Source organism: Peromyscus maniculatus, chromosome 3 (assembly GCF_049852395.1).
Source record: "Peromyscus maniculatus bairdii isolate BWxNUB_F1_BW_parent chromosome 3, HU_Pman_BW_mat_3.1, whole genome shotgun sequence".
Classification (NCBI taxonomy): domain Eukaryota; kingdom Metazoa; phylum Chordata; class Mammalia; order Rodentia; family Cricetidae; genus Peromyscus; species Peromyscus maniculatus.
The window spans coordinates 23,997,417-24,285,774 of record NC_134854.1 but is presented as its reverse complement, the minus strand read 5'-3'; the positions used below and the strand labels follow the sequence as shown (position 1 = coordinate 24,285,774).

General features: G+C 41.1%; 4 protein-coding genes and 2 pseudogenes across 31 annotated transcripts; 3 read left to right on the top strand and 3 right to left on the bottom strand.

Annotated features, from left to right (window-relative positions):
* Window positions 1–1,096: 1,096 nt before the first annotated feature.
* On the bottom strand, window positions 1,097–2,275 carry LOC102908490 (DNA/RNA-binding protein KIN17-like). Of its 2 annotated transcripts, XM_076566036.1 has the most exons (2): window positions 2,067–2,261; window positions 1,097–2,022 (listed from the first exon to the last, which is right to left on the bottom strand). In XM_076566036.1, exons 1-2 carry the CDS (start codon window positions 2,158–2,160, stop codon window positions 1,097–1,099), a joined length of 1,020 nt encoding a protein of 339 aa, XP_076422151.1. In that variant the 5' UTR covers window positions 2,161–2,261. The 2 variants fall into 2 exon arrangements, with proteins under 2 accessions (XP_076422151.1, XP_042130566.1); XM_042274632.2 differs by having other exon boundaries at window positions 1,097–2,275.
* An 88,494-nt stretch (window positions 2,276–90,769) lies between these two features.
* Mterf1 (mitochondrial transcription termination factor 1) lies at window positions 90,770–95,658 on the bottom strand. Of its 4 annotated transcripts, none has more exons than XM_016005670.3 (2): window positions 95,575–95,658; window positions 90,770–92,054 (listed from the first exon to the last, which is right to left on the bottom strand). In XM_016005670.3, exon 2 carries the CDS (start codon window positions 92,027–92,029, stop codon window positions 90,890–90,892), a length of 1,140 nt encoding a protein of 379 aa, XP_015861156.1. In that variant the 5' UTR covers window positions 92,030–92,054; window positions 95,575–95,658; the 3' UTR covers window positions 90,770–90,889. The 4 variants fall into 4 exon arrangements, with proteins under 4 accessions (XP_015861156.1, XP_006987229.1, XP_015861158.1 ...); XM_006987167.4 differs by having other exon boundaries at window positions 95,544–95,626; XM_016005672.3 differs by lacking the exon at window positions 95,575–95,658 and adding an exon at window positions 95,299–95,498.
* On the top strand, window positions 95,476–96,657 carry LOC121828188 (CYFIP-related Rac1 interactor B pseudogene; annotated as a pseudogene).
* An 8,384-nt stretch (window positions 96,658–105,041) lies between these two features.
* LOC143272117 (RE1-silencing transcription factor pseudogene) lies at window positions 105,042–111,053 on the top strand (annotated as a pseudogene). Its single transcript, XR_013049549.1, has 2 exons — window positions 105,042–105,069; window positions 107,265–111,053. The product of XR_013049549.1 is annotated as an RE1-silencing transcription factor pseudogene (transcript).
* A 32,089-nt stretch (window positions 111,054–143,142) lies between these two features.
* Akap9 (A-kinase anchoring protein 9) lies at window positions 143,143–267,265 on the top strand. 23 transcript variants are annotated; one of them, XM_076566259.1, is made up of 49 exons: window positions 143,144–143,359; window positions 151,706–151,921; window positions 158,149–158,196; window positions 160,990–161,043; window positions 161,344–161,505; window positions 162,177–162,332; window positions 163,728–163,925; window positions 166,860–169,172; window positions 175,761–175,974; window positions 177,873–177,952; window positions 179,122–179,254; window positions 180,138–180,223; window positions 183,050–183,161; window positions 183,635–183,797; window positions 187,522–187,618; window positions 190,635–190,727; window positions 197,411–197,764; window positions 199,275–199,472; window positions 200,447–200,584; window positions 201,055–201,158; window positions 203,858–204,063; window positions 210,068–210,291; window positions 223,142–223,304; window positions 224,308–224,520; window positions 225,347–225,385; window positions 226,814–227,046; window positions 228,523–228,642; window positions 234,387–234,545; window positions 235,042–235,146; window positions 239,963–240,115; window positions 240,423–240,602; window positions 241,399–241,860; window positions 242,265–242,328; window positions 242,470–242,564; window positions 243,701–243,892; window positions 244,133–244,321; window positions 248,755–248,899; window positions 250,830–251,043; window positions 251,716–251,863; window positions 253,890–254,552; window positions 254,951–255,162; window positions 256,801–256,906; window positions 259,069–259,251; window positions 260,121–260,336; window positions 261,070–261,305; window positions 263,258–263,334; window positions 264,303–264,429; window positions 264,915–265,057; window positions 266,726–267,265. In XM_076566259.1, exons 1-49 carry the CDS (start codon window positions 143,312–143,314, stop codon window positions 266,764–266,766), a joined length of 10,275 nt encoding a protein of 3,424 aa, XP_076422374.1. In that variant the 5' UTR covers window positions 143,144–143,311; the 3' UTR covers window positions 266,767–267,265. The 23 variants fall into 23 exon arrangements, with proteins under 23 accessions (XP_076422376.1, XP_076422379.1, XP_076422374.1 ...); XM_076566257.1 differs by having other exon boundaries at window positions 210,062–210,291; XM_076566255.1 differs by having other exon boundaries at window positions 183,599–183,797; window positions 234,387–234,539.
* Window positions 267,266–268,468: 1,203 nt separating this feature from the next.
* Window positions 268,469–287,599, bottom strand: Cyp51a1 (cytochrome P450 family 51 subfamily A member 1). Its single transcript, XM_006987172.4, has 10 exons — window positions 286,936–287,599; window positions 285,155–285,253; window positions 283,250–283,426; window positions 281,278–281,404; window positions 279,623–279,797; window positions 277,442–277,561; window positions 276,914–277,109; window positions 272,570–272,665; window positions 271,942–272,110; window positions 268,469–269,822 (listed from the first exon to the last, which is right to left on the bottom strand). The coding sequence occupies exons 1-10, from the start codon at window positions 287,107–287,109 to the stop codon at window positions 269,644–269,646; spliced, it is 1,512 nt and encodes a 503-aa protein (XP_006987234.1). The 5' UTR covers window positions 287,110–287,599; the 3' UTR covers window positions 268,469–269,643.
* Between the last annotated feature and the right edge of the window lie 759 nt (window positions 287,600–288,358).

Genomic DNA, 288,358 nt, shown 5'->3' with positions numbered 1-288,358 from the left:
AGCTTGGAAGTTGGTTAACAATACATTGAAATCGTAAAGCATCAAATTGATGTTAGTCAAGGTACCATGCAACTCCATTGTGTTAGGGGATTTGTTTTGTGTAAGAAGTGGATTATACATAAATATAAATTTTAACCTAATTGCCTGTAGATGAAATTCTAAACAGTCTTAGTAAATAAGAAACACAGAGACAAATACAGGGGTAATACCCAAAGAGATCAGAGAATCAGCAAAGGGCCACTGACTAACCTTAGCTTACCACCAAGCTGTAGTTTCCCACATGAGAGAGCTGCTTCCTGCCTAACCTGCATTTTTATTGCTTTCCTGTTCGTCCTTCTCATTGGCTCTAAGCCCAGCCTCATGACTTCCTCGTCATTGCCTGTCTATACAGACCTCCAAGTCTCTATGGTTGGTACTGGGATTAAAGGCTCCTGTCACCACACTTGGCTGTGTCCTTGACCACAGAGACTCTGCCTGCCTTGTGATTGGATTAAGGGCGTGGGCTACCACAGCCTGACTCTGTTTATAGCTCAATCTGTGACCTCACGGATGTCTGTTCAGCATGTCATGCATGCACTGGCCGTAAGAGGGCACAGGATCCGGGACTGGAGTTACAGATGGTTGTGAGCCACCATGTGGGTGCTGGGAATGTAAAGTGGGTTCTCTGGAAGAAAAGTCGGTACTCTTCACTGTTGAGCCACCTCAACAGACTCTAAAGGATTTCTTAATAAAATAAGGTGACATCTTTCACTGGTCTTTTTCTAGCAAGAGATACATGACTCTGAGTAAGCCCAATGAAGGTCAAGCTTGCCTGATTAGAAACACACAGAAACTAATGTGGTAAACGAATTTGCTATTTTTTCCAAATTGTCTTACATGAGACACTTTACTATACTGTTCTTTAATGATGGCAAAAAACCATCATAGGAGTATTATGAAGGAAAAGGGAACAAAGATAAAATGATAGTTTTGACACTTAAAAAAATCACTAGATTTTATTATAAATTTATCCAAACAACTACCCATTACACAGTACCTTGACTAACATCAACCTGATGCTCCACGATTTCAATGTATTGTTGGCCAACTTCCAAGCTCAAGCTAGTTTAGATATGTCTTCATACCGGATCCCTTCCACTCTGCGTCCTTTCAAAGCTCCGGTTTCAATGACTACGGTGGCTGAAAAGGTCTTTTCATTGATGGATTCCAGGGTGCCTTCATTCCCTCTGTAGCCACCGTTCAAAACTAGAATTCTTTTCCCCGGTGCTGGAATGACAGTCTCTAGATGAGTCTGGTCCAGTTTCAGCCTGTCTCCTGAGTCAATCATCTTTACCACAGCTGTGTGTCTGTCAATCACTTCCTTAACCACACCCTTCTTCTTGTGGTATTTCTCTTCGAGTTTCTTGGTTATAATTTTCACAACGATTCCAGGCTGTAGCCAGGCGTCTGTTCGCACAGTTCTTCTCTTTTCCTCTTCAAGCTCCATGATTTCGTCCAGTGCGGACTTCTTTTTCTTCTTTGCAGGCTGAGCCGAGCTCTGGGAAGACTCTTTCCGTCTCACTGAGACTGCACTTGCCCGCGTCTTCAGTGCACTCGGTCCCAAAGAGCTTGACTTGGACGATGTTGCTCCCGATGAGCTGCCTGCTCCTTTCTTCAGATTGAATGTGACTTTTTCTTCATTATTTTCTCGGCTTAATTCTGTAAAAACGGGCGTCTCCTGCTCTTTTCCCTCCAGACCTCTTCTCACCTGCTCCTCAATGAATCTGGCAGTCTTTTCTTCATCGTCAAGATGCTGCGTCTTCTTCTTTTCTAACTCCAGTTGCCGGCGAACAGTTTCCGGGTCTCTGTCTATGTACTGGATGTACCAACCTTTTGGTGTCTCGTCCACTTTACACAAGCCCTCTCTGCCCAGCCACTTGGTAAAGTCGGTCAGCGTTTCCCACTGAGTGGCGTTCATATGGATGTGCTCTCGATGGCCGATGTATTCATTGTAGACAATATTGTTGTGGACTCTCTTAGTGCCAAAGCATCTCCTCAAAAGTTCCAGAAAGTCATTTCGGAATTCCTCTGAAAAATAATCCATAAACCGCTGAGGGTTTTCTGAAGCCAGCAACAGTTGTCTTTGATGAGATTCAGACACACAGTGACACTTAAAGCCATTCTCGTCCCGGCACTGTTTCTGGCACATCTGGCAGTACCAGCGAAGCTTCTGGAGTCCTTTGGACTTAATTCTATTCGCGATGGCCTTGGGGCTCAGGAAATCCGACTTGCCCATGGCGACCCAAAGCGCTACAACTCAAGCAGCAGGATGCGATCAGTCCACGTCTTGCAAAGTCTTTAGAAAGGTCCTCAAGGTGAAGGGAAGACCAGAGAAAAAGCCTTGTCTTACCACCTCACCGCCTTCGCTTCCCCAGAGAGCCACTATTTGCTTTTTAACTATAGTTATTCTCCTAGCAAATACAGAGTATCAAACAAAATTCCCAAGTTACCTATCTGCGGGCGCTTACCCACCAACCCCACAGTTCCCCCAGAGTTTTCTTGAGTGTCAGCAGCAGGAAATATTAAATAGAAGGATTTGTGTTGCGGAGATAAACAGAAAATAAAGGATAGCCTCGAGAGGGCCTGAACCTTTTCCAATGGGCCCCGACTGTCTCTGCTCAGGGTATTTATACTGTCTCTGGCCCAGGGTATTTATAGAGACGCCAAGGGGTGGAGCAAAAGAGCTCCTCCCCCAGCACAGCCAAGTGCAGACCATCTCAGACACCTGCACTCAGGCCCATGGTCCTAATCATGAGATGCAGTATTCTCAGTCTAACCATTAACACTTTGAAAACTTTTAGCAAAACATCCAAAAGCAGTTTCATAATAAAACTCTTTACACTTTAAATTTTAGTATACCCATTTGCATTTCTTATTAACAAAACATAACATTAATCCACTCAAATAAGAGAATATTTTTTAAGTGAAATAGACTAAGGAATATTAACTCTCCCTTTTCTTTATAATTTTTTAAACAAAATCTCAAAGCCTAGTTAGAAAACCCAAACTTTTCCTTTTAAACAGTTCCATTTGTAACACAAAACTAGTTCCATAAGTAATTCCATTTTTACATAAACAGTCCCATAAAACAATTCATGAATCACCAGTTAATAAAGCGTATATGCATACACAAAACTGGATCTTTAGTCTAGGTAGAAACAATAAATTTCTTCATTTAAACAGTTCCATTTTTAACCCAATTCCAGAAAACAGTTCCTAGGTCATTACTATAAGTAAACTCAAAATTGTCCCATTGCATTGAAATCTGTTGTTCATTTCATTAAGTCCAAAAATTCAAATGATAAGTTCTGGTACTAGCCTTCTAAATATGAAGAAATCCATAACCAAAATCTTTTTGTAGTTTTATCTCATTATTTTAAGTTCAAAAGGTTCAAAAAAAGTAAATTCTGGTATTAGGCTTTCACCTCCAAATATGAAGAGACGTGTAGTGATATTTTGTTCCCCATAATAGAACAGCCACTAGATAGAGAGGCCAGAAAATGGTGGCACACACACCCTTAATCCTAGCATTCCAAAGGCAGAGATCCATTTGGATCTCTGTGAGTTCAAGGTCACACTGGAAACAGCCCGGCTTGGTAACTCTCGCCTTTAATCCCAGGGAGTGATGGCAGAAAGCAGAAAGGCACATAAGGCGTGAGGACCAGGAACTAGCCTGGTTAAGGCTTCTAGCAGCAGTTCAGCCGAGACCCATTTGGATGAGCACCCAGAGGCTTCCAGTCTGAGGAAACAGGATCAGCTGAGGAACTGGTGAGGTGAGGTGGCTGTGGCTTGTTCTTCTCATCTTCCAGCATTCACCCCAATACCTGGCTCTGGGTTTGTTTTTCTTTTTTTTTTTTTTTTTTTTTTTTTTGGTTTTTCAAGACAGGGTTTCTCTGTGTAGCTTTGCACCTTTCCTGGAACTCACTTGGTAGCCCAGGCTGGCCTCGAACTCACAGAGATCCGCCTGCCTCTGCCTCCCAAGTGCTGTGATTAAAGGCGTGCGCCACCACCGCCCGGCTGGGTTTGTTTTTATTAATAAGACCTTTGAGGATTAACGCTACAGAGAAGTTTTACAACCAAAATTTTGCAGTTAACAAGTTTAGTCCAAACAAGTATCTCTGCAACTTTCATTCTCAAGTCAGAGACCTTCTTAGTTACAGTAATATTTTAAACTGCAAGTTTGCTGTTATTTGCTGTTAGCTTAGGTTTTTCTGTGTTGCGTTCATTTTCCATGGATCTCAGCTGCAGATGCCTTATTGTGGTTCTGATGTCCACCATCCTTAGCTTCTTAGCAGCTTCTGGAGCTTTTGAAACCATTCAGACTGCCTACTTTGCAGTCTGCTAGGACACTACCTTCTGTGTCTCAGGTTCTTTCACCATATACATTAAGAATAGACTCACACTTAACATTTGCACTTTTTCATAAACTCACATATAACATGTGCTTAAGCATAAACTCACACTCAACATTTACACATTTTTACAAATTCACATATAACATTAACATCTACTTATTTATACTCCTTAAGGAAACTATAAAACTACTTTAGCAAATATATTTCTTATTACTTCTTATATACTTATATTCATTCCATCTTATTATTTATTTAAACTTACATTTACAACTAGCTTCTTTACTTCTTACAAACTCATTATTACATGTCTTAAGACTACCTTAGATACTTCTTGCAAGCTTGTATTCTTAAAGGAACTCTATAGATCTATTTTACAAACTTATATAGGGATATCATTAGCATATATTTAACTTAGCAAACACCTAAAGATTTCTTAACACAGATCTAACAAGACAGAATAATTTCTACAAACTCATATATCTTATTTTCATCTTTTTCTACTTCTTTCTCTTAATTATCATCACTCTCTCTATTAGAAATATTCTCTTAACTAGACAGGAAGTACATACATCATTTCTAAAGTTTAGAGTTCATAGTCAGCTTTGCTATAACACTGGGATTTAGTGAGTGTTGTCGTTAGAGTTGTGATACTTGTTAGGGGACTGTAACATTCTCGGGACGAAGCCACACCCCAAAGTTGCTAAGTTCTCTCAGCCATTTCTGAACCAGTAAAGATGCACTGTCAGCGGTAAACGGTCTTTAACTAGAGGCTGTCCCTTCACCCAAATTCATAATAGCTCCCCGAAGTGCTTCAATTCAGACAAACATTTCTATTACAGCAGTACTTTTGGTTTGTTCTACCGAAAAACTTTACTTCATGCTGAGGGTGAAATTACCATATTTAGCTGCTGTAAAGCTCTGCGCAAAATATTGCACAGCTATTAGGTGATAGAAAGTATTTTTCTAAAGGAGCTAGTAAAGTCAAAAGCGGCACAGCTCCGAACTCTATTTCCTCACTGTTTGCATTAACCAGTTTGCATTAACAAAACCTCAGAAACACTAATTGGGCCACTTCCATTCTGGTTCCTTTATAGGAATGCCATTGGAGCTGACTTTTCTTAGGTCCATGCTCCATACAAACACTCCGGTAACCACCGAGCTTCAATCTCCTCTTGTGAAAAAACACAAACATATTAAAACAGGATCGGGACCCTTCCATAATCCCGAGCAGGGGTCTTTCCATTTCACTTGAGCAAAAGTCACTTGGGTGCCACTGTGCCAAAATCTATGTTCATGAACATCCATATTCAAAAAGTTCCGAACAACAACAACAAAACATGATTTAATGTATTATGTGGCGATTGAGAGTAAATTTCTTCCTTTTTTATTTTTATTTTTTGAAGTTGTGTTTTAAGACTGCTATGAGTCCTTTCTACAATACCTTGTCGGTGAGGATTATAAGGAATACCTGTTTTATGTACAATTTCCCATTGGGTACAAAACTGTTGCAATGCCTTACTACTATATACAGAACCATTATCAGTTTTATTGATACCATTAAAAATACCATTATTTTTGGTATACCCATATACGAAAAGCACTTCAAGCAGTGCATAATTACATGTTTTGTAGCTTCCCCAGGTTGTGCACTAGCCATTAAAAATCCTGAATAAGTGTCAATGGTCACATGTACATATTTTAATTTGCCAAATTCTGCAATATGAATAACATCCATTTGTCATAGATGATTAGGAAGAAGACCTCAAGGGTTTACCCCTAAGTGAGGGACAGGAAAATATTTTGGACATATCCCACATCGTTTAACTATTTGACGAGCTGCTTCTTTGATAAGGTTAAATTGCTTTCTTTTCTTTTTTTTTCTTTTTTAAAGATTTATGTATTTATTATGTATACAGAGGAGGGTGCCAAATCTCATTACAGATGGCTATGAGCCACCATGTGGTTGCTGGGAATTGAACTCAGGACCTCTGGAAGAACAGTCAGTGCTCTTAACCTCTGAGCTATCTCTCCAGCCCCTTGATTTGCTTTCTTAAGCTTTTGCTATTTTGATGAAGAGCATGTAACTGTTGAGCCATTTCCACTTGGGATAATGCTCAGCCATTGCATTACCCTCAGCTAAAGGACCAGGAAGATTGGAGTGAGCTCTAATATGGCCCACAAAGCATGGCAGCTTTCTTTTGTGAAGTGTCTTGAATTTGTTGAAACATTTTGACTTGATTGTTGTTAGTTCCAATATTTTCACCAAAACTGTTACTATTCAAAGGAGTCAAGAAAATAGATGTTCTTTCATGAAACATATCCTTCATTAGCTTACTTTGAGAAAAAGCATTTTCAGGATTTAGTATTTTCACTTCATTAGCTTTAACTTCTGTTATTAGCAGCTGTGATATTTAGCATTGATTTCTTATAGGGAACTTTGAGGTGAAGCAACTCTTTTGTAAGACAGCTAGATTTTCTGAAGTTTTTTCCCATCTATAAAGCAGTCATTTCTTTTTGAATGCCTATTTCCTTGTCTCCTTATTAGATTTGCAAAGGAATCACTCATTGCAGGCTGTTTGTTCAAGAGGTAAAGAATTTTTAGTTTCACATAAGTTTCTTCATATCTAAAACAACGTTCAGTGTATAAACTGCTTTCCCTTGTTTTAAGGATTTTAAGTGGCTTGTTTGCTCTTTTTTTTTTTTTTTTTTTTTTTTTTTTTTTTTTTTTTGGTTTTTCGAGACAGGGTTTCTCTGTGTAGCTTTGCGCCTTTCCTGGGACTCACTTGGTAGCCCAGGCTGGCCTCGAACTCACAGAGATCCACCTTGCTCTGCCTCCCGAGTGCTGGGATTAAAGGCGTGCGCCACCACCGCCCGGCGGCTTGTTTGCTCTTATAGGTAGCTTTTTGTCTGGTCTGAGTTCTAAAGAGGTAAGATTAAGCTTTCTAGCATTGCTTTGGGAAGAAACTTCATTCTGAACTGAAAAGTTTTTGGATAGTATCGCCATCTTTAGCTGAAAAACTACATTCCCAGAATGCATTTCTCTCCATCAAGCTCACTGTTAAGAGCTAGCTTATGGACTCCATTTCCCATAGTTCTTTTTGGGTCTGGGAGCCAACTTCCAGTTCTCTTTTACCGGACTTGCTTTAGAAGTTTTTGCTTTTGCAACAAGAGATTTGAACCACGAGTTTTAAGTTTTCAGCTTTGGGACATTGAGAGATTTCTAGTCTCTCCTCAGCTGGCTTTAACAGGTGTCTCTCCTTCATTTGACACTGGCTGGGGATCAGAACTGTACCTGCCTGTTAGCTGGCATTGAGGCTGGCATTTCTGATAGCAACTTTCCTCAGGGCTTGTGTTTGCCTTAGCCAGTCAGTGAAAACCAACTATTTACAACAGAGCTTTTCCATGGCTCCTTCGGAAAGATTTTCTCCCACTGATCTTATTCTCATTTTGCTTGTTCCTTCCCCCAACCCCCCAGATGCAGAGCTTCAGATATCTCAGGCTGCTCTGTTCCTCTGCTAGCTGCCTTTGGAGGTAGGGGCTCCCCGACCCCAAATCTGCCTCAAACTCTAGCAGCTTTGTCAGGTCATGCATTTTCTGGGAGTGGGGTGGGGGGTGGGGGCGGGAATCTGTCCCTTCTCCATTTCTTCAGAGAGTTTCTCCCTGACAGTTCCCAGTTCGGTCTCAGTTTATCCCCTCTGCCCCAGAAACAGTTTCCGACACTACAGTGGTGGATTTCCCTGCTACTGAAGGTAAGAGCTTTTTGTCCATTTCTGTTTTCAGGATCTGTGGAGTTTGTGTTCATAAATCAAGCTTCTGATTTTCTAACAGGGGAGGTTTTTGCCATTTCTAAACTTCCATTAGGACAGGTGTTTTGCCTCATCAGGCCTTCACCTGGCCCAGTCCCCCAGTGGGTTGTGTTTGCTTGTCTGGGTGCTCAAGGACAGAGCTTATGCCAGAGGCAATCACCCCTCAGGGCTACACTCCCTCATCTCATCGGGAGTCAGCTGAAACAAAGCTTTTCTCAAGGAGGTGCTTTCTCTGACAGAAAAGCAAGCTTTCCTCCTGGATAGTTCTGTTCTGCCCTGGCTGGGCTCTTTCCCCAGACAGTGTTCTGACTCAGCAGCACAACTGCTTCAGACACAGTTCAGCTTTACTGTTTTCCCAGAAAGGTCCTTACTCTGATAGCAAAGCTTCTCAGATCTTTTTGTAGCTGTGGACCTATCAACCCGGGACTTGTAGGAAAGCAGACAACTGTGCCGTTCCCACCAGCTTTAGCTTTGTTTGTTCATAAGCAATCTTCCCCCCAGGTCCTGCACCTTCCAGCCTCAGCCCTGTGCTCCAGGGAGTTTACAACTGCAGGAACCCTAGTATCCCCGAAATGCACTCCAACTCAGATGCTGGCCAGTCACCTCTGGGTTTTTGCTCAAAAGAGGATACAATGCTAACAGTTTGCATTGCTTCAGGGGATCTTTGCATTAGGACAATTAGGAGCACTTTTTCATTCTGAAACGCTCACTCAGACAAAGCCCTTGATGCCTCAGCTCGGTTGTAACTGAAAAGCTTGGCTTTTCTGCTTTTCTCCGGTAAGGTTTCCTGCCCTTTTGGGCTCTCTGTAGCTCTTTTACCCACACTCTCCCAATTGTTTCCCTCAGGGGACTTTGACCCACTGTCTTTTACTAACTTGAAGAGAGAGCTTAGAAGAGGTCTTTAGGAACTCCATCCCTGTCTCCTACATTGCAGGGAGGATTTTTTAAGCTTGAAAGAAGGTTTTGCTGTCTTAAGAGGTTTGTTGTTTTCCCTTAGAGCTAATCACAGGTGGTCTTCATACTAATATTTTCAGGGGATTCTAATTTGTCCTTTTGAGAAAGTTAAAGGCTTTAGTTTTTAAGTTTAAGAGAGCTTTTGAGAAAGATTAAGGCTTTTTAGAGATTTTTTCCCCCAAATTTTCCAAGAAAAGCTTTTTAGTTTGAGAAAGATTTTCCCAAGAGAGAAAGACCAACTTTCCCCCAAACATCTGAACTTTAAGCTTTTTTGGCGTTTTACACCCACATTTTTGCCTCAGGGAGAAATTGCTTTCTCCTGCTGCTTGGACTTAGCATTTCAGCTGTCCCCAGGTCAAAAGCTTCCATAGGAAACTTTTTCTTCCCCATAAACTCAAAGAGGAGCTTTTTTACTACCGGTAAAGCCCAAAGAAAGATTTTCCCCCCAGTTTGTGTTCATAGCCCCCAAAAGTTAGAAAATTGAAGTTTTTCTGTCTAGTTGCCTTATTTTTTCCTACACAATCTTACACTTCTAAGTTTTTCCTATACTATATCACTACGCTATACCTTATACTTATTTTTCACAGATAGAAATAAAGAAAGGAATAGAAGATAGAAAATTTTGACAGAAGAGAATTTTGCGCTGCAGCATCGGACATCCTTCCAGTCCACTTTCCTTTTCTCTCGAGGATAAAACCCCTGCCCCTCAATGTATATAATATATATTTTCCATAACACCGGCATGCCTTTCCACTGGCAGGGCTGACTCAGCACTTTCACCAAAGACTCTGTAATAAAACTATTTTCCTTTTTCTTTAGTCCCCCCTTTTTGTCTTTAGTCCCCCCTTTTTTGTCTTTAGTCCCTGTTGATGGCGCCATTCTGTGGGGCATTTACCCACCAACCCCAGAGTTCCCCAGAGTTTTCTTGAATGCCAGCAGCAGGAACTATTAAATAGAAGGATTTGTATTGCAGAGATAAACAGAAAATAAAGGATAGCCTCGAGAGGGCCTGGAACCTTTTCCAATGGGCCCCAACTGTCTCTGCCCCAGGATATTTATTGAGACGCCAAGGGGTGGAGCAAAAGACCTCCTCCCCCAGCACAGCCACGTGCAGACCATCTCAGACACCTGCACTCAGGCCCGTGGTCCTAATCATCTTCCTCTATGCAGACCTGCTGGGTAAAACCAGAAACAGGCTCCCACACCTATCCTCCTCTTTCTACTGTGAAGCAAAACTTAGGAACTATAAGGATGTGTTGAGTTGCCAAGTCCCATTACCATACACAAAGCCAAAATAATTGTGAATGGACTGATCAGTCATCACTTGAAAACTTCAGAATTCATAGAAACCCACATCCAAAGCAACTTTGCATTATAGCTATATTTGTTCCTCCTTGGGAACGCAAAGCTGTGCTCTCTGGCTGACAGAGTAGCTATAGCCAAGCATTAGGTAATAAGGCCACATTTCAATGTCATTCATAATTTAATTTTGGAAAATTCACACACCTCTGCTTGTAATTTACAATTAACTGACTATATTATAATCACTGAAAAAAGGCAAAGCCATTTGCTTGTTATCCTTTTGTTCTTAATTAAGGCATATGATTACTTTGACACATCAGTTTGTGTTTCCCAACAGTTCTGATGAAATTGCACTTTTTCTGAGGTATGCAGATATGACTAGTCCCTGGAAAACTTTCTAAGTGCAGTTTGTAACTAGCATGTCGTTCTTCGGAGAGTTGTCCTCTAAGAATTCAATAACCTACCATGTCCTCAAAGCTCTGCCTTTTTATGGGCATTAATTAAGTGTTTATCCATGCTGACAATTAATCACTTTTTCTTCTTAACATTGCTAATGATTGCAGAATAGTGATGTTACAGATTCCATGATGGTTTACAGAGTATACCTTAACACATTCAATCACAGCAGCTACAATCCCGTTACTTGAGGATATGCATCTGAGAGAGGCAGAAAACCCTTCAGCTGCTAATAGTGGTGGCTTATTTCACATTTATGTTTGTCCCATGGGCATAGAAATCCCTCATATTTTTTACATTAGCAAGTTAGGAGGTATGAGGACACCCTTTGAGTGTCTCCACATAGCATTATCACTTCTCACAATGTTCAAAAGGCCCTTTCCAAGGACTTCTTTCTAAACTGTTGAGAGACCAGATTATTTTCAATCCAAGAATGTATGATAGGAGTTACATGGAACGGCCTTATCTAGCATTCCTAATAGTACAGCCCAAACTATTCAGCTAGGATTTGTTAGCTAGTTCCCCTGACAAGGCAACACAGCTTAACCTAAACAGCACCAGCATTTAGTTCGGAGAAGTACTCAACACTCCCGGGTGTCACGTATGGCCAGACCGTTCTACAGCACCAAAGAGAATCTTAATGAAATTCATTTGTGGCTGCCAATCTGGGAGCCACAGGCAGGAGCCTGTGAAGGCTCTTAAGTGAACTCTCAGACGCATTCCCCCATGATACTGCTCGTATTTAGATAGCAGATGGACATATCATAAAACGTGCTCAGGATCTGAAAAGGTGCCAAAAGGAACAAGCAAGTCCTGACTTCTGGTAGGAATGTGGATATGATCCAGGCTAGTGCTGTGCTGAGCAGGAGAGAGAGGCATTAATGATTCATGGAACCAGTTGGCTTTCAGCAGGGCTGGAAAGGCAGCACCCTGGCACATCTGAAGAGCTCTGCCTCCTGCCCCCAGCACTGCAGAAGCACTGTGCATGGAGCTGTGATGGAGTGAACGATGAGACAAGAGCTGTTACTTGGGCACGACCATGTCCTTCTTCCCTGAGGTTACAGACTGTTTCCTTGGACTCCATAAGCTCATTGCTTTAAGTTACATGCAGCGCCAGAGGACTGCACTGTGAATCCCCTTCAATAAATTGCCATGTCTGAACTTTCTAAAGCCCATTCCAGAAACTCATCCTAAAATTATGAAAAAGGACTTTTCTTAAACACACACACACACACACACACACACACACACACACACACACACACACACACGTGTCCGGTAGCTCCTTCCTGTCCACTCTTACAGAACACACACTCCCAAGTAAACCCACCAGCCTAGAGGTTGAAATAACCACTACAAGAAGCTTCCCTGAATGAATTGAAGAACCATAGGTTTTTTTCCTTTACCTTCTTTCTCTTGTTTCTCTATCTTCTCATTTCTTGGGAATTTTCATTCCAGGCAAGAACTCTGGTTTCCTAATTGCTCTGACTAGGTAGACATTAATAAAGAAACAAACAGCTTAATTATACATTTTCACACTCGTGTCATTATATCTCAATTAGCTCCTTCTTTGCTTCCTTTTTCCTTAGTAGCTGTCCTTGGTGAAATACATATTTCCATTGGTGTTACTAACATCGCACACTGAGTCTAAACCTGTAGTCAGTAGGTGGAAACAAAAATACACTTGCCAGAACAAATCCCCGGCCTTTCAGAGAAAAACCATGGAATGTGCTTCAGCTATTGCCTCCTGTGGGTAGCCTTGTTCAATCCCTCTCTCCTCAAAGAATGAAGCTACTCTGGGGGTTGCTATGGCACTTCATTTTTAACAGAAAGGTATCACTTCAAACATTCCACCAGACTTAATTGTTAATGTCATACCCCCTCCTAGGCCATCCCCTACATGAGGACAAGACCCATATTTACCATTATAAGATCATATCTTCATGCAAAGTTTACCAGAGAAAAAATTCATTTGTTTATGCATAAATGAAGTGGGGACAACCTAAAACTTTAGGAAGCTCCATATCCAATTTGACAACATTGGTGCCTGGTTGTCTTTTGAAGAAGCATAAGTAGAGATCTAATTTAAACTGAAAGTTGGGGCAATGTAGAATTAAAAAGAAAAGCAAAAGGATATATAGTCTTTTTCCTGAAATATTGGAGTTTTGGAATCATTCAATTTGTATGTGTGGAGGCACCAAATAATTTGAAAGTACTTACTGTTGTAATTGAAAATCTGTGTCTGGAAACCCTGACCTCCAAAGGCTGCAGTTAGAAGTAGGCAGAGTACAGAATCCAGCCAATAGATGAGATGAGCTGGAGGAATCCAGACCATCCATCTTCATCCTGGATCTCATAACAGTGAGCCGTTGGGCAGAGCAAGGATCTCCCGAAAGGAAGTGAGAAGCTAGCAGAGTTCTCCGAAGAAGCTAGTCTCTTCTGTGGAAGTCCCTGCTCCATTTCAGCCTTTCTCCGACCCTCTGCATGTGAATACAAATAACCATTCCCGAATAACAGTGATTTCACAGCAGGCAGAAAGGGAGATGGTGCCTTCCACGAGAGCTATAAAATACAATTCAATTAGATGACTATAGGATCACAAAGGGCTGTTGTGAGAAGTCACATGATGGAAAAAAATGGCTTCAACTGAAACAATCAGGAATGGACTTCAACACATGAAGCACCAGACAACTCATTAGCTTCTTTCATCTGCCAGCCCTGTCTTACTGCTGCTTTTGCTACTTGAGGATTGACTTCACCTTTGTGTGAGAGGAAATTAAAGGGCTGTGTGCCTTTTGTTATCAAGAAGGAAGGGCACAGGGTTGGTGAGATGGCTCAGTGTCCTGGGGCATTTGTGCCACCAAGGCTGATACCTAAGTTCAATCCCTGGGACCCACATGATAGGAGGGGAGAGCTGACTCTTGTAAGTTGTTCTCTGACCTCCATATGACATGAGCACACATGCACATACATGCATAAACACACACACACACACACACACACACACACACACACACACACACACACACGCACGGAGAGAGAGAGAAACAAGCATAATTTTAAAATGTTTTAAAGTGTGTGTGTGAGAGAGAGACAGAGAGACAGAGAGACAGAGAGAGGGAGAGAGTTTCTCCTTCATATATGTATGTGCACCAAGTGTATGCCTGGTGTCTGAGGAGGACAGATCTTTTCAACTCAATGAATTGAGTTGAATTCTCCAAGAAAAGAAATCCAGTGAATAGCGTTCAGGTCACCAGGTGGACACAATGCTGGGTAAAAAGTCCTGAAGAATATCTAAATATCTGAATCCCAGCAGAGTATAAACTTTGACCTACTAACACAATGTTAGCAAACAGGAAATAGTCTAAAATAACTCTGGAAGAGATGGAAAGTGCAGTCAAGCTGACACCCTTCCTCCAAGGTCACACCTATTCCAACAAGGCCACATCTTCTAATAGTGCCCCCCCCACAGGCCAAGCATGCAAACACATGAGTCTATGGGGGCTTCAGCTATTCAAACCGCCATAGAACCTGAAACTGTGGTTTGGTTTGGTTTTGTTGTTTTGAGACAGGGTTTCTCTTTGTAACCCTGGCTGTCCTAGAACTCACGCTGTAGACCAGGCTAGCCTCAAACTCAGAAATACACCTGCCTCTGCCTTCCCAGTGCTGGGATTAAAGGTACAGACTACCATCACTCAGCCGAAACTGTGTTTTAAAAAGATCACAAGACTGAATTCAAGAGCTAACAGTGCTGGATAATTTTATGTCAATTTGACACAATATAAAGTCATCTGAGAGGAAGGAACATCAATTAAGAAAAAGCCTCCATAAGATCCCATTGTAGGTAATCCTAAAAGGCATTTCTTAATTAGTGATGATGGAGGAGGGCCCAGGCCATTGTGGGTAGTGCCATCCCTGAGCTGATGGTCCTGTGTTCTATAAAAAAGTGTGCTGACCATGGTAACATCCTGGCCTGGGCTGCTGTCGAAGACAATGTCTATGCCCATGTTCTAGCTTTGGTCAGGGTCTGTGTTGATGTCCTTGACCCATGGTGCCTCCAGGGGCCACAGGGATGTCTGGGGTTTAGGCCATAGACTGTGATCATGTTGGTGTCCAAGGGCTATGCCACCACTGGGGCCTGGCCAATTTGGGTGACCAGTGCTGTCAACTGGGGCCGTGGTATAGTCTGGAACCAGGCTATGGCTGAGGCCATGTCTGGGTCTGTGGCCCTGCTGCAGCCAGGGTCTGTGTTGATGTCTGTAGCTCCTGAGACCATCAAAGACCAAGCCAATGCCATGGGGTCTGGGCTGCCACCTGGGGCCATTGTTGATAACCCAAGGGCCACACTTCCCAGGAGGTCATGCCAGTCCCACTGGCCTCTACCACCACCTGGGATCATGGTGACATCCGTGCCCTAGTTGCTGCAAAGGACCATGTCTGGGTCCATGGTCCTACCACAGCCAGGGTCTGTATTGATGCCTGTGGCCCATGCTGCCACCAAAGACCACACAGATGCCCAAGTCTGGGCTGCAACTTGTGTCCATAAGAGTGTCCAAAGGCCATGCAGTCACCAGGGACATGCTGATGTGAGAGTCCCGCACTGTCACCTAGGACCATGGTGTGATGCAGGCCAGGGTTGCTGCCCAGGGCCATGTTTGGGTCTGTAGCCCTGCTGCAGCCAGGGTCTGAGTTGATATCTGCAGCTCCTGTTACCACCAAGAGCTATGTGTATGACTGAGGTTTGGTCAGACACCTGAGACCATGTTGGTGTCTGAGGACCATGCCCCTACTGGGACCATACTGATCTAGGTGGCCGGTGCTGCCAGCTGGGGCCATGGAGACATCCAGGCCAAGGTCACTTACTAGGGCCATGTCTGGGTCCATGGCTCTGCAATGGCCAGGGTCTGGGGTAGTGTCCATGGCTCCTGTGACCACAGAGGCCTCTTAAGATGCCCAGGTCTTGTCAGCCACCTGAGACTATGTTGGTGCCCAAGAGCCATGCTGCCACTGGGGCCATACAGAACTGGGTGGCCTATGTTGCCACCGGCCATGGTGACATCTGGGCCTGAGTTTTTGCCAAGGGCCATATCTGGGTCCACGGTCCTGCTGCAGCTGTGGTCTGTGATGATGTCCATGGCCTGTGTTAGCACAAGGGCTCACTGGAACAATGCTGTACTGAGCCAGCTCTGCCCTTCACTGGCCCTGAGATAGCTGGCCCTGCCCCCTCAGGGGAGAGCTCATCCCCCCAACCCTGAACTTGGGGAAAATGGCCACACGCCTCACCACAGGCATGCACCTCACCTGGGCAGCACCCTAGAGCTGACCCTGTTGTGAGGGGCACAGGTGAGCCGATCCTGAGGGCGTGAGAGCAGGAAAGCTGACCCTATGCCCCCTCCTCTGCCATGTGGTGGCATGGGTGAGGGAAAGATGCCCTCCCTCCCTCCCCCATTACCTCCCATGGCAGATGAGAGAGCTGGCCCCAGGGTCACAAGGGTGGGAGCGCTTGTCTATCTCTGCCCCTCACCTCCTGCAACACACAAGAAAGCAGGCCCTGCACCCCACCAGGGCAACACATTAGAGTTGACTTTATTGTCCGGTACAGTTGAGCCAGCCCTGAGAGAGTGAGAGCCAGAGAACTGACCCCATCCCACCCCCTTGTATGTTCCCTACAGCAAATGGGAGAGACAGCCCTGCACCTTACCTGGGCAAAACAGTAGAGCTGACCCTGGTGATGTGAGTGTGGGTGACCCAGATGAGAGGACCGGAGAGCAGGAGAACTGGCCCTGCTCCTTGCTGCAGGCTGCATTGGGTGAGCTAGCAGAGGCAGTGGTGGAAAGCTTGCCTGGGTAATGACCATGAGGGCAAGCTGATAGGGTCACCAATCCAGCTATCACCCAGGCCCAGAACCAGGGCTATGAGTTGGCCCACCCCAACATCCACCAAATCTATGAACTGTTGGAGCGTGTGAAGAGGGCGAACCTATAGATCCAAAACTGCAGGATCTCCAGGACACAGGACAACAACGGGATACCCAAGAGGAACCCCAGTGAGAGTCCATTATATATACATATATATGTATACGCATGTGTGTGCGTGTGTGTGTGTGTGTGTGTGTGTGTGTGTGTGTGTGTGTGTGTGTGTGTGAGATATAGCAGAAGCCAGAGACCTTGAGCCAGGTCAATGACTTGTGGTAATGAACACTTGCAAATAAAGATGAATGGACTAAATGATAAATTGTCTGACTCAATGGGCCACACTACAGCTTCCACAACAAGGTTCTCCTTTTTTGTTGTTTTGTTTTGTTTTGTTGTTTGTTTGGTTTGCTTTTGGATTTTCTTTTAAATTTGGTTTTGATTTGGGGGGAGGTTGCAAGGGCAGAGGCCAGATGCAAGGGGACAGGGAGATGAGTGGGATTGGGATACATGGTGTGAAATCCACACAAAAATGAATAAAAGTTTTTAAAAAAAAGAAAGGAAGGAAAGAAGGAAGGCAGGAAAAAAGAAAGAAAGCAGGCTGAGCAAGCCATGAAGAACAAGCCAGTAAGGAGTAAGGACATGGTCTCCACATCAGCTCCTGCCAACAGGTTCCTACTCTGTTTGGGTTCCTGTCCTGACCTCCTCCTAATATGAACAGTGATATGGAAGTGTAAGCCAAATAAACCCTTTTCTTCCAAAGTTGCATTGGTCATAGTGTTTCATCATAGCAATACTAATCCTAACTAAGACACTAAGAAATGCCTCTTGTTTCCCATATGGGTTTGTTACTGTTGATTGTCAACTTGACAGGGATCTGGAATTGCCTAGAACTTACATATCCTGGCACACCTGTGCAGGATTATTTAGATGAGGTTATCCTCTGATTCGGTTGAGGTGGGAAGACCAACCATCAAAGAGGACTGTGCCATCCGGTGGTCTTGGGTCCCGGACCACATCAACAGGCAAAGTCTAACTGAGCATGAGCATCCACCGTTCTTTGCTTCTTGGGTACAGATTCAAGGTGACCAACTGCCACCTCCTCAAGCTCCTGCTGCCTTGGCTTCCCCACTCTGATGGCCTGAACCTATGAACTGTGAGCAAACACAAATCCTTCCTTAAGTTGTTTTCACCAGGGTATTTTTATCACAGCAACAGGGGCTGCTTAGTTTTTTGTCAATTTGACACAAACTCAGGTCATCTGAGAAGAGGGAACCCCAGCTGAGAAAACTGCTTCATCAAACTAGCCTGTGGGCAAGTCTATAGGGGCATTTCTTGATCAATGATTGATGTGGGAGGGTCCATCGTCCTGTGGGTGGTGCCATCCCTGGTCAGGTGGTCCCGAGGTGTATAAGACAGAAAACTGAGCTAAGCATGAGGAGCAAGCCAGCAAGCAATGTTCCTCAGTGGCTTCTGCCTCAGTTCCTGCCTCCAGGTTCCTTCCCTGCTTGGGTCCCTGCCTTGGATTCCCAAGATGATAGCCTGAGATCAGGATTTGTAGGATGGAATAAACCCCTTTTCCCCAACTTTCTCTTGGTCATGGTCTTTATCCCTGCAATAGAAAACAAACTAGGACATTGTAATTCTTTCAGGAAAACGTTGTAAAATGCTAAACTCTAGCGTGAAAGTGTGATGAAAACAGAATTTACACAGTCAGAAAAACATCATTTGTTAGCAAATGAATGAGCCTTCTTTAGCAACAAAACTCCTCATCCAGTGATTGCCTTGAAGTACTATCTCTTGAGACTGTGTGTGCTGTTCTTTCTGTTGATTTTACATTTGTTTATTTATGGTTCATGCATGTATGTCACTGCCTATGTGTGGCGGTCAGAGGACAACTCATAGGGGGTCAGTTTTTCTGGGGCCTAAACTCAGGTCATCAGTTCTAGTGGCAAGATCCTTCGCTGGCTCTGTGCATGCTGCTCTTGATCAAATCTTATTTTTTAACTAAGTTTTCAAATGTCACAATCAGAAACAATGCATTTGCGAGGCTGAGAGGTTAGTTGAGTTGGTAAAGTGCTTGTCTCATAAGTGTCTTAGTTTGAGCCTCAGAACCTACCAGCCTGGCCTACTTAGTGAGACCTTATTTCATTGCCCATGTTTCACAAACAAAGTGGGCACTGGGGAGATGGCTCAGTGGGTATAGCACCTGTCTCTCCAGTATGAGGACCTGACAGACACTGTCTTAGTCACTGTTCTATCGCTGCGAAGAGACATCAGGACCAAGGCAACTTGTAAAAGGAAGCATTTACTTCAGGGCTGCCTTACAGTTTTAGATGGTTAGTTCCTGATCATCATCTAAGCAGACAGGCATAGTGCCAAAGCAGTAGCTGAGAGCTTTACATCCCAATCCTCAGGCAGAAAGATAGATCTTCGCCTGGTTTTTGGGCTTTTGAAGCCTCAAAGTCCACTCCCAGTGACACACCTTTTCCAACAAGGCCACACCTCCTAATCCTTTCCAAACAGTTCCACTCCCTGGTGACTAACCATTCAAATATTTGAGCCTATGGGGACCGTTATTGTTCAAACCACCACAGATGTTGTAGCACATGTGTCTATAATCTCAGTGCTACTCCAGGAAGAGGGCAGCGGGCGACAGCAGGATACCCAGAAGCTCTGGAGTCAGCTAGCCTAGCTCATGCAGCAGACTGTGTCAAAGTAAATGGAAGATGAGGAGCAGCACCCAGGGCCCTCTGACCTCCGCATTCCATACGCCCGCATTCATACACACAAATACTCACGTGCACACACATCAAACTTAATAATAAAATAAAATTTTCAAATGTTAAAAAATTGAAAGATAATGTAGAATCTAGGACCATATATTTAGTACAGTGGCCAGTAGCCACAGGTTACTATGAATTGAAATGTATCTATCCTGATTTTAAATGTGTCATACTGACAAAATATGGACTAATTTTAAATACTTATATCTTAAAGAAATTATATGTGTTTACATTTTCTTTCTCTTTTTTTTCCCTTAGGAATCCACACTTTCCCATTACTCTGTAAGTAAGATATGAAGGTTTTTGTTTTGGGGACTTCTGATTATTTTTTAAACTTTTGTTTTTAATACAAATTGACAAATTACATACATTTATAGAATATAATGTGATATTATGAATTGTGAATTATGTGCTTAGTTTCTTGGTTTTTTAATTGAATCTCCTCACATTGATTGTATATCTTACTTTCTAGACAGGGTTCTTAATAACTGAAGACTTTTCTGAAAATTCTGACACCTCCCAAAAGAGGTTCAAAGGGATGTGCTTTGGAATCAGAAAGGGGAAAAAGTTGTTTTCAAAAGGTTCTAAAAATACTTGACGGATGTTAAATATGTAAATCATTTCCTAAGAAAGGCATTTTCAAACACAACCATATTTCAGATGCATGGATTCTGGATTTAGTGTTCTTCAAGATTACATTTCAGACATATTTTGTCCTGATTATAACCCAGAAAGCTTATGAGCCAGACAAATACCAGTTTTCACCTTGTGTTCTTTATACACATTGGGCTCCTTGTTTAATTTAAAAACACACCAATAATTCCTACTCCTCAACACTTTCAAAGAAGTATTTCATTTTATTTGCACATATATTTAAATTGAACATGTTGCCCTGTTAACTATGTATAGTATCTCTTGAGTTCACAGCAGCATTTGAAGGTTTCACAGATTCTGAGCTGGAAATTACAGTCCTGAGCTGAGACTCTGGCAACACAGGATTATAGAAGGAACTGGTATTATTTCAAGTCAGGATTTTCTCCCATATCCAATTTCACCCAAAGTCGAGCATTAGTCACCGTGCACCTTTCATATAGCAGAAAGGAGATTTGATTAATGTGATTTCTTTGTAGAGAAATCTAAGAAGATTAAGACACAATGATATAGGGAAAGCACACCCTTTCTCAACCTTACACTCAAGCGATGTAGAGAGGCCGCCAAACCTGCTTGGGAGAAGTGTTAGCTGCGTCTGAAAGGGAAACCCATCATTGGGGAAACTCCATTTTCACATTTTAGCTTCTGTCTCATGAACAGATCAGCAGATCTAGAGGCTGGTATTGATTCTGTTCTGTAGAGAGGCAGGAGAGGACATCATTCAGGGAAACCTTTGCAAGTTGTTTTCTCATTCTCCTCACCCCTCATTCAGGGGCTGTGTTTTCTGATGGCCCTTGGAGACAAAATTAGGATGTGCCACATGTTTCTGTAGTCGGTGAATCACAATGAAAATAAAGCCAGTTGCAGTGATTGGTGTTCTGATAACTACTTTCCATCTGTGTGTTCTGAAAAGTCTAATACTAAGAGGCATGTTTTTCTGATATTAGGAAATCAATTCAAAGCTGATAAATATACATACATACATATCCCGAAGCATATCAGACATCACCCATCTCTTTCGCTGATACTTTACATATGCTTGTATGAAAAAGGAATATGCTGGAAGAAGAAGAAGAAGAAGAAGAAGAAGAAGAAGAAGATTAAAATAGCTTTCCCCAGACCCTAACTTTCAGAAAGTGGGTTATTTCATTCCCACTACTTTGCTCAAATGAAGGGCATTTGAGAATGCATTAGACCAGGAAGCAAATTACTTTCAAAGACCATGGTCGTCCCAAGGTTGTTTTCTCCTTCGACTCTCACAGCGGATCTGAATCTAAAGATTCAGTTACAATAGAAAGGGTTACGGGGCAGCTGCTTCCTACCTCTTAGCCACCAGCTAAGGCACCTCAGAGCTCACAACTTAAAAACTCCCACCACACTGGCAGGGACCTCTTGACCCCATGCTTCTCTTCAGAAATCAGACAGCCCACACAAGGCTACCTTACTTCAGATTGGGGAAAAGAAACTCATAAACCTGGTGTTTCACAGCATGACCTCAAATACAATGTATACTCTCATATCATAACACTGAACTCCTGATTTTTAAAATAAGACAGACTTTTGGTAGTCAATTGCTATCATTTTCATAGTCGATTAGAGCACACTGCTAGTATGTTAGCTAGTAAGTTACATTAAAAACCACTCAATTTTGATACATGAATCCTACATTAGTCAAGTGTGAGCAAAAGCTCAAATGCTCATTGCAGAGAAAGCAATAGAGTCACTAAAAGTTCAGTATCCATCTTGGGTAAAATCCTAAGATTTTACTCTTAGATTACAAAGAAAAGGTAAATATGTATTTATACAGTGTGTGTGTGTGGTAACACATGCCTTTGAACCTAACACACACACACATACACACACACACACACACACACACACACACACACACACACACATGTTGCTGGAGAATTTCTCTCCAGCTCCCACCGCCAAGTCCCGCCAGTCCCGGAGCCCACTTATAAAATAAACACACAGACTCTTACATTATTTAAACTGCTTGGCCATTAGCTCAGGCCTATCATTGTCTAGCTCTTACTCTTATATTCAGCCCATTTCTATCAATCTTTACTTTGCCACATGGCTCGTGGCTTACCGGTACTTTACATCTTCCTTGTCCTGGTGGCGGCTCCAGGCAGTCTCTCCTTTCCTTCCTCCTTCCTCAATTCTCCTCTCTGTTAGTCCCGCCTATACTTCCTGTCTTGCTATTGGCCAATCAGTGTTTATTTACATATAGCGATATCCACAGCACACACACACTTCCAAATTTGTCATATTTAGTGAAGAAACAATAGAGGGAGTCATGGGTATCCTTGTGATCCATTCCTAAAAAGGTAAACCACATAAAATTTTACTGAAACCAATAGTGATCAAATATCTGTCTAATTCTTAATATTTCGCTATAGTTCGCAGCAGATCTAAGATGTGTCTACTTATACTCACTTCTGCCACCACTCTACTTGAATTATTAATACATGTCATGATTGTACAACTTGATGTATTTTCACAAACTAGGTACATCCATGTAGCAAGAACATAATTTAACACTAGTCTATTCTCATAAATGGTCTCGTACAATGTGTTCTTTGGGCATTTAGCTATTTTCATTCAACCTTATATTTTAATCAACATGATATTTCATGCTGTTTTGTACAGCAGCAAATCACCCATTCTCTGCTGTCTAACATCCCTTTGCATGACCATGCACCCTTCATTCCACCGTGGAGGAACGAAAGCGATCGTTTTTTAAACTCTATATAAGGTAAGTAGTTACCCTGCTTGAAACTCTACACTCACTTTGCCTCAGTTTAAAACTCACAAATCTACTGGGTGGTCAGACTGCACACCTTTAATCTCAGCACTCAGGAAGCAGAGACAGGTGGATCTTCGTGAGCTTGAGGCTAGCCTGGTCTACAGAGTGAGTTCCAGCCAGGGCTACACAGAGAAACCCTGTCTCAAGAAAACAAAACAAACCACAGCTCTTACTACCATGCTCACCTGCCTGCTCTTCCACCCACTGTGCCCTTTCCTGACCCACTCTTTGACTCCACTGCCTCTCTCTCTCTCTCTCTCTCTCTCTCTCTCTCTCTCTCTCTCTCTCTCTCTCTCTCTCTCCTTTCCCTTTCTCCCCCTTGTCTCCATCTCTGTTATAGGCTAAGTGTTTTTTAACTTCTTTTTTTTCATTTTTATTTATTTATTTTTCTATTATCAGCTTGATACAGTATAAATTCTTATCCTAACAGTGAAATGTTTCACTGAGGCTTGCCCAGTAATTAAGTAAAACCAAAACTTATTATAAGCCATAGTCATCCTAGGGTCCCCCCCCTGCTACATATAGGGTCCCTCCCTGGTTCTGTGGGTTGCAATCTGACTGTTCTTTGCTTTATATCTATAATCCACTTATGAGTGAGTACATACCATGTTTGTCTTTTTGGGTTTGGGTTACCTCACTCAGGATGATATTTTCTAGTTTCATCCATTTTAGGCTAAGTGTTTGGCTAGTCCTGAGATGTTCTCCATGACTACTGTCATCCCATCCTTGACATTTGACCACTGTTAGTCTAATGTCAACCTAATGTGGTTCCCTATGTTCCTAGAAATGGATCAGAAGGGAATCCATGGCTTGTTCTATTGTTTCAAAACTGTGAAACAATATGGGGCTGGTTGTGTCTCCTGCATTTCACTCTGAGACCATCTTCTCCGAGATGAAGTCATCGGCCCTTGTCCTCCGAATAGCCTTCCACTCTACATCACAATGCCCTGTTTGTTTCTGTTTGGCTTTTCATTTTGTCAATGAGAGAAAAAAATCTGACATGTAAAACACCAACATGATTGATAGCAGAGAAATATAATTTGATTCTTTTTAAAGCAAAGCTCCATCCAGGAAAAAAGGGAGATTTAGTACCTAGGGTGTAGCCAAACCTCAGTTCATTGAATCAAGTAAACCAATTTAATAGAAGCATCATTCTAGCTGGTTTATACAATGTAAAGTTATTGCCGTTTTTTGCATGGTTAACATTTCTTCACTTTTTAATCTGTTGCTTTGGCACCATAAGCACTCAGTGGAAGACTTAAGGGCTCCAAGATGTTCCCAAGGAGAGAAACATTAAGACTGAAGTCTTATGATTCAATCTCCAGATTGCTAATGAGATTTCTAAGGTGCCCTACAACATGCCTTGTGGGAGTATTCCCTACAGGGAAGTGACACAGACTTCTCACAAAACTATAAAGAGTTCCAAGAACAGAACCATTTCATCTGAAGAAGGGACAGTTTCATATGGAGAGCATTTGCAGTGTTTTCTACAAGGTACAAACTGTTTCTGCAGAGAAAAATGAAACAAATTTTATTCTGGTTTTCAAAACTAAGCCAGAGTTCTCAATCAAGCAACCAAAGAAAGTAAGCCAGCATGTTTATCCAATTTTCAAGTTCTGGACATTTCTAATTAAGCAAAGAAAAGTGGCATATAAAAAAGTAATGCATTTTTAAAGCATAGTAGAGAAATTAAACGTCTTCTGTTGAGGTTAACTTCTCTATGAAGTGAGCTTCTTATCTTGGTAAGAAATGGGTCACAGCAATAAAAGTACGCTGTAAATTCAACTTGACAAATGAGAAAATTAATTCCGGAGGGGAAGGCCTATTAAAGGAATATTTTAATTTAATCATGCAATGAATATTTTGAGTCACTTATATACATGCAAGAAACTGCCTTGCATTTTTTAATAAGGTGAAGCATAGTATTAGTTAATATAGTAATAATTTGTTCTATTGCTAACATCTCAATCATGATATAGAAAGATCAAATCTAAGAAAAAAGATTAAGTTCCTATATAGACACGTCAGCTCCAAATATTTGCTTATAAACTTCAAATTTCAATGTGTTATACTCATGACTTATGACATGTGCAGAACATTAATCACTTTGGTGAGCAGAAAGACTGGCTGCTTCTTCAGCATAAAATGTGATATGATGCCATCTTATGGTTGAAAAGTAAACCTGAAGGTTTGGGATGATGAGCAATGATGAGAATGATTGAGGTGTGCTCCCTCAGACCTGTGGAGAAAGACGCTGATTACTACCAAACCTGTAAAGTCAAAACACTCAGAACCAACAGAATCCTGGGAAGAAAAAAAAAGTGGGTGCAATCCAAGAGTGCCACATCTGGCTTACAGCTGCAATGCAGGTGTGCCACATCTGGCTTACAGCTGCAATGCAAGGGTGCCACATCTGGCTTACAGCTGTAATGCAGGGGTGCCATGTCTGCCTTATAGCTGCAATGCAGGGGTGCCACATCTGGCTTACAGCTGCAATGCAGGGGTGCCATGTCTGTATCCTTACACAGAAGGAGCTACTGATTTGGATTTTTCAAAACCTTTGTCACTTGAGTTTTTCCACTGTAAGTAGCATCCTTGAGACTGGTTTTTGTTTGTTTGTGTCTGTTTTTACATCAACATTCATAAAAATAACAAAAATTAAATGTGTTATCAAATTAAATTTTTGGAATTAACTACATGTAGTTTACTAAGTTTTATGTTGAATTACTTAAAAGTGTTATTCTTGTAAGTCAAAAGTTACCAGATATTGAGATTTTTCTGCTTTGTTCCCTTTGTAGTTACCTTAAGAATAAATGTCAGTTGGGGCTGGGGAGATGGTAAAGAACGCATACTGCTATTCTAGAGGACCCTAGTTTCGATGCCAACACTGGTGGAGAGCAGCTCACAACCTACTGTTACTCTAGCTCCAGGACATCAGACACCATCTTCTGGCACCCAAGGGCATTGCAGTCACACACACACACACACACACACACACACACACACACACACACACACAATTGACAGTAATACATTTTTTTTAAAGAGAACACAGCTTTTTAGAAGTCCATCAAAAAACCAAAGTACCAAAACTGAAAGGATAAATAGATATAATGGAAGCATAGTCTAACGCTGATGTCAATCCCACCTCACTAAACAAGCACCATTTACTCTTAGTCCATCTCAATGGCAGGCGGTCCTCTCCCTGGGCACCAGCCTGTCTCCATTTGTTACACTGATGTACTTCTCACTTCCTGTTTTGTTTTGTTTTTGCTTTTTGAGATAGGGTTTTTCTATGTAGCCCTGGCATTGGGTCTAAATGCATTAGGACAAAGTAAAGTGCAGAGCGGCTAATTGGCTGTGAGATTTTCTTTTTTTTTTTTTTTTTTTTTTTTCGGTTTTTCGAGACAGGGTTTCTCTGCGTAGCTTTGCGCCTTTCCTGGAGCTCACTCGGTAGCCCAGGCTGGCCTCGAACTCACAGAGATCCGCCTGGCTCTGCCTCCCGAGTGCTGGGATTAAAGGCGTGCGCCACCACCGCCCGGCAAGGCTGTGAGATTTTCTGACCTAAAGGATCTATTAAAAGATCTATTAGGATCTGCATATCTATCCACTTTGTGATCCAATTCCTAAGTGCTTCGCAAGCAGTTGCTTTTGTTCCGTCCCGGAACTTGCTCTGTACATCAGGCTGGGCTCAGATGCAGAGATCTGTCTGCCTCTGCCTCCCTGGTGCTTAGACTGAAGCCATGTGCCACCTGGTCCAGTTTCACTAGTTATTTTCACGTAAGCACTGCTGAAATTTCTCTCAGTTCCAACTTTAACATCAACATCATCAACTTTTGCTTCTCTTTACTGTGGAACTCACCAGGGACTCTGGAAAACACAGATCCTTTAATGCACATTCCAAAAATGCCATTTCTAAGATTGTCAATCTCAGCATTGCTATAACGCCTCCCGGGAAAACAACACAGCTTCCATCCCGAGAATTGCCCAAGGTTATGTGTTATTCTAGACTGTTCTTTCACTTTTCCCAACAAGCGTGACTACAGTTAAGACTCCCCAGTGACTTTTCAGAGATACTGTCAGTGCTCAATTTTTGAACCCCTATCATGTATGAAGATTATTCCATCTTAGCAGTCAACTTTTGGAAAAAGTCAAAGGAATGGTATAGAAACAAGCGCAGTTGTAAGCAAGATTCTAGGGAGGATCCATTCATATAAAATTAGAATGTGAATTCAAGAAGTTAAATTATAAATGTTAGCATTAAGACAAAGTGGAAGAAGGGTATATGGAAATTCTATATTGTCTGCAGCTTTTGTATATCTAAAATTATTCTTAATAAAGGACTCATTGAAAAGATGTTATTTGGGGGGTCAGAAAGAGCCATGTGCATCAATTTCTCTGACTCTGACAGTTTACCAGATGGAGGTCTCCCCTCTTTTGCACACTTATTATACATTCTGTGCAAACAGGCTTTCTTGTGTCCTGAGGGTCTGAAGCTGTCCTCTGACTGCTGAGGAGGAAGGCCAGCACGATGCTTCCTGGATTGAAATTCCTGTTCAAATGCCAGTGTGGCTAGAGACACGCTTGCTCTGTGAGCTCAGCCAGGTCCCCTCCGTCTCTGTGTGCTCCTTTTATCTTATCACGGCCCTCCAAAAGAGACAACAGTGCTTACCCTTCACCTTGTGAGAAAAACCGGAAGGGTTAAATGCAAATCTGGACATAATTTTAACTGCCTGTTACATACACAATACAGAATATTTATATCCACTGTTTGGAGGGGGCAGTCTCAGGCAGTAGGCTCCTCAGGGCAGAACCTGCTCTTTGAGTTGCAATAGACACATTGGAGCCCCTTCATAAATAATGACATCCATCCATCATGAATCCCAGTTTCAGCCCTGAAATTTAGGATGGGTGTAAATCAGCTTTTCAGTTACTGATGATCACATCGATGCGAAAAACACACCCATTTTCTTTTTCTGAATGTTTGTTTTACTTTTGATAGGGCACAAGATCCAAAAATCTACTTTGAGAATACTGTTTACAGCCTGAGAAAGAACTTCTGCCCAGAATCTCAGAACCACAGAGCTGTCTGTCCACGGGCCGCCGCTCAGCTTCCCGCGCTTGGCTGCCATTTCACTCGCGGCTCTCTCTGTTTAACCTTTTGGCTCCTGGAGAGACATAGCAGAAGCCACAGCATGGGCAACGGAGGTTCTTAGAAGTCGCTGAGATCAAAGGGTCCAGCCTGCATGAGCAGCATCTCTCTCTTCCTGGGTAGTTTTTGCTACTGCTGTCTGGTGGGGAGAGGAGAGAGGGTCCCGTCCCGTCCGTGTCCCCCCCCCCCCCCCCCGCCCCCAAGCTGACAACTGCAGAGGAAGAACTTAGAAGTTTCACAACTAGGAAAAAAAATGCTTAAGTTTTTGGCTGCTGGTAATGTATACAGCTTCCACGAGAAAGAGAGTAACAGTGCCTTTCTTGCAGCAAACGATATACCCAGCCTGTGTATGAAGAAGAAATCTACTTATCAAATGCTACCTTCCTATCTTCCCTTTTTTCTGAAGATTTTTTTCCTTGGGAAATGATGGCCTTTCCTTGCTGTAGGCCTAGAACATACATCCTTGAAACTCAAGAAATCCCCACTGCACCACCCAGAGGCTCTCTTGACCCTCACAACTCCACAAGACAAGCCTCCCCTACATTCCAGAAAGATGGATACTTAAAGATGGATACCAGGCCCTCCTCAGAGGACCCAGAAGCAGAACAGGCCTCTTACCTTAATGCAAGAAAACATCTGGGACTGTTCCATCTCTGTTCCTAGGACTGCCTGAACAACCTCCGCATGAAAAACAGTGAGCAGCGCACACTGAATGAATGTTTACTGTATCACACTAGATCCCACGCACGTGTATGGTTAGGGCATGCTAATAAGAATGATTTAAAATTCTAAAAATATTTTTAAAGAGCTCACTGGAAACCAGCATATTGAAAGACCAAAATTCCTTCAGGATTTAGAGATTTTGCCGAGTTCAAACATATGAAAATCTGGAGCTCCCGCGTCTAACACTCTAACTACTAGCCACATGCCGCTATTTAAATTGAAGTTATTTGAAGGACAATGAATCTGATCGTCAGTTCTCAGTCCCACCAGCCACTAGGAGAGTATCTCTGTGGGTAGAGGTGGCACAAGGAGGTACATTCCGACTCCTTAGCTCTTCCTGTGTAATCTTTAGTTCCTTTCAACAAACATTCATGGAGCTGTGAAACCTGGAGCAACAAACATCTTCATGTAAGACCTTGTACGGGAGCAGAGGAATGTACACTAGGACAATACCTAGCCTTCAGAAATGAGGATTTGAGATTTAGAAATAGACGTGTATGTCTTCTGGACACGACATAGCCAGTGCACTCACAAAGAGACTGTAGCTATAGCGATAGACACAAAACCTGCACAAGGTCGGGCCCATCAGTATTTTATCATGGATGAGCGAAGGTCCCACGAGGCCACACCCTACCAGAGGGACTGTCGGCCATTAACACTTGTTGGGGAGGGGTCATTTCTTCAGTGGAATAGCCGCAGATAAGCTGCCCTTTCTTCACTGTATTTTCCCACCCATTCCCAGGCAAGTGACTTTAAACTCAGGGGCCACACACACAAAGAAGACAAGGAGGTAGGAGGGGACGTATTGAGAAGGATGATGCCAGTGGGAGAGGAAGGAAGGTGAGGGAGGAGAATGGGCTGGGGTGAAAATAGCTAAAATTCAGTGTATAATACATGAAGCCATCAAATAACAAAAGCTTGGGCAGGGGGAGAAGCAGACGCGTGAATAACTGCAAGGTGAAAATACACAACACTGCAGGAGTGAGCACATTCTTGCACTCCCAGAACTGGAGAATTTGGACACCCCTTCACATGGAGCGTCGATGGTCCTGATGGAGAAGCTGAACGTTTCCAGGCTGTCCGCCCCATGGAAACAGCATCTGGATGTGTGATGCCACAACCGCTTTTGAAAAATGGCCTCCCAAATATTCACTTTGGTAAGAAGAAAACACAAGACGAAGAAGAGGCACCCATGCAAGGGAAAACGCAGCACTCTGGGTCAGAAGGCCTGTTAGGAGCTACCTCTGTGCTTACCCGTGTAACTCTGAGGAAGCCACTTAACTTCTCTGGGCTTCTGGGTCCTCAGTTTCAGAGTAAGGAAAGGAATCTCTTCCCCATCTGTCCTGTAGAGAAACTTTGGAAAGGAAGGAAGGAGGGAGAGAGGGAGGGAGGGAGGGAGGGAGGGAGGGAGGGAGGGAGGGAGGGAGGGGGGAGGGGAGGGAGGGAGGGAGGGAGGGGGGAGGGAGGGGGGGGAACCTCCGAAGCAGTAACCAGTAATGTGTTGTGCTATTGTTATTCCTCAACGTGACATGAAATTTGGAGGAGGTAGAAGTCCATGCAGGCATCAGAATTCTAAACTGCATTTAGAAGGCTCAAGTTCTGCACAAAGAATGCAATCAAGTTCCTGGCCCGCAAATCTTTGTTTAGATTTGGAAGCAAAAGGACATGGTCTCTCCAGGCACTCTCCTCTCTCCTACTGAGGCCAGCCCAAGTTCACTACATGTTGCTCCCAGAAGACAATTTGCTCCAGGCCAGGTCAGAAGAGGTTATGATGTCAAGGGTGAACTTAGCTCGAATGACAAATCATTTCTCATTTCCTAGGTAGAGTAAGTTGACCAGCGATGGGAAGTGACATAGGTCTGCTTCGTACAAAGAAGAAAGCATTCTGTGGCACCCTGGCCACTCTGTGAAAAAGGGAGACCAGCCTTTAAACAATGGCTATATGTACATTCTGTTGATTTCATGGGAATTTTATTATGGATTTCACACTTTGTAATCACAGGCTTGGAATCCACCTATGAAAATGTTAAATGGGTCTGGAAATGTAAAACTACATTGCTTTTCCTTCCTGCAGATCCCAGTAATGCCCCGGGGTGATTTCTTTTTCAGCAGTTGAACTAGATTGATTTGTTGTTGTTGTTTTGGTTTGGTTTTTTCCCCAGATTTTTGGGAAATGGTTTCAATTACCTGGTGCCATGCCTTGATTTTTGAGCATCTCCACAAACTCATTTATCTTGGCAGTTCCTACAACAAAATAAAAATGTGAATGGTAGGACATAACATCTAAGCTGTGGTTTCACCATGCTTACCATGTAGCTGGCACAGACACACATGTAATAGAAGAAAAATGCTTGTGCCGTGGAACAAGGCACCGAACAGCATCAATTTCAAACAAAGGGGTCTAAGGTTAAAATAATAAACTTTAAATGATGTGTGCCACATGCAACATTTGGTTCCAGATGTAACAAACCCAAACCAAAATCTTTTACTTGACAATTCCAAAACAATATTACTCTCCTAGGTTTTGATTTTTCCTCAATTGCTCACAGATTACACTCTGACAGCCCTGGAGACAGCACAGTACTGTTTAAAATGCACATGCCAGGAAGCCTGGATGATGCTCTGCACTACATCATTCCTGACTCCTTCGTTACTGTGGCCACTGGACCATTTCTACAAATGTACCATGGACTTTTGCTTTTTGAGAAATATTTTAAATCATCACTCTAAGTAAGTGGCGCACTGGATTCTTTTCCTCCTGGAAAAAAAAATAGACATTCTTTATACTATAATTAGCAATCTCTCCCAGATCTTAGCAACTGATATCTCAATTGTGTAAAATTGAAATTGCAACATTTTAATAGCAAATATAGACATCAGTCATGGAAAAGTCCAGAAACTGGCTCCCAGATGCCCATATTTTGGTATGGATTTCATAACTCAATTGAAGGAGTCAGTAGTCTTTTCATTATTTTCTGTTTTTGAAGTTGTGCTTTAAATTATTTTGAAAACTTTGAAGCATGTGTTTTATCTTTAAATGCTTTAAACTTAAGCACTTAACATGTCCCTAAGTTCCCAGAATATAAAACTATCATGCAAATCACTTGGTTTTCTCTCTGTTACCATATCTTTTGTGAAGAAGTCAAGTTTATTAAGAACCTGCCCTGACTATATTATAATAAGTTTACAAAGATTTAAAATCACAAATAAAATTAGCAAATAATGAAGCAAAAAATTGGTAAATCTCTGGGGACTTGAAGTCCAGAAAACACAAAAATACAGTGATAGTTAATTTCATACTTTTTAAAAAAATAGGTAAATTTATAATAGAAGTATAATATAACACAATAACAAAATATTAAAACAGCGGTGAGAAAAAATTAACCAAACTATTTGTAAATCAAAGAGTTTACTCAATATGAGGTAGCTAAATGGTAGGTTCCATCTCATTAGTAACACTACAGTCAAAATAACATATCTTCTGTCTGAAAAAGTTATAAGGAATCTCTCTATTAATGATCTACCACAAAAAAGAATCTTATGATACACATAAGTCTGTATATACATATACATATGTAGTTTAAATGAAATTTTCTTATCTGGATTGCAAATAATCCCTCCAAGAGCCAAAGACCACCTAACAAAAACACCAACACCAGGCATGAGAAGCCCTTTATTGAGCAATTGGTTGGGGTTGTCCATGAGACTCCCAAAACATTATATACTACTACTATTGCCCTTGGATTGCCCACCCCCGTCCCCAGAGATGGAAAGTAAGTCCCTGTTGCTGAAGAGACCATGCACTTTAGAAAAGGGCCCAGAGGCCCCTGAACTGGAACTGGAATTCCTTCCTAAAGACTAGCTTTCATGGGACCAGAAGGTACCATAAAAACTTCCAAAGGAGGGAAGCAACCAACAGTCCTATCCAGCTGTGACACATCTGAACCACAACAATGGCCACTGTGGCACAATAATTCTAAGGTTGCGATAGTAACACTCATTCCTTGATGGTAACCAATAGCTCTCTAGCTGGACTGGAGACCTGCTCGACAAGAGGAAGATCATGCCTGACAATGGAAACTAGCCAACTACCCAAGGCGAGTGAAGTCCCGGATCATGGAGGAGAACCAGCAACTCCCACTTTACTAAATCAGAATAATCCCTAACTACATTCTAAATATTTGTCCAGCCCATTGTCTTCATAAGATGGTTGTGCAACACCATTATAAAGACAATTATCACAATAAAGTCCCACACTCAAAAGAATACAGAGGAAACATCAAAGTGGTTTGTTTTTTAAAGATTATTTGAAGTAACAAATGGGCAGGAAATTCTCAGAGCTCAAGGCCCTAAAAAAGACTGCAGCCAGTAAATTCACAGACCAGTCATAAAACAAAGATGTTTTATCTTCTTTCAATGCTTTGCCAAAGCTATCCAAGTTGAAATGATTTCAGAGAAAGAAAGAAAATCATGGCACCTGAATTAATAGGCACTGAGATTTTTTAAAACAAGGAACTGCAATAAATGTGAAAGTATGAATTTGGGGATTTTTCTTTGTGTACTCATCGTCGTTATTAATGATACAGGCAATATCATTTGCAAGCACTGTTAAATATTCTTCACTGATGCCAGAAAACATCTTTGTAGCCAAAAGTTACTAATGAACACCTTCTCACCAGTGGTCCCTACCTCCTACCAAGAAGAAAAACTAACTAATTATTTTGGGGGATTTTTTTTCCAATTTTATATCATCTTTTACATACTAAGCAAAAATAAAAAAAAGCTAAAAATCTATGTGCCTTTAAACCACACAGTCTACTGCAGGAAGAAAGAAATGTGCTAATATATGATCACTTCTCATTTCAAAGAACAATTCAGAACATTAGCATAGAAGTAATATATTGGCTTATTTCATTATAATTAATGTTTTGGTAGGGAAAGAAAATAAAGGTTGATCAACCTATATTCATGAGGATTCTTTACACATAGGAAAGCCATGGCCCTTCTGATATTTTAGAAACATAGAAATGAGCACAGATCTTCTCTAGTTCTTCTACTTATTGTCAATATAAACAGCCAGTGGATTGTTGAAAATCAAATGTGATTATAAATGAGTTCAGAAGTGGGTCCATCACACAGACCAATGTGTTCTTATTTGTATGCTCTAGAATATTAACTACACCAAACACAAAGCTACAGTACTTCGGCAGCTATTGGCAAATTCATTTTTATTCCATTACCTAATGATAGGCTGATTCTCTGGACCATACCCAACACCCTGCTCCAACTGTTAGTCACAGAAGAAGCTTGGAAAGACCATTAGTAAATTCATGTCTCACCACTCTGGTACTGAGGGGTTTTCAAAGCAGAGAGAAACCCTGTGATAAGGTAATGGAGAGCAAAGACAGGAAAGGATGTCCACTTCTGCCCACCACACAGAAAACTGTCCTCTTAAACAGCTATAAAACTTGACGAGACATATGAAATAACTTTGCAGTGGTGGGGCACAGACAATCCCTGAGAGAAATGAAATAAAGTGGGCCTAGGAATACTTGACAAAGCTTGCTGTTGGATACTAAGGAAAGATATCAGAATCCAGGACCACAAAGGCACGCTACTGGAGAGAATGGGATTGTGTGGCCTGATTCTATTATGTGTATTATAAACATAGAATTCTGAGATGAGAAAAGTGCTGTGAGTTAATGAATAAGAGTTCGAAAATCTGCATCAAGTTCCCTCTGTCTTTGGGTGAAGACTGCATAGTAGATGTGTAGAAGGCATCAGAAAACCAGGCAAGGAACAGCTACCAGAGGAGATCTCGAGACTTCCAATGTTTAACTTTCAACCTGCCAAAGTAGAAACGGACTCACTATGTACTCTGAGCTTTCAAAAACTCTAGTAAGACTATTTCTTCAACCCTAAGACTGCCAAGACCCAGTAAAGTTACTCTCTACAAAGCTGTCCCAACAAAGATGAAATCCAATCTCAAAAGGATCAGACTATGGCTCTTCTGATAAGCACACCATGCAAATCCTTCAAGCAACGGGCTAACCAGTGTGTTATGCTGTACCAACTCATTCTTATTGGAGTTCTACAGATAAAACCCTACGCAATTGAGATGTAAATGGGTTGGGAAAACGTAGACTTTGTGTTTTCTTTTTAGGTGGTATATTCAACACCAAGTTAGAAAGGCATGGTTTATGACTTTAGTATATCCTCATAAGAAGATTTTCAGTCAATCCTGAAACATTAAAACCTTTGACTTTTCCCCAATGTCTCTAACTAATGCTCATTAGGGTTTTTTTTTTCCTTAAAATAGTAATATTTGGAATGTTTGCTGGTGAGTGACAATGTTCGTAACCCATCTCAATAGTTCCATGAGTGAGAGTAACAGTAATCCTAGTTTCAGGGGAGAAAAGAGAAGCTTTGAAAAGTTCAGTGTGATGTGCTAAATGTCACACAGGCTGTAAAGCATGAGGGAGGTTTCCAAGCCTCAGCTGTAGGATTCCAAAGTCATGCACTTACTCAAAACATTTTTCCAATTCCCAATGCTGAGGCTCAACTCACAGAGTCTAGCCTCAGACAATCTCACTTGTCCTCACAAATGGAAAACTCCTTCCAAAGAAGTGGAGCAATCTAGTGAGGAAATAAATGTCAGACTTTCCTTTAGACGCTTCTTGCCCGGCTCCTTCCCCTCCCAGACAGCTGGGGCAAACTAAACTGTCTGCATTTTTGTTTTGATCTGGGTGTGGGTGGAGGTGTGGTGGCATTTTTAAATTGTGGTGTCTGAAGTTTTTTGTTGTGGTATTTTTTTTTATGAAAAATGGAAATTTCCAAAGGAGGCCAAATTTGTTCTAAACTCTGATCTGTAATTTACACTATACACAAGTCTCTGTGTTGGTTTGACTAATTGTATAAAGATGTGGTAGGCAGTCTTAGATGCTGAAACTTTCATGAATAACCTGACTCCTACAAAAGCCTACAGTGTAGTTTTACATAAGCCAGTGAATCTCCTTGGTCCTCGGTATCTTTACCTATAAAAGAAGGACCTTGGACTGCATCATCTGAATTACAGGCCACAGAGCAACAGTTCTGAGAGATACTCCCCTCAAAATAGAAGCTGCAAATCAAAAAGAAAGAAAGAGACAGGCAATAGCTCCCATTTAGGGATTCATAGTCCACTAATGGTGGGTAATCCAAATGTATACTAAAGCCTCAGGAACAATCTACAACAATCTACAGTAAAGAAACCAACTAAAATGATTTTCATTTAAATTTTCTAAACTTACTTGGTCATGAAACCATATTCCCAGGGGGAAAAACCCTATAAACACCTCATGAAAGCATACCCATTCGCTTACTCAGAATACTGTGCATTGTGCTGGTGAGATGATTCCGTTCATAAAGTGCTTGATGTGCATGCATGATGATGTGAGTTCAAATCCCAAGAACCCATATAACACACCAGGCACAGCACTGCACCTGTAATTGAGCAGTAGGAGGTGGAGACATGGGATCCTCAGGGCTTGCTGGCCAGCCATTATATCAGAATCTGTGAGCTTCAGGTGTAGTAAGAGACTCTGTCTCAGAGCGTTAGGGTGAGGGTGACTGCAGAAGACTCCTAGGGTCCACAAACACTTGCACACACGAACAGGTAACATATAAAAATAAATAAAGTATGTGTTAACCATCTACTACATGCCAAAGAGTGCACTGGGTTTTGGGAATGCCATGACAAACGCCATTGTGATCTCTCAAAGTCCAGTTGGGAAGAACAACGAAGTGCCAAATAGGATTTCAAGTGGAAACGAGCGTTCTGAGGAAAGTCAAAGGTTTTAAATATAAAATAATGGAGATGGGGGATATTTAGATAGGATCCCATGAAAACTCACTCTAATAAAACATCAAGGTATCACGGCATCTTAGCTGATACAATAACGTATGAGAGCCTAGCATAATTAGAATCATTTGAGATATTTGAAGAACGAGGAGTCTCCCAGGAAAAGCCATTCCAGGCAAAATACCAGCATCTGAGAAAACACAGGGTTCAAGATTGCTTAGCAGGCTCAGAAACCTGAAAGGCCAGTGAGGCAGACAAAGAATCAAGGCTGATTCACAAATTGCTGACATATCTTTTGTATCAATTGAGTTAAAGGGAATATCTCTCATGATTAAAAAAGGCTGGAAGTGAAATCAGTTTTAATGGGAAATCTAGAGCTTTGTTTCAAGGAGAAACACAGATTACCTCTGAGATCTCTTATCACTTAGAAATCCTAAGAAGCCCCTAAAAATAGCTTTCTTTTTTTTTCAGAGATCACAATCCCTAAATTACTATAATTAAGTTTCCATCATCAATGTGATAGGTTATTGTGAGCACTATAGCATATTCTCAAAGGCAACGTTTTGTGACTCACCACACTTCTTAAGATGGCATGGGAAACTTCCCTTGGAATTGTTGATCAAAAGGATCCAAAACTCCCAAAACGATATATGCTGCCGCCACTACCTCTGGTTGCTCCAGAACCTGAAGGTAAGACCCTGTCAGTGAAAACAGCACACACTTCAGACACTGGATTTGAAGAAATAAAGATGGATCAGACCTGGAAGCCTCCTCCCTGAGGACTAACTCTCATGGTGTCTGAAGGTCCTATGCCATCTGCCAAGGGGGAAAGCAATCAACAGACTTACACAGCTGTAAAGCCTGCGAACCACGATGACCAGCCCACTAAGACAGCCTCAACAATGCAACAGTGGCACTTTTGTCTTGGGGGTAACCAACCACTGACTAAATAACCTATGGCTTACTCAACAGATGACTCATTCCCAGCACTCTAAACCTAGCCAAACTATAGAGGCTAGAAAGGTCATAGACCCTAGAAGAAAATCTATTACTACCAATTTCTTAACCCAATGTAATTTCCAACTATACTCTAAATACTTACCATTATACCCACAGGTGAGTCTAAGAAACTTCTTTTTGCAGCAGGTGGAGACTGTTATACAGATCTACAACTGGCCAAAATGAAGAGAATAAATGACCCTGGGATTCCCAACCCCAATTGGCACATCTAATGAAGCTCCTATATCTAAGGTTCAGGGACTATCATAGAAGAAGGGACCAAAAGATTCTAAGAGCCAGAGGACGAGGGCACCTTCTATGAGATCATGTTTTCTAGAAATGACAGGGGAAGCTGTACCCAGAAATCCTAACAATATGGTGGCCTAAATAAGGCCAGCATGATGACAGCACCAGCTGACATGCCAGTGTACACGGGGCAGACTTGACAAGGCCTCACCTTTAGATTAACTGCTACAGGAAATCATTGGCTGCCAAGAGAAGGAGAGTCCTTTTCTTCCAGGGTTGAGCCTCTGAGTAGGTTATCCAGTCCCACATGACCAGCCCCAAATACATGTACAAAAAAGCAACACTAAGTAGATTCAGTATGTTATGTGTGTATATATGTCTGTGAATGTGAAAACAGTAAAGAAGAGGTTTTGAATCTGTGAAGTGGTGGGGGAGCATGGGAGGAGTTGGAGGGAGGGAGGGCAGAGTGGAAAATGATGTACACATGCATGAAATTCTCATAAGGAAATTATTCAATTACTGTTTTAAAAGAAGACTTAACAGAACTGGAACAGGACTCTCAAAACAGCATTGTGGAGCCCATAGTAATGAGTTCTTGGTGTCAGTATGGTAGGCAATTGTTGATGTAAATCTCTTTAAAAAGAGACAGCTTCCAAATTCCATCATTTTTCAAGCTATCCCACAACATTAATTAAAAAATTGAAAGTAGGAACATGGGCAATTCCAGTCCCCAGTAATCTGAAAGAACATTTGTGACTATGGCCATGGCCTTCTTTTCTCTTTCTTTTCATTTCTTTGACATTAGGACTATTTGAGTATTACTTTATTAAACTAAAAGCCTTGCAATTTCAAATTTGAAATATCCACCCAAGTAGTAGGATGTAATTACAGTGGATGACTGTGGAGCCCATTTGTTATAACAAATGCACCATCGTAACATGTTCAAAAGAGAGGGGAGGGGAACAAGCTTGGACAGAGGTGCATCGACTTGCGCATTATCTTTACCACTCATCTAAGACTTTTCCCAAAACTACATTTTTTTAAACAAAGCAGTCTTTCCAAAGGATTATACTTTATGGCCAAGCAGGATTCATCTGTACCATACAAGGCCAGCTTAATATATACTAATCAATCAGCATATCAGAATAAAACATAAAAACACTGAATTATTTATCACTTATGCAAACCCCACAATTATCAAAGCTCAACACCTTTTGTTTTTATTCAGTTTTCATATAGGAAGGATCCCATTGGGTAGCTGAAGCTGGCCTCACTCACAACCCTCCTGCCTCAACCTCCCAAATGTGAAATCATAAGTGTGTGCCACCAACCCCAATCCATCATTCTTCCCTGATTAAAAAAAAAATGTAAACAGTTTAAGTATAAAAGAAAATTTTCTCTACTTAAAAGATGGCGTTTACAAAATATTCACACACAGCGAGTACCATATTAAGTGGGGGAACAATAAAGGGTTCTCTGCCAAGATGTGGTACCAGACAGGAAAGTCAGATTATCATTTCTATTAGTACTAGCAGAAGCAACCAGATAAGGAAAATAAATAAAAAGACACCAAAGTAAGAAAAAATGGAAGTGAAATTATTGTCATTTGCAAATGTTACAGTTCTATAGATCAAAGAGTCCTACCTAAAATGACCCGTTAGAACTGACACAGAAGCCCAGTAGCATTGCCAGTTACAAAACCATTTATAAGGATCAGTAACATTCATTGCTCTCCATCTCCATCCATTGGGGAGATAGGGAAATCCCCAGGAATCCACAAGGATGACACCAGCTAAGACTCCTAGCAATAGTGGAGAGGGTGCCTGAACTTACCGTCCCTTATAATCAATTAGTGACTACCCTAATTGTCATCATAGAACCTGTATCCAGTAACTGATGGAAGTTACTGTGGATGCAGTGATCCACAACCAAACACTGGGCTGAGTACCTAGACTTCAGTTGAAGAGAGGGAGGAGGGATCACAGAAGCAAGTGAGGTCAAGATCTTGATGGGGAAAACCACAGAGACAGCTGACCCAGGCTGGTGGGAGCTCATGGACTCTGACCTGTCAGCTGGGGAACATGCATGGGACCAAACTAGGCCTTCTGAATGTGGGTGACAGTTATGTGGCTAAATCTGTTTGGGGAGCCCCAGGCAGTGGAACCAGGACCTATCCCAGGTTCATGAACTGACTTTTTGGAGCACATTCCCTAGGGTGAGATACCTTGGTCATCTTTGACACAAGGGGGAGGGGCTTGGTCCTGCCTCAACTTAGTGTGCCAGACTTTGTTGACACCCAAGGGAGGCCTTACCTTCTCTGAGGAGTGAATGGGGGTGGGGTTGGAGGGGGGCAGGAGAAGGAGAGGGAGGGGGAACTAGGATTGGTATGTAAAATGAAAAAAAAAGCCTTTTTAAAAAATAAATAAAATTTTAAAAAAGATCAGTAACATTTCTTTACACAAATAACAACCCATCTGGAAGAGAAACTAAGGAACAGTCCCATTTACAATAGCATTTCCAAACTGGGAATGAACTAAAGAGGTAAAAATTGCTATGAGATATTACCTTACATCGATGAAGACTGCTATTATAAAACACAAGAGATCCAGGCTTGGTGACACATGCCTGTAATCCCAGGATGTAGAAGACTGAGTCAGGATGATAGCAAATGTCAGCCTTGGCAACAGTAAAACCCTATCTAAACAACAACAACAAAGATGAGGTGACAAATGCTGACAGGGTGTATGAAGAAAAGGTCTCTCTTCTGGGTATATACTGACAGGAGCTGTAATATCTGACTATAAGAATGCTTTCACTCTCGTGTACATTATAACATTATTTACAATAGTAAGATACATGGAAACAAACTAAGTGTCCATTAATAGACTATGGCTGATATATATTATACGTACATTATATTTTCTATATATCACAGATGAGATATAGTGCATGTGTGTGTGTAAGTACATGTGATAGATTATTATTAAGCCTTAAAATGAAAGCCCCTTTGCCATTTGCCTCAAAGTGGATGGACCTTGATGACTTTATAACTTTATGAAACAAACCAGACACAAGAAGAAAGCCACTGCATGATTGCACTTAACCCTGGACGCTGTGACAAAGACTCGGATATAGGTAAGTAGAGAATAACATAGTGGTTATAACAAAACCATAGGTGGGAGTGGCATGAAATAGGGAGAGGCAGGTCAATGGATACAGATACAAAATAGCAGATGTAGATTGAACAAGTCTAGAACTCTGACATGTAACATAAGAACCGGAGGAATACTAAGTGTATACAGACCATTAATAGCTAGTGTACCTAGCAACCACACCCTCCCTCCTCTTGCGTGACTCTATTACTCACGAGGACATCTGCTCCATCTAGAAGATTTGCTCAAGGGATCAGTTGCAATCACTCTGACATTACAAAGAGTGGCACTGACTGAGAAAGGCTAAGCTGAGAAACAGAAAAGGGGAGAGAGAAAAATAGACCCTAATAACAGTTTCTCAGCGTCTAGGGCGGCTTTCCCTTGCATGTCCCACATCTGGTCTGCGGAAAACATTCTCAGTATTCTTGCTCAGGAAATACTGGAAAGAGAGACGAAGCGGCACAGCCACCTCTTCATTCCTGTGGTCGTAGCAGCTAGCAGACTGCTCTTGCCACTTAGGTTTTCCATGTAATCATCAGTTGCCAGGCAGCCATTTCCCTTAACCACAGAGGACACATACCAAGTTCCTCATGCCATCTGCTGAATCTCCTTTCTCTTGATTTTAGAAGAAGAAAGAAATATTTGCCTAACCATCCCCTAAAAAGAGAAGGTAAGACTTAGCAAAGCTCTTCCCAAAGAAATGCCTGTAAATACTGAAACCATCTCCACTCTCCACCCTTTGATGACCTTTGTGTGGGTGAGTGGTTCCAGAATCGTGTAGCCAGTTCCTTGCCTACTCCTTGGAAAGCTCTGCACAGAGACTACCTGCACCCTCAGAATGCAGTCGGTATACATATTTCTGTATCTTGGCAGAAACTTCAGTTCTAACTTTCTGTCGTACATGTGAACTTCACCATTGCATATTTTGAGAAGGAAAAAAAAAAAGGTTGGAAACTGTTTCAGTGTATTCAACATTTTCTCAGAATTCAAAATGAAAGAGATGATCCTGAGATAATCATAGGTAAGAACCAAGCCCATATTTTTATTATGTGATGAACTTTGAAGGGTTTAGAGGGAAGATGATTAAGGTATATAAAATTAAGGATAAAGAAATCATAGTCTCTTAAAAGTAAATACTCAGCTATATTCTTCACATTGGAGAATGATTGCGCCCCAGGGGATGGTGTCATGCTGGTTCATGTAAATTCATGACAAGTTTGACTTGGCTAACAACGCAGATGAACCTAAATCTTGGCAGAAGGAGTTATTAGATATTTTAATGGAGAATGAGTTTTATTTATTTTTAAGGTGTTTTTTTTTAACAGAAGAACTTGGGGTTTTCTTTTTTTCAGATAATTTAGCCAAAGTCTTTCACTAAAATAAGCCTGTAACTTCTTTTCTAGACTGTGGATTCTGTGAGCATATGACCTTTGTAGAGTCTGTCATTCCTCAGTCTTTCATTGGTGCCTTTGCTCTGATCTCCTTTGCTTTTCCCTGTGTGCCTTCTGTTTCTCAGTGTCTTGTTGTGACAACAGAGTGTTTCCAGAAGGCAGTGTAACCGACAGTAATTTCTGCCTACTGTTTAGAACAAGAAGGAAAGGCACATTCTGGACCCCCACCTGAAGTACACCTCTGCACCTAGATTTGTGGTTTTAAAAGACCCTGAAATGCTTCCTCGCCTATGCCACCCACAGAATTTCCTGAATTTGATTTTAATATCCTCTAGAATTCTGGAGTTAAAGAGGAAGGCTTCAAAGGTTCTGAGAGTCTGCTGGTTTCTGGAAGGTTTTTATTGGCTGTGAGTTATGACTGAAATTATCTATTTGCTATTCAGTTTAATATGTTAAGAGAGATTTCTAAATGGGCTGCCTCGGGTTCTGTGGTGCTGACTAGAATAATAATGTAAAAGCTGCATGACAGTGTAGGAGACAAAAGATAAGGTCAGAGGAAAACCGCTCAATAACCTCTTCAAAAATGTAATAAACATTTCAATGCCTTTGTCACAAATTTCTCCCTTTCCTTCAACTCTGGCATCTGTTGTCTTTGTGTTTGCGTTTTCTAAGTATGGTGAATTGAATTCTGACACGTGTATAATAAACATGTACATGGATACTGCATACATATTCATCTCTGTCACATGAGGAATAGCTTCAAACTTCAGTGAAAGAGAAAAATATTTTTGGAGAAGAAAATCAATATTTGCATACAGATAAATACTTTTCCATCAAACTCCCAACTTGCTATTTGTCTCAGCATTCTGAATCCCTTCAGTAAAGGGATGCCCAGCACTGCAGACCACTTTTTCTCCATCTCGGGAACTGTGTTGTGATTTATTCTACAGGTAGAAAGTGGGGCATAGTGAACATCCACAGTGCGAAATCCTTCACATGTAGGACCCACAGTATGTGCCACTGTCTCAGCAGACCCAAGCAAGTCACATTGGAGAGGACATTCAAGCAAACTGTGATAAGGTATTGACTGAGAAGATTAAATGATCCAATCTGATATTTCTGCAAGAGCTAATTCAAAGGGCCAAGGCATCATTTCAGCAAATGAAGTTGAAAAGAGGCTTATCTGTAATCCTTCTTTCTTCAGTGAGGTTGGCTTCCGTAGCCACAGGCTTGTTAGCTTGTTAGCCAGCTGGTCTGGCTAATGATGACCCTGGGGAAGCAACAACTAGGATCTACATTTCTCCATCCCTATTTGCAAAGCAGCCAAATTGGTTCTAGAAATTGTCGGAGAAGAAAACTGCTTCCCCAGAATGGATGCTATTCAACTCTCTCATCAGCAACACCCTTGAGTAAAGTGACAATAATTCCTGTATAGAAAGCAGTACTGTGCTGGAGAGCAGCAATGGTGACCTGAGATTCCTTACGGCCTGCAGAAATGGGAAACTAACACTACAGCTCTTTCCAACAGTTCAGGTGGGTTTTCACTAGGACTCAGAAGTCCCAAGCTTCCTTTCTGAACCTCAGCTGCATCTTCTGTAAATGCAGAAGCTTGGTTCCCACTTCCTGTGGATAATTTTGGTTGTCCACTGGTGATTAGGTTGAGAGATGCATAGGAGATTAAGAAATCATAGCTTGGGAGATATTTGAAAGGGTGTTTATAGAGCGGAGAGGCAAGTGGCACATGAAGTAAGGGGAAGACCTCCATTAATGTGGGCAGCACTGTCCAATGGCTCGGAGCCCATATCAAACAAAAGCAGAAGGAGGACCAAGATAGGTTTGCCTTCTACTCCCTGTTTTTCAGCTGCCATGAGGTGAACAGCTGCCTGTCATATGCTCTGTCTCCATGATGATGCTCTGCCTTACCACCAATGAAGTCAAGTGGCCATGGACTGACACCTCTGAAACTGTGAGCCAAAATCAACCTCTTCTCCCCTAAACTATTGTTTCTCATGTGTTTTTCACATGACCAGAAGTGACTGTTAGGGTTTGAATCTGAAAAGTCTTCTACAAGTTCATGTTTTGAGCATATAACTCCAGCTAGTAGTATTATTTAGAGAAATTCTACATATTTTGGAAGACAGGGCCTAGAAGAAGGAATTAAGTTACTGGGGATGGGGGAATCCTTAAAATATGCTATCTCTGGGCACTGTCTGACTGGTTCTCTACAATTTAGTCTACCATGATGTGAACAGCCTCAATCCTATGTTCCCACCACTATAAACTAAGCTGATCTGCTACACCTTCCTTATCTTGATATCCAGAAACCATGAACCAAAATATAATTTCTCCCCTTAAATCATGTCCTTGAGAAATTGTCACAATGGCACAAAAGTAGAGCAACCCCTGTTCCCAAATATGATTCTTCTCCCTAACTGAACAATTTGTGCTCCACTGCATACACTTCCCATGATCCCTTCACCTCCACTTCCCTTTCCTAATGCTAGGCAGCCAGGCTCTAGATCTAGAAGCACACTCTTTTAAGTCAAAGCCGTATAACTTCTCTGGCCCTGTAACTTAACTGTTTCAACTCTACCATGAATGAAAACTAAATATTCAAGCTATTAAATACTAAACTTATCAAAATATACCTCATGTTCAAAAGTACGTCAGTAAGTTTTGTTGATGCTACTGACTTTCCAAACTTCTATTCAATTTCTCTCCTTCTTTTACTAAACATGGTCTGTACATAACACCTGTCCTTGTGACTGAACTGCCACCAAATCCCTTGTTAAACACATGAGAGTAGATTTGTTCTGCCTATACGCCACTGAGTTCTTTCTCTTGGAAGGCGACTACATCTGAAGCTTCAACTAATGAATTTTTTTTCTCACTATTCTCTATATTTTTATAACTTGAAGCAGTTAATGATATTTCAATTATTTCCTCTCTTGAATTCTATGACACCTCTGTGACTACCTCTTCATTTCCTTCACTGACTCAGCTATTGCCTCACATTCGCTAAGATTTTACTCTACATTCAATTCCTCTAAAAATTAATCTGCTTCTGTGTCTTCCATGTTGACCATTCCCAAATAGCTTTTTGTGACCTTCTAGTTGTAGTGATGTAAATGAGAATGGCCTTTGTACACTCATATGCTTGAATGCTTGATCCAAAGATGGTGGAACTGGTTGAGAAGCACTAAGAGGCATGGCCTTGTTGGAAAAGGTATGTCTCTAGGGGTATGTCTCATGGTTGTTGTCTCAACATGCAAATTCTCAACTACTGCTCCAGCCACCATGTCTGCCTGCCTCCTGCCATGCTCCTTGCCATTATGGTCATGGACTCACCCTCTGACACTTAAGAAAGACTCCAACTAAATGCTTTATTTTGTAAGTTGCCTTGGTCATGGTTTTTTGTTACAGCAATAGCAAAGTAACTAAGACACAATTCTAAAAATCTCTAGACTCAGACCTAGCTGCTGAAGTCTCCTCATTAGATACTGTTCTCATTTTCAAATCATCATAAAGTTGAAGACTTTATCTTCCTAGCCTTCAAGCCAATTACTCTACAGCCTCTCCTCCTTTAAGATTTGTTTGTGTGTGAGTGTGTGTGTGAGTGTGTGTGAGTGTGTGTGTGAGTGTGTGTGTGAGTGTGTGTGTGAGTGTGTATGTGTGAGTGTGTGAGTGTGTGTGTGAGTGTGTGTGAGTGTGTGTGAGTGTGTGTGAGTGTGTATATGTGTGTGAGTGTGTGTGAGTGTGAGTGTGTGTGTGAGTGTGTGTATGTGAGTGTGAGTGTGTGTGAGTGTGTGTGTGAGTGAGTGTGTGTGTGAGTGAGTGTGTGTGTGAGTGTGTGTGTGTGTGTGAGTGTGTGAGTGAGTGTGTGTGTGTGTGTGTGAGTGTGAGTGTGAGTGTGTGTGAGTGTGTGAGTGAGTGTGTGTGTGTCCCCTGTTGTGTTTATGCAGGTGCCCACAGAGGCCGGAAGGGGATGTCAGATCCCTTGCAGCTGGAGTTCTAGGCAGTTCGTGCTGCCTGACATCAACAGCAGGAAACAAATTCGGGTCCTCTGGAAGGGCAGCAAGTGCTCTTCACCAATGAGCCATCTGCCGTCTCCTCTATTGTCTCTTAATAGTAGAAACACCATCATAGAGACATGGAAACATTCACTATGTACTGTAGCTAGAGAAGATGAATCGATTATCATTTTAATTTCAGGCACAATACTAAGAACTAGGAACATAAAGCTAAAACATACCCCTTAAAGGGTTTACCACAGTGCATTCTCTATCATGTATTTTTCCCATGATCCCTTCAACTTAGACTTAAAATACCTTCCCTGAAACTGTCTTCCTTTGTCAGCCACATACACCATCTCAAGCAATTTCCTTCACAACACTCATAGTCACACTAAACATTTGCTGGGTGTCTACTAACCCTTGTGTTAAGCAGGGAGAACATGATGATAAGACCCAAAGGCTCTGCCTTCAACTACATCACAGTCCAGTGTAGGTGATAAAGACCCAGAGAAACTGGTAAAGACAATGTTCCACAATCGGTGTTTCAACAGACCTACGACAGAAGCCCCTAATCAGACCTGGGGATTCAGGACAGGCACCTAAAGAAAATGACACCTGAGCTGAGCTGCGAAGTAACCTGTAGCCTTACCCTATGTGACTCGGGCATTCTACATAGGTCAAGAGTATGGGTTTCAGAGAAGTAGAAGGGTGAACATAGGAGGCAAGAAGGAAGAGATGACCCTGGGAAAGTAGAAATGAGTCACGTCACACATAATAGTTATGGTGTGTGCAATGGTTGAAATGGTCTTTCCAAAACTCATGCTGAAACGTCACAGTATAAGAGGTGAGAGTTTTAAAAGGTGATAGGCCATGAGAGTAGTGGATTAATGAAGGGACTGATGTTATTATCAAAGGGGGTTTGTTACTAAGAGCAACTTTCCTTCACTTCTGTCTCTCATGCTTCCTCACCTGCCCTTCCACCATGTCATGGGATAGCACAGGGTCCATTGCCATGTTAGCACCACGCTCCTGGATTTCCCAGGTTCCAGAACCATAAGGCAAATAAACCATCTAGTCTGTGATATTCTGTTATAGTATACTATAGTTACAGTATAGGAACTATACTGTATACAGTATACAGTAAATGGATTAACACAGTGTGTTATGAGCTGAATGGTATATACCAAAAAATATACATTGAAGTCTTAATCCCCAGTACTTACAACTTTATCTGGAAATAGAATTGTGTTCCAGTGCTGTCCATCACAGCTGAGAAATCATGACAATAGGATCATGAGGCAGGTGGTCACACTGTATCTGCAGTCAGGAGACAGACAGCAATAAATGCTAGCATCCCATTCACATCCTCCTTTTTATTTAATCTGTGACACCAGCCCATGGAATGCAACTGCTCACAGTTATGGTGTTTCTTCCTCCCTTAGTTAACCCAGTCTAGACATCCCCTCACAGACATACACAGATGTTTGTCTCCCAGGTAATTCTAGATCATGTCAAGTTGACAATATCAACTATCACAGGATCTTTGAGAAGTGATCAAGTGGAGGTTCTTAGAGGAAGATTTACTTTAGTATAACTAGAATTGTTAAGAAGAGAGAAATGCTATGTGAATATGGAAACAAACTCTAGTGGCAACTGAATAAACAGAAATACTTAAAGTATAAACCAAAGAATACCTGAGTAATCAGAAATGAATAAACACAAGAAAAGACACTCACTATGAAAGGGATCATGACATTTGCAACACCTGGATTTCTGACTTTTGGACTCCAGATCAGAAAGAATAGATTTATGCTGTTTTAAGTCACCAGACTTGAGGTATTGGTTACAAAAGCCCTAGGAAATATAAACAGCTGTTAATGGCAATCAATGTACACTCATATCCATTCTTGTACCCCATTTGGCAACTCACTTAATATTGTACCTAACATAGCAGTCAATGATTCTTTGGTCAGTAAATATCTGCTGAGTTTCCATTTCCAGGTTCTCACATCTAAATTGTTCTACATTGTCTGCTCTAAGATGAAAACAATTATACACATTTTGATATCACTGAAATACTCAAGGATCTTACATTCTGTGACATATAACCCTCAGTGCTGTCCTATAATTACAGTTGGTCTGGATTAGAATAGAGATTTTTAAGTTATTCTGAATCTTCTGAAGAAAGGATTTGCTTTTGCAGCTTAAGTCTCCAGCAACACTACTCTGAACCTCTTTAAATTAAACTCCCTGCTTTGGGTTTGTGGTGGTGGTGGTAGTTGGTTATATTTCTTGTGTGAGTTTGTATATGAGTGTGTTCCACATGAGTAAAATAAACTAGCATTGCAAATCTGACCAAATACTAAATTAACTATTCAAATTCTAGAGAGATAGTTTTCTCCTTCACATAGTGCCAAGATTACAAATTTAAATATAGTCACAAATAAGTTATTATTATTTATAAAATGTATAATTATATATATATATATATATATATATATATATATATATATATATATATATATCAGAATTACAAAAATGTAACTATTTTGCTATTCTATGTCTGGTAATCTAGTTTAGTTAGACAATCTAATCCTCATTGTCTCTTAAACTGAAAGCTTAGTTCTCTGATGTCTCAGTAGTAGGAGTAGGCATAGGTTTCCCAATAAAAGTTCTTTGCTTCCTTTTTTCTTAGAAATGCATGAAATGTAGTATCTCCTTTCTGCTGAATAGATATTGTGAGTGCACATCTCCTTTTCAGTCAGCCTTGATGAGATGTTCCTAAACCAAGGCTGCCATAATAATACCCTGATCAATTTTTATAATATCCTCCTGCATTAACTGAATTTTGAAGCAGCAACAATGAATAGAAATACAAAAATAACATGACCTTGAACAAATAACTTCACCTTTGGTGCCATTATATGTAAGATGGATATAAGGATGCCAAGACCACAGACATTCCTAGTTATTTGTTGTGTATAACTGACCACCTTAAAGTTAGTGGCTAAAAACAACTATTATTTATTTCGTTCATAAACCTGAAATACAGTCTAAACAAAACCAAAATTTGGTGGGAGAGCTTATCTCCACAGCAAGAGAAATCAGGTGGTGAAATTAACAGATTAGAGACTAGACGGTTTGCTCACTCCACAGCTGACCCTGTCAGCTGGCTTGGCCTCAGCTGGGGTCCTGCCATATGACACTTGGCTTCTTCATAGTCATGTTACTGGGGTCCAAGATCAAGTGTTTCCAGATGTGGGCTGTGTCACCTCTGACACTACTAGACGTCACACAATACTGCTCTTAGCAGTGCTGGACACTCGTGCCTAAGATCAGTCCAGGTTCAAAAAGAAAGGACATAGATCTTTGTCTCAATAGCAAGAGTGTCAAATAATTTTTGTATATTTTTAAACATACAAAGATCAAATAAGGCTACTGGGGAAACCAGGCCAAGAAGAAGCACACATTTAGCTACAATTCTCCCTCTCACTTCTCAGCTACACTTCATAAAATGGGAAATGGAGTTTGGAATAGGAGTTCAAAAATCCTTGGTGAATCTTTTTTGTTTGTTCGTTTGTTAATCCTTAGGTTTTTTTTACTACATTTATGAATGTTCTACAGCATGAGTGTGGAGATCAGAGGACAACAGAAATCTAGCAGAAGTTGGTTCTCTCCTTCCTGAATAGGAGGACCTGGGGTTGAACTCATGTCCTCAGACTTGGTTGCAAGTGCTCTTAGCCACTGAGCTGTCTCACCAGCCCCAACACTCACTGGGTGGGTGGCCTTAGATAAGTTACTTAGTGATTTAATCACTGATGATATTTGCAAGTTATCATCCCAAAGCATCAATCTCCTCTTCTGCAAGATAAAGAATGACTGTTCTACCACACTACTGTCACAAATATTGGGAGATTTGTCTGTCTTTCCCCATTATATCCTTAGACTTGAAAACCACTACCTATGATATGACCAGTCCATTAAAAATAGTTCTTAGGAATCCAGTCAAGAGTTGATGGCACAGAACTCACCTGTCCACTTGCCTGCTAACAACCTCACTCACTATGATGCCAGGGGATTGCATGGTATCCTGTGACCCTGATGAATGGCCGACAGGGACTCCGGAGTCCGTCCCCATGTGTGCCACCAACCACCCCACCCATTACACTACCCAGGAATCACATGATGTCCTGAACCCCAAGCCCGGATAGGGACCCTCAGTGCAGCCTCCACCCCATGTATTTCCTCCTGAGGATGGTGTGGTGTCCTGTTCCCTGCCTCCATGTCCCTGGAATCTAATGACTTCTTTTTAAAAAACAGAGAAGAAACCTAGATTTTGTGAGCAGAATGTTCCAGTGGTAAACTTTTATTAGGTAGTCTTGTGGTTTTGTTTAATTGTAACAATGTCTGTGCTATCATTCACAAGAATGCTTTCCTTCTGTACAGCCAGTGCCTAGTACAATGGAATGTATGAATGGGATAATGTTTTCCTTCTGTACAGCCAGTGCCTAGTACAATGGAATGTATGAATGGGATTCTGGGGCGGGGTGGGGGGGGTGGGGGGGAGTAGGAGATACATTGTTCCCTTGATCTTCCCCCAATTTCCCTGTGTTTGTTTCTTTGATTCCAAGTTTTATTTGTTTGGAGTTGTTTGGTGGATTTGTGTTGTTGTTGTTGCTGCTGTTGTTGTTTTAACCAGTCTAAAGTAAATAATCTTGTAAAGATGGATTTTTGCTATGATACAATTTTTATTAATAAATCAGATTGAGCACCTGAATCTCCAAATCAACCAGTTTTATACCATAATCTGAATTTCAGTAACCGCTTTTTAACCAGCTTCCTCTGCCACATACCCATAGCCCTGCAGCATGACACCTTCTTCAGTCCATTGAACCTACCAGCTTTTTAATACTCACCTCCCTTCTTATCCAACAGCCTCAGTGCCAGAGTCTACCCCTAGTTCACTTCCCCACGTGACCCTCTGTCCTCTTGTTCACCCTCTCTTACTCCGTCTGCTCCAGGTAGCTGACCAGTCTCACCTCAAGTTCATGACCACCACCTCCCAGCGGGTGCTTCATGCTATCTGACAGTCATGATGTGCTCTCCAGTCAAATCAAGTCCCACTCTCCTAGGCAACCGCAGCATAATCTCTTCTCAATCTCCCTCCTGTTTAACCTCACTCTTAGCTGATGAGCTTGATCAATGAAAGAGACATAGTGATTATTTTGAAACATGAATCAACTAGTGTTGTGTCTCTGCCTGATCATATCCAGTAACTCTCCTCTCTCATTGGAAACGGCGCACCCCTTACCATGACCTGTGTGATCTGGTCCTATGACATATCCGACCTCCTCACCTGTACCCTTCCCTTCATTGTTCCTCCTGCCTTAGTGGCTTTCTTACCGTTCAGTTTAAAAAAACAGTGCAATCACACACCTCTGAGCCCTTCCAATCTCTGCTTCCTCTTCTTAGAACACCTTTCACTAGATGTATTGACATGACTTACTCCTTTCCTGCTTTTTGTCTTTGTTCAAATATCACTTCCCCATTGAAGTCTTCTTTGACCATTGTGTTCAAATATGAACCCCCTCCTTCTCCCAGAAACTTCCCCCCTTCTCCATATTACTTGTCTCCATCTCAATACTGTATGTTTTGCTTATTTATTTTGTTTATTGTCTATACTGGAATGTAAGCCTATGGACTAGAATGGTGTCTACTTTTATCATTATTTTATGAATGAGGCTGTGGCTCCACTTAGGGTTGTTGACATCTCACTACCTAGAATGATACCTGATACATAGAGGGTGATTAATAAACATCTGTTGGGATGGATGGATGGATGGATGGATGGATGGACAAATGGACAGACAGACAGATTTATCATATTAATAAATATAATCAATATTTATTATACCATTATTCACCCAAAGTGCGTTCTTATATCTATTTTTTTTTTTTTTTTGGTTTTTTGAGACAGGGTTTCTCTGTGTAGCTTTGCGCCTTTCCTGGGACTCACTTGGTAGCCCAGGCTGGCCTCGAACTCACAGAGATCCGCCTGGCTCTGCCTCCCGAGTGCTGGGATTAAAGGCGTGCGCCACCACCGCCTGGCTCTTATATCTATTTTAAAGATAGGGTCAAGTTATATAGATTGCTGTCATTGGTGCATTATAATGTAAGGTGTCAGATTAGAGATTTTAATTTAGTCGTGGCTTAGGAAATTTTTTTAATTACAAATCTAAGCTTGGAGGCTAGGGATATGGCTCAGTGGGTAAAGCACTTACTGAGCAAATGTGAGGACTAAGGTTTGGATCCCCAATACCCACCTAAAAGCTGGAAGGCCATGGCAGCCCACTTGTTATCCCAGCCTCTGAGGTAGAAATAGGGGATGCCCATAGCAAGAGCGCTCCCAAAGACTAGGATGAGCTCCTGGGTTCAACCGGAGACCACACCTCCATGCTTGGTGGATGTTCACTCCTGGGAGGCCTGCTCTTTTTTTCCCCCTTTCTTTTGAAGGGAAGCAGAAGAGGAGTGGATCTGGGGAAGCGGGAAGGGAGAAGTGGAGGGAGGGGAACCTGCAGTCTGGATGTAATGTATGAGAGAAGAATAAAAATTCAAAGAGAGACACTACACCTCAGTAAATAGAGTAGAGAGCAATCAAGGAAGACAGCACATTTCAACCTCCAATTTCCACCTGCTCATGTGCCTGCACATAGTGAGCCCACACTCAGGCAAAAATGCATGCACACATTCACACACATATACATACAAAAATAAGAAAAACACGCTTTCAATTGGCCCCTTGCAAAATTTATTAAGTAATATGAATGTCATATAAATTATTTGGTTTATAAATCATGTTTTAAATTCCCTGCTCTGTCAAAGTACTCAGAATAAGAAGCTAGAAAAGTGCTGGGAAAAAATACCATAAATTCAAACCATTGAAATGAAATCTGCCTCTGAAAGTTTGAAAAGACTTAGAGTAAAAATATCCGGTTGATATTAAGACAATAAAATGAATCTTTCATGACCCTAGAGGAAGATGGGTAACGGGACTGGAGAGCACTACAAGATTTAGAGCTGTGATAACAGAAGGACTTGAGAAATCACTGCTCGTTTACCAGCTCTCAACTCAGAACCGAGCTTTCCTGTGTCGTTCAGCTTATGCATCACATTTTTTTCATCACGAAATGAATCAGCCATCCAGTAGAATTTTTATGTGGACCCACCACTGTGTAAGCCAACTGAAATCTATCTGAGTTTGCCATCACTTTTGCCTCTCCTTCCTGGCAGAAGGACAAGAACGGGGGCGGGCTCCGTCGGTCTTTCCTAAAGCTGCTGGGGTGCAGTTGACATCAGAGCTGTGAAAATGAATCTGGCCGGTTACCTTCTGTATTAACCAATGTCTGTTGATTCCAGAACATGCAGAGCTGGGACGGGTGGGAAGCAGAGGTGCTGAACTGAGCCACGGTTTTCTTCCTCTTACAGCAGGGGCAGACAGAGCCTGGGAACTCAGCTACCACCTTCCATTATTCGTCTTCTAAACACTTGCCTTAGCTCCCCACGCCTGTACATGGAGCAGTGCTGGCAGTTTCCTCTAATAGGCTCTAAGAACCTTGAGGTTGGGATCATGATGGGATGGTCTTTATAAATCTCAAAAACAACCTTAATTAAAGCCCTATTAAACAGCAAGCCTTGAAAACACAGAAAATCCAGTGTGACTAATCTTAGACTCCTCAGCATAGTGCCTTAGTCCTAGTTTGTACTTAATAAGTAAATCTTGACTTGTTGTTTAAATGACTGAATAGCAAATGATTGAGTATCAAATACCTTGCGAAGTCTTGATAGCAGACTCCAGAATCATTCCCACATAACAGAACCAGCTCATGTCCTTGCTGATTGATTCAGAAATGGGGAAATCACAGCTATTTAGGCTGTGGTAATTTCAGAAAAGGGTCCATTCCTGCCACTTCCTAAAACTAGTGCGTCAAGCTGGTAAAATGGAAAATGAAGCTCCTGCATGTCAATGAGCTTGGTTTGAGTACAAACTCCGTTAGCCACTAAATGGCCCTTTTACTAGTCATGGCTCTAATGTGGGAAGGGACTGGGGTCCAAAAGTCTTCTCTAAGTATATAGATTGAATTTTGCAACTAAATTTTAGTTTGAAAATACGTATATAAAAATAAAAGGCCCCTCCCACCTATTAATGTTAATTGTGATTATTTGAATGAGAATAGTCCCCATAGGCTTGTACATTTGAATGCTTGGCTGCCAGTTGGTGAAGTGTTTGGGAAGGATGAGGAGGTGTGGCCTTGTTGAAGGAGGTGTGTCATTGGGGATGGGCTTTTCAATTTCAAAAGCTCCCACCAGGAAAAGCTTTCCTTTTGCTCTGACTCCATCCTGTGGATCAGATATAAGCTCTCAGCTACTGCTCCTACACTGTGTGTGCCATGCTCCTGGCCGTGATGACTATGGATGAACTCATGCTCTGAAACTGTAAGCAAGCCCCCAATTAAATGCTTTCTTTGTTTTTCTTTTTAAGATTTATTTATTTATTTAATGTACACTGGTGTTTTGCCTGTATATATTCTGTGTGAGGATGTCAGAGACCCTGGAACTGGGGTTACAGATAGCTGTGAGCTGCCATATGGATGCTGGGAATTGAACCTGGGTCCTCTGGAAGAGCAGTCATTGCTCTTAACTGCTGAGTCATCTCTTTAGCCCCTAAATGCTTTCTTATATAAGCTGTATTTGTATGATGTCTTTTCATAGCAATAGAACAGTAACTAAGACATTAATTAAACTTACACTGTGCTCATACTTCTGTTATTACTAATATTATTGTTCGGTATTACAATTTACTAATACAATACCAGAAAATATTTCTGTAAAGCACTATAATATGCTAAACTTTGTCAAAATATTTTTCCAAAGAGTGATTCTGGGAGCTTTTAACAAACAAATGTGGAACCCAGAGCTTCATCCTATGTCTACAAAATCTTGGGAATCTGGCTTTAATAATCTCCCAAGGGACTTCTTGTAGAATCTTTTCCATAGAATACAGCTATGCCTTAAGCCCAGGTTTCTATGGGAAAGTCATTTGTAATTTCTAAAAATTCAAAGAACACACACCATCAAAGTGCCTTTTTATTGCACTAAAGGCTCCCCACCTTTACGTTCCAGCAAGGTTCACAAGCTAAGAAAGAATTTCCAACAGAGCTCAGGGGAAAGGAGTGTGATCTCCAGAGGTGTGGATAAAGGCATGAGAGGCATCGGTGGGCCAGGATTCCTGCCACTGTGAGACTCCAAAAGTCAAGAGTCACACCTCACACCTGTAATCCCAGCACTCGGGAGGCTAAGGCTGGCTGGTGGAGAGCGCATTCAGCGCTATTGTCTCTAAAATGAAAGACTACCAGAGTACTCTCCCTGTGCCTGCTCACTCCTCTTCCACCACTGTATTGACTTCTCTTCTGTTGCTGTCATAAGATAGCATCACCAAGACTCACTTAATGAGGAGTTTATTTTGGTTTAGGCTTCCAGAGAGCTAGTGTCTATAATAGCAGGGAAGGCAGGTCAGCAGAATCAGTAAGCTGAGCAATGACATTCAACCACACGCAGGAAACAGAACAGGTTGGAAATGGGGCATGGCTATTATCTCTCAAAGCCTGCCCCTCGGCAAGATTCTGCAGCCTAAAACTTGGGGACATCATCATTATCATTCAAACCACAAGTTCTCGTTCTCTCTCTCTCTCTCTCTCTCTCTCTCTCTCTCTCTCTCTCTCTCTCTCTCTCTCTGTCTCTCTGTCTCTCTCTCTCTCTCTCTCTCTCTCTCTCTCTCTCTCTCTCTCTCTCTCTCCTCCCTCTCTCCCTCTCTCTCCCCCTCTCTACAACAAGACCCCATCAAAGCTATCTAGCTATCTATTTCTCTAATATCTCCAACTGACCTTGAATACAATTTCTCTTCTTTCCCAGCCTCACTACACAACTCACAGTGTTTCTGTCCCTGAAACCTGTATCAAATGTCTGTCTGATCTCTTATTATCAGTATACAAAACAAATCAATAGGTGCTGGAGCTATGATTCAGGGTTAAGAGCACTGGCTGCTCTTGCAGAGGACCTAAAAGTCCCAGCACCCTCATGGTGTCTCACAACCATCTGTAATTTCAATTCCAGCCCTCTTCTGGCATCCACAAGCACAGAGCATGTGCATGAAACACATACATACACACAGACACTTATACACATAAAATAAAAATAAATAATTAGCAGCTAAAAGCCTCTCCTGTCTGCATTGTCCTGTCCCCTATAGGTAGGATAGCAAAATAAAAAAAATAGACAATTAACTGCAACAAATTTTTTAAGTGTAATTTGAGGTGAGACTATGGAGAGGCTGAGACAGGGGTAGCAAGAGTCTGAGACTAGCCAGGGATAGTTAGCAAGTTGTTATATTAAAAAAAAAAAAAAAAAAGTTTCATCAGTTTCTGCCACTTTAAAGCCAGCAGTCCTCAATGCCTGACTGAAAAGAACATACATAATTGTGAAATACTCATGCCAGATTATTTATTTAAGCAGTCCTTACTTCCTAGTAATACATTTGGTGAGTGATCCTGAAGAATACTCCATACCAGTGGAAGCTGGCTCTTTTTTGTTGTTGTGTTTGTTTGTTTGTTTTTTGCTAGAGAGGGAACCACAGTACTGGGAACCCCTTTAAGTACTTTATTACCATGGAGTTACATCTTCAACGCTTGGTTTGCTTTTTTTTTTTTTTTTTTTTTTTTTTGGTTTTTTGAGACAGGGTTTCTCTGTGTAGCTTTGCGCCTTTCCTGGGACTCACTTGGTAGCCCAGGCTGGCCTCGAACTCACAGAGATCCGCCTGGCTCTGCCTCCCGAGTGCTGGGATTAAAGGCGTGCGCCACCACTGCCCGGCGGTTTGCTTTTTTTTTAAAAGACAGAGTTTCACTTTGTAGTTCAGGTTGGCGTGATTTTGCCTTCCTCCCACACCCCAAGTACTGGGTTGCAGATGTGAGCCACCTCGCCTGCCTTGTACTCTTTTTTCTTAGTGGAGTATTGGACCACAGACTCCACACACTTCCCCAGGTTTCACAGTTTCTCCGCAGCAGGATGCCAGGGAAGAGGATGCATGCCACCTCCATGGAAGGAGGGGGGAATTGATGAGCATATATAATCTCTCTCTCTCTCTCTCTCTCTCTCTCTCTCTCTCTCTCTCTCTCTCCTCCCCTCCCTCTACTTTCCCTTCATCCCTCCCTTCCTCCCTTCCTCTAGCCTAGACTACAGAGTGAGTTGCAGGACAACCAAAGTTACACAGAAATCCTGTCTCAAAACCAAAAAAAAAAAAAAAAAAAAAAAAAAGCATACTGGCCTTGACCAAGATGCATCATGTTTTCCATTTTTATTTTAACATAAAAGTGTTTTGTGCCTAGGGTTCTGTGATTGTAACTAATTGACACTATTGTCAGTTTGTCCCCAAGTTTCTTTCTCCACACTTTAATTTTTATATAAACCACAAAAGGAAAATAAAGACTGTTTATATGGGTTTACACACACACACACACACACACACACACACACACACACACACACACCAAAACTAGTAGTGAATGTCAAGGTGATAAAGAATAAATTATATGTATCTGACACCCTTCAAAAGTGTCCTATGTAAGTCTACAATCCTCAGAACATTTAGTCTCACGTATCTTCTTTGATAGTGTGACTAATTGCCTAGATAAATAATTTATAAAAGCGACTCGTCTGAATAGAGTTAATTGACATTGCTACCTGTCATGAATCCCCATCACCTCCAAGACCTGACTCAGCCACCACCGCAGCATCTCTGTCCTCGCTTATCTTCCTTGGTTCTGTTTGACGTCCCATCTGCTAACATTAAGGCACCTAGAAGCTTAGGAAAACACAGATCTTTGGCCTGTGTTGAGAATTGTGCTCAGCAGATCGGTGATAAGACTCCAGCCTTTGAATTTTAATAAATGTCTCAGATGTCTCTGACACAAGTGAATTACACATCACCTTTGGAGAAATGCTGTTTGAAATAAATAATAGGAATACCCAATGTTTGGATATATTTTGTGTGACAGAATTTTTACAAAGAAAAAATACAAAATTCATTTATTTCATTTATTTCTATTATTTTAAAATATATACTCATTTCATTCATATGTGAAGTTACAAAAATATACTAGTTACTCATTTCATTCACATGTGAAGTTACAAAAATAAACATATGAATCATTTCTAAAATGTCTACTGAATTTATTTCTAAAATAATTGCCAGAATTACTTTCTACTTTGACTAAGAAAGTGCTATAACTATTCTAACTTCAACTGCTGTGCTTTCAAAATTATGGGTCTATATACTAAACAAGCAAAATATTGGCTTGATTTCTGTTACCTGTTAAGCTGAACAATAGAGAGTATATATAAAGAGAAAAATAGAAGTAATATAAATAAATGATGTTACCCTCTGATTCATGAAGGGTAAATGATCATAGAGTAGTTCAGTGGAGGAGGGGACCAACCTCTACTAGCCAGATATCCCAGATTCACAACTCATTTTTCAAAGTCAAATGTTAAGCAAGACAGTTTCATATATGTGAGCTATCATTTAATTTAGTTCCCAAAGCCAGACTGCTTGAGTGAAATTTAGAAGCAAAGACCTTAACTTTTATTTCTTACTTCATGCAATACACCGTGAGACATTTTGCAAATCCCCCTTTCTCCTATTTATGCTCCCCCATCTATAAGGTAGGACTAATCTTTGCCAATAACCTTGAGATTTAAAAAAGATACCATAGTCATATCTCTAACAAAACTTGAGACTCCAGGAACTAAGTCACTAGCTATAACTAAAAATGTAATTATCTGAAAGTTTTCCCCTTTGCAGTCTTGGTAGAGTTCATATTTCAAACATAAATATTGAAGAAGACCGTTCTTATCATTAACATTAATAAATATTTATTGAGGTGCCTATCGGGTATTTGGTAATAATGCTCCAGTCAGCAGTCTTACATCAATATTGAAATAAATTCACATTGCAAAGAAGTATGTAACTTAAATTAGAGTGTCAAAAATTGGAGACTGGCCAGGTTCTCCACTGGGAAAAATAGAATTTGAACACAAAGATTGGCTGGCTACTTGAAAACTGGACAAAAATCTCACCGGCTGAGCTGAGCCACTTCCTCAGCTGCCAACCCCACCAGCGTCACTTTGAAATTTCCTCTATAAAGTGATGTTGCTGTAACCCCCAGCAGTCTTGAAGAAGGCCTCTTTCAAATCCGAGACTTTCTTCTCTGAAGCCCACAAGCCTCGCCAGCTCCTTCCGGCAGCCCCCTAAGCCTAGGAATCGCAATTTTCATGAAACCTCAAGCCTCCCCACTGAGAGAAGCCTCTATTTAGGAGTCTAGCCTTGGTTTCTCAGATTAGGAATGCTTTTAACCAATTTGTAGAGATTTGGCCAAGACAGGAAATAACACGTTGCAAAGAAATTATGCTAAGAACTCAGTGTCAAAGGCTTAAAACCTCCTTCCACCTTCGATACACCCTGAAAGCCCAGAAGGTGATTGCGATCCCTTCTCTGGCATTCTTTTCTTCTCTTCTAGAAAATGGAAAGAGGAGTCTAACTGGCTCCGGTCAGAAGCTTGTTACACCAGGAGGACACATTTGTAAAGGTCTTTGAAAAATACATGGAGCTATAGCAGTGTTTAAGTAATAAAAGTTTTGTCTGAGCAAGACTCGAATGGCTACTTCACTACTGCCTTCCTCTCCGGGTTACAAAAGAAGGAATCCTATCTTTCCTCCCTAAGGAAGTTGTTGTAAAGGCCTTTTGTATTCATGTTTCACGTGCTCCTGACTTTAGCATTCTATCTGAGATAATGAGGAATTCAGATGAGCCACCTGCTGATGAAACATGGCCTGGCTAACCTGATGCCAGATGAAGATGTACTCAGTCCAGGAACAAGTGGAGAAACCTGCCTCTTTCTGCAAAGCCGGCGGGCCCTTGACCTTTCCTTACAGACTTAGGGCCCTCTAAATGCTTTAATGGATGCTTGTGAAACAAGACCAGTTTTTCTCAAGGGATTCGAGTTGGAAATTACCGTCTCAGAAGTGTTTCCTTCTCTGGTTTATTTTCTGAAGATAGTTCATTTATATCTATTATAGTTCACAAAGGGCTTCCATATTGGTTGTATATGTACAACCAATGAAGATGGGAAAGAATAATAGTTTGATACAAACACACCTATGTATAAATGTATATGTTTAGCAAGTAATAGATGACTGCCCCAGGGCCAGATCTTGAAAAGACAATCATTCACCTGTACCTTAAAATTTTACAGCAATCTAAGGTATAAATTACAAGAATAAAATATAAAACAAGATAGCATTTTGAGCTATAAAGGAAATTACTGTCTTATTCTCTTTTTTCCAATCCAGAAAGTAGATGAATTCTTGACAATAATTTTCATTATTTTTCATAGGGGAAAAAAGTAGAAAACACTATCTAAAACCCAGAGCAATAAATTTTACGATGAGACAAAAACTTAAAATGTTCCATATTTAGTTTACAACACCCCTGTGAGGTGTGTAGCACAGTTACTATTATCCCCTCTTTTAGATGGATAAGTGAAAAGTCATTGTCTAGTAACAAAAATAGAGCTAAAACAAATCCAGGTCTAGGCTTTCTGCATTGTATAAAACTGTTTACTTGAGTTACTGAAGGAAACATGGGAAATAAGATTGGAAGGTAGCAGGGAGCCAAGATCATTCTGGAGCAGTCGTTGTTTAGCTTTGGAGGAAGTGTTTTTATTTCTGTGTCTTTGTTTTTTTGGTTGGTTGGTGTTTTAAATCAAAGGAAATCAGATTAATCAGGTGTGTGTGTGTGTGTGTGTGTGTGTGTGTGTGTGTGTGTGTGTGTGTGTTAGATTAAGGAAAAGATAGCATACCAGTTATCAGTCTGGATGTTAAAAAGAATCAGGAACCATATAGTAAATTAAGCAGAAGTTTAATATAAAAGTATTTATGATAAAGGAGTAACCATCAAGATGTAAAAGAATTTTAAAGGAAACAGTATGTCTGATGGGAATACACAAGAAAAAATTGGAGGTAGCGGTGTCTCCTCTTTGGAGTGGAGCGAAGACCTCATCAGGGAAAATAGAGCTTCAGGTCACCGGTGAGTGGTGACACCGGTTCCAACACTCAAGCCACAGTCACCAGGTGGCGAGAAGTAATGCTGTAAGAAGCAGGAAAGCCAAAGCCAGTAGATGCATGCCCAGAGAGAACAACCACCATGGCAGACCTGGAGCACACAGTGTCCACAGACAGTTACAGGAAACAACGTGACGGGTGTGGTGGTATTGTGTTCCCCAAAATATTGTGTACTCTAATAAATTTATCTGGGGTCAGAGAGCAGACAGCCACTAGATACAAAGGCTAGAAAATGGTGGCACTCACACCTTTAATCCTAGCATTTCAGAGATAGAAATCCCTCTGGATCTCTGTGAGTTCAAGGCCACATTGGAAATAGCCAAGCATGGTGACACACGCCTTTAATCCCAGAAAGCCAGCCTTTAATCCCAGGGAGTGGTGGTAGAAAGCAGAAAGATATATAAGGCGTGAGGACCAGAAACTAGAAGAATTTGGCTGGTTAAGATTTTGGCTGGTTAAGCATTCAGGCTTTTGAGCAGTAATTCAGCTGAGACCCATTCCGGATGAGGACTCAGAGGCCTCCAGTCTGAGGAGACAAGACCAGCTGAGGATCCGGCAAGGTGAGATAGCTGTGGCTTATTCTGTCACTCTGATCTACCAGCATGGACCCCAATAACTTGCCTTGGGTTTGATTTTATTAATAAGAACTTTTAAGATTCCTGCTACAGACGGGTGGGTAGGTATGCCAGGACTGGAGAGTCGGCGAGTGGGAGAAATCTCAGAGCCACTGCCAGAACGAGGTCTGGAACACACCAAGGTGAAGGTGAGCATTAGGGCTGCAGGAAGGCAATCAGTGGCCCAGGTCATGACTGCTAGTCTCTAAAGGACTGTGTTTGGAGGCACATCTGAGGTAGAGCACAAGTAGATGACCTAACATACACTGACTAGTAGCAGACCCCCTCATCGAAACCAGAGGATGACAAGATGTAGCACAGGAACTAGGAAGCAAGGATATGTCTCCCTGGAGCACCCACCACCACCATTACCAATATCCATAGACATAGCTTAGCATCATTCTTACTGTGACAGCAGATGCCTACAGAGTCCAATCCACAGCACCAGGGCTGATATTAGTGTACATTCGGAGTTGGGAGGTGACTGGTAACCCGATTTCTTCCTTCTCTTCATGTGAACCAGAGAAATGACAGTATAGATTGCCACTGATTAGAAGCATGATTTAGTCAGGGTCCCACAGCAATTCATCTGAGATCACAGAACCATGGCCTTCACTTGATTTCTTTAAAAAATATTCCGTTGCATTTTTAATTATAATTCCAATGTTCCTGGCTGATCATCTGGCATTCTACTTTTTTTTTTTTTTTTTTTTTTTTTTTTTTGAAAAACAGATAGGACAAGGAAACGGGGAGAAGGCAGAGGAGACAGCACGTGGAGAATGGACTTGTATTCCAGCATTCTCTCATAGACCAGGACTTTGAAAGCACTAGGATTTCAGTTAAAAACAACTTCTGATCCACTAAGTGACTGATCCCCTTACCTGGTCAACAAATACTTTTGCTTCAAGTAGAGGGATCAAAACACTTTCCCCATTGATCTCTTCAAGTTTAGTCTCACTCATTGAGGGAATGAAAGAGACCAAAGGGAAGGGGGGATTAAGGTGGATCTTCTTCACAAAGCCGGCACTGTAAAAAGCATGTTCCTGCTCATAGTTTGTAAATAAAGGACTGTCTTGTGTAAGCTTCTCCACCCAGAATGTATTTACACGGATTTCTCAAAACTCTTTAATGTTTAGTGTTCTAAAGGTCTCTAATGAGGGAGGAAAGTCCAAAGGAAGAAGAAAGCAGGACAGTGTAAAACTCTGAGTTCTCTCATCTCACACGCAATGCACTGTTCTGTTCACAAGCCATCCAACCATCCATTTTGTTACCCTTTTAAAGTAATTCATCATTTACTCTATGAGTATATCCTAAGAGGTATTAAATACATACTAATTAAACATCGTCTTATTAGTCAATAAAGCAGCACTGTTTGATCCTGTTGATCCCTCACTCCTTCTAGTGGATTTAATAATATCACGCTCTCTTAATTTTCTTCTGACCTTGCCCTTCTGCCATAGGGCCCTTCTCTCTTTACTCTACTTATCCATCTCCTCAGCCACAATTCTGTGGCTTCAATTACCACCTACATTTTGAAGATGTGATGTTAATCTGTTCTGAAACCTAGACCTTCATTCTAAACAGCATACCCACGGTGTTGATTCGAAAGAAAATGGCTCCCATAGGGAGTGGCATTATTAGGAAGTATGGCTTTGTTGGAGTAGGTATGGCCTTGTGGGAAGAAGTGTGTCACTGTGGGCTTTGAGGTCTCCTATGCCCAAGCTAGGCCTAGTGTGGTGGTTCACTTCCTTTCACCTTCAACTCAAGATGTAGAACTGTCAGCTCCTTCTCTAGTGCCATGTCTGCCTGCATGCTACCACATCCTGTCATGACTATAATGAACTAAACCTCTGAAACTATAAGCCAGCCCCAATTAAATGTTTTCCTTTACAGGAGTTGCCATGGTCATAGTGTCTCTTCACAGCAATAGAAACCCTAACTAAGACACCCAAATATCCAACTGACTCTAAACACAGTCTGAATGTCCCCTATTCACCTCACAACTAATGTATTCCCGCATTCTCTCATAGACATTCAGTACAAAACTAAATGATTGATTTTGTTCCCAACTTCTTTATTCTTTAATTCAGAAAATGGCACCATCTTCACCCGGATATCAAGCTATAAACATTCAAAAAAAAAAAAAAAGCCTGCTCCTTATCCATCCTTCCCTCTCTAGTCCCGCAGGAAATCCTGTGACCTGAATATGTCTGAAATCCACCTACCCCTCTCTAGCCTTCCTGCTCCTCTAACCTACGGCTGATTCTATCACGCAATGCTCCTTCCGTACATTCTCCACACATCAAAGACAACTCTTAAAAACTAGAAGCCACATGATCTAATTTCATGGTGAGAAAGGTTAAAGTCCCAACTACACACGAGGTCGGTCCCCTGTCTTGCCCAGCCTGTCTCTTCCCCCTGGTCTTCCCTCCACCTTCTGTCACTAACATCCCCAGGGGCTCCTCTCAGAGGCTCTGGCCTCTGAGCTTCCGTACATGCCTTGACACTGCACACCTTTTCTTTTTTTGCTTAACCCTGTGCATCCAACCTGTCCCTACGTATGCTAGGACTAAATGGTTCATCCCATGAAGGTCTTCCTTGGAACCTCTGATTTGTGCAGCAACCTATGTTGTGGCCCCAGAGCCCCCTAGACTCTTCTCAATCTAAGCATGTGTCACACATCATTTTTCCTTAACTGTTTTTTTAAATCTGCTCAAAGGTATAATTTGATTCTCCAACCTAAATGTAAACTTCAATACATTTTGGCGTTAAGGGTATTGGTTGTATAACCACCTCCATAATCAAGACACAGGACATTTCCATGAGCCCTCAAATCTCTGTTGTGTTTCAATTCAATCAATCTTCTCCCTGGGCCTCTCATTTCAGATTAATTGTGATTTGCTATCACCATGCTTTTGACTTTTTCTGACATACTGTAAAAACAAAATCCTATAGTACACAGGTAGTCAACTGCAGTCCAGCTCTTTAACACAGAAGAATGCTTTTGAAATCATCCACGTTGTGTGCAGCAGCAATTCGGTGTTGTTTGTTGTTTCTCTCTTTTTCTTCTTTTTATCTGAATGCATGTAGTGTGCATGAGTATTATGCTCACAGGTAAGCGCATGTGGAGGCCAGCATGTTGATGCTGGGAACATGTGACCCTTCTCCAACTCCCTATAAAAGGTTACATGCAACAGCAGGAAACACCACCTCCTTTGGGCCATAGAGCCCAAGGTCATGGGTGGAGCAGACATGACTACACTCTTCCACCTTAGTTTGTTTTGTTTTGTTTTTTGTGTTTTGTTTTTTTGTTTTTGTTTTTGTTTTTGTTTGTTTTTGAGGCAGAGTCTCTCAATCAAACCCAGACCTCTCTAATGTGGCTAGTCTCTCTCAACAGCCTGCTCTAGGGATTTCCTGTTCCTGCCTTATAGGAATTTACTAAGCCCACCTGCCATTTACATACATCCTTAGGATCTGAACTCCTTTCCTCCAGGTTGTAAGACAAGCACTGCACTGTTCTATTTTTGTCTAGCATTCTATTGTGATGGAGCGATTTATTTATGTATTCATCTGTTGTTTTTAAAATGTTCACTTCCTGTTTGGGTCTATGACAAACAAAGTTGCTACAAATATTTGCTTTAACAACTTTGTACACACACACTTGATTCAAGAGGTTGAATCAGAAGGATCAAGAGTTTGAAGCCGGTCTGGGTACACAGCAAGACATTGTCTCACATACTATTTTTGATCATTGTGTATAAATAGTACCTCTGTTATTGTATAATGCTTTATTTCTTCTGTTTGTTTGGAGACAGTGTCTCACTCTGTGACCCTGACTGGCCTTGAATTTGTCATCCCCCTGCCTTTGCTTCTAGAATGCTGTGTTATAGTCATGTGCTGCCATGCTTAGCTGTTTTATTTTATTTTTTAATTGTTTATATTTATTTTATATGCATTGGTGTTTTGCCATGGGTGTTGGGTCCCCTGGAACTGGAGTCACAGACAGCTGTGAGCTGCCAAGTGGTTGCTGGGAGTAGAACCCCGGTCCTCTGGAATAGCAGTCAGTGCTCTTAACTACTGAGCCATCTCTCCAGCACCACTGTTTTATTTTTTTATGCAGGAACATCTTCTTCTTCTTCTTTTTTAAATTTGTATACTCACTTTAAGACATAGCCTTCATGGGGCTGGAGAGATGGCTCAGCGGTTAAGAGCACTGACTACTCTTCCAGAGGTCCTGAGTTCATTTCCCAGCAACCACATGGTGGCTCACAACCATCTGTAATGAGATCTGGTGCCCTCTTCTGGCCCGCAGTCATATATGCTGTATACATAATAAATAAATCTTTAAAAAAAAAAAAAAAAAAAAGACATAGGCTTCATAAAGTTTAAAACTACCTCTTATTAATTTTAATTCCTCCATAGTTTAAAATTCTTTCTGGCATTTGTAGAATATTTCTATATCTATTACAGTACAGATAGAAATCAGCTACACTACTTATTAGGTGTTTGGTGGCCCACAGAGGCTTCCTAGGGAGACCTTACTCAGGGCCAGAGAATCTGGGCTTGCTTTACCCAGCAGGGCTGCATAATGGATGATTTGGCCACTGGTGTGGTTACCAGGTGTTTGGAAGGGTCTACACTTGGCTGTACAGTGTGCTTTGACCTTGCAAGGGGGAGATCTTTTTGCCTCTCTCCTTGGCATATTATAAAAAAAAAAAAAAAAAAAAAGAAAGAAAGAAAGAAAAGAAAAGAAAGCCTTTTGAATAAAGTTCTGGGTGGCTGGGTATTGACCAAGGGCCCTCCCAAAGCTATCCTGTGTCTCTGTCTTTTTTCTCATTGTCTAGGTCTGTCTTTCTACCTAGTATTTCCCCATTCCTCTCTCCTCCACCTAAGAACCCTTTGACAGGTGGGAGCAGGTCGAAGCTGGACTCCCACAGACTCCCACACAGGTGATAACAAATGCACATCCTAGCTAAGAACCTGCTGATCTGTACGTTCCAGAATGATGACTCCACTGAGATCCATGCACTTCATTGATCCTGATCTTATCATAAATACCCAGGTTGGCAGGAATGCAGCCGATGGAGAGCAGACCATGATGGCAGGGAGTGAAAGAAGGAGGAGCTGTAACTTATCTCTATTCCAAACACTCCCACTCCGCAGCGCTGATCCCTGGAAGGAAACCGCCAAGGAGATTCAGTGATTCAGACAGAAGTAAGGATTCTGAAGAAGGTCAGAGGAAGGTCATGAGTTTGTTTTTAGACATTCTTGATAAAGAGGATGAGAATGTTTGGCAAGAGTTGGAAACCAGTTGGGAGTAGCTGAGTATGCCAAGATTATAGAGAAGGGAACGAAAGCTGAGGACTTAGCCCCAGGTAGTGGTAAAATTAGAGCATATAAAAAAGAATACGTGGAGAGCTCGCTTTAAAAGGAAAAATACAGGACAAAATGCTCAGAAAAATGCAGAACTCTGCAGCATCCAGGAAGACTTCGGAGCAGAGAATTTCAAGAAGGCATTAACCATTATCAAAGCCTCAGCAAAACCAAGGAAAACAAGAACTGGAAATCCTTGTCTGGGGATCAAGAAGTGAAAATCAACAAATCCTTCAGGACTGACTCACAGAGAAAAGGGCCTTGAGCAGCTTCACAAACTGGCGGCGGCGGCGGCGGCGGCGGCGGCGGCGGCGGCGGCGGCATCATCTCAACAAAACAAAGTAGATGAGGAAAAGTGACCAGGATGTTAGTTAGATGGAGGGGACCTCAAGAAGAGAGGAGTTTGTCAAGAAAACATAGCCAGTGCTTTTCTGAAATCTCTACTGCTACTGCTGCTTACAAAAACCACTCCTTGAAGTTGAAAACCATTCTGAATACACTTCGTTCTGTGGATTTGGAAGCAGCTCCCTAGAGAGAATTTAGTTTGAAAAGGAAAGTAGCCAAAAAGGAAAAAAAAATCCCAATTGCATAAGAAGCTAAATATAATCTTTCCTTTTGATGGCGCTCACTGGGCGTCCTCTGAAGTTACAATCAAGAGCTTCTAATTGATAAAGCTTTGATATCACAAAAGGTCACCATGGATTACTCAGGCCTGTTGTGAAACATACTGTGCTTTTCACAAACATTAGCAATTAACTGCAATAAATAATAGCATGATTCACCCTTTCCAAAACCAGAGCAGTGCCTAGAAACCCCTTACCTGCAATAAACAGCAGTTGGAACCAGCCTTTATTAAAACACTTCTCAGTTGCTCTCTATGCCATAGTCAAACTCTTTTCTGAAGCTCACTTGATCCCCCCACCTTAACATACCCATTTACACTGGGGTCTACTAATATCCCTCCATGTGATAAGAAAATTACATTTAAAAATAAACACTCTGTATTATAAACACTGTGTGTGTGACCCCCTCCGCTTTTGTAGATCTCTTTGATTAAATTATTTCTCCTGTTAAGCAAGACCTTTCATTGTCTTAATGATTTATTTTCATTCAGTCCAACTGGCAAGAAGGACTTAGTGCCATTCTGCTGTAACATGTCTCATTCCCATTCCAATTTTGTTCCCAATAAATGTGTTACAGTTCTTCCACTGGCGGTCAAGGAAACTTCATACAAAAGCAGCATTTATTTGCAGTTACAACAGAGCCAAGTAATACATATGCTCTTTGACAGTTTGGAGTATCTGTTTTCCAGCATTCATCTGGAGCTGTTATTGGAACCATTAAAATTATTTTTTCCAGTTTTTAAAGACCCAAGACACATTAATTTATCCTGATGGATGCTATAATGTGTTCATGTAAAAGAAAAACAAGTGTTACATAAAACACGACCAAACTGTCAACCACCTCCCCTTACACTCTCTCTGACTCTAACATTTCATTTCTATTCTCCATTGAACATGATAAACAGTAGAAGAAGGAGGAGGAGGAGGAAGAGGAGAAGGAGGAGAAGGAGAAGAAGGAGAAGAAGAAGAAGAAGAAGAAGAAGAAGAAGAAGAAGAAGAAGAAGAAGAAGAAGAAATCTCCCATTTTGATTTATTCTTTAGTTTTCACACCCCTTATCACACTGAGCAATGCCATTTTTGATCTGAACTAAGAGTGAAACTTTCGCTTTCACACAAAAGTAAACACAGATGGTCTGATACGAGCAGAGAACTTTATAACCAAACGCCTCATTTAAGCAGGCCCATTCGGTGCCGCGTTCCATGAAATATGGCCTGTCTTGAAGCAGACAGGCTCTCCTTCGAGGAGCCTATCTTTCTTTTTATTTAAACTCAGAATGTGTGGCTTGTCTGTCACTAGAAAAGACGTTGCCTTCTTTGTACAGAGGCAGCCATTAAAGCTGAAGAACGGGGTGGGGTGGCCCCTCTTCAACACAACCAGACCAATCCAACTGACAAACAGACTGCATTCTGAGGCTCTTTTGTCTGTCTATTGTAGGACCTGTAGAAGCATTTTGCCATAGAAACAATGTTATACACAGTGGTTCTATTCTTAGGGAAAGGCATAAAAACCTGCTTCACCTATTACATAGTTGCACAAATAATTTAACAGGATCAAAATGCACTTGTGCTAAATAACGCCTTAATCAAACAGTGTGCAATAATGCTTCTGTGAGAATTCACTAACATTCTACCCTTTTTTATACTTGTAACTTCTTTCTGGTAATCTCTCCCTGAGCTCCTCTTTCAAATCTCCCTTGCCACTGGGTAATAGTGCAATGCAAAGCCAAATGCAAGCTACTGGTGTTAGCCACTCTTGCCTGGAGCCAGGACAGTATAGTTTGGTCTGGAATGTCCCATAAAGACCTATGTATTAATGACTTGGTCACCAGCCTGTGGCACTACTGGAAGGTGTAGAAACTTCAAGAGGTAGGCACAGTGGAAGAAACTAAGTCCTACTAGAATGCCAGGTGATTTTTCTTTCTCTGTGTCTCCCAGCTGCCATGAGGCAAACAAGCCTCCTCATTACACTCCAGCCATGATGTCCTGGGCTTCCACAGGCCCAGCAACAGACTCAAGCAACTGTGGACTAAAGCCACGTGTTGATCTTCTCAGGGATTTTTGTCACAGTGATGGGAAACTGACTAATCCGTGGTCCTCCAGGACGCACTCAAAGGGTAACGAACACAGGGCTGGGTTTGAGGAGGGAAGGTGTGAGACAGGATCTAGAGAGTTAGGACAAATTGCACTGCTAGTGCACCCCTCAAGCATTAGTTGAGCCTATGCACCCCTCAAGCATTAGTTGAGCCTATGCGTCGTCTTTCCCATCTCCCGTCAGCCCCGGAGGGTCTGGTGCTCCTTTGCCTTCCACCCCCTTCAGTTGCTTTTACAAAGGTTGTATTCTGCCTTCTGGCTGGCCACACCACAGACCAACAGCCTCAGATTGCTCCTTTGTTCCTAGGTTTCCTAAACAGTGCTGCAGCTGCTAACAAAAGAAACCAAGAGATAAAAGAGCTCTTCTAAATTTACTTGCCATGGCCTTTATTTATTTATTTATTTATTTTTTAAATTTAGATTAAGTTGAAAGGGTGTACACCTGGATGGTAACAAAAGGTTTTGAAGGACTGAATGAGTTATGAATTTGTTTTACAACAATCAAGGGAATTCACATTAAGAAGATATGTTCTAATCGAGAAAAAAAAATTATATATATATATTATGTATATATATTTATTTATTTTAGATAGGTAGGTAGATAGCTGGATAGATATATGATAGATGATAGATGATAGAAGATAGATTAGATAGATAGATAGATAGATAGATAGATAGATAGAGAAATAGAGAGAGAAATAGAGAGAGAAATAGAGAGATAGATAGATTGTGTGTGCTCTCCCAACAGCTAGAGAGATCAAGAAACTGCAGCTTGTGTTTAGAAGATGACCTTACGCCCATCACATACACTCTAAACTGGAGGCAGGTGGTATCCCGTAAGTGGTAAGTCTTTCTTATTCTCATGCCATCATGTTCACAGATGTGATGTTCTCTGCCTAACCAGCATCCCATTCAAAAGTGGGCCACACCATCCTTCTGTCCAGGACCATTTGCATCAGCTTCTGTGACATTTATAAATGCTCATTGTCCACAGCACCATGTCCCAGCTCAACCTCCCATCTTTCTACAAAGGGAAGCAGGATGAGTTTCACGGCTCACAACGCTCTCTCCTAGGTTGGCCTGTTATCTTTGAAAAGGACTTCCACTCCTGACAACTCTCTGCTCTCTTCAACAAACCACAGTATCTCCCACACCACCCTCCCCAGAAATGTCTGAGCCGAGGACATAAATCTGGATGGTGGAGTTTCATTTCAGGAACTAAGACCCCGCCACCTTAGTCCTCACTGTTTTCTAAGTCTATCACACAGAGGCTGTTTACAACAGACTGACGCTAGGAAGCCCAGAATCAGAACATCCTCGTCTGGGAATGGTGAAAAGAACAAAAATCTACATCAATTAACGACTATCCTGCCTCGTATATTTCGGAAGAACTGCCCGTCTTGGCTCTCGAATTGTTTCATAAGTCAGCTGTAAAGTCTATTAGATGTAGGTACTGAGTAAAGACATGAGGGGGCCTCCCACAGAGAACACACCAGGCCCGACCGAGCCTACCGAAGCTGAGGATGAGAATTTTATCCTCCCATTTTTCTTTTCAACCTTCTTTTCTGTCTTAAAGCCAACATTTAAGCAAGTTTACCACACTCTAAGCTGTACAATAAATGAGTAATGTAGATTATTTTAACAAATTCTCACAAGTCAGTGAAATATGTTACTATGCCAATTTATAGGTGAAAAGATTATGACTTCATTCTCAAAAAAGAAAGTTATTATATGAATTTATGGCTACAAAGAATTTATAGCTATAAAGAGAATATTAAAAAATAAATCAAGGCCAGAGAGATAGCTCAGTTAATAGTGTTTACTGCCAAGCGCGAGGACCTGAGTTTGATTCCCAGAAGCCACATAGAAAGAGTCAAGCATAATTGCATGTGCTTCTGACCCCAGCTCTGGAGAAGTGAAGAAAGGCAGATCCCCGGAGGGCCGTCCTGCCTAACCTAAATGGTGAGTTTAGAGTCTCAGGCATCCTATCTCCAAAAAACAAAAACAAAAACAAACAAATAAAAAAAAACAGGTAGATGCTCCTGAGGAACAAGACCCAAGGTTGACTTCTGGCCACACATATCCACACCCACACTTTCATACTGACTATATAGTAATTTTTAAACAACATAAAGTATAAATTAAATACAATATTAAGAAACAGGCCAAATGCCTCCTCCCAGGGCTCAGGGAACCCCACAGAAGAGGAGGCAGAAAGAGTACATGTAAAAGCCAGAGGGCATGGAGGACGTCAAGGAACCAAAGCCCTCTACATTAAAGGATCGAAGCACACTCACAGACTACGGCAGCAAGCACAGGGCCTGCACACGTCTGCACCAGAGGGATTAGAGCTAAAAGAAGCAGACACAGCCGTGCGGTGGCGGCAGCGCACGCCTTTACTCCCAGCACTCGGGAGGCAGAGGCAGGTGGATCTCTGTGAGTTCAAGGCCAGCCTGGTCTCCAAAGCGAGTTCCAGGAAAAGGCACAAAGCTACGCAGAGAAACCCTGTCTCAACAAAAACCGAAAAACCTAAAAAAAAAAAAAAAAAGCTTACACATGCTCCATCCCTAAACCAGAAGCTATCCTCAAATTATAACCGCTTGCAAACAAAAATCCCTTTTCTCAAGGGAAGTCGCTGTGAGGAAACTAACTACTCCGAAGGGCAGGCAGGCTGCATGCCCAGCAGTTCATGGTCAGCAGAAAACGAACTCAACGGCATCTTCAGAGGTTCCTTGTCAGGACTTTTAAAAATCTTACTTTTCATGTATTCTTGTTTTTATTTTTTCTGTCTTTTTACCCTAAGGGTCACTTGGGCATATATTAAGGTTCCAGTTTAGCGTTTTTACATTTGGTGGCATTCCTGGGTGTGCGGATGAGTGGGTCTCTGTGTCTATATCTGCTTCGTGTGCCTTTTCCTCTCTTTCCTTCTAGTGTTTTGTTTTGTTTTGTTGTTGCTGTTTTTGTTTTTTGTCCTATTCTGATGTGTAAGTTTTTTGTTTTATCTTATTATATTTTGTTTCATTATTCATCCCTTAGAAGCCTGTTGTTTTCTAATGAGAGACAGAGAGAGGGTGGGTCTGGATGGGAAGGGAGGTGAGGAGGAACTGGAAGGAGTAGAAGGGGGGGAAATATAATCGGGATATGTTGTATAAGAAAAATATCTACTTTCAATTAAAGGAGAAAAAAATAAAAAAGAGAAAGGAACAGCTAACAGTGTCAGTTACAGCTAAATGTTACAGGATAAACTCTACTTGAAGAATTCTACTTTTAGTAAAAGTAGTCTAGGATTTGAGAGCCCCACTCAGAAAGTCGAACTTTGCTCATTTTGTGGATGAGAAGCCATTGTGTGAAGCTGGAAGGTGAAGCCTGGCTCTGTTGGTGACCCCAAGATGTTGGAGATGCCAGAGGCATGGGATTCCTGCCAAGGAAAGCTGTAGACTGGGTGTGGAACCAGCCCAAGAGAGAGAAGTACGTTACAGTCAACAAAGCTGAAAGGAGTTGGAGATCTAAGGAGCACTTTGACATCAGACATGGAGATGCAGAGTGTGGAGTTTGCCCCGCTGGTTTTCAGTCTTGCTTTGGCCCAGTATTTCCTCACCATGCTCCCTCTCCTCCCTTTTGGAATGGCAATGTATGTTCTGTGTCATTGTAAGCTGGAAGTAAGTGATCTTTTATTTTGATTTTACAGGAGGTTATGCTTAAGAGATTGCCATGAGTCTCAGAAGAAACTTTGAGCTTTGGACTTCTAAACAGAGTTGAGACTGTGGTAGACTATGAAGACCTTTGAAGTTGGACTGAATGCATTTTGCATAATGATACAGCCACAGGCCTATGGGGACTAGGGAGTGGAATGTGGTGGTTTGAATATGAATGGCCCCACAGGCTCATAGACATGAATGCTTCATCACCAGGAAGTAGCGCTATTTGAGAAGGATTAGAATGATTAGGAGGTTTGGCCTTCTTGAAGAAAATGTGTCACTAGTGGTGGGCTTTACGGTTTCAAAAGCTCCTGCCAAGCCCCGTCTCTCTCTTTCTCTCTTCTCCTCTCCTCTCCTCTCCTCTCCTCTCCTCTCCTCTCCTCTCCTCTCTTCTCTTCTCTCTCTCTCTCTCTCCCTCTCTCTCTCTCTCTCTCTCCCTCTCTCTCTCTCCCTCTCTGCTGGCAGATCAGGATGAAGCTCTCAGCTACTGCTCCAGCATCATGTGTACCACCATGCTCCCCATCATGATGGAATGGACTAAACCTCTGAAACTGTAAGCAAGCCTCCAATTAAATACTTTGATTTATAGAAGTTGCCTTGGGACACATGGATGGCCTAGTGAAGGAGAAATAGATGAGATCTACATGAGCAAACTGGGGGTGAGGGGGGTAATGGAGGGCAAGGGATGGGGCATGAGAACATAGAGGAAGGGGAGGTTCGAACTGGAACAGGGACAGAGTGGGAGAGCAAGGAAAGAGATAACATGATAAATGAAGATATCATGGGAATAGGGAGAAACAGAGTGTTAGGGAAGTTCCCAGAAATCCACAAGGATGACACCACCATAGACTACTGGCAATAATCAAGAGGGTGCCTGAACTGGTCTTTTCTGGTGATCAGATGGCCGAATACCCTAACTGTCATCATAGAGCCCTCATCCAGTGACTGATGGAAGCAGATGCAGAGATCCATAGCCAGATGCCAGGCTGAGCTCCAGGAATCCAATTGATGAGAAAGAGGAGGGATTCTATGAGCAAGGGATATCAAGACCATGATGGGAAAAAGTACAGAGACAATTAGCCAAACTAATGGAAACACATGAATTCTGGACCAATAGCTGAGGAGCCCCCATAGTACTGGACTAGGCCCTCTGGATAGGCAAGACAATTGTTTAGCTTGAACTATTCAGGGGGCCCCCAGGCAGTGGGATCGGGATCCATCTCTGGTACATGAGTGGGCTTTTTGGAGCCCAGTGCCTATGGTGAGACACTTTGCGCAGCCTTGGTGCAGGGAGGAGGGGCTTGGACCTGCCTCAACTGAATGTACCAGGCTCTGCTGACTCCCCATGGGAGACCTTGCCTCAGAGGAGGTGGGAATGGGGGTGGTTTGGGGGGAAATGCTGGAGGGGAGGAGGAGGGAGGACAGGGGAATCTGTGGTTGGTATGTAAAATGAATAGAAAATCTCTTAAAACTAATAACAACAACAATAATAATAATAATAACAAATAATGCTGCTATGAACATTAAAAAAAAGATTTGCCTTGGTTGTGGTGTCTCATCACAGAACGGTGACTAAGACCTTTAAACAATAACTAGCACCAAAGCTTCTCAGAGTGTTCCATAAAATAAACAAGGAAAAAGTCATACAAAAAAAGTGTATGAGTCAGTATTACCCTCATATCAAAACCAGATAGTCCTAGCTATCTTATATGCCTGTATCTTAACGTACTTTCCCTCTATTGGTTTCAGGTTCAGGTATTACATTAAGGTCTAGTAGGAGCTGATCTTTGAACCAAGTGAGAGGTAGGTATCTAGTTTCATCCTTTTGCATGCAGGCATCCAGTTTTTGAGTACTGAAGAGGCTTTCTTTCTCTAATATGTATTTTTTGCTTCTTTGTCACAATCAGAGGTCTGCACCAGGTGTGAAGGCTCACACCTTTAAGTCCGGCACTTGGGAAGCAGAGATAGGTGTATTTCTTGTGAGTTCAAGTCTGGCTTGATCAACATAATGAGTTCCACCCTGTCAGGAGAGAAAAAAAGAAAATTCAGATGGCTGTAGCTGCAAGACATTCTGTTATTCTGTTGCATTGATCTGTCTGTTTTGTATGCCAGTATCATGTTTTTGTTACTATTGTTGTGAGTACAACTTGAACTCAGGTGTGATGTTATTTCCAGAACTATTCATTTTTTCTCAGGATTGGCTTGGTGTGGCTGTCTGGGGTCTTTTGTCTACATGAATTTTAAGAATCTTTTTTTCTACTTCTGTAAAGACTGGGATGGGTGTAGTCAGATCTTTTTGTGGGACTGCCGGCTCCCCAATAATGACATGGAGGCTTATTATTAATTATGAAAGCTCGGCTGATAGCTTAGACTTGCCTTTAGCTAGCTCTTATAACTTAAATTAACCCATATTTTCAAATCTACGTTCTGCCACATGCTTTTTCCTCTATCCCATTTTGTGTGTCCAACTCTTCCATGTCTGTGCTGGGATCGAGAGGTCGTGCTTATGCTAATGGCCTAGGTCAAACAAGTTTATTAAGAAGTATAGCATCTTATATACTATTTCCAGGGAAGAATGGGACAGAGTCAGCAGAAGACTGTCGTACAATGGGACGAGGCAAGCAGGAGGCTAACCAAGCCTTTTGCATAAGGGGAACACAGGCCATTTCAAGAGCACCATAGACGGAGCACACAACAGCCTTGAGACTGATAAATCCAGCCTCTTCAGGAGGAAAAGCCAAGTTCTTAGGAACCAAAACCTTAACCCCTTCAAGGCCCTGGCCACCAGTCCTAGACTGGCCTTGCCAAGTCTGACCCTGGGTGAAGACACAGAACAATGTTCCTTTTGTACTTTCATCGGGGCCTCTGAGACAGTCTTGGATGAGTCAAGCTTTCAGCAGGAAGTAAAAAGTTTCTGCACACCAAAGGAAACAGTCAAATGAAAAAACAGCTTAGGATGGAATAAAATCTGAAGAGCTAAATATCTGACAAAGCACTAATTTCTAAAAACATAAAGAACAAAAGAAAAGAAAAACTAAATAAGTCAAGCAACCTAATGATGGGCTAATAAAATGAACAGACAGTCCCCATAAGATAAAACAAAAATGACCAATAAACACATGAAGATGGCATTTAACCTCACTAACCATGGAGAAGTGCAAATTACAACTACGTTCAAGGATTGGAGGTGTGTCTCAGTGGGTAGAGTGCTTGGCTAGCATGGACAAAGCTCTGAATGCAATCCCCAGCACCACATAAATCAAGTGTCGTGGCACATGCCTATAATCCCCAAAATTGGGAGGTTAGAGGCAAGAATTTAAGAAGTCCAAGGTCATCCATGGCTATAGAAAGAGTCCATCCTTGCATGCATGAGACCTTGTTGTCTCAAAAACAACAACAAAATATTATGTTTTATCTCACTCTAATCAGAGTGGCAATCATTAGCAAAGTGATAAATAAATAAAATAATAATGAATATTGATGAGGCTGTGGACAGAGGGAACCTTATGTACTGCAGGTGGGAATGTAAACTAGTCCAACCACTATAGAAACTAGTATGGAAGTTCGCCAAAACATTTGAAATCTACCACATGTGCTGACTATACCATTCCTAGGTATTTACCTAAAAATCTCCAAGTCAACAGATTACAGAGATACTTGTATGGTAATGTTTATTGTAGCATCATTCCCAATAGCTGAATTATGGACAAACATAGATATCCAACAGCAGAGGACTGGGTAAAGAAAATGTGGCATGGATACACAATCAATTTTTTTTCAGGCATAAAGAAGAAAAATGTTATGTCATTTGCAATAAAATGGATATAGCTGGACATGACCATACAAGTGAATTAAGCCAGTCCCCAATATGTAGTTCAGATATTTTATATAAAAAAATAAAATCATATATGTATATATGGTGTGAAAATAGAAGCAAAACCATCTAGGAGAGTAAAGGGGTCTAGTGGGAGGGGAGGGGTGAAGAAATGGAAGGGAGGGAGAATGCACTCAGTACAACAATGTGCAATATCGACTTGGGTGAAAATGTCCTTATGTAACGCAGTACCATGTACAATGAATATACACAATGAAAATATTTTAAACAGAAATAAACTGTTAATCTTATCATGAGTTAATAATGATGCATGATAATGAGAAAGTCAATACAGAAATTGAAGAAGAAAGATATTTGATTTCAAAGGTAGCCTAATAATGATACATGGGACTTCTCTGGTTAGTTGAGTCCATGGTTGAGATCAAAACCACAGACTGCTTCATTCTGCTTCTTTGAGTTCTGTTGAGACGTATGACTTTGTATGAGATGGAATGAATAGATTTAATTACGACCTCTGTATTAGTTATAGTAGTCAACAGAGAAGCATACTAAGACAATGTGGAAACATCATTGTCAAAAAAAATTCTCTATGGATCTCTCACAACTGTGCACATCTTACAAAAATAAGACACAAATATCATTTGTTCTGTTATTTTTCCAGGGATTTTGTTCAGTGAACAACCTAAGAAGATGCAGTATCTCCCTTTGGAGCATCAGAGTACAAGCAAGCTTACTGGCCATTATAAGAGTTACACCTGTAACTCTAAGCTTAGGGATTCACCATGCAATACACCACCACACTATGAATCAGATGTTACCAGGCCCTCTTTGCATTGCCCTGGAGGACACAGGATTCAGGGAACTAATACAAATCCTAATTTTCCAGCTATAGTTACCATTGTGAATAATAAACAGTCCTCTGTTTCTGACACAAGGCCCTCATATTTCCTGCCAATATCTGTGGCAGCCTACCTTATTGTCTTGCAAGTATGCTAAAATCTCAACCCATTCACCGTACCTGGCCAATATCTAGGAAAGACGTTTTGAAAACCTTACGTATAAGCTGGGGAGATTGCTCAGTGGGTAGTGTTTATTGGATAAGCATGAGGATTACCAGTGTGCAGCACCATGCCTGGTAATTTTTTATTTTTTTCTTTTGTGTATTTGTATGTCTGTCAGTTTTATACAGGTATATAATGCATTGTGACCATACCACTCATCTCCATCACCCTCTCATACCCCACTCTCACGATCCCATCCTCCCTCCGAAGAATCTCCCTTCTTCCATCATGATGAGTAGAAACAAGGTGGGATTCCCTAGGCAAGCCCCCCCCACTCCCACACCCCCATACCCCCACCCTGCATAATACTACCTACCATATATGGTAACTTCCTGTGCCCACGCTAGGCCTCTGGGCCTAATCCCCCAATCACTGTGAGCTAGTGTTCTCAGATTTCAAATATATCTAAAACCAGTTCATAATAGTGTGTATGTAGATAAATGATCACCACATATTTCTAAAATTAGATTTAAAACATCTATTAATTCGGTCCCATTTCTTTGCTATAGTGGAGAAAGCAGCAATAACCATGAAAGTGCAAGTGTCTCTCTGGTACCATATGGAGTTCTCTGGGTTTGTGCCAAGAGTGAAATGATTGGGTCATATAGCAGTAGTTCTAATTTTAATTCTTTGAGGAAACTCCAAGCTGATTTCCATAAGAGCTTTCTTAATTTTCATTCCCACCAGCTGTGAGTAAGGGTCCCTCTTGTTTTAAAGAGAATGAACAACTAAAAATCTAGCTGTTTATCACAGATGAATGGACAATGATAATCTTGCACATATATAAAAAGGAATATTCTTCAGCACCAAAGAAAAACGAAATCAAAGAGTTTGTAGAAGAATGAATGTTATGCATATACAAGTGAACAAATGTATGTGTGGGTATATTATAACATTTAGAAAGGAAAACAGGAAGAGTAACACTAGATGAGGAGGAAGCCTGGAATGGATAAAGCCTAGTTTTAGCTATCATGTTTTCTTCTTTTTTATGGTGGATAAGTACATAAAAATGTAACTAAGAGTGAAAGTATAAAAATCCCAAGTGAGGCTCCACAGCTTCAGAAGCACCATTTTAGCAGTACAGGAGCTCACTGAGATGCACAGTGTTTGGAATGAGCAAGTGTCGTTTTGTTGCGGTGGTCGTTTGTTTGTTGAGTGGCTACGTTACTCTAGCTTTATTTTTACTATGAGTTCATTACAATAAAATAACTGTCATAACATAATTACTAAGAACACTGTTAAACAACACAGTGCAAAACTGGTACTTAACAAATACGTGCAATATATTTTTAATTAAATTGGGCAAGAAAATACTCTATATGTATTTTCTACATGTAACACATTTCAGAAAAGGACAAGAAAATTACATGCCTGCATATTAGCAAGTCAAGTGCTATCTCTGAGACACTGAGATTATGAACACTTTCATGTGTTTACTTTTCTGTATTTCCCAATGTTGTGTAATCATGTGGTTATTTTGCAATCAGGAAAAAATGTTATTTTTATAAATAAAAAGCTATCAAAGCTACCTCTGAATTCATCTAGTCCCCTAACAACCTCAATTATGGTTCTGACTCAGGCTGTGTTGATTATATAAATACAAAGGATCCCCAAATTACAACCGTTGGACTTATGATTTTCAACTTTATGATGTTACAAATGTAAAACACACTCAGCAGAAACTGGGCCCTGAAGTCTGAATCTCAATCTTTTCCCAGGCTAACAGATAATACCCTGGTATGATGCTGGGCAGCAGCAGCAAGCTCCAGATCCAGTCAGCCATGTGATCACTACAGATGCTAAGCTATAGGTCCAATAATTTAGGTGAATTAAGTGCATTTTCAACTTCCTTTATCAATTTATTGGGGCACAACTCCATTGTAGGTCAGAGGGCATCTGTATCAGCTAGACTGGGAAGGGGGACGGAGTGTGTCTAGGGATTTGAAAGGTCCTAGTTGATCAAGCTGTCACTAAGCTGTGCCCTGCTCACTGACTCTAGGAAGAAAATAAAGGCTTACAGGAGCACATGGCAACATTCACCCAGGAAGGCACTAATTCCAGCTTAGAAAGCACAGGAGTATGAGGGAAACAGACCTTCTATACGAATGACTGCTCTATTCCAGTCTACTGACAAATCTTCATTTGTAGGGAGAGTGTAAACCCAAATTCAACCCGATGAGAGTATGACGTAGACCATAAAAACACACAGCCATTTCATCTCTCCTGTGGGTCGTGAGCTGTGCATGTGGTGCTCTCCTGTAGGGTGTGTGCTGTGTGTGGTGCTTTGTATTACAGATATGTCCCTCTCAGTTCCAACTTGGTCATTTCCCTCACATATCAATCCTCCAATCTAAGGTTGCATAACCATCCATAGTTAAATATGTCCAAGTCATCAAAGCCACTGTCAGAAATGGCATGGGATAATTCAAAAGCACAAAGATTTTTACATTCTACACCTTCAGAATCATGTAGAAATCAAGATTGATTTATAATGTGCTTACCTGATATTTAAGATTTATTTCATAAAAAAAAAAAATCTAATTTTCTCACTTCATATGTAACACCTGGAATGTTTGGTTGTTTTAAATATAACCTCCTCAAAGAATGATGAGGTGAAAAAAGAGTTGGATTAACTGCAGTGATTCTAGGAACATCAGCCTGTGTTGAGTTTTGTACACAGACACACAATAAGTGCCATGGAGGTTTAAAGGTCAAAGTTAGACAAGGGTGGTCAGCATGGAAGTGGTACCTAAGTAAGTACAAGGACAACACTGTGTATTTTTTAATTTTTTATTTAAGTAAAATAGAATTACATCATTCCTCCTTCCCTCTCCTCTCCCCAACTCCTCCCATGCCCACCCCTTCTCAAATTCATGACCTCTTTTTCTTTGATTATTATTGTTACATGTGTATGTGAATAATTCATTACTACAACCTGCTGAATCTGTTCAGTACTACTTGCCTGTATATGTTCTTAGGGCTGATCACTTAGTCCTGGACAACCATTTAGGAGGTTTGTCCCTGGGGAAGGCTAATTCTCCCCCTCTCAGAAATCGTTAACTGCCTGTAGCTCTTCATCTAGGAGTGGAGCCCCAGGAGATTTCTCCCATTCATGTTGGCATGCCAACTAGACTGGTTATTGTTAAGATCTTGTTTAGGCAGCCATATTATTGAGATTTCATGGGTGTATGTAGCTTCCTTATTATATCTGGAAGACAATTTTGAGGCATTCAGATGGTATAACAAGCAGAGATTTTTAAAGTCATGGTGAAGGAATGCAAAAAGCACCCTAAATTATATCATTTCAAAACTGTCCAATTAAAAAATGGTATTTGTTTACAAAGCAATGAGTAATTATTAAACTAAAGAAAAGTTGTATGTAAGAGCATATTTCCAAGCCAGGCAGTGGTGGCACTCACCTTTAACCCCAGCATTCGGGAGCAGAGGCAGGCGGATCTCTCTGAGTTTGAGGTCAGCCTGGTCTACAGAATGAGTTCCAGGACTACCAGGACTACACAGAGAAACCCTGTCTCGAAAAGACAAAAGCGGACAAAGAATTGGTTTCTTTTCCTCCAGCTTGAGGCTGACAGAGCCTACAACCGGCTGGACCCTCGTGGTATCTATGGAATGTTCCATTTAGTCTGAATCATCAACCAGACTTGCAGCTATCTGCCCCTGGAACACTGTAGAGCCAAACTGCTGTCCACAGTTCCCCTGCAGCTCACAAAGTTCTAAACACAAGTAAGCACAGGACGATTAAGACACAATTTTAATGTTTTTATCAGGCCGTATTTTATGAGTGATCCATAATTTCTATAATTAATTTTGTTATCAGTGGCTCACACACTAAATTGAACTTTAAATTCAGTGAAGTTTATCACATGAAGCTCAGCTGATAAGCTGAAACCATGTATGTTGTGCTTATATGTGAAGTGTAGGCATATGGCTTCCATCAAAACCCAGGCATTTGGAGAGGCTGAGCAGGTCTGAGAGATAGTCACATACAGTGTTCCAAGCGGGGTGAGGTAGAGCTAAGAGCTCTGATTTAGTTATAGGAATTCGAGCTAATATTTACATGGTAACATGACAGACAAGCAGAGCTCCCTCATAGCAGGAAGTGAAAAGAAAAGCACGTCTCCAGCCAAGGCCTGCTCACAGTCTGCTCTCAGAAAAAGAAGCACGAACGCCATGCCACTTGCTTTGCTAACTGGAGAAACACTCTGGCTCACTGCAAGGCCGAGGTCCTGAGAGCCTGTTCTCTAGGGGCAGAAAGATGGAAGTCTCTCCATCCCCACTCCAGGCCTGCAGGGCTGTCTTGGGAATTCCAGCCACTGCTCTTAGTCCTGCAGAAGCTCCTCACTATGAAAAGGACCCCTGCGGGGGTTGTTCCCGCTGTGTGACCCCTGCGGGGGATCACATGGGCTCTCTGTAAAATCTGGAAACAACAAGGTCATTCTAAATCAAACGTGTAACGAATCCGGGCTGTTTCCGGCAGCGCTCGCACGTGTGATAACTGCACTCGGTGTCTCGTTCTGAGGGCGCAGTGCGCTCACTTTGCACCTCACAGGCCACGGTACACCTCACTGCCAGCAACGCCTCAGCAGGACACGACCGTGCGTTATGAACTGTAGTGTTTCACTGTTCCTAAGGTTTCCTGCTCTCATGAAAATAGAATGCTTACGGCTTTTACTATTTTCCTATTGTAATTCTTCAGCACACATCAAATTAGAGGATCTTTGTGTTAGAACGTTTGACTTTTAAAAATCCTGAGTTCTTTTTTTTTTTTTTTTTTTTGGTTTTTCGAGACAGGGTTTCTCTGTGTAGCTTTGCGCCTTTCCTGGAGCTCACTTGGTAGCCCAGGCTGGCCTCGAACTCACAGAGATCCGCCTGCCTCTGCCTCCCGAGTGCTGGGATTAAAGGTGTGCGCCACCACGCCCGGCAAATCCCGAGTTCTTGACTTTTCATTTTTTGAAAAGTCCTTAAAGAAATTTTAGCTTAGTTAGGAATAGAACAGAATTTCTAACAATTTCTGCAATGGCCCTAAATATACTTTCACTGTTTCACACATCTATTTATGTGCATTGGTTCTCAACATTGACAACTAGAAAATCAAAACCATCAATCACCCCCCGCCCCCCCCAAAAAAAAACACTGAAAATGCTCTAGGTTCTCTAGTATCAAATAGTTAGCCAAGATTTCATTGCTTGGGTAAAAGCAAACAAGTACATCAATAGTGTGCAAATTTGCTTTCAATCATTAACAAATGGGAAATTTATATGTATAGCAAAGAACTGTTTTAAAATAAATTTCTTTGTGATTTATTATCAGTAAATGTTTTGCTTATATGCCTATTTTATATACACCTATACCCAGCTATCTAATAATTTCTCAAGGGAAAAAGGGTTGTAAGTAGAAACAGCGTATGAAGCCCTGGTCTAACCTGGGCCACAGTGTGACTTGAGTAAAGGTTGCTAAGAGTAAGACCAAGGCAGAGGCTTGTACAGTTTAGGACTCTTGATTACTCCACTTAAAATAAAAATAAAAAGTTTGGGATATGAATATGAATCTATCAATATTTGTTCCCACTAGGACTTGCAACATCTTTTCTAAAAAGAGGTATTGCTTTCTTCTTGGCATGACATATAAAGTTAGATCCAGTTGTTTAAGAATGTTGAAGAGGATCTAGAAACACACATACACACACAGAGAATTTTTTTCCCTTCTTTTTTTTGTTTAAAGACAGTTCTCACTAGCTCCAGCTGGACTTAAACTCCTGGTCCCGTATACCCCCAAGTGCTGCTATTCCAGTGACGTACGACACACTATATCGAGCTAAAATTGTAGAAGTTACTACCAGGCGGTCAGGCATTTTAAGCCAGTGTTGCATGAACTGTTCAACTTGGCTGAGTATGCGAAGGCAATGAAGGGCCAGACTTGACTTTACAGACTCCCTCTTAGGGAAGGGCTGTCATCTTAGACCACCTGGTGATGGGGGCTGGACTCAGTTCCAGGAAGAATCTCAGGAACATGTCGTGACAACAAAACTCCAACCGAAACCCTAGAAACAGCCAATTAGTTTCAAATGTGGTTTTGTGCTGAAAGCCTAGACCAATAGTTTCAAAAAATCACCCTGCCCATATCCCTTCAGCAAATCCCCAAATGCCAAGGCAAGGCATGTAGTTCCCGGCTGGTGGTTTTCCCTTTAAAAACTCTTCTATGCCGGAGCCCTCCACCAAGGCTACATTTCCCTCCATCCACTGCATCAGTGCATAGGGTGGTGGTCTGGGTTCAAACCTGAAAATAAAAAGACCCTTGTGTGCTTGCATCAGAAACTGGCTCCTTGGTGGTCTCTGGGGAATTCTTGACATGGGCACAACAAGTACAACTGAAGAGCACACCATTTAAAAAGTATAATTTGATAAGTTGTCATGCATATCCACTCAATCAGAAAACCATCATAATCAGAAAAAAAAAGGAAAAGAAACTAAGAGAGAGAGGGAGGGAAGGAGCAAGGGAGGGAGGGAGGGAGGGAGGAAAAAGGAAAGGGAAGGAAAGGAAAGGGAAGGAAAAAGGAAAGGAAAGGAAAGGAAAGGAAAGGAAAGGAAAGGAAAGGAAAGGAAAGGAAAGGAAAGGAAAAGAAAGGAAAGGAAAGGAAAGGAAAGGAAAGGAAAGGAAAGGAAAGGAAAGGAAAGGAAAGGAAAGGACAAGTCAGTGGAATGATCCCTAGTGATACCCTGCTATACTTGAAGACAGGAGTCTAGCACAGTTGTCATCAGAGAGGCTTCGTCCAGCAACTGATGGAAACAGACACAGACCCACAGCCAAACAGTAGGCAGAGCTTGGGGAATCCGGCAGAAGAGGTGGAGGAAGGATTGCAGGAGCCAGAGGGGTCAAAGACAAAAGAAAACCCCACAGAATCAGCTAACCTGGGCTCACGGGCTCACAGAGACTGAACCAATGACCAGGGAGCCCGCATGGAACTGACCTAGGTCCTCTGCACATGTTATGGTCATGTACCTTGGTCTTCTTGTGGGACTCCTAACAGTGGGAGCGGGAGCTGTCTCTGACTCTTTTGACTGCTTTTGGGACCCTTTTCCTCCTACTGGGTTGCCCTGTCCAGCCATAATACAAGGGGAGGTGCCTGGTCTTACTGCAACTTGATATGCCATGTTTGGTTGATATCCATGGGAGCTCTGCCCTTTTCTGAAGAGAAACTGAGGAGGAGGGGGGGGGCGCTAAGAGGAGAGGAGGGAGGAGAAACTGCAATTGGGATGTAATATATAAGAGAATACATTTTTAAAAAAGAACTAACAATAAAACAAAGTAAATTGAGAGGTTAAAAAAAGCAGAGTTTAAATTTCATTAAAACAAAGGATGATATAAAAAATCCATTGATGCCATTCATTAAAGGATTGAAAGGGATGGTTTTAAAGGGATTTCTCAAAAGTCATCATTCATCCCCAATTTAAATAAACAAATCTTTGTCAACTAAGAATAAAAGGACATTTCCTCAATTTCATGATTAGCTGTAACTTTATCTCTTTGTATTGTTCAATGATTTGAGCAATGAATGTACATTACCAGAGAACAAATCCCTTTCCACTGTAAATATTATTTTTTTTTACTTTTAAAAGAACATTATACATGCATACAATATATTTTTATTATATTCACCTCCCCCCCCAACTCCTCCTGGATCCACTCTCCCCACCCCTCCCAATTTCATGTCTTTTGTTTAATAACACATTGAGTCCAATTTGTGGTGCCCATATATACACCAGTGTTGAGCCATCCACTGAAGGATTGTCTGCCCACCAGAGGTGACATCCACGAAAGAGCGAGCAGCTAACTCTGTCTCCACTACAGCCACCAACTGTCAGTGACCCCTCGGCTAGGGATGAGGACTTTCGAACACCTTTTGCCCTCCAAACTAAAATGCTAACTGGCTTGAGCCAGTGCAGGTCTTGTGCAGACCACCAAAGCTGCTGTGTATTCATGGGTGCAATGGGATTTTCATGTCCAGAATTTACTGTTTATCACTAGTGTGCCCCAACCTCTGACTCTCAAAATCTTTCTACCGCCTCTTCAAACTTTTTTGAGTTTGAAAAGAAGATGTATGATACCAATGTTCCATTAATGATTGAGCACTCCACAGACATTTATTCTCTGCACTTTGATTAGTTGTGAATTTCTGCATTAACTACCACCCATTGCACAAATAAGTTTCTCTAATGAGAACTGAGATTCATTAGAGCTGGGCACGAATCTATGGGCATAGCTGTATATTTAAAGAGCAGTTTGATATCATCCCTTCCCTAGGACCTATGAGTTCCTCAACCATTGGTTCTTGGCTAGATCTACAGTCCCAAGAAGAACAAGGTCCTAAGTCTGATTGACTATCTCATGGCTGACCGACAGGTGTTTTAAAGGCCAACATTTCCCGACACTGAGGCTCTTCAAGTTTCATTCCTCTGTTTATGCCATATTGCCTCAAGAACCTGCTGTGACAGGATTCATTTTGATAACGGGAGGGAGGAAACAATTGTAAGCAAGTCATTTGTATCTTTTATTTATTTAATGTGTATATGTGTACCACATGTATACAGGTGCCCAGAAAGGCCAGAAGAGGGTATCAGATCTCGTAGAGCTAAAGTTAAGACAGTTGTGAGCTGTCTGATATGGGTGCTGGGAACCAAACCCAGGTCTCAAGAGCAGCAAGTGCTCCTAACCACTGAGCTACCTCTCCAGCCCCCATATGGATCTTCTTGCTCATTTTCATTATTGTGTTACTCCCTCAAACGATGCTCATGCTTCTGAATTCTTCTGATCGTTTCAATATGACTGACAACTCCCCATTTGTTTTCACTTGTGTTTTGTTTTTTTGTTTTTTGTTTTTTTTTTTAATTCGGAGCTTAGCTAAGTAAGGAAGGCAGAAAAATGCAAGATCTATTTTGCAAATATAAAATACAAGTTTTTGGTTCTGATTTAAACCATATTTTTGACAAGGATTTTAAGCTGATTAATTTCTAAGTGTATTTGGTACAGAGACAAAAGATTCACTGATGCAACCCCATCCTTTCTGTATCATTATTAATCAAATAAATATTTGAATTTTTTTTCTTAATGCAGCATGTGTAAAGACTAAACTTATATGCATGAATGCTTTGTGTTCACTACAAAGTTCTAATACGGAATTATAATTCTCCCATCTACTTTTGAACATTCAGTGTCACCATCATCAACTATCAAGGTACTTTCCCAAGGTACTATGCCCAAATAATATGTGCCACATTGTATGTTTGCATGGATATATTATACAAAGAAAAACAGGAAGGGTGGCCGAAATGTGGCTTATCTCTGGAAGACAATATCATAAGTTTTTCTTCTTTCTTGTGATTTCATGTCCTACCTACTCTCAGACACACCCACTGAAACTATAAATGTTCCTTTCACTTACAGCAACAACAACAAAATAGTACTTGGCAACTTTGGAATTTGTGTTTGTTGCTCTTACTTGTTTTCAAGAATCGGCTCCCTGGTGGGAGCCTGAACCTTTACTTTCATCAATACACCTGTCTGTCTACAGGCCGATGTGCTTAACTCCGTGATCTGTGTGTCTCTAACATCTCATCTGATTTTAAAACTTTAAAAAAAAGGGCTGGTGAGATGGCTCAGAGGTTAAGAGCACTGCTTGCTCTTCCAAAGGTCCTGAGTTCAATCCCCAGCAACCACATGGTGGCTCACAACCATCTGTAATGAGATCTGGCGCCCTCTTCTGGCCTGCAGGGATATGTGCAGACAGAATACTGTATACATAATAAATAAATAAATCTTTAAAAAAAAACTAATTAAAAAAAAAAAAAAAAGGTTCTCCTTCAATGGCACTCAAACCCTGTTGTTTGAAACATTAATCTTGCCTGGCAGTCACACCCATATCCCTGCCCCCATGTCTTTAATGTCCAATGGGTGTATATTATACTTCTGTTCGTCCTGTATAACCCAATGGCACTTACAACCACAACTGCTACACAGTTTCTGCTAGCCAGGTACAATCTACAAACAACACAAATTTACTCCTGTGGTGCCAGTGTTGCTGTGTCCTAAGGGCTCTCTCTGGGGAGAGGGTGAGAAGGTGAGAAGTCACTGACACAGACTATGTGAGTGAGGTGAAAAGCAACCAGCAGACTCATATATTCAGCAATGGGGAGAGCCTTATACACCCTCCTCCCAGCACCCAGGCTGGGGCCCCGTCTGGTGACATTGTGTGGTTGCCTCTCATTGGCTGGGCACAGTGAGGACCTCTGACAGCACCTGTTGCTAGGCCCTCAGGCAGACTCCAGATTGGCTCATCTCTTGGCCTTGCAGGCCTTATTTTCCTACGCTATAGGACAGAGGTTGGATACTGGTTCCCTAGGCTAATCTCAACATGCCAACAGGATCAGCCCTAAGGGAGAATGCTTCTGTGCCATCCCTAAAGGAGAATGTATCTGTGCCTAAGCCACCTACATTCCCTACCTATGGCGGTTCCTTCCTCTATAAAAGCCCAAAACAGCAGACAAGTCTTTCTTACATTCTATCCCTCTGACATCTTATATACCCTTCTTCCATTTTTAATGGCCTTCTGATTAGATGACCTAATGACCACCCAAAGAATTCAGGATCATCTCTCCTTAAGACTTTTAACATAAGCATTTTTGAGACAGTCTCAAGGTTATAAACCTCAAATTCAGAATACTCTTGCCTCAGCTTTCCAAGTGCTGAGATACTTAAGCACATTTTAATTTAATATACCTGCAATGTACCATATCTTCATGCTTCTGGCAACTAAGATATTAACATCTTTGAGTAGCCATTATTCTACCTTCTAAGTCACACCTGTATAAAAGAAACCAAATATACCAACCCATAGTTCATTTTGTCATGGGGAGGACACTAGTTGTTGAAATGAAAAATGTAAATGATGAAAACTCAGTATTTTACTGTTTTTACTGGCATGACTCTCTGAAATTAAACCCTAATTATTTATATTGAGATAAAAGAACATCTTGGGACTGAAAACAGTGAGAATAAACAGAACTAACCCGTACAAAATCATCAATTTCTTTTTCTGTGCTGGGCCTCTGACCAAGGGCCTTCCATGTGCTGAGAAAGCTTTCACCCACTAAGCTATGTCCTCAAACCAAGTCTATTGACTGTTAAAAGCTGAACGGAAACTATGAAAGCAAATTCCATACAACCTTTCTACACACTGTCCTACTGTAGAATTCAGGGACAGAGCAGCCACAGCCTACACCATATATAGACTGTTACGTTAACTTAAACTAGGAAGGAGTAGCTGGAAGGACCATATTTGAGCACACACTGAGTTCTTATGACCTATAAAACAAAATATCCAGTGTCATTATACATGAGTCTGTGGTGAAAATCAAAACTTGTGAGCCAGCAAGACAGCTCAGTGAGTGAAGACACTTTGCCTCCAAGCCTGATGACTAAGTCTATCCCTGGCACCCACATAGCACAGAGGCCCAACTCCTAAAATCTGTCCTCAACCTCCCCATGTGCCACGGTATGCACACACACGTGAACACATGCAGACACACACACCCACACCCCAAAATACATACATACAAACAAAACACACATACAAATAAATGTAATCTTAAACATTTTTAAAAATATTTATTTAAAAAAAAAATAAAACTTTTGTTTTGGAAATGCCCAAACTGGGAATAGCACTACACTGTAAGATTCCTTGAGACTCCTCCAGTACTGTCCTATTCATTTAATTTCTTCAATTTAGCTTTATATCTTTTCTGACTCCAGGACAGGAGAGCAATGTTGGATGACCTCAAGTCATATCCAGCATGTACCAACTCTTTGATTCGAGTTTTTAAAGTATTTATGCTTGCATCCAAAACCCTAGGGTTTTCAATTATTTGTGAAATGCTGATTTTTCCTTCTATGAGGCAGTCTATTTTATCATTAAACTTTTTCTCTGACAAGAAGACCACATTCAGATAGCTTAGGACAAACTTCTGCACCTCCTCATCAGTGCATCCCAGAGACAGCAGCTTCTCTTGGATATTTGTGTAGTTCCTTTTGGTACAGTCATTGGAAAGATCTAGGATTCCAGCTCCTGGGCCACATATCAGAAGCAGCAGGTTCTCCTTGTTTAAGTTGAAAGTTGACTGTAGAAATTCAATGTTAGTTTTCACCCGTTTGGTGCTCTGAATTAAGATGGAAGGATTTTTACAAATTATCTTCCTGACAAAATCTGTGGGATCATTGTGACCTAAGGATATACTGGTCTCATGCAAAAATTCAACCATTTGTTTATTCAAATTCAGGCTATTGGAGAAGGTCCTAGGAGCATTGGTCAACAGTCGGTAGAGGCATTTATTAGTCAATCCAACAGAGCAGAGGAACTTTATATTATTCTCTAAGTTTAGGTTGTTATTAGATCGAAAAAAGGATTCAGGAGAACGCTCCAAAATATTTACAATTTCAAGGTCGGATGCCATAATCTTTCTCCACAGCTCCCACCGTTTTGAAAGACCTTCCAGAGTGCGTGTTATGGCTCGTGGGTATCTTGATATGATACTACCAATGACTTTGTCACTAGCTCCTTTGGAAAGAAGGAATATCTTCAGCGCCTGCTCATTTGTACTCACCCTGTTAAACACTCCAGGCTGCCGTCTCCTCGCCATGTCAACATCAACTCCCATGGTGACTAAGTTCTTCAGTAGGTCCTCATTCTTCAAGGGCTCCCTGTCTTTACCGTCACATTTCACACTAAAAGGCCTCAATGAAATCGATTTGAGGAAAACTTCTGCTGAATATTGGATCATCCAACCTCTCGAACCAAAGAGGAAGTTCCTTGTCATATACCAGACGTTCCTTGATGCCATGATCATCAGATAGCCCAAAGCTTTTCAAATGCTGTGTAAAACAACATACAATGTTAACATATAATACTACAGGATGCCTTGTTAAATAGCCGATGACAGTATTGTGGTCCTTTCAATACAATGGCCTTTTCCAGAAGAAAATGCCTGTTCCTTCACCTTCCCTGGCTCTGCACTAATACTCCGCCTCACTGCTTCTGTTGGGTACCTACGGACATAGGGCTCTACCACCTTCAGCATAAAGAGGAGCGGAATAGCACCACTGCTGCACAAGACTGCCCTGCCCCTGGATCTTCTTCTTACTTTACTGTGCCTGTTTTGACTATCTGGAATCAGCCCCCCTTCCCCCCGACACACACACACACACACACACAATCTCTTTTTTTGTGGTTTCTACATCTTGGTTTGTTCCTAATAAATGGCATTTTTACTAACATCTTGCCTTTCAACTTGTCAGATGTCTGACCTGACCATTCCCACAGACACTAGATTTCTTTGTTGCTGGCCACCTTGATTTCAAACCATAAATACAGCCCTGAACAACAACACTTCAAATTGTCTAGTTTCCATCTTTAGTGTATTTTTCTGGATTTATAGTATCCTTTAATGGATCACATTGATTCCTAGCTTATTCAAATCTCTGGACAACAGCTACCAACACCAATCTCCACCTCAGTTGACCAAATTGTTTCCTTGATTGTAATGCAATATTTCTAAGTTAATCTCCATCTTCAAAATTATAGAACTGAGGGAACGGAGTGTTCAGTGGTAGGTTCAGTGGTACAGCACGTGCTCAGCATGCATGAGGACTTGAGTTCGAACCCCAACACCATAAAGGAGGAGGAATTGGTTTTCTAAGTTAAGGGTTGTTTGGTCTTAAATCTAGGACAAATGGCTGAGGTGCCTATTTAACATACCAAAGCTGACCTGGCTGCCAGGTTCTCCCAGCACCCCTCAGGCCTTACCTGTCACAGGTTGGCATTCCCCAACCCTATCCTGAATGCTCCAGTCCAGGGGCTGGGCTGCCCTCCCCACAGCTGCTCATCCCTATATAATCCAGCTATTTTGGCTATGCTGGCTCTTTTAATCCTTTTTAGCATTTTTGCCTTTTGGCCTCTTGGCCCCCACACAAGGTTCTGCTTTCTCCCTCTCCCTTCCCCGTCTCCTCACACAGCCCAGCTCGGTCTACTTGTCATGTCCACCCTGGACTCTTCCATATGCCTCTGGCTGTTTTCTCCCTCATATCTACAATAAACCTTTTTCTCCACCATACCTAGAAGCAGTCATATCCTCCTTTTATTTCTTTTTTTCATTCAAGAGTGGCTCCTAGTAGGTCAAACACTCCAATGATGGCCATATAACCAAAGGAATATAGGTAACTCTAATTGAACTCAATGGTGAGAGAGAAAGAGAGAGAGAGAACAAAGTTGAATGGTTATAGCATGGAATGTGGATCTAGGAGGAGTTGGACGAGGGGGTGAATATGATCAAAACTCTCAAGTAATTAAAGAAAAAATATACATTCAAAAAGAACTAAGGCTCTAGCTTGTACCATTTCCCTTCCAGACACTCATGGGTGACCTCTGCTGGAGAACAGAACTAAACACTATCAGATTACAGTCAGACAAAGTTTTATAAAGAGCTTTATAAAAGTAAGAGTGCAAAATGATCCAACAGGATATAAAGAGGAAAAACAGTATAATTCTTAAACTATACTAGTCTTATCCTGTGAAAAATTTTACTTTTAGTGAATTCTCTTCAGATATTTAGCACTATAGTAAACAGATAAATATGCCACAGAATATTCAAGAGAAATTCTAATACAGATAAGCCAAAAATATGCAAAAGGTATGCCAAGACTCCTAACAAAGGGGTAAAAAAAAAATCTGTTAGGGTTTCTGTTAGATCTTCACAATTTGATTTTGTTTCTCTTTATATAACTTATTCTCAAACAAATTAACTTCTAAATGAGTCAACATGCCCAGGACTGAACTGAGCATCTATGAAGCCCCAAACCAGCCCTCCTTTGATTAATGCCATTTAAGATAAGCACCAGGAGGGCTTGACTTTCTTCCTCTTTCTTAACCCTAAAATCATCAAACTGCACATGTAGCTTCGCTCAAAAAGAGTAACAAAGCAATCTTATTCTGAACATCCTGGCACATTCTAATCTCTTTGTCTTTGCTGTCTTCACATTATTTTTAACTGATATAACAAATACAATATATATTATATCATATACATGATACATGCTTTTATTGCCCTCATTACCACTGACCCACACCACTGGCCCTCTTCCTTCTCCCAAAGTTCTTCTTTTGCTTCCATGTCACACACATGCATATACATATATAACTTACATAAATCTAAATTCTACATTAGAAACATGCCCTATTTTTTTCCCCATAATTTTTTTATTGCCCATCCCCTTGTTAGATTCCCTTTCTCCCAGCCAGTGCTTTCTACTTTCCTATTTCACACACATACACACACACACACACACACACACACACACACACACACACACACACGCTCACACCTTTCTGGGTTTCATTTATATTGTTAAACTGTCTGTTCTTTCTGATAGGGTCAATTTCTTGAATCCTAGCTGTACAAGCAAAGTGTTGCATAAACACAATCTCCCTTTTAAAACAGATTGTTGAGCTGAATTTGTAACCTCTGGCAAGAGGTTACAATAGCCTAATGCAATTTTTTAAAAAAGCAAATATCGAATATTTTACTTTGATCTTCCTCTCAAAGTAAACCATTTTCTTAAGTAATGTTAAATTTAGCGAATATGATGAAAACCTTGGTGACTGTAACTATCGAGGTCTAAGGAGGAGGATTTATGTTCCCTTCTGTTCCATAGATGGTCAGCTAACGGGCTTTTGAAGAAAACAGCTAATCACTGACACTGGGGCACCACAATCCAGCTAATCTTTTAACCCAGCATTTAAGTGTAGTGACTTTTACAGAACTACATCTCCACATCATATCTGTCTTAAGATAGGAGACTTTGGATCTCTCCAAAAAAGGTAAGCAGACGTTTCTACCATCACAGCTCCAATCTAGAAAAGAAAAGGCAAAATATCGCCAGCGAGGTAGAGAATAAAGAGGCTAGACACGTTTTTTGTGAGACACACTAGCTCCCGCAAACTAAACATTTCTCAGTCCCCAGGAAAAGAAAACCGCAACAAAACGCCCACCTCCGTGCAAGGTGGGGGAAAGGTAACAGAATCACAATGGGGTTTAACACCAGAACTCAACGTTTCACGTACATTTTCTCCTTAATCCCCCACATACACAAGGACGTAAGGGGTGGGCACTGTCCCTAAAGTTACGAATTTTGACACAATCCGAGCTCCTTTGCTATCTAAAGTGCAGAGGATGGGTCTAAACTGAGACCACCGGAACCCCTCATCGCAGGCTGTCCTTCCCTCCAGCGCAATTCTGCTATGGCACTGCACTGCAGGACAGAGCCTCGCGACCCGCTGAGAAGCACTGCAGCAGCTCCCAACCTCACCCGTGCCGTAGTTTGTATTCGCGCTCCATACCAAAGTTCGCGGTAGACACCATTTACTTCCGCTTCTAGAAGCCCAGAAAGGATGGAAGGGCGGAAGTAAAGGCTAACTTCCGGCCTCCGGCCGGGCGCAGAGATGACGTCATCGAATCTGCGCCCCCAGGCGGCGGTGCCTAAATCCTTGCTAAGCTGACCGCGGCGCCCAGCAGGGGGCGGCAAGAGACCGTCCTGGATGCCAAGACCAGGCTATGGGGCTGGTTTTGGACCTTCGCCGGGGCTGGTATCCTGTCTGTGCCAAGAACAGGTTCGGTTTTGGTCACACTCTTCTCTTAGGTTGCTTTATAGATCATTAATTTCTTTTGCATTTTTCTGTTTGGTTTGGTGTTTGCAGGAATAAAGATTTATCTTGGGGAATTTAAATGACTAACAATCCGTTTACCTGGTAAGTGAAAGTACCAGTGGTCTCAACTTCCGCTTGAATATTCTCTGCTCTACATGCCCGGCACATGTTCTTTTATGAACACCAGAGCAGGCTTAAGTCTCTATGAAAGTGATGTCGTTGAGAAAAAGTGTAGCTGAGATATTGGAGAGTTTGGGGAATAGGAATACCAAAGGTAGGGAGTGAAAGGTGAGGAGCAAATAAGAAAAGGATTAATAATGCGGGGGCAGAAGGAGAAAATGAGGTAAATGATGTATCAGCAAATCGAATGTCTTTGTTTTATGCTGAGGTCACCACAATGCTGAGAACCTTAAGTGATACAACCACAAAATTTGTAACAGAGAATAAAAATCTACCAATAGAAAATACCACCGATTGTTTTAAGCACCACAGCATACAGAGTCATTCAGATGTCCGGAATACAGAATCAGATTCACCAATGAAAAGACAGTATCGTTCTGCTTGAGGGTAATGGTGGGCATCATAATACTCTATGACAACGTCCATCCAGTGGGAGCATTGCCAAAACTTCCAAAATTGATATGAAAAGTTGCATTGAAGTTCTTAAAGGACCAACCTCCTAATAGTGTAGAAGGTCTTCTCAATGCTCTCAGGCACACAACAAAACATTTGAATGATGAGACTACCTCCAAGCAAATTAGGTCCGTGCTACGCTAAGAGGTTTGGGGGCAAGGCCCTGCTGCAGATGGAGCATGGTGTTCTTCGGTGACCGAGAATGCAGACTTTAGTGATTGCCACTAAACCCCTTTATTCTTGCTTTGGTTTCTTTCCTCTGTTCCTCTTTACACTTTTTAAATCATGATCTTGTTCTTAAGAATCCTTTTTTATGCCAAAATCAGTAAAGTTACACTTTGAAAGGGATTTTGTCCTGTCCAAACAGGCCATCTAAGGCAGCTAATTATGCATTGCATTGCATTGAGGTGCCTACTGAGAAAAGGTCTGTGACTTGAACTAATTTTTTTTTTAAAACTTATATTTAATATTACTTCGCCAGCATGGCAAAACTGCCTATCCTGCTATTTAAAACCCTCATGAATTTATTTCTACTGCTGCTTTTTAATGTCCAACCAAATGAAATGTTTAAATTAACTGTGTGGTACAAATGGTACCCAACACAAACTTTTTTAAATTAGTAGGGCTTTTGTTTAAAGTTTTAAGTTTGCATTTTGACTTTTTTTTTGGTAAGGATGAATATTGTGTATTAAATCTTTATAGCTAACATTAAAAGCTGTAATGTGTGCATAGAATATTACATATGCACGTTAATGTTTAAAAATGGCTGTTGATTTTAAAAAGGAAAGGAATCCAGAACTAGGAGCAACATGGTAGAGTTTTCCTAAGGCACTGTTCTGGAGTTCTCATCTCTCTTGAGTTTTTATGATGATTAAGTCAACTTTATGTCAGAGTTGTGTTACTATGCAAAGATCTCTCTCCTACAGTCTCTTTTCCTAAAGGATGGTGTTATGTGATGATGCTGTGGTTTTAGATGACCTCACTTGGAAGGAGGAGAGTAGGGAAGTCTATATCAAGACACTAGAACTAGACTTGAAACACTCCAGAGTTAGAGTGAGTATGAAGTTCAAATACCAAGTTTATGCTATTTTCAGAATTGCCTCTGCCCTTTTATAAACAAATATTAATAATTATACAATAACACTAATTAATAACAACTATAGTGCCTGATATGTCTGCCTGACTAACTTTTCCTTGGGAAGTTCACAGTCCCTGACTTTATCACTTGTGTTTGAGTGGTAAGGTAAACCCAATTACAGTCATAAAGGAATTAGCTCTCCATTCCTCCAAGAGCATCCTCAGTTAAAATACCACCCTTCACGGACTCCAGGATTCAATAAACAAATGTCCTTTCTACCTCCCCCTCAATTACACAAATCTTCCATTTTCCTGTAGTTTCTCTCAAGGTCATTACCTTAGTTAGGGTCACTATGGCTGTGATGAAGACTATCACCATTACTATTGATGTGTTATGCTTCCACAACCTAGTTCATCATCAAAGGAAATCAGGACAAAAATTTAGACAGGGCAGGAACCTGAAGCCAGGAGCTGATATCAGGGCCATGAAGGAGTGTTGCCTATTGACTGGCACTTCATGCCTTGCTCAGCCTGCTTTCTTATAGAAACCAGGACCACCAGCCCAGGGATGGCACTATCCATAATGGGCTGGACCCTCCCCCATAAATCACTAATTGAGATAATGCCCTACAGGCTTGCCTACAGCTAGATATTATGGAGGCATTTTTTCTCAGTCTAGGCTCCCTCTTCTCTGATGACTAGCTTATATCAAGCTGACATAAAACTAGCCAGTATAATTATCAAGAGAACTTGGCTTTCTACCAGAAATCTTCTATAATCTTGCATATGAAAACTGTAGGGGACCTCAAAGTCAGATCATGATCCCCCAAGACCAAGTTCTCAGCACAAAGGAGATTTATTTGCCCCAGAGGGACAAAGAGCAGAGAATAAGAGACAAAGACAGGAGCTAGAGGATGAGGGAGAAGGGGACCGGAAGGAGGAAGAGAGGAAAGGGGGAGGGAAAAAGGACTGCCTCTGAATAGAGAGGAGACAGACATTGCCCATAGGCAAGTGGTGGTTTATAAAGGCAAAAAGGGAAATTGGCATGTTAATTAGGAGAGCCAAAGGGAACTTTTGATTGGACTTCAATACTTTGATAGCTGGACTTTGGTGGTCAGCATCAGGGGAAGAAAGTGGCCAAATAAGGGAATGAACTATAGCTAGAGTTTTCCTGCCTGGCCCACAGTCAGGACAAATCTCTCTCACCCGCCAGTCCCACAGCCGCTCAGACACAACCAAGTAAACACAGAGGCTTATATTGCTTACAAACTGTATGACCATGGCAGGCTTCTTGCTAACTGTTCTTATAGCTTAAATTAATCCATTTCTATAAATCTATACCTTGCCACGTGGCTTGTGGCTTACCGGCATCTTCACATGCGGCTTGTCATGGTGATGGCTGGCAGTGTCTCTGACTCAGCCTTCCTCTTCCCAGAATTCTTCTCCTCCTTGTCCCGCCTATATTTCCTCCTGCCTGACTACTGGCCAATCAGTGTTTTATTTACTAACCAATCAGAGCAACACATTTGCCATACAGAACATCCCACAGCAATGGACCCTGGTGTCTAGCTTTAGGAATGTAATCTAACGGGTTTTTGTTTGTTTGTTTGTTTTTTGTTTTTGTTTTTTGGTCTTGTTTGTTTATTTGTTTGAGACAGGGTTTCTCTGTGTAGCTTTGCGCCTTTCCTGGAACTCACTTGGTAGCCCAGGCTGGCCTCGAACTCTCAGAGATTCGCCTGGCTCTGCCTCCCGAGTGCTGGGATTAAAGAAATGCACCACCACTGCCCGGCCATCTAACGGTTCTTAGCAAGGCAGAGGGAATGGAGAGAAGGGCAAGGCCTGCCAGAGCCATGTCTGCTATGCTCGAGCTGGCCAGAGTCTCTTCAAAACCTCCTCATAGAGCTCTGGTTGATTAAAGCAGTAAAGTGAGTCAGAGTGTTTCAACACTGCAAACTACCCAACAGAAAAGCTAGCTCAGTTTCCTTCCCTTGGAAAACAATTGCTTTCTAATGACCACACAGTCCTAAAGAATTTACTCCAGGAAACTTACTTTCTCTGAAAAGTGCCTAACCAGAATCTAGAAAACTCCTTGAGTCAGATTTCTTAATTTAACAAAGGCCCGGGGCAAAGACCTGGACACTGACTTGGGAAATCACTGACTGCAGACCTGAAAGAATCCTGGATTCTGATGGGAGTTAGGCTAACGACATGAGCAGGACAGAACTGACCAAGAGAATCAGAGTAATCCTTTGAAATCCTGTTCAGCCATATGAGTTTAAATGCCTGTGGCATGTTTTGATCCTACAGAACTATGCTTTAATCAATTACCATGGAGTAATTTTCAATCTTGGTAGAGAATTGATCTCAGCAGAGTTGGAAAGCAAGTACTCAGAAGAGTGTCATTTTCCTTGTTCAAAACTATTTACAGTATGTTTTTAAATTCCATTTTTAAAGATTTCTTCCTCATTTTTATAGTGTGGTAGTTGTAAATTTAAATCCTTTGAAAGAGGAAATCTTTTTTTTTTTTTTTTTTTGGTTTTTCGAGACAGGGTTTCTCTGTGTAGCTTTGCGCCTTTCCTGGAACTCGCTTTGGAGACCAGGCTGGCCTCGAACTCACAGAGATCCGCCTGCCTCTGCCTCCCGAGTGCTGGGATTAAAGGCGTGAGCCACCACCGCCCGGCGAAAGAGGAAATCTTAACTTATTGGCAGAAATTTTTCTACAATGGGCCAGACAGTTATTATTTAAAACTTGCAGGCTTATTTATGTACTATTATTTTCTGCATTCCTTCTTCCTGTTTTTAACCTTTTACTATTTCCTCCCCAGTGTGTGTGTGTGTGTGTGTGTGTGTGTGTGTGCGTGCGTGCGTGCGCACACACACACACACACACACACACACACACACACACACACACACACAGGTACATGCAAGTGTCCTCCAGGGCCGAAAGAATGCACCAGATCTGAAACCTTTCCAAACCTACTCCCATTTCTATCAATCTGAGCATTCTGTTCAACCACTGTATTTCTAAACTCATTCTATCTGGGTGGAAATGACTTTAGTACATACATGTCATTCTTTCTGTCCAAAAGCAATTCCTTGCAGACATAGTGTCTTGCTACTCATCCCTGTGGACTCCAACTACCAACTGTCCTCTCAACCTCTAGCTCTGATAACTAGACATGCCCCAGGTGCACAGAACCCAGAATAATTGAGCCTCCCACTAAAGCAGTCTATATCTAAAAGCATCAAAGAAAAATGTAGATGGCTATAGAGTTTACATATACATATCAGCAACCTCCTGAACTCACACTTTTAAATTGATTGGCTCAAATTTTCTTCCTTCTGAATGGTCTCCAGAACTTCAAACTCTTTTATTTTTTGTCCCATTTCAACTATGTTCTGTGCTATTTCCACACTGACACCTCTAACACCAGCATGAGTCTCAACAAAATAATTTTTCATCTAGATCTCTGCATTGTTGGAGTAGTGGGGAATACCCCACTATGGCAAAACCTGTTTTCCCAATGAGGAGGTTTATCATCCTGTTTTTCAGAGAAGGTAAACTTGAAGAGCTTAAATAATTAGTCTTCCATCATACAGCTAAAATAAGCAGAAACTAGACTCATGCTATCTGAAACCAGAGTCTTAGCCCAGATCCAAGCCCTGCTAATCTCTGCAGCACTTAACACTGTGCCTCTCCCAGTGAGCGTGTAGAAATGTTAGCTGGAGTAAAATTGGTCTGCCTTTTTTGAGAGTTCAGAAATTTGTTGAAGCTGAGAATCTTGAGGAAAAAAGACCAAATCCACAATTGTCCAATTAAAGCAAGCTCTATTTTGAGGTGCACCTGGGACTTGCTGGCAAGCTGGCTGTCTGACCCCAAGTTAGGATTTGAGAGAGCAGCCCCTGCTGGCCTCTTGAAGTCCCTTTTATAGGAGAGATATGGTGTTCCCAGTATGAGAGAGTTGGCTGTTACACACTGCTAGGAAGACAGAATGAAATGGAGGAGCAAGTTAGTGTAGGTTGAAAACCATGGTTTGCACTTTATGTCAGATCTAAGAAACAGGAACTTATTCTTCATTACAAATGGAAGCTTTAACTTTCAAGGATTTAACATAGGACAAACAGGGACTTATTCTTTAACTACAGACAGAAGCCTTAACCTACACAGGACAAATAGGGACCGTGTGTGTGTGTGTGTGTGTGTGTGTGTTTCCTTTCTTCCTTTGTTTGTTTCCTTATTTATTCCACTACCCCTCTGTTGCCACCCTCCCCCACTCCTCCTCTGTTTCAAACAGGAGATTCTTAATTACACATAGAAACCTTAACTTGCAAGGACTTAACATAGGACAAACAGGAATTTATTAGTTGTCTTTAATTGCAAACAGAATCCTTAACCTGCAAGGTATATTTTTCCTGTTTTGATCTCCCATTAGCTTGCAAGGTATATTGTTCCTGTTTTGGTCTCAGAATATTCAAGTCTAATATGTCTAATTAACATTTTGTGCCATTTTCATGCCTATCTGCAGCTTTCTGGTTTTTCACTAGTATTAAGTAATGTATTAACTCTGAAACTCTGTTTCTTCACATTTTATTTAACCACTAGTTGGCCATTCAATACTTATGCACCAACTGTGGTCACAAGATAAGCAGTGAAACACTGGAAATACTGCCTGCCTTTAACATGTCTAGTGAGATACAGTATAAAACACAGGATTGTATCAACACATATCCAAGGACACATCCAATTCTAAAATTCTGAAATTCTATTCAGTGGGCTCTTTCCCAGAGCACCTAAATAGTGTGTGTTTATGGGGGGGGGGGTATCAAGAAGGTGGCTTAATTTTCTTCCTATCCTATAGACTCAAATCAGTGCAAAAAAAGGAGAAGGGAGGTAGGTTGGTAATCCTTAGCCACCAACAAGATAATGTATACCCACCCCAAGCAAAGCAGCATGGAATTTCACTTACTGCCTGCCTTCCTTACTGCTTTACCGTGTCTACTGAGAAGTGTCCTATGGATCCCAGTGGGCCACTAGCAAGCCAGGTAGACACAGAGTGTTCCCACCACAGGACCACCTACAGAGTTTCCATCACCACATTCACCACGAGGTGGATGCTTGACTTTCTCACCTCTGTGCATCTCACATCATCTTAACCCTTGCTGCATAATATCACCGAGGGAACCCCAAGGGATTCTCATTTAATTGGTTTGCCTAAAGGATCAGTTAATGGCATAATTTTGTTGAGTATTTTTTTTTATTTCTGGCAATAGTTCTAATGAATAGCCAGAATTTAAAACTACTGCACCTTTGAAACTAGAATCTTAATTTGTACCCATTTTCTACAACTAAACTCAACAGGGAGGCTACTTCTAGTCCTCGTCAAGGAGAATTCAAGGAATTTCAGGTAGTGCAGCAATGCCACAGTTCAACACTCAGGAGTTTAATCCCACAGAGCCCTGGACTCTTGGTTCCAGAAATTAACATGGTTGGCTGTGGCTGATTGTGATTAACCTCTTCCCTCCAAGGAAAATGAGGGGTAGAAAGGGAAACAATTGCTGGGAAAGCAACACAGCAGATGTTTGTCCTCCTGCTCCTATGCCTGCGCAAACCACTTCAACAAAGTTGTCCTGCATAAACTGTCACTGACTGGCAGGAATCTGTGGGAAATTACATGACCTAGCTGCCCCTTCAGCAACACCTCGGGTCAAACTGCCAGGCATTTCTCAGCATTCCTGTCTGTCTGTGGCAGAGACACATTATGATCATTCCAGAGATGACTCTTTTTCTTTTATTTTCTCCATCTTTTGTCTTGTTAATTCCAGAATCATTTCTCCTTTGATGTTTACAAACCTCTCCCATCTTTTGGTTTCATCATTCTTAAGTGCAGGCTAGCATCAGTGCTTTATCTACCAAAGAAAGGGAAGGTTGCATGTTTTTGAAAGTGAAATTTTGCCATAATGAAAAAACAACCTTTGGAGTATAAAGTACTAATAAAATTTTCAAAATCTCCTTAAAACTATATTCCCAGTGTAACCCTTTCCTCAGAAACCAACATCCAAAACTGGTTTGGTGTACTCACTTGTGCCCCAACACTTGGGAGACCAAGTCAAGAGAGAGTGGGTTCAAGGCAGCATATTAAGCCCCAGGTTCAATAAAAAACAGTTGAGGAAACAAATACAACCTTAGACAAGGAAGAAAGCAGGGGAGTGGAGAGAAAAAGAGAGGAGGAGAGGGAGCCTGAGAAAGAAGCTAAGACAGGAAGACCAAAATAACCTAATTATTTTAGCTAAGACATCCACCTTTCCTTCGTCAAAGGAGACATTCCATAAAGGGAAACAGAAAATAAGAAGGCTGACTTTTTTGTTCGTCATTAAGGCAGAATCTCACTATGTAGGCCTGACTGCCTAGAATTCTCTATGTAGACCAGACTAGTTTTAAAATCTGCCTGTCTCTGCCTCTCTCAAGAAACTGGAATTAAAACTTTGCTGAAGGCAGCCTTTAATGGCATGTTTCTGTTAATGAGATTGATAATTTCTCAGCTACCAATTTTTAGGGTCCTGGAGAAGTCCCACAAAAAAAAATCACCATCCACATATGCAATCAACAAGAGCATTTATTATCTCAAGAAAGATTCCAGAATGCTGGGGCCAACCATCCTACACAAAGGCAAAACGGCAATGACTCCAAGAGGAGCTCACATGCTCCTTTTAAGCATAGTTAAGGGGGAGTTCCTAGAGCAACTAGGCCATTTCAAACATGATTGGCTTAAGCAAGTGGCAGTCATATTAGTACATTCTAATTGGCTGGGGCTAGTCAGGAGCTGGTTAAGACTACAGCTTTTCCACTTGGGGGCAGGCCTGGACAAGTCCCAAGCTTTGTCCTTGAGCTGCTGTGGGAGCTGGCTCAAGCCTGGCATGTGCAGTACCAGGCCTCCTTGTCCTTGCTGTTGGGGTATTGGAGATACCTTTTATTCATTGCCCTTTCCTCAAAAACTGTGTGCTTGGTTTCAAGAAGCAGGGATCAAGGCTTAACTGAGTTATTAGGGCAGGCAGAAACAAAAATAAGTGATCTCTCAGTGCCAATGTGAGTTTTATGAAATAAAACCCTTGTACTAAATTACTATGACAGTTTTTAAAACAATTCCCATTATTATGCCTACAAGAATTCTCATTAAAATGTTTTTTAAAATTCAAATTTAAATTCAGGTCCCTAGCCCATGATGTTCTCTTCTAAATCTAAAGTATTCCCATGACACAATCCTTCCATATAACAATTAAGTACACATTGTATATTTAAAAATTGGTATTAAGAATAAATAGAAATGGAGGCCCGGCGGTGGAGACAAGCAGACGCAAGTAGGTCTGCAGCGGTGGCCCGCAGAGGTAGACGGGCCCGGTGGCAGCGGCCGACAGAGACATACAGGCCCGGTGGCGGCCCACAAAGGTAGATGGGCCCGGCAGCAGTGACAAGCAGAGGTAGGTAGGCCCCCGGTGGTAGCCGGCAGAGACATACAGGCCCATTGGCGGCCTGCAGAGGCAGACAGACCCAGCGGCAGCTGACAGGAACATACAGGCCCGGCAGCAGAGACAAGCAGACGCAGGTAGGCCTGTGGCAGCAGACCGCAGAGGTAGACAGGCCCAGGGACGGAGACAAGCAGGCGCAGCTTGGAACAGGGACGCCCCGAACCCCAACACCTGGGGAAGAAGCTATCGCCGTGGGTCGGAACCAGAACGAATCTGAACACTCCGTCTGAGGACAACCCAGGGCCCAACTGCTGATCCTGTGAAACCCAACAACTTGGAGGTGTTGGTGAGACTACCCTGCTCAGCTGAAACCCATCTGGGAGAGGATTCAGATGCCTACAGTTTGAAGTCTGAAGAAACAAGATCAGTTGAGGAGTTGACAAATGAACAAAACGTGACCTGGGAACACAGAAGAAGGCGCTACCCAGTCACCAAACCAGATCACCAGAATCATAAGTATATAATTCACCGACTGAAATCAGCTGTCCCTGAAGAAACAGCCCAATAGCACCAATTTAACCAAGAACCCCTACTAAACCAAGACTAAAAATTAGAACAAGAGAGGCACTCTCAGACACAGACACCACCTGCACCGCACAGAGGAAAAGATGAGTAGACGCCAGTGCAAAAATACAGGCAACAACATAAAGACCTATATGGCAACATCAGAACCTAGTGATTCTACACCTGCAAGACCTAAACATACCACGACAGAAGAAACAGAAGAAATCAACCCTAAAAATGACTTTAAGATGATAGAGGCCCTTAAAGAAGAAATAAAACATTCCCTCAAAGAGGAAATAAAAACTTTCCTTAAAGAGGAAATGAAAAACTACCTTAAAGAGGAAATAAAAACTTCCCTTAAAGAGGAAATGAAAAACTCCCTTAAAGAGGAAATAAAAACTTCCCTTAAAGAGGAAATGAAAAACTCCATTAAAGAGGAAATAAAAAACTCCCTTAAAGAAATGGAAGAAAAAACGAACAAAAAATGGGAAGAAATCAAATCAAGCCAAGAAAAAGCAATTAAACAGATGAAAGAAACATTCCAAGATCTGAAAAATGAATTTGAGACAATAAAGAAAACACATGCTGAGGGAATGCTGGAAATAGAAATCATGACTAAACGAACAGGAACTACAGAAACAAGCATAACCAACCGATTGCAAGAGATGGAACAGAGAATCTCTGACACTGAAGACGCGATAGAGAAAATAGATTCGTCAGTCAAAGAAAACACTAAAGACAAAAAAGTCATAACACAAAACGTCCAGGAAATTTGGGACACCATGAAAAGACCAAACCTAAGAATAATAGGGATAGAAGAAGGAGAAGAATACCAACTCAAAGGCACAGAAAATATATTCAACAAAATCATAGAAGAAAACTTTCCTAACCTAAAGAAAGAAATACCTATGAAGATACAAGAAGCTTACAGAACACCGAATAGGCTGGATCCAAAAAAAAAAAAAAAAAAAAAAAAAAATCCCCTCGCCACATAATAATCAAAACACTAAACACACAGAACAAAGAAAAATTATTAAGAGCCGCAAAGGAAAAAGACCAAGTAACATATAAAGGCAAACCCATCAGAATAACACCAGACTACTCAATAGAGACTATGAAAGCTAGAAGATCATGGATAAATCTCATGCAGACACTAAGAGACCACGGATGCCAACCCAGACTATTATACCCAGCAAAACTCTCAATCACCATAGGTGGAGTAAACAAAATATTCCAGGATAAAACCAGATTTAATCAATACCTGTCCACAAACCCAGCCCTACAGAAAGCACTAGAAGGGAAAATTCAACCCAAAGAAGCTAAACACATCCATGAAAAATCAAGCAATAGATAATCCCACACCAACATACACCACAGAAGGACAACACAACACAACCACAAAAAATAACAGGAATTAACAATCACTGGTCATTAATATCCATCAATATCAATAGTCTCAACTCACCTATAAAAAGACACAGGCTAACAGAATGGATAAGAAAACAGAACCCATCCATCTGCTGCATACAAGAAACACACCTTAACTTCAAAGACAGACACTACCTCCGAGTAAAGGGCTGGGAAAAGGCTTTCCAAGCAAATGGACCTAAGAAACAAGCTGGTGTAGCTATCCTAATTTCTAGAGAAAAAGGATGTTTCAAAAGAGAAGAAGTCTTGTGGCAATGCCTCAGTGATCCAGGTAACTACCAGAACTCGGAAATCCGCGACGGAGACTAAGGCAGCAGAGACGAAACACATAGATGTACATACAGGAAATAATAAAGAAAAAGTCAGTAAAGCCAAAAAGAACAAAAGAAAGGTGGATGCTGAAGCCCATCCGTCAGATGAGCCTGTGAACGAGGAACCAGTGACAAAAAAGAAAAAAAAAAGATGGAAAGCAAATCCAAAAATAGTACCGAGGTGCCAAAGGATGACAGCAAGACGGAGGAGACTAAGGGGGACAATTAAAAAGCAAAATACTTTCATTAAAAAAGGTGCAAAGAAGAAACCTCAAAAAGGTAAATCAAGTAAGAAAGGCAGCAGACCTGCTCAGGAGACACAGAAGGAGACGGTTCTGGCAGAGCCTCCTTCCATAGAGCTGGCTCAGGAGGAGGTCTCTTCCTGTCCTGCGCTCACTCAGGTGGTGGTCACCCCTACAGGCTCTACTCAGCCCGGGCTTCCTTCTCCCATGGATATTGCTCAGACTGGGCCTGCTCAGATGGAGCTGCCTTCTCCCCTGGAGCCTGCTCAGAGGGAGCAGCCTCCTCCCCTGGAGCCTGCTCAGAGGGAGCTGCCTTCTCCCCTGGAGCCTGCTCAGAGGGAGCTGCCTCCTCCCCTGGAGCCTGCTCAGAGGGAGCCACCTCCTCCCCTGGAGCCTGCTCAGAGGGAGCTGCCTCCTCCCACGGAGCCTCCAAAGATGGAGCAGCCTCTTCCCATGGAGCTTACTCAGATGGAACAGCCTCTTCCCATGGAGTCTCAGCAGGGACATTGTCAGAAGAAGCTGCTCTGTCCTTTGGACCATGCTCAGGTGGAGGTTGCTCAGACAGGGCCTCCTCACATGGGATCTGTTCAGAAGGAGCCTCCTGCTGTCATGGAGCCACCTCTTCAAGTGAAACCAGTCACCAAAAGGTCTTCTCCCCGAAAAGAGAGTACCAAGGAGAAGTCGGGCATGCGGAATGAGGTGGTGCGGCAGGAGCAAGTACTTACTGAAGTTGGCTTAGTGCCTGTTAGAGATAGCCAGCTTCTGAAGGGAAGCAGGTGCGCACAGGATCTTCCAAAGGGAAACTCAAGAAGAGACAAGACACCCAAGGACCAAGAAATTGGCTCTGGTGGGGAAGGAAATAAAATGGCCCCTCTCAAGAAAGTGGGAACAGAGGAAGCTGGCAAGAGTCTAGCTACGCTTGCTGCTCCCAAGGAATCTACCAGTGTCTTATCCTCGGAACAAAACTCAAATGGGTCAGGTGGTGAAACGTTACATGCTAAGTGTCAGACTGGTTCAGCTGGGCTTTGTGAAATGGAAGTGGACACTGAGCAGAACCCAGACAGTGTCCCTGTGAAAGCCTCAGCACCCGAACAGGCGTCACCATTGCCTCCTGTCCCATCACCAACCGTAAAGGCCTCGCCTCCTATCACTTTGGCTGAAAACGAGTCACCGGACATTGATGAAGACGAAGGCATCCACAGCCATGATGGAAGTGACCTGAGTGATAATATGTCCGAGGGAAGTGATGATTCTGGGCTGCATGGGGCTCGGCCAGTGCCACAAGAAGCAAGTTCAAAAAGTGGGAAGGAGGGGTTGGCAGTTAAAATAACCGAGGGAGAGTTTGTTTGTATTTTCTGTGATCGGTCTTTCAGAAAGGAAAAGGATTACAGCAAACACCTCAATCGCCATATGGTTAATGTATACTTCCTTGAAAAAGCAGCCAAGGGGCAGGAATAGTGAGCCGGCCGGTGGAGGGTGGCTCATCACAGTTTGTAAGCAATGCCTCACTTTTAGTTTAAGGCAGTAGACACACACAAGCTCGCTTTAATTAGTGTCCAGTGCTGATTTTTAAGTGACATTATTTCCTTAGGACTGTATGTGTTACCTAGTGACTTGCAAAAACCTTAGCAAATCCTAGGGAGTTAATGTAAGAAAACAGATACTTAATCTGTTAGCTTGTGCAGTGCAGTGAAGAAGGGCGGGATGGTAGGTGACGTTCTCCGGGGTGTCTACCTGTGTGGAACCGGTCGGGTGTTCTGCCCTTTTCACTTCACTTGCTATTTTTAGTTCCTTGTTTAGGCTGATAAAAATTGGCGTAGCAAATTACTTGAAGAATTTGCCTGCTTTATATAAGTAAAGTTAGCACTTTAAGGTTTCTTTAGAGATAGGAAAAGACATTTAAATTGAAGAAAAATTCTTTCAACAGTGGACATTGTATCTGTCCAGGTAATTGCTTCCTGACTTATGGTCGATATTTTGTGCTTCTATGTTAATCATTATGAAAAGTGATTTTTGGTGGGTTTTTAAATTTTTTTTTTGTTTTGGTGCTTTACTGGCTTAAGATGTTGCACATGGTTTTTTGTTTTTCTTTTTTAACCTATGCAGTTAATTCCCCCCCACTTAGAGATAGCATTGTGTTTAATAGTAACACTTTATACATATATGCATGTTATTTTTTTTTCTTTTTGGGGGTTACTTTTAGGCTTGTTTGCAAAAGGGCCATTTTTCTTTGCTGCAGCTGTCTTTTTTGCAGAACAATAGTGTGTGCAAGTTTATGAGCAATGGAACATGCAGGTTCAATCCATTGTTTTTATTTTTTTAATCTTAACCTCTTGATCTATGCCAGAAGCAGGTTCATGTAAGTTATTTTGATGGTGAGCATATGTGTAATTCTACAGCTCTCTGGGTCTGGTTTTTGCAGTAAGCCACTAGATCCCATATTGAACACAATTTAATCTCAGTATCAGCCATTAGAGTTTTTTTACTTTGCTGTTTCTAGCTTATTTCTTACAGAGTGAGAAGTCATTCTTTGAAGAGTTTCTTTTTTCAATAGATGGTTGATGTTGGGATGGTTACTCAAATCAAGTGATGAGTGATGAACTCCAAGTCATCCTTGGAAATAGCAAATCTGTAGCCCAACATAATTATCCTTCAAACTAGAGAATATCACTTGTGAGAAAGCCATCATGGCCACATGGCTGACCTAGAGTGGAGTGCTGAGTTCTGGCAAACAGCTGCATCTTTCTTCCAGTGAGTACCTGAACAGGGCTGATGTGAATTATGTACATACCAGATTTTAAGAATCATACTTTCTCAGGGATCTCCACAAACTAGTGGGTGTCCTCGCTGCTCCTGTGAGACAGCCTCTGTACGGGAGAGGCCTCACGTGACTTTGTCCCTGGTGTTCCTCTGGGGACACCTGTGTGAGAAACTGCATGCTCCAGAACCAGCTCTCGTGTCCTTCGGCCAATGCCGGAGTGTGAAATAGTCCAACGTGGGATTTTTCTTACTGGTAGTAAACAAAGGATGATCCCAATCGGGAATCGTGACATTTTTTTTTTTTTTTTGATGGTCATGTTCTGTTTTGAAATAACCTCTGTGTATTTCATTTATTTTCTTTTACCTGGCGATCTCTGAGCAGGCTTCAGATTTTGACAGTCGATGAAAGATACGACAAGCATTAATGTGTGGGTGAAAAGCTTGGTGAAATTCTGAGTGAAGTTTTAGTTAAAGTTGGTTGAACTTGGGATTGACTGGGAGGCCAAAGATTTAAAAAGCAGAAGATTCTCTCAAGACACAAGTTGTGTGATAATAGTGTGTTTTGTGTGTGTGAATGAGAATTTGTAAATGTTGAATTCTAGGCTCCGACAATCATTGTCAGTGCAGATCAAGCTGCAAGTATTTATGTTTTAAAACTTAAATTATAAAGCTAGTTACGTCTTTCTAACAACTAGGTTTAATGTTTATGAGCATATTTTACCTACATTACCTTTTCAGGATGTTGAGAAAGATGCATCACAAGCACAGGCTGGAGGCTGGGGGCTAGATGGTTTTGAGGAAGAGGTCTTGGTGGACTCTTTCATAGAGCAAAGGGAAGCAATGCCTTCTGGGAATTGAGCTAAGTTTTAATCTAGTCTTTAAGATTAGAAGTCAAAAACAAAAATATTAAGGAAATGAAAACCTAATTGATCTTTGAAGCATTGTTATGTGGAATTGAGTGGGACTTTTGAGCCTTTCTTCCAGAAAACAAGGACTTGGTTGTCAGGCCTATATTAGGCCTAAACCTTGGTGCCATGTATTTGTACTTAAATCATTTCAATGGAAAGTGTCTTAGTGATTGGAACTTCTAGTGCAGTTTGGAGTTCTTCCATTTGAAAAATGTGATATTTGCATGGGATTGTTTGAATCTTGTTTTCTAGTCCCTCCCCATCACCACCCTCAGAGTCTGAAGGTAGATTTTTCTCTTGATAAAGGAACAAAAAAAGTGAACATCTTGTTTGTAAATTGGTATCTAGTAACTAGTGGTAAACTTGAAATGGTAGAATTCTTTAAAGCCTAATTCTAGGTAGCCTTAGGAAAATGTATCTTAATTATTTTTGAACCTGTATTCACCTTGATTTTTCAAATATCTTAAGTTATATTTTCTTTTTCAGAGCTGCTTCTTATTTGGGGCTACTTTTTTTTTTTAATTGAGGCGTAATTCATAAAAGGGTACATTGTTTTGATGAGACTTTTTACAACTGTGGCTGGATGTCTTTCTTTAGTCTTCCAAGAAGGGCCATTTTAGTTTTTTAGAGTTACTTTTTAAAGTCATGAGGTCAACAACTTGGACTACTATGCATGTAAATGCTAATGCAAATTAAAGCCCAAGTTGACCTCCAGCAGCAGTTCATTCTATGTTGACAGTGAGAGAACACTTTGCCTGTTAGGATACTGTTACTCGTGGACTGAAATGCTGAAGAAACCCCTCCCCCTATTTTGTTTTTTGCAAAAATCAAGGTATATTCTAGGGTTTCCTGGTTGACCTCAACAGATAAACTGAGCTGATAGTCTTAGTTCAGAAATGATCTGAGTGTAGATTTACAGTCTACGTGTACAGCTGGCTAAGTGAGATCGCTTTTTCAGTTCTGCATGTATCCCATCGGCTCCCCATTAGTTACTGAACTATTAAAACTGGTATTGTAACATTAAAAAAAAAAAAATTCAGCATGGAATTCTATGAGAGTTTCAAATAAGAATTAATAGTCCTTAAATTATTCTACAAAATAGAAACAGAGAAAACTATAAAATTTGTTTTGAAATGTTAATTACTTATATTCCCAACCTATATAATTGCCCAATAAAAAAAAGAAAAATTGCATGCAAATTTCTTCATGAATGTAGATACAAAAATTCTCAAGATATCCCAAAATGATCATAACAAAAAGATTATCCACAATGATCAAGTAGGCTTCATGGCAGGTATGTAGGGATGATTCTTTACCTAAGTAAAGAGATAAATATAATCAAAAATGTAAACAGACTTAAAGACCAAGTATCCATAAGATTATTTCATTAAATGAAGAAAAGACCTTTAACAGAATCCTACACTACTACTTCATGATAAAAATCTGGGAGAGACTGGGAATAGACTGGGTCATATCTCAACAAAATAATGGCAATTTAGAGCAAGGCTGAAACCGACATCAATATGTACAGATTCAAATTAAAAAGTATTTCCACTAAAATCATAAACAAGACATAGTATTGCATGTAGTATATTATTTTTATGTCTATTCTCAAAACAGTACTTGAAGTCTTAGCTACCACAATAAGACAACTGAAGGAAATCAAAACATACAAATTGGAAAGGAAGAAGTCACAATATCTTTAATCTTTAATTGCTGATTATGATAGTCTACATAAGAGATTCTAAAAAAAATCCAATATGAAACTTCCACAGTTGTAAATATTAAAGCTTTCACATTGCAGCAGGATATAAAATTAACATACAAATATCAGCAGCCTTCCCATATACAAATGACAATGGACTGAGGATGCCTTCTGGGAAAGAATCTCTTTCACAATAGCCTCAAAACTGTAAAATAAAATATCTTGAGGTTATCTCTAAGCAAGCAATTAGAAGACCTGTAAATAAAAATGTTAAGGCATTGAGGAAAGAAATAGAAGAAGATATCAGAGGATAGAGAAATCTCCCATGTTCACAGATCAGTAAGATTTGAAAAGTAAAAGCAGACACCCTACCAAAATACAATTTACAGATTCAACAACTCCTCCCCACCCCCAAATCATCTTTTCTTGTGAGACTTAATTTCAATTATTAATCATTTAATTAATTAATAATTATTCTTACACTGCATAAACAAATTATTTCTAAATTGTCCATGCATGGTATTTTTAATAAACAGATACTCCATAAAAAAAAGAATAAATAGAATAACTCAGCAGTGGTGGTACAAGCCTTTAATCCCAGCACTTGGGAGGCAGAGGCAGGAGGATCTCTGTGAGTTTGAGGCCAGCCTGGTCTATAGAGTGAGATCCAGGACAACCAGGACTACACAGAGAAACCCTATCTCAAAAACAAAAACAAATTCAAATATTTGTCTAATTAAAAATACACACTCAAAATATATTTGATTTACTTGGCATTAAACATAAACTTACACTTGACTTTTTCTCTATGTTAGCCAGCCAGTGTGATCTTCTGTGAATTTTAACCTCATAAAAAGATTTTCAGTCTATCCCCATGATGTCTCTCTCTATCATGGTATCTCTTTCATTGCATCCCCCCTCCTTCCCTGTTCCAGCTCAACCATCCCTCCCCTTATGTTCTTATCCCCTATCCCCTAACCTCCATTGCCCACCCCTCACCCCCAGTTTACTCATGGAGATCTCATCTATTTCACCTTCCCAGGGCAGTCCATGAGTCCCTCTTTGGGTCTTCCCTGTTAGTTAGCTTCTCTGGAGTTGTGGGTTGTTGCCTGATTACCCTTTGCTTTATATCTAGTATCCACTTGTGAGTGGGTACATACAAGGAATCCCCAAGGATGACCCCAGTTTGGACTACTAAAAATAGTGGAGAGGGTGCCTGAACTGAACTGGCTTACCCCAGAGATCAGACCAGTGAATTCCCTGTCATCAGAACTTTTCTCCAATGACTGATGGAAGCAGATGCAGAGTTCCACAGCCAATCACTAGACAGATGCTAGATGTGGAACAAGGATGACTGGACTGCTACTCACATCACCAGTGAGGCTACCTGAAAAACGGGACCCCAAAAAAGACACGGAGAAATGGATGAGATCTACATGAACAGCCTGGTCATGAGTGGGAACAATGAAGAGCAACGGTCGAGGGAAAGAGAGTGGGAGATCCTAGCTGGATCAAGAAAAGAGAGGGAGAACAAGGAATAGGAGACCATGGTAAATGAAGACCACATGAGAAGGGGAGGAAGCAGAGAGCTAGGGAGGCCCACGGAGATCCACAAAGATACCCCCGCAAAAGACTGCTGGCAACGCTTGAGAGACGGCAGGAACTGACCTACTCTGGTGATGGGATGGCCAGACACCCTGATAGTTGTGCCATAAACCCCATCCAAGGACTGAGGAATCTGGATGCAGACATCCACGGCTGGGCCCCTGGTGGAGCACTGGGAGTCTAATTAGTGAGAAAGAAGAGGGTTTATATGAGCGAGAATTGTTGAAGCCAAGGTTGGATAAAGCACAGGGACAAATAACCAAATGAATGGAAGCACAGGATCTAGGAACCAAAGGCTGAGGGGCCCCCAACTGGATCAGGCCCCCTGAATGGGTGAGAAAGTCATTTGGCTTGATCTGTTTGGGAGACAGCTGTGCGTTGGTGCCGGGTCCTGGGCTCCTTGCATGAGTTGGCTGTTTGAATCCTGGGACATATGCAGGGACGTTTGGCTCGGTCTGGGAGGAGGGGACTGGATCTGCCTGGACTGAGTCTACCAGGTCGACCCCGGTCCTCGGGGGAGACCTTGATCTGGAGGAGGTGGGAATGGGGGTGGCCTAGGGGGAGGGGGAGGGGGGCGAGAGGGGGAGAACAGGGGAATCTGTGGCTATTATGTTGAACTGAATGGTGTTGTAAAATAAATTAAAAAAAAAAAGGAAAAAAGATTTTCAGGTGTTTTAAAGTACATAAAACAATTCATCATTTCTCTATTATATAAGTGAGAATGTGTTATTACCCCTGAGATTATTACAGTCATGATTTGTGATCTCTACTATTTTTAGGACATATTTAAATTAGCCATTGTGAGTCAGGAGTCCCAGTGTATTTAATTAATTGATTGCATTATCTAAATCCCTCCTTAAATTTCTTCTCTGGATACATTACTCCTACAGTCTAAATGATTCATCTCACCAAGCTTTCTAAGGTGACAAGGCCTCTTGCTCGCTGGGCTAGAATGCTTTTGTGAAACAAGCCTCAGCTCAACAAATACTTCCTTTCATTAAAGAGAAAGATAAAGAGCCATCATGTCTAAAACTAGACACTTGGAACTTCAAATCTATCAGACCATATGTTGTACCAATCCAAGGTCCAGGAAACTAAGGCATCCTTCTTCTGGGGGTATGTATTATCTCAGTCATTCTGGGGGTTAAGTGCTAGTTCTTTTATATGATGGTACAGTTGCATAAAAATCTTCAGAGAAGAAACTGACATGAATTCCTGAGGGGTGGGAAGGCAAAGGGAGAGTCTCAATGAACTGGCACCAATCTGATCCGCATTCATTTTCACCTGTCATGTAAGAAAGCGTATCAGAATGTGAATTTTTTCTATCACACTTAAGATTTTTTAAAGAATTTGTTTACTGTGATTTTCATTGAGAATCAATGATATAGCCACAAAATATAGGATTTGAAAGTCTTCACCTATAGGCAATATAGCATTTTTGTGAAAGTGTTAAGACCTTTGTTAGTCTCTTTTTCTTTATTAAAGTTTTAACTTTTTTCTCCAATAGATACAAGCTTCATGGTTTTATAGTTTGAAAATGCTTCCAAGTTTTCAGAAATAAGATTTCTATTAATTTCTTTAGTGGTTTACAAATACCACCTAAATTTATGATCTGTAACATATCTTCTATAATGAAAATTCAACTGTCTTTGGAAATGTAAGTAGAATATTATGCTAGACAATTACTCTAAGACTGTGTATCTTGTATACTGAAGCAATTTGACACAAATAACTCCAGGGCCAAAGGGGAGTCTCTTCTCTCTAGTCATCAACTCTCTGGTTATATTTAAATGGAAGAGATCCAACTACAATGGCATATTTACAAGGCAGGAAGGTTTTTAAATGTTAAAGTTGAGAGATCCGAGTCTCTAATTACTTGACATTATTTGCAGACTATTTGTAATGGTAGAAATATGTGTTCTCTTGTCAGCTAACAAAGGAAGTTAGTCCTCTTGAATGATGAAGAGGGTCAAAGGCCATACAAAGTAGTTATCAGAGGGCATATTTATCCCGCCTCGTGATATGTTTGTTTTGCTTTTAAAAGCTGTTTGTTTATATATACATATATTATTTGATAGAAAGATGAAAAGTTACATAAAATAAAAAGTAAATCTCTATACCTCTCCTCAGTCACCCAGTTTCCCTCTATTGATGCACGTTATCCAATGTCTTGGAGGTTTTCCAATGATAATTCATTAATTCACCAACACATACAAGTAAATATTCCCTGTCCACCACATCTCCCTGTCCTTTCCATCCTCTCTCTCCCTCCCTCCATCTCATTTTTTTTCATATGAAAGCCAGTATGATCATGTTCTTATCTGTTTCTTGATTTTTTTCACTCTTGAAGTTTGTTCTGAGTCAGTACATAAGGGGATCATCATTCCAGCTTGTGTCTGCATAGTGATCCACTGTATAAAGTTATCATAATCTCCTAAAGAATCCCTTACAATGAGCGACAAGCTGCTTCCCATCTTCTACCATCAAAAGAAATCTGCAGCAAACATTTGGGTTCTAGTGTTGAATAATAAATGTTAGCTGCAGAAAAAATACGTAAGCCTTGAAACTTAATCAGAGTAGGAACATTTTCACTGTGATAAGTAGAACCAAATCACCCTTCCTAGAAGTTATACCCATTTTCATTTTCATAATAATGTATGAGAGGGAATCAACATATGCTTATGTTGATTTTAATTTCTTTGTCCAAAAGAAGTACCAGAACAATATTGTTTTTATAGTTTATAAATTATGGACACAGATTTGAAAGAAAGAGCAAGCTGACAGTGTGTAGCCACTATTTCAGTTTGTTAGCAAGTGAGAAAATCGTATCACAAGAAGTATTTTATTGTTTTGCTTGTTTTATTGTTTTGTTTTGTTTGTTTTTATTAGTTCTTTGATAGTTTCATACACTGTGTTTTGATTATACTCAACTCCTCCCAGGTCCATCCTACCCTTACCAACCCACCCAACGTTATGTCCTTTGATTTTTAATCCATCAAGTCCAACTGGTGCTGCCAGTATATTCTCGGATATCCATGTGGCCTTCTACTGAAATGTGATCAATTTACTAGAGGCAATGCTCTTAAAGAAAAATCTTTTAAAAAAATTTAACTGCCAGTACTTCCTCCTCAAGGGGTGGGACTTCGTGGCCAGCTCCTCACTCTATGCTGGAGTGTGATCTGGCTTCAGCTTGCACAGGTTTTATGCATATTGCTGGAACCACTGTGAGGTCACATGTTCAGCTGCCCTGCTGTGTCCAAAAGACACTGTTGCCTTGTATCTATCCATAGCCTCTGGCTCTTACATTTTTTCAACACCTTCTTTTATGATGATTCCTGGGCCTGGGGGGAAGGGGTGCGATGTAGAGGTCCCATTTAGGGCTGAGCACTCTGCAGTCTCTTTTTCTCCACATTGACCAACTGTGGATCTCTGTGCTTTTTATCGTCTACCACAAGAAGAAGCTTATCTGATGAGAGGTGAGCTTAGTAACTATGACCCTTTAATAGAATAGTAGTAGTAGAGCCTTCATTCTTGAATTATAAAGACAATTGTATTTTTAATTCATGCATTTCTGGAAGAATGTTTAGCGTGGAGCATGGTACGGAGCAGTAAAGATAGCAAGCTGAGTGTAAAATGTGCTTATGTTGTTGTTTGAGGTTTTGCTTTGTGAGTGTTTTGCATTTGAATTATTCTGTGGCTTTAAAATCTGTTCTCAATTCTTTGAGAATCTGACTATGTAAGACACAATAATGTTCCAACTCACAGATATACTCCAGGTTTTTGTTTTCTTTTGTTTTGTTCTGTTATTAATTGGTTGACTTGAAAGGAGGGGATGTGATATAGTGTCCCATTTAGAGCCGAGCATTTCAGTCTCCTAATTTTCTGCACTTTGGTAAGTTGTGGGTCTCTGTGTTGATCACCATGTACTGCCAACAGAAGCTTCTTGATGAGGGTCGAAAGATGGGTTAATCTATTGTTGTAATGATAAATCATTAGGAGTCAGTCTAATTCTATGTCCATCTAGCAGAATAATCATGCTCGATTCTCCTCTAGAGGTTATGGCTTATCTAGCCACATTCTTGATTTGACAGTGATACCAAGTATGGATTTCACCTTGTGGAGCATTATTTAAACCCCATCAGAAATTGGTTGGTTATTCCTCTCATGGTGGTTGTGCCCCTGCTGCACCAGTGGACATGTCTTGCCAACCAAATGTTATTATAGCTTTCAGAACTTACAAGTGGGTAAGACTGACAATTACTTTTCTCCTCCAGTGGTGTATGTGTTACATTCCAACACTATGAAAGCTAGACAGTAGGGATGAAGCTTCCAGGTCAGCATCAGCTTGTTCTGTGACTCAAAGCATATGGTATCTTCAGCAATGGCGTCTTACCATCAAATTCTGAAGACTAACAAATAGCATTGTCAATGACATGTAATGATATTCAAATTAATTTTTCTTATTTTCCCAACTGTTTATCATGATATTATTTTAGCTCTAATCTCAAATAGAAGAGTCAAAGGTTGCAAAAACACTTTTGTCCAGTCTTTAATCTTAACATGGGACTCTAAGGCATAGTTCACCACAGGTATGAGTCATAAATCATGACTACAATATCAGATGCATATCACATGAAGATGACTTAGCACATCTCTTCAATAACAGGCAAGAAAAATGTACTATCATGACTAAACAATTTATTTGACCCCAACATTAAGAACCCTTTCCTGATTCACTAGTAATGCCATGGTCATCATTGCTAATGGTAGAATTAGCATTATATGTGATGTCAAAGAAATAAATAGTTTTACGCTTATATGATCAATTCTTGATCCTAATCCCTTTTTAATATCAAGTTCATAGTTACAGCTACTTAAAGTTGGCTGTCCTTAAGTTGTCCTGGAATTTTACAGATAAATGTTTTCTATTTCAATGAGTTGGCCTTATGAAGGATTCAAGACTATAAAGAGACTCCATTTTACATCCTTCTGATAAACAAGTTTCCTTGTACAAATTGTAGGAGTCAATCTTGGGATCATTTGAATAATACCTTTCCAGATGCTGTTACCATGGTGATGGACTAAATGGCAATGTTCCAGTCTGCTTTATTGTAATGGCTGATTTTGTATTTTTTTCTTAAAGCAGAAAAATGACTTTCAAAAACTGAAAGGCTGAAGTGTAATGTTTCCCAAGTAACTATAACAGATATACACAGCTAAACAGATGGACTAAACTACTATCCCACAGTCATTTCTTGTGTGTAATTTCTGTGACTTTCTTCATCTATTCGTCTTTTAAAAGCCTTTCAATTCATCAGTGAATAGGATATTTAGCTAACTTGGCACCAATATTTGTATAATCAAGCAAAAATCTCTCCTGCAGAGGTTAGGGGACAGCTTAAGGACAAAGCACTTGCTTTGCATCTGTGAAACCTTGAAACTGATGTTCAGACCCGCAAAATTATTCAAAGGACTGGATTGTTATTAAAATGTTTTGAAAAAGCAGTAAAGTATTTCTTTCCCAGAATATGTTAATCATTTTTAAGCAAACATTAACAATGGAAGAAGTTTATGACATCGCGTTAATTTTCCTTCACCATGTGTGAGATTATAAAATCACAATTACTAATTTGCTATAGAAATATAGACAAGTAGTGTTTTGTATTCATTAGCTCTTCATTTTCATAATCATCCTGGAAATTAAAATTAGGACCTTTTACAAAAGTGAGAAATTGCAGGTCATTTAGTTAAGATATGTCTAGTTACACAGTTCGTATGACTGGATAAGAACTGGAGTTGAAACTAGATCTTTCTGGATGAATCATTTTAAGTGAAAGTAAAGACATTCCATAGAAATTTATCTCCAGTGAATAAATCCAGAGGAAATTAATTTGAATCCTGACAAGGAAGGCTGAATTTTTTTAGAAGGAATGATAGTCTGTTCCCATGGATGGAGTATGGGAAAGAATGCTCAGTTGAAAAAGCTCTGGAAATGTTCCTTTCTTAAACTGGGTGATGGATGCAGAGGTATTCATTGTATCACCATATATTAGTCTTTACATATGTGTGACATTTATTGGTATTTTCTTATTACATAAGCTTAAAAATATTTGGAGAAATAAATTACTAAGATTTATAGTGAAATCTTTGCTTGAGAGTGTTCATTCTTAATGATTCTTTTCCTCCGGTTACCTTCAAGGTAATCCACACATGGGAGAGAAGCTGCCCTAGCACACACTGGGGCTCTGACCATGCATTTCACAGTCACTGCCTCATTGCTATTTCTTGTAGCAGAACTCAAATTCTCCACTTATTATTATGAGAAAATCTGTTCCTACAAAAAGATTAGAACATAAGCCTAAAAGGATTAATTATTCCAGGAAGGTCATTTCTATACAAAAAGACAATTATCAATTTGGATTTAAGCATTTGCATGACCCTTAACCAGCAGGGACCTCTTCTTGGTATTAAGATACTGAACTAAGTTTTGGGGTTTTTTGTAGTGTTTGTTTGTTGCAGAGATTTTCTGTGTAACAGTCCTGGCTGTCCTAGAACTCATTTTGTAGACCAGATTGGCCTCAGACTCACAAAGATCTACCTGCCTCTGCCTCCTGAGTGCTGAGATTAAAGGTATGCACCAAGACACCCAGCTACTGGACTGAGTGTTTGGAATGGACTTGTGACATCATGACATTGAAACATAAGGATGTTCACTTTCTCAAAATGGTGGTGTCTGTTTGTTAACACTCACATTCTGTGAAAAACAGCCCCAGCGAGAGCCAACTGATTCATAATTATTTCTTAATTCTATCTTATTTTTCACAGAGATCTGATGGACCAATATTGTCCATGACTTGGTATTGGTTACTTATTTTTATTATAAAAAATATTCACCCCAAAGGCTAGTAAAAGCCTGCCCACTTTTCAGGGAAACCAATCTTTTACATCCTTGTTTGGTTTCTTTTCTTATATCTATAACTCTGAATGACATTTGTATAATATCATTTATTGATTTTAGTTAAATATTTATATTTAAAGTTTTTTAACCATGTTTGCACTTGAACAGTAAAAATTCAAATAGTGTTGTAAAGCTTAGAATGAAGTACAGGTGAAGGACCTCCAACGGAAATCCCTTTCAACCTTTTTGTTTCTTTAGCTATTACATTCATAACTCAAAGCATACTAGTATTTCTGTTTACATTATTCCACTTCTATATCTCTATCGCTTTGTTATGAAAAATTTGGGTTTTGCCCCTGCACATCACTTCTGCATATTTTTCTACTTAAACTTATTATTACTAATCAAGTCACCATTCATTTTGAATAGGATTATAAAAATATTGCTGAGTATGATGATGTTGCTTAGTATTGTTTAACTTCTTGCCAATGATTCATGAAGTCTCCAACAGGACTAGAAAAGTCTTCTCATTATGAACAAATATATCAGAGAAGTTAGTCTTTCTCTCTCTCTCTCTCTCTCTCTCTCTCTCTCTGCAGGTGGAGACAGTCCTCCTGGACTCAGAGTCTTTTCTTCTGCTCCTGTATGGACTGTGCTTTATATATTCTCCTCAACTCTTCCCTCACCACCATCCTCCACTTCTGTTTTGTTTCTTATCAGTACTGGGCTTTTTGTTTGTTTCCTGAAACTTGTAGCTGTTGTTTCCTCCTCATTTTAGTAGATATATATCATCCAATAGTTCTTAAGGGAAAGTTCATGACAGTAAAAACTTAAAAATACCACAGTATCTTCAATTTACTCTCTTGCTTTATTAAAGTTGACTAATATAGACTAATATAGACTCCATGACATAGATATGACGACACAGTGGGGGATCCTATAAAATCTCTCAATTGATAAGAAAAATGTTACTCAACAAAAGTAGTAAGATTGTAAGATAAAGTAAGAAAGCTGCTGAGGGTTGGCGCTGATGGGCAGAAGATAGTGTGGAAAAGTGGAGGGCGAGGAGTCTATTAATAAAAATGACGCTGGTCAGCAGGGGTTTTCTGCAGTCTGATTCTCCTGGTGAAGCTTGGGGTGCAGTGGGTACAAAGAGGAAACTTGTAGTTGAATTTAACCAGAGCAATGATTTTCTTAAGCAAAACTCAAATATGAAACAGGGACAGGGAATGATGTAAGTAAAAGTCTATCTTATGAGTCCTGTAACTTCTCAGCGGTCACTTTGATGTAATAAGTTTTTCTTCATGGTGGTAGACAATCTGTGAGTTCTTTCCAAATGGAATTTCATGCTTATAATTTTTGAAAGGTTCTTTTGGGTTATTTATTTCAAAATTTATACCCTCTGCTTTCTTTCAGATTAAATTCCAAAAGTCCTATTAGTTGATTTAAGTTTCTTGTTTATTTCCTTATCTGCTTTCTTGTCTCCCACTTTCTGGGAAATTTTCTAAAACTCATCTTTTGACTCTTCTGCTGAGAGTTTCATCTTCACTGGTCTGTTTTACTTGTTTCCAGTCACTAAACATCATATTTGGCCCACATGTATGCCCTCAGTGCCCTATGTTTGTCTCTGAGAAGTTCCACTATGTGTGCTGGAAGTGGTTTTTCTTCACTCCATGCTCTGTCTCTGTGCCTTGTTTCTCTGCATGCATTTTCTTTTTTACTTTATCTTTGCTCCCACTTGGCATGTGAGAAGTTTCCTTCATATCTCTGGTGGCTATTGATTATCTGTTCGAATGTGCATTCATTGCCAGAACTTAATGATATGTGGATTCCTCTAAGGATGATCTACCAGAGATATGAGTTGCAAGGCTTCCAACACAGATACCTTCCCTTGTCCTGATGCATTTCCTTAGAGATATACTTGCCATATCCCAACTGAGATTATTTGTCTAGTCTCTATTTATGCGAATTTCTGGAAGCCAAGAAGAAGGAAAGGAATAGGGAGGTTTGCAGTGTCCTTTAATATCAGATTACCATTTCTCCACTGACTTCAATTATGTTTTGTGTCTCCAAGTTCAAAACTTATTTGACTTAAAATTTCTAGGCAGTGTCCTTGTTGCTTTTATCTTTTATCTTTAAAATCTTATGATTTTACCAATAAAGACTCAGGAGACAGAGGCTGGGGTGGAAACCTGCTAGCTCAGAGAGGTTGAGGAGCAGCAAGTTGACCTTCCTCCTTAGCCAGCATCTCAGGAAGAGAGAACTTTTCAACCCTTCCAATCCAAAGGAACTTCCAAACTCTCCTTCCCTTCCTTCTACTTCCTGTGTCTTTCTCTATCCATCTTTCTGACTCCCTCTTTACACTCTATGGCTACTTCCTGTCAACTAGCTGCTGGCTCTGCCTTCTGACCTCAGGTTTTTATTTAATTAACACAATCTCGGTGTTCACAGTGTCATCAAATATCCCTCAACACCTCCTTCCACAAGACTTCATTGTTTTGTGGACAGTTGGGTTTGGATTCACTAAAGATTTTATTTTATGGACATGTGTGAGCACTTGTGTATAGGTATGTGCCTACAAGTGCCCACATAGGTCATAGTAAGGTTTCTGGTCCCCTGTAGCTGGAGTTACAGAAAATTGTGAGCCACCTGAAATGGGAACTGAACTCCAGTCCTCTGGAAGAGCAGCAAGTGCTCTTGACCACTGAGCCGTCTCTCCAGCCACATATATAATATATTAAATCTATTATCGCTCATAGGTTAGCTATCTTTAAAAGTATTGGATTGTCCTGTATTTATTGTACATGTAGTGGTTTCAACTGTTAAGTACATCTTGTACTATGGCCATACTCAGTCTCCCATACCCTTCTCTTTCCCCCTCCTTCCTATTTTCCTTCTGTGCTAGTCTCCTTCCTTCCCCCATAAAATGTCTCTGGTTTCTCCTGCTTGCTATCATCCTTTCCAATGTTTCTCCTTCTCTTGGGCCTAACTGAATTATTAATAAAGGATAATGCAAGGTGACTATAAATATTAAGTCCACATTGTTAAACATCAAGTCTTCCTGAGAGCTACTCAACTAGAAGAGGCAGAAGCATACATAATAATATATCAGCCCTGCTATTGTAGTTAAGAAATAAAGGAACTTCTGGATAAATAAATACTTTAAAGACTACAATTCTATTTATCCCTTTTAGTGAAACATTTTCCATGCTGTTTAAACATTTTTTAATTCTATTCTATTGTTAAGAGAAAATACTCTCAATGTTTGAGACAATAAGAGAAATCACAGGAAATGCACATATATTCATCATAAGCTGGTGCTACAGAGTACATTGTGTCTCCCTAAAAGATTTTGAATCCCCAACCCCTAGTATCTGTGAGTGTGACTTTACTGAGAAGTAGGATTGGCAGATGATCAAGCCAATATGAAGCCATTACTGGTGAAAGGCTGACCAATGGGACTAAGTTATAGTCAAGTAGAAGAAACAAGTCCTGGTAGTCTATTGCATAGGTAATTAGTTATAGATAGTGACAATGTGTGATGTACTTAAAAACCCTAGAAGAAATCACTTTTAATATTTTCATGACAAGCAAGGGATAGGTAACTGAGTAAATGGATATGTTTATACTGATCTTAGCATTTCATGATGTATTAAAACATCACATGGAAGTCCATGCATATGTACCATTTTGTGTCAATTAAAATACATGTTTTAAAAAGATAAGGTCTCTCGACCATTGCCAGCAGTCTTTTGCGGGGGTATCTTTGTGGATCTCCGTGGGCCTCCCTAGCTCTCTGCTTCCTCCCCTTCTCATGTGGTCTTCATTTACCATGGTCTCCTATTCCTTGTTCTCCCTCTCTTTTCTTGATCCAGCTGGGATCTCCCACTCTCTTTCCCTCGACCGTTGCCCTTCATTGTTCCCATTCATGACCAGGCTGTTCATGTAGATCTCGTCCATTTCTCCGTGTCGAGAGACGGCAGGAACTGACCTACTCTGGTGATGGGATGGCCAGACACCCTGATAGTTGTGCCATAAACCCCATCCAAGGACTGAGGAATCTGGATGCAGACATCCATGGCTGGGCCCCTGGTGGAGCACTGGGAGTCTAATTAGTGAGAAAGAAGAGGGTTTATATGAGCGAGAATTGTTGAAGCCAAGGTTGAATAAAGCACAGGGACAAATAACCAAATGAATGGAAGCACAGGATCTAGGAACCAAAGGCTGAGGGGCCCCCAACTGGATCAGGCCCCCTGAATGGGTGAGACAGTCATTTGGCTTGATCTGTTTGGGAGGCAGCTGTGCGTTGGTGCCGGGTCCTGGGCTCCTTGCATGAGTTGGCTGTTTGAATCCTGGGACTTATGCAGGGACACTTGGCTCGGTCTGGGAGGGGGGGAATGGACCTGCCTGGACTGAGTCTACCAGGTTGATCCCGGTCCTTGGGGGAGACCTTGATCTGGAGGAGGTGGGAATAGGGGGTGGGCTGGGGGGAGGGGGAGGGGGGCGAGAAGGGGAGAACAGGGGAATCTGTGGCTATTAGGTTGAACTGAATGGTGTTGTAAAATAAAAAAAAAATAAAAAATAAAAAAAAAATTGGGACCCTTGAGTACCCACAGTCATGTGACCTGCTGTCACACTTTCTATAAAGATATATTTTTATCTCTTAAAAAAAATAATAAATAAATAAAAAGATAAGGTCATGAGAGTGAGTCCTAAACTAATATAGCTATATAAAAACATGTCCTTATAAATAAAGGGGAATTTGGACATAAAAACAGGTATGAATGGAGGGCTGACTGTGTGAAGAGAGACAAGGAGAAGAGCAGCGATCAGAGTGTTCCATCCCTAAACCAAAGCAGCACAAAGACTGCCAGCCAGTCAGCCAAAGACAAACACAGGCCAGATTCCCTCCTACTTCTCAGATAGGACAAGCTCTGCTGACAACTAGATCCCAGACTCCTGCCCTCCTGATCTGTGGCCTAAGCCACACTGCTGGTAGTTCTTTAGCATTCGGCTCTTGTAAACACACACACACACACACACACACACACACACACACACACACACACACACACACACGGCTCTGGAAATGCATGAGCTCAATTTTTCTCTTCTCTTTTCCCCAGCAGAGGGAATTGTAATCAGATGGCAAAGTATTCAGGAAAACTGTCAAGGCAAGAAGGAACTAGCCACCTTCCAGAAGAACTCTGTCATCTACAGAATTCATCCCTTTACAGATAGTTGCATTTTAGATTTTATTAATGTGTTAAATTTATTGTCACTCATAATTTAGGACAAAAAAAGACTGTGTAAAGAGCCAGATTTACAACCCTTAAACTCAGGCTGATACACTGAACAGCTGCTGAAAATCCTAGTCTCTGTTACTTTCCAATCATCCTGAAGTATTTTCCTACCTACTTCTCTTTAATTTCCAACTCTCATCTTGTGGATGTATGAAATGTTTCCTTTCTGGGTCACTTTCTTCCATCAGAAAACATACCTTCTGCGTCTTCAACAGGACGATTATTTCCTTAGGTGAGCTCTTACAGAGAATGATCAAATTCAAAGAGAATGCATAATTGATAGAATTTGAAGGGGAGATGTTTTTAAGTTTCAGAATCTTAGTATTTTCACCTATTATAATTTTCCCCAAGAAATCATAATTAAGAATGATAGTAATTTAGATTTTGTTTTAACTCCAATTCTGCCTCTTATCTGTGTAATAATGGAAAAAAATATTTTAACTCTGTCTCCATTTATTTATTTGTAAGATTTAGTTGTAAGTAATACATATTTCACAAGACTGTTGTTGGGATTAAATGAAATAGGTTAAATAAAACTCACAGACAATGCCTTGTACTATACCAGCATAAAATGAATTATAGCCACACCCATTCCATTCTTCATTCTTCTTGTCCAATTGGATCAGAGTATTAAGTCAGTTCTCCTATAGAGAATTTTCCCTCAACATTCATCCCTGCTTTGCATGTCTCAGCAAGAAACTGTACAAGAAGTCACAGCTTAGAGAAAGATCATGAGTTGATCTAGGACCTGGGAGATACTCCTAAACTCCAGCTGAACCTTGGTGAATAGAACGCATGCTGTTTGAATAATCCTCCATCCTCAGCAGTGTTGATCATCATCACAACCAGTGTCCTGTGCCAGAAACAGATGCTATGGGTCCCCTGGGCTATTTTCCTGTGATATGCCTTGCTCAGCACCCAATTTCCTTAATAAATGTTGGACAGCAGCTTGATTTTTGTAATCTTACCTCTTTCTCATGAAGGCATATTTAACTATAGGGATTGCTGAGCAATGAGGACTATGGGGGAGAGGGGAGCTATCTGCTCTTTTGAATAATTTCAATATATTTAATATATTTAATTCAATATAATTAATATATCTTTCAATATATTTAATCTCCATTTGTTTCTAACTTGTTAGACTCATTCAGTCCTTATTCAAAGTCTTGTTTATTTATAGTTACAATTTCCTTGTTATTTTAACCCATTTTCTTTCTTAATTTGTCTCATGGGTGGTTATAAGTACATTCTCCTCTATTACTAATATTTAATCAAAAATTAGGAAAATTTCCTTGATAGGTTGTATAAATGTCTCCATTACAATAAACTTTGAGATATTGTAGAATCTTAGTACAGTATAAAATATAAACAACTCATATAATATGAAATCATTATATTACTAATTATTCAAAACTTGAATTTCATTAAAAAATTTCTTTATGATATGTGAAACAGACAGAATTTATCTTTATAACATAATATCAGTGTGGAGATGACCAATTGCTATTGTGGTTCAGTGATGCAATGTTAAAACTGACTCTCATTGTCCTTCTGCATTGACTGTAACAACTCCAGGAATCATGTCCAACCAAAGACAAATGGTTGGAAAGCATTCAAGCAATCTCTGTTTCTTTTCTCATTTTTAAAAATTATGGTATGATTCACATACAGTAAAATGAATATAACTTTTTTCTTTTTATCAAAAATATATTTTTTTCACATATTATATCCTGATATGGTTTCCCCTCCCTCTGCTATTTCCAGCTCCTCCTCTCTTCCCCTCCCATCCAGATCCACTCCCTTTCTATCTCTTAATAGAAAGCAAAAAGGCTTCTAAGGGATTATGTTATGATATGATATGGTAAAACAAAAATCATCACATTCATGTTAGACAAAATAAAGAAACATAAGATAAAAAGCCCAAGAGGGGGCACAAGAAACCAAGACCCACTCTTTTGCACTCAGAAATTCCTGTAAACAGATGGGTGTTTCCTGTTCCAACTACCTAGTTCCAAATAAACACACTATATTAGCTACAAATGCTCAGCTAATAGCTCAGGCTTATTACTAACTAGCTCTTACATTTTAAGTTAACCCACATTCCTTATTTACACTTTGTGATGTGGTGGTATCTTTATTAGTATGGCATGTTCATCTAATCCCATAAAAACACTAAACCGGAAGCCATAATACATGCACAAAGGACCTGGTACAGACCCATGTAGGCCCTGTGCATGCTGCTTTAGTCTTTGTGAATTTATATGTGCTTTAATCATGTTGATTTAGAGGGCCTTGTTTCATTGGTGTCCTCCATCCTCTCTGGCTCTTGTACTCTTTCTGCCTCCTCTTCTGCAGCGTTTTCTGAGCCCTGGGCAGAATGATTTGATAGAGATATCCTGTTTATGGCTGAGTGTTCCAAAGTTTCTCACTCTTTGCATAATGTCTGGTGGTGCATTTCTGTATTTGGTCCCATCTGCTGCAGGATGCAGCTTTTCTGTTGACGGTTGAGCAAGTCACTGATCTATGAGTATAGCAGAACGTCATTAGGAGTCATTTTATTTCTACATTGTTTTTGTTTTAGAACAGTGATAATTGGTTTTTTCCTTAGGTCCCTGCGCTATCTAGTCTCAGGTTCTTGATCACACAAGCAGTGTTGGGTATGGGTTTCATCTCACAGAGTGGGCCTTAAATCCAATCGGATATTGGTTGGTGACTCCCACAACCTCTGTGCCACCATTGCACCTGTGTATCTAGCAGGCAGGACACCATTGTCCACCCAAGGGGTTGTGACTGGCTAGGTGTTTACTGTTCTCTTTTGGTAGCATGCAAAGTACCTTCCTGAACCAAAAATGCTAGAATGTAGGGGTGAAACCTCTATGTAGGTACCAAGTCGATTTCTCCATTTTCAATGAGTTGTATAGATGTTGTTCTCAGCAATGGAGCTTTGCTGTCTGTTTGTGAAAAGAAACTTATAGTCTTGGCATCAACCTGGGTTATTTGGGGATTCCCATGTGACCCCTTGGCCACCAACTCAATTAGATGTACTCAATCCCAGTACTGGAAGTTTCATTTAGTAACAAGAGAAGCCAGTTGGGACTCTGTTTCCCCCATTATTTGGTGATTTCAGATAGATTTCCTTCATATATGTATACATTTTAGGAAACGTCTACTTTATTGGTTTTCCATACTACCCCTCAAATGGCCCTTAAGTTTAGCTGTCTCTCCCCCAAATAAATGTATCTTAACTATATCCATCAATGAATGTTAGTAGATGCAGGGTCCTGCCGCAACCTGGTTCACGCCCAGAGATGGGGAAGGGGCATTGGCACAAAGAAAAGTTTGACCATCAGATGAGTTTCACACAAGTGGCAGCCCTGAATAGCTCGAGCTGTCTTTATTTATACTTCAAAAACACATGTTTTACCCACCCTCCAGTGTTAACCTCAGCAAAAACACATACTTTTTTCCCAAATTTTAAATCAAAATAACCCTTAAACCCAAAACAATATTCAGTATTTTTCTAGCTTGGTTAAATATCGAGCCAGGCACATCCTGTCCTTTCAAAGCCAAATAGTGATAGACATAGACACACATTCTCAAGAACAACAATGTCTTTCAAAACTTAACAAAACATATTTACAGATATGGCGGTGATTTTCCATAAGCTGCATCCATGCAGTTAGCTTGTGTTTCTCTAGCTGTTCCCTTGTCTTACAGAAGGGTCCTGCATGCCTCAGTCTCTCTATAGAGGGTAAACCTTGATAAGCCACTCTTTTTCCATCATGCAGCATGATTCTTAATGTATTGTCCCAGAATTGGGAGGGGTAGTTAATGTCCCCTGTGTTGCTTCCTTATATGTGCCCATTGACTTTTATGGCCTCTGATCCTGCCTGCACTGAATCAGAAAAGTTCCCAGGGTCTGGGGTGATAGCTGGTATTTCCAGATAAGAAACCTGAGAATCATCAGTTCCCAAAGAATTTTAGGGGAAAATATTTGAGAAAAGAAATGGGTTTCTGGGAATGATTACATCTGTCTGATGCATGACTGACAAAGTGAATGTAAAAATCACCAAGAGAATCAGCAACATTATGAGAGAGAAGAGAGCGTGCAGGCCGCCAAGTCTGAGCAGCATTCTTCACTGTCTGAGGTCCACTGGTCCTTGCCGAGTGAGAGACCATCTCCACAGACTTTGGTTCATGGAGACCCATTGGACAAACATTTATACATTGATCTAAAACTAGGACACAGGGCTCCCAAAAAGTAGAATGTCCACAGTAATGTAATTATCAGACAAATTAACAAAATATTTTTTCTCTGAAACATATAGAACATTACCAAAGAGCACATAGGTCATCATCCCTGAAAGTTCACTCATGGTCCTTTATATGCCATGCCTTCACACATCGCAGGAGCAGCTGTGGTTCTGATGGGCCTAGCCTCAACTGTTACAAAGGCTCAGTCACACAGTGTGCTCAGTTGCCTGGATTATTTCCTCCACATAGTAATTTTCAGATTCTCCTGGGTCATGTGTGTCACTGGAGTATCTCTTAATTGTTGAGTTGAATTGAATTATCTAATGAGGTTACTAAAGCTTTCCCAGACTTCCCTAAGCATGTAGTTGTATCTCGTGAGTCATATCTGATTCACATGGCTGCTTTGCTGGGAGGAAGGCTGGGAAGGTGTATTTGTCTCTCTAGGTTCTGCACTGGTGGCCAACAAGGAGTGTCCTGCAGAAACTGGCTTCTGCACAGATAAATTACAATGTCCAAAACTAATTTCACACTTCTAAATTTTGTGAAGAAATGTATGTTTCGTTCTTTCTATAAGGGACTGGTTATCTTGTTTATATATTCCTATTTGAAATATGCACATGTATATTTCAAGGAAACACAAAATTTAATTCAAAATAAAGCAATGAAATATTTAAACAAAATTATGAAACAGTTTGAGTCCATCTTAAATTATAATGCAAAGTGACAGAAAGAAATATAACATCATGAAATATTTAATTGGAATATAAACACTATATTCTTTAAAACTACAATTTGGTTGCCACTAGCCACATTCTACAAAATTGAACTTATAAAAGTTTCAAGCTCTTATTTGCACTAGCTAAATCTGAAATAAGCAATAACCTATTGTGGCTTATGACTATCATATTACTATGAATATAGGCTATTTCCTTAATTATTATGATAAGTTTTACAGAATAACAATCCTAAGCAATAAGGAGGAAGAGTACAAATACAAGTAATTCCCCAACATTTTGATAGATTCTTCATTAATTTCTAGTGATGGTTTTATTACTAAAATTTATTAAATGTATTGATAAGTAGAAAAGGAGAAATAGAATGTCACTCTTCCTTTCAATAAATATTTATTGACCTTACACCAGGCTGTGGTGGCACACACCTTTAAAACCAGCACTCGGGAGGCAGAGGCAGGTGGATCTCTGTGAGTTCGAGGCCAGCCTGGGCAACAAAGTGAGTTCCAGGAAAGGCACCAAAGCTACACAGAGAAACCCTATCTTGAAAAACAAACAAACAAACAAACAAACAAAAAGATGGAAAAATATTTATTGACCTGTACTATGTGCCTAATTTCTGGAATAAACCAATAAAGTCATGGTGTGCAGAGATACTCTAGTAGAGATGGAAGAGAGGCATAGGTGAGTAGTGATGTCAAGTGTGGAAAGTGTGAGGAATGAAAGACATCTAACAAGGGAAATGAGTGAGACACAGCTTGAGTGAACCTAAGTGTTTCTTTGCTAGACATTTGGTCCCTTGTGAGAAGTGCAGAACTGTTAGGAGGTAGAGCCTAGGTGGGGTGATTAGGTCTTTGGGGGTGCTGCCCTTGAAAGAAACCAAGGTAGTTCTTCGAGGATACTCAGTTTCCTCAAGAGGGGTTTGTTAGCCTGGGGATGTAGTTCAGTAGTAGAAGACTTGTCTAGGAATGATCAAAGCCCAGTGTTCTATGCCTCATATTACATGAAAAAGGTGTGGTTTTTCATGAAAGAGTGACTTGGTCCCATTGAGGGATTATGGCTTCCTGTATCTCCATGTGATCACTTCCTCTTTAAGTGCTCCTGGCATGATTCTATCTTACTTATGTGATATAGTCAGAGGGACCTTACAAGAGCCAATGACATAATATTTGGATCTTCAGCTTCCAAAGCTGTGAGACAAACAAACCTCATTTCTTTATGAGGTAGCCAGCCTCATGTATTTCTGTAGAATAGCAGAAAATAAACATCAGTTGACGGGTGTTTACAAAAAGTGTTTTCACCATGTGTAACAGCACAAGTTCAAGTACTTGGGAAAGTGAGGCAAGAAGATTAGGAAATCAAGGCTATCTTTAATGACATCATGGGTCAAGGCCAGCCTGGGACATAAGACCCTATTTTAAAAAAGAAGGCAGGTTCTTCTCTAATATAATAATTATACAGAAGCCAGAAAGGGACTAGAAAGTGAGCCACTTGGTTATCTGAACAAAACAATCCAGGAAGTTATGGTAGCAAGTGCTAAGACACTGAAGTAATTACTATTTTAGACACTGGCTAAGAAAGCCAGTGTGGCTGAGTCAGAACAGGTAGAGGACAGAATATGTGATATTATAGAGAAAATTCAGAAAACCCTATAAGGGGCTTTTACTTCGAATGGTTTCCATCTTAGTTAGCTTTGTGAACTTGACACAGCCTAAAGTTATCTGAGAAGAAAGCTCAAGGAGGAATTCCCTGGAACAGATTTGGCTGTGGCATCTGTATAGGGGTGTTTCTTGCTTTTAGCTGATGTAGAAGGGCCCAGCCTACTGTGGATGGCGCCATCCTTAGGCAGGTAATCCTGGACTGGATATAAAAGCTAGTTAAGCATGAGGAATCCAGAGAGCAAGCCTGCCAGCAGTATTCCTTGACGGTTTCTGCTTCAAGTTCCTGCCCTGACTTCTCTAGGTTATGGACTATGACATGGAAGTATAAGTTGAAATAAATCCTTTCCTCCCCAAGTTGCTTTTGGTTAGGGCATTTTATATTAAATCAACAGAAAAGAAACTAGAATAGAAATTGGTGCCAGGAAAGTGAGGTACTGATGTGGTGGACCTGACCATGTGGTTTTCTAATGCGTGGGACAATTGTGTTAGAGTACTGTGGAGAATTTTGTTGCTTTAGAGTGAAAAGGCCATTGACTATGTAGAGCTTGATGAGCCGTTGCTGTAGGAATTTGAAAGACAATGTTGAAAATAATGTGGTCTGTGGAGGCCTAGCTCAGGAGGTTTGAGAAGGGAGCAATGGCCCAATTTAGAACTGGACTGGAGGTCATTCATATGATATTTTTACTAAGAATTTGTGGTTTCTGGTCAGCTGAAGAACCAGCTATTATTAATAAGAGGTCAACACCATTGAGGTGAAATCTCCTGCACTTCATTGGGAGAACAGGGACATGTTTCCGCAGCACACAGAAGATGTGGTCTGAAGAGGCCAAAGCTGAACTTGACAATGTGAAAGTCACTCTCATGGTACTAGTTTTGAAGGGAATGAAGGCTTCAGGATTGAAGGGGTCATGGAAAGAAGCTAAAGCTTGGCACCATTTGGCAGGACTGGAGTACTGAAGAAAGACCAAGAATGGACATTGGTGAAGGTGTGGCCTGTTTCAGTGGAGCCCTGGGGTACAGGAGATGCCAGGACTGTGGACTATCTGCTAAGGACAGTAGCAGGGGTAGAGTGGAGCCAGCCTGAGCCTAGGCAACAAGCTGTGGATGCCAGAACTGGAGAGGTGTCATGACTGAGTTCCAGATGTCAGACACTAGGTACAGGATTGTATTTTTAGGCTTGACAAATACCATAAGATGTAATAATTATTTTGATGTTGGTATTTAAGTTTATCTTTATGGCCTAAAATATGATCTGTGTTGGAGAAAAATCCATGGGTTGCTAAAAGGAATGTGTATTTCATAACTGTTGTTTGGAATATCCTTCAGGTGTCCAAGTCATCTAATCTACTTCTCAGTTTAGCTCTCAAATTTTCTTATTTTATTTGTTTGTTTGTTTGTTTGTTTGGATGACATATTTAAAAATTGCAGTCACCTGCTATTGTATCTGGATATATTTGTTCATTTATGTCGAGTAGTGTTTATTTTATTAAATTAAATACACTGATGTTCACTGCATTGCTGTGGGATGGTCTGTATGTCAAATTTGTTGCTCTGATTGGTCAATAAATAAAACACTGATTGGCCAGTGGCTAGGCAGGAAGTATAGGTGGGACTAACAGAGAGGAGAAAAGAAAGAACAGGAAGGCGGAAAGAGTCACTGCCAGCCACCCCAGGACAAGCAGCATGTGAAGATGCCGGTAAGCCACGAGCCTCATGGCAAGGTATAGATATATAGAAATGGATTAATTTAAGATATAAGAACAGTTAACAAGAAGTCTGCCACAGCCATACAGTTTGTAAGCAATATAAGTCTCTGTGTTTACTTGGTTGGGTCTGAGCGGCTGTGGGACTGGTGACAGAGATTTGTCCTGACTGTGGGCAAGGCAGGAAAACTCTAGCTACACTGCATGTATAATTATTAGAACTTTTATATGAATTATTTGCATAGTTAATTAACACATAGTATATGTAGTGATTGTGTGTGTGTGTGTGTGTGTGTGTGTGTGTGTGTGTGTGTGTGTGTGAGAGAGAGAGAGAGAGAGAGAGAGAATGGAGATCAAACCAGAGCCTGTGAACTTGTGAAAACCAGGCAAGTAGGCAAGTGTTCTATCATTGATCTATATCTGCAGCCCATACTGTGACCTTCTTTTTCTCTTCTGATTAACCTTGGCTTGAAATCTAGGTTTTCAGATATGAGTAAAGCTACTGCTACTTTTCCTCAGGTTCCATTTGATTGGAACAACATTTTTTATTCTTTCACTTTTATTATGTTTCTTTGCCAGTGAAGTGAGTTTCTTGTAGACCACAGACAGTTGAGGCTCACTTTTTAATCTAGTTAGTCAATATGGCTCTTTTTAAATGTGGAGGCCCACAAAGGTTTCCTAGTGAGATCTGAGCTTGCTTTACCCAGCAGAGCTGCATTAGAGGATTGCTTAACCACGTGTGTGATTACCAGGTGATTGGAAGGGTCTGCACTTGGCTGGGCTAGGAGTAGGTCTTTTACTCCACTCCTTGGCATTCCTATAAAAGGCCCTTTAGAAGAGACAGAAGGGGCTGGTGGATAATGATCCAGGTCCTCCAGAGGCTATCGTGTGTTTCTGTTTCTCTCCCCTCTATCATTCTACCTAATATCTCTTATCCATTTCTCCTCAAGGGTTCCCTGGGGAAAAATGGGAGTGCATCATCCACATTTAAAGAACAAATTAAGGGGCTGGAGAGATGGCTCAGGGGTTAAGAGTGCTGACTCTTATTCCAGGGGACCTGAGTTCAATTCCCAGCACCCACATGGCAGCTCACACCTGTCTGAAATTCCAGTTTCAGGGGACCCCGACACCCATGGCAAAACCACAAATACACATAAAAATAAAATAAATTTTCTTTAAAAAAGAACAAATTAAGTTTTTTGAGACAAGGTCTACTCTGTACCCCAGTTTGGCACGAAACTCACTGTGTAACTCAGGCTGGCCTTGACTTGGAACTTAAGGCAAGTACACTTGTTTAAGCCTCCTAAGGAAAAACTATCACCCCAGGCTCTCAATATAGCTCTATTTAAAAATTGTTCTTATTTGTTTATTCATTGTTATGTGTATATGCATAATACGGGGAAGGTGCATGCGATAGTGCTCATGTCAAGTCAGAACACAGCTCTGTGGCGTTAAACTTGGGTCAACAGGTTTGTGTAGCACGTGCCTTTACCTGCTTGAGCCATGCTAACCATGCCTTAAAATAGCTCTTTTTTTCCCCAAGAGTTTAGAGTTTATAATTGAGGGCTATTATTAGAAAAAATTCTCATTATTTTGTTATTGTTGTTTTCTGCTTTTTCCTTTGAAATCTCTGGGTTTTAGTTTTTTCCTTTTATTTGTCTTTGTGGATTGGTAATTTAATGAGTTAATAGTGTTTGATGTTCTTTTTTGACTTTCATTTGCTTTTCTTAGTGAGACTTAGTTTTTTTTTCCCGTGATTTCTCACGATTGCATGTTTTTCTTCATCATCTGTGTATAAGGTTTCCTTTAAGTATACTCGGTAGTGCTGGCTTAATGGTCACAAACCATTTAATGATATGTGACTTTACCCTGTAAAGTCTTTGTTAGTCCCTTGATTTTTGAAGGATAATTTTGCTGGACATAGTCCTATTAGTGAGCAGTCATTTTCTTTATTGGTAGTTTAAGTGTGATGTATTATGGAGACTTCATTTCTGGTCATGTCTGTGTGGGGTTCTAAGTACCTCTTGTCCCTGGATGTCTGTATCTTTATAATTTCCTGCTACTACTAGGCTTTCTGTTTTTAGTATGTATTTTATCTGCCTTTGCTATAGCATCATGCTCCAGAGGTCTTGAATGTTGTGGTTATAATTTTATCTTTATTGCTACCAGAATGCAATAATCCATCAGCTTGTCTTCAAGTCCTGATATTCTTTCACTTGATCTAGTTAAGCTATTTTTGGTCAACTAAATTTTGTGTTTCATTAATGTGCAAACCCGTATTTCTTACTATACAGTAATGCAACATTAATCAAATGGATATATTAGAAACAAGAACAAGTTTTGTGAAATCAGTACTTATACATATAGTGTAGTACATTGAAAATACATTTATACAGATTTCTATGTTTTACATTACTATATAGGTCATGCATACCTGTTCAAATAATGTCAACCTCAAATATTGGTCTGTAACATGCCTAACTAATGGTTTTTAAAACATTCATTATCATGTTTTAATGTCATTTTATATATAAAGTTCAGAACTGATGATTTTTTATATTGGTCTCCAACAATCAAAATTAATTGTCAAATCCTGGGAGAGGTAGCTGTATTATTTGTGTCCAGTCTCTGTGTAATGGGAAAATGCAGGGCTTATATCAAGTCCTGTAGAGTAGTCTGTTAGGCTGGACCATCTCAGCTAGCCACCTTGAAATTGTCCTGAGCAATTTAAAGTCCAAAGCTGATCTTTGGGTGGTATTTGTCAGCTTAGTGGCATTATCATAGTCCTGGTGGTATCCTCATTGTGGAGGCCCCATCCTCCTTTTGGAGACTTCAAAGGTCACTGTTAGGTGTGGATATGGTTTGCTATAGAAGACTTAAGCATTTTAAATGTCATATGCAGCAGATCTCAAAGAGGTTAAAGAATCAATATTTCTTATAATATTCTAATACTCCATTGTGTAAATCTATTACATATTCTTTATCCATTCTTTGGTTGAGGGGCATCTAGTTTGTTTCAAGTTTCTGGCTATTAAGAATAATGCTGCTATGAACATAGTTGAGCAAGTGTCCTTGTGGTAAGCATCCTTCGAGTATATGCCTCTGCTAGTGATTGCAAAGCCACAGACAAGTGGCTTTTTCATGAAATTGTGCCCCAAAGTTGGACACCAGATATAGCACAAATTCTAATTGGTCTTAATAATAAAAACCCAGAGTCAGATATTGGGGTAAATGCTAAAAGATTAGAGAAGTAAAGGAGCAGCCATTAGAGAGACTTCTTACCTTTACTGGATCCTCAGACCAAAGTGGGGGGCTGAGCTGGCTCCTCCCACCTTATATTACTGTCTCCACCTCCCTAGTGCTGGGATTATAGACATGAACCCCCACTGCTTGGTTCTATGGTTAACTAGTGGCTAGCTCTGCACTCTGATCTCCAGGCAAGCTTTATTTGTTAGACCACCAGCAAAATATCACCACACTCAGGGGATAACTTTGTGGAGTCAGTTCTCTCTTTCCACCTTTATGTAAGTTTGGGGGATTAAATTCAGATTGTCACACTTGAGAGACAAATGACTTTACCACTGAGCCATTTCTCCAGCCAAGTTCATACTTGGTCTTTTACCACCTGGGGTTCCTATATAATTATAATATATTACAGTTTGTATAGATAGGCTTAACTATATTCCACCCTCTTTCATGGGCAGGGTCTTGTTATGTATGCTGGCTAGAGATGGTGGTACTCCTGCCTCAGCCTCTAGTGTCTGGGGTTCCAGGATGTACCCCCATGCCCAGCTTAGCCTCTAGTGTCTGGGGTTCCAGGATGTACCCCCATGCCCAGCCCAGGTCATTTTTTAAGGCCTGAAAACTACGTACATGGTGCTGCTGTGGTCTGCAGTTTGCATGTGTCAATGGTGGGGCAGATGATGCGTGGATACTCCCGGCTGACAGTGAGTCTGACCAGGGCTCAGGTCTCCCCTTTTTCTCTCCAACTTCCCCATCAGTCTTGTAACTGGTGGTTTTAACATCCATTGATACGTGTTACCTATATCTATTGTTTCTTTGGGTTCTATCAAATATTTCTTTTAAAATTCTATCATTTATTTTTTATTTTTTCTCAGTGTCTTTATGCCATTATATGGGTATATAGTTGGATTCATTTGTTTCTTTTTAAAAAGAGGTTATTTTTCATTTTCTTTTAATTTTGGCTTTTGAAAACAAAAATGTTTTATAGACTTTCACAATAGTAAGTTATATTTTTAGTTTTTTATATGAAATTATGTAGGAAAATTAGTTTATATTATTTTGCTTGTTTTTAAAAATGATATATAGTATATGTAGCATGTATTCATCAGACTCCTTTTAAAAATGAAAGAAAATGCAAATGTATATCGTGTTCATCTTTGGCAATGGAAGATTTGTGCTAGGATGTGGTGTGATGTAAGCTATCCCAAGATGTTATCTTTTGAGCTATAGAGTTACTCCAGGTACTTCCAAGAAGGAAGGAAGTATAACAGGGCAGGTCTCATGGAAAACTGGAATCATGCCTGGACTCTAATGACCAGAATTCTCTTAATTCATAAGACATATTGGTTGCCAAGAAGGAGAAGATGTGATTAGGTTTGTATATTCCTCTTCAAATCAGAGCTAAAATGGTTTGGATTTTGTCCTGGTCTAACTCGGGAGAGATGCGTCTTCTTTGTGTATCTAGTCGTTACAGGAGTCTGAGCACTTACTCGTAGGCCAGCAAGATGGATTCCTCTCAAAACCACCAGCAGCCGCAGCACCTTCTCAGCAGTTTTCCTAGCAATGGTAACACAAAATATTTCTATTTAGAATAAATGTATTTTATTTTGAATGTAAAGACTACATGGCCCTTTGTCACAACTGTTTGGGAGCTGAGTTTACATGCTGTGACTATGACTATATAGTGGTATAGACACCCTTGGAGACCTGAATTTGTGTTCATATATTCAATTAGTCAGTGACTAATTGCACTGTCTTAGATTATTGGCTTATAATTTCATCCTTTGTAATAGTGGCACCCTAAATTTCATTTAGATTATAGGCCACTTTGACTGATTATAGGTCAGCTTTGTAAGTCATTATTTCAAAGGACTTTCATTTTGAAACTTAAAACAAAGCTGCCCTATTATTGAGCACATTTTGTAAGTACAAAGTATTCTGCAACTCGGCTGTTGGGGCTGGAGAGGAGGCTCAGTGGATAAAGCGGCTGCCCCCCAAGTTTGAGGACCAGAGTTCGCATCCCAGGCATGTTAGCACTGAACAGGCACAGCAGCAACATGCCTGGGATCCCAAGCTCAAGAGGCAGCCAGAGGTGGGGCCTGTGGAGCAAGCTGGCCAGCAACCGCACCCAAAGGACTGTATCCTACCCTTGGAAGTCACAGGTTGCCAAGTAATGATGTGCCTCCTCCTTTATAACCTAACCAAGTGTGAGGGATTAATACCCTAGCCCGAGGGCTGAGTCTGTTTTTGAAGGCCCCACTGGTCCTGGATCCAGACTTGTTTTAGGTTTCTGGAAATGGTTGGTCTTTCGAGAAATGTGGAAGATGTTGAAATGGATATTATGTAAAGGTAGGGTGTTTTATTTAGTCTTTGTGCCTTTAGCCTTGAAGGGGAAGGACTAGCTCGGTCACCAGAAGGTTAGGTATGACTAATTTCTAGGTGGACACCCAGGCACAGGTAATCAGGTGGCCCAGTGTAAAGGAGATTCTAAACAAAATGACATCCAAACTGACCCTTCACTGTAGCTTCACATAGAAGCCAGATGTTCTTTAGTAGAATAGATCATAAGACTTTCCCAGTGGCTTCTGGTCTCATTCAGAGAAAAGGGCAAAGTCCTTACAATGGCCTTCAGAATTAAGTCTGGCCTCTGCCACCTCTCTTATTCCATGTCTGTAATCTCCCTCTCATCCACCCCATTCTTAATTAGCCACCTTTGTGTCCTGCCCTCCCATTAAGACACCACTCAGTTTGAATCTGTTGCTGACCTCATTCACACTCACAGCTCACCACCTCATGCTTTTCAAGCTTTTGCTGAAATACTATCTTCTCAGGAAAGGACCTGAGTGAAAACTAAATATATGTGATAAGTTGAAGGCCTCTCCGCTGATGCAGCAATCCAATTAAACCGAATCAGACCCAACTGGAAAAGCCCAGGTTTAATGGGTAAGGTGTTCCCGGGTGTTTCCCCAGCCACTCAGAGAAGAGATAGGGACGAGAGACTGAAAGAACCACGTGTCTGTTTTCTGGGATGCAGCTTATATACCCTGTGGGAGTGGTCTTGAGCCTCTCTGGGGGAGGAGCCATGTTTGGTGGGCTTTGAAGGGGGAGGGTTTGGAAAAAGAGATGGGGGAGGGGAGTTGAGGTGGATCTTCCACCAGACCATTCCAGACTCTGGGTATATAGGGATGCCAGGGTGCCAGCGGTTGAGGTGGAGTTCCCACCCAAACAATATGAATAAATGAATGGTGTGACATGATGTTACAATTGAGCAGGTGTCCTAAGAAACAAGTAATTCCATGGACTTGCGCTTCTAATAGATGCCATCACACAGTGGCAATGTTACTGAGCTTCCTTTATGTATGAAACAGGCAGGTATATGATTGACAATTACTAAAGGGAAATGCAGAAACAATCTTTCAACTTCAGTAGGAGATCATGAACATCTTTAGTTACAAAGACAGAACAGACTGCAAGAAAGAGTTGACCTCCTGAGCCACTGAGAAAGTAGTGTCCATTCACAGACAGGAAATCTGTCAGCTATCCTGGGCTTCCTCCTCCTAGGCACTCAGAATCAACAGATAATCACTCTATCCAAACAGTTGAGAACACTTCATTGTAGATGTAGATCTACACAGGGTGATGGGTGACTGAGAAAATCACTCCTCTCCCCACCCCCACTCTCTTTAATTCTTTTATTCCTAGGAGGAGGTGTCTAATCTCACACTCTCAATTCCAGTCCTGATTGCAGGGCAATGTAGACTTGATTGTTTTAAATTGGCACAATTATGTTTGAAATACAGGCACCTCTAAATTACAGGTATCCGAAACATCTTTAGTGTCTGACAGACAGAAGGTTTTTAGTTTCTCCCTTTTCATATGTATGTCCACTTAACACCTCTTTTATGATTAAATTAATATCTTTAGTTTTTATCTGCTAATTTTTCAGTCTACTTTAAATCAAAGAAGCGATCAATCTGAGACACACTCCAGGAATGTTTTTGAGGGAGGAGAAAGGAAGAAAGGATTGCAGGAGCAGATGGGGGAGTAAAGACAGTTATATTCAATTTATAAGCACAGCTCAATTCAATCTAACACGTTTATTGGGCACACAATTTCACACTAGTCATTTCAGTGAAAGAACGGACAAAGGTTTGGGCGTTTTCACACGCCAGGGACAGTCACGAATATTAAACAGCTCGTCCAAAAACTCCAGGTGAAGTCAGAGAAGAAGCGTAGTTGTTTTCTGGTCATTAACGCTGGAAAGTTAGGGTGGACGGGGTTTGTTCCCAACTCAAGATTCCGAAATCGAACTCCTTTAGGGGCACGGTTGCCAAGGAGAAGCGCCCAGGAGGAGTGTCTCTGCGCTTCGGGGAACAAAGAGCTGGGAGAAGCCGGTGGCAGGCAGCAGGAGCGGTTCTTCCAGTGGGCCTTGAAGGAGACAGTGGGCGGGCGGGAACCGGTGGGGATTAGAAGGGGGACTTTGGGGGGGAGGGTGTTGGGAAGGCGTAGGTGCCCTGCGGGCGCCCCTTAGCCTGGGCGGACAGACCGCTGCCGGGCGGTCCCGCCCTCGCCCCCGCGGCTTCTCCTAGCGGGGCATCCGCTGCTTCCGCATCTGGAAAGGCGCCGCGGAGCGTCGGGAGCCCCGAGTCCCGGGAGGCCCGGCGCCCCGGCGCCCCAACGCGGGTCGAGCCCGGCGGCCGGCCGGAGCACCTGCCGGGCCAGGCTCGCGGCTGCGCGGACGGCCCGCCCCGCCCCGTCCTCCCCCGTGTGTTTACGTGGAGACGAAGATGGCGGCGGTGACGGCGGGGCCCGTGCGGCCCGGCACGAGTCGCCCGTGAGCGCCTAGCGTGCCCGGGACGACCGCGGAGGGAGCTCCGTCCGCCGGCGTCTGAGCAGCCCTTTCCTCTCCACCCCGTGCCCGCCTGCCCCGCAGACGCCATGGACGAAGAGGACAGACAGAGGAAGCTGGAAGCCGGCAGGGCTAAGGTAGGAGCGCGGCGGCCGCAGGCCGTGCGGGGAGGCGGTGTCCGGGGGCGGGGGGCAGAGGCCGGCCCGGGGCTGGGCTGGGGGCTGGGGCCCGGGAGAGCCGCCCCCCTGGCCGCCGCGGAGACCTGATGACTGCACTGCCCGCCTCCCCTGTCCGGGGGGCCGCACCAGACCCTCCCTCAGCCCCGCTATCAACTGCTAAGGAATTGCTCTGCAGCCTCCGCCCTTTCACTTTCTGAAGGGAGTTTTGCGAGTCCTTCGGGCTTTGTGCTTTTTCTTTATTTTGAGAGACACCCGCACGCTGATCACCAGCCTGCCGCCTTTAGGTGTCACGCTGGCACTCTTGGGTGTGTGTGTGTGTGTGATTGGCCTGTGACAGCTGCCTCGGCAGTGGCTGGAGTGTGCCACAAGTGCCAGCTGCGAACTTGGCTACACGTTAGGGGCGTTTTTAGAAGCGTTTCTTTGTACATTTGTGTTGGAGGTCTTTGTCATGGCACGCGAGCTTTTGTAGCGTGTGGAATGGAACTTCTGAGCACCGAAAGGTTCTATAAACTAAACAAGAGAATTGCTGTCTAATGTATTTGCTTTTGCTATGTATTTGGTGAGTTTGATTTTGTGTGGGCGTGCGTGTATGGCAAGATATGTAGACGACCCAGAATTATACGTAGGTATCCTTCAGTGGGCTTAATGAACAATTCAGCACAACATGAATTGAATATAATGATTTCTTTCTGAAATTACCTGTTTGAACTTACCTTTTGACCTCCTTGCTCCCTAAAATGAAGTTACCTTTAAGATAGTAGGTTGCCTTTTTAAAGACCTAATTGTTAGCAGTCATACATTGGGACAATTAAGTTATGTTTTAAACTGTTTTTCCTGTTGTACTGGCTGGTTTTATGGCAACTTGACACAAGCTAGAGTCATCTGAAAGGAGGGAGCCTCAATTGAGAAAATGCCTGCATAATATCGGGCTGCAGGGCATTTTCTTAGTGATTGATGGGCAAGAGCCCAGCCCACTGTGGGTGGCGCCACTCTGGGCTGGTGGTCCTGGGTTCTTTAAGAAAGCAGTCTGAGCAAGCCATGTGGAGCAAGCTAATAAGCAGCACTATGGCTTCTGCATCAGCTCCTCCCCTCATGTTCCTGCCCTGTTTGAGTTCTTATCCTGACTTCCTTTGTTGATGAACTGTGATATGGGAGTATAAGCCAAATAAAGCCTTTCCACGTTGCTCTGGTCATGGTCATCTCATCACAGCCATAGTAACCTTAACTAAGACACCTAGGTTCCTTCTTTTCTTCTCTCACATTAACAATGGGAAGCGGGTCAGTCATGAATGAAGGGTGATAGTGCAGAGATACAGTGGTACATGCTCAGGATTAGTTTGATACAGAAGATGTGCAGTAGCTAGCCTTTTGTTTCTAGAATATGGTTAGTTGACTTTCCCATAAGCACCCTCTATGTAAGGTAAAGATTTAATGTGTCTGCCTGTGTAACATTCTATAAATGGAGAAAGGGGAATCGGCATCTTTAGAAGCTCACCTTAGCTTACCATTGTGCAACCTGAAGAACTGAGCAAGTTCAATGCATCGAAGGGATTGGAGATGTAGTATGCATACCTTTGCAAACTTCAAGGCTTTGATTAGATAGTATTTTTCCTGTCCTTACTCCCCCCTCCCCTTTCTTTTTTTAACAGAGTCTTAGACTATTATAGTCCTGGTTAGCCTAGAGCTCAGTGTGTAATCCAGGCTGGCTTCAGACTCAGTGGCAATCCTGCCTCCACCTCTGAAGTGCTAACATTATGCCTGTGAGCCACCACGTCCAGGTAAGATGTCTTATTGACTATGTCATAATTTCTACTGCCTTCCTAAATATATCCTTTACTAAATATGTGTGAGGCAGTCCTGCTAAGCTTTTTTGCCTTCAGTAGACCTGCTTTATGATTAAGTTGCTGCCAATGAATACTTGATTTATCTTTAAAATAGAATTCAAATTTGGTTTCTGTTCCTGTTTCTTTGTCTTTTGAAAGTCCGTGTTTGGGGGCTGGGAGATGACTCAGTGTGTGAAGTGCTTGGCGCCCAAGCACGAGGGCCTGGGTTCATATTCCCAGCACCTACAGAAAGCTGGCTGTGGTGGCCTGCATCTGTAACCCAGTGCTTGGGAGACAACGACAGACAGGAGTCCCTGGGACTTCCGATCCACCCTCTAGCCAAAATAGCAAGCCTGAGTTTCATTTAGAGACACTGTCTCAAAAAATAAAATTGAAGGTGAAGAGTAAAGAGTGAAGGTGAAGAGGACACCAGCCTCGGCCTTCTACAAGCACGGGCACGTGCTTCCACACAGCACACAGTTGTGCCTGTGGGGCAAGTCTTTCTCTTTCAAAGGAATTTTTATCTAGACTTTTGCTTTGTTCTAGAATTGAACCTACTTTTCCCAGGGAGAGATATATCCATGAGGCATATAAGCAGCCCTGCTTGTGCACTGTACAAGCATAACCTCTGGATATGACATGAAGAGAATCATTTTCAGACTATGAGTGTGATAGAATAGTTTGCAGCCATTAAGTTTGTAGAGCCTGATAGCAAAATGGGAAGTAATACAATCTGTGTCATCAAAAGTGTTACATGGACTTTTCATCTGATAAACATGCTTCTTTTAATGAGGACTGAACGACCTGTTGTAAATGTTAACCAGTGGCTGGGGTTGTAGTTGTGCAGTCCAGTGCAAAGCTCTAGATTCAGTCTATATCACAATCATTTAAAAACTAATTATTTGGCAAACCTATGCTGGAGTCCTGTCTTATGCCAGAAGTTAAAAATACAGATGAAGCGATGTCTCTGCGCGGGGTGGGGTTGGGGGGGGATCAGAAAAGGATGCTGAGTCATAAGTTCAGTGGGGGTGTAGGTAGTAGGTTAGGGTGATTTATCGTTCATATTTTGGTAAATTGTTTTAAATACTGTCCGTTTCCTGAAACACAGTATATAAAGAGACTATTATTATGTTAATGCAGCTTATAATTATCTAACAGATAATAATTATTCAATAAATACTTGCTTATTGAATGAACAGAATAAGAAATGAGTCCTCTATGGGTGCTTCTTTGTATGTATGGCTATCCATTAGTAATTCAGAACTCTTAGAGAAGTTGTTCATTGCTGGCATAAGAAAAGAACATGTAAAACCATTTTCCAAAATCTATTTAGATATTTCTTATTGGTGCTGCTCACAGTAAGGATGGGTCTTTCCTACTTGGTTAACCCTCTCAGGAAATACCCTCACAGACACACAGTGCATCTCATTAACACCCTACATGTTTCTAATCTAGTGATGCTTACAGTTGAAGATAGTCATCATATCTCCATGTCTCAATTTGTCCATATAACCTTTGGGAAATAACGTTTTTAAACCTAGCACTATTAGTGGGCATCTTCCCAACTCATAGTCTTTGTAGAATTATTTTAATTCTATATATACTATAGTTTATTCTCCTGCACTGGATTTAGGTTAGTATGAGACATTTCATAAAATATACTATAATGTATACATGACAAGCTCTTTTTAAAATGATTATTTATGTGTTCTATATAAATGAAAATTGTCAGTGGAACAACAACTTACCAGTCAATTTACCAAGAAAAAGTTTTAGGAATTGTGGTTTATGAAACTAGGTTATCAAAGATAATAATTACGCCCAATAAGCAAGTAAGAAATAACAAGAAAAATAACTAACATGGGAGATACCTGGGGGAAAGCACTAAAAGCTTGTGTAAGTACTGTTTTTACAGTCCCAAGCCATTTCCCCAGCCCTAAAATATTTCTGTCATGATCAGGCAAAAAATGTTCAAATATCATTTTTAAAAATAATAAAACTTTATCAAATATGGTACGGTAAAGTGTGTGCTATCTGACATGAATATCACAGAGGAGAGTGTGACAGTGTTAACTAGTGTTAACTATACCCACTTTAGCATGATCCTGGACCTGTAATATTTTACTCCAGTACTGCTTGATTTATATAGTTGGCATCTGTGAATGCCCTTTTTGGCTTTCTTAGGCAAGTTGTCGTGTAGCCCAGGCTGGCCTTGAACTCCTGCTCCTCCTGGTCTGTGCCTCCTGAGTGCTGGGACTGTAGATTTGGGCCAACAGACACAGTGGCTGTCCTCTGCACATTTGCCTTTCTTCTCTGTGCTTGCTGTCAGTCACATTGCTTTGGTTGGCCTTATTCCTTTCATTTTCCTGATCGCTAATTAGATGTTTTAGATTTGCAGCGACAGAAGAACCCAGAAACGGGTTTTTTTAGACTAGCTTGTGAAAACTCCAAGGAGAACAGAGCTCAGGTAATGAGGAGGCGTATGAGCCACTGGACATAGAATAGCTTTGGTTGTGAAAGTAGTAGGAACTTTATAAGAATGTGTGTTTGTCACGTCTGACCTCTGAAAAGGTTCTTTCCAAGCGGTGCGTAGGTATGTTCCTACCAGAGCAGTAAAGATTATGTATTTATGTAAAGAAATCATTAAATCTTTTACACACACACCATACAACATACACACACACACACACACACACACACACACACACACACACACACACACGGTCTCACTCTGTAGCCCTGGCTGGCCTGGAACTCACTATGTAGACCAAGTTGGTCTCTAACTGAAAAGAGATCTGCCTGCCTCTGCCTGGTGAGTGCTGGATTAAAGGTGTGTGACCACCTCAGCCAACCCAATTTTAAGAAATCATACTCAAACTTTTATCTCATTTAATTTTTCACACTTTGATGAAATAATAGTCTGGCCTAGATGAAAAGGTCCTAATGTTAGGAACACATCTTTTGACTCATGAGCTTTGTCAACCCTCAGTGAACACAGCTAAGCAGATTATGAAGTCTTTTATTAAATGACATTATAGAATTTAGCATATTTTCATATCTCATAGGATGTTCTGAACAGTTTTTTTGTTTTTTTGTTTTTTGTTTTTTTGCTGGGAATGATTTATGTCATTTATGACATCCTAACTCTTGAGTTTAGCAATACATGATTTTTAGTCATTTGTTCTTGCTCTGGTTAGAGTAAGACTTTGGCTTGGGATCTGAACTAGTTCTGGAAGACAAATGTCTATGGACACAGTATCTTTCCAGTAAATCTTGCAACTATTTCTGTGACTACATATGTTAACATTTTTATAATTGGCTTCCAAATGGCAAACACAGATGGCTGGTGTCTGAATTTCCAGCATGTTTTAGAATAAATGTTTTCTCAGTGAATTAAAGTGTATCATTTCAGTGTCAGGTGGCTACCTAATTGAATAGCTTTTTTCTTATCTGTTAACTTACCATTTTCAGTTTTAAAATAAAAATAAATAGCCAAAAGATACTGAATATATAATATGATCTTTTTCTTTCATTTTTAATTAAACAGTATTTTTGCCAGAAAGCTGTTGTATATATTATTTTTCTGAGAATTTGAATTTTGAATTTTTTTTTTTAGAGAAGAGGAAGATTATAGTAGGAAGGATAGTTCTTTGTTTTCCATTAATTTAATGAGTAATTAGAATATTTTTATCCAATCTGAAGCTATGGGACTTTTAGAGTTGATAGAGTTGGGCATGCCTGTGTTATGTCACCTCAGTTATCAAGAGATTAAAATTATTGCTTAGAGGTATCTTCCCTAAGTGATGGTTTCCTTCTTTGAGTCCACATAAACTTACTGAGTACTGTTCTAGGAGTTTAGTATAAAGAATTGAACTAAAGACTTTTCCCTCATGGAGCCTTCTGTTTAGTTAAATCCCCTACCCCCCAAAAGACCTCATATACTCAACTAAAACAGACTAAAAGCAATGTATTTGTAATTTTATGTCTTTAGAAGCTGCCCATTCCAGATGCAGTTGTAGAATCTACTTGCGTATGTCTGTGTATGTCTTGTCTATGGGATTCAGTAGTGTATTCTGTTGCCTCTGCTTTTCAGTCAACCTTTCCATAATTGGGTGGTTTTGTTTTGCTTTTTTCTATGTGCTTATACATCTGAATAAACACTAGATATAGATAATGATATGCACTAAAACAATTGGAGTTTGAAACAAAATCTTGATCCTAAAATCTTCTGCTGTTAATGTATTTAAATGAGAGCATGGTAGTGTAAGCAGCTTCTGAAATACGCTTGTAAGAACACTATTCTTAATATTTTTTTTTTGTCATTGCATTCTCCCTGAGGGAACTTTTCTTTTTAAATAATTAGCCTGGACTTTCGATTCTGTTCACAGATAGTATTTTAATAGCAATCCAGCCAGTTTATTTTTAAGAATGAATCTCTATACTACAATGCACTTTAAGTGTATTCCAGGGGCTTAATTCTCTACAAAGGGGCAGCTGACTCTGCACCTGTTCTTCAAGCAGACAAGAAGTTGAGTAACTGCGGAGTTGCTAAATAACTCGGGAGAACCCTGGTGTAGTGTATTTTCATATTGCATGGCACTAGTAGCTGCTGTATGTGATTGCTGGATGAATGTCTTTAAAATATAGGGCATCCATATGTGTATTTTTCTATAGTTGATAAAGTTTAAAAATACTTTATTATTTATTCATAGTGTTTGTCATATATTTTGATAGTAATATTAACATCATTAATGATACTGCATTAGCATATTTTATAATAACTTAGCTATCTTTGTAATTAGTATAGTTAATAGTTATAGTAATTCTAGTAGTGTAGTTTTTTTTGAAGGTTCTAGGTCTTATTTTTGTTTTTCTTTGTTGTGATTAAAGAGCTCAAATTTAAGAAGTGGTGGTTAGTATTTGTTTCATATAAAGAAATTTTATAAAAAAGGAAGTTTAGGCTGGGGAGATGGCTCAGTATGTAAGTGCTTTCTTGTGCAAGGAAAGTTCAGGTCCCCAGCATCCATGTGAAAAGCCGGGCATGGTGGTGTGAGTCTATAATCTCATCTCAAGGGCAGCGGTTGGGGGTGGGTTGGGGTAGGGTGGGGAGACATAGATGGAGGCAGGAGGATGCCTGGAACTTGCTGGCCAGCCTACTTAGCCAACACTATGAGTGGTGAGTGATACAGGATGGTACCTGAAGTCAACCTCTGGCCTCACATGCCACACACTCAGGCAAGCACACCTGCACACACATACACACACACACTACTCACAAGCACACTCAAAGAGAAATTAAATAGAGGGGAAAACACCTGTAGTGCAAGTTGTGAAACACACCAAAGTTGTTATACATTTTCTTTCAAGATTTAATTATGGCTGTGAGTGTAGTGTTACTAAAATCCAAGCTAGCTATAATTATTGGTGGTTGAAGCCTGAAGCCTGCTTTGTCTCTAGAAAGAAGAGGTGTAGATAATTTCCTTTTCATAATAATTGTACTGTGATACTGTTTCATAGTGACTACTCTATCGTAAGGATTGTCGTGAGTGTTTTCATCAATATTTTCAATAAGGGTTCAGCATAGTTCACCCATCATTGAGTTATATATGGGATGATAATTCTGACTAGATGATGGTATCTTATGTGTGTCCTGGTTCAGTGGTAAAAACATTGTATAATGTTAAAGAAGACTTTTACCTTTTACATTTTTTTTTCTGCCATGGTAGCAGAAAGTGTTTGCTGCTCTTTTGTCCCTGAATGTCTTAATACTCATCCAGTTTTCTTATATCTTTCATCAGTGTTTAACGTTTTAATGATAGCTGTGTCCTTGTTTTAATTTTTGTTGGCTACTTAAAAAAAAAAAAGAAATCACAAGTAGTCCTGACTTTTAATTTATAGCAGATTAAATATCTCTTTTAAAAATAAACTTAAATAAGGAAGGCAGTAGATGGTAAGTAGATGATATGACTAGGCGGCACTAGGCTGTGGGATTCCTGACGATGGTGATAGGCAAATGCTTGAGGACTAGAAAGATCAGTCTCAGAAATTTGAATTATTTCTATTTCTTCATTTATAGATAAGGCCACAAACCACACTCAGAGGTAAATCTTTTGGCCCAAGCTAATTATCTTTAGTTGAAAGTTAAAGTCCCAGAGAATCCATGAAGGACACACTGACCTTGTGTGTGCCATGCTTTCAGACAGTTTGAAATCCACAGACGATCCTCCAAGTGCCTCCCTATCCATCTTCTGACTCTGAGCTGAGTTTCTTCCTTTCAGACATTTTCATTTCTTATTCCTGATTCAGAAACAACCAGTTTCTTTGCAGTGCGATAGTAATTACTCTATTAAGGATGGGACAAGTGTCCTTTGTTGTCACTCATTTTTAGTGATAGTTTAATAAAGTGACCCAGAGCTTTAATAATGATTAAAAAAAAAAAAAACTTAGATGGTAATGCCGCTTTCTTTTTTTCCCCCTATAGCTTGCTCAGTATCGACAGAGAAAAGCCCGATCTGATGGGCAGAATCCTAAGAAGCAAAAGAAGAAAAAAATTTCAAGCTTAAGTATTAACCAACAGAATGATGAGACATCCATAAATAGTTCTCAATGCGTAGAATCAGCCGGGAATCCTGATTCTACCAGAATGAGAGCTCTTCCCAGTGGACAAATAGAAAATCATGATCAGGTCTTTGCTGAAGTGAGTGCTTCCAGATTTTCAGCCCAGTTCTGAGTGGAACGTGTAATGAGAATGGCCACCAGCACGCTGTGCAGTTTGTGACTTTTATCCCTTCCTGCAAACTTCAGAAGTATGGTAGTAACTAGACCTAAAATATTTAGTAACCTCTGAGTGGGTTTCGTGAGCTTCACTCAACAGATATTTATTGACACTCACGAGGCAAAGATGAGGAAGGCAGATATAAAGAACGTCAGTGTGTTCCTGTCACACCTGTGCAGCAACAGTGCCCCTGCTTCTGGCGGGGGGGGGGGGGGGGGGGGGGGGGGGCGGTGGTGCCAAAGCCAGCCACGTGTGTGTTACTGGAGGGGTAATATAAAAGTATGAGTAGGAGTCAGCTAGAGATAAAAAAAAAAAAAAAAGCAAGGGACACAACCTCTGTGCAGAAAGAAATACATTTGCAAAATTGAAAAGAGGTGTGCTGTGTGATCTGGAAACAGGAGATTCTATTTCATGTGGATCCCAAAGTGATGGGATAGGGTGGTGGTAATTTTGTGGGTGTGGAAATTGTACCCAGCCCAATTCCCATAGAAAGTGCCCAGTGAATCCTAACTCCCCCAGCCACCCTCCCCCTTGTTTTACGGTGCAACTTTCTGAAATGGGGGTGGTGGTGGTGGTTAAAATGGATTAAAATGGCTGGTAGATGGTTCACTAACCAATACCACAAATAGAGAAATGAGGTGCTCAGGAGAGTTTTGGGAGGATGGGTATAACTTGAATTTTATGCTACAGCATGTTTATGTAGAAATAAGATTAGAGTAGATAGAGATTGTACTAGTGAGAGTTTCTATTGCTGCGACAAAATACCATGACCAAAAAGCCAGTTGGGGAGGAAAGCGTTTATTTCTTTGGCTTATACTTCCACATTGCTGTTCATCAGTGAAGGAAGTCAGGACAGGAACTCAAACAGGACAGGAGCTGATGCAGAGGCCATGGAGGGATGCTACTTACTGACTTGCTTCCCCTGGCTAGCTCAGCCTGCTTTCTTATAGAACCCAGAACCCGCAGCCCAGGGACGGCACCACCTGCTATGGGCTGGGCCCTCCCCCACTGATCACTAAATGAGAAAATGCTTTACAGCTGGATCTCACAAAGGCATTTCCTCAAATGAGGCTCCCTCCTCTGATGACACTAGCTTGTGTCAAGTTGACACACAACCAGTCAGTCCAGGGATTTAAGCTTTGCTCACTACCCAGGTGGGCAATGGAGACATGTTATATTCCTCATAAAATGCAGTCACCTTGTCTCTTGGAAGTATGGGAATATGGTTTCAAAGAAGAGTGAGGAGCTGAGGTTGATAGCACATATCAGAAACTTCAGCACGCCGGAGACTGAAGTGGGATTTCCTAGCTTTATCTCTGATATTGAAATAAATACCCCAATAAAAGCAACTTAGGGGGAGAAAGTTTGACTTACGATTCCAGCTTCTTGTCTGCCATTGCAGGGAAGTCAAACTCAAGGTAGCTAATCCTGTTGCACCTAACAACCCAGAGAGAGTAAATGCATGCATACCTAGTGTTCGGCTCCCTCTCTCTACTCTTAGACAGTCCAGGACCCAAGCCCAGGGGAATAGTGCTATATAGAGTGGGCTCCGACTTTCCATATCACTTACCCCAATTAAGAAAAATTCTCACAGGCATGTCCACAGGCACGCCCTCATGTGGGTGAGTCTCACTGAGGTGATTCTAGGTTGTGTCTAGTTGACAGTTGAAGCTAAACATCACAGGGGAGGGAGGGCTGGGGAGGCAGGGGCATGCCTGGGCTGTGTAGTGAGACTCTGTAGAGGGGGAGGGGGAGAGAGCAGAGGGAGACACACTGAAAATGCAACTATGTACTGTGTAAGGAGCATTTGTGCTTCACATGTAGGCAGTTTTACTTACATGCCTCAGTTGTATTCTGTAAAGCTGTTGCGGTGATGAGTTAGTATACACTGAACTATTCTTCTAAGGAAATCAGGGCTAGAGTCCTGTGGGCCACCGGTCCTGGTTTGTTAAAGAGCTGGTACAAGGCTGGCAAGTAGTGAGTACTTACTTAGTGGTAAAGGCATTTTCTGCATGAGCATGGTGACCTGAGTTCAATTCCCAGAACCCACATAAAAGTGAAAGGAAATGGGTCCCCAAATCGTCCTTTGAACCTCACATTTGCCATGGTGTACAATGCACATACAACATAATAAATAAATTAAAACAGTAGTTGTTACATTGCCTGTTTATGTGTATTTATGTTTCAAGGCTCCTTATATAGTATATGTTGTTGAATCATTAGAACAGGAGTGTAATTAACATGTAGGCATTGAGTAAGAGGGCTTGAAACAGAAATATGCACACATACACACCATGCCTGAGCAAAACAACTAATACACCTTCCCTCCATAAGACACATCACAACATTGCTGTTCTTAGAAACACTGGGCAGCACTAAAACTTTGTACTTGGGGTCATTTTTAAGCCGTGAAATCACCAATTAAAAAGTGCCAAAATGTGCCACTATGTACCCTGGAGGGTACTGACTTCACATTGTGAGAAACAGGAGAGCAAATGTTGCCCTGTTCTGTGTCATCTAGTATTATCTACCTTGGATCACTCTAAATTTTCCCTGTTCTGCTCATGTCCTCAAATGACCTCATAGATGTTACGAGTATTGATTTGGGGGCCAGCAAATAAATTTTATTAAGGAGGTGAGTTCATGAAGGCAAGAGTCTGAATAATGAAAACCAGAGATATTCGTAGATAGGTAATCTGTAAATATTATCTCATGGGTTTTTTATTTTTATAGTATACTTTGATGCACTAACTTTTTAAATTTTGAAAAGAAATGGTGAGGGGCCAGTAAGATGATTTAATGAATAAAATCACTTGCTACCTGGATATCATGGTGCATACCTCTAATCCCAGCACTAGAGAGACAGAGGCAGGAGGATCTCTGTGAGTTTCCGACCAACCTAGCCTAGAAACTAAGTTCCAGGACAGTCAGAGCTACACAGTGAGATCCTCTCTGGGGAACAAACAAAAACAAAGATGCCAAACCTGATGGCCTGAATTCCATTCCCAGGACCCATGTGGTGAAAGGGGAGAACCAACTCCTGAAAGTTGTCATATCCCCTGTGTGTAATGTGTTTTTTCAAAAAGAAGTGTTGTATTGTTTTGAGGGAACATTCAGCCCCCACATTCCCCCCTTCTGGAGGATTTGCTTAGCTTGTGTAGTGTTGTATATTTAGGGCTTTCTTTAGATGTACTTTATCCTGTAGAGGAGGTTCCTTTCCACTCTTGCATCATTGAGTGTTTTTATGTAGTTAATTATTTTGCAGCACTGGGTTTCAAACCCAGGCCTTGTGAATGCTCAACAAATACTTTACCATGGAGGTACATCCCCAGCCCTCAGTAATACTTTTGTCATGAAAGAAAGACCGTTAAATTTTGTGGTGGTTTTTTTTTTTTTTCTCTAGCTCTTGAAATGATGTTAATTTTAAAGGGCTGTTATTATGGGTGAAAGCTGCTAGGAAACATGAGACCAGCCCTTTAGTCCCTTAACTTTTCATTCAGTGGCGTCTGGTAGTCTTGCTGCTTTTCAGGACGGATGTGACTTGAGTTTGCTGCTGCTTCCCTGTTCTGTGGTTGCATCCTCCCAGGGACGTTTTGCTCAGAGTTTTTGTTGCTGTTAAATTACTTTAGCATTATTTCCTTTAGTTATTTGACACACAGCATTTAAAATACCCAATTTTAAGTTTTTGCATGTTAAATCCATAACCTGTGTATCTTCAAGAGCAGTTTCTATTGACCAATATTTTTCTTTTGACCAGGCCATACTCTCCCATTCCTTTGTGTGCCTTGTAATTTTTTAAATAAACATTTTAAATAATATGGCAACTCTGGCATAGGATTTGGTTTCAAGATGGATATTTTAAATTATGGCATGTTGATACTTGGATTCTTTACTGTAGTTCACCATTTACTGTATTTTATCATTTTGAATGCAATAACTTGTTATTCTGCTTTTTTTCTTTTTTTGAGACAAGATCTCCCTATATAGCCTGCCTCTGCCTCCTGAGTGCTGGGATTAAAGGTGTATACCACCACACCTGGCAAATCATTCCATTTATTTTTTTTTTTGAGGGGCTTGGTTTTCTTGAGACAGGGTTTTTCTATAGGGCCCTGGCTGACCTGGTCCTCGCTATGTATACCAGGCTGGCCTCAAACTCACAGAGATCCACCTGCCTCTGCCTCCTGAGTGCTGGGATTAAAGGTGTGCGCCACCACCACCCAGCTAGTGTGTTTATTCGTGGTACCAGTTTTTAATGTACATTGTGTACTTAATTGTCACAGAGAGGGATTATGTCACAGAAATCTTTAGATTTAGAAGAGAACATTAGGCCAGGGACATGACTTCAGTCCCTAGAACCCCCGTTAAAATGCTGAGACGGGGGGTGGGGGTGGGGTGGGGTGGAGGCTGGAGAGATGGCTCAGCGGTTAAGAGCATTGGCTGCTCTTCCAGAGGACCCAGGTTCAATTCCCAGCACCCACATGACAGCTCACAACTGTCTGTAACTTCAGTTCCAGGGGATCTGACACCTTCACACCAATGCACTTTAAATAAATTATTTAAAAAAAAAGCTTTAAAAAAAAAAAATGCTGAGCCGGGCGGTGGTGGCGCACGCCTTTAATCCCAGCACTCGGGAGGCAGAGGCAGGCGGATCTCTGTGAGTTCGAGGCCAGCCAGGACTACCAAGTGAGTTCCAGGAAAAGGTGCAAAGCTACACAGAGAAACCCTATCTCGAAAAACCAAAAAAAAAAAAAAAAATGCTGAGACGGTGGCTCGCACATAATCCCAGTGCTGGGGAGATGTACCGAAGGATTCCTGGGGCTCGGTGGTCACCTCGTCTCACCTAGTTAGTTCGGGTCAGTGAGAGACCCTGTCTCAAAGCAGAGCAGCAGCCATCCTGAGGATGGCACAGAAGTAGTCCTCTAACCTCTGTGTGTGCACACATGCACACACACACAGTCACACATGAATAAATAAGTGAGCAGAGCCTCATGAGTTAGGAACCATTGTTTTAGGATTTTAGACTAGAGACAGCTTTTTTTTTTTTTTTTTTTTTTTTCTGCCAGCAGTTACTATTTCTTGGAAAGGCCATTGCAGAACTTGATCCTGAATGTTAAATAATATTTCTGTAGGAATAGATGAGGAATTAGACAGTGATAGTTAATAATTATAAACTCTGAGTTTCATGTTAGAGGGTGTGTGTGTGTGTGTGTGTGTGTGTGTGTGTGTGTGTGTGTGTGTGTGTTGAACAGGAAAACAGCAATTTGGGAATTAGAAAAATTAGGATTTTTTAAAATTCTATTCCCCATGTCACACTTGAGAGTGTGACACACTTTGAATGCCACTGACCTCATACCCCAATTCTGGAACAAAGCAAAAATGTTTAATTTTTATTTTATTATTTTATATGAATGGATATTTTGGCTATACGGGTTTATGCTTGCTTCTGATATGTGCAGTGTCCATGGAGGCCAGAAGAGAGCATCAGGTCCCTTGGAACTGGAGTTACAGCTGCTTGTGGGCCTCCATATGGGTGCTGGACCCTTTCTTGGCAAGAGCAGCAAGTGCTCTTAACTGCTGAGCTATCTCTCTAGTCTTCTGCAAATGTTTTTAAGAAAATGCTTTTTAAGCTGTAAAAGCATTATAACAACAAAAGGTTATTTTTTTTCCAAGTAATTACTTTTAGCATCAAGATCTGAGAATACTCTTGCAGAAATGACACTTCTGATAGTAGCATTTCGAACCCTGTTTTATTTATGAGTTGTAATGTTTAGAGAAATCGGGCGGGAGGAGGGAGGAGAGGGGATCTGTGGTTGGCATGTAAAATGAATAGAAAATTTCTTAATAATAAAAATTTTAAAAAGTTTAGAAAAATCATACTTTGGTGCTTTTGGCTTACAAAGGGTAGGTATTGTGTATAAGAACATGTTCTCTTGATTTTTTATATAGAGAAAAATTTACAGCTTAGACACTAATTCATAAGTGAACTTTTAAAGGTCTGAATAATTTGTACTTGGTTTGGTAGTATCTTACCTGGTTTTAGTAGCATGTTATGTAGTAGTTTTCACTATGCTGCTGCCTACAGTAGTTGCCTAGTGGAAGTAAAATATGGGGGAAAGGCATGATTGTAAATTGTTTTACTTTTCTTTTAGCATGAAAGTGAAATTTCAACCACGGCAGATGATTCAAGTTCATTAGAGGTAAGATTAATATGTCATAATCTCGAATACTATAATAAAAATAGTCATTTTTTATCACTAGAAGTATTTGTTTCTTGTACATTTTACATGCTTCTGTTGCATTTCTATAAATACAATAAAATAACAGCAGCATGAATGGTTAGCAAACTAAGATAATACTCTACTGCTGTCGTTTCCACAGTGTTAGCTGACATGTTAATTATCCCGCAGTTTTTTCTTTAAAGACTTAGAAATTCTGGTTAGTTTCTGGGAAAGACTTTGATGCTGGGTTTCTAGATGTAAGACCACTGTGAACCCATCTTATTTAGCACAGCAATTTTTTTTTTTTTGATAATTTGTTTTGAGTTAAGCTTTTCACAAGTGTTTGGGTTTGCACTAACCTTATGGACTTTTTTATTTGCACTAATGCTGTGGTGGTGACTAGGTGAGGAACTGTTAGGTAGGTGTGCCCTCTTTATGACGTGCCCTCTTTGTGTGATGGCGGTAAATATGTGTCTTTCTTAGTTTTTTAAATATGATCACCATTTCTTTGGTCCAGAGTTAGACAACATGAAAACCCTTCTCTTACTCTAAATGTCTCCTCAATTAGTGTATTTCATAAGTTTCAATGTGTTGCTGGTTTCTGTTAGAAAAACTCTTTATGCTTAAATTAACGTAGCACAATTTTATATTAATAATAAATTTGATACTTAACAAATTTAATGTATTTTGGAGCTAAGAATATACTTACTAGTAGACTGGCCAGGAAAATAACCAACAATGAATAAATAAATGGGTATCTGATTCACACTACGTAAAATTTCCTCTGTGGTCAGTATGGATTTAAAAATCACAACCTCTAAAAACTACCATTCAAGAATGCTATGCCAAAAAAGTTACCTTTTAGAATAGGAGAAGTTGAGACTTTTGAAGATAAGTACAAACTAAAGCCATTCATGTCGACCAAGATAGCAGTGTAAAAGATACTCTCACAAGTCCCACACACAGACGACAACAGAGACAGTCTCAGTCACAAAAGCACAGGAAAGAGTAACCACAGGAAGAGTAGGTGAGCTGGGGAAACATGGAAAAAGCCATTCTTGTTTCACTCTGCAAATCAGCAAGCACCTAATATGGAGGGGGGAACGAAAACCAAACCAAAACAAGAAAACTTGAAACACCATAAAACAATCAACAGACTTTTAGGAAATAGCAAATGTTCTCAATAATAGCACTAATTGTAAATAGTCTCTAATTTTCATTAAAAGACACAACTGGCTGACTAACAAAACAAACGTGAGAAATACATCTCACTGGCAAAGACACACTAGACTGAAAATGAACGTATCAGAGTCCATACACCAGGCAAGAGGAAGGAAGCCTCAGCAGCAACACAGGAGTGGGTGAACTCGCTCCTGACAAAGTGCACTTTATGTCCAAGTTCATTAGAAAGGGTAAAGAAGGCTGCTGCATGTTCACAAGGCAGGATCAATCCGTTCTAGTTCTTGGAGCCTTTCAGTTGCCTGAGAGAGTGACTGCTTTGTAGAAGGGGATGGAGCCCTTTAAGAACTTGCCCATTTTCATGTTTGATCATCACTAGTTGGTCTCTAATGCTTCTGATGCCTTAGTCTGGATTGGCTATCAGATCCTGGCAGGTAAAATACTGACTCACTCCCAGCCTTCAGTACTCTGACTTTGGTGGAGCCGGGCATTGCTATGACCAAGGTTAACAACCTAAACAATTTGGGAACCATTGCCAAGCGTGGTGCTAAAGCATTTATGGAAGCTCTTTAGGTTGGGGCAAACATTTCTGTGATTAGACAGTTGGGTTTCGCCTTTTAGCATGCCTGTCTGGTGGCAGAGAAAGCAGTCGTGGTCATAACACTTGATGATGAGCAGTGTACTTAAAAGCCTTCTGGTGGGGGCTCCTTCCTTGTGCCTGTCAACTGTAGTCGCCTGTTGGCTGGGCTATCAAAGCGATCTTTCCTCTCAGAGAATACCAGACAGATGTAGAAGAGAGTATGTCAAAGAAGTGATGAAAAAGCCTTTTCAGGGGCCGGGGAGATGGCTTAGTCCGTAAAGTACCAGCTGTACAAGCTTGAGGTCCTGGGTTTGGTTCCTCAGGACCATGTTAGAGCCAGGTGTGGTTGTTAGTTTCTGTGATCCCAGCACTGGGGAGGCCTAGACAGGAGGGTCCCTGGGCTTCGGGGCCAGCCATTCCAGCTGAACCAGTGAGTTCCAGGTTCAGTGAGACTCCCTGTCTCCAGAAATAAGATGGAGAGTGATTGAGAAGACACCTGACATTGAACTCTGACCTCAGTACATACACTCGAAAGCCATAGCTGTCCATGGCCTATCCAGTTACCCTTTCTGTGGAGATGCAGTATGAGGGAAATCAGTGGTGGTTGGAAGAGAAGAAGGTGCATTGTAAGCACTCGGGTGTTTGAGGAATGATTAGCCTTTGAACGTATTATGTCTTTTTGATGCTTGAACTAATTTTAAGTGAATCACTATATATGGTTTTGCCAATAAGGCTCTTTATTTCAGTCATAAAAAGACTGAACTAGGGGAGGGCAATGACTGAATACAGTGCTTACCACACAAGCTTGAGCTTGGATCCCTAACACCCACATAAAAAGTCTGAAAATGTGGGTCTCTAGTCCCTCACTGGGGAGGCAGAAACAGAGGACCCTGGGGCTAGCTGGCAAGTAAGTGTAGCTGAATTTGTGGTCCCCACACTCAGTGAAATACTCTTGTCAGATAAACTACATTCAGTTTAAGATCATAATATATCAAGAGATTGTTTTTATACAGATAAATGGCTGCTGTTTTGTGACAGAAACAGGAGAGTCTACAGACTTATTACGGGTACAGTATTTAAACACTCATGATACTAACGTTTTATACCGTGTAAAGGCATCCAGCTTACTAACCAAGCTTTTCCTGCATGGACTCCTGTTTGTTTTTAATATTTAACAAAAACATCTTTTTATAGTGCAGAAATTCTGTTTATGCTGTTAAAGTATATATGTCATTAATAACAAAGCAGGTTTCCGTACTAACGAACTGCAGGAGGTAGGGATGTTTTCAAGTGACTTTGCTGTGAAATTTTAAATTCCTGAGGAATATTGCTAGTACTGAACTATTGAAAACCTTGGATTGATTTAGGAAGAAGAACTTGGCATTGATAATTCTCATTCAGAACAAGGAGCTCAGTCCAGTCAGACCTGTCTCAAAACGATGAAAGATGAACTGGCTGGAGAACAGCAGGAGCTTGAAGAACTGACTCAACAGCTGGAAGAGATGAGCGGGACTGAGATTCTGACGCAGGTGCGCTCACTTCCTACGGCTCTGCTTTGCTACCGTGGGAATGGTAGTGAGTGTGTGAATGGTAGTGAGTGTGTGCTCTTGACACATGGGGCCCTGCCACGGCAACTTTCAAAGCAAAAGTCATTTCATAATTTTTGTTCTTGTGCATAGATAGCTTAAAAAAGCCCATTTAAAATGAGACCCCGCTGAACTATTTGGACTTTTAAATAGCTGTGTAAAGTAGCTAGAGTGAAATCACTCTCGTTTGTGTAATCTGAGAGAAAATTGGTGGGAACCACAAAACAAGGGTGACTGAAGCCCATTAAGAGTGTCAGCAAGTCCTTGTGAGTCACTTGCTGGCCGCAGTGGCACCTGCTAAGCAGGGAAGTCAGGATGAAGCCGATGGAGCGGTCCACCGTGAAAATGACAGCGGGCGTCCATCCAGCCTCGTCAGAAACAAGCCGGTGTTACCTGGAAACACCGGGGCACTCCAGAGTATAAAGGCGCTTCTTCTCTAAGAAAAGATGGACAAGCCAGCCCACATATGTTCTCTTCCTTAATGCAGACACATGTTTTCAAAGTCAGTTTTGAAATAAAACTAATTTGGACAGGCCAATAGCTTTCATGGAAGATTATTTATTTTGAACAAACCCTAAAAGCTGACATTTACAGTCTTCCTTGGTCTCTCTTAGTTACAGGAATTTGAGGCTGCCGTTAAACAAAGAGACTGCATCATTACTCAGCTAATTGCTAACTTGCAGCAAGCGACAAAAGAAAAGGATGAGACAATGAAAGAATTTTTAGAGTTGACAGAGCAAAGTAAAAAATTACAGATTCAATTCCAGCATGTAAGTATTACAAGTTTATTGGTTTTAGCAATGAATTATGTACTTTTTCACTTTCCAGCACAAATCAATAATATGAAGCCATTTGCTTCCTTAAGTGTACTAAAAGAAGTACTTTAGTGTACTGAAAAAACCAGTAAATTTGTGTTGTTATAGTAACCAATAATTTTTTGTTTGTTTGTTTGTTTTGTTTTTTTGAGACAGGGTTTCTCTGTGTAGCTTCGGAGCCTGTCCCCGAACTCACTCTGTAGACCAGGCTGGCCTCGAACTCACAGAGATCCGCCTGTCTCTGCCTCCTGAGTGCTGGGATTAAAGGCATGCGCCACCACTGCCACCACCACCACCACCACCACCTAGCATAACCAAGATTTTTAATTCATATCTCGTGAGTAGATTCCTGCTAGTATTTCAATTAAACTCCATATCTCACCAAGGTGGACGGAATACATTGTTGCAGATGGCACTCTTTAGTTGCATTGGGCCTTTGCAGTCCTGGCATGGCTTTGGTTAGGTTCTAGATGGTAACTGGACCTGCACATTCCAGTTACTCTATGTTTACCTTGGGAATCCATCCTGGCTAGTTTTCTGTCAGCTCGATCCAAGCCAGAGTTATCTGAAAGAAGGGAACCTCAATTGAGAAAATGCCTCCGTAATGTCAGGCTGTGAGGTATTTTATTAATTAGTGATTGGTTGGGGAGGGCTCAGCCCATTATGAGTGTGGGGAGGTGATCCTGCATTCTATAAGAAAGCAGACTGAGCAAGCTATGAGGAACAAGCCAGCAAGCAGCATCCTCCATGGCCTCTGTATCAGCTCCTGCCTCCAGGTTCCTGCCTTGCTTGAGTTCCTGTCCTGACTTCCTTTGATGATGAGCTGTGATGTGGAGGCGTAAGGCATATAAACCCTCTCCTCCCCAACTTGTTTTGGCCCTGGTGTTTCATCATTCAGCAATAGTAGCCCTGACTAACACAGAATCTGATTGTACTGATCAGAGTTTGATTGCAAGTAACACACGACAGCTTGAAATATCTTAAGCCAGAGAGTTGAATATAAGTATACAGGCATCTTACAGAACTTAGGGGCGGAAATATAATCAGGACTCTGAAAGAGATTGGAGCTAGAGTCTGAAAAGTCACTAGGATGCAGAAGTGCGTTCCTGTCCACATTCTCTCTAGGCCTCAGTCCTAATTCCATCACTACATCTGCTTTCTCTGAATTATCATCTGAAAGGTAATCCATTGGTAATCCAAAGGTAGTCCAGTCATAGCAACAGCAGATCTCCACCCCCTGAAGTGAACCGAGGCTGCAGAGAGCCAGTGTCAGCAGAATAAGACTCCGGAAGGAAGCCTGCTGGCAGACAGTCACAGTTTCGCGTGTTGAAGGCTCTTTCTGTCTCCCAGTTACAGGCCAGTGAGACTCTGCGGAGCAGCACCCACAGCAGCACCGTGGCCGAGCTGCTGCAGGCCAAGCAACAGCTCGCCGCCCAGCAGCAGCAGCTGGAAGGACAGGACCGTCAGTTACAGGACTATCAGATAAAGGAGGAGGAATTCAAGACTCAAATTACTCTTTTACAAGAGAGAATTAAAGTATATGAAATGGTAAGGATGTCAGCCTGCTTTCACAACTTTATAACTTTCTTTATTAAAAATTTTTTATTCATTTTACATAACAGCCACAGATCCCCTCTCATCCCTCCTCCTACTCCCCCTCTCTCCTCAGCCTTCCCCCCAACCCACCCCACCATTCTCTCCTCCAAAAAGGTAAGGCCTCCCATGGGGAGTCAGCAGAGCTGGGTACATTCAGTTGAGGCAGGTCCAAGCCCCTCCCCCTGCATCCAAACTGTGCAAGGTGTTCCACCATAGGTAATGGGCTCCAAAAAGCCTGTTCATGCACCAGGGATGGATCCTGATCCCACTGTCAGGGGCCCCTCAAACAGACCAAGCTACTTGTAATTTTCTTATTCATGTGTCTTATGTATATGAATTAGAAAATTTTATAATTAAGTCAAACTCTTTGAATATGGAAAATAACTTATTTCAAAAGCAGTTGAGAATCTCATGCTAACAACTGTAAATCTCACACTAATATAGTTAAGATAATACTGCCCACTGTTATGTTCCTTAAAGTGATTTGCATATGTTAACTGGAGTCTCAGTAGAGCCTAAATTTATAACTCAAATATCTTTTTTGTCCCATCTGAAGCATTCCCATCTATTTTAGCTGTGATACTGAAATTCTGAAAATATTTTTGTTACAAATAGAATTTGGTTATAAAAAATAAATGTAGTTGATTCTCTTTATGCAAATTATGTTGCACTTCTTGCAAACATTTAGGAATTAAGGCTCTTTGAGGCAGGGGAGGGCATTATGTATGACATAGATTATAATCTTAAGTTCTAATAACAACCCATCCTGAAAGGTTTGCTTCCATTGATTTTTGAATTGAGAAATGAAAATTCAAAAGTGTTTTGTTGCTGTCTGCTCTACTCCCATACCAGAATTGGGATTCGAACTCTGTCCATGTGGCTGGGGGCAGGGCAGAGCTCTTGCCCCACACTGCCTTTTTAGTCATAAAAAATGCCTTATAAAACATAGCAAATCAAAAGCACAATCTGATTTTGATTTGTAGGCTCAGAAAACTCATTTAGCTCTTACCTGAGTCCTGAGCTAGAGCAGAGGTGGACTCAGATTGCTCTGAGTTCAAGAGGCTGTTTAAAAATTCAAATGTAAGATCTTTAGTTTGCAATGGTAAATAATCATGGGGAACCATGCATTTCTGGTCCTTTGGATTTTATTTTCTTTCCATGGACAAATGAACTTAAAAAGACAAATACTAGTTACAAGGTTCTTTAGTGAGCAGATGGAAGGATGTTTGCATTCAGATGTTGTGGCATTAGACTGAAATAAACTGATTTATGCATCTCCTTGTAGGGAGGTTTATGCCTGTGGGCTGGAATTCTTCAGTCCTGTTTACCACAATTTCCTAACATTATTGAGTATGTTTGGATGGTTCTTCTGCCTCGTCAGTGCTGTGAAGATGTGTATGCATGCCTAGCTCAGGGTATGGTTTTTCTAGAGGGACTGTAATTCTCAAAAGGCTGAAGGCAGTTGGTCTTTTTCCATGGACCGGACTTAGAGGGGCACTCTCAGCACTTCCTTCAGAGGGCTTTCTTCTGGGTGAGACTCGACAGTTTTTCTTTAGCTGTGTCATACATTCATTCCTAATTCCTCTGAATTCTATTTGCCAAGGACCTTTGTAATATAATTCAACTGCTTAAAATAACTCTGACCAGTTCTATAGATTTTATTTCATGCTTTGTATTTGGGTCTAAAGCTTTTACTCACAGAAAAAAACTAAATAGCAGATCCAGAACTCTGCCTAGGCCTCTGCTCACCCCGGTGCTTTGGTGTGATTGGGACACAGCTGTGCTTGGTGTGGTGTCTGGGCTGAGCTGGTAGCTACAGCTTCGTAATTGACCTCCAGTGGGAACTGTGGAAAAGGTTCTGCTCTGTTTTCAAGTTTCTGTTTGAACTGAAATTGTAGTTCCAGATCAGTGTGCCATAAACACTGCAGCTGTCGTAGATGCCACTTAAATGCTTGGCAGGGAAATTAACACAGACTCACAGACTCAATAAGAATTCTTCTTATTGCATAGCTCTTAGCATTGGAACACCTTCAGACCACTAAAATTCATGGGAGTAACCTGGACTTATTTTTAAATCTTTTTCTGAGAGTATTCAGAGAGTGTATAGTATTATAATTAGCTCAAAATATTAAATAATTGGGATATCAATCAGTAATTTTAAAAGTGAAGCTATAAGAGGTTAGCAAGGATTTAGTGAGTTTTTTAATTATTACAATAATTTTTTGTCTGAGATTGAACTCAGGTAATCAGAGCCATCTCATCAGGCTAGCCATATTTTCTTCTTTCTTTTTTTCATTCTTTTTTTGGCACTCCTGGAAGTAGAACCCAGGATCTCATACATGCTAAGCAAATCAGGCTGGATATTTTTTTGTTTTTTTCTTTTTTTTTTTGGTTTTTCGAGACAGGGTTTCTCTGTGTAGCTTTGCGCCTTTCCTGGAACTCACTCTGTAGACCAGGCTGGCCTCGAACTCACAGAGATCCGCCTGCTGCCTCCCGAGTGCTGGGATTAAAGGCGTGCGCCACCACCGCCCGGCTTAATTTAAAATTTTATTACATTTTTTATTATTTTAAATTTTTCATACACTATATCATTATCATATTCTTTCCTGTCCTCCCAGATTCTCCCCACCTCCCTTAATTAAAATTTTTTAATTACAACAAATATAATTCACTATTTCTCCTAAGAAGGTCTGAACTGTGGTAGAACTGTTTGCTCCTAAGTGTCCAGGTGTGCAGACCTTATCCTGGGGGCAGTGGAGGGCAGGGTGCAAGTGACTTTTTATAGACTGATGTAAGAAGTGACTTTCATCTGTCTTTTGTTAATAGGGTTAAGCAACAAAGTTACTGGAAATTGTTACGCTTTCTTTTCTTTTTTTCCTTCTGAAGGAACAAGATAAAAATGTAGAAAACTCTACTAATGAAATACGGGAAAAGCAGGCAATCATTGAAGCATTGAATACAAGAATAATAGAAGAAGAGAAGAAAACTGCTGCGTTAAAAAATAAAGTAACAACTGCTGATAAATTAGTGGAAGACTTAAAAGAACAGCTTACAGAAAAGGACCAAGAAACCAAAAACTTCAGACTGGAGCTAGCCAGTTCTAGGGAAAAGGAAAAGCAGTGTTCGCTTGAAATCAAACAGCTGATGGGGGCAGTTGAAGAACTCCAGAAGAGAAACTATAAAGAGAACCTAGAAACCGGCATAGTGCAAAGAATGGAGAAGGAAACCCAGCGGAAATTAGATCAGCTCCAGGCAGAGCTAGATGAGATATATGGGAAGCAGATAGTACAAATGAAGCAAGAGTTGATAAAGCAGCACATGTCTCAGCTGGAGGACCTGAGGTCCCAGCATAAGGGAGAAATGGAGAACACTTTGAAGTCACATGCAGATGCTACAGTCAGTGAAGAGCAGCTGAAGTTAATGAATGTGGCGATGAGTGAACTGAATATAAAACTACAAGATACACTTGCCCAGAAGGAAAAACTTGGGGAAGAGCTCTGTGTAGTTAAGGGGGAAAAATGCGCTCTGCAGAGTCAGTTTGATGATCTTTCAGAAGAATCGGGCTTCTTAAGAGAGCAGATTCAGAGAGCCAGGCAGACAATAGCTGAACTAGAGAGCAAGCTGAGTGAGGTGTGCAAGTCCCTCAGCACAGTCGAAGGCTTGAAAGCGGAGATCGCTGCTGCGTCTGAGACCAAGAAAGAGCTGGAGTTAAAACATGATGCAGAAATTACGAATTACAAGATTAAACTAGAAATGCTAGAAAAGGAAAAGAATGCAGTGTTAGACAGGATGGCGGAGTCCCAGGAGGCTGAGCTGGAGCGCCTGAGAACGCAGCTCCTCTTCAGTCATGAAGAGGAGCTTTGCAAACTAAAAGGTGACCTAGAAGCTGCACATCGACTTAATATGGAAAAACTTAAAGATAATTTGGGCATTCACCACAAGCAACAGATAGATGGCTTACAAAATGAAATGAGTCAGAAGATGGAAACTATGCAGTGCGAAAAAGACAACTTGTTAACTAAGCAAAATCAACTGCTTTTGGAAATTTCTGAACTAAGAGATTTACAGGAATCACGTATTAATTCAAAATCAGAAGAAATGACTCTCCAGATTAATGAACTTAAAAAGGAAATTGAAATCCTCAAACAAGAAGAAAAGGAAAAGGGTGCGCTTGAACAGGAAATTCAGGAGTTACAACTTAAAACTGAACTACTAAAAGAACAACTGAAAGAAAAAGAGGAGGTCCTTCAAGAAAAATGTGCACAGCTTGAAGCAGAGAACAGCATTCTTACAGATGAGAAGACTGCCCTTGAAGACATGTTGAAATGTTATACACCTATAGATCAAGTAGAAAGAGTAAGTGCCTTAAAAGACCATAGCTGGCAGGAAGAAGTTGAAATACTTAGAAAGGAAAAGGAGGACCTGATACAACAATGTAGTCATCTAAATAAGGAGATCGAAAATCAAAGGAATACGTTTTCATTTGCTGAAAAGAACTTTGAAGTTAATTATCAAGAGTTACAGGAAGAGTACGCTTGCCTTCTCAGAGTAAAAGACGATCTAGAAGACATCCAAGCTAGGCAGGCGTTAGAGTATGAAGATAGGATTAAAGCGCTGACCCAAGAGCTCCTTTTGCAGAAAGGAAAGCATTCTGACGTCACTGATGACAGAGCTTTTGTAGCTGAACCATTGGAAGTCAGTGAGGTAGTTGAAAAAGATACAACAGAACTTATGGAAAAGCTGAAAGTAACTGAGCGAGAAAAAGTGGAGCTCTCAGAGAAACTTTCTGTCGTATCCGAACAACTAAAGCAGACCCGCGACGAGGTGGACTCCCTAAGTGCAGAGGTTAGATTATTAAATCAAGACAAAGAACAGCTCTTGTTGAGATGTAGAGCGCTAGAGGTCCCCACTGACCCCAAGGGGACAGAAAATGCTGCTGAGTGCCCTGTGCCATTGAGCTCTAGCAAAGCTGGGCTTGTGACTGTGACAGACAGCCATCATGAAGGGTGTGGTTCTCAAATCAGTGAAGATTTGCCAGAAGAATCAAAAATAATGATAGAAGATAAAATTCCCTTTAAAGAAAGTAGGGGAGAGGAGTTAATATTGCTAACCAGAACAACTGAACCAACTCATGGTATGGTGGAACCGTGTGAAAATGAAAAGCTCCAGCAAGAACTTTGCATCCTCAAAGTGAAGCAGGTATGTCCATGTGTGATGGAAAATCCTAGTGAAAACACACATTGTACACTGAAATAGTTCTCACTTTCATGAAACAGTGATCCACATCCTTTCCTTCGGGAAAGTGAAGGTGAGCCCTTTCATGTTGGTCTCATTTGTGCAAATCAGTTTCCATTTTTTCTTAAGTACTGTTACCTCGCAATAAGTCTCTTATGTCTGCTGCTCAGAAAATAAGCTCAGCTAATCATTTTTACATGGTTTTTCTTTTTAAAGAGATTGTTTTATTAATTTTACATTATAATCATTTTAGTATCAAGATTATTTTTTAGAGTTTTTCATATTGTTTTCTAGTATGAAATTTCAAGTTTTCAGTTAGAATTCCACAATTTAATAAAAAAAAAAAACCTTAAATTTTCTACTGTTCTCTATATAAATTATTCAGTGGTTATAGAATTATATTTCTGGGAGGTGGGGCTTAAGGCCTAGAGTTTTCTGAGTCTTATATCTGAACGAGGAAAAAATGCTATTAACTCTCATAAGTCAAGAATTTTAAAAATGCATATAATATATTTTGTTTTTATTTTGTTCTGTTACTTCACTAAAACTGACCCAAGGCAGCTTAGTTGTGGAAAGTAGTATTATTTGGCCACAGTTCATCATTAAGGAACTGAGGGCAGGAACTCAGTCAGGATTAAAGTAGAAAACCATGGAGGAATGCCACTTGCTACCTTACTTACTGGCTTATGCTGAGCTAGCTTTCCTATATAGTCCACAGGACTCCCATCTGTCCACAGGTGGTCCACAGCACCTCCACCTGCCCACAGATGGTCCACAGGACTCCCACCTGCCCACAGATGGTCCACAGGCCCTCCACCTGCCCACAGGTGGTCCACAGGACTCCCACCTGTCCACAGGTGGTCCACAGGACTCCCATCTGCCCACAGGTGGTCCACAGGACCTCCACCTGTCCACAGGTGGTCCACAGCACCTCCACCTGCCCACAGATGGTCCACAGGCTCTCCACCTGCCCACAGGTGGTCCACAGGACTCCCACCTGCCCACAGGTGGTCCACAGGACTCCCACCTGTGCACAGGTGGTCCACAGGCCCTCCACCTGCCCACAGGTGGTCCACAGGACTCCCACCTGCCCACAGATGGTCCACAGGCCCTCCACCTGCCCACAGGTGGTCCACAGGACTCCCACCTGTCCACAGGTGGTCCACAGGACTCCCATCTGCCCACAGGTGGTCCACAGGACCTCCACCTGTCCACAGGTGGTCCACAGCACCTCCACCTGCCCACAGATGGTCCACAGGCTCTCCACCTGCCCACAGGTGGTCCACAGGACTCCCACCTGCCCACAGGTGGTCCACAGGACTCCCACCTGTGCACAGGTGGTCCACAGGCCCTCCACCTGCCCACAGGTGGTCCACAGGACTCCCACCTGCCCACAGGTGGTCCACAGGACTCCCACCTGTGCACAGGTGGTCCACAGGCCCTCCACCTGCCCACAGGTGGTCCACAGGCTCTCCACCTGCCCACAGGTGGTCCACAGGACTCCCACCTGCCCACAGGTGGTCCACAGGACTCCCACCTGTGCACAGGTGGTCCACAGGCCCTCCACCTGCCCACAGGTGGTCCACAGGACTCCCACCTGCCCACAGGTGGTCCACAGGACTCTCACCTGTCCACAGGTGGTCCACAGGACCTCCACCTGCCCACAGGTGGTCCACAGGACCTCCACCTGCCCACAGGTGGTCCACAGGACCTCCACCTGCCCACAGGTGGTCCACAGGACTCCCACCTGTCCACAGGTGGTCCACAGGCCCTCCACCTGCCCACAGGTGGTCCACAGGACTCCCACCTGCCCACAGGTGGTCCACAGGCCCTCCACCTGCCCACAGGTAGTCCACATAATGGTGCTATTCACAGTGGGCTCCAGCATCAGTTGACGGTCAAGATGATCACCCACAGTTGTGCCCACGGGCCACTCTGATCTGAGCAATACTTCAGTTGAGATCTTCTCATCTCTGTTGACTCTAGACTGTTGTCAAGTTGACAAGTGATGCTAAGACAGTGACTAATAATGAATCATTCCTAATAACTTGTGTTTGTTAAGTACTGATAGAAAGAACAGGAAAGTTCTGGTAGGTTATCTATAGTGTAAAAGTGCTAACTATAAAGTTTTATGTGTTTCTATATTAGTGAACATAAATTTATTGAGTATATTCCAGATATGCATATAGTGGCGAACGAGATAAGAGCTCTAGTCTCAGGAAGCATGTATTCTAGAGGAGGAGGCAAGTAATAATGGGAAATGCATAGGGTGGTTAGCACTAGTGTTGCCTGTGAGTCAGGGAAGTACAGTGGTCAGGGAAGGTTCTGGAGGAGTTGGCCTTTGGACTGAGCTCTGTATGACAGGCTTGCAATGAGGAAATGTGAGCTTGAGGGCCAGGATATAGGCCTGTGCGCTTGGCAGTGAAAGGAGGTGAAAGGGTAAAGCAGACTTTGAGAAGGAAGAAAGGATGTGTGAACGAAGAAGGAAGCCGTGGGAAGTTTGATGACTTCTAATCACACTTACGGTCTTATATCAAATATAGAGATAATTTACTTTTACAATAACTTGAATAGAATCAAGAGACCAATTACTAATTAGTAGTTAAACATGGAATTGTTTTGAAAAGTGTAATGTGTGGTAACTACCCTAAAGGTATTAAATACAATTTTAATTTTTTAAATAGGAGAGGACTTGATTTCCAACTTTAGCTGCCCTGATCTTGATACTGTCTCTTACTAAAATAATAATTTAAAAAAGGCCATTATAAGCTTTCTTTTAAGCTGAAAAGAAACACATTTGAAGTATAATTTCTGGTTTTTGTTTTTTTTATTTTAATACACTTAGGTAGTTTGGCTAGAAGGAGAAAGAAAACATCATAGAAAGTGTCTCCAGTGTTGGTATGTGAGGCAGCCATGGGACTGGCAGGAATTGATCATTTCTTATGCTGAGAGACCGGAAAGTGAGGTGTGTTTAAAGAGATACTGAAGCATAGTAACCACAGGAGGAACCGCTACCCTGCCGTTCTTAAGGCCCTGTGTGCCAGACCTGCAGTACCTAGACTAAATCTGACACAGTAAATTTTTAAAGAGGAAAATGAAGCCCATTTTTCAAGTGTCAATAGTGAAACAAAAGAGAACTTCAGAGGAAGAAGATGAGACTTTGTCATTTACTATATAGCATTTTCTAAAAGTCCTAACCATTGTAAAGACAAAAAGATACATGATGTTGATGGACAGAAAGGCAGTTAACTGTCATAACTCACAGGTGTAATTTAATAAGAAATGAAGGAAATGAGTTAAAACCCTTAAAGTCAAATAATGTGAAAATACAAAAAACAAAACCTTGAATGCTGAAATGTCTAACAGCCTGGGTGTGGTGGTATATGCCATAATCTCAGCACTCAGGAGCAGAAGTAGGGGCTGGTGAGTTCAAGGCCAGACTGAACTACAGAGCAAGACCTCTTCTTAACACAGAGACACGAACAGCCCACCTGAGCACAAGTGAAGGGGGATGAGCCCTGAATAAATGAAAACTTTCATTTCTGAATGGGAAATGTTTAATATGAAATACTAGTTTGCTTTCTGTATTTCTAATCCAGTTCACGGTGAAAATGTATTGAAGTTTAATTTAATTGGTTTACCGCTGATCTGTAAGGATGGGTGTAGAAGAGGCAAGACTATCTGTAAGCAGACTGCATGGTACATGACATATAGAGGGGACAGTTTTAGGCTTACGTGCACCAGTTGTTCATTTACATGTGTGCCTGGGTGAGTATATGTGACGTGTGAATAACCTCAACGGCCGGAAGAGGGCAGGGCACCTCCTGAAAAAGGAGTTACTCTTGGTTGTGAGGCACCCGAGGTGAGAACTGGGAACCGAACTTGGGTTTCCTGGAAGACAGCCTTTGCTCAGAACCACTGAAATGGCTCTCTAGACCCTAAACATGCCGATTTAATAAATACTGAAAATGAGTTAAGCTATTCAAAAAGATAAAATAGCATCCAAGTATCTACATTTAAAGAAAGTAGGTAGAAAAAAAAATAGCAAATTTAGAGCAGAAATAAATGAATTTTGAATAACCAAAAGGGAAAGTTTTGAAGAAGTTTGATGGTTTTTCATTTGAAAAGATCAGTAGGTTGCAATTATTAGGTCTCCAAGAATGTCATCAAGGGAGAAACCACAAACAAAATGAAGAATGGAAATAAAAACCCAAGTACAGATACCACAAGTATTTAAAAATAAGAGATGAGTACTATAAATAAACACTGCTGATGAAATAGAAATTACCCAAACCAACTCACATAGAAATACAAAGCCTAAGTAAGCCATTAGCCATTATAAATTCCGGAACTGTAATCAGTTTTCCTTCTCACCTGTCCAACTAAGACTGCTGCATCGTGACCATTGCACAAGTGGATTTCACAAACTCTCAATGGTGAGTGTAGGTACGTAGTAAATAGAATTTAAAAGAGAATCCAAGGAGCAGGAGAGGCAAGACAGAAAGTTCTCCTGTGAGGCTGGTTAGTATTGAGATACAGAGTGGGCAAGAATGGCTCAAGAAAAGGAAATCACAGGCTAATCTCACTTAGGAATGAGGCTGAATAAGTTCTTAATAAAGTATTAGTGGTTATCCCAAGAACGGAAGAATTTTTCAGCATCTGAAAATGCTGTCTATTTAATCTCCCATCCATACCAAACATACAGGAGACAACCTGATCATTTTTAAATTCTGCTAGGAAAGAATCTCCAAAAGTTACCAGGTCTTTTACAGTTTTAAATTAAAGGAAAAAGGTAGGAAATCAGGAAAGAAGGAACTAAAGGTGACGATGGCTTCTAAGGTGATGTTCAGAAGCTTTCCCAGTCAAGGCAGGCTCTCAGCTCTGCTCTCCAACCGTGTCTTTAGAGTTCCCAGCCAGGCAATACAATATGAATAAGAAATGAGAAAGACGGTGAACAAGTGAGACAAAATGTTAAATCATAGATAAGGTGTTTGAAATTAGACATTAACGACCTGGTACACATTGCTGTGGTCTGGTCTTTGCATTCTTTAATGTAAAGGGATATTCCAAGGGTGAGTATGTCTTTTTTGTTTTTGTATGAAGTAAAGGGGAGGCTGTTCTTGTGAGGTAATATTTGAGAAGAGACTTAAACCAGCAAGCCAAGACAGCAGGGAAAGCTCACAAGATTCTACAAGTGCTTTAAGACAGTTGATTTTATATTAAAGGCGAGAAGTTGGGGAGTTAGAGCCTTACCCTTTAGGAAAAATTAACCCTAGGTTAGTTAAGGCACACATGTAAGAAAGTAGGATTGCGATCTTAAGACAGGAAGCCTTTAATTAAAAAGAACAAACTCAAAGGAAAGCATTAAGAAATTTGATCATGTCTCTTTTATAAACAGTACCTAAAACAAGCTTAATTATTAGGAGCAGATATTTGCCACATTACAAACAAGGACTGTAAAGATGGCGTAAATACGCGAGGAAATACAAAGAACTTAATGAACAGATGTGTGTCACAGATGAGAAACCAAATGACAACATAAAAAGTATTTTACCCTTACAAATTCATGAGTAAAATGGCATTTTATCCTCCATCACATTGGCAAAGTTACTCTGACTTATTGACATGGATACAAGGATGTGAGTGTTCACATTTTTTATTAAATTAGTTCAGTTATATAAACCAGTTGGCAAGATCTACTGAAGTTAGCCTGTGTATTGTCTGTGAGCAGCAGTTACAACCCTGGGTGGGTGGGTGTGGTCACTGGGCAGCAGCAGCAGCAGCACTTGGAAACAGGCCAGAACTAGTATTTCTTAGACTTCCTGAACCAGAGGGCAGAGGCCAGATACCATGAACTTATGTCAGCAGGCATTCCAGATGAGTCTGATACATGATGGGCAGCTCACTAGTGAAGCATTCACTCATTTGTCTGAGGTGGACTATGTAATCATAATTTACTGCCTTCTGATTGAAAGCACCCCCAGCACATTGATATGGAATGCAAAGAAATTTGCAAAATAAATGCCATTGGTAGAAATACACAGAAATACACAATATAATGTGCTATTTATATGTATACTGGGAAATGATACTAGACATTCTAAATTTTTGGTAACAGTTACTTGTGGGCAAAGAATAATCAAACATCATAAATTAAATTTTGTCTCTAATGTTTTCTTTCTAAATCTAAAGAGATATTGAGGAAATAGAATAAAATATTAGGATTTATTAATTTGAGTTTTGTGTACATTGATGTTTATTACATTTTCATTTTCAGCATGTAAAATATTGTTTAAAAAATAAAAATCTTGCTAGTTATACTAACTATCCCAATTGACTATTACATTGCAATAATGAATAAATACATGCTACTACCTTTCTTGAGAAAGACAGGTAGGTCAGAGCATCTGGATGAAGAGGAAAGCAGACCAGTTCCCTCATATGAATTTTAAAACTACGAAGTGTCTTCTCTTTTGAAGTTCAGTATATATGAAGAAATAGAAGTTAAGTTGTTCTTTGAATTTCCTAATGTTTACATCTACTCACTGTCAGGATGACTTGAAGCTTCAGATGGAAGCCCAGCGGATATGCCTTTCCCTGGTCTACTCGACGTATACAGACCAGGTGCGTCACACTATGGAAAAGGAAAGGGATGAAGCTCTCTGTAGCCTTAAAGACCAGCTTGTTTCTGCTCACGAGAAAGAGATGGATGAGCTTCATAAGATGCACCAGTGCCAGCTCCAGGCTCTTCAGACACAGGAGACAGGTAAACAGCTTCTGACTATCTCCATGAAACATGTAAGCAACACTTAAAATGCATCAGTCTATAATTCTGCCCTTTCTCAGGCCCCATGGGATAAGATGGCTTTACAAGTGATTCATGGATTTGTTTGATCATATCATTGAGGTGCCTAAGAAAGTGAAAATCACTGCATCATTTTTGCATGGAGGTATAATCCATTCAGAAAGCACCTGGAAAGTGGACTGACAACTTGTAAACCCTACTGAACCATACATGCCAAATCATCACTAGAGAAATGAGCACCTCTCTAGGGCATATTATAATGATTGGCTGCATTATAACTTGAAGTATACCAGAATAGAAATAATCCAGTTGGCTTCCAGGATGAACGCAAGAATGGGAGAGGAAGGAGAAGTTTAGTGCTTCCTGTGACAATGAGGCAGGAGCCATTGGCTTAGCAGTGTGTGATCCATTTTGAAGAACTGAAAGTTCAAGTTGTATAAGAAAGTAGTGGGAGATAAGCTGAAGAGTGGCAAGTGCCCGACTAGAAGATTTATAGACCTTGAATGAAGCATGCTTAAGCTTCCTGCTACTGATCAGACAGACCTACTGCAGGACTCTTACTTAGAGGAAGCAAGAGTGGTATTTTTATTTAAGGTGACACCAGTGTGATTAACTGGGGGGGGGGGGGGCATGAAAGAATTGATGGGAAGATGAGTTAAAGAACCTTAGCCATAATCCCAATAAAATGTTGAGCTAATTAATCTTGAGACTGGAAAGCAAATGACAGCAGAGTTGAACAGCAGCAGTAAGGGTGGGAGGGGTTGGGAGTGATCTTGAAGTTTCTTACCTGTGTAACCGGATAAATGTGGTTTCAGTCAAAAAGGGGAGCAGACCACAGGCAAATAGTAAAGTCAGTTTAGAACATACTAAGTTAAGGATATGTATTAACTTTGAAAAGAAATAGTCACTAATCAGCTGAAAGGAGAAGTCTAAAACCCAGGGCAGACTTTTAGGCTGAAAATAAGAAATAGAATCACCATGGAAGTCAAAGACCAGAGGCCCTAAGGCTGAGAACAGAGGGACATCCTGGAGATGGTGATGGCGCCGTGGGAAGTACAATGAAGGAGCCATAGTGGAAGGTGGAACATAGTGTGGGCCGCGGCAGTAGAGGGCTGAGGAATTTTCCCCTGGCTTCCTGTCTTTTGACCACCTCTGGCTCCCATATTACCATCAGAAGGAGGTGCTTCCTAAGACTCCAGCAGAACTGCTCTGTTGAAAAAGTAAGAGTTCAAGAGTCCCTTAAAGAAGGATGCCAGTTTTTCATTTCAAGAGTTCTTTGGCTTTTTGACTTAGTAAGATTTTACTTGTATTTGCATGTGTTGTTTGTTTAATACCGTCTTCAGATAGCCTGTCCAGTGTTTTCCGTTGACAGTTGGTTGTTCCATTAGTAGGTGATAAAGCAGTTTAGTGAGTAGTGATCAGTGTTTCTGAAAAGAGGAGAAGAGAACAGAAAACATTTTTTAAGTTTTATTTTAATAATTAATTTAATTTTGTGGCACTAGGTTGAAACCCAGAGCTTGCACATACTAGTCAGAGTACCCTACCACTGAACTATGTCCCTGTGCAAAAAAGTAAAGACTCATTTGTCAAAGTTTTGAGTTTTGCAGTGATGTATTTAATGATAAGTATATAGATGTATTTCTTGTGTTGGAGTGTAGGTCACTGCTTTATACCCTTTTATAGAATAGAAATTGCAAATCTTAGAAATTTGTCTGAGACATTTACATTGCACAATATAAATTTGGAAGAAATTAAAATGTGTCTTATTTTAGGAAAGCTTCTGCTTGAAACAGTTAAACATGACAGTGTTACTTACACATGTCCAGTGAATGGCTCACATGAGGAATGTTTTCTTCTAGGTGATGATAAAGAGCCTTTACAAGTGCTCATTGAACGACTTCAGAAGGCAGTGTCTGAGGAGTGCCATTACATTTCAGAGGTAAACTGTTACTTTAACAGTAGTTTTGGACAAGAAGTGCCAGAGTCTAAATTGCTACTGATTGGATGAGCAGAATCGTCCACCTATGTTTCCTGAATCCCTTCTGTACCGAGCTGTACTTAGAAAGTATTGCTGAGTTGTGAGCTTTAAATGAACATCTGGCTTTTTTTCTGATAGCCAGTTTGGAACTTTGGAACAAAGGGAATTAGTGCTAGGGATGTGACTCAGTGACTCAGCGCTTGCCTGTTGTTTAAGGTCTTGGATTCAATTTCTGTCAGCACAGAAAAAGAACAAAGAAATTCAGATAAGTTGTATCTCCAGCAGAGTGGAAGCTGTAAGCATTGCTCTCCTCAGAGAGGTGCTAGTTAATCTTTCTGGGACCCAGTTTGTTCATTAAGGGTGCAGTGGGATAAAATGCTACCTTTGTGACTATGCTGAACAGTTAATATGTTCAGTCACTAACTGACAGTGTGGCTTAACTTTAAAAAATGCAGGAAATAACAGCCATAAACAATTTGGCTTTTAAATCTTTTAAATCATTCATGATTATTTCCAATTATGTGAGGGACAAAGGTAAAACTAACTTGGATGGCTTATCAAGTCATAGAACATGAAATGGTATTTAAATGATAGTGGGATTATCAGCTGTTCTGGAGAATACTATGTTGGATATTTTTAACTTTGTGTATGTACAGACCACAGAAAACACTCTTGCATATTATAGAAAGGGCATTAGTATAATCTCTTCCTTGATATATTGTCATTTTGCTGTGTTTGACAGACCTCTCTAATTGTCATTTTGAACTTTTCACTTTGTGATGTTTGTTCAAGGATAGTTGACATAGTAATGAGATATTTTCAAGGTAGAGAGTAGGAGTAGGAGCCATGTAAGTGAACGCTTTACACTTCCTGATATTTTTCAATATTAAAAGGAAACAGAAAAAACACATCATTTTGTGTAATTAAGATTATCAATCTTTTCCTGAAAAAAGAATAATTTCATGTCAAAGAGAAACATGGTTTTTCTGCAGATCGATTTCATATGTGGAGGAAGAGGGAATTAAGATTCCATTCATACTATTTTGACCTTTTGCCTTTAGGTTAATAATGTTTTATAATATTAAGAAGAAATCAAAATTTTAATTTAAAATATTTAATTTTGTTAACAGACTCTAAACAATTCTCTTGATGAACACCATACTCCTTTAAAATGTGAAATGAATATAGAAGAGAAAGCGAATTCTGGTGTTTACAGTCACAGTCAAAGACTAAATTTACAAGAGTATAGATACCAAGTTCAAGGTAAAAAGCTCACCACACTGTTCAACAGGATTTACTTTGTTTACGTCAACTGCTTATGAACTTAGCTTTTATTACAACTTAATTATAGATAAATTTTCTACCATAGTAACTTCTCTTTAGCCATGAAATTTACATTTATGTACATTTTTAGACTTTAGTGTAACAGTCATACTATGCAGATAATTTAAACATTCTACTGTTCCTTGTTTCTTTCTCCTCTGTTTCTCTGTTCCCGCCCATTTCTTCATTCTAATTCTTTCTGTTAATGTTCTAACTGTGGATCCTTTTAAAATCTTTAAAATTTACTGAGTTTACTAAGTTTAAATTAATGATTTATAATTTTAAAAGTGAACAACAAAAATTTGAGTAGTGAGATACATTAAAAAATATCTTTTGCCAGATGTGGTGGCACAGGCCATTAACCCAGTGCCCATGCTGGGGAGGCAGAGGCAGGTGAATCTCAGTGAGTCCTTGGCACTTTGGGTCTACATAGCAATTCCAGGCTAACTAGAGCTAACCAAAGAAAGAGATAGCTTCCTTCATATAGATGTGGTGTTCGTTTCTTTTTGTTCTTAACAAATTACAACTTGAATTTCTTGCTGTTCCGTCACAGCTATATGTTCTTAGTATATTTGTATAGGTAATGAGCAACCCGCTAATAAAGAGCTACAGAAACAAATGTATCTTGGGATGAAGTTTTCAAGTGAATGTTATACCACTTATTTCATGTAATGATTTTTAAAATTTTTTATTACTAGATATTTGGGTTTTATTACTTCCAAATGTTTTTCTAAAATTGTAAGTTGGTAAATCATATTTTATAAAAAGGTAAACGTGTACTGTAAAGTGAAATTAATATAATGGCTTGCCTTTTTTTGTCCAGATTTTCAAGATACCGTGCAAACCCTTCTCAGTAAAGTAACAGATGAATACAGCAAGCTTGTGATACTGCAGACGCAGTTAAGCAAGGTCTGTGGGATAGAAAATGTGGTATTTGCATTTATTTTATTACTCTCTTCCCGTCAGTCGAGAAGTTCTAAAATAAGTGAACATGAAAAAGGATAGCAGAAATAGTAACCACTTATATGTTTGTGTTAGAGCATTTTTATCAGTGAGCTGAAGAAATTTGCAGAAATTGAATTCTCTGTAACTCTCTGAGGTGGCTTTTTAAGTCATGAATTAAGTATATGAATGTCAAATGTTAAGCAAATGAAACAATTGTATTTAATTATATAGATGTCTTTCCTTTTTTTTTTTTGTTTACTGGAGTTTGTACAAAGGCACACTGTAGGACAGCAGTCTGTCACTGAACTATATCCTTAGCCTGTTACATGTAATATTTTTTAAGGAAATGGGTCTGTCTGTATACTTTAAAGAAGACAGTTTAGTTGTTTTGCACATAACATCCATATGTGTCAGTTTTGTTCTGCTATAGTTATTTTATAATGTAGTTTTAAAAATCAGGGAAGATGACATATACAACATAATATAACTTAATAGCCATATCACAGAATTAAAGCTTATATTGTTGATGATAAGTGTTCTGATTTTCAAATTGTAAGAAAAAATGTCAAGAGAGACTTTCATTTATTTGGGATACTTTTTGGCATTCAGTTCTGTTAAAATGCTTAGGTAAATTTTCAAGATTTTTAGTTGTATATAGGGCTAGGTCCCATCATAGCAAAAGGACACAGGGCAAAGTCAGCTTTGGAAGAGCTTGAAAGGGTGTGTGGCCAAAGACCCAAAGAAAGCGGGTGCACATGTCCTCGCTCAGTAGAGTCACTTAACACACTTTAATTCTTCCAGTGTGAGTGTCGTATGTTCAAATTATATACCAACAGTGTTTACCTGAGCTTAGGAGTCCAAAGGCTTCTATCAAGTGGTAGATAAGCAACCTCTGCAAGTGTTCACACAGACCCTAGTGCTTTTCTGTGTAGCGATGGTAACCACAATTAACCATTCAGGCAGGTCTGTATTAGCGTAGAGAGCTCTTTGTCAGGTTTTCTAATTACTGCCAAGAGAAAAGCAGGCCTTTCTAAAGACAGGCATCCCGAAACTGTTCTTCTCAGCCAGATGAACCCAAACTCACTCCTGTTGCATGCTGTTCCCTTTGCCTAGTGGTACCCATCCTCCTCCCGTCCTTTTGGCTTGTTCCTCTTTCTTGTTCCAGTGGTTTAAAGGCTCCTTTCTGTGCCGTCTTCTCCTGCCTACCTGGGCTTGGACATCTTTCCCTCTGTTCCTCTGAGCTCCTCTTAGCCTAGATGCCTGGTTACTCTTCTTTCTTTCATGTTTCAAGGCTCTCTGTTAGGCCTATCACATTACTTTTCATTTTATTGTAATTGTTTACTGATCTGCCTCTTCCACAAGATTCCAAACTTTCAAATCAGAGAATCCTGTGTTTATTCCTTCCTGTTAGCACAGCACTTGGATTGCACATAGTAAAATCTCAGTAGGTATTTGTGAACGAATTGAGTAAAGATATTAAAATATTAGGCTATGAAGTCATGATATTGTCTGGTTTTATTTTTCCCCTGGGGGTAATAGGTAAGATCCCCCCATTTAAATGTACTCAGGGGGCTGGAGAATGGCTCAGTAAAGTGCTTGCTATGCAAGAAGCAGACCTGAGTTTAATCCCTCCAAACCCATGTAAAAGGCGGCATATCCTGCATCTCAGTGTGGGGGAGGTGGAGACAGGAGGATCCCTGGAGCTTGCTGGCCAACCAGCCTAGCCTAATGCATTAGGAAACCTTCTGAAAACCTGAGCTAGAGACTTAAGAGGAAAACATCTGCTATTGACCTCTGACTTCCATGCCCATTCACCCCCATATAATATGTATATGCAAAAACATGCATGAATACATGTGTAATCACACACACGCACACACACGCACACGCGCGCACACACGCGCACACACACACACACACACACACAAGAAAGGAAATAAGAAACATGTTCAGGAGGTAGGTGTGTAGTAGAGAACACCTAATAAAGAGAATAGTGGCCAATTAAAATAGCCTCTTGGAACATAGTTTTTATCCTGTTACTCACTGGTTTTCATCGCATCCTATATTCATTTTGTCTGGCAAGTCAAGACCCTTCCCTCTTGCTATTAAAGTCCCTTGTAATTTAGATATATGTGAGGGAACCCGCCCCCACTTTTTCCCCAGGGTATTTGAAATAAGAGCTTTTTCAGAGAGAATGTCCCCCCTGGATAGGTCCTCTTTGTCCTGACTTGTCTGCTCCCCCAAGACGCAGAGTCCCTGCCACTGCCCTTCTCTAAGCCTCTGCAGCTGCTTCCTCCCTGCCAGTAGCTTTCCGTGGGTCCCTCACTGTCTCTGCTGCAGCTCCACCCTGGGGGTGGCTGCCCCGCTTGGCTTTCCACCTTCATCCTCTCAGGTGTCTCTCACTAGGCTCTAGCAGCAGGGGACTGCTTGTCAGTTACCTTCTTAAAGCCGTCATCCAGAGGTAAATAGAAATTATGTTGTCAAGTATTGATAAGAAAAAGTAGTTGTTTGCACTAAAATTTTAAAGGGCTTTCAGTTCAAATTTCTGTGACACATTTGTTTTTGGAAAGTGAACATTCCTCTGGATATAAAAGAACATTGCTAATACAATTTCATTCCCATGGACATGACACTGAGTCACTTGTCAAAAGGAAACAAAGTGTTTGATTCAGAGCAACACAATTGTAGGGCATTAAAAACAAACTTAATGCAAAGTTCTTTAATTGTTTTAATATAGATTTCAGAGTTGTGGATTGTATATTTATGCCATTGTTCTTCTGTTTTCAATAGATTGATGGACAGCAAACAGATGGTATGAAACTTGAGTTTGCTGAAGAAAATGTGGCAAAAGAGGAAGCAAAATCTTTGTCAGTTCATTCTCCAGCCAATTTACAGAACACTGGTAAATTTTAAGTGTATAACATATTACAGAACTTTATGTTACAAATTTGCTTTTTTTACTTAAAGATCTGTGATAATTTGATGACCTTGGGCATTTCATGGTCATCTTCTTGTTCAATTTTGTCATCGTTAAAGTGTGAGTCTAGACTCCTCATCTCTTTGAGCCTTTGTCATTTCTTATTGTCTGTTTCTAAATTGTTTTAAACTTAAAGATGTAAAATTGTTAGATTTAGTGATACTACAACCACGAGGATAGAAACTGTGATCTTGAATCACGCTGTTTTCTTTAATGAGAATAAGTGAAACTGAAACCTGAGGTAGCACTAAAAGCATATTTTTAAAGAATCACAAGTATTTTCTGTACACACAAGTAATTCTGCTTTGTCACCAAGAAACTTCTACCAAAAGTGTGCCTTTGATTCTGTTCCTGTGACACAGATGTCAGTCATGAGAGCAAGGTGTCTTCTCTCCCAGAGGGTGAAAAGAGTAAAGACCAAGGAGAGCACATGCAGGGGCTGGAGAGCCTTGTGAGCAGCATACAGCAGCAGCCGAAAGAGGCAGAAGTGCATTCTGCAGCAGAGATCCAGGGTTTGCAGGGGAGACTTCAGACCATCTGTGACGCCACAGTGCAGCCAAGGTATCTGTGCATGTGCTGTCTGTCATTTGTCAGCAGATCCAGAGAGGTTATTTTAAGACTGAAGTGTAATTTGATCAGAGACATAAGAAGAAATAAACAGGAGATCATTCTGTGCCTCTTAGATGCACGAAATAAATGTGACCCAAAGACATTTACCATAGGAATTTTGCTCACATTTCATAAAGATGTTGTTCTGGAGGATGAAATCCGACAGTGGGTGTGATCTGTTGTGCATTCTTTACCTCGCTCTCACTGCTTTGTTATGGCTGGTATCCTAGCCGTGTAAGACATGGTCCTTCCCCTGGATGTCCTTCACTTTGTTATTCACCAGTGTCTGATGTAAATTCTCTGTCAACCAGTCAGTGTATTTCAGTCTGTTAGTAGTGATTAACTAGTGACTAACCTTTAGTGATACTTTCTCCAGTATGTGAGGAAAAGGTGGCAGTGGCAGGGTGGTGTCCTGAGAACGTAGGTAGCTTTGCTTTTTCTGCGTTTGGGCTCATACCAGCTTCCTGGACTTTCTTACATTTTAATTAAGAGCTTACTATCCTCTGCAGTCGACTTGAAATAGTTTAAGAGAAACAGAATCTTCATTTAACAAATATTTAGTGACCTCATGCCAGAACCTTTTTAGACAGATATTTGAGATTGAAAAGTTCATGACTTTTCGAGCCATTTGATATCTGCACTAACTTTTGGCTTTCTCTGTGTATCCCTGGCTGTCCTGGATCTCACTCTGTAGACCAGGCTGGCCCCAAACTCACAGAGATCCACCTGCCTCTGCCTCCCTAGTGCTGGGATTAAAGGCATGTGCCACCACTGCCCAGTTATTTTTAATCAATAATGCTGGCATGGATGTGGAATGTGGCATGATCATGAATAGATTATAGCACTTCTAAGTAGTAGCAGAAATAATAATAGTCTCCCTTAGTATTGTGAGGATTAAATGAAGTAGAAATTGTGAAGAGCATTGAGTAGATACTGTGGAAGGAGAGTTAGACACACAATGAAATACGAAAGTTCTGCACAGCAAAAGAAACTACCAGCAGAGCAAACATCTAGCCAATATAATGGGAGAAAATCTTTGCTATTCGGGGCTAATATCCAGCAGTGAGAAATAACTGCAAAAATTTAACACCAAAACTGCCATTAACAAATGGGTTAATGAAATGAGCAAATGGTTCTCAAAAGAAGAAACAGAAACAGTCAATCATAAGTATTCTTAAAAAGTGTTCCACATCCTTATCCGTTCGGGAAATTCAAATGAATGAGATTCTACCTCACCCCGGTCACAACAGCTCAGATCACGAAATCAGATGACAGCAAGTGCTGGCGTGGCTGTGGGGAGAGAGGACATAGTCACTGGTGGTGGGAGTGCAGACCAGTGCGGCCATTGTGGGACTCAACACAGAGGTCTCTAGAAGATTAAAAGTAACTGGGCGGTGTGGCGCACGCCTTTAATCCCAGCACTAGGGAGGCAGAGGCAAGCAGATCTCTGTGAGTTAGGGGACAGCCTGGTCTCCAGAGCGAGATCCAGGACAGCCAGGGATACACAGAGAAACCCTGTCTCAAAATATTTTTTTTTAAAAAATGTGAAAATTAAAAATAGCTAATGTATGACCCAGTTATACCCATCCTTGGCACACACCCAAAGGGCTCTGTATCCTACCTCAGAGATACCTACACATCCATGTTTATTGCTTCCCTAATCACAATAACAAATAGTGGAACCAACCTAGATGTCCACCAACAGATGAATGAGTAATCAGAATGTTCAGCATACTGAACAAATGAAATTTTGCTCAGTTGTAGAAGAAAATAAAATTACAAAATTTGCAAGAAAATTAGTGAATTTGGAAAGTATAATAGTAAGCAAAGTGGCCCAAACTCACAAAGACAAAATGTTCTCCCTTGTATGCAGATCCAAGCTTGTAACAGCTGTGTGTGTGTGTGTGTGTGTGTGTGAGAGAGAGAGAGAGAGAGAGAGAGAGAGTATAAGGCTTAAAAAAATAGAGACTGAGAGTAAACAGAGTTGCTGTTGAAGATGGAGGAGGGCAAAAGAATGCATTGTGACTTGAAAGCAGAAAGGAATTGAGGGGAAAAGTCTTAAGGGGAAGGAGGACGTAAGAAAGTCAGTGAGGAGAAGCTGCTGGGAAGGAGGATATATGAAAGGCAATGAGGAGAATCTGCTAAAATACATTTTGCTAGAAAGTGCCATAATGATATTGAATTCCATATATACTAACTTAAAATTGATCTTTAAAAAGTGAATGAGATATATATAAAGTGGCTTTTCTCAGGCATTTCAATGTAATTTTAAAGGAAGCATTATTCACAAGTAATTATTAAAAGATAATAATGGTTGGGACTATAAACTAGAGACATAAGGAAAGTTCTAGAATTTAAGCCCATGTCTGCATAACATTTTCATTGCACATTCCTATAATGTTACCTACTAGAATACCAGGAAGTAGAATAAAGAATGATCACTGACACATGTGATAGACATGTTATTGGAAGCATAGAGAACAATACTACGATCCTGTGTTGTTTAATAGAGAATGTGGGACTTGACTGCATTTATATAGAGGGTGAAATCACATAGGAAGGGGCCAGTGAACACATCGGTTCTAGAGGGTAGCAGTGAATTCAGCATTAACCAAACTAGTCTTTTTCAGTTTGGGATAAATACCAATAAAGCTTACAGAATAAAGTCATTGCCAATGAAGTGTCAGGATTTCAGCCATGAGATTTTTATCATAGAGAAATAAAGATGGAAACATCAAAGATATATTATATTTAATATTGTAGCATTGTTTATATTACTGAATAGTTGAAACGGGCCAAATGCCATCAGAAGTTAAGTTATAAAGCTAGACAATGACATTGTTTGTATATGGTCAGTTTTAGACAAAACCGAATGTGAGGGAGATAGGAGAAAAAAGTAGAACAGAACAGAAGAAGAAGAAATTGGAGAAGATAAGTAGGAGACTGGAACAAAGAAGACAGTATAGGTACACGTGAATGGGGAGTGGGTAATTACATTCCTGAAAATGAAAATTATAATTTCCTCCCTTTCTCTGCTCCTGTGTTCCTAGTTTGCGTGTTCCTTTATTTTTATTATGCACACTAAGCATTTTAGGGAAGAATTCATAAATTAATGAATGCTTATAGACAATGTAAAGTGGAGACAGGTTCGGAAGAAAACACAAAGAATAGATTAAAAAACAGCAGAGTCCAAAAATAACTATGTAAACTAGGGACCATCTCTTCCTGCCACATACCTCAGTCCCATTGCAGGTGACCATTCTGACTTTTGGTGTGTGCCTTCTTTCTTCCAGGCTGAGTGTGTGTGTGTGTGTGTGTGTGTGTGTGTGTGTGTGTGTGTGTGTGTGTTAAATACTTTTTAATAAAAGTGAGATTTTTATTTTTTTACTAGATAATGTATCTTCAATAACTTTATAAAACTAATGCCTGTAGACATATAATATATTTTCTAAAATGGTATGAAGTTTATTTGTTGATCTGCAAAAATACTCTTTTAATTACATTACTTTTAAATATAAAAGTTAGACAAAAATATGACTTAAGTTACAGTATCTTTAAGCCTTGGCATATTATTTTTTGTTTCCACCTTTCCAAGTATATGTATGTATGTTATAAACTTTGGAAAATGACTCGAAACCCTTAATACTATCAGTCACCGTCTTTTATTTATATTTAGCCTCTGCGTTGATTCAATGGCATTTAAAGAATCTGATGTACAGGAAACAGTGGACTGTGAAAATTGTCTAAATGAGTATATTGCCAGCACCACAGAGGTATTACTTTTCTTCTCTTTATTTTTAAACATTTAAATACCCTGATTTTTCTTACTGTCATTTTTATGAATGTGTTTTGGTCATTATCTACTAAAGACAAAAGATTTAAAATATTTAAAGAAATTTGCATTTTTTTTTTTAGCTCAAGAAAAACACTGAGAAAGAGAAAGTAAATGTGAGGGCTTTTTGTCTTTTTTTTCCCTTATCCAAGTATGTTATCAATTTAAATTTTGTCCTGATTTTTTTTCATTTTGATTAAAGTATAGTTATATCATCTTCTTTGATTATTTCCCATTCTCAGGTCTCCCCCATGTGCCCCTCTCTTTTTCTTTATTACTGTAAGATAGATAGATAGATAGGTAGGTAGATAGATAGATAGATAGATAGATAGATAGATAGATAGATAGATAGATAGATGTAACATATATAGATGTTTGTATATATATATATATGGAGAGACAGGAGAGAGAGAGAGAGAGAGAGAGAGAGAGAGAGAGAGAGAACTGATTTATGCATAGGAAATCAGTTTCAGTGCCCTTATCTTCCTACTGTGGGAATCAGGACAGGCCATCTTTCAACCACTGTTCAGGAATACTCGAGATTCCAGGTCCTGGTGCTGATTAATGGGTCCTCATCTAGCAGAGGTGTACCTTCTATAAAAGCTCTTTGAACAGTGCATGCCACACAGGGAAACACCCTGCTCCACTCTTCAAATCTCTAGCAGCAGAACTCTGATCTTCAATCTGCATTCAGAGAAGATGAAGATAATTGCTCTCTCTTAATCTGTGCATCAGGGAAAGATAATAGCTACATTCTGTATTCTCCTGCACTCATAGGAATTATTTGTTTGGATGAAATTCTCATCAGTGGGTGTGGATTGTTGTTCTGTGGGTGAGACGAAGACAGCCCCCAGAACTAGCCAGGTGTATTGCTTGGAAGAAAGACACACAGCAGGCCACGAAAAAGAATTGATGTGGTACTGGAAAGGGAGACCTTCCTGCCTACTACCAGTGCCTCTTGAGTGCCATCTCTGAAGAAGAGGACCAGGGCCCTAGCCAGCACCTAGTGGCCAAGGAGCACTGACAGTTCCAAGAAGTCCCAGGTTCCAAAGAAGCTAGAACAACCTGTGTGGGACCCCGAACCCATTTCCAATCCCACCCCTCTGCCACTGTGGAGGTGGCCTACAAGTTCTGTCATAGTGATAGATCTGCCCCTACTTGAAGTCTCAAACTCAAAGCAAATGTGAGGTGCCCAAAGCTCAGGAAGAAAGGGTGCATGCTGGTCTACGCTGCCGGTTGCTGAGGAGCTCTGGATCCGAAAGGAGAAGATGGGGAAGACAGCAAAGCTGCTGTAGACTGACATCACGGCACTGTGGAGACGGTGGTGCTGACAAGCACCTTGGCGTGAGTGGGGCAGTTTGGACCCTCCTCACTTTGAATACTTTCAGTACTGGGAGACACTCGGCTTTAGAAGAACGTCTGGGTCATGTGGCTGTCCTGGATTGAGGGACAGTGTAGCTCATATGTGAGATCAGCATCACAGAAACACTGCTCACTGTGACCCAGAACCACTGGCTTTACATCTGTGGCAGAAAACCAGGCCATTGTGCCACACTGTGACCATGTAACACCACTTAAGTTCCTCCACTTCCGCTTGGCTCCAGCTTCAGGGACCTGGTTTGTGACCTGTGTGCATGAGTCAGTAGGGAAGATCATGACAGCTCCAAACTCTTGGGCTGGACAGCTCAGTCATGGCTCAGAAATTACAACGCTATCATCTATCTTGAACACACTAATAACAGTCTTTATGGATGTCAAATGAGTAATGTTCAACATAAGGTAGGCCTACCTCACCCACCTGCTCTCAGGCCATGTACATGGACTACAGCTCCATTCCTTCTGAGATGTGCTGGAGATGGGGCAGAGCAAGGGGCATCACCAGCGTGCTGGTCCCTGGGCTGCTGAGCCCCACTCTGATAGCCTCGAGAATAAGCTAGACAGAGGTGGGAAGCAGCACTAGGGCTGGGAGGTGCAGACACTGTGGGAGGAGGCTACACCTGCAGAGCTTATTTGTCTGAACAGCCCTGGCAGATATGATCACTTTGGAGCAGCAGCAGGTAGAGAGGCCAGGGACCACCCTGATCCTAAGGCTGTCTTCCAGCCCGGGCCAAAGTCCACAGCAGGCCTGGTGAAGATGAAGAAGGTGTCCTGGACCAGGTGCACAGGGACTAAGTCAGGCAGAGCTTTCAGCAGCAGTGGCAGCGGCAGCAGCAGTGGCAGCAGGAGAAGGCCAAGCCCACCTGACCCTGAACATCTGCACTGGGTAGACTAGCATCCTGAGCCAGAGACAGCAGGGCCCGAGATGACGCATAAGGACTAGCAGATGGCTCAGCAGGCCAAGGCACTTGCTGAAGACCTGAGTTTGATCCCCAGAAAACACATAGTAGAAAGAGAAAACACTCCTATGGGTTGAATTTTTTACCTTAACATGCACACAGTGACACACATGTGCACACACATACTCACATAGTGAATAAATGTAAAACACATTAAAAACAAAACTGACCCATTAAAAAAGAAATTCACATAATTATTAAATGCTTTGATGCTAAGAATGTGTTTATATTTTAGAAAATGCTTATGTTTGCTATGCTGACAAATTTATTCGTATTTTGGAAAATTGGATCATACAACTACAAAGAAGAAGAAAAAAATTTAACCAAGAAATACAGTCATAGCTTTAACATAAAAGAAACATAATCTTATTATAAGTACCCTTAACCTGTATTAGAATTGTTAATTATAAGTGTAAATATCTTTCTCTCTTTTCATAGTAGTAAGCATAATTTTGTAGGATTATTATTGATGTTTTTAATTAAAAACTGAAATTTGCTTTTTGTTAAAAGGATCCAGAAGTTTGCTAAGATATTATTTTAGAAAAACTTGAGAATAGATTAAAAATAGGTGGTAATACAATTTGTATAAAGAAATACGTCATATTTTGCTTTTTCATTTAGTTTCCTGGTGGATTTGAAGGGAGGAAAGAAACAAATACGGTTAAGTTGATGGAAAAACAGTATCAAGAACGATTAGAAGAAGAAATCGCTAAGGTAGGTGTATAGTTGATGTGGGAGGTGGTCTCTCTTTGAGCCTTCAAAAGGCAGATTTTATTGATGGCATGTAATACATTTTGAGTCATAAATTTCCTATATAATTTACCTGTAAATTGTCAGATAATAGATTCAACTATAAGTATTTTAGACTTTCTTTGTTTTCTTTCTTTCTTTCTTTTGAGACAAGATCTCACTGTTTAGCCCAGGCCAGCCTCAGACTCATCCTCCTCCTGCCTCTGCATCCCGAATGATACAGTTAGAGGTGTGCACCACATACCTGGACTCCTCCTGCCTCTGCATCCCGAATGATGCAGTTAGAGGTGTGCACCATGCACCTGGCACAATAATTGGTTTTGAGTGGACTATTCTATGGATGTTGCTGGTCTTAACCTTCCTTGTGAAGGAGCTTGGCCTTCTTTAAAAATGGTTAGTCAGGAAAGAAAGGTGTTTGGTCCTCTGTCTATTACCTCTGCTCAAAGCAGTTACTGTGGTGTTAGATAGCAACCTGAGATGCCGAGAGAGAATTGCCACTGAGCTTGGCTCCTGGCTGAGTGAAGGAGCTTCATCTATGTGGTGTTTGCTTGTCTTGGAATCTTCAGTTGCTGTGCCCAGAGCCCATCTTTTAGACTCAAGTATTAACCACCCTAGGCCACATTATAGTTCCATTTATTTTGTCTTAGTATTTTCTTTCAGAATACATATATTCATTTGCATTTTAATATTGGAACCACTGAGTTATGAGCTATTTGATCCTTTTTAAAAATAACTAACTGTGGGGCTGGAGAGATGGCTCAGCAGTTAACAGCACTGACTGCTCTTCCAGAGGACCTGGGTTCAATTCCCAGCACCCACATGGCAGCTCACACCTGTCTGTAACTCCATTTCCAGGGCTTCTGACACTCTCACACAGATATGCATGCAGGCAGAACACCAATGATCATAAAATAAAAATGAATTTAAAAAATTTTTTTAAAAATCACTGACTGTTCCAAAATAGCGATCTAAGTGGAGAATGCATTTTTAAAAGGAAGATAATGATAAAATGTAAAGAAAATAACATGAGACGTTAGTGTTAGATGAAGACCCTGGGAAATGTCTAAGCTGTGAAGACTCATTTATTGTGTGAGCAGAATAAATAGTTCTTGGAGATCTTGAAAAGTGAGTCATGGTTTGTGTGTCAATCATTGTGTGATTCTTAGAGAAATGCAAGTCTTCTCTTGTTCTTAGTGCCTACAAAGACTCTCAAATAAAATGTTACATTAGGGTCTCAAAGTTAACATGAGATTTGCTGTTGGACATGTTATGCTTTAAATATGTGAACTTAGGAAAGTTACTTAACTTACTAATGTCAGTTTTCTCAGTGTAAAAAGAAAACAATAGCAACTCTCAGGAGAATCAAATTTATAGCCACTGCATATAAAGCACCTGGAGACCAGTTGGTGCAGAAAGTTCTCAGTTGTAAAAAGTAGGAAAGAGAAGATGCAGTGAACTTACTGTGTGTGGCCTAGAAGGAGTCACGGTCTGTGTCTGGTGTTTCTTGTTCCACAGAACATAATTACTTTATTGCATCAGTATTTATATTTACCTTCCTTGTGAGATAGATTGGTTAGATTTAGAATCACCTAGGAAGTTGGTGAGGCAAACCTTTGGGTGTGTCTGAGGATGTTCCCAGAGAGAAGTAACTGTGGAGACTCTGGGTAGAGTCTTGTAGGCTGGAAGCCTAGACACAATAAGAGGTGGTAAAGGAGAAAGCCAACGCAGTGTGCATTGCCTGTCTCTGCTTCCACACCTGCCGTGATGTAAACAACTTTTGTCACATCCTTGGCCACTGTGATGGTCTACCCAGCCACCTAGATTCAAGCAATAAAGAATTTAACTCTCTGGAACTTAGAGTTCAAACAAGTAGTTCCTTCTTTAATTTGTTTCTGTCAGTATATTAGTCACAGCAGTTGGAAAAGCTGTCTTTTTCTGAAGTAGTTTGTATTTTGTTTGGTTTTTAATTTGCTGTGTATGTTTAATGTGGTTGGGATGAACCATGCTGGGCAACTACTGAGCAGCATCCCCTAACTCTATAAATTGTTTTTAGTTTTCTAACCTCTTCTTGCATTTTACACTTTCATTTTAGGATCTTTTTTTTTTCTTTTTGAAACATATAAACATAACATAAACATAGCAAAACTTTCAAATTAGCATTCTTATCTTTGGTGACTCTTCTTGGTTCTTCTAAGAAGGTCCTCATCAAGTGTTTGGGGGGCATAAAAGGTAATGTCTTTGGAAACCTTTCCATCCATTGCCCTTCTTGAATCTTTAGAATATCTTCTGTAAATGTTCCCAGCCCTTTTTTATGGAACATTCCCATCATTCTCTATTAAACCATACTGGAACTGTAATAACAGTGAGATGGATATTCAACATTTTCCTCTGTCTTCCATATCTCATTGTTTGTTTTTGTTTTGAGGTTCATTTTTATTGTTTGTTTGGTAGGGCCTCAAATTCTCAATATAGCAGAGATGGCTGCAGCTCTGATCCTATTGTCCCTGCCTCCTGAGTGCTGGCTGAGATGACAGGCATGTGATATCGTGCTCAGCTCTTGATGTGACGTCATGAATGACAGGCATGTGACATCATGCTCAGCTCTTGATGTGACATCATGAATGACAGGCATGTGACATCATGCTCAGCTCTTGATGTGACGTCATGAATGACAGGCATGTGACATTGTGCTCAGCTCTTGATGTGACGTCATGAATGACAGGCATGTGACATCGTGCTCAGCTTTTTATGTGATGTCATGAATGACAGGCATGTGACATCATGCTCAGCTCTTTATGTGATGCCATGCTCAGCTCTTTATATGACATCATGCTCAGCTCTTTATGTGATATTATGAGTTGAACCCAGGGCTTCGTGCCCACTAGGTAGGCACTTCCCAGCCCATCTCGTTGCTTTTCCTTTTTTTAAATCTATTTTTAAATTAGTAATTAATAATTCATTCATTAATTTGGTTTCTCGAGACAGGGTTTCTCTGTGTAACCCTGGCTGTTCTGGAGCTTGCTCTAAACCAGGCTGGCCTCAGACTCATAGGGATCTGCGTACCTCTGCTTCCTGAGTGCTGGGATTAAAGATATGCACCACCATCACCCCACTCTCTTTGCTTCTCTTTTGCATTTATAAATTATTTTTCTTTTTTGTGTTATATTCTTAGGGTGGAGAGACAAAGTCAGAGGCCAGATTCAATTCAGGGAATTAAAGTAAAAGCCACTTTGAAGGTCTTAACCGTTAGCTAGAAAATGCTGGCAATATGTTTTGCTATGCTGTATTATTTATTTATTTATTCTGCTTTTACGTCCCAATGGTACCACAGTTTTCCCCCTCCTCTTCTCCCAGTCCCTCCTCTTGCCCCAGTTCACTCCTCCTCCTCCACTTCTCTTCAGAAAAGGGCAATCCCCCCCCCCCCATGGATATCTTACAGCCATGGTATATCAAGCTGCAGTAAGATGAGGCACCTCTTTTCCTATTAAGGCTGGATGAGGCAACCCAGTAGGAGGAAAGGGTCCCAAAGCAGATAACAGAGTCAGAGGCAGCCCCTGCTCCCACTGTTAGGAGTCCCACAAGGAGACCAAGCTACACTACGGTAACATACGTGCAGAGGGCCTAGGTCTGTCCCATGCGGGCTCCCTAGTTATCGGTTCAGTCTCTGTGAGCCCCTATGAGCCCAGGTTAGCTGATTCTGTGAGTTTTCTTGTGGTGTCCTTGACCCCTCTGGCTCCTACAATCCTTCCTTCCCATCTCCACAGGATTCCCCAGACTCTATCTACTGTTTGGCTGTGGGTCTCTGCATCTGTTTCTATCAGTTGCTGGGTGAAACCTCTGTGATAACCACTGGGCTAGGCACCAATCTATGAGTATAGTTGGAGTAGCCAACCAATGACTGGTCCAGCTTGAGACCCAGACCATGAGAGGAAGCTCACTCCTGACACTGCCTAGAGGGCCAGGACCCAGAGGCTGGACAGCCCAGAGATCTAGGAGAGAACCAAATACGGCTGACAAAAACAAAAACAAAACAAAACCAAAACAAAAAACTACTTAACTAATTCTTTTCTCTTTTCACATCTTGCTATAATGGCATATATTCCAGATGACTGCCTAGAACATTACCAAATCCTTTCATTCTGGGGTAGCATAGCCACCTAAGAGGTCTCATTTGGTAGGGGAAGAATAGTCATGAGACTGTTGGGACAGAAGCAGTGTAATACGTGTTTAAAGGGCTTGAGTTCTGTCTATAGTTGAACATAATTTGATTCAAATCACTGATCTAATATTGATTAGATATGACCTTGATATTGTTTTTGATCTTTGTACACAATTTTTCTGGATGTGTGGTTTGATACTACAATATTCTTCCAGTTAGTAATAGAGTCTTACTTCTAGACAGGTCTATTCAGATATGAAAATCATAGTGAGGTATATATAATGTTACAGAAGAGGAGCTGAAGAGTGTAGAGCTCAAACCTCCCTTCCATCATCTGTTTGCTTTGTGTAGGGCACATCATGTACTCTCATTTAGTATTTTCATTTTTCTTAGTTTCCTTACTCATCATATTGGAACATTAACAGTGCCTGCCTTACAGCTTATAATGAATAGTGAATGAAATAATACATTTTTTAAAGAACTGATTGAAGGTGTTTCTGTTGTTCTTGGTGTAGCTATTATCAGCTTGATTTCTATTAAAACAGGACTCTCACTTCTGGAGGACATAGCATCTGGAAAGCAATGGGCTACTTAGAACCAGGTTGAAGACAGGAGATTAAATCAGTTTAGTTGTGTGGGCTCAACCACAGTTTTTGAAAGCTGAAAGTCAAGCACCAAGGATTCCGACTCCAGGCATAAGCTCACCCTGAGCTCATGACAGCCGGCTCTCCTAACTGTGGATGGTCTGTGGACATAGAACTTGATATAAAGCTGTTGGAGCATTTGGTTCTCAAAGGCTTAGGGACTTGCCAGAATGTTGAAGTACCTGTGCTGGGAGGAAATAGACAGTGTCATAATTGTAGTGGAAAGTCAGAAACATGTGATCCTCCTTACCAGTCCCTAGAACCAGGTACTCCACTTCGGGAAGTTTCTTGCAGGGAAGTAAGAAAGGATGCGAATGATAATATAATTACAAATTATGCTTCAAATAGCATAATGGAACATGCCAGGTGCAGTGGTGTTCATCTGTAATTCCAGTCATGGAAGGCTGAGGCAGAAGGATTACAGGTTCATGACTAGTTTGGGCTACAATAAGTCTGAGTCTGCCTGGGCTACATAGCATTATTCTAAAAAAAAAAAAGCAAAAATAACCAACAAAGTGAAAACCAATCTTAAATGTTTGCCAGTAGAGAATTGATTAAAAGCATATATATATATATATATATATATATATATAATAAGTCTGTTCTTGATTCAGAAATATTTTTACTGTAGATAAGCTATGACCAAGATATAGTTTAGAATATAATTACATTTTTGTAGGCAATTTCTGACCTGTATCTGTCCATATCTATATACAAAAAGAAAGAAAAGAGCTCAGAAAAATATTTACTAATAGTTATATTTTCTTGGAAGAAAGAAATATTAAAACTTTATTATCTAGTTTTATTGTTTTTTTTAACTGAATGTTTCCTGCTCTTGTTAGAAAACTTTTTCATTTTTTTTTTAAATTTAGGAGTATGGTACAATAACTATGTGGACACTCAGTTCATTGTAGAGTTTGTCCATTACTTTATTGTAGGATTTCTTTTCTCTTAAAACCACAAGGCCAGGTTTTTTTTTTTTTTTATTGCAAATAGATTTTTTTTTCTCACGTAACATATCTTGATTATGGTTTCCCCTCCCTCTACTCCTCCCAGTTCCTCCCCACCTCCCCTCCCATCCAGATCCACTCCCTTTCTGTCTCTCATTAGAAAAGAACAGGCTTCTAAAAGATAAAACCAAACATAATAAAACAAAATATAATAAGATCAAACAAAAACTAACACATTGAAATTGGACAGAACAAACAAGAAAAAGAGCCTAAGAGAGGCACAGTAATCATCGACACCCACTCATTCACACACTCAGGAATCCCATAAAAACACTAGTATTTATGAAGAGAACCTGCTTCAGTCTCAGAAAGTTCATGTGAGCTTTGTTCATGTTGATTTAGAAGGGCTTTTTTTCCCCTTGGCATCCCCTCTGGCTCTTACACCCTTTCTGCCTCCTCCTCAGCAGAGTTCCCTGAGCACTGAGGGTAGGGATTTGATGGAGACATCCCATTTAGAGCTGAGTGTTCCAAAGTTTCACTCTGCATAATGTCTGGCTGTGGTTTCTGTATCTCTTCCCATCTGCTGGAGGAAGAAGCTCCTCTGATGATGGCTGAACAAGGACTGATAGGAGCATAGCAGAATGTCTAGGAGTCATCTTGTTATGATGTTTTTGTTTTTGTTTTTGTGTTTTTTAGAACAGTAGTATTTGGTTTTCGCCCTAGATCCCTGGGCTTTCTAGTCTCAGACTTTTGGCTACCCAAGCAGTGTTGGGTATGGGTTGAGGCCAGGCTTTTTAAAATGTATGCACTCCTAAGTAACAATTTCCTTTTTCGATTCCAGCTGCTGTTTAAGAATTGAATTGATCTTTTCGTTTGTTTCCTTTATTTATTTAGGTCATCGTGTCAATGAGTATAGCATTTGCTCAGCAGACAGAACTCTCTAGACTATCTGAGGTGAAGGAAAACTCTATACAATCAGAACAAGCACCTGGTCTGTGTTGGCAGGAACACCCTTTCAATGACATCACATCACAGGGTCAAGTTGGTCCTCATACTGCTACAGGAATTGACAAGAATGCTAAAGAGCAATTTAAACCACTTAGCAAAGAGTTAGAAGAGCATAGAAACGAAGTTTCTCTGTCTAATGGTGATGATCTTGATGATGACATCCTAAAGCCAAAGGACCACGGGCTGACAATTTCACAGGACTTATTTTCCGGAGATGAAACACTTGTAGTTAGACAATGTGTAAGTATGACTTTTAGGATATTTTTTTAAAAAAGCAAAACATTCATAAAAGCAAAAGTGGTTTCTTCACTATTAATACATTATCAATAGTGTTGCTTAAGGAAGAAGAAAGTCTCAAGTCCAGCTTGAGTAGGATTCGCGTTGTTGTAGTTTTTTTTTTTTTTGGGTTTTTTTTTTTTTTTTTTTTTTTTTTTTTGGTTTTTCAAGACAGGGTTTCTCTGTGTAGCTTTGCGCCTTTCCTGGGACTCACTTGGTAGCCCAGGCTGGCCTCGAACTCACAGAGATCCGCCTGCCTCTGCCTCCCGAGTGCTGGGATTAAAGGCGACATTGTTGTAGTTTATTAATGATAAAGCATACAGTTAAATGAAATTAACCCTATTAAATAAAACAAGTCTGTTTGTCTTACAGACATTGTGCATATCAGTGAGGTGGCTTAGTCCCCATGCCTGATACACTGAGTTCAATCCCTGAGATTCCCATGATGAATGGAGAGAACTGGCTTCCCCAAGTTGCCCTCTGATACATGTACACACACACACACACACACACACACACACACACACACACACACACACACGAACATGAAACAAATGACATGTAAAAAAAGCACTATATTGAATTTTTAAACAATAAAATCTCATGTTACAACTGTCTTAACTTTATTTCAGTTAAAGATTATCCTGTAATATGGAAATATCTTTGAAAGATTTGCTCAGTTAAATATAAGAACATGTAAGGAAATAATCATCTATTTAAGAGAATAATTTAAAAAATTATATTGTCTAAGTCCTAATTCTCTTTTTCTTTACATACTACTCACAAATAGACCTGTTTCCTCAATAGTTTGCTATCTTATTGGACAGAAATAAATCCTACTTCTAAAATCATTTAAATTCAAATTTATTATTAATGTTCAAGATAGTTTATATTTTATGCAGAAATAGAATCAAATAAAGCTGCCATCTCTTTAGTTACTGTCTCTTCAAGGGTGCTCATAGACTCCATTAGAAAGTTGATGTGTTCTGAGTCAGAGAACTGATACATGATTGTCTCTTACAAAGAAGTTCTCTGGAATGCTCTATAACCATTCTATAATACAGATTTAATAAATAAAACTCCTGTTTCATAAGTATAGTTTTAAGATTAGAAGAAAATTTTCATTTCCCCCACATAAAATGTCAAGAATAATGGAATCATGGCTTCATTAAAAGTAGAGATTAATATTGAATATCTTTATTTTTCTCCTTTAGAATTATAGTTTAGCTAAACTAACTGATAGATACTTCCCTCCTGGAAAATAACACATTGTGGTAATTAACTTAATATTGTCTTAGAATTGTGGTTAAAATAAATACTTTTTTTTTAAAAATTAGGCTTTATTTAATAATAAGATAAAAATTGAAGTGCCCTATGGGTTTAGTAGAATTGCTTTCATATTCATTGAAAATATCAATAGTGGCAAATTTTCGCAGTTCATGTGTGGTTGAACTTTTTGTTTCCACTGATAAAGATCCATGATGAGGTGTCAAATATGGAGACTTCTAGACAATTGGAAGATATGCGGCAAGAACTTGTCCGACAATATGAAGAACACCAGCAGGCAACAGAACTGTTGAGGCAGGCCCACATGCAGCAGATGGAGAGGCAGCGAGAGGACCAGGAGCAGCTACAGGAGGAGATCCAGAGGCTCAGCATGCAGTTAGCCCAGGTTGGCACTGAGAATCCTTTTCTCCCCAGCTAAAATAACATTCTGTATGGAGCCTTTTTTAAAGCGTCAAAATTATTTTTGCCAGACCTGAAAATCATTAGGAATATATAACATTAGAATTACCCCATCAGCCAACAGGTTTAGAGCTCACAGGCACATCGGACTCAGGTGTACCGTCCTCATCATGTGCCATCCTAGCAAAGGATGTACAACAGACGCCTGGTCAGCTTGGGCAGTCTGCACTGAGGTGCTTGCTTAGGAAGCTCTCACCCATGGTCAGGTTTTCGTGAGTCCATAGTTAGCAATCACAGGCGCATGTCTCTCTATCTACAATTCACCTTGTTAATCAATGGAAATCTGGGGTAGCATGTTTCTGAATCTTTGTCTAGGGAAACATTTCTTGTTGATTGGAAAAATGCAAATTTATATAACATTTTTAACCCTTCCTCAACTAAATTTAAAAATTCTTTGGTATTTGGGAGCTATATTCTTACTGGTTGCTATATGAAATATACTCGCAAAATCTTTGCAGAAAAGCTCATATGAAAACACTAAACTTAATTTTGAAAACTAAAAGGAAAAATAGAGAATCATTGGCTTTATATCCTTTGGATATAAAATAATGGGAAATTTGGGGTTGGAGAATAAAATATGGATCATTTGAAAAATCAGTTTTGCTTTTCTTCATTGTATTTTGTGATTTCAGACTTCTGAATTTTTCAATGCAAATTTGACATAAAAGTATTAATTGAACTGTACAGATCTCTGAATTTTATAAGTTTAATTAACTTTTTTCTAGTTTCAAATTTTGCATTGAATTTTATATATACCTTTTAACCTCTTATAATGGAATCTGAATCATAGTTTGAAAAGAGGCCTGTTGGTCTCCAGGGGTTAAAAGAAATCTGCTAATTGTTTCTGTTCTCTCCTCCTATTGCCAACAATATTTGCTTACAACCATTTCTCTCATTTAGAAATCTTCACTAAGTACAGAAAACGTATCAGAGAGAGAGAGGGTGCTTTTAGAGGAGCTGGAAGCACTAAAGCAGCTGTGCTTAGCTGGAAGAGAGGAGCTGTGTTGTGAGCTGCAGCACAGCAGTACTCAAACACAGGTAGTGTGGACTTCGGCTCCTCGGAGCATGATCAACAGTGCAGTAGGATTTGTTTGTCTCTCGTGTTGGTGTGAGATAACGTTTTTATGGGTTTGAGCTCGATGGGTTTGTGATTGCACCATGGAAGGACGGTCGCCCTGCATTGTGCTGGTCATTCGATTCTGGTATTGCAATGGAGCAGCTGTTGCTACACCACGGGACAGCCTAACAAATCCCACTGTCACAGCACACAGCCTGCATTCCTTTGAACCCATTCCACTGTTTCATCTGTGCATTAGAATGTCTTATCTTTTCTTGATAATACTAATCTCTCAATAGCATAAAGTTAAACATTATTTCAAGTAGTGTCTACATCGTGCATAGACGTTTCTGTTTCGTCTCGTACCACTATAGAAGTATGATTTGCTGTTTCTAAGATGACAGGTTTTCTCTTTGCCTTGTCCTCTCTGCCTTTCCACCAACTTACACAGGATGAAAATGACAATCAAGAAGTTGAGGAACAGACATTCAAAGAGAAGACATTGGAGAGAAAACCTGAAGAGGCAACTCTCGATGAAAACCTGGCCAATGAAAGGTAGAGAGTGTACTTGATCAGTACAGGGTTAAATGCTGCTTCCAGTTCAGTAAACACTGTCGGGTTGCTATCTTGTACATTGTACTTTGCTTTAAAGTTGTCTTATGTATGAAATTTGTTTGTGTAGGTATAATATAGGAAGGGTTGATAATTTTTATCATTAACTAGACTAATTTTTAAAGGTCTTTTACACGCACTACAATTTTTTTTAGATATTGCTCTTGATTCTATTTAGGTGTTATTTGTATACTGGACTTTTCTTAATTAACTTTATTTTTCATACTGCTATGCTGTATACTAAAAATCATTTATAGTTGTGAGGTTTTTTTGTCTTTTTTTTTTTCATTCATTTTAAGGACATTGGTATTAGGTATTCCCTTGAGATAACAATACAATAAATATTTCACATTTAGATTATTTTTGCATTTGCTATATAACACATAAGAACTTTTAATCCATATTCAAGTTTTATGGAGGAATAAATCACCCAATGGTAACAAAACTATTCCTTACCTTGATATCACAGAGATTAATATAAAAATGTATAACACTATACTATATGAGAATAGATAGCCCATATTAACTTAAAGGCCTTTTTAAAAGTCACAGTGTTTTAAATTTTATTTTATTCAAATGGAAATAATTTCTTTAAAATTAACTAGTATCTGCTAACAATTTCCGTGACTGTCCTCCCCACCTCCTTGCATGGAGGCTGGATCATCAGTATGGAACCCAAACAAGAAACACCGTTTATGAAAATTAGAATTATGATGGCAATATAAAATAAATACTGCTTTTCACTCTTTTTATATATTTTACATGTCATGTAGTGTTTGGTTTTTAGAAATTTTTATGGTGAGATTGATAAAATGAGTATTAATCTTTATTTGTTTTAAACTATTATATAAGTTTAATCTGTTTTCTTAAGTGAAAATAGTTTAGTATTCTAATCATAGGATTTGACTCTTGAACAAAACTTAAGTAAAAGTTAAGAAAATAAACCCTTTACTTCCTGTTATTTGATCTTATTTTTAATATTCTGACTTATGTAAGCAGATACCTTGATCTGGATAAAAAATAGAATTTTCGCTTGACAACTTCTAAAGAAAAACAACTCCATTTATTACCGTATCCTAAAATAGGTAGTTGATGTGCCTGGGAAACAGACAGCCATTAGCGTGGTTGTTGGTAGTCTCCTGCAGTGTGAAGTTAAAGATCAAACTCTCTTAAGCCATAGAAGTTTCTCATTTGTCTGTATGTATTCGGCATGAAGTTTGCTATTATACTTCTGGTGAATTGAGCTATTAAGATTAGTCAGATAACCATTTATGGAAATATATTTTTTGACACAGTTTTAAAGGGTTCATAGAACTCTAAAAAGAAACCTCATGAGAACACTTAGTCCAGGACAGTGCTCCTTTTTTGTTTTAAGAATGTATATATTTCCCAGGAAGACAGAGGGCAGGAGGGAATCTAGGCGGTACAGTTTTAAGGACTGGACTGTGGAGATGGCTCAGTGGGTAACAGCACCTAATGCTGTTGTTGCAAAGGACCTGGGTTCAGTTCCCAGAACCCACACTTGGAAGCTCACAGCAGCCTGTAACTCTAGTCTCAAAGGATCCAGTGCTGTCTTCTGACTTCTCAGGGCTCCTGCATACATGTGATGCACACAAACTCACACAGCACATACATATGCACATAAATAAAAATAAATATATAACTTATTAATTCTGATGATTACGTCTGAATATTTCAGAGAAGAGTTAACCAGTAGCGTCTAATTTAAAAAATTTTAAGACTATTCTTACCTGGTTTAAGAGAAAGACATAATTTATTTCTGTTTAGGTGAAAACTTTTCTTCCCCCAATTGTCTGAACTATCCAGTGAAGTGTGAAACTTGGTATAGTTTTGTCTCTAAAATAAATGCAATTTTTTAAAGACCTATGACACTTGCTTTGGTGTTATCAGGCTGAATTTTTACTGTTGACCTCTAAAATCAGGACTGTGCTGCCTGTTAGATCTGTTTAAATTTAGACATTTCATTTGTCATCATAAAATTGTCAAAACAGTGCTACATTTTTATAGTGGGCTTTTAAGATGATACTTTAAAATATGTTTGACACATGAAAGGATGAAATGCCAAATCTCTGTGTGAGTAACCATGAAAAGCATTACCAACTCAGCACCTTTCACATACTTGGTCTTACCACACCTAATTTTTTTTTTAATTTAATCATTAATATAAAAGCTTAGTTACTTGATTTCTTTTGGGTCAATAAAATGCACACTTAACAAAAAACTGTAACTATGTAAGCTACATAGATCTGTTAGAAGCACATAAGTACTGCTATAATAATTTTAAAATAAGTTAAAACCTGGAAGAACTTCATTGTGGTGCAAGTACAGATTATTTTAATATATTTTCCAGCTATAAAGCATTCTTTTTATTCTTTTGTTTATTTATTTTGTTGTTTGTTTTTCAAGACAAGGTTTCTTTGTGCAGCCCTGGCTGTCTTAGAACTCACTCTGTAAACCAGGCTAGCCTTGAACTCAGATCTGCTTGCCTCTGCACTGAGTTCTGGAATTAAAGGTGTGCACCACCACCACCCAGTTCTATAAAGCATTGTTGTGGCATAATCAGAGATGTTCTGTTTAGTTTTTAATTAAGCATTTTAACAAATGATTCCTTTTCTGTACAGACATGCTCTCCAAAAAGCCAATAATAAACTTGTCAAGATCCTGTTAGAAGTTGCCAAGACGACAGCGGCTGCTGAAGAGACAATTGGCTGCCATGTTCTTGGGATTTTGGATAGATCTAGCAAAGGTCAGCCGGCTGCCAGCCTGCTTTGGAGATCAGAAGCAGACCTGTCTGCAAAGCCTGGTGTTCAAGATGCAAGTGGAAGAGGTAATGTTTCCTATACTGTTGAAAAGTCTACATCTTCAACAGAGGCTCAATTTAAGGCACTCCTAGTGTATAGAAATGTATAGAAAAGTACAGAAGGGAGAGCAGTCAAAGTTTTTTGCAACTACTGGACTGTACTACACAAAGACTTACTGTATAGCATTTGCAAATGGTACCTCAGGGCTATCACCATATATACCCAGGGTTACTACTCTGCCCGTTTTTCTTTTCTACTGATAAAGAATAACTATGCATTGCTACTCAGGACTCTCACATCCACCTGTTAACTAAGGAAAGGTTAAAATGAAGAGATTTTTAGGAATCTAGCACTACTTGAAAAGATTGGCACGAGTCTTTATAAGCCTGAATTGACCTTTTTTGGACTGTCCTCTGGTCAGTCCTCTGTGCCTTCTGGAAAGTGTCACGTCTGCATTTGGGGACCAAGTCTGACTTTCCTTCACCATCGTGTTAGTTCTCTGCTGTGCAGGCTGGACTCTTCCTTTGGCTTCTTGCCATCACCTTGCTGACTTCTAGTTGCTATTATTTTTTCAGTTCCTTATTTCCTGCTGAGAAAGAATCAGGAAATCAAAAGACAAAGCTCTGTCAGATACAGAGACGTAGGGTCTGAAATCTGGGATTCAAAGATTAAATCTAGTTACTTCCATCCCTCACCCAAACTCTCTCCCCAGCCAAAGGCAGCTCTTCCAAAATGCTATTTCATGATTTTTGAGAGCATTCGGCTTGCTAAGCTCTGTGGAGAAATGAGAGGAAAACATCCAGGTATAGATGCTTTGCTTAATTACAGGTTGGGCAGCAGGGTGTTTCTCAACTTGATTTAAACTTTAAAAAAAATTAATTTAAGAACACTTTAGTTGAGTTCAAAGGCAATTTTTAAAATACTTTTAGTAAAGTAAGAACTGAAATAATGACAGTTTTTAAACTTTCTTTTCAGATTTACTATTTTTATAGTTGGTAGATTTATTTTACAGATTAACATTTCTCCTGAGTAAGCTCTAGAGCAAATGGTATTTTTTAATGTGTGTGGATCCTAACATGTAGAGAACAAGGTAATATTTAAACATGTAAAAGTGTTTAATCAAATTAAACTTAAAAAAACAAAAACAATGAACTGGTTTTACTTAGCCATCTAGGGAGGACTTTTGCTGTTCTACTAGGGGAGCTGAGACAGGGTAGATGGCCAGAGTCAGAACCACCCTGAGGGGTGGACGCAGACACTGTCAACAGTTGTCATGGGTACTAAAACATTCAGCAAACATCATTGAGCTCACCTCCCAAGCAGTTCGCTGGAAGTTACAAAAGGGGTAAGTTGGCAGTTTATCTCCAGCACAGAAGATTGTCTTGATGTTTATTTACTTTGAGAATGTAGACCTTGAAGGACATCTGATCCATGATGCTTCTTATACATTACATCCATATTTTCCAGTGTAGGTGAAATGTTTTTGTGTCCATTATTTTTGAATGATAAGCATCCCATCTGAATCCAGACATGTCTTGGACTTCCAGAAACTGTGTTTGAGCATTTTCTCCATTCTTCCTGCTCTATAGCAATTCAGATTACTAAGAGCAGGAAGCACTGGCATTCCCACAGGAAACAGGATCAAAACATAGCTGATATTTTGCTTAAAAACATTTTCTTGTCTTAATCAAGTAAGTCCTTAAAATATTATTTAACTGGTAACCAGTTCTAAAAGAATAATACCACAAGAGGAAAAATTAAATCCAGAGAAGCACAATGTATAGAATGTTATTTCAAAGATCATTTTGCTAGCATTAACATCACTGGTTACAATGTGTGCTCTCCAGTTGACATTTTATGTTTTTATGATTAGCAATGCTGTTGATTTGTTAATAATTTGGCGTGGCCATCAGTATCATTAAGGGACACTCACAGATCCAATTTTCATTTTTAAGTAAATATTGAATTAAAATAACTTATAATTTTACATGTTGAATCTTTCATAAACTCCAGTAATGTACTGGCTTTACAATATTACTAATGTGCTCTGTATGTTAGAATTCATCCTGGCATTTCTTCATATTTTTTAATGGAAGCATTATAAAAGCTAAAATACTCCTTTAATTTTTTAATGTCTCATTTGACATAACAAAAATTAAGTTTTAATCTAGTTATCAAGTGACTTTTACTCTTCAGTTTTATGTATGGCTTTTTTCTTGTAACACATATTGCCTATTTTCAATCTTCAAGTCTGAACCTGTTTAGATTTTAAACAGGTATGGACTTGCTAACTGTTGAAAAAATAATTGATTTGTTAATATTTGCTTCCTTGTGAGAATAAACTTTTATAAAGTTGAAAGGCAAGGTTAAGCTAGTGTGAATTCATTTCCGTCTGAGGGAATGGTAGATCACCTGATAAAATGGGGTCCTGGAGCTGTGTTGTGAATTTCCTTTAGCTCTGAGATCTCTTAGAGGAGAGATGTCCCCTCTCCTGGGAAGGCAAGGAATGAAAGCTTGTTTTCCGTGGCTTCCTTTTGGCATAGTGCTGTGCTGTAGAACAATAACAGCATACTAATCATGAACTTGAGCAAATTTAATAACTCTCACAGATCTGTCTCCTTCCTTATTTGTTCGTTTGTTTTGAGATGATATTGCTTTGTGTACCAGGCTAGCCTTGAACTTACTATCTGGCCCAGACAAGAGGATCTAGGCAGAGTCATTCCAATGCCTGGAATACTACCCAGGGGAGACCCTACCTAATAACTAACACCAGACCATGAAGCAAAAACTGCTAAGTGTGTTTCACCATTGTCTTTTGGGGGGTACTAACTTAGTTTTTTAATTAGCCATCCCAGAGACACTGACATTCCATGACTCTTACATTGTGCATTGTTTTGCATGTCCTCCGTACTTTGTGCTTGAGATTCACTGTCGTGTGTGCAACATCTTCAGTCTCTTTCTTATTGATGCCCCTCAGACCACAAGTCGTGTGGCATTCTTCATACTATTTGGGTGTTTGTTTTGTTTTGAGGTTTTTTGTTGTTGTTTTTGTTTTTTTCTAGACAGCGTTTCTCTGTGTAGCTTTGTGCCTTTCCTGAATCTCGCTTTGTAGTCCAAGCCTCAAACTCACAGAGATCTGCCTGCCTCTGCCTCCCGAGTGCTGGGATTAAAGGCATGCGCCACCGCCGCCCTGCGAGTTTTTGTTTTTAAGTATTGATTGGTCTCAGCTTTGCCCTCCAGAGTAGATTGTAGTACACTGACGAGAGAATAGACATTTACCAACTTTACCAACCTTAGTAACATTGCTATTCTCAGACAACCCTAACTAATTTAACTAAATCCATACCAGTTTCTCAGTGCTGGCCCGTTTGTCCAGGTAAAAGTTTATCTTTTAAAGGCTCTCTTTCATCTCAGTCTGTGCCTTTCTCTCTGATTTTTTTTAATTGAATTTGTTTTGTTCTGTTAGCTTATGATAACTATGAGACTCCCTGTCCTTCTTATTAAATGCTGTCTCTATAACAGATGTATCTACTTCAAGTGTTTCAACTCTCATCTTTATAAAAAAGACTTAGAAGTTGCAGACCCAAACTTATAGCATGCTCTACGGCTGTACACATCCTGTCAATACTTTCTTCATTTTCGTGACCACAGTATAGACTGTCTCCTGATCTTTTGGTGGGTTCCTTAATGATTGCTATGGTTAAGAATCATCTGAGTTAGAAACCCAGAGTCATCCCCCGGCTTTCTTCTTGCCCTGCCTTTTTCCTTCAGTCATGTCCAGCTTGTGTCCTCTCCCCATCAGATTTCATGACTTGTGTCCTTTCACACCATCATATTTTATCACTTCTCACTGGGTAGTTTAATTAGCCTCTTAACCAATCTATTCTTTTCTATGTATTCTTAAAATTTGCTTCCTGATATAAAAATTTGCTATTATCTTCATATTTAAAAATAGGATTAACCCTTCCTAATCTTTAGAAAAACCCCCAAAGTTACAACAAAATCTAAGACAGTTCACAACTTGGATCCAGCCTGCTTTCTAGTTATCGTCTTTTAAAATTCTCTCGTATTGTTAAAAGACTAGTGTTTCCATCATTTCAGACTATTCCTTTGCCTCAGATTTATCACATTCTCCAAACCCATGAAAGACAAATGTCACTAGAATGCACTCAGTTTCACAGATGGAGATAGTATATGGCATAAGTAGTTTTGTTCCCTCAGTACCAAGTAAAAACTCTTGCTCTCATAGCTTCTGCAGAAATATCATTTATTTCCTAGACAACTTCATTTGACTTAGTAAATGTTACAGTATGTATTGTACTGTACTATTTGCTACTTTGTATATACCATTTTGAATCCCAAGATCATCCTGAACTATAACACTTTTGAAATACTTGTCCCATTATCATGGTATTTGATTTTAAATACATGGTCTAATATAAAGAAATACTAGCATAGTAGTTGTGCTTTTCTTTTTAATTTGGAGAATAAGATGTAAGGTAAAAATTATGTTGCCTGCTATACCAGTGATTAGAATTATAAATTATGTGTAATAGTAAATTTTGGGGGCTGTAGAGATGGTTAATCTGTTGGAGAACTTGCTGTTCCTGCTGAGAAGCCAGATTTGTTCCCAGCACCTACATGGTGACTTAGAACTTTTTATAGGCACACACAAGGTACATACATACATGCAGGCAAACAGTCATATATATAATCGTTTTTTAAGGTAGGTGTTTAAAATTGTGCCCTAGAATGCACACTTTTCTGGTTTTGTATTCTGTTACCAATGATCTGTTCAGTAGAGGTGATTAGTAGGTGTGGTTAGAAAATCTGCATCTGATTTCATGGCTCTAGCGTGCTGTTGTGTGTGATTGTGGCAAGCTCTAGCATGCTATCCTGGGTGAGTATGGCTAGCTCTGTGTCCTATCCTGGTGAGTGTGGTGAGCTCTAGCTCTGGTAAACTCTTCATTACATAAGAAATGATAAGAAATCAATATTGTGAATAAAAGTAAATTAGTCTGTACTTTTTTCCTTCATACCCCTGCAAATGTAGCACATAACAAAATTATCTTAGTGCATTTCAAATCAAATCAAATCACTCCCCTGAACAGGCTCAAAAGTCAAAAGGTCTGGTCTAGTAATTACAAGCACTTGCTCTCTTTTTCAGTGTACCTGGATTGTTCCACTGCATAATGAAATTGGGGGTGGGGTAATGGCGGTAGATGGTGTATGCTCAGTCACATGTGTTCATGGTCACGTGTGTTCATGGTCAACATCAGGGATCTTCCTCAGTCACTCTCCACCTTATTCTTTGAGACAAGATCCCTCATTGACCCTGGAGCTTCAGCATTTTGCCTAGACGGTCTGTCCAGCAAGCCCCAGCTCCTCTGTCTGTGCACCTCTCTCCCTCCCTCAGACTAGGATTACAGATGTGCTCTACCACAACTGGCTTGATGTGGTGCTGAGGATGGAACCCGGGTCCTCCTGCTCAGGTGGCAAGCACTTGCTCCACAAGGCCACCTCCTCAGCATCTGTGTCGTCTTTGTGTGTTTCCCTTCTCATTACACTGTAAAGTCTGTGAAGAGGGGGACCAGGCCTGGTTACTCAGGAGTCCTCGTCGCTTTTCAAACACTGCATGATACCATTTGGTTAAATAGCTATTTTAAGTTGTCTCAAAGGTTTTTTTAATCAGACTATAAGTGTAGCTCAGTACACAGTACATATAACTAAAGCTCCAAAGTTGATCCCCTGCACCACAAATAATTTTTCCCTCAAAGAAACGATTCTGAGTAACCCAAGTAGTAATTCCTGTGCTCTTATTAGCACAGCACTGTCCTTTCCTAGTCTGTCTTACTTGCTAATCAATATTCCTACTTTGCATCTTCATTTTGTTAAAAGTTGTTATTTGAAGACCTTGAAATTGTAATGATTCAAGTTTTCATTTGACTTGATATCGTCAGTTACTTAATGTTGTAACTTGAAATATTCTGATTAATTGATGCCTTTAACTTACTATTACTCTAATTACAGATGAATCCGTACCCTCTTATCCTGGAAGTGCTACACCAAGAACTGACAGCAAGTGGTCCCAAGTGACTGAGAAAGGAGCAGAACTGTCACAGCAGTTTGGGACAAGTGGTCTTGCCGGACCTGAAATTGACCCTGAAAATGTTGAACTGGTGTTCAATGTCAGCTCTCGACTACAAACAGCAGTTGAAAAACTCCTTGACGCCATAAGTGAAACTAGTAGTCAGGTAACTTTGCTATCTTCAAGTCTCTGCTCAGTTAGACATGGACTTAATGGTTCTCTCTACTGTTCCACAGAGATTTGTCAGACTTTCTTTTAATGATTGCTAGTGTTCAAGCTGGGTCTAGTGGAGCAAACCTCTAATTCCATCTATTTGGCAGGCCTGGGCAGCTTAATGATACCCCGCCTTTAAAAAAAAAAAGTGTGAAAAAAGATCCAGGACTATAACTCAGAGGTCGAGTGCTTACAAGGCTTGTGCAAGGTACACTCTCCAGCACTGAAAAACAAGTACACAACAAACAAATAAATACATCACAGAGATTTTGACTCTACCATTGTTGGAAATGTTCCATTAAAATCTCTCCTTTGAAAGCTTGTCTGGACTTGACGTGCTGTAGAATGTCTAACATAGTCCCATTACACTCAAATATGGGATCCCTTCACATCCATTTTACATATATGAACAGGTTACTTCATATAGAAATGCCATACAAGGCATTTCTGGGTAAGAAATTAGTTTGGGACATTTTTTAAAGTAGTTTTTAAAAATCAAAACATTTCAAGGATTTTGCTACTGTATTTATAAATTGGTGCTTTCTGTCTATATAATTTTTACTACACCTTTTATGACCATTGACTCTTAAATTACCATGTGCAGAATTTTAAAAATTATGTGCTGTTTTAAAATGAAGAAATTTACTTATCTTCAAAAGGTTTATCTGAAGACAAGTGTGAATCTACAGCTGTCATTATCAAGTACAGACTAAATCACCATTGTCATTGTCTCTACTCAAATCTTAAAGCAGATTCTGTGAAACACGTTGTGAGGTTGAACAGGTGACTCCTTTGTCACTGGTGAGGTCTGACTCTTCTTTGATACTACTTCTTCACTCTAAGAAATGGCGCGGTCCGGCCCGTTCCTATAGTAGATAGCTATGGGAGAGCAACTGTGGAAGAGAGTGTTATCATTACATTTTAACTCCAGATTCGGTTGTTTGGTGGCTGTTATTTCTGGGCCACCCACTGGAGCATGGCCAGCCTACCAGAGACCACACCCCTAAGGAGACTGACTCCTTCCAGCAGCCTTAGACTGAAGAGCCCCTCAGCCAAGGGTGTGGTCCCATGTGCCCTCCCCCATCCCTGCTGCACCCTGGACTGCTTTGATCTTGTGCAGCCGCCGCGGCGGCCTTCATAGCTGCTGGGGGTGTAGGAGTGCGGTAGTCTGCCATGGTTAGAAAACAGTTTCCCTATTCCTCCCCAACTCTAGCTCTGACATCTTTCCACCCTCTTGAGCAACACACACAAGTTTTTGTATTCACTGTTGGATCTTGCCTGTAGTGATATTACTGTGCTAGTCTAATGATTTTATGTTTTGCTCATTCATTTATTTATCCAGAATTTTTCTAAAGTGTGAAAGTACCTATCCTTTCATTTTTATGCATTTAACCTGGTCAGAATTATGGACTTGGGACTGCTTTACCTGTTGTTTATAACTTTATACTTTATAGTATATACACAACTTAATAGTGACTTAGCCAGGCGGTGGTGACGCACGCCTTTAATCCCAGCACTAGGGAGGCAGAGGCAGGTGAATCTCTGTGAGTTCAAGGCCAGCCTACTCTACAGAGTGAGTCCCAGGATGGGCTCCAAAGCTAAAGAGAAACCCTGTCTTGGGGAAATAAAAATTGTGTGCCATAGTTACTTGTTTTATTCCAGCTTCAACACTGAGAAGTCTTCCAGGCCAGCTTTTGTACCCTTTGAGAAGGCTTATTTCTTTTGAACATTTGTCCTACAAGATGCACCTGTTTGGTATTTTCTCTGCCCCAGCTTTAGGATTAACCACTTCTCCAAAAAGTACATGTTCCTTTGATTAGGAAACACGACTTAAACCAAGAGCTGGGTGCTGAATGTGCTTATAGTTACTTGGATATCATAGCTCCTGTTAGTGAGTAGTTGAAATTATGTGTCTGTATGTATTGTGTATGTATGTACATTTACATGCCCATCATTTGGGAAGTAGAGGCAGGTGGATCTCTTGAGTTCAAGGCCCTCCTGGTCTGCGTAATGAGTTCTAGGATTGCCAGGGCTGTGTAGAGAGACCGTGTCTCCAAAAACAGCAATAAAATATATGCTGATACTCTGGTTCCTGTCAGTAACCTTCGTCTTCCTTCCCCCCTTCTTTGAAAGCATTTTCCAACAATGAGGGGAGATTTTCCATTTCTGTTGTGTTTTCACTTCTGCCTTCAACCTTGGTTGATTCATAAGTAACTTCAGAATGGCTAATCTATGCCTTTAGGGGAAACCAGTGGGCTAACTTCAGTTTGTAATAATGGATATATAGATAATGCTTTTGGTCGTAGCCTCATCGTATGCATCACAATACAGTTTTTCAAAGTTCCTTATGTTTACTCTTTTCTCCCTTCCCCTACCAGTACGACTTTTCTTCTATAGACTCAGTTTGTGAACTTTTTTCACTTTGGTTTCTTCCTATGGGTTTCTTTTTTAATTTGATGACATTAACTCTGAGTGGACAGTTCTTCCAGTTGAGTTACGTGTACCTACACTGAAGTCACAATACAACCTAACTCCATCACCCCAGTGTGCCCTGCCTGGTTCTGCTCTTTACAGTCAGCCATCTCCTGCTCCTTGCCTTTTGCAGACACTGGCTTCTGTTCCTTACCTATGCAGTTTTAATTTTTTAAGAGTATCATGAATGAAATCTTATTTATATACTCTTTCAAGTCTGCCTTCATTTGCCTTAACAAACTGTGCTTATGATTTGATTCTTCTATGGTGTGCGTAATGATTGGGGGGTGGGTACTCCCTTTTGTAAATGAGGAATATTACATTGTATAGATAAACCAATTTACGCAGTCATTGCTGGTAATGATGGGGGAGGGTCATTCCTTTTTGTAAATGAGGAATATTACATTGTTTAAATGTACCAGTTTATGTATTCATTGCTTAAAGGACATAGAGATGGTTTTTATCTCTGGATATTGAGATTCTCAGTTTTCAAAACCAGCACTTTGGTGCTTTGCTAAAGATAGACTGGAGTCCTGGGGAGTGGTGGGCACAGTCTGGAGTACTGGGGAGTGGTGGGCACAGTCTGGAGTCCTGGGGAATGGAGGGCACAGTCTGGAGTCCTGGGGAGTGGTGGGCACAGTCTGGAGTCCTGGGGAATGGAGGGCACAGTCTGGAGTCCTGGGGAATGGAGGGCACACTTGCAGGTCAGGAACACAGAAACAAGCTCCAGAAGTCTTTTGCCCAGCTTACCAGTCAGGTGGTGAAGTTATAATTTGAACCCAGGCAGTTTAACTTCAGAGTCCATGTTCTTAGTCAGTACTTCTGCCCTCTGAACATGAATGAAATGACTCACCATTGTATAACACTGATAGGTAATGTGGGTTCAAACTGAAAAATGAGTATTGAAATCCTGGCATCACTAGGACCTTCCAAGAACCATTTCAGTGGAATAGCAGAAATGAAAGCCTGATTCAAAAGAGAATGAATTGAAATGAAGTGAAGAATTAAAGACAAGGAAAAACTACGTGTGTGATTGAGAAAATTTATGACAGTTGGCTAAGTATGTTATTGTAAAGCACCCCATGTTGAAGAGCAGTAGACAGTTCTGTATTATGAGAGTTTGTGAATGGGGTGATAATCACAGATCAGAGTCCATTGTGAAATAAATTATTGTAACTTTTTACTAAAAAAGAGACGTAGGAGGTAATTAGGATATTTTAGCAGGAAAAATGATATAGAATGTATGTTTTTGAGAGGTTCCTGGAACAGTAAATCAGGCTGTACCCTGAGAGGATGGTAAACTTTAAAACTCAGTACAGAGTTTCATTATTTACTTGCCTTCTACTAAAATGACACCATGTGGTGGGTGGATGGGCAGAAAGGTGGTGAGGCAAGAGGGGAACTCAGAACTTTCCAGGTGAGAAGCGGCAGAGAGAAGTCCTGGCAGGTGGGAATTGATCTGGAGTGTGTAGGATGTGGTAGGGATTGATATAGTTCACTGGAGAGGCACACTGAAAATGGAGGGAGTGCCTCAGGCTGGAATCCTTCCAGGTCAGAGGGAACTGAATTATGGGTTCCGTTTCAGAGAAGCTGCGCTGTAATACGGAGCTTAAGAAATGTGGGAAATTGTGGATGCTATCAGACATCTGATAGCCTGAAGGTAGTCTGGAGTTTGGAGAGGACTCAATTAGAAATGTCATCATTTCCAGGAATTTGAAACTATGATTTTGCTTCTTTTTCTCTCCCCTCACTCTCAAGGATCAGTCTTACAAAAACACACTGTGTAAGCCATGTGTCTGAAATTCAATTCATCACAAGCTTTATGGTCTTAGAGGAACTACAAAATGATGGGGGCGGGGTTGTACTTGTAGAATACTGGTATATAAGAGAGCAAAGACATAAATCTAGAGTGTGTACATCTACAAGGGATATTGAGAATCAGAGGTGAGAAGAGAGCCATAGGAGTAATTCCATAAAAGCCCAGTGAGGAGTTTCCAAGAGTGTTAAAGACCGAGAAGTTAGGGATGCTAAAGGTTTAGAATCCTTTGCACACTTCCATACGATTGTCCTCAGTGACTCTGGTTAAAACAGTTTAATAGGGTGATACAGGAGAATTGAAAGTTCAGACTTAAGCAGTAGAAGAAATAAACCAATCTTGTGGCATCTAGTTTTAACGTAAATAGAACTGGCGTGAGAAGGGCAGAGTGGTTTTTGTTTTTGTTTTTTTCAGATTGAAATCTGATTGATTAGCTGTGACTGATGCAGGACAGAGCATCAGTCTCTTCCCAGCTCCTTGAGGGTGGGAAGATAAGGAGCCCTGAGCATAAGGGGACAGTATAGGCTCTGTGCCAGACTGCGGACTGTTGCAGGTGATCGTGACATGCTAAATTTCATTGTAAACGTCCAGAAGTTTAAGTAAACATTGAACCGTCATGGTTCATTTGCTCCTTCCTCCCTTCTTCCTTCCTTTCCTTCTTTTCTTCCTTTTCTTTCTCAGTGCTCCTATATGTTATATAATTTTAGTAGAAGATAAGTAAATAATGAAACTTTGTACTGAGTTTTAAAGTTTACCACCCTCTTAGGGTACAGCCTGATTTAGTAAAAGAACTAGGGAATATTCACACTAAGTTTCAGGGGACCAGACGAATATCTACCTGGATTGTAACCTGTTTTCATATAATAGATTAGTGTTTGGCTTTATGTATTCAATTTGAAATGTCATCTACCCAGTGGCAGGTCTCAGTCCATGTAATGTGTTTATTTTGATGGCCTTCTCATTTGCTCTCCTGGGTCACCATAAAAGCATGTTTGTATTCTACATGTTTGCTGGGACAGCCTGCCTTACAGTGTGATGAGATGCTTGGAGACAGTCGTCTCCCCACTGTGGTCTGTCCTGCAGTCTCTGGGCTTCTGTAGAGAAGAAGCTTTGAGAGGATGGCCCACAGATGCTTGTCTTTTGAATCATGTAGAAATACAGTTGTCTAGCTTATGTGAGCACATTTCCCATGACCCAGAGGTGTTTTACAGAGCCTTGGATTATTTGACCTGAGAGTCCCTGGAGAGTCTCTTGTAAGAACTTGAATGAGGAGTCCCTTGCACAGAGCTAACTGACTTGATCTCACTTTTAGGAACAGTGAGCTCTAAGACACCTGCTTCTGTGTTTTCTCAAAGACGAATCTGAGGGTTAAACAGTCCACTGAGATTTTGATTTGTCATTGTCATGTTTTAAATATAGCTATAATTTTACCATCAAGAGGTATTTCTGACTTACTTAACTTTTGAGAGGGCTCTGTAAAGTAGTATGCAGGATTTAGCCCTTTCTTATATTTTGGTTGTGAGCCTAGCCTTTAACGGCTGAGCCATCTCTCCAGCCCTAGCCCTTCCTTAAATAATGTAAATAAATAAAAAGAGCAACAGACATGTTTATAATTCAAAAGCAATAGTTTATAGAGAAAAAAGTTAAATAGCTTCACAATGTATGATAATATTGAAGGTTGTTTTATTGGGGGAAATACTCAGCTCTATACTGTAAATTAATAGCAAATATGTATTAAGTCTTGATCTTCTAGAACTTGATGGTAGGCATAAGTTAGTCTGGATATTGATACTTGAAGGTGCTTTTTAGAGGGGCAGGGAGGTTCTAGACAGGGTTTCTCTGCGTGATAGCTCTGGCTGTCCTGGAATTCGCTTTGTAGACCAGGCTGGCCTTGAGCTCACAGAGACCCACCTGCTTCTGCTTCCTAAGTGCCACCAGGCTTATTTTACCTTTTTTATTGTAAGGACAGTCATGCTTTTTATATGTAAGTTGAATTATACTGGGTTTTTTTTTTCTCTAAATTACCTTAGGGTGCATGCATGCATATGTCTGTGTGTTGTTTATTATCATATTTGTTGTATATGGGTGTTTTGCCTGTATGTATGTGTACCACATGCTTGCTGGTGGTGCCCATAGAGGCTTAAAGAGGCTGTCAGGTTAACTGGGGCTACATATGATTGTGAGCTGCCGTGTTAGTGCTGGGAATCACGCCTCGGTCCTCTGGAAGAGCAGCAAGTGCTCTTAATCATGGAGCCATCTCTCCAGCTCCTAGTGTATGTAGTTTTTTGCTTTAATCTGTGTTCCTGGTTATATAAGAATGCTTTTTACAGATTTTTGTTTTATATAAATAGAAGCAAGGTATACCTGCTTCTAAAAATGGACAAAAGCAGTAGAACATACTTGGAACTATTTTAAGTGAGGGTCTTCTTGAACGTGGATTAATAGAGTATATTATCAGTTACTGCACTGTTATTATCTTAGTCTCTGTTTATTGCTGTGAAGAGACACTGTGACCAAGGCAACTCTTACAAAAGAAAACATTTAATTAGGGGCTTGCTTACAGTTCAGAGGCTTAGTCCATCATGGCAGGGAGGATGGCAGCATGTAGGCATAGTGCTGGAGAAGTGGCTGCAAGCTACATCCTGATCTACAAGCAGAGAGAGAGAGAGGGGAGCATGGGCTTCTGAAACCTCAAAGCCCAATCCCAGGGACACACTTCCTCCAGTAAAGCCATACTTCCTAATCCTTCTAATCCTTTCAAGCAGTTCCCTCCCTGGTGACTAAGCATTCAAATGCATGAACCTATAAGGGTCATTCTTATTCAAACTACCATAGTTATCAAGAATCTTTCCCCATGCTAAGTCATCTTAATCTATTATATATTCTTCTTGTTGTCTCTTACCTGTGCGCTTAATTCCTACCCTGACTCAAGTGATACAATGTATAAGTACTATTTTTTACCTACATGGTTTTGTTCTTTCTTCAAAAAGGAGAAACAGAATGCCAGATTATTAAAATAAACTAATTGTAGAGAAAATAAGGAAAGAATATTTTAAGGGAGAATTTTTAGGCTGGACATGTATCTTCTGAACCCTCATTAAAATCACAGTAGAGAGGCTGAGGAAGTGCTCAATGAATAAGAGTGTTCCTAGACCCAATCACAAGAGCCTGAGTTTGGATCCCTAGCGAGTGTGTAAAAAGCCAGGCTTGGCCCTGTTGGATAAGCCCAGCGCTTGGGGAGAGACTGGAGACATGAGGGTTTGGGGGCTTCCTGACTACGTCCTAGCCAAGTTCAGTAGAGACCATCTCAAGTAGAAGGGCGGAGAGCAGTGGAGGAGCCACCCAAAGTCGTCTTCTGATTTCAGAATCTTGTCAGTGCCAATTCAATGTAGGGTCAAAGAGATGGCTCCATGGTTAAAGCATGGCAGCACAGTGTGAAGGTCAGAGTTGACCCCCAGAACTTAGAAAATGCAGGGTGGGTCTGGTGGCTCATCTGTAATTCCAGTCCCAGCAGACAGAGTTAGGGACACCCAGAGCACACTGGCTAGCAAGACAAGCCACATTGGCAAGCTCTGGGTTTGATGGAAAGACCCTGCCTCAACAAATAGAGTGGAAGAGTAATTCAGGATGATTCCTGATTTCCACCTCGGACTTCCACATATACATGTGCACACAAACACACACACACACACACACACACACACAAATGGAAAAAAAAGTAAAATTACATGTAACTGCAGCAGTAATGGGGTTATTCCTCCATCTTGTATAGATGATAAGACATCTTCCCCAATAACATCTATAACAAGAGTCCCCAGCATATAGAGACCTCTCTGCTTTGCTGCTTCCCAGCCTATGGAAAATCTGTCTTTCTCCCCCGCACCCTCTCTGGTGTGTGTGAGGTGGTGGTAGTGGTGATAGTGTTCTGTTATTGTTTTTTCTTGCCCTGCTTACTAGTTTACTAGGAAGAATTTGAATATCAGCACAGACTATGTAATGAGAATTACTATAAAACCAATTTTCATGGTATTGCCTACTTACTTTAGTATAGGTTTTTCCATTTAGATAAAGATTTTTGTGGGTTTAGCATATTTAGTTACAGAATAGAAAACAAAAGCAAAAAAATAAATGTCCATTATTTAAAGCAACTTTCATTATTGAGAATCTTTAATTATCAGGAATATTTTTTAAGTAAGTTATTTACCTTTTAAAATTCTGAGCAGCTGTCTCATTGACCATTGCTTAAGTTTTGGGAGCTGCCAGAGATTGGCTGGTGATCACAACTCGGCCTTTAACATTTTAGTCAGGGCCCACAGGCTGCTGCTGTAGGTAATGTAACTATTATAATGCTAAATTATATATATTTAGCTTTTAAAAGGACATTTTCCTTAACATGCACTCTAGAAACTGAAAATGGGCTATAACCAAAACATGTATAGGTCAGTGGCTTCTTAAATGTCTTGTTTCTAATGAAATACGAAACAGATTCTAATTCAGTTTTTCAGAAATAATGATTTTTTATATACTTGAATTAATAATGTGAACACAATCATACTTTCTATTTTATATTCTTAAAGCAACATTCTAGTGGGATGGAAAAATCCTACCTTATCTCCAGAGCATTGTAAACTTGTCTAAATACCCTTTTGAAAGCTCTGACGTGGACCTCGGATCCTGTTAGGCAGGGTTCAGTGTGGGCGTGCTGACTCACATTCCACCTGTCCATGTACCTATAGGGACAGACTTGAACCACACCCTCGCTCTGGCCTGTTCCTTAGGGGACACTGACTGAGACCTTTAGCTCAGCATGGAGGTTATTTGAATACCTCAGTGCAGAGGAGCTTTTCCTTTTAGTTGTGAGGCTTGAAGAGCAAGAGAAATGCAGCAGTGTTTCTCAAGAGTGCTACCATGGAGATTTACAAGCTGACCTTGCCTGCCAAGATCTGCTTGGAAGGCCTAATTATTACCTTAGACACATTGGATACTGAGAGCAGTTTTGTTGCTTAGCTAATTAGATCTTTATAATTTTATTCTTTCATTTGTCAAGGATTTAATTATTCTCGTTGGAACTATTTTTTGTTTGTTGTATTTATTATTGGGTTGTTTGGGGGTGTTTTTGCTTCTGTTTTGGTTTTTGACCTGATAGACTTTTGTGGGTTTTGTTTTGTTTTTGAAGCTGAATTTTTGTATCAGCTTTTTGTTGTTCAATTTATATGAATTAAGTTTGCTTGTGAATACTAAAAAGAAAATCTTGCACTAGTATAGGGTGTCTTGATAAATTAAAAGGAACTTTGTAATGTAGTAAAATTAAACAACAACAACAAAAACCGGATGGAACAGAAGAAGCTTGGCAGCCTTATCTAGAATGGATTCTTACAGGACCTATTTGGCCACGATCCAGCTCAGTGGCTCTTGGTTGGAAGAACAGGAGGGAGACATTTATGAAGTTGAATCTCGTGTGCCTTTGCCGTATCCTTATCCTCTGTCTGAGCATTTGGATGAAAACAACTCAGTAATCGTCAACATTTCTATTTTTCATTTTATTCACAAAAGAAATGGACACATATTAAAGCTTATTTCTAAAATCTCCCTGCCGACCCCTCCTTATTCAGTAAGTATACAGTAGTACTTTAGAAATGTCGTAAACTGTAATGAATTGAAGATGTCACTGTCTTTATAGAGGTTGAACGGAGCAGACCTTTGCTTTGCTCTGGTTGGGGTGTTACTCCTCACACACCTGAGGTGGGCAGAAGGGCTGAATTTGTTCCTCAAACCCCAACTTCACTGCTTTTGACTTCAGATAGTACAAAGAGCTAAATATTAAATTTCTTCTGTACTCAGAAAGCTATTTGAAAAGATCCTTCCTATCCTAAAGTTTGTGTGTCCATCTGTAATGCTGATCCAAAATTTAAAAAACGTAATGAGTGTGTTTGAGAGAATGGATATGATGCCACCTCGACTGCCCAGTGGATTTCTGTGCCAGATGGGGCATGTTTGTGATCGTGTGCCCTGTGGGCTGCAGCTGTAGACATAGGAGAGGGAGCGTGTATTCTGAATTGTTTTTTACACCCCATGGCCTTGTTTTCTGTTTTAATAAGCTTATTAATTCTATTGAGAAATATAACCTTCTCAGGTTTTAATGTGAAATATATTTTGTAAACACTGCTAAGGTTAAATGCCCACTGTAAAAATGCCTACGTGTTCAGGATTTCTGGTTCGTAGGCTCTTTAAAGGTGTTGTGAACATTCTCTATGGGCTATTCAGCATTTTTTTTATGACTTGCATGGCTTTACCTATAAATCTTAGCTAATATTTAACATGCCGGATGATTGTTAGAATAGTTTTGCTACCTCACCAACAATTTTTTAAGTGACAGAATATTTACTAATGCTTTACTTTGCCGAGAAGTAAAAGCTCTGAATTTTATTTTTTCATATATTGCCTGTTGTTGCACACAGTAGGACTCAGTCATGCCCTGCCTGGGGGGAGGAATTCAAGTATAATTTAGGGAAGACTTTGAGGAGGACCTCTGTCCCAGTGAAGTGGGACCCGGTTGTGCTGTCCTAATGGGTTTCGTAGCTTTAGTCTGTCTCATTGCTTCCGCTTTTTGGTTTGGCTTTTCCTTCTCCTTCCTGTCAGAAATACTAGCTTAAATCTTGTGAAATGAGAGGTAAAGGCAAAGGTGTGGCAATTCACTCCTATAAAGCAGGGTTTTATTTTGTTTTAAATCCTTTATTGAATTTCTGTAGTAAATTTGAAATATGGAAAGAAATGCACCTTATTGGGCTACAGCCCTGAACTCTTAAAGTTCATATTTTTAGTAGATAACATAATTTACTGGAGAGGTTTACCTGTATATGCAGAAGTGATTGATACTTTTGGAAATAGCTGTTGCAACTAAATTAAAAAAGGTATTTGTGTGCAGATGAGTTCATATTTTCTAGTCATGTTTCTTTACAATCTAAGTAAATGTGTATGTTACATTTAAAAAGAATAAATCCTTTTCCCAATTAAAAGTATTTATATAAAAGTTTTATCCTTTCGTGGTGATATATTTTCCATTTCATGTGAATTCTCATTGAAATAATGTTTTAAGTGATAGTTTAAACATCTTGTTAAAACAAGAATAATTGCATGTGGATATTTTGGACATTTATTTAGAGCAGTGGTTCTCAACCTGTAGATTGTGACCCCTTTGGGGATCGAATGACCCTTTCACAGGGGTTGCCTAAGACCATTGGAAAATATATTTATCTTACAATTCATAGCAGCAAAATTACAGTTATGAAGTAGCAATGAAAATAACTTTATGGTTGGGGGTCACCACAGCATGAGGAACTGTACTGAAGGGTGGCAGCATCAGGAAGGTTGAGAAGCACTGATTTGGAGTGGCCAAAGATTTAGTGACACTATAGTCTCTGTTTTACCGTAAATAGTACTCAGATGTGAAGCACAAAAGTAATGTTAAGTGTTATATATTAATCGTTATATTAGTACGTTATTGATATTAATAAATCTATTTTATTATATTAGAATTATATATAGTTGTATCTTAATATTAATGTGTTTTATGATATGTTACTTACATCTAAGCTATAAACCACTATATATTTGCTTATATTTTAAATGACAAGCTTGGTAGTTTGGTCTTTGGGATGTACAGAGTACATATAAACTTACAGATTACCAAGACTTGCTGGGACCCTTTGCAGATACATACAAGTGCTTGGTTTCGAGAGCTTCAGACTCATAGTGACTAAGACAGGTCACAAGGAAGGCCCTTTAGGGCCTGAATGACACCGGTCAGGGACAGTGCTTTCTCTGACCTCACACAGCTGTGGCTCCAGTCTGTTCTGCCTTTCTTGCCATCCACAAAAGTGCATGCTGATAGCATTTGAAGGGTACTCGATTTTTGTGTTATGCTGATAGCATTTGAAGGGTACTCGATTTTTAGTTTCTACAGTCCAAGGTTTTTCAATAAACTGAGTGTCTTCAGAAGCTTTAAAGTTTTTACAAATTCTTTCAGAAGTACAAAGCTTTTATTTAATAAGTATATGTGTTACAATTTCATTTATTGCATCCTGTGATTTTGTTTTTGATGCCATGTATTAGTAGTCTACCACAAAGTACAGTCTGTACTGAAGAAATTAACAGTCAAAATGTTACTGGTTTGTCCTGGACCACGTAGTTTCTGGAAGTCTATAGCAAATACAGAGAGCTTTGCTTCACTAGCTCTCTACCTGTGTGTATGATAGAATGTATGTCCACTGATTTCAAGTAGGAAACATTCTGTAGCTTAATAACACTGGCCTATATCTCCTACAGAAAGTGGCATTCAGCAAATGTGTGTATCTGCGTGACTGCTACCTGCTGCTAACATATGCTGCAAGTGTTTGGCTGTCATTTACTGAGCTGCCTTTGTTTGAGATCCGTTCTTAGTTTTTGCTTGTTTGTGAGAGGTGACACTGGACCCCAACACTTACTTCCCTTGTGTTCTCCTGCCCTCCTGGTTTAGCTGGAACATGCGAAAGTCACACAGACAGAGTTGATGCATGAGTCCTTTAGACAAAAGCAAGAGGCAGCGGAGTCACTCAGGTGCCTAGAGGAACTGCATGAACGCCTCCAAGAGGAGTCGCGGGCCAGAGAGCAGCTGGCTGTGGAGCTGAACAGAGCGGAAAGTAAGTGCCTTGATCACTGAGGCGGGAGATGGTTCAGTCTGAAAATAGACTTGGATGCACAGCCAGGTTTGTAAACCCCAGTCTAATTAAAGTGACCATTGAAAAATAGTTAGAGTTTGTCCCCTGAGTTTTCCTAAGCATACACACACACATTATAAAAAGAATTTATAGAATTAGAGATAACATTAAAAAATTTAGATGATTCAGGCTCGGCGTGGTGGCACATGCCTTTAATCCTAGCACTTGGGAGGCAGAGCCAGGCGGATCTCTGAGTTCAAAGCCAGCCTGGTCAACAGAATGAGTTCCAGGACAGGCTCCAAAGCTACATTGAGAAACCTTGTCTCAGGAAAATAAAAAAAAAAAAAAATTAGGTGATTCAAAAGTAGATGATGATAAGTCTGAGATAATTCCTAAAAATGAGAAAACTAAGGCAAAAGCTGTTATTTGGATGGTGTAAGGTCATAATTAAACGTCATTACAGACTTTAACCTCTAAAACCCTCTTCTATTCTCTCAGGGTGTTGGCCTTCTAGAATTTCTTAAAATGTCAATCTTCTCTATTATAGTTAAAATGTGATTCAGTTCACAAGCATTTGATGTATTTTAAGCTCCCAGGAGCCTGTCTATTTCTGTCTGATAAACTGAATTACGTATGTGTGTTGTGGTACTTTAGTATAGCAAAGTACTAGACAGTTTAGGGAGATGTCATGTTTATGTACAGTAAACAAGAAAAAGTCCTGCAGAATGGCAGTGAAGCTCAGCAGCAGGCTTTCAATAGGATGAAGTGATGGAACGTTTTGCTAACAGAATGGTTTTATTGTTAGTATTAACATCTAATGGTAAGCTTGGCCTAGATGTACACATCTGCAATCTCAACTGAGGCAGGGGGATCACAATGTTCAGGCCAGCTTAGGGTATAATAGTGAGACCCTGTCTCAAAAAACAAAACCTGATAGTGGATTTAAATTAGATGCAATTCAATTTCCCTACATTGTGTCTTATAGGTATTATTGATGGATATTCGGATGAAAAAATTGTTTTTGAAAGAGAAATCCAGGAGAAAACGTACATAATAGATCGGCTAGAACAGGAGCTGTTGTGTGCGAGCACTAGACTACAAGAACTGGAAGCTGAGCAGCAGCAGATGCAGGAGGAGCAGGAGCTGCTCTCCAGGCAGAAGGCCGCAATGAGAGCAGTGGCTGGCCCGCTGGAGCAGCGTAAGTACCGAGACTTTGTATCATGTGTTGCTCTTCTGTGTCCCTTCTTCAGATGCTCATGTGACAGATTGTCCTCTTCAGTGCCATTATTTATATATTTATATGCACACTTGGAAAATCACAAGAAAATATACTTTAAAGGCAAATGAGTTATTAGCTATTTTTTTGGAATATTTTCTATTTTGCCTTTTAAAGATATTAACTGTTAACAGGAAAAGAGAATTATTTATTTATGCTCAAAAAGATAAAAGTAATGAGGCTGTGTGTTTTGGAAATGGGTACAACGGAGTTCTTTTAGTGGGAGAGAGGTGAGGAGAATGTGAGCACTGACCTGGTGCTGGTCATGAGCAAATGTAGGCAGTGTGGGCTTCCAAGATGGAGAGACTCAGAGACATCTGACATCTCATTAGGAAGATTCAAAGAACATTGAACGTTATAATGGCTAATTTTTACATCTTGATCTTAAAGCATATTGAGTGATAAATATCTGTCCTTGTGACCATGGACTTTGAATCCTGTTTATTGAACCCTCTTTGATCTTTAAATGAATAGTTGGGATCTATACATTTGGAGTGTCTCTAGTTTCATCAACTTAGAAATAAAACCTACATTTTCTCCCTAGGGATGCTCTGATTAGTTTAGCACAGGTTTAGGACTGGAATTTTTAAGGTTAAAAGGTCTCATGTCATATATACAAAATATACAAGAGACATGGAACTGTGGGTAACAGTGATAACCAGTGACGTCAACTTTTTAATGTGTGCACATATGTGTTATCGTATTTGAGAAAGTAGAAGACATAACTAGTTTTGTTTTACTCTCCTAGGGCCAGTAGATGCTGCAGTTGATGCAGCTCCTGGAGCAGGTGTGTGCACAGTTGCATGCACTGTTACTGGGTGGTAGAATCACAGCTCAAAATTTGGGTGACCTCGATTTCCAACTAACATTTCTAACTTTGCAGTTTCTCTGTTGTGTTTCTTTCATACTTACAGTTTTTCTTTTTAACAGTAACACAGCTTAATTTACAATAAAAATATGTTTTGATTTGATATTAACACCTGAGATTTATAGTTACCATTATCTTATTTAATCTGTTTTTGCACAGAGCCCAAAACCATTTTGATTTTTCAAAAGAAAATGTGGGGTATCTTTAAGAAACAAACAGTTTCTGTTTTATGAATACATTAAGCTCTCTGGTCTCTGATTTTTCAGAGTATTCCTTGCAAAACAGAAAAGTTGATAAGCTGATGGTAGCAAATGGATCAGTTAATTTACTAAGAGGCTTTGTGACTAATTTACTTTGATATTAACATAAAATAATGATATTATTTTAGAAAAGATGTTTTCTATAGACCCAACATCTGAATACACTGTTGGCATCGGTTAGTATAAAAATTCTAGAAGGTTATTCTCTCTCTCTCTCTCCCTCCCTCCCTCCCTCCCTCCCTCCCTCCCTCCCTCCCTCTCTCTCTCCTGTCTATACTTTATCACCTAGACTAACAGCCAATCTTCACATGGTCCTTCCTCTATCCCAGACACTGTTCTTTACACATACTAATTCGCTTCATCTCCAGTTGCTCACAGAACAAAACTGAAGACCATCTTATCAAATGTCACACAAGGAAAGTAGTAGAAGTGGGAATTGAATCTGCTCTTCCTGCCCTAACCATACTGATCCCCATACGTGTCCATGTTCCCTTGATGCACAGACATGTAGACATGAAAAGGCAGTTCGGGGATGTGGGTCTAATATAAGCATAAGACTGACCAGAAATTCTGACTGTCGTCTCCTTCCTCTTTCTGTTCCCCTTTTCCTGGTTAAAGATTTACCATATTTGCTTACTGTGTTTATTGTGTGTACAGAGAAAGATGACTTTTGGCTTTTGAATGGACTCAGTTTTGCCTGTGGTTAAAAATGTGGTCAGCATTTTATGGTTTAATTCAAATGAACATTGTTCTTTCCCTGATCATAAAAATGTATTATTCTGTTATTTACTTCATTGTTTTCACAAAAATATCTTTTTGTAATAGGAATTCTCATTTTTATTAATTCTGTATGGTAGTAGTTTGCTTTCTTTTGTAGGAGTAAAATATTTTGATATTTCCAGAATTAAGTACTTACTTTTTAATGTATTTAAAGTAATTCTCAGCCTTTATTTCATGAAGATAAAGCTGGAGAGATGGCTCAGCCGTTAAAGGCTAGACTCACAACCAAAAATAGTAGTCCATGACTTCATTATCATAACATTATGAATCATAATTTAACCAAGTGTATTGTCACATTTGTAAACAGAATTTTTGCAGGAGACAGAAAAACTAATGAAGGAAAAGTTGGAAGTACAGTGTCAAGCGGAAAAAGTACATAATGAACTTCAGAAGCAAGTGAAAATTCTAGAAATAGATGTTGAAGAAAAGACCAGTAAGTTAATAGAGATGGAGCAGGAGAAAAATGTGGAGCTAACAGATCTAAGGCAGCAAAACCAAGCACTGGAAAAGCAGCTGGAAAAAATGAGACGATTTATTGATGTAAGTGTCTTCAGCTCAGCTACATGGACAGATATGGATGGGTGGCGGGGTGGATGAATAGACTGACGGACAGACAGATGGAACAGGTAGGTAGATAGGTGAGGAGATGGATGACTACTAAGCCTGAGGGTATAGCTCAGTGATACAATCCATGCTTACTTTGTCGTCAGGAGTCTCTGAGTCCAATTCCTAGCAACAAAAAAAGTTAAGTATTTAATGCATAAATATTTTTTAAAAGACAAGTTAAAAGCACACCTAGTTTGTGAATAACCTTAAGCAGCTCAGATTTCCAAATTCAAAGTTAAGGTCTTTCTAGTTTTGCTCTTCACTAGTGGCCAAAACGGTAAGAATTCCCAGAGTGACAAGTGCTTCCTGCACAACAGAGGAGCACAGCTCCCAGTGTGGCGGACAGCGAGACTGGCGCAGCTGTCACACTGCCCTCGCTCTCACCCAAAGTGTCATTGGTTTTGACTTTTCACGCAGAAATTCTTTAGGGTTTCATAAGCCAAGTGTAAGCCGATATTTCTGTCCTGCCAATCAGCTGCCAAATAGCCACACAGAGATTTATTATTCATTATAAATGCTTGGCCCTACTTAGGCTTGTTAGTAACTAGCTCTTACAACTTAAATTAACCCATATTTCTTATCTATAGTCTACCATGTGGCTTAGTGCCTTTCCTCAGTACAGCATGCTCATTGTCTTCTCTCCGCATCTCTCGGCCACTCTGCCTTCCTTCATCCCAGAGAATGTCCTGCCTGTCCTCTTCGTGTCTAGCTATTAGCCATTTAGTCCTTTATTAAACCAGTGAGAGCAACACACATTCACAGTGTACAAAAGGATTGTCCACATCAGCCAATGACCTGCCCTTGTCAGAATCAGTTGAATACGTTTTGTATTTTTAGGTGTAAGCCTAGAATAGGATTAAGCAAACTAATTTATATTGCTTACCTGTTCTAAGACTGAATTAGCAGTAGATTCCTCCTTTGTGCAAATTTGTCTTGTTCTTATTCTGCATTTAACATTATTTGAATAAAAAAGATAGTACTGCTAATGATTTTAAATATTCAAGTTTTTGTTGACGAGCCCAAATAGGCAATGTACTATAATCCCCTAAAATGTGTTTTCTTCTTAAACCTTTGTGGTTTTGGGTATTCATGTATCAGCCCATAATCTTTAAACGTCTAGCTAAAGGGATATAAAAAATAATGGGGACAATAAATATTAATTAATTAAATGATAGTGTCATAAGTTGTATAGTTTTTTGATGTTGTCTGTTTATTTTTTAGACAAGAGTCTTACTGTGAAGCCCTGCTTAGTGTAGAACTTGCTATGTAGACCAGACTGACCTTGATCTCACAAAATTCGCCTGCCTCTGCCTCTCAAGTACTGAGGTTAAAGGCATGAGCCACCATGCCCAACCCAATATCAACATCATCATCACTGTCGTTACTATTATCATTATTATTACATTTCAGGAACAAGCAGTTGACAGGGAGCATGAGAGAGATGTTTTTCAGCTGGAAATACAGAAGCTGGAGCAGCAACTTAAGGTTGTGCCTCGACTCCAGCCCGCCAGTGAGCAGCAAACTAGAGAGGTAAGGACTCACTGACAGTGCGCCTCCTTTGTCCTCATTGTATCGCGAGTGTAGAACAAGGTATCCTGAAAAACTCAAAAGTGGATTCTTTATATTGTATGTCAGTGTCAAAAATTAAAAGAAGTTGTTTAAATGTAAGGTGCCTGTTAACCCTAAAAATGTACTGTATTAGGGTGAGACTATGTCTCAGAGTGTTTGCCTACCCTATTTGAAGCCCTGTGTTCAAACTCGGGGGTGGGTGGGGAAGAAGTTTGGAATTTGAAATTTCTCCCCTCTGTGTATTACACAATTAAATAAACTTCCTTGTTCATTTCTCTATTCTCATTCTCAACGAAAGTGATTGGAGGCTATTCATTGGCCAGCAAGGTGACTCGATGGGTATTCTGGCTAATTTTATATCAACTTGACACCAGCTTGACTTACTTAAAAAAGGGGAGCCTCCGTAAGATCTGGCTGTAAGCAGCAGAAAGTTATTTAATAAATCTATGAACAGTCTTATGTTCATAAAATACTAGAGTCGTAAATACCAAAGAATGTTAATTATTTCATAATTAACTTATTCTCCTGTATTTGAACTTGAAAGATCTAAAACATCAGGATAAATCTGCTATTAATAACCTATCTCACTGAGACCAGTATATAAAATAAAACTACTACTATTTTTAAAATTAATTTAATTTTTAAGATTGATATTATTTTAAATCAAAATATAATTGTACTATTTTCTTCATTCCCTCCATCTTACAGTTCTCATGCCTCCCCATCATTTCATATGAGAGTAATAATCTCTTTCTTCACATTACCTATGATATTGCCTATTTGTATAAATTTTTGTGGCTGACCACTTGGGATTGGAAAATGAAGTAAGAGGATAACTCCTGGGGAAGACTATCTCTCTCTCAGCAGTTATTGATTGCTGTGGCTCCCGTCTCGGGAGGAGCCTGTGATACCCCATCATTGTTGGCATGTCAGTGGGTATTGTCGTTGTTAGCTCATGTGGAGGCAGACACTGTTAAACTTTCAAGGGTGTAGCTTCCCTGTTACACTAGAACATTACTACTTTTTAAAGATTCCCATCACCAAGAGACATCAGTGTAGTTATTTGAGTCTTGAATAAATTTTCTCACTTGATTTTCTTTTTTTTAAGATTGACTTATTTATTATGTATACAGTGTTCTGTTTGCATGTGTCCCTGCAGGCCAGAAGAGGGCGCCAGATCTCATTACAGATGGTTTTGAGCCACTATGTGGTTGCTGGGAATTGAACTCAGGACCTCTGGAAGAACAGCCAGTGTTCTTAACCTCTGAGCCATCTCTCCAGTTCCCTGAATAAATTTTCTCAATGCTGAAGAGATAGTATTTTTACAAATAGTATTTGTCAACTGAAAGATGTACCTCAGAGTTTGTAACTTGAAAAGGCTCTTTATTATCATAATAAACACCATATAATCTTAAAAAAAAAAAAAAGATCTGGCTCTAAGATGTTTTCTTAGGATTGATAGAGGAGGGCCCAGCCCACAGTAGGTGGTGCCGTCCCTAGGCTGTTGGTCCTGGCTTCTATAAAAATGCAGGCTAAACAGGCCATGAGAAGCAAGCCAGTAAGCAGCACTCCTCCATGGCCTCTGCATCAGCTCCTGCCTCCAGGTTCCTGTCCTGTTTGAGTTTCTGTTCTGACTTCTTTCAGTCATAGACTATGATGTGGAAAGTGTAAGCCAAATAAACTGTCTCCCCCCCCCCCCCGCCAGCTTGCTTTTGGTCATGGTGTTTCATCACAAAGACAGTACGTAAAGGCACTTGCTGCTATAGCAAATAAACTGTTCCTAGAAAATGGAAGTAGAGAACTGATTCCTGCAGTTGGTTCCTGATTTCCATACATGTGCTATGTTCATGTTCATATGTGTGCGCGCACACAGACACACACAGGAATGAATGAATACAGTAAAAATACAGTAAAAAGTCATTTGCATTCACTCTTTGCTACTTATCTCCCATTCTCTTTTGAATCTGCTCCAGGGAGGTCTCCAGCTCCGCTACCGTTGGGTTTTTACCCTCTGCTCCGTTTAAAGTGTTGCTGTGAAGGTTACCTAGCACCTCTTGGCCTTCTAGAAATCACTCCTGCCTTCACCCACTCAGTTACTCAGAGGCATTCCATAGGGTCTTCTAGAAGCATTGTGTTGTCTTAGTATCTGCAATACACTTGCTCCATTGGTCTTCTCTCCCATTTGTTTCTCTTCTATCTGCTAGAATTAGTGATGGAGTACCCAAGACAGAGGCTTAGGCCCCCTTTTCTTCCGGGCTTTTCCTTTCCTCCCAACAGTCACGTATCAATGGCCACATGTGTATCTTCATTTCTGGCATCCCTGTTGAGCTCCACACTTAAATATTCAATTGCCATCTCTTCCACTTACCACAAGAGCAACATAGCCATAGAAGAATTTGCCTTTCCCAGAAAATATAAAATATTCCTCTTCATCTCAGTAAGTTTCATATCTTTATACATTCTCCATTGCTAAGACTTATATTCTTCAATTTTTTTTCTTCTCAGCCCAGTCATTATCCTGTTGGTAGGTCAGATTTGTACTATATTTGGTTTCCACTTTTGTTCATTTCCATATATCATGATGATTTGTCTGGATAGTTGTGGTAACATCCTAACCAGTTTCTCTGCTAATTTTTCTTTTCCTTTCTTCGTGTGTGTGTGTGTGTGTGTGTGTGTGTGTGTGTGTGTGTGTGTGTGTGTGTGTGTGTATGTGTGTGTGTGTGTGTGTGTGCTTCTGTGTGTGTGTTTGTTTCTCTCTCTCTCTCTCTCTCTCTCTCTCTCTCTCTGTGTGTGTGTGTGTGTGTGTTTATGACGGGGGATGCTGTCACAGTACACATGTGGAGGTCAGAGGACAACTTGTGGAATCAGTTCTCTTGTATTCCAGGATGGACCTTAGGTCAGGTGGCTTGCACCCGCTGTCCTTCCCACCACCCATTTTTACTCCCACTGTTCTTTTTCATGTTTTGAATGTAGCCAGAGCTCTGTTGACTGAGTGAGTGTTATGTGAGGGAGGGAGGCCTCCCTGTAGAAAATACGAAGATGGCTTGTCCTGTTAAGAGCAAGATTGTACTTAAGGGAAAGCAGACCCTGTTTGGATCATTGATTACTAATTACCGGGTACGTGACAGTGGCCAAGTTGTTCAGCCCCCTGAAAAGCTTACACTTATAGGAATATTGGCATGGCCTTAGACACTTAGATTTAACTATGATGTTAGTAGCTCTAGAAATAGTTTTAATTCTAAAAATTATAATTTTCATGCAGTTGATTTGGTTTCATTTACCTTCCAAGAATTCTAAAGAAATATAAAACAAAATAGTATGTCTCTAGAGCACTAGAAAAGGCATTAATACCCACTGTTTGTAGTCATTGCCCCTATGCCGCTAAATGTATGTTTAGCTTTTGAAAAAGTTAAAACTCAAGATTTTAAGCTCTAGAACCTAGTGCAGTGGTTCTCCACCTTCCTAATGCTGTGACCCTTTAAGACAGTTCTTCATGGTATGGTGACCCCCAGCCATAAAGTTATTTCATTGCTACTTCATAACTGTAATTTTGCTACTGTTATGAATTGTAATGTAAATATCTGATATGTGACCCCTGTGGAAAGATCACTCAGCTCCCAAAGGGGCGACCCACAGGTTGAGAACCACTGACCTAGACGGTCACTTCCTGTGACACAGTTGTCTTAGGCTGACAAAATTGGTTGTGTGTTTATGGAACTTGAGACATATGTGTGTTGTCTGTTTTCCAGACTTTACTCCAGATCTTAGTCCATCTGTCCTTGCTAGTTTTTCCTCAGTAGCTTTATTACTCCCTTCTAAGAGCCTGGAGTTAGGTTAAGATGGCATTTTTTTAATGTTCTGAGAACAATGTCTGTCATTTTGGTCATTTCTTCAAAGTGTCTCACTGAAACGTAGTATTCCTCTGTTTCTTAGAATTACAATATTTTTAGTACTTTCTCCTTGATGAGTATGTCCATAAACTGTCTTATTAATCCTTCCTGTATGCTTCCATTGCTGTTATACAACACTTGAGGTACTGTATATCAGTCCTAGAAGATGAGTCTCAGAACACTTACTGTTTATTTGGGGCAGAGTAGGAGCACTTAAAGGAATCCAGATTCCTTCGTCTACCTCTTCTCATCTCTTCTGTAGAGTGTACAGACTGAACCTTTGCCAGATAATTCTTACCAAAAGAGTGTAAAGACTGAACTTTGCCAGATAATTCTTACCAAAAGAATGTACAGACTGAACCTTTGCCAGATAACTCTTACCAAAAGAATGTACAAAAGACTGCTGGCAATGGTCGAGAGACAGCCGGGACTGACCTACTCTGGTGATGGGATGGCCAAACACCCTAATAGTTGTTCCATAAACCCCATCCAAGGACTGAGGAATCTGGATGCAGACATCCACGGCTAGGCCCCGGGTGGAGTGCTGGGAGTCTAATTAGTGAGAAAGAGGAGGCTTTATATGAGCGAGAATTGTTGAAACCAAGGTTGGATAAAGCACAGGGACAAATAACCAAATGAATGGAAACACATGATCTATGAACCAAAGGCTGAGGGGCCCCCAACTGGATCAGGCCCTCTGAATAGGTGAGACAGTTGATTGGCTTGATCTGTTTGGGAGGCATCTAGGCAGTGGTACCAGGTCCTGGGCTCGTTGCATGAGTTAGCTGTTTGAAACCTGGGACTTATGCAGGGGCGCTTGGCTCAGTCTGGGAGGAAGGGACTGGACCTGCCTGGACTGAGTCTATCAGGTCGATCCCAGTCTTCGGGGGAGACCTTGATCTGGAGGAGGTGGGAATGGGAGGTGTGCTGGGGGGAAGGGGAGGGGGACAGGAAGGGAGAGAACAAGGGAATCTGTGGCTATTATGTAGAACTGAATAGTATTGTAAAATAAATAATAATAAAAAGAGAAAAAAAAGAAAAAGAAAAAAATTGTAATAATTGAAAAAAAAAGAATGTACAGACTGAACCTTTGCCAGATAACTCTTACCAAAAGAGTGTACAGACTGAACCTTTGCCAGATAACTCTTACCAAAAGAATGTACAGACTGAACTTTGCCAGATAACTCTTACCAAAAGAGTGTACAGACTGAACTTTGCCAGATAACTCTTACCAAAAGAGTGTACAGACTGAACTTTGCCAGATAACTCTTACCAAAAGTGTACAGACTGAATTTTGCCAGATAACTCTTAGCAAATGTAACGTGCAAAGACTTAAAGGACAGTGTCCTTTACCTGAGAGCAAGTCAAGAAGTGAGCTGCAAACCTGTCATCTTTATTACGTCATTAGGCTGTAGTGTGCTGTGCCTTTAGATAATTCACATTATTCAAAATGCATTTTCCCTTTTTCTGCCAGGATAAAACCATGAGGCTCTTAAGAGAAATAATTTTTTAAATGAGTTCTGTGAAAGCAGTAGTATTTCTCTTTTTGCATACTGGTTTTATCAGTATGAAAAATGTCACTTTTGCTAGAGATGACCATTGCTATCCTTACTTTAAAATAAGATTAACATATTTTAAAATACCTGTTTTTGGTGGGGGGATACTGAGGATCAAACCTGAGGACTCGCATACATAGGCAAGCAGCACTCTACCACCGAGATACCTGTTCAAGCCCCCGAAAGCAGTTTTTAAGATCTAAAGTAATTCACAATTATGAATGCCCTGCATTTTAAAACGTTTTCCATTACATTTCAGGTCGAACAGTTGACTACTCATCTGAAAGAAAAAACAGACAAGTGCAGCGAGCTGCTGCTGTGTAAGGAGCAGCTGCAGAGAGACGTGCAGGAGCGGAATGAGGAGCTCGAGAAGCTGGAGTGTCGAGTGCGCGAGCTGGAGCAAGCGCTGCTTGTCAGTGTGAGGACCACGTCACCTCCATCACGCCCTGTGCTGGTGGCAGCCGCTCTTAGCTACACAAGCCAGGCCTTTCCAGTCAAAGCTTCCAGATGTTGTTTGCATCCCTTCTTTCTGATCCAGGAAGATTAATTAAGCCAGAAGAGTTGATTATGATTTTAACTGTCAGTTATGACCATGAGCTAAATTTTAAACTCTTGCCTGACTCCAAAATAAGATGTAATGAAGTTCATTCCTGCTATTCTGCAGGAGACCAGAATGAGTAGAAGAGTAGAATGTGAAAGCTTGGAGGCAGACAGATGGGCAAACACTTTTGTCTTCTCTGAGGAAGGAGTTTTAAATATCAGCACTGAATATCTGTACCTTTCTGACTATTCTCAAATGTAGTTTCCCCTTCTAAATTGGAGAAATAGAATTACTGCTAAATAAATAAAAAATATTGCAATGAGTAATCAGTGTGATGTCTGAAGTTTTGAGACAGTTCTTCTGTATTTTCTAGATAAATGACCAGAAGCAGTCTGGAGGTGTCGAGGCTAAACCTGAATTGTCTCTAGAAGTTCAATTGCAGGCTGAGCGGGATGCTATAGACAGAAAAGAAAGAGAGGTAAGGAATTTCTTTTTAAACGACAAATGTGGTTTGAGTTATTTCACATCAATTATTTTGAAAATATCGTTTGAACAGAGTACATTATTGTCTAAAAGCAAAGTTGAGTGTTTCCCAGTTCACTGCCTTGAAGACTAGCCTTGGAGATAACGAATTAAATAGATAAGCTGATGAAAGGCTGTGTTCATGGAGAGAGACCTTGAAGCAGGGAGACATTTAGATGAAAAAGGAACCAGTGTAGCCGGTGTGGACTGACTGCAGACGAGAACAGAGAGCTGGTAGTGTGGGACCATGGTGAGCTGGTCCCTCTCTCTCCAGCTGCCCGTACTGTGGGCACTAAGTCTTTGCCGCTCTGCTGTGTGTCTTGTCAGCTTTTGTTGTTGTTATTGAAACTATTTTCCCGGGAGATTATTGCACTATTGCATAAGTAAAGAATGATATTAAAATAATGGGTTGACGTTAAACTGAGACTGAGCGTGTGGCTCATTATCTGAGAGCATTTGCCCAGCTGTGCAAGCACCTAGGATTCCCAACATCACAAGTAGTAACAACAGCAACAGTGAGAATAACAGTTCTGTTTTTCTCTACCCCCTTACTTGAAGAGAATCACATCCAGCTGGGAGTGGTGGTACATCCCAGTTGCTCAAGAGGCTGAGGTGGGTGGAAGGATGAGGGCCAGGAATTCCCAGTCAGACTGAGCAACATAGCAAAGCCCTATCTTCAAAGAGAAAATTCATTATTATTACAAAAGTAAATTCAGATTTTTACTTCATGTATAATGTATTTAAATTTTTTTCTTCTGAAATACATTTTAATGATGTGGATATGACTTTTTACAAATATTTAGGAGTACATGCTCTCATGCACCTTTGTGTAGAAACAGAGGTCAACCACTGGAATCATTCCTCAGGACTTGTCCACCTTGTTTTATTTTTTCAAAGATTTCTTTTATTGTTTTTTAATTGTGTGTGTTTCTATGGGGATATGTGTGTATGAATCTGTGTCTACCCACCAGAATCCAGAAAGGGCTATAACTCCCCTGGAACTGGAGTTGCATGACTTTGTGAGTCACCTAACAAGAGTGTTAGGGACCAAATTAGGGTCTTCCATAAGAGCTGTGTGTACTCTTGACCACAGAGCTGTGTCTCCAGAGCTCCCACCCTGCCTTTGTGTTTTTGAGACAGGGTATCTCTCTGGAACGCAGCAGTTAGACAAGACTTGGCTGGTCAGTGAGTCCCAGAGATCCTCCCATTTCTACCTACCCAGAGCTAGGATTCCAAGCATGGGCTGCCACGATTGGCTTCCTTACATGGACTCAGTAGATCTCATGCTTGTTCACCAAGTGTTTTACCAACTGATCCATTCTCCAGCCCTAAAATTGTTCAAATTATATTTGTGTCTCCATATAATTTTTCAGGACATTAAATATATTTCAAATGTTTGTTGGATTTAAATAATATGGAAGTGTCAATACAAGCTTTAAAAGATACAGAAATAATTGAGACATCAGCTAAAATGATGTTTAGAGAACTCATAGAGAAAAAGGCATCTATGCAAATGACTGTAGTTGAAAGGATCCTTTCTAAGACAAGAATTATTTTTTTACTGGCACCTAATACTGACATATATTTATCTGGAAAGTTCTTGTTTATTTTGGTTTTGGTATTTCATGAAAGCAAAGAACCTGCCTTTTTATGTAAAATATGGAAAATTGAACTGACATTAATTAGAAAGGCTAGTGAAGTAGCCAATGGTAGAGGATTAGTCTGGGGAACACAGGACGTTGGTTGGATTCCTGGCACCACAGGAAACGAAATGTCCCCCTGGCTTCTGTGTGAATGGTGTGATCTGAACCCAGCCCTCGCTCTTTCACAGCCATCACTTACAAGTCCTCTCCCCAGCCTCCCTTTTCTTTAGTTTTTAGATGTGTTGCCTATGCTGAGCCCAAACTCTGCAGCTTAGGGGACCTTCCTTATTCTGCCTCTACAATAGCTGGGACTACAGGCATGTGCCACCATGACCATCTATTTTAGTATTTTTTAAAATATACTGTAGCTCTACCACTACCTTAATTTCTTGAATTAAGTGTTCAATAGATGCCTGTTTTTCTACCCAGAATCAGTAGTCATCTGAGACTACTAGAAACCATAGAGAGCACACCAGCCAGCTCCCTTGTTACAGACAAGTGCACAGAGCCACTGCCCTGACTGAGCAGCAAACTGGCAGTTCACTAACAGTGACAGGCATTCTGCAGTGCCTCGCATCAGCCTGTGACAGAACGCAGCAACGCATGCATTATGAGGAAAGAACTTGAAGCATTTGCTCTGAAAACTAGGCAGATATTTTCATATAACTGATATAAAGATGTCTATATGGATCAAATTTTAAATGACTTTACTCTCAGAGCCTGAGCTTGGACAAAATATCTTTTAAAATTTGTTAGACTACTTGAAATGGAAGACGAATAGAAAGAAATCTTTAAAGGTCTCAAGATTTTTTTCTTAAGCAAGAAAATTATATGTATATAAAAAATGGGTTTCTGCTTTTAATCCCAGCACCTGGGAGGCAGAAGCAGGCGGATCTCTGTGAGTTCAAGGCCAGCATGGTGAGTTCCAGGACAGGCAAGGCTATATAGTGAGACCCTGTCTTGAGGGAAAAAAGAGAAAGAAAAAGAAAGAAATGGGTTTTCTTTTACAAAACGGTGCCTTTAATAAATTCTATTTCTTGTATTGCTAATGTGCTTACAGGCAGTAATAGTGAATAGTAGTTAACTGCATTTTAAGCCTAGTGCTGGGAGGGACCAAGGAGTATTTTAAATACTCTCTCCCGGGATCTTCATACTTAGTACAGAGCCGAATTCTCGCACATCTCACTCATTTTAACTCCCATGTGATACAGTACTGGCAAAACATTAGGGATGGATTTGGCATGTTGGTGGGAAGCCTGAAAACCATAGTGTGACATTGGTGCTCTAGGCCAGTGCCTCTGGGTCCTGATGTGCCTTTGAGTCACCCAGGGACCTGCTGAAGACAGGCTTTCTGTGCAGCACAAGCAGCTACACATCCAGTGTACTTCCACGTGCTGCTAATTCTGCTGCTCCCAGCTCACCCTGCGTAGCAAACCTTGGGTCCCAGAGCTAAGATTTTGCCTGTTAAAATGACACATCAAAAGAGTGGGCATACCACGTAATGTAGGCAGCAGTTTTGAACTTAAATAGCTATGTGTGTGTGTTTTATAATACCTTACTTTAAAAGCAGTTGTAGAAGATAGGAATTGTTGTGGAAGATAAGAATGGGCATACATACTAGTGTATAGCTTTGATAAACATGTAATCATCACTGTTCTCAGCAATAAACTGATAATTATATGTGCAGAATCACTAATATATTTAAGTACCTACAGAGTTAAATACCAGTGTTACAGAAAATATGTAGATAAAGTCTTCAGCATTAGTTATTAGAAGCAGGATAAATGATAGTTTGGGATGGAAGACTCCCAAAATCATCCCTTCAAGTTCCAAAGGTGGCTGTACCCTGTAGTAGTTGTGTGGCCTCAGGACATATCATTCTTCTTACGATTTTTCCTTCTTCTCTGTAATGGGGACGATTATAGATCAAATCAGGTCTTGTGTGAGTGTATATTTGATGGTGTGTGACTGTACATGCACGTGGCAGGCTGCATGTATGAAGGCCAGAGGGCCACTGAGGTTTCACTCCTCGGGAGCCATCTACCTCGTATTTCGAGACTGAGTCTTTCACTGGGACCTATGGTTCAATGGTTAGACTAGGCTGATTGTCAAGAAGCCCCAGGGATATTCCTGTCTCCAGCTCCCCAGTGCTGTGATTACAAGCTTACAACACTACCCTTGCCTTTTTACACGGGGTGCTGAGGATCAGCTCAAGCCTCATATTTGCTCATCTGAACTATCGACCCAGCCTCAAATTTGGCTATTATTGCTAATATTGTACTATTTTTATTGGAATTATTCAGCTGACTTTAAAGCCTTGCCTTGTTGGTACTGGGATTCTAGTTCCATGATACCATGTATAAGCAACCATTTACTCCTTTTTAGACTGTAAGGCGGTAAACCACCCAGCTGCCACTTGGCTCTGCTCCTGCATCTTAAGTTGCTTTTAATGTAGCAGTTTTGATCATCACTTAAATAGACATTTGGAAATCCACTCATTAAACGTTTATTAAGGGGCTGGAGAGATGGCTCAGAGGTTAAGAACACTGGCTGCCCTTCCAGAGGTCCTGAGTTCAATTCCCAGCACCCACATGGTGGCTCACAACCATCTGTAATGAGATCTGGCACCCTCTTCTGTATATATAATAAATAAATAATCTTTTTTAAAAAAAACGTTTATTAAGTAGTTATAAAGTAGTTGATTAAGTGGTTGTTACTATTCTCAGTCAAACTCATATACACATAGTCAAAAAAAAGTTAAAAATCTTTTTTGTGGTTTGAGGCCAGGTATGGTGGCACACACCTTGATTCCCAACACTCAGGAAAGCAGAAGCAGGCAGATCTCTCTGAGTTTGAGGCTAACCTGGTCTACATAGCAAGTTCCAGGACTGCCAGGGCTACTTAGAAAAACCTTGTCTCAAAGAGCAAAAACAGAAAAATATAGTTTGAGCAAGTTTAGGAACTAAGCAGATAAACACAGCTTAGAAAACCGTTTTCCTTTATTGCCATTCACATGTCTTAAACATACATCCTTTGTAAATTAAATAGAACACTTTTCTGTTTGACGATAGCATTTGTATGATCTGGGTTTTGTTTGTTTTTTTCCCTCTTTGATAACTGGTTCTAAAGATTTCTAACTTAGAAGAGCAATTGGAGCAGTTCCGAGAAGAACTGGAGAATAAGAACGAAGAGGTCCAGGAGCTCCACATGCAGCTAGAAATACAGAGGAAGGAGTCCACCACCCGTCTACAAGAGCTCCAGCAAGAAAACAAGCTGTTTAAAGTAAGGAGCTTTAAAACTAATTAACATTTTTGATCTTTTGTATTCTTATAAGTATTGGCTAGCAGCAACATTAGTAGGCAAATAGATTTGCGTAGAACTTATTTGCTGTTCAACCTAGACATTTGAATATGTCATAAATGAAAATATTTGAGATTGTTTATCAAAATATTTTAAGAATTATTGAAATACAGTATCTTATTTTAATTTCATTATGTGCACACTATATTTTTATCAGACTTAATTAAAGGAATGTTCTGGAAATGGCATGTAACAATCATATAATTATGACAGTTATTTTTGTCCCTAGGATGAAATGAAGAAATTGGAATTTGCCCTGAAGGAATCTAATCCCATGTTTACTCATGATCAGCCCATGTTGTTTGGGAAATTTGCACAAATAATACAAGAAAAGGACACTAAAATTGACCAGTTAAATGAGCAGTTTATTCAACTCGAGCAGCAACTTAAACTTGCAACAGATAACAAGGTGTGCCCGCTTCAGATTTGTTTGTCAGAATTAATATGAGTGACAGTTTTTCACGTTTTGCTACATTTATTTATTTTGGGGATGGGAGCAGGAGTTTGCACTCATTCCTTGGCATGCTTTTGGAGGTTAGAGCACAACTTGTGGGAGTCATTTCTCTGTAGACTGTGTGAGCCTCAGCTATCCCACTCAGCTTGTCAGGCCTGACAGTGAAGACCCTGGCCCACTGAGCTACCTCAGAGGCTGCAACTAAAATTCAAACACAAAATAATGATACTTTTCCCTTTCCTGTTGAAGTTCCCTAGGGGTGTGCACCTGGGTGTGCAAATAGATACACCCATGCCTGCATACAAAGTTCCCTAGGGGTGTGCACCTGAGTGTGCAAATAGATACATCCATGCCTGCATACAGAGCAGCCAGAGCAGGGCATTGGGTATGCTGTTGCTTTCTGCCTAATTGCCTTGAGGCAGAGTTTCTCACTGAACAGCTTACCATCTCAGTTAGTCTGGTTGACTATGAGCTCTTGGAATCTGTCTGTCTCTGTTTCTTGGTGCTGGAGTTACAGGCCCACATAGCCCTGCCCAGTTTTCCATGTTATGCTGGGGCTTTGAACACAGGTTCTTTTACCATAGTGTGTACTCATGTATGAAAACTGTGAGGTCTTTGGGTGATTTTCCTGTTCTGATGCAGATGAGTGTTGATGAATGAACTGTGTGCTCCCTGTGTTCATCCTAAGTTCTACATATGATGCACATAAGACTTCACTGATTTCTTTGTTGTTCTGTTCATTATGTTTTAGTTAAAAGAACAAAATATAACATCACTTCAAAGAGATTCAAGCAAAGTTAGTGATCATCTCACAAATGACAAAGAGAAATTATCCCACTTCTTAGGAAAAGAAAATAGGACTGGAGAACAAGAGATTGGAAAAGTCATCATGTCCGAGCCACTTCCTGTAGATGGCTGCTTTGGACTCCCAAAGGAGGGAGACAGTGACCAGCTGCCACAGATCCTTAAACCTCCAGATCAGACTGAATTATGGGGTGACTGTTCCCCAGAAGATGTCACAGCAATCATCAGTCAGATTACTGAAAAAATTGAACAAACACAAGAGATCCATGCTGCAGAAATTTTGAATATGGAATCCAGACATATTTCAGAAGCTGAAACTTTGAAGAGAGAACATCACGTTGCAATCCAGTTACTGACTGAAGAATGTCATTCTTTAAAGAAAATGACCCAGTGTTTAAAATCTAAACAGGTACCTGACTTTCATAGAATATGTTTTCAACCACCTGTCATTTTCCTCTTAATGTTGTAAGTGTTTAAGAGAATTTGTAAAAGGATCTGAGAAATAATACCTCTTTTCATGACATAATCACAACTTGGCATCTCCTTATTGTGTAGTTAAATCATGAAGTTCCTGTGTGGGTTTGGAGCCTACTGTGATTTCATTATTCATGAGTGTTCCTTCCTATGGCAACATCCATGAGGAGGAAAATTACAGACTTGATATTTGTGTATTGAGACAGTGTGACAGAATAAATTGATGTCTGTGTTCCTCCCTTAAGTATATCAGAAAATGGATGAATGATTCATTGGGTCTGATTTTTACTAAATAAATGTTAAAGTCTTGTATTTTCTGTTGTTGTTTTCTTTAATTAGGCGTCCTCCATTCCTGGATTGACATATTCAAATGCTCACCAAACTAGAGATATATGTTCAAGTGGTAAGTTGTGTAATTCTGGAATATGTAAGCAAATAGAATATTATTCGTTTAAAAAGTGTTACTTTGCAAAAAAAAAAAAAAGTGTTACTTTGCATGTGCATGCACATGTGTAATTACAGATGACTGTTTTCTTGATTTTAGATTCTGAATCAGACTGGGGCCAGGGGTTTGACACGGCATCAGAGGGTCAAGAAGAAGGTGAAATTTCAGTTACTCCAGTTCCAAAAGTGGTAAAGGTACTGGAGACAAAAACCCCTTAATTAGCTTAGCCAGGGTCATCTCCACACTGAACAGGGTAGTCGGTTTGAAGTTACACAGAAAGGTCCTCTACAAAGAAAGAATTGCATAGTTAATAGGATCCTTGGAAATCTATTTCACTTTGTTTCCTAAGTTTCATAGATATTACAGTAGAATGTTGTAGAAATGATTTTTCTGGAATGCCTCTTATAGCTTGCCTTCAGTCAGATTTTTTCCTAACCATGTGACCAAATCAGTTGGATACTTTGAGATCATTTAAAGCTATGCACTATGTATTCAGCTTACTTGACTTACTTTAAGAAAAACAGTGTAATCAATATTACTATACCTTGGACTTCCTATGTAATCAACTTTTACAAGCTAAGCTGCACATGAAGTTTTGCTCTTAAACTGTATTCCCTGTTTCTCCCTTAACCCCTCTATGACACTCCCACAGTACGTGTTTGTGTAAGGCATGGTCCTGAAGTCTACAATCCCTGCTGGAAGCAAGGATGTCGTAAGCAATGAATGACACACAGAAATAACCTGTGAGCTTAGGACAATGCATTTGTTTGTGGGTTTGCTTGCTCTTCTGGGTTGTGAAGTCAGAAAACCAACCTCCCTTTATAATAGATTTAAGGCACAGTTCCTCTTTCCTTTCTGTACCACACTTGGTGTGCTGTTCCGTAAGCAGAGAGAATGCTCTCTGTTGGGAAACTGGGCTCACTCTTAGTGTCCCAGAACCAAGGCTCATTCTCTCTTATGCAGCAGTGCCACACAACATGTATATTAAAATCATATTTTATTCCCCATGGTGTTGTTTGCCACAATCATGAAAGCAGTCTCGAGATGCAAGGTATTTGCCACATTATTTCTTTTGGTCAAATCAGTGACTATTCACTAATTCTAGAACGAATGTGTTAGCCAAATAGAGGAAGGAACTTAGAAGTACAAGCTATGAGAAGACATTTGTTAAGATTCAGTCACCACTCCACAGCAAGCAGACACCCTGGCAGTGTTGGGATCCAGTTTCTTGTCTACAGTGGCCTAAGTCAGTTGAGGTTGAGAAGCTGCTTGTTTGACTTTACATGTCTTACTTTTCCATCTGAACTCCTCATTTTGTCTTCTTTTCTAGGGATTGTTGAAAGCTGTCCATACTGAGGGCGTGCAGATGCTTTCTGTAAGGGACCTCCCTGATGATGATGGAGAGAACCTGTCCGCACAGCAGGCTTCACAGTCTTGGCTGGAAGAGAGGAGAGCTTACCTCTCTACTATCTCATCTCTTAAAGACTTAATTTCCAAAATGCAAGTGCAAAGACAGACTGAGGTAGTCAAAGAATAATTTGCTTCTAGGTAGATTTACATATGTTTACTGACAATAATACATCTTATAGAGTAAGTTATCTTTTTATATGTGTTTCATGTGAATTACTTTGTATCTTTTCACACCTGAAAATATTCTCTTGAACTTTTGAAAAATATATTTTGGTTAGTAGACTAGTATTTCTGGAATATATTTAAAGCATGCTTATTGGGAAACTAACTTTTCATGTTTTGCACTGTGCAGGTATGTGACCAATCGCAGTCTCAGGAGAGCCTCTCAGACTGGCAAGGTGAACTTCTGCTTGCCCTTCAGGATGTACTGTTGAAGGAACGCGGCGTATTACTAGCTGCATTCCGAATGGATCTGACATCTCTCGGCACTAGGGATGTTAACGGATTGCTAAACTGTTTGGAACGGAGAATACAAGAGCAGGTATTAAAACAAAACTATTTTAAAGAATATTTTTTGAACAGGAAGAAAAAGGTGGGTTATTGATTTGTTTTGGAGTCATGAAGGTTGGCGTTTAACAGGAACCACTAAGAATGTATAGCGAAAACTATTACTTTAGATGTTTGACCTTATGTTAGAAAGTAAGAAACACTGAAAATTAATGAGTTAATCACCAAATTTAGGAAGTTAAAAAATGAGAAACAGAAAAAAAACAAAGAAAACAGAAGGATTAAAGTATCCATGCTCTGGCACTAGAGAAAATCAGGCGTTAATTTCCTGTAGCCTCTGGTCAGAGCCTCATTGGTTGTTAGTCTTGTTTTCTACCTACGTGTGTATTCATTAGGCTTGCCATCTCCGGACAGAATATAACGCAAACAGTTTGTGTAAGGGAGGGATTAGACCCGGATTCAGAGAATTTGGTCCATAGTCCTTGTCTCCATACAAGGGCATAATGTCATGGTATCAGGAGCAAATGGCAGAGGCTACTCACCTCATGGCAGATGAGAGAGAAAGAGGAAGGGGCAAGGGACCAAGCGTAACCTCAGTGACGTGCCCAAGGGACCTGCTCCCTTAGTGAGGCCCCCACTCCTAAGGTTTTCAGAACCTTCCCAGATAGGATCTTCTCTGTTAGGGGACCAAGCGTCACGTAACCTCAGTGACGTGCCCAAGGGACCTGCTCCCTTAGTGAGGCCCCCACTCCTAAGGTTTTCAGAACCTTCCCAGATAGGATCTTCTCTGTTAGGGGACCAAGCGTCACGTAACCTCAGTGACGTGTCCAAGGGACCTGCTCCCTCAATGAGGCCCCCACTCCTAAGGTTTTCAGAACCTTCCCAGGTTTTCAGGATCTTCTCTGTTAGGGGACCAAGTGTTCCAAGTGTTTAACACATGAGTTTGTGAGGAGCATATCACATTCAAACCAGAATATCAGTCATATTTAAAATCACCTTGTTGTTGTCTATGTATTACTGCTTTGTTACTATTGAATGTAGCCTAGAACAGTGTAAGTTAGGCATGGGTGTTACCCAAGCACATACATATACCACAAACCTGTAAAATTTTTAAAATAATAATAAAATATCATAAGTCTCTGTCATTATATTTTAAAGTCACAGAATTAATTATTTTTCATTTAAAAAGGGTATCAAAATCATTCAAGAGAACTGGGCATAGTGGCACATGCCTTTAATCCCAGCAATCAGGAGGCAGAATCAAGTGGATCTCTAAGTTTGAGGACAACCTGGTCTGCAGAACAACCCTGTCTCAAAAAACTAAAAGGAAAAAGAAAAAATTCATTCAAGGTCATTGGCCATTGTGGCACACAGCTGTGATCTTGTCTCAAGAGGATTGCAATTTCTTAGTAGAACTTTGTCTCTTAACCTAAATTTTTTTAAAGGCTGGGATGTAGCTAAATGATAGACTTCTTGCCTAGCATGTGTAAAGTCTTGTTCAATTCTCCAGTGTTTAAAGAAAGAAAAAAAAAAAATCAGGAAGAAATAGCTTGAAAAGACCTCTGCCGGTAACAGTAAACCAGTAATTAAAAATCTCACAGCTTTAGTGTGCCCAGGTCTTGGCTTTTAAATACATTCTTCCTTCAGAAGTATTGAGGTTCCTCGGAAACCTGGGGTCTCTGGGGTTAGAGCATGGGAAGCACAAGGTGAAACCTAGAATCTCCTGCCCTTCAGTAAAGAAATGTTCATAGAATGAAAAGTGTCGGAGAAGGGGAGAGGAATGCGGAAGTATTAGATGGAAATATAGACAGATGATGAGAAAGACAGACACAGGATAGCTTCGGGAGGGCTCTGGGTCAGTATCCAACCACCTCGACTTTAATCATAATGGGCTTTTTATACATCAGCAAGAGGAGGAGCAAAAGACCTCCCCCTTTCAAGGCCGAAGTATAAAGTATCAACAAGGGTAAACCCTTCAAAACACCTGATAACCACGCCCTTGGCCAAATCATCCTATTATGCAGCCCTGCTGGGCAAAGCAAGCTCAGACTTTCAGACATTGAGTAAGGCCGTACTATGGAGCCTCTGTGGTCTCCCACAAGAGAATGTGAAGGCTTTCTCACTGGCCAAATTTAGAACATTTAAATATCAAACTACCTGAATGAGATAGCACATGACTTTAATTCCAACACTCAGGAGGTAGAGGCAGACATATCTCTTGAATTCAAGGCAACTAGCTTGGTATTGTGTGACAAAACTTTTCATGGGGAGACCTACACACACACGCACACGCACACACAAAAAAGAAAAAAGAAAAAAAACCTAAATGATAGTGATAGATTATGAAGCAGAGTGAAAACAAGAATTCATGAGGTCATATTCATAGATAAAGTAAAATATCATAGTAGAATGCCACTTAGTGAATGTTCTAGAAGGAGTGATTTAATTAAGGAATTCTTTATTAAACATGATTTGCTAATCAAGTAATCAGTGGTGGATGCTAAAGTTAGTGTGGAAGCCTTGTTAGATGATATTTACATAATTGTGAAATAACTCTCCAGAAGATGGCCTCCGTTGCAAAGTGGAGAGACCTCCCACACACCTCCAGCTCAAGCAGTCAGTCTACGAGTGATGTCAGCTAACTCCTGGTGGGAAGGACACAGCCCTTTTGGTGCTACCATTAAATGTGTGATCACACAGAAAAGAGCACTGACGGAGATGCAGAGAAGCTGCATCATGCAACCCTGTGGGAAGAGTGCTGTGGGAGAGCAATCCCAGCAGCTTATGACGTTACACATGCTTTTATCATACAGCCTAGCAATCACTCACTGCAAGTCAGACAGAAATGAAAACTTAAATCTTGGTAAGAACCTGTGTGGGGGCTGGAGAGATGCTCAGCAGTTAAGAGCCCTGGTTGCTCTTGCAGAGGACCCTGGTTCAATTCCCAGCACCCACATGGTGGTTCACAGCCATCTGTAATTCCAGTTCCAGGGGATCCAGTGCCCTCTTCCAACCTCCATTTGCACCAACCACACATGTAGTACACATACATACATGCAAGCAAAACACTCACACACAAAAGGGAATGAATAAATCTTGTTTTTAATTAAGCTATACATAAATATTCGTAACAGTTTTTATTTGTAATTGTTCCCAAACTAGAAACAACCCATTTGTCCTCCAATGGGAAATGGACTAATCCCTAGAATGAATTACAACCCAGTAGGGATTGGAGAGATAGTTCAGGGGTTAAGAGTTACGAGTACTGGCTGTTCTTCCAGAGGACCTGGTTCAGGTCCCAGGATGGCAGCTCATAACTGTGTAGTACCAGTTCCAAGGACCCAGTGCCCTCTCTGGCTCTGCAGGACCCAAATGTTTGTGGGCACATAAGCTTACTCAACAACACACATACACATAAAATAAAAGATAAGCAATTTTTGAAAAGAAAGAAAGGAAAAGAAAAACAGCTCAGTAGCTAAAAAGAAACAAGCTATTGGTGTTCTCAATATTCTGTATGCCATATAAACTCTCTTAAAGTGATAAAATTACAAAGAACAGATGAGTTCTTGCCAGGAGCTGAGGCTGGGGAGAAACTGACTTCAAGAAGAATCTTTGCTAAAGTGGTTCTGTACCCTGATGATGGCACATGAAATGAACCTCTGTACAGTGATAAAAATTTCATAGTGCTGGATACCAAGAAAACAGTGTGCATATTAAAAACTAATGGAGTTTGAATAACACTGTCAGCTTCCTTGTTTTAACTGCTGTTTCCAGTTAGATCAGGTGTTACCACTGAAGGCAGCTAGCTGAGGGGATACAAGAGCTTTGGCTTAAATTAGTACAAAATAATATTGTTTGGTTTTTGTTTTTGTTTTGATTTGATTGAAGAACATAGGACAAATTAGTCTGTACTCTGCAGAAGTTTCAAGGTCTCAAAAGACTTATTAGTACCACTTTTGGTTTTCCTATGAAGGACATTTGGTGAAATGTATGTAAGTTCCCTATGTTAGATAGCATAGTAACGGTACTTACTCTTGCTAAAAGTATTGTGGCTGTGTGGAATGTTTCTGGGCCAGAGAGACAGCTCACAGGTAAGGGCATTGGCTGCCAGACCTGACGACCTGATTCTGACCCTGAACCCCACACGGTGGTGGGGGAACCATTCCCCACAGATTGTCGTCTGACTAGCACATGCCCACTGTGGAGCACAAGCATGTACCCAGACATACCCAGCAAGTGGGTAAATAAATAACGAAAACAGTGTGCCTGTTTTATGTGAAATGAACAGCAATATGTAGAAATTAAGGCCCATCTGTCTGCAACAGACCCTCACAGTTTTTTTTTGGACAAAAAAAAAAAATTGTGAGAAATTTTAATGAAAAAAATTGAACATGTGGACTCCATTTTTTCTCATTCCATTATCTCTACACCTCTCTTCACTTAATTTTTCATTTTCCTTTGTTACAGGGCATTGAATATCAAACAGCTATGGAATGTCTCCAGAAAGCAGACAGGAGGAGTTTGCTGGCTGAAAATGAAGCATTACGTGCTCAAATTAATGGCAGGGAAATGACTCTGAACAAAGGACAAGAAACCGGCCCATCAAGCCAAGGTGTGTGCATGCCAGGCCCGTGGGATCCCCTAACCAGTAGAAAGCGTTCGCTTTGGTGCCCTCAGAAAACATTTCTGCTCAGGCACCTTCTCTTCATTTTCATAACACAAAGGAGATAGTCAATGTTATCACTATTAGGGTTAATGATTGTCAAATTGGTTTTAAACAGCTCTATTTCATTTAAAATAAATAGGCAGTACATTGATACAGTTCAGCTCATCAGGTTTATTTTCTTTATTGTAATTTTTTTTAAGAAAAGTCTTTTGACCTTCTTAAGATAGCTACCTAAAATATAAGAGAATCCACAATAAAAGTAGCTGTTTATTTTTCATCCTTTGCTTACAAAAATGTAAAGTGTAACATCCATCCAGAAAATGACAAAATTCAGATGAACCTATAACAAATGATAAGGTGAGTATGTGGGGACATTACTTACTTGCAAATGGAACTTGCCTTCTCCCCAAGAGCCCCTCACATGCTCCTCCATAGAAACTAAGGTCATCATTTTTCTGTTTTGTTTTTCCCTTTAGTTTTCTTACCACTTTATAAATTTCTAGACTGTACATGTTTATAAGTTTTCCTGGTTTTGAACTTCATCAATCTCTGTGTATTTTGTGTCTTGTTTCTTGAGCTTTATATAACATTCTTCCAAGTTTCCAAAGCTATCACTAAGTTAACTTTTGTAGCTATGGAAAGTTATCCCTGTAATGTATGTGCAAATTCTGTGTCTGAAACTTTGGTTGTTTGTGCTGTTCGCTATTGGAGTCAGAGCTGCTACAGACACCTCTGAGATTTCTGATACACACGGACATCTTCCCAGCCTCCTAGGAAATGAATCACTAGTCATGGGTTGTGTGTCTTCAAATTTATTAGATAATGCCAAATGTTTTACTTATTTTTTGAGAGGTTGTCATGTGTCCCAGGCTGGCCTCACACTTTGTGTAGTGAAGATCCTCTTGTCTCTGCCCTCCCAAGTACTGGGGTGACAGGTGTGAACTACCATGCCTTTGCAAAATATTTGGAAAAGCAGTCCTGTGGATGTGGCCCTCACTAGCAAGGTTTGAGTGGTCTGTTACTTAACATCTTTGCCAACAACTGGCATTGTCAGACATGTCACCAGTCTGCCGGATGTGCTGGGCACACATATTGTTGGTTTCCCTTCTCACATGTTTATAGACTAGCTGGCTTTTACTTCTCTGTGTGCTGAAGGGTTACTTTCCCACTTTTCAGAAAGGATGTGTTTTAATCAAGCTAGTTAGAGAGGAATGTCCATCATGTCTGGTGAGGACACTTGCTACATCTTTACTAATTGTGTTCCACATAGTTTTAAAGACAGCACAGCTTTGACGTTACCACATAGGTTCTCATTTGTAATTGAAAAGCTGAATCAGAGCTAAGTGTGGTGACTCAAGCCTGTGGTCCCAGGATTTGGAAGACTGAAGCAGGAGGTTTGCCAGGAGCTTCAGACCAGTCTGGGTAGGGCTACAGAGTGAGACCTTTCTACAAGAAAAAGGAAAAAAAATAGAAATAATAATTGGATGATTATAGTAATTGTCTCATTGGATAACGCCTGTAAATATTGTATATGACTATCAGAAATCACTGGGAATTTTCACTATGAGTGCTTGGCATTCCAAATACACAAGTTCCTGTCTACAGAATCTTATGAGCAATTAAAGTTGCTTATTTTAAGTCTTGCATCCATTAATGCATTGTTACATGTTTGTCATTCCCCTGTGTTTTTGGTTCTGAAGCCTTCCCCCCAGCACTCTAAGAAAAAGAAACATTCTTATAAATTACCAGTTTGAGGGGCTGGGAGCAGCAATTGACTGTTTCTTTGTAGTAACCTCCTGAGTTATGGCTGAGTTCTTGGAGCAGAGACTCACGCCTGAGTCGCCGGCCATCTTAACGCCTGTCTCGTTCCCTGTAGAGCTCCCGGGCTGCAGCGTGCAGCAGTCTTGTGTGCTGGAGATGCAGGGTCAGCTCTGTGCCATGAAAGACAGAATGACCGAACTACAGGAACAGCTGAGTTCGGAAAAGGTGGCGGTTTCGGAATTAAAAAGTGAACTCTCTCAGATACAGCTGGAGCTGGACACCACAGTGAAGGCCCAGAATGAGCAGCTGAAGGAACTGGAAGCTTTCAGGTGTGCCAGGCTGCTTTAGTGTGAGGGTCAGGAGGGATTGGACTGGCTTGTTATAACCGTTATGCACATAGCACACAGCAGCAAGCATGGAGTTTAAATAGCAGAAGAATGAGGAGAACAAGAAAACGGATTTTTTCCAAATTTAAAATGTGATCATTTTAGCCTCCCTTCTGCTTTGACTTCTGTTCCAGTCAACAATTATTAGATATGATTTTGGCCTCTATCTTACCACTGACTAACTTTAAGTGGTATTTAATCTCTTGTTTCAGTTGGCTAGGATCTGACAGGTGAGGTGTTAGAATTGAGAATGCATGGGAAAAGGATATATTGCTGATGTAGATAGTGAGGTATTCTGCTTGCCAGAGACATGCTGCAAGTACACATTTATTTTGGACATTGATTTCACACACACAAATTCACATGATTTCTATGTGCAGTAAAAGACAAAAAAATGTTAATTAGTATTATCTTTCTGGCAGTGAATTGAGTTAATTACAATAGTAAATTGATTGCACTAATAGAAACTGCAGTTCATTTGAAGTGAACCACAAGAAGCCTTGACTTGGCACACCATGGCTAGTTTATAATATGCCTCAATCCTGGAGTGCAAGCTCCTCTTTATGATGATACTGTCCATCAAGATAACGTTAAGTTCATTTCTTCCTCGTTTAGGCTACAAGTTAAAGACAAGGCAGATGAAGTTCAGTTGCTTAGTGATACATTAGCAAGTGAACACAAGAAATCCCGAGAACTTCAGTGTGCTTTGGCAACAGAGAAAGCCAAGGCAGGCCACTGTGAAGAGCGGGATAAAGAACTCAAGGTATTGTCTTTATGTGTCTTGCAGAATTCTAAGTTATAAGGCTTTCTCCAGCCAATTGTCAGGCTTCTCCCCTTTAAAAGGTGTAAGTTGTTCACTCTGTGTTGAGTACTGTTGCAAAATTATGTAGGCTGTGGTAGAAGGAAAAGTCACCATTGCAACGCTGTTTCCTTCCCTTCAGTCACTGCCATCAGGGATTGCAAGGCCCCTCCCCAGCAGCTGCTGTATCTTTGCCCATCACTTGTGAGCCAGCCGTGAGGCTTACAAAGGCGTTCCTTTTGTCTTCGCTGACAGCTCACTGGGATAGATACCCCTCCTTCCTTGCTGTGTTGACTAATAACCCTGTGCTAGGGTACTTTTTCAATAATCTGAGGTTCAGTGGTTCGGCACTTGCCTTCTTCTCTGTACTATTTATTGCTGCCTCTGCTTGCCTGACGACCCCTCCCCTGCGACACGCACCTCTGCCTGCAGCCACACAGATTCATGGAGATGCAGACGTGTGCTGGGTTTCTCCAGTCAGTTGGTCTTGACCTCTACCTTGTTTTGTTTTGTTTCCACAGTATTCTGAGTTGAACTCAGGACCTCCCATGCTAGGCAAGCACTGTCCCACCCAAGTTGACTTCCAGCTTCTTTTTTCTACACGTTCATCTTGAGACAGTTTCTCACAAACTTGCTCAGGCTCCTGATTCTCCTTTCTCAACTTCTGGAGTAGCTGAGATTACAGGCATGTGCCACCAAGTCCAGCAATCCCTTGTTTTGGTTTTCTAAGATTTATTTACTTTTACTTTAGTATATGCGTGTTTAGCCTGCATGTGTATCTGTGCACCATGTGCATGGACTGATGGAGGAGACCAGGTGATGGCATTGGATCCCCTAGAACTGGAGTTAGAGCCATTTGTGAGCTATCATGTCAGTCCTGGGAATGCAACCCAGGTCCTCTGGAAGAACAGCCAGTACCTTTAGCCACTGAACCACCTCTCCAGCCAACCCAGCAAACGTCTCAATGATTGCATGGAGCCAGGATTCCTCATTGAGCATCAGAAAACCAAGGTGCAGCTGTCTCGGATGCTCTGGGAACCTCTGGCCATTGTGCCCTAGGGTCCTTCCTGATAGTTTCTGTCACATACTACCAGGAGTCCACACTGCAGAAAAAAAAGAAGTGTCCTAATTATGCAGTCAGATCTAGCTATTTTGATACAGTTCCTTATATTAACCCCTTTTTTTTTTTTAATGAATCTTGTAAGAGGTCTACTTAGGGTATTGTTACATGAGTCCCCCTGTTGTCATTCACCCTCACCCTCACCGTCTTCTCATGCTCCCTGGCTATCCTCCCCGCAAGGAGCCCTCTGTGGATTTTTGTTTGTTTGGTTGGTTGGTTGGTCTTTCAAGACAGGGTTTCTCTGTGTAGTAGCTCTGGCTGACCTGGATCTTGCTCTGTGGAGCAGGCTGGCCCTGAACTCACAGAGATCCTCCTGCCTCTGCCTCCCAGATTAAAGATGTGCTGGAATTAAAGATGTGCACCACCACTGCCTGGCAACCCCTTTGCATTTTAATTTTAAAGATGTGCACCACCACTGCCTGGCAACCCCTTTGCATTTTAATTTCACATGTATTCCATGACCTTTCTTCCCTCTCTAAAGATAGCTTCCTCCCCTATGCCCACGATTCTCCTCTGCTTGTCATGACACTGAAGAACAGGTATTTTCTTGTGCCTTCATATAAAAGACTTAAAAATTTAAAAATACGTTTTATTGACATATTGAAAAGTAGCATAAGAACATACATATTTTAAAGATTGTCATTGGGAGACGTGTACCCTGCTTTATATTTTGCTGGAGAAGGTTGTGTTTATATCCTTGATGCAAGCAAGCCATTTGGCTGTCTAAATAATTCTCACTGTCTATTGAATAACAATTTGTCTTCAATTACCAAATGCTTCCATGTTGCTGTTTACCAAAGTCATGGTCATATACTTGAACAGTATTTTGAATATTAACATGTTCATCTTAAATTACATTTTCACTTCAAGGAGCTCAGATTCACTCTAGAAGACCAGAAACAGAGGAATATACAGTTGGATGCACTTTTGGGACAACAGAGACAACTATTAAATGAGTTACAGCAAAAAATAGAATCACAGAGGATGCTATATAATGCACAGTTGTCAGAAGAACAAGGCCGGAACTTAGAGCTTCGGGTCCTTCTGGAGTCTGAGAAGGGTAGGATTCAGGAGATGAAGGACACCCTAGACAAGGAGCGGGAGCTGCATGGCCAGCTGCAGAGCAGCGGTGATGGCGGGCAGCCCCGGCCAGTCTGCCCTCCTAAGGAACTACTTCAAGAACTCCAGCAACAACTGGAGGAGAAACAGAAACATATCATCAAACTCGTAAGTGAATCTCAAAAGTACAAACTGGATTACTTGCAAACAAAGTATCAGATGGAGAAGGACAGGCAGGTTCACCAGAAGACACTGCAGGTGGAAAAGGAAGCTAACACCCTGGGCCAGAGGAAGATGCAGGAGCTGCAGAGCAAAGTGGAGGAACTCCAGCGCCAGCTGCAGGAGAAAAGACACCAGGTGTATAAGCTGGACCTCGAAGGGAAGCGGCTGCAGGGCCTCATGCAGGAGTTCCGGAAGCAAGAGCGGGAGGACAGGCGGGGGAGCCGACGGCTTGTACATCAGAATATTAATAAGGTAGACTTTTGTCTCTTTTACCCTCTGGATGAAGGCAGGAGAGGCGACTCGGCTGGTCATGTGCAGACGCACGTTCACAGAGCTGTCTGTCCTCTGACCTCCAGATGCACCCTGTGGCATGGGTGCGCCTACACACACACACACACACACACACACACACACACACAGAGCGATAACAGTTTTTTCAGTTATGAGTAATGTTAATATTTTAAGATAACCTTAATATTTTGTAATATTGTTAAATTTTGAATCATATTGAGTTATTTAAATAGTTATGTTCAAATCATCCCAAAAATAGTGTCTATGGAACTTTATTTGAAACATGGATAGCAATTTTGTTCCATCAAGAAAGAAAATGAAATGCTGCTCATTTGTGAGTATTTTCTTTTTCTGTCCAGAATTGCCAGCAAGCCACCTGGAATTTTACTGACGACCGAACTAGGAATTGGGTTCTTCAACAAAAGATGGAAGAAGAGGCCAAAGGCACAAGCTCCGCAGCACTGATTGGAGGACAGATTGTCCATAGTAACGATGTGGAACATATCAGACAGAAGCTTCAGCACGTGGCTGCAAAGCTTCAACAGCATGTAGCCCAGAAGAACTGCGGCAGGTTAGAGTTCCGCCTGGTCTGTGGGAATGACACTGGGCAGGCCAGGCCAGGCAAGGGAGAGAAAAGGGCGGATTGGCTTCTTGCGTTCAGATAGCATCTCACTGTGTAGCCCTGGCTGGCCTCGAACGTGCAGAGAAATCTGCTGCCTGGGAGTCAAGGCGTAGGCCAGCACGCCCAGCCCGAAGAAGAAGTGCGAGTCTGTGTTAGACGGTGCTCGTGAGCAGCACTTACACATCTGCACACAGCTAGCGCCTCGAACCAGAAAGGGGGAGACAGAAGCGTGGGGTGGCAAGGGAGACAGAGTCCTTCACCTCGGGCGCGTGTTAGTGACCGCGCCCCAGCCTCCGGTGTGTGTTAGTGACCGCGCCCCAGCCTCCGTGTGTGTTAGTGACCGCGCCCCAGCCTCCGGTGTGTGTTAGTGATACAGACAGCGCCCCAGCCTCCAGTGTGTGTTAGTGATACAGACAGCGCCCCAGCCTCCAGTGTGTGTTAGTGATACAGACAGCGCCCCAGCCTCCAGTGTGTGTTAGTGACCGCGCCCCAGCCTCCGTGTGTGTTAGTGATACAGACAGCGCCCCAGCCTCCAGTGTGAGTTAGTGACCGCGCCCCAGCCTCCAGTGTGTGTTAGTGATACAGACAGCGCCCCAGCCTCCAGTGTGAGTTAGTGACCGCGCCCCAGCCTCCAGTGTGTGTTAGTGACCGCGCCCCAGCCTCCAGTGTGAGTTAGTGACCGCGCCCCAGCCTCCAGTGTGTGTTAGTGATACAGAGAGCGCCCCAGCCTCCAGTGTGTGTTAGTGACCGCGCCCCAGCCTCCGGTGTGTGTTAGTGATACAGACAGCGCCCCAGCCTCCAGTGTGAGTTAGTGACCGCGCCCCAGCCTCCGTGTGTGTTAGTGATACAGACAGCGCCCCAGCCTCCAGTGTGTGTTAGTGATACAGACAGCGCCCCAGCCTCCAGTGTGTGTTAGTGATACAGACAGCGCCCCAGCCTCCAGTGTGTGTTAGTGACCGCGCCCCAGCCTCCAGTGTGTGTTAGTGACCGCGCCCCAGCCTCCAGTGTGTGTTAGTGACCGCGCCCCAGCCTCCCGTGTGTGTTAGTGACCGCGCCCCAGCCTCCGGTGTGTGTTAGTGATACAGATAGCGCCCCAGCCTCCAGTGTGTGTTAGTGATACAGACAGCGCCCCAGCCTCCCGTGTGTGTTAGTGATACAGACAGCGCCCCAGCCTCCGTGTGTGTTAGTGATACAGACAGCGCCCCAGCCTCCCGTGTGTGTTAGTGATACAGACAGCGCCCCAGCCTCCCGTGTGTGTTAGTGACCGCGCCCCAGCCTCCAGTGTGAGTTAGTGATACAGACAGCGCCCCAGCCTCCAGTGTGAGTTAGTGATACAGACAGCGCCCCAGCCTCCAGTGTGAGTTAGTGATACAGACAGCGCCCCAGCCTCCAGTGTGAGTTAGTGATACAGACAGCGCCCCAGCCTCCAGTGTGTGTTAGTGACCGCGCCCCAGCCTCCAGTGTGTGTTAGTGACCGCGCCCCAGCCTCCAGTGTGAGTTAGTGATACAGACAGCGCCCCAGCCTCCCGTGTGTGTTAGGAAGTGTTATTGTGAGGTCAGTTTTGACTTTTTGTCTTTTTCTTAAAGACTAGAGTTTGAAATATCGGATGAGGATACTTTAATCTGGGTTCAGGAAAGAATTGATCGAATTATTTTGCGACTACAGAGACTAACTGGCCGGCCAGATGACGAGGTAAGACTTTTTAAAGTTCTTTGTAGAGAGAACAAAAATCAAATGAAATTAGGAATTGTTTGAAAATTGGTAGACTATTTTATAAGAGTTTTTTATTGTATTTGTTTGCTTAGTTTTTATTTGAAATACAGTGTTTCTCTTCACCCAACAAGAAGTAATGGAAACTGGGGAGGGAGGAATTACCATTCATTGTTGGTGCTGTCTAATTAACCTTCTATAGAGAGACCAGGCTTCTGGAGAGAGTGGCTGGCTTCCCTGTGCCCCCAGCGTGAGCTCAGAGTCGATCCTATGCTCCTTCACGGCTTGGTCTGCTGAGCCTTTCACTGCCTTTTTCTGACTCTGTGTGTCTGACACTTTGACTTCTTTAAGAAGCATTTCACTTGTTTGGTTGGTTGGTTGGTTGGTTGGTTTGCTTTCCAAGACAGGGTTTCTCTTGTAACCCTGACTGTCTTGGAACTCACCATGTAGCCCAGGCTGGCCTCAGACTCGGAGATGAGCCTGCCCCTTCCTCTCCAGTGCTGGGATTAAAGCGTGCGCCACCAAGCCCAGCTGTATTTCACGTTCTTACCCCCTTCCCCTGTCTTCCCTCGGCCCTCGCTGCACCTGCTCTCAGCCAGACCTCTCTGTGCTCACAGTGCCTGTCTCGAACTGCAGCTGGGACCCTCCCGGTTCCCACGGTTCTCAGGTTCTCATGGCCTTGGTGAGCTCCTGCTGTGCCCCGAGCCCCTGCGGCCTAGGGACTCCTGGACAAAGTGACGAGAAGTTTGCCCTTGTGCAGTTACTGTCCACTGGACAGTTCTGGACGGTGAAGGCCTTTACCTGTGGCCCAGGCTTACTTACCAGTCAGCTACAAACATCTTTGGTGAATGACCCCAGAAGGAGCCTCACAGACACAATCTCCCCCACCTCTCTTCCTCATACCCTCTTCCGGTTATGGTGTCACCGTTTGGAAAGCTGGAAGTCACATAGACCACGCTCCTTCCCTCTCCCTGTGCATGTTCGCAGTCACGAGTCATGTGGATGTCACTCGGGTGCCCTCTCCTCTTGTCCTTGTCACTGCCTCACTGTTTCTTACGTAAGCTGCTGCTGCACTTCCTGTCCACACTGCCAGCCCCATGGGTGTATGCCTTCCCTAAGCTGCTCTCCCGTGGGCTGCTGCCGAAGGAGTCTTAGAAACATGAGAATTTTGTTTGTGGGAGCCTCTCCTAACGTCTTCCTTGGCTCGCTGTGGCCTTTTTTAGGTCTGTCATCATAACATGCAGTGGCTTTAGTGTGACGAAGCATCTGCTGCTCCTTCAGTGCTCTTCCATCCACAAGCTTCTGCCCTCTGTGTGTGTCCTGCTCTGTGTCCTCCCCAGCTGGTCTCCTGACACTTCTGTGTGTGTGTGTGTGTGTGTGTGTGTGTGTGTGTGTGTGTGTGTGTCCCCTGCCCTGTGCCCTCCCCTGCTGTTCTTCTGACGTGTGTGTGTGTGTGTGTGTGTGTGTGTGTGTGTGTGTGTGTGTCCCCTGCTCTGTGCCCTCCCCAGCTGGTCTCCTGACACTTGTGTGTGTGTGTGTGTGTGTGTGTGTGTGTGTGTGTGTGTGTGTGTCCTGCCCTGCCCTGTGCCCTCCCCATCTGTTCTCCTGACGTGTGTGTGTGTGTGTGTGTGTGTGTGTGTGTGTGTGTGTCCCCTGCTCTGTGCCCTCCCCAGCTGGTCTCCTGACACTTCTGTGTGTGTGTGTGTGTGTGTGTGTCTGTCTGTCTGTCTGTCTGTCCCCTGCTCTGTGCCCTCCCCAGCTGGTCTCCTGACACTTCTGTGTGTGTGTGTGTGTGTGTGTGTGTGTGTCCCCTGCTCTGTGCCCTCCCCGCTGGTCTCCTGACACTTCTGTGTGTGTGTGTGTGTGTGTGTGTGTGTGTGTGTGTGTGTGTGTCTGTCTGTCTGTCTGTCTGTCTGTCTGTCCCCTGCTCTGTGCCCTCCCCAGCTGGTCTCCTGACACTTCTGTGTGTGTGTGTGTGTGTGTGTGTCCCCTGCTCTGTGCCCTCCCCGCTGGTCTCCTGCCCGGCAGGTCTCCGCTATTACCCAGCACTAGTTCCTGGAGTGTTTGTGCTGGCACCGTTTGCTTTTCCGTGAGTTCCTCGCGTACACGTGTCTCTATAACCTTGTGTCATCTTGTTTCTCCAGCACAGCTTAGCATCCTTGAGCACCTCCTGTGGCTCCTTAATAGAAACTCTGCTGAGACAGAATTCTGAGCTCACAGGACATGTAAACCAACTAACCGAGGAGAAGAATGACTTACGGAGCATTATCATGAAACTGGAAGAACAGATAAAGTTTTATCAGCAGACAAGAGCTGGTAGAAATGACGTACGTTTGTTTTTAGAAGTAATGCAGAGTTAGGTTGTTCCCCTAGCTCTACTTGTAACCGCAGTGTAAAATACCATGTGTGACTCTTACAGGATATGTGGGAAAAATACATCATAGCAGTGATAATAAAAATACCTATTACTGAGGGATGCTTCTTGACCACCCCCTGGGTTATATACATACACAATTGCTGATCTGCATCCAGCCTTGTACATGAGGAAACCCAGTCACATTCAATCTAAGATCTAAAGATGTATGTGTTGCCTGAAAGCAGACACACTGAAAGAGATGTTCAAATGTGCATAGTGATTATTATTCTCTTCAGTTACTGCCTACTAGGTTTATGACCAAGTCAAAGATGAAGATCTGGGCGTGGGGTCACGTTTTTTAATCCCAGCACTCAGGAGGCAGACAGACAGATCTCTGTGAAGTCAGGGCTAGTCTGGTCTACATTATCAAATTTCTGACTAGCAAGGGCTAATATTCCTTCACCAGGGAGATCCTGTCTTTAAAAAAAATTTTTTTTAATGTTAAATCATACATTTCAGGCTGATAACTTACTCTCTGAATTCAAATTTGTTTTTAAAGTTACAAAGAAAAGGGCTAGTCTCTAAATTTACCCTTATGTTTAAAGGTAGAGAAGGCTGTCAAAACAACCACATAGCCAAGTAAAGACCTTGTTCATGTGGCCGCCCTGAGAGTCACTCACTCACATCATGCTGGCTCCTCTTCACTTCAGTGATGGAGAATCAACACTTTGACCCAAACAGTAGGGATTGTGACTGTGAGCTTCCCTGTGGTGTTGAAAGGCCAAAGCTAGGTAATCCATTGTGATTTAATTCAGTCTTCTTCTTGAAAACATGTAACAGGCCATGTCTCTGCAGTCCTCGGGGCTTTCACTGCATGGTAGTGCTAACATCGAAGACATCATTGCTTCAGAAAAAGAAGTCTGGAGCAAAGAGAAGTTAACTCTTCAGAAAGCCCTCAAAAGGGCAGAAGCAAAAGCATGTGAACTAAAAGCCGAACTAAGAAATGATGCTGTACCTCAGAATCGGAGCCCTGACTCTGAGAACGCTATATTTAAGGTACACACCTCCCTCTTGTTGACCCTCTTGTTGACCACAGAAATACAGTTACCGCTCAGACTGTGTCCCTAGGCATCTCTTCAGTCTGCTGTGATTCCAATGTCTACCTGACCAGAGATCTATAGAGAGGCATGTCCAGAATTGCAACACATTAGCTCTGCTTTTCTTGCTGTCAGCATTGTGACCCTATGCCCCAGAGTCTCATCTCCTATTAGACAAGCAAAAGTATTCTCTTTCAGTTCCTAAGCAAGTACCATGACTGTCCATGGAAGAGCATCTTCCATGAGTGGCCTCTCTAATGCTGAGAATGAACGCAATAGTAACTGCCTTCATCAGTTAACCTGAAGTCCAAAGTGAAAAGGGAGAAAGTATCTGGAATATTTTAGCTATAGAGTGGACATACAGGGGTAGAACACATTAACTTATTTAAGAACCTAAATGGATGAGTGGCTGTAATTTTAAAAAACAAAGTCAGCATTTTAATAACATTCATGATAATGACAAAAATGTTTGAGTAAAAGGGTTAGCCCCAAAATAAACACGAAGCCTAACTGATTTTAGAAGTCGTACTCCGCAGGCTGCTTCCGTCCCCGGCCAGCTCGGCTGACACAGTAGATGGCAGCCTGGCGCAGAGCCTGACCCTTGTTCTCTTCCTCATCTAGGTGGTCTTCCTCAAGAGAGCAACTCAGTGACCTCTCTCTCTCATGTCTGTTCTTCCCTCCTTTAAATCCAGAGACTGTATAGTAAATACTTGAGAGCGGAAAGTTTCCGCAAAGCTCTTATATTCCAGAAGAAATACCTGCTGCTGCTCCTGGGGAGATTCCAGGAGTACGAAGAGGCCACTCTAGGGCTGCTTGTCCGCATGGCGGGAAGCCCAGGCTTCAGCAGTCCTGAGACCGCCGTCACCAGCCGCCCCAAGGGGTGCACCAGGTTTCGCATAGCCGCCAGAGTTTCCATTGCAGTTTCAAGGTAAAGCAGTGAGGAAAGTAGTCCTGTCAGTCATAAGCCTCCTGAGAACACGTGTGGAGAAGGCGCTTCGGACAGCCTGCTTATTTCTTTCTAAGGGTTCACCCTTGCAGCAGAATCCTTCCCTAGAAAGTGTCTTTCCAGGGAGTAGTAGCTGATGATTCCAGTCCAAATTGTCCTTAAAAAAAAAAAAAAAAAAAAAAATTCAATTAAACCTGGCTCACACACATAGATCATAAAAGGGGAAAGATGGTTTTGAAAAATTCCTTAGGCTGGTATTTGTATTTATTTCCTTACTTGTTAAAATAAGTCCCTCCCCCGGTGCTGAGCTGAAGAAGGCAGGCCTAGTCTGAGACTGCTCAGGTCAGGGGTTAGCCTCTACCCTAGAAGGCCAGGCTGGGAACTTGGCGTCTGCCCTGCATTCGGCTGCAGCCGAGTGGAGACCCCAGCTGTCTTCCTCCTGGAGTCTTCATCTGGGCCTCGCCCTGGGCCCCTTCCCGTTTGTCTCTCCACGGCCAGAGTCTCCAAGAAATTGTGGTTTTTAACAAGCCCTGCCACTCCGATGACGTCAGATACTTCTTCAGGGGGCTTGGCTGGTTTTCCTCTCCTATTTCTCTCTTTAAATTTTTGTGTGTATTGGTGTTGTGCCGTGTGTATGTTTGTGTGCCACACGTGTGTGTGCCTGATGTGAGATCCCCTGGGAGTCGGCTGCAGTCTGTTGTGAGCCGTCATGTGGGTGCTGGGAATCAAATCGGCTCCTCTGAAAGAACAGCCAGTGCTTTTAACCACTGCACCGTCTCTCCAGCCCTGACTTAATTTTCTTTGGAAACTGAGGCACAGGTTTTTAACTGTTCAGAGATTACTGTCAAGAAACTTAGTTCACAGATGAAGCAGCCAGAGGTGACAAGCTCAGGGAGGCCTGGCCTGAGGCCTAGGCCTCTACCTGAGGGCTAGGGCTTACCTACTGCTGCCTTCTGACTGCCGCCTCTTCCAGTCCTCACTGCAGCTCCCCTCCTCCCCCTCCCCCTCCCCCTCCTCTTCCTCCTCCCCCTCACATCTCATTCCCTTCATCACCTTGTATAGCATCAGCCAGGGTCAGCACAGTGGGACGCACCAACAAAGTCAGCTCCCTTTCTACTGGCTGAGAGGAGAACACATGGAACTTGGTGACTAGAGTTAGCCTGTAATGCTGAGAAATGCCAGGAGGTTCCATGAAGGAGGGAACTACTGTCAAGCCCTCACCTCCCCCTTTTAGGGGTATGGTTTGAGATGGGGTCTCACTATGTCACTCTGGCTGCCCTGGAACTCACTCTGTAGACCAGGCCGACCTCCAACTCCCAGAGATCGGCCTCCTCTGCCTCCCGAGTGCTGGGTAAAGGTGTGTGCCACCAAGCCTGCCTCACCCTCCCTTTTTGCCCCGCTGTAGGTCTGGTACTTGATCCTCCTTAAATTAGACCCTGAAATTGGCATTAAGAAATTAAAACTGGTACTCCAAAAAGTTCCATAGCCCAGGGCAGAATGGGCAGTCAGCAGGAATTCGGCTGCCTGGTGTCACACCCCCATTCCTTTTGAAGCTCCACTGTGATCCTGCTCACAGGGTCCAGCACTCCCCGTGTCCCTGGCCCGTCTCTGCCGGACCCCACCCTTGCCCCCCTTCTTTCACCTCTCCCCCTTTGTTTGCTCACTGTTTTCTGTCCACTTGTGCTCTTCATCTCCTTCTGCCCCACTTATGTGGCCCTGTTAGCCTCTTGGGGAGCAAAGCAAACTCACAGCTCTGCCCTGTGCCTGGTGTCTTGGCCGTAAACCAACGGAGTACGTGGAGTTAGCCGAGGCAGTCATGTGATTGTGCTGAAATGTGTTGTGTGTTCATAACTAAATGGCATAATTTTGTGGAATGTATATATTTTTATTTATATAACTGTGCTTTGAGATTTTATCTTGGGGATCTCTTTTAGAATGAAGTATTTGATTCGGCGGTGGGATCAAGTCAAAGGTATCAATATTACCAGGGATGGCTTTGGATTGAGTCCAGGTAAGGTCAGAATGGCTTAGTTTCTGTGTATGACTCGGAAATGCTGTGTGTGTGTGGTAGCTGTCATCCTAACTACTTCTAATGCTGATGGTGTCCAGAGACAGTGAGCACCCTTTGAGCAAGGCTAGGAGCTCCCTTTTCACGCATTTGAGACTGATTTATGGAGGACTTGGACTGCATCAGCCCTGTTATTTTTCGTTGATTCTCCCAGGCCTGTGACAGGCAGTTACTGTTGCTCACAGCGAGCCATGGAGAACACATGCCATTTGCCTCAGATTATCCAGCAGGGAGATCATGGAGCAGGGCTGAGCGCATTGCTGTTGGTCATGGGAAAGAATTATGGTTCTGAGCTTGCATGGTTATCAAGTAATAGGAACTTTAAATTCCTTCTCTCTACTGGAGAGCACAGAATAGAGGACATGCTGTGATGTCATGCAGTGCCATGTCCAGCTGTCCTGACAGCTGAGCCCCGGAGAAAAGGAAGTATGTTTGGCACCCTGAGAGTATTTTAGGATAGCCTTACACTGAGATGAAATCTTTACCATGATGAGTTGTGTTGGTACAAAAAGTTAGCAAATCTTGATTTCACGGTGGTTTGGTTTTACATTGTTTTGTTTCCAATAAAGTTAGAGTATTGAAGACAAGACTTGATTACATTAGTGTAATGTTTTTATCCACATCATCTCCCCCCAACAAAGCACAGACACTCAGAAACCCTTCCCTCTTTGATGTTGTTACAACTAAAGGATTTTACAAAGCAAATAGTCCAGTGAGCTTATTTTCTTTGGAGCGTAGTTCTTAAGTCATGTTCGAAGGCAAACAGAAAACCCCTGAAAGGCTCTGTGGTTTGCCCTGTTCTCTTCTAGCAAGAATTGAAACTGGCTGTAAATAGTACACAGTGTCATGGACTGCTCTTTGAACTCTTACTGCTTGTCTAGCTGTCTTCTGAGGCTTGGTACTTTCTTTAGGTGTTGAAAAGACTGATTCACTTTATCATTCTTCGGGTGGACTGGAATTGTATGGAGATACAAGACAAATGACATACCGCTCAAGATCAGACCTGGATCTCCCTAGATCTCCCTTACCATTCACTAGGTAAGAACTTATCAAACCTGGCTGGAGTAGCTATAGTAATGTTTCAGAGAGACACTGTTCGGACTTATGAGTGTTTTGCATTGTGATAGCTAGACATCTTTAGTTATATGTAGTTTCTATATCTTAAAACTTAGAATCAGAGCTACTTTTTCATTTCTAAATGGTTTCTAAAGGCATACGAAGCATATGCTGTAGTTAGATATTGGAAAAGTATTGGCCACCATCCATTACAAAAACAAATTGTACATGCATGAAAAGTTGATTTACACATGTCCATCATTTACTGAGCACCTCTGAAGACTTGGTACTAGGCCTTCTTATGACATTGGCATCTTTGAGTTTATTGAAGAGTTTCCCTTGCTATCCTCTACTTAGAAGTCTGGGAGTATAGATCAGGCCATGTATAGATCAGGGAAGAGACAGTCTGGCAACTTAGCTGCATTGTTTCTGGCAAATTGGATTCCTGAACATACTCTAATCCATAGGTACCCAGGGACTGTAGCTGATTTAAACACTCCGTCTCTGACCTACCCTCAACTCCAGCATTACAACCCTGGCAGAACTCTGACAGATTATGTCACCCAGATGGAAGCACTACAAAGACGCCTCGGAACTACTGTACAGTCAGGTGCTGGATTTTACACTGTCTGTCGTGGTGGTGCCAGACACACACACACACACACACACACACACACACACACACACACCCGTGTCTCAGACCCCTCGACATGCTCCTTTGGGTTAATCAAAAGTCCCCAGGTTGGCCCAGCTTCCACTCTGACCAGCAGAGAACTGGCTCTTGAGCACTCCCTCGTTCCACCAGCAACCCCTGACAGAATGATTTGGTCCTGTCTTCATTTGGAGTAGACAAAATGCATGCTCACTGCAGGGTACTGAGGCTGAGCCCACGGCAGAACCTGGTCCTCATGTGGTAGAAAGCACAAGGTGTAGAAGGCATTGCAAGCCTTGCCCTAAGCAAGTAATGCAGCCATTGTCCCCATTCCTAATTGTCCTTCTCCGTGTCCTTTAAACAAGCCGTCCCCGTAAGACACTGTGAGCATCCTCTTCTCTCCTCCAAAGTTCGGTGTCATACAGTCCACAGTGTGGACTGTAAGGGCTGGAGAAATGGTTCAGCAGGTAAAGGCCTTCAGGCCTGAGCACCTGACTTCTGTCACTAGGACCTACAAGGTAGGAGAGAAGCAGCTCCCACACGCTGCCCTCTGACCTGCACTGAGGGATGTTCCACACACAGATCCAAATGTCATTCTTAAAGGTTTTTACAGACAGACTTTGTAAGAATTCCTCGATTCTTCAGAACCGTCCACTAAGTCTCTACTTTATGTATAGGCAGATTCCATTCACCATAGGAGAACTTCCCTGTCTCCACTGGCCCAAAGACTGAATCATTTTAAAGTTGTTGTGCTAGCAGTACACTGGGATGTTTTGGTTTTAATTATTTATTCCGTGTATGGGTACTTTGCCTCCATGTTTGTGTGTACCACATGGATGCCTGGTGCCCGCCAAGGCCAGAAGAGAATGTCAGATCACCTAGGACTGGAGTTTCATATAATTGTGAGCTGCCATGTGGGTGCTGGGAATCAATCCAGGTCCTAGAAGAGCAGCCAGTGCTCTACTAAGTGGTCTCTCCAGGCCCTAATCATTTTTAAGGACTCTCTTTCTGTGAATACCACATCATACTGTGGACTAGTTATTTGAAGCTAGTTTAGCCCTTTATTCAAGAAGTCATTTGTTTAACCCAAGCAACCGTCAGAGCAGTCAGGAAACATTAGCATTGTCTCACTCCCCTTGCTCTAGGGCCAGTCATGGTGACTTCTAAATGTCGTCAGCCTCTTAGAACTAAGCTCGAGTTACGGGGTCTGAAGAGATGGCTGTGTTAAAGGACCCACACCGTTGTTCTAGAGGACCTGCAGCTGGTTCCCAGCACTCAGTGGCAGATAGCTCACAACTCTCCTGTAACTCCAGCTTCAGGAGATCCAGCGCGCGCACACACACACACACAAAGCACACACATAAATCTTTAAGAAAAAATTGAAGCTCAGGCTTGAAGACACTGGGTTTGTTTTTACTGTTTTACATTTTTGTGTATATACGTGCCTGTGCCACAGCATGCATGGGACATTGAAAATACTCGCAGAAATTAGTTGTCCTTTCCAGGGATCACACTGATTGTCAGGCTTGGCAGCACCTTGGCCATTGAGACATTTTGAGAGGGTTTTCAACAGATCATCTGCCTGATGAAGGTCGCGATCTAATTGTCTTGTCTTTTATTTTACAGGTTCACCTTCGTTTCAGTTTCACACTGGCATGAGGAGATAATCCTCCATTTCATACTGGCATGAGAAACGCGTATTAATTGAATTTTAAATAGATTCCCTTTTTTAAATCAATGGCTCTTTTGTGCTTTTTTTATTGTGAATATTCAGTGGGACCAACCAATGCAAACACATTTATGATTGTATACGAATCCTTGCCAGCACATGAAGATAAACTGGAGTTTGTGTATATAGGCATTGTGTGTTCGTGCACAATAATCATTACATGTATATTGTGGGATGCTAATTTAAATGATTAAATTATAAACTGTATTTATCAGATGGGTGGAAGATTGAACTTTTCCAATGGCGATGCTGCTGGATGTGTAGCGTGCAGTGCCCTGCGCTTTTCTTACAAGGCTACATGTTTCTGCCTAATAGATTTGCTACTGCTGATGGAGACAGCATGTCACTTGCAGAGACCTATTTTTGTATCATGGTAGGAGTTTTGAAGTTTCCTGGGGTATTTTGTCAAGCACTGAAATAAAAATGACTTCACCGTTTTCACCGTGCTGTATTGAACCTTCTTCATTCACCAAAACACAGCCCAGCTCATGGCCTATTAAGTCATCATCAGGTTACTTATCTCTAGTAAGGAGAACTTGAGATCCAAACAGTGGGTTCCCCTCTCCCTCCATTACACAACATTGTCCGTGTGCTTTGATAAGTGTTTCCAGCTCTTAAGTTGGCATTCTCAATGAGTCCGTAGTTTATTACACTTAGTGTTCTTGTGTCCAAAGAAGCCGCATTACAAAACTCCACACAGAAATCAGCTCAATAACAGTGTAACAAAGTTCCCGACACCCCTGCTAAGCTAGCCAAATTCTAATTGGGAAACTCTCAGAGAGAATACAGCTCTCCAGGGTGTTTCTAGAAGATACTGTTTCACTCTTAATGGCCTTTGACTTATAGGAGCACAATCACAAAGCTGTACATTGCTGGAAATTTCTAATTAGTATTATTTCCCATATTAGCAACTAAGCTTTCTAGAAATAGCAAAGCTATTCTAAAACAACTAGTTGAAGGGGAAAGTTGTACATAAAAACCTTTTAAAGCTAATACAGTTGCCAAGTCAACGCAGTTCTGTATGGGAAAGGCAGATGGACAAGTGCTTGCCAGCTAAGTCCACCCCACTGCTGGATGGACCATCAACCCTCCTATGGCCTTAGGCCTCTACCATGTAATCTGCAGTAACTGGTCTGTGCTCAAAACCTAATCTGTTGAATTCTAGTGCTTGGGCCCTTTATTTAATTCTCATCACTGAAAATAGGTCAAAGTCTAAAACTTGTCAGTAATCAGTTACTCAAGGGTCACAACTCTGTGCCACAAATCTACAAGTCTAATCAAATTCTAGAACCTTCTCAGAATAATATGGACAGGATATCTAGACTTGCAGAGAAAATCAATTACATAGAAACAATCATCAAGCTTTACTAAAAGCTGTGACCTATCACATGTCAGTGCAACATCTGTGTCCTAGAAGTCCTCTAAGAACTACCGTAGCATAGAAAGACATGCTTTGCTGTGAAAATGCCTGAGGTTCTCATGGGAGCTGCTAACCCTAGTGACGTGCCTAAATTCATAGCTTAAGGAAATACCAGCGGGAGCCTAATTCATACAAATAGGATGTCATTTTCCAAATTCTCGGATCCTTTGAACTGTACTACTGAAGCACACACTTTAAATCCATGAATAGACTAGTCAAATTTTTCTCATAGAGAATTTTAATGTGAAACCTTTAACAGCAGATTTGGGCCTTCATACAAAGTCTTCAAGCCTCTTAAAACAATAACATACTTTAGAAAAAAAAGTTATTTGGGGAGGGTGTTTCTTGTTTTGTTTTTGTTTTTTTTGTTTTTTTTGTTTTTTTTGTTTTTTTTTTTTGAGACAGTCTTGCTATGTAGTCTAGGTTGTCCTCAAACTCAAAATCCTCCTGCCTCAGCCTCAAGTGCTAGAATTACAGCATCCCACAGGGCAACAGAGTCATCTTGACTCCTAGTACAGATGATGGGCATGTCAGAATTGGGACCATGGTTACAATCTGCTAGGTTCATGCTCCTGAACACAGCACCCACAGAATACAGCCAGTGATACCAGTTCCCATTCCAACCTACAGCCCAGAAGTCACTGGTCTCAAGATACTACCCTTTTAAAAACCTGGTCATTGAAATGTCTTTAGTTTTGTTCTGGAGAGGGTACAGAGAACCTTGAGCAGGTCACAGTCAGACCCCAGAAGGATTCACCAGCGTATGACCATGTGGACGCAGCGGCATGCATAAGCACTCCAGTATCTCTCATCTTCAGGAAATATGGTTATCAGGGTCCGAGGTCTCTGCCATCTCCCTGTAGTGGTGCTTCAGGTTAAAATTTCAAAGGACTCATCACTCCCTCTAACTGGTGTTCACTTTCACCCACAGTTCTAGCAGTGAGCTTATTCTGTACCTTCTCACATCTTTACAGAAGAGGCCCACATATACGAATAACCCATGGCCTTTGCAGCATTTGACTAGGCTTTTAAACTTGCAAAACTAGACTCTCTGAAAGTGGTCTCCCTGGAGCAATGTGTGCTTCTGAAGTTAATACCTGGACACTGTATTCTCTAGCGTCTGCCAACTACCTAGATTCCCCAAAACAATTTCTAACTCAAAAGCTTGGTTTCCATGAAGTCCTATCAAAACACACCCTATCCAAACTATTATAAACTGTTTCAAATGCCATTAGATTTGATAAAATCACTGCGTTAATAAAACATCAAAATCAAACTGGCTTTCCGAATTACACACTCAAAAAACAGTACACAATGAAAGCTGTTTGGTTAGCTTCATTCTCTCTGGAGCTGCAGCTTGCAGTCATGAACCCACACTGGTCCCTGGTTCCTTTTTCATTCTGATCTTCTTTTGTAACGGATTACTGGGTTCTCGGGGGTGTGAATCATTGTTGTGTAATTCACACTGGGAAAATATCCATCGATGAGGTCAAATTCATATAAACGAAGCATAGTAGACCAAATTGTCTTAATTTGAACATATGCAAAATTTTCTCCAATACAACGATGACGTCCTGTTTAAAAATTTAAAAAAAGAAAGTTTTCATCAGAGTAAGTTTTGACAGTCTTGCCTCTCAGCCTAGAGTCACACTTGTTTCAGATGAGCAGGAGAATTGCAACAGTACAGTAAAAGGATGACACCTGGTACGTAAAGTGAGACGACATCATTTGAAAGCCCAGGTAGTTCCAGCGTTAGAAGAAAGTGGGGGTGATTATGATGACATTTTTTGAGATTTAGTATTACTGAGGTCAAACATAATTAAGGTTCTAAACATAAGATGATAATCTAGCTTGGGTCTGTATAGAATATAGGTCCCAAGAGAGCTCTGATGTTAAGTCAGGGTGAACCTGCCAATCAAAATTCCAGATCTCCATTACAGTGGCAATAGAAGGGGATTTAATAAAGCCAAAAATAACATCTGTATACTGAAATCAAAATCTACAAATGCAGAAGCTGAGAAATTACAAAATGCACAGGGAAACGAGGCCAGAGCTACCTTAAACATGGACTACACTAAAGAATTTAAATTGATTTCAAATTTGATCACATGACAAGGTCCAGGAACCAGTGCAGTGTGGTACTAGACAAGGATCAACAAATAGATCAAAGGGATAGAACACAGAGCCCAAAAACAATCTGATGGCTATCTGGTTCTCAGCAAAGGTCCTTGGAGCAAGCCAGGAAAATGCTGGAATATCAAGACATTAAACTGTGGTTGTGAGGAGAATCTAAGAATCACAAAATTCATCCTTTTCTCACATCAAAATAGTTCAAGACAATCCTAGATTATCAGTACTAAAGTCATTAAGGATTAGTAAAGAATGGGAAATCACATTCATGACATGAAGCTGGGCAAAGACAATGGCCATGAATGTTTTAAGTCTGGAGCATTTTGACAGGGCCCAGCATTGTGGTATGTGCCTTTAATCCCAGCAGAGGCAGACTGATCTCCATAAATTAGAAGCCAACCTGATCTACAGATTGAGTTCCAGGCCATCAAAAGGTACATAGTAAGACCCTGTCTCAAAAATACAAAACAAAACAAACAGAAAGAAAGAAAAGAAAAGATTGGGGCATCTTTGTTGTAAATATTTTTTGCTAAAGAAAAAACAAAATTGGACAAAGCTTATCATCATGCTTGCATAGCCCATTCAGCATTTATTTGTGGGAGCCACATTTAAGGGAGCCACTGACATTGGTCTGTATTCAAGAAGTCTGTCTTAAAGTAAAAAGTTAAAAACTGAATAGCCACAGACCAGAAGTATCCTAACTGAATCAACAAAAGAACTGATAAATTCTGATGATTTACAACGTTGACATAAACAATGTTTATAAACAGATAAATAACAAGGAAAGACAGAGCAGTGGCTGGAGTGAGACGCAGCCACAAGCCAAGGATTGCCAGTGACTTCTAGAACTGGGAAGAGGCAAGAAGCCTTCAAACCCTTCAGAGAGTACGGCCTGCCAACACACTGATTTCAGACAACTGCAAGGGGACAGACAATCTTGTTTTTAGATACCTAGGTTATGTTGGGTATAGACACTCTAAAATACTAACATGGGGGTGAAGAAAAGCCAAGACCGTGATTAGGACCATCCACTGACAGGATATTAAAAGGATTGAATAATTTAAGCTGCCCAGAAATGGACGATATTGCCACATAAGGTACAGGAGCAGCCCCGTCCACGAAAGCAGTGGGAAGTCACCAGTTTAGTGATGCTGCCTCTCTTGTTACAGAATCTGAACTGCTGAGCTAACAGCCCTTTCCATTATTAATCTACAATCCTTTGGATCTTCTGTTAAGTGCATTTACTAAATGATGATCTGAAGTTCAATGTCTTCATATGTTTGGAACTATTAAAAGGACGTAGGTCAGAGAGCCTAAGATTTACCCTTAGCCTTACGAAATATTCCATTTTACAAAGATCCCATTCCCAATGGCATATTCCTTTGAGAAAAAAAGATTTTTCCCTCCTCCTCCTCCTCCTCCTCCTCCTCTCTTCTCTCTGTCTCTGTGTCTCCTCTCTCTCCCTCTCTTTTTGGGAACTGAATTTCAGGTTGGTTGACTGAAGAAGGACAGATACGGTAAAGAGGCAAACACTTCAACCTAACATGTAAGCAGTCATCTCACCAGCTCCAAATGGCACATAGGCAAACTTCTCTCCTGATGCTGGGTTATCCTGTAAGTAGCGGTCAGGATTAAAATCCAAGCGTTGGACCCAGGAGTCCTTCAGTCTTTGATTGACAGTAGGAGAAACACACACCTGATGTCCTGGAGGAATGGTGTACCCTGCCACAGTCTACAAAGGAGAAAGAGTACATTTCATTAGAGAATGTTTCAACATGGTACCAAACAGGGTCAATGTCAACTATACACACATTTAAAAACTGTCTAGATGATAAACCAACTAAAGTTATCTTCAAGTGGTTTACAAATGGACCAATACTAAACTACAAGTATATATACAAACGCAGCCCAAGGCAGAATAGATTCAAAAACTTCATAATCTGACCTATATAATTCATACAATTTAAATATATATATATTATATTTAAAGCCAACAAAGAAGTGTACCTCGAACATTTAAAAACTGCAATTGTTAAATGAAAATGAAAAACAAAATTAGAACAGCATGTTCACTCCCTGTAATTATGTACCAATTTTCATAGGTTTACAGTAACGACAGTTTTTACTTTTATAACTTGAAATATTCTCTCTGTAACTGGGTCCTAGGCGGGGAAACCTAGCCAAGACTTACCTGAGGGGTCCTGGCCATTCTCATCATGGTCATTATAGGAGGTCTCAGTCTTAACGTTTCTTTTATGCATCGATCAAGTAAATTCAGATCCTTCAGCTTAAAAAAAAAAGATCAAGGATCATTTCTGGGTTCCCCCAACAAATCTCCACCATCCCTCCAGAGTAGGAGGGAATTATTTTAACTTCCCCGTCGGCGTGAGAGTGAAAGAGGAAGGGTACCTGGGTCGTGATGGCCGACGGCCACTCACAGTTTAACACTCAGTCAGTGGGAAAAGGACGGGGCCAACTGTATGGTTAAGGACAAATAAAATTCACTCTGAAAAACTGAGGTCGTCAAAAATCACTGTCAACTTTTTCAAAACTCTGACAAGTTAGACAAAGGCGTGTAACAATCTACCACAAGTGCCGTATCTTGGTGAGAAAAGCAAGCTTTGGTATGTAACTTACACGACCGCAGATCAAGGGGAGCCTTGGAGAGCAAAGCATGGCAGCCAGAGCCCCACTGCTCCAGAGAGGGCACACCAAATACGCCAAGAACAGCCAGATAGAGTGGCACTTCCCTCCCACATTCAGGAGCAGAAGCAGCCTGGGCTACATTAAGAGTGTGTATCAAAAAACCAAAAACAACATCAAAAATATCCAGCAGACATTGTTTAACAATTGTTTAAACAAACAAATTGTTTAAACAAACCTGAGGCGCTGATACCCTTAAGAGAGAAAACAAGACGCTTTAAAAGAAAACACCTGGGAAAGAACATGAGCCGTCTACAGGAGACTCTGAACACACTCACTGTACCTGGGAAAGAACATGAGCCGTCTACAGGAGACTCTGAACACACTCACTGTACCTGGGAAAGAACATGAGCCGTCTACAGGAGACTGACCACACGCACTATACGGGAGAGCTACAACATGCAGCATAGGCATGACAGAGATCCAATCTCCCTCCTGTGTGACCAACACACGCAGCAAGTGAAGGCTGAGGCAGAGCTGTAACCACTTGCAGGACTGTTGATAACATGCTCTGAACATGCAAAGCTCCTCAGCAAAAGCTAAGAGTTGGGACAGTTTAAGAAATCTCTAATGGATACGCCCAGGAATAGCAGCATCTTTAATCCCAGAGGCAGGCAGACATCTGGGAGTTCAAAGCCAGGCTGGTCTACACAATGAATTCCAGGCCAGCCAGAAAGACATAGTGAGATGATGTCTCAAAAAAAAAAAAAAATTAAGAAATCTCTAATCATTATGTGTCCACAAAAATAAATAGCAGAGTTCAGCGAATACAGATGCATACAGACTTCCTATACTCCTGTTCATCTGTTTATGAAAGTCACTGAACACACGAAGAGCAGACACACTCACAAACACCGCAGAAGTAATAAACCTCGGGGGAGGGGTCTCCCTTCCAGAGTCGCTGCTGCTTTTCAATGTAGTGAGTTCAACAAAAATATTAGAAACTTCCCAAAAAAATTAAAAACTAGAGCTCATACATACCACAAATGGAAGATTAATGTGAAATGTCCCCAAATTAGATTTTTTTTTTTAAACTAAAGCAACTAGCCTCTTGGAGTACTCAAATGTACTAACGGAAGAGAAATCCACAATGGCTCGGCGGTGAGAGGCCACTTGAGGCACGCAGGACATGTCCCTCCTCCCTGCCGGCCAACTCTCTGTCGACCCTTCCTCTCCCTCCTACCAACTCAGCAGCTGCCAAGTGACCTCAGGGACCAGGCCTGCAGCCCCAGCCTGCAGAAGGACATGGGCGGCCATGACCACAGCCTCCAATAAGGAAAGACCTGGAACTCACTAGATGAATTTAAATCGCCTACTATAAAGACCTTCAAAGAACAAAAAGAAAATTAGGCCTAAAGAATTAAAGTATGAGCCAGGCGGTGGTGGCGCACGCCTTTAACCCCAGCACTTGGGAGGCAGAGGCAGGCGGATCTCTGTGAGTTCGAGGCCAACCTGGGCTACCAAGTGAGTTCCCGGAAAGGCACAAAGCTACACAGAGAAACCCTGTCTCGAAAAACCAAAAAAAAAAAAAAAAAAAAAAAAAAGAATTAAAGTATGAAACAATATGACAATATCTTACCAAATAAAGAATGATATATTATTTTAAAAATATAGAAATTCTGAAACTGGAAGATATAATACAATTTCCACTAGAGTAGGTCAATAGCAGATTTGAACTGCCATGAGAATGGACGTAAAAAGAACACGGAAGGGCTGGCAGGATGGCTCAGCAGGAAAAGGCACTGGCCGCCAAGCTTGATGACCTGAGTTCAATCCCTGGAACCCAGAGTGGAGAGAACCAGCTGTTCCCTGCTGTTCTCTGACCACCACCTGTGTACCAGGTCACATGCACACGTACCACATACAATAAATAAAAAACAAAGCGCTAAAGAATAGGCTTAACAAAAAGGTGTAAATCTTTTCACTGAAAAGTAAAAAAAATAAAAATGTTGGAAGAAATTAAAAGACCAAAAAGAACGAAAAGCTATGCCATGATGCCATGTTCATGGGGGTATGTCTAAAAACTAATAGTGTTAGGATGGCAATATTCCCAAGCTAATACACACACGCAGTGCAATCCATCACAAGTTCACAGAGACGGACAAGCTGACTCTAAAATTCTTATAAAAACCGAAGAAACTAGGAATCTCTATCAGTTGGGAAGGATGAGAGCCACACTCTGAAATTCAAAACTTGCAGAAGTAAACATAGAGCTAAAACATAAGCTAGACATCGGCTTGACAGGACGGGATCGAAGTTCAGAAATAATGCCTTAAATTGATGGCCGAAATAGCTTTGACAAGCTCACTCAGCGGGACAACAGTCTGCAACAAACAGAGCTGGTACAAAGGGATTCCACATTCAAAACAGGCACAGTGGCCCTCGCAGCACATCATATTCACATTTAATTCAAGACAGTCAAAGACCCAAAAGTAGGAGGAAACTAAGAAGAAAGCAGGGGTAAGTCTTCACACCTTCTGAAAACACACACAAATGTTCCGACACTGGAAGGCAGCCTATACTATAAAGGGATAGCATCTGAACAGACATTCTTCTAAGAAAACATCACACAATACTCATCTTAGCCATCAGGGAAAAGCCACTCAGCTCAAAAGACCACTTCACATACATGATAGCCAGGACAGATAACAAGCACGTATGAACATCAGAACACATGTCAATACTGTGGAAGAGGTTAAAAATGGAGCAAACGTTTGGAAAACATCACACACGTAGTTGCTGTATGACCCAGCAATCCCACTCCTAAGTATGTGCCTCACAAAGTGGAGGTAATCCAAATGTCTAAAAAGTGGACAAAGGAATAAGTAACATCAATATGTGCACATTATAGAATATTATGGAGACAAAGATTAAAATACTGACACACGCTTCAACATGGAGGGACCTTAACCCTGTTATGGTTTGGATGTTATTGAATATGTTCACCAGCCACTAGCACTCAGGAAGCCCAATTCAGGGATCTCTTGAGTTTGAGGCCAGCCTTGTCTATATAGCAAGTTCTAAGCCAGCCAAGACCTACCCCATGAAACTGTCTCTCAAAAAAAAGGGTTCCCCAAAGGTTCATATGGTGATGGCAAGAAGTAGCAGGACCTTTTTAAGAGACTAATAATGGGTGGTCATTAGCGATATGACCCTCTGAAGGGGTTAAGGTCAATTGGTAGAGAAGGGAGTTAACTCTTAAGAGGTAGCTGGCATATTACCAGTCAAAGACGACACAATAAAACTATAGATATAGTCTCTATTATATATGTTTATATGTGATTATGCTTAGCAAACAAAATTGAAAAACATACATACACATATATGGATTTATCCCAGGAATGTAAGAATATCTGTATGGAACATACCTTTTTAATAAAGTGTCAAAACAAAATATAACAGGAAAAGGATAAGAACAGGGTATGCTTCAGAAGTGGCTGCCCAGCTATACAGTGAGAGAGACGTCTCCCGCCTTCTGCCCAGCAAGCTGGGTGGAGTGCCTATCAGTTTCTAGTCCCCTTTACTACCATTACCATTTGAGGAAATTTCTGCCCAAACACAGCCACAGAATTCCATGTGATCCGAGGCTCCTCCACTTCATTAAAACCCACAACACACATATGATACACTCCAGGCACGGAGGCCAGCCATTAAAGCCAGGCACCAAAGCAACAGGGCAAAGCATTTGAAAGTCTCAGTACAGACCCACCTGAGAAGCTTAAAGAAGCAATAGCTCGGCTCGCTCTCTTACTAGGGTTGTAGAAAGGTTTCTAAAAGCCTATCAGTTGAAGCCATAGTAAACAGAAAGCCTCAGCCCGCACTGGAAACAAACCTGCTCATAAGTCAAGGGCGGCAGGTCGTCGCCACACACAGCTTTCTGTTCTAAGTAGCACTTTTCTTGAAGCTGTTTGTCTCTGGCCAAAAAGAAGCCCATCCAGGCACTGGTGGTGGAGGAGGTGTGCTGCCCGGCCAGCAGCAGTCCGATGAGCATCCCCGCTACCTCGTCATCTGTCAGAGGGTGCCCGTCCCTGGGGATGAACCACACACTTAACATGGGGCAGACAGTTAAGACTAATACAGTTGCCATACATAATCGACTCTTTCTTTACCTGCTACCAGTCAGTGTCCCGGTTCCCCTCCCAGTAGAGACCAACCAGGAGAAAGCATGATATGGTGTACAAAAGGCTTCCTTCCAGTTTATTCCAGCTGCTGGCGTTGCATTAAGGCATGAGGGGCCAGTGCTTTATGTCTCAACAATTTCCAAGTGCCAATTTATTGTTCCGCTGCATTTACTTTAACTGGAAATACCATCAATCTACATTTTCATGTAGAACTTCTTGTATGATCTGACAGTTCTTACTTGTATGTGGAGTCTAGTAACGTTTGGAGAATGTCATCGACCTTTTCTTCTGACTGTCTGCGTTTCTTGATGACCTTATAGAAGATATTCTTGATCTCTCGATGGGCTCTGTCCCTGCGTCTACAATTTAAAATCAGAATATTTTCAATCGAGTAACATTTCATAGGCTCACATTCAAAACCAACACCAAACGTAAAGCAACATTAACTTTACTGACTGAAGTAAGTGACAGAAACTCAGAACCAGAAAAGAAAGAGTCAGGAACTCCCACTGCCGGGCATATGACAGTCCTTAGGGCGAGGACAGTCCTACACAGCTCAGACTGCTAACACACTACCTCCATAAATAAGCATGGCATTCCCCTACAAGCATTTTCCAGTTCAACATAATACACATCTAAATTAACATAACATTCTAATTTTTCCAAATCAATCCTCGAAACTACCAAGTCACACTGGCTCTTGCATAGGGTTTTAGTCTACTACTTTCTATAGCTGTATAATTTTTTTTTTTTTTTTTTTTTTTTTTTTTGGTTTTTCAAGACAGGGTTTCTCTGCGTAGTTTTGCGCCTTTCCTGGAGCTCACTTGGTAGCCCAGGCTGGCCTCGAACTCACGGCGATCCGCCTGGCTCTGCCTCCCGAGTGCTGGGATTAAAGGCGTGCGCCACCACCGCCCGGCTAAGCTGTATAATTTTTGCAGGGAGAAAAATCCTTGAAGGTTCAAAACAAAACTCCAACTCCCAAAACATTTCCTTTGATCAACGTGTTCACTGTGTAACAGGAACTGGGAGGCTCAGGCCTTTGTCTCCAATAGCAAGTCCACACAATCATAGCTAGTGAGCAACAGCTAGACTAAAACCAAGCGATCTTGAGGCTGAGAAGACGGCTCAGTAGTTCAGAGCCCTTACCCAGACTGGGAGTTGAATTCCCAGAAACCACACCTGACAGGTCAGCCTGTAACTCCAGCCTTATAGGCTGTTTGAGCTGCTAGGTAATGTCTCTAGCCTCTGTGAACACCAGCACTCACATGTGTGCATGCATACACAGAGAGACAGAGACACACAGAGAGAGAGACAGAGAGACAGAGAGACAGAGAGAGGCAAGAGACTTAAAAAAACAATCTATTTTTAAAAAGCAATACTGACTCCTAAAAGCGCATCGTGCTCTCTAACGAAAACCGCCCTATTCATGTAAAGGGCTACTGTGGAAGACAACTGAGAGAACACACACAGAAAGGAAGGCTCCGTTTCAAGCCTCACAATGTGAGTGGAAGAGAAGATAGGAGCAGAGTGTAAAGCTTGTTTAAGTAAGGGAATAGTGATGGTATGACTTTGGGTAGAACATGTGTTTAGTATGCCCAAGGCTCTAGTAACCAAAGATAAAAAGAACATGGAATAATTTCATGAAATCAGTTGGTTTGAGCAAACAGGAAAGGCCAGGCTATACCATGAGGCTCTTCCCGAATCCTGACTGAGCCAGGGAATGGAGTGGGCAGAGACAAGAGGACGCTCGCGTATGGGCAACTATGGGTGAGAAGCAGTACAGGGCACGCCACCTAAACACCAGAGGCATTTCTTTTCTTTTCTTTTCTAGCTACAAAGCTCCTCATAAACGCTGACTCCCAGGGAGCCTCTCTGGGCTGCCCTTGCACTGTAATAGCCTTTGTTTGGCAGCAAAAAGGAGCAGATGTCAAAGGAACAAAGCTAAGAGTTGAATTCCCAACTCACGTAAACAGAAATGACCCAGCAAGGGAGGGAAAGCCGGCAGCTGGCAGGGCCTGAGCGCCACCAAGTCCTCAAGGCCACATTTCTTCACATCAGAGACCGTCCCTGTCCTTAAGGAGACTACAGCACAGGCAAGAGACAAACATTCCAAAGAAAGGTCACAAGAGAAGTACCGGAACAGCCACCGGAGACTTTCCACAAGTCCCTTTAAAAAGCTGCGCTCTAGGAACAGCTTAGAAACTTCTTGGAGTACAAAGACGACATTAGGTAAGCAAAACATTACAATAGACAACAAACTACCTTATCAATAAAATAAAACTACTTTAAACAAGCTCACTATGTAAACTGTCTTGAATTCTTATAAAATGGAGGCTCCTAATCAGCCTAAATTAGAAAGCACACAAACAGTACGGTAACTGTGGAAAGCCAGCCACGTGCAAAGTGGTCCTTATCCATACCTGAAACTGGGCAGAGGCAGCCAGCCCGGCAACAGCCAGGCAGCATGGCTAAAACCTCCATCCAAATCCGCATACAGTTGGGCCACCTTTTCATTGAGTTGGCTTCTGATTTCCTTTCCATGTAAACAGTGGCTAGCTGTTAAAATGATGAGCTCAGAAAGTGCTTCAAACACATCTAAGGGGAAGACAAGATCATTCTCATTACAATTTTCAAAAATCTTTTAAAATATTTTCTTAAACATATAGAGAAATTGTGAAGAAAAATTGGGAATATATATAAATATAAATATATACATATATAAGTATATACTATATATAAATAAGTATATATAAGTATATATATACATATATAAGTATATAATATATATATATATATATTAATTTTAAAACTCAAAATCAAGCACAATCCTATTCATGCCTCCAAAAGTCTCCAGACAGCTATGTAGCTATGCAGAACTCTGGAGGCAACAAATCATTGAGCTCACTGCCCCTCTGGCCAGCCAAACTCAATGCCACAAAGCACCTCTACACTTTACTTATAAAGTCTTCATCTTGAAGAGATAAGATGACTATTAAAAATAAAGCAGTAATCTGACTTCCAGGTGTGAATAACATCATAAAGGTTACTCAATGCATATGAGGACAATAATGAGGACATTCCCAAGAAACGGGAGTCCCCAAACCAAAGGTGGCACTTTTTCTGGGCCAGATGAGGATAAGGCATAAACGCAGACGTCTCGGCTCTATGTACTAGAAAACTATACTCACCATTATGCAGCCCAGCACTGGAGACAAGCATCCGGAAAGCCCACAGGATGGCCCTTGAAAGTCACGAGACTCATCTAACTCTCTTCTTTGGCTCTACTTCTATCAAATGAACTTCCAGTTAACATCTGGCTTTCCAGTTAGACTTGCCAAAAAGGAGATCAGAAAACACGCTGGTCCCCTTGGGGCTCTAACGACATGCCTCGTGCTTTTCCTTTCAAAGTTTGTTTTAGACTTTGGGGTTTTGACATGGCCTGTGCTATGCAGCACAGGCTGTCCTCAAACTTGCCATCTTCTGCCTCTACTTCCCAAGTGCTAGGATTCCAAACATGTGCCACAATTGCTTGTCATAAGTGAGGTCATGCCTGTAGCCCCAGCATTCAGGAGGCAGAAGCACGAAGATCCCTAGTTTGAAGCCGACCTGGACTACACAGCAAGGCCCTTCACAAAGAAACCAACAACAGGCATTCTAACGCACACATCAGTGCCTCTGCGACTAGAAATTACATCACAGCAGCTTCAGGTGTAGGAGAAATAAAGTTACAAGTTATGTGGCCCGCATACAGTTGGGCCACCTTTTCATTGAGTTGGCTTCTTATTTCCTTTCCATGTAAACAGTGGCTAGCTATTACACCTTTTACACCCAGCGTCAGGAGGTGGTGACGTGCGGCCTCGCGTCCCACTGGCCATGAGCAGATATTGCTCCTGGCGTAGGTACGCCCACCGGCCCTCAGAAGACAACACTTAGAAGTGTGCTATGAAGGCCGTGTTTGGAATCACAACTGCAGTCATCCACACACCCCTCCCTTAGATACGCAGCAGTTCATGCCGTTCTTTGTTCTGGACATACACAGAAAGAGAAAAGAATAGGATAGATGTAATGATCTTACTTCTTTCTCCACTTTCTCCCCAACTCTGAAAGTATTCCTTTGTTTCTTTTTCAATTATAGAAACATACTGCTTGAAGTGGGCTATGTTAAGACCGCTTTTTAACAATTTCTTCTGTTCCAAAAAAACCTTCAAAAAAAAAAAGAATTAAGGGTCTACAACATTAAAATACATTTTTTTATTTTATTCTAATATACATCAGGTTATTCTAACTACGTAACAAAGAAAACATTCTTAAATTTGAAAGTAAAAACAATAACAGGATTTCTAAAAACTAAACCATATATGGAAACGAGATCATCTATGCCACATATTGAGATAACACATTAAAAAAAGCGGGGGGGTCCTCTCCTCAGGTCCTAGAAAATGTATATCAGTAACCTATCTCTCCCCTTTTAATATCCCAGCCCTCTTTACTCAGGGACCCACTTTCCTATCCTGGTTATCTTCTAATCCTCCAAACCAATGCAGTCAAGACACTCTCCCAAGTGTCCATATACTTGACTATTATTTTATCCTCTTTCACATAGGTTCTCATTGTAGTTCCAGATATCATTCATCACTGACACTATCTTCCAGAAGTTTAGAACAGCCAGAATAAAATAACTTTGCTAAAATAACTAGTAGCCCTTTGAGACATTTAAATTTTAAAAACTCTAATAAAACATGTTTAAAATAATGAAGAGATAAATCTGAACAAAATTTTTTTGGAAGCCAATGCTTTTGAACAAAAGGAGAGACATTCTTCACACTACTCCCAACCCCAGAAACATTAATATTGACTCTTAACTGCCATACTCATGTGGGCTAGTCTGGTATGGCCCTAGCCAAAGTTCACCAGGCACCTGAGTCTGTTACCTAATTATGATTTACTCATAACACTTCAATATTATGTTAATTTGGGAGCAGGTATACATATAAAAAATATTCCATACCCAAAGTAGACACATTAAAAGAGATTTTTTTTCTTTTTAAGACTAGGTCTCACACTATAGTTCATGTTGGGCTTCCTGCATCAACCTCCCAAACGCTGGGATTACAGGTATGAGCCGCCACAGTTGGCATAAGAAGAGTTCTGGCCGGGCAGTGGTGGCGCACGCCTTTAATCCCAGCACTCGGGAGGCAGAGCCAGGCGGATCTCTGTGAGTTCGAGGCCAGCCTGGTCTACCAACTGAGTCCCAGGAAAGGCGCAAAGCTACACAGAGAAACCCTGTCTCGAAAAACCAAAAAAAAAAAAAAGAAGAGTTCTGAAGTCAACAATTTCCAACTCAAAGCTCTTGGGCTAGAATACCAAGTGGTGGTAAATAAGAAGTCCTTTTGATGAAATAGTGATAGTTTCTTGTTCCTCTCTCAAGTCAAAACCCAGGATGCGGACTGGAGAGATGGCTCAGAGGTTAAGAGCACTGACTGCTCTTCCAGAGGTCCTGAGTTCAATTCCCAGCAACCACATGGTGGCTCACAACCATCTGTAATGAGATCTGGCGCCCTCTTCTGTATACATAATAAATAAATAAATCTTTAAAAAGCCGGGCGGTGGTGGCGCACGCCTTTAATTCCAGCACTCGGGAGGCAGAGCCAGGTGGATCTCTGTGAGTTCGAGGCCAGCCTGGGCTACCAAGTGAGTCCCAGGAAAGGCGCAAAGCTACACAGAGAAACCCTGTCTCGAAAAACCAAAAAAAAAAAAAAAAAAAAAAAAAAAAAAAAAAAACCCAGGATGCTAAATTATTATTGACTCCATTTCTTTGTACAGGAAAACCATTTAAAAATTTGTTTGGCCTTGCCAACAAACATAAAACAAAACACCCATTCCTTAAACAGCTCCCCATGGTTTCCTTTTAAATATCACAAAATTTCAGATTCCTTGAGCCAAGGAATAAATTAGTCCTGCCCTACAAGTGTGTGACATTTTACATGACTAGCTGTAACTGCTCGACTGTAGATTTGTCTTTTCTCCAGGACTGGCGTGTCACCTACTGCATTGGGCACATCGTACGCCACTCCCTTCCCAAACACGGGCGTGGTCAGTCGGCTGTAGACATCCTCCGCATTCAGATCTTCATTTTTACTATTGAAGAGCAGCGCAGCGGCGTCACTCCCCAGAAGGTAAGTGAAGGTCTTGCCCACCATGGTGAAGCTAAATACAGGTCCATACTGAAAGAGAAAGGTGATGTCACATCCCTTACATCACAGACTAAGGAAAGTACCAAATACTCACAAACCTTTAAACCAGTTTTCATCTGGCCATATTACATCTCCTGTCTTCATCACAAAAGCAGTATAAATATGATTTATTCTTCAGTTTATCCTGAAAATATTTTCTACCATGCAAAACATCAAACCTCTAATGCACTCTGTGAATCATCAGATGCCACGGTGTTAGCTCGGCTAGCTGCTTTTCGTTATTGGATAGATAAGTAATATGCTAGTTTTTAATGATCATTTTGTTTTATGCTGACTATATAGAATTCTTTACTCGACATTTATAAGAATATTGTTTTTTCCCTTTTGTTGAAAACTAATTTACTGGGGCTGACGAGGTGGCTTGTGGGTAAAGTCACTTGCCATCAAGCCTAATGACCTGAGTTTGATCTCCAGAACCGAATCGAATGACGTCAAAGAATCATTCCAAAGGGACCTGCACAAGTAACTCAGGAAAAGTGTGGTGTAAGAACAGAGTGCACGGGACCAGGGAGCTGGCTCTATGTGCTGCTCTCGCAGAGGACCCGAGTTCAGTTCCCAGCACCCACAGGGAGCAGCTGCAGCCGAAGCTCTAGGGGATCTAATGCCCTCTTCTGGCCTTGGCATTTAGGTGCACACACTATCGGAGACACAAAGGCTTACACACAACTAAAACTGAATCTTAAAAGAAAAGTGTTGGGAATACACTTTGGATGCAGGAGGGACACACAAGCCCCGACCTCTAGCTGAGAGCTCCTGACAATGCATGGCTGCTGGGGGCAGTCAACTTTTTAAGGTGTGGCCCCAAGTAGGCTGACCATGCTCCAATGGATGGCTCCATACCCATGCACATATAGACAGCACTAACTGGACTGAGTGTGTTATTTTTCTTAAAAAAACAACAAAGTTGAGAGGGAGACATGGGGGAAGGATCAAGGGGCAATTGGAAAAGGGAAATGGGAGTAAATATGATTGAAATACATTGTATACATTTATGAAATTCTCAAAGAGTATTTTAAATTACATTAAAACAAAGAATAGAGTCCACTTAAATAGTTAATACTGGGAAGTGAAATAATTAACAAGAAGTCTAAAGCAGGACTTTGGAACAAATGGCTGATCTGGGGGAAGCTCTGCTTACATAGAAAAGAAGCAGGCCTTGAGTGTTCACATCATCCAAGTGGAGAGAGAAAACCCACAAGACGAACAGAACAATCGACAAGAGCTAGGAAATTCCAAAGACATATGATCAAGAAATGTGGATGTTTCCGGGCAGTAGTGGTGCACACCTTTAATCCCAGCACTTGGGAAGCAGAGCCAGGTGGATCTCTGTGAGTTCAAGGCCAGCCTGGTCTACAGATTGAGATCCAGGACAGGGACCAAAACTACACAGAGAAACCCTGTCTCGAAAAACCAAAAAAGAAACGTGGGTGTCAACATTGGCTATAATTAGTGAAAATAAAATTTAAGACTTTTTTAAAACATAATTGTTAGAACTACAGGTTTCCTTGAATCTCAGAGACAATCCCAAGACAAATACTCTGAGAAGTTAATAGGGTCAGCAAGGCCTTTTTATCTCTTAAACCAGAGATGTTTTCAATAACGCCAATAAACAGGGAGGATACACTATTTTTTTTTTAAATCTATTTACAGAAAAACACTTCTCTAGGTTCTCCACCTCCGGCTATTTAAAACACTTACCTTCTCATATGCGTTTTCCAGGAACTCAATTGGACTTTTCCCAAATGCTATTGCGTGACCAAGGAATGGAACTGGAGAGAAAATGTACGGCGGACTTTTCTGCAAAAGAAAATGAAAAATTTAGTTTTCATTTCATTAAAAGAGTTTCATTAGAGAGCCAGCTTGAGATTAATGTTTTAAAAAAAGTATATTTAGAGAAAGTATAGTCAAAAGGAATTCAAAATAGAAATGACTAGGCAGAAAGTCACTTCAATTTTAAATACTGGTAACTAACAAAAAAATATCCAATGTTATTGAGGCTTCAGGCAACTTTGTAGCCATTAGTGGAGCACGCAAAGATGATAGAGTTGACACAGGTCTCTGGTCTCTGACGTCTGCTAGCACTCCCTTCATCCCAGAGTCTAGCTTGACTTTTTCTGGAACAGAAAAAGCCAAATAGTTACCTACAGAAAAGAAAATGTTTCTCACATTTTCAAGGAAAAGGAAGTTTGCCATGCTTCTCTGACTGCAAATAGCTAGATCCACCGATACTAGAGAGAATGAACCCTCTCCAGCAGGAATTCTGTAGCACTAGTCTTAAAGGGGCTTTAGATGCCACAAAATGAGATCTGCAGGTTGCAAGGCTCTGTGAGGGGGAAAACCTGCAACTATGAACATGGATGATGTTCCTCTAATTTTTGGTGGTCTCAAAACACCAAAACCTCGCCACACTTAGAATAAGGTAATTTGTCTTTCCAGTGACAAATAAAATCTCCTCAAAGTAGTGTAGAAGCTGGGTGTGTAATGCACACTTGTAAACTCACAACCCAAGGGGTGAGAGCTGGAAGAGGAGCCAAGGTGAGCCTTGGCTCCATACCAAGTTCCACCACCACCCTAGACTACAATAAGACCCCGTCTCAAAAAAAAAAAAAAAAAAAACAGAAAAGAAAAGAAATACTCTTAAAATTGAATATCTAATACAAGAAAGAAATAGTAACTGCCTAGAGCTTGCTTGGGTTCAAACAAAATTATTTTTAAAAGCAACTTGGTTGGAACCAATTGCTGGGTACAGTGCAGTTTTTACATTCCAGTTTCCAAAGGGAATTTTTACATTGTCAGCTTCAAAGGGTGGTTTCCAAAGCTACCGAATGTTGATTAAAAGGGTATTCATCAAATACATTTGGAAGACTTGAAGCTAGTGGTTTGCTGTAGGGCTATGCTAGATTAACTTAACAGTATCACAGGAAAGCCACACTCTCCTGAGTCACTTACGAACTGGTTGCAATCTCCCTGACACTGTTATTAATCGCCATTACGTCTAATAGTTCACAGGATACTAAACACACAAGGCAATATCGACAGTGACGGCCACTAGGGCCGCAGCTGCCCATTACCCGCCATCAAGACCCTCACAAAAAGCCTAAACACCTCGACGGGAAAAGGCAAAACCAGTACAGAGCTCAGCACTTACAGCCACAGGTAAGGCCATCAGACCAGCCACCTCCATCCAGGCCACCCAGTCTGCTCATCCATCACCAGTCTAACTACAAACGCTGCAAAGCACGATCCTAGCCAGATGATCAAAGCCACTGCCACCGCAGAAACCGCGACGGCCAGCACAGCCCCGACCGAATTCGGATTCCAGCGATGGGGCCAGCGTGACCACCGCCAACAGCAAAGATCGGGATCGCCTGCAGCACTGTAGCCACCACCCGGGTCCCCAGCGCTCCCTCCACCGCAAGCGCCCCCGAGCCCACTCGCTTGGCCCGTGCACAGACCGAGGACCCCCGGGATGCACGTACCGCACCGGCGGGCAGCTGGACCGTGTAGCTTACTGCGAGGCGGAACAGGTAGACCAGGCTGAGGATGAAGGCGCAAGCGATGAGCAGCGTGGAGAGCAGGTTGCCTCCTGTCACCTGCTCCATCGCCTGGCCCAGCACCCAGCCGCCCGACTGCAGCAAGCCCAGCAACACCATCCCGGCCGCCGCTCCGCTCCGCCTAACCAACTGGAGGCCGAGGTCGCCGCCGCCGCCCCTTCCCCCGAAAAGATGGAACAGGAGAAGCCGGCAGGTGGGCGTCGGGAGGCGGCCTCGGCCTCGGGGTCTCTACAGGCCCGGGCACCTCCCACACCCACAGCCCGCCGCGCGCCACCTGCACGTCACAGACGGGGCGGGGCCTCCTGTGACCACGCCCCCGGCTGGGTACCGGGATCCCTGCGCCGAGGACGGGGCACCGACAAAGTGGCCTTTGCCCGTGGCACTGGGGCACGGGGAAGAAAGTGATCGCTGCAGACACGACCACGCCCTGAGAGCCGCGGGCCGCGAGGGCCCACGTGTCCGAGGAGCTCGGCGCCGGGGGCCGGCACGCGAGGGCGTGGCGGAGGGATCTGGGAGTAGCGTGGTGGCGGGCGGAGGGGAAGCGCTCTGTGATTGCACCGCGCGCCGCTGAGGTGATCTCGGCCTATGTGGCGTCAGCGGGACAAGTGGTCCGGGGACCGCCCACTCCGTGTGGCGCGGGCCGCTGCACCTATCCCGCGGGGGCGTCGCCTCCCAGGCCTGCGGTCAGACCGGCCCTTCGTTAGCCCTGCGATCAGAGCTGTGCAAAAACGCTGTCCTGCCTGTGCAGACTGCAGAGTGAGACCATCGGGTCACCCCTACAGCCCCGTTATAACCTGACAGGTTCTTCGTGTCGACCCACAGAGTTAACAAGAGATAGTTGTGTGGTGTGCTGTTGCACCAAAACAAGCCTTCAAAAATAAATCGTAACTGAGACTTGGCCAAGATCCTGGAGTTCGGCTGAAGAGAGGGAGAAAGGGTTGTAAGGGCAAGGGGGTCAGAATCATGATGGGAGAAACCACAGAAATCGCTGACCCAAGCTGGTGGGAGCCCATGGACCCTGGACTGACAGCTGGGGAGCCTGCACGGGACGAACTAGGCCCTCTGAATGTGGGTGACAGTTGCGTGGCTTGATGTGTTTGTGGGTCCCCTGACAGTGGGACCAGGACTTATACCGGGTACACGAACTGGCTTTTTAGACCCCCATTCCCAATGGGGCGATACCTCGATGCAGGGGGAGGGGCAAGGTCCATCCCAACATGGTATGTCAGCCTGTGTTGACTACCCAGGGGAGGCCTTACCCTCTATAAGGAGGGGATGAGGGTGGGATGAGGGTAGGTGGGGGGAGCGGGAGAAGAGCAGGGAGGGGGAATAGGGGTTGCTATGTAAA

Coding starts and splice junctions, on each gene's coding strand:
- LOC102908490 (XM_042274632.2), bottom strand. CDS start 2,275: ATGGGCAAGTCGGATTTCCTGAGCCCCAAGGCCATCGCGAATAGAATT.
- Mterf1 (XM_016005670.3), bottom strand. CDS start 92,029: ATGATCATGGCATCAAGGAACGTCTGGTATATGACAAGGAACTTCCTC.
- Akap9 (XM_006987168.4), top strand. CDS start 143,312: ATGGACGAAGAGGACAGACAGAGGAAGCTGGAAGCCGGCAGGGCTAAG. Junction 180,224..183,049: donor TGCAGACGCAGTTAAGCAAG/GTCTGTGGGATA, acceptor TGTTTTCAATAG/ATTGATGGACAGCAAACAGA. Junction 254,553..254,950: donor TACATCAGAATATTAATAAG/GTAGACTTTTGT, acceptor TTTTCTGTCCAG/AATTGCCAGCAAGCCACCTG.
- Cyp51a1 (XM_006987172.4), bottom strand. CDS start 287,109: ATGGTGTTGCTGGGCTTGCTGCAGTCGGGCGGCTGGGTGCTGGGCCAG. Junction 285,254..286,935: donor TCCAGCTGCCCGCCGGTGCG/GTACGTGCATCC, acceptor TTTCTTTTGCAG/AAAAGTCCGCCGTACATTTT. Junction 279,798..281,277: donor GGGAGAAAGTGGAGAAAGAA/GTAAGATCATTA, acceptor TCTTCCCCTTAG/ATGTGTTTGAAGCACTTTCT.